This window comes from Typopeltis vanoorti, chromosome 15 (assembly GCF_054136105.1).
Source record: "Typopeltis vanoorti isolate ZY-2024b chromosome 15, IOZ_Tvanoo_1.0, whole genome shotgun sequence".
In the NCBI taxonomy this organism is placed as follows: Eukaryota; Metazoa; Arthropoda; class Arachnida; order Uropygi; family Thelyphonidae; genus Typopeltis; species Typopeltis vanoorti.
In genome coordinates this window covers 56009960-56298317 of record NC_143563.1, presented here as the reverse complement: position 1 = coordinate 56298317, position 288358 = coordinate 56009960, and the positions used below count along the sequence as shown (strand labels likewise).

Below are 288358 nucleotides of genomic sequence, written 5' to 3'. Positions count from 1 at the left end.
ATCATTACTAACTTCCTATCTACAATTTTCCTCCAAATCAGTGTTACTTGTCAAGACTCCAACATTATCAGATCTTATATTTCTATCGTCTAAGGCACTCGTATCAATCCACCTATATCTTGGTCTTCCTCTGGGTCATTTTCCAGCCACCCTGGCAGAGAACACTTGTTTTGCCAATCTTTTCTCTCCCATTCTGTTTAAGGGACCATACCACCTAAGATTAGCTCTGCTAATGCATTCCTGGATGTTGACAATGTCAAGTTCTTTCCTAATATCCTCATTTTTAATATGATACTGCCATTGATGCCATCTATTCACGCCTATAATCTTTCTCAGGACTCTAATATCTGCGGTCTCTAGTCTTTGGTCAAGTGTTTTACTTCTGACCCAGCTCTCAGATCCACAAGTTAAAACTGGTTTGAACAGTCTTGTATATATACAGCTAATTTAGTGTTCCGACTAATTTCTTTCTTATTCCATATGAATTTATTCAATTGACTTCCCACCATACTAGCTTTGCTGATTCTGTTGTCTGTTTCTATATTTAATTTACCATCTTCGGTAAAAATCGTGCCTAAGTAGCTGAAATGCTTTACTTGTTCCACAGGTTCTCCATTCACAACACAGTTGACATTTTCAATGATTCTACCTATTTTCATTATCTTTGTCTTTTTATTGCTGACTTTCATACCATATCTATTACAACAGCTACTCAATTTAGTCAGAGAATCCTGCAGACTTGTAGAGAATTTATTTAGAAGTACAACATCATCTGCATAAAGCAAAGAGCTGACATTAACATCTCCAATTTTGATATCATGTTTAATACCATTTTCCTTTATAATGTGATCCATATAGATAATGAATAACAGAGGGGATAATGTACATCCTTGTCTCACACCAGTTTTAACATTAAACCATCTTCCTGTACTTCCTTCAATTCTAACTGCTGACTTACAACTTAAATAAAGACTAAGTATTGCTTGATATAATTCCCCATTGACACCATATAACTGTAGCGTGTTGAATAGCTTCTTTCTTGGCACCTTGTCATATGCCTTTTCCAAATCGACAAAACTTAAATACAGATCTCTGTTATATTCCCATGCTTTCTCGACTATTTGTCGTAAAGTGAAGATCTGATCCTGACAGCCTCTATTTGGCGTGAATCCAGCTTGTTCTTCCACAATTCTTCTCAACCGTTTCTCAAGTATACTTGCATAGATCTTGCCAGGAACACTCAGTAGGGAAATACCTCTGTAATTCTCACATTCAGTTTTATTTCCCTTTTTATATATGGGTGCTATGAGAGCTCTACTCCAATCATTGGGAATTCGTCCCTCTGTCCAGGCTTTCTGAACTATGCAGTGCAGCCACTGTAAGACTCTTAAACCACCATATTTCAGCATTTCTGGTCGAATATCATCTACTCCTGCTGCCTTTCCACATTTCAAGCCTTTGATGACTTTTTCTACTTCAAGTATCGATATGGATACCTGACTGCATGCCTGGTCAGTGTTTTTTACCATCACTGTGCTGTCATCACTGCTTGTTTCATTTAGCAGTTTTTCAAAGTAATTACTCTATACTTCAAGGATATCTTTTTCTCCTGTTTTCATGTCACCTTTATCATCTCTAACTCCTTTTACAGCACTCTTTCCTCCATTTCTAAGCTTCTTCAACAACCTCCAGAATATTTTGCCACCTTCTTGAAATTTATTTTCTATATTCTTGCCAAAGTCCTTCCATGATTTTTATTTAGCTAGTTTTACACAGTGTTTAGCATTCTTGCATTTGTCTCTGTATTCTCTAAGAGCATAAATTGACTTATTTGACAGGAACTTTTGATATGCTTTCTTCTTTTCCTTCACTGCCTCTTTAACTTCCTGTGTCCAGCAGGGAATTCTGATTTTTTTATCCTTGCAGGCAACCTCACCACATGCCTCTCTGGCAGAATCAATCAATGTTTTCTTCAGAGTTTGCCACTGAATCTCCAAGGTTTGATTCCTGTTCTCAAACTCTTTCATTTTTTCTTCAATAATCTTTGTGTATTTTAGTCTACAGTTCACATCTGAGAGCTGCTCAACTTTTATTCGTTTTAAAACTTTCTTACATGTCATTCTTTTCAATATGAAATTCAATTTTATCCTGCTCAAGACTAAATAGTGATCGCTTCCAATTTCAAATCCTCTGTACACTCTGGTGTCCTGCACTAGGGAGAAAACATCACTATCAACAATAACATAGTCAATGAGACTTTTCTTATTCCTTGCCTCTTCTCTCCATGTGAATTTGTGCACATTTTTATGTTGGAACATAATGTTAGTAATAACCAGTCCATGTCCTGAGCAGAAATCCAACAGATATTTGCCATTATTATTAGCTTTGCTCTTTTCTCCATATTTTCCCAAAATATTTTTGTATGTCTCACAAAATTTCCTACTCTGCTATTTAGATCCCCAACAAGGACCAACTTTTCCTTTTTCATTGTGTCAGTTGCTTTTTCTAAAGCCTCAAAAAATTCCTCAACTTCTACCTTAGTAGAACCTTCTGTGGGACCATAGGCACAAATAAGTCTCATTGTCCAGTTCTCCATTCTCATATTTGCCCACATTACTCTACTTGAGACTGACTGCCATTCAAGAAGATTAGCCTCGTATTTTGTGTTGAATACTATGGCTACTCCTTCTTTTCCTTGATTGTCATTGCCTGAATATAACATTTTGTATTTATTGCTCAGAAAGATCTCACCAGTTTTTGTCTTTTTTGTTTCAGTCACCCCTATTATGTCGATCTGGTACTTATCTAATTCCTCAGCTAGCTCCATTTCTTTGCCATTCAGGCATCTTATGTTGATAGTACCGATCTTTAACTCTGGTGATGTTGAGTTGGGGTTTGTTTTCAGATTTGTTCCAGTAGCCGACTTTTCGCTGTTCGCCCTAGTTCCCTGGCGAAAACAACGGAGGCCTTGTTTAACCAGGCGACGCCCCAGCCAGCATGAAATTTTGTCATGTCGTACCATCATTTTTCATTTTGGTTTAACCAAAAAGAATACAATTCGGTCGGCTAAATCCCAAATTGCCAGCCCATCCTTGTTCGTTCAGTATCCAAGTAGATACCCAACAGGGTGCACCACGAGAAGGTGAGGATTGGACATTAGGTCAGAAGCTCTGGTCGGTTCTCTGCATTCCTTTAAAGGCTATGTGGAGGTCTCCTCTCAGTTATACAGCTTTGAAAGAGTTGTAGGCTATAATTATTTGGGAATACTTCATAAGGAAGGCTGTTCCAGAAGACAAGGGTAAACAGAATAAAAGATGAAGAGGAGAAACAGGTTAGATGTTTTTGCGGAGCTGTTGTTCTCATATTAACAGGTCCAACAGAAAATGGAGGAATGACGGCTGCCAGTTAAGTGGAGTAATGACAATTGCAGTACCTATAGAATAGACACAGTGATGAAACAGTGTCTGTGAGAGGTTGAAGCGAATCTGTAAGAGAGGGATCATCTATTGCACTCCTTTGGACAGCATCAGGGAATATTAGGACAGTTTTAGGTGCACCACTCCAAACACGCAAGGCATATTCTAATTTGGGATTTGCATACGGTTAAGGTTGGGTGTAAAAGAGCATGTTGAACAAAACAAGGCCTAAGTTTTTTTGGATGCTGAGGAAGCTACTGATGTGATGTGTTTATGCCAGGAAAGACTGGAGGTAAATATTAGTCAAAACAGAAATATCTGATCTTATCTGGTTTGTGTATTACTGAAGGTAAAGATAAGTTAGCTGAGATCTCTTATTATTATTATTATTATTATTATTATTACGTAACACCTCCAGGTAGCCCAAGAACTCATCTTAAGAGGACACTATTTCGCTAAATACATCTCACCCTCTCCACTACTACTTTAATTCTCCTACTATGACAATCAATGCCACCTACCACCTATCATCACCAACAGCAGTATTTTTTGTCTGTAAATTGTGTGCGTCTGTATGCGGGATGAAAAACCTGAGTATCTGGGAGAAAAAACAAAACAAAACCGCTACCTTCCATATGAGATCAGCTAACTCACCTTCAATTGAAAAAGCCCATATAAGAATTCCCCCTGGTCACAATGAGAATCGAAACCAGTCTTTTACAATCGAAGGGTGCAATGTTCTGCTGTTCTTCCAATTGAGAGAAAAGGCAAGAGTGTGTTTTGGTGGCAATGTACTTGACAAGATTGTCCTCGCCCCATTGAAGGATAGTACATAGATCCATGTTTAATGGACTAGTTATATATAGATGACCCTGTAGCCTCAGATATAAGAGTACTGCATGGTTTGTCAAATGAGTAGGATGAATGGAAAATACTATCATCTGCAAAGCTGTAGATAGGATTAATGGTGATTGAGAGTAGGTTGTTTATGTACACTACTATGAGAGTAGGCACTTCTGCATTTTGGTGAAGTTCAAAGAGAGGGAGCCATCTACCATGACTCACAGAGAATGACCAGTGACACAACTGGCTACCCAATTACAGAGGATGGCAGAGAGATCAAAGAATGCCAACTTGTTAAGCAGGCCTTGATGCCAAACGCTGTAGAAATCTCTGGAAATGTTAGAGCAAACACAAGTTTCTCTCAACCTTTTCATGACATGTGTCCAGTAGTGAGTAATGTAAGCTATGTAATGTAATGTAATGTAATGTAATGTAATGTAATGTAAGCTGTGGATCTTGAATGGCAGAATCTATACTGGTGGTTGCTGATTAATTGGCGAGTCTCTAGGTAGTGAAAATTTGGCTATTGATGACTTTTTACATTATTTTGGAGAGAACTGAAGAGATGGGGATTGGTCAGTAGACTTCTACCCCCGCCCCCTTTTTTTTTCTGGAATAGGCTGGATGTGTGACTGCTTCCATGCATTGGGATAAGAAATGGCTGCATATAAGAGATTATAGAGACTATACAGGACAGAAGTTAGCTCAGAAGCACAATGGTTGATAGTGTCCAAGTTATTTAGTAGTTTTCTGATGGCTTTTTTGTCGAAATACTACTGGTGGTACATGGCACTTGGATTCTGGTATATTAGCAGATGATTTCCCTTCGTCTTCTATGCAGAGGAAATGAGTGATGCCAGATGTCAGTTTTATCTTTGGGTTATGAAAGCAGTGAAAATGCAGGTGAGCTGAATAAAGCCAGTTAGACTTGTGAACATTGAGGTTGCCTAGGACAATGACCTCACTATTTAGATAGCTGGATTGCAGGCAATCGAGTTTCATGGAAAGGAATGTTAAGAGGTCTGAGTGGTTATTAGTGTTTGGAGACTGGTAAATGAAACACATGAATGTTATTAAATGGAAGACAAGGAAACCTTGAGTCAGAGATGGTTAAAAGCAGATTCTCAATTAGTCATTCTCTGGCAGGCTAAGAAAAATGGCAAGATAAATGAGGAGATTAAATATGAAATCTGGAAGAAGAAGAAGAAGGTACTTTGGAGGAAGTACAACATGAATAATTGTAATGATCAGTTGCACAAAGCATGTAAAGAGCCAGCCAGGAGAGCGGCTCAGTAAGGATAACAAAAGTGCAGCATGAGAAGAAATGAGCAAAATCAGGTGAAGAAAAACAAAAACCCTGTAGAGTTCTTTAGATATCTGGCAAGTAGAAGGAAGAATGATTATCGTAAGATGTTAATGGATGAAATGGTAGAATGGTAACTGCTGCAGAAGACACTGTTGAGGTATCCGGTGATTAATTTATAAGGGTGTTTCATCTCATCAGGGTAGAATCATGAGAAACTTAAGTGTAGAGAATATAGGAGAAGATGGCTTAATTGTGAGTGAGTAGGAGATAGGTAAGGACCTTGATGTCAATAAGACGATAGGATGTGATGACATACCACCATGTGTCTTAAAGGAATATTCCAGGGAATTGGCAGTAGCATTGGCATGCCTGTTAAAGAAGAGTCTTGCAAGTGCACAGGGTTAGAAGGGAGTGGAAAAAGTTGTTGGAAATTTTTCTACTTGGTTTAATCCTTTATCCAAGGTAAGCAAACAAAGTTTGCGTTGAAGTATTTTCAGAACTGGGGTAACTCGTATACAGAAGCTAATGGCTTCACATCACTTGCCTTAGTATCCCATAATGGAAAGCACATAATCCTTGTGGACATGTATAATACTATGCATCATGGGAAGAGTCACCACTCAGTAATGATACTAGTATCACCACTGGGTCCTTATTATGGGATACTAAGGCAAGTGATGTGAAGTCATTAGCTTCTATATATATACAAGTTGCCCCAGTCCTGAAAATACTTCAGGTGCAAACTTTGTTTGCTTATACTTGGATAAAGGATTAAACTAACCAAGTATATAATTTCTTGGTATCTTTAATTTGGAGTGGAAAATGGTGAAATTATTCTACTGCATAAAGTTGGTGATAAGGCTGTGGCTACAAATTATAGGCCATTCTGTATATCTGGAGTCGTTGTGGAGGTACTAGAGACATTGGTGAGAACTAGAATACAGAAATGGGTTGATAGCAGCAGTATTCTCTGTGGTTGTCAGCTTGGGTTTGTTAAAGGGAAATTATGTTTTACAAACTTACTTATGTACTATAGCAAGGGAGATCTCATTCTGGCAACCACTGTTTGGCCTGAACCCAGCTTGCTCTTCACCAAACTTCCTTTCCACAATTTCCTGATATGATCCCTCAAGGGGGTGTTCAGGTTACTATGATAGCACTACCAATCTGGATTCCTCCAGGGCTATACTATCCAATCACACAAATATAGTCAGTTGAATTTGGTCTCTTATCAACAATTTTCCTCTAAATCAGTCTATTACTTATGAGCACTCCAATATTGTCACATCTAACATTTTGTACTTCAAAGGCAGATCTGATTGAATCAATCTATCTATCTAGATCTTGGTCTTCCTCTGGATCTCTTTTTCTGTTACCAAACACATGTTTTTCTAAATTTTTCACAACCATACCATCTTAGATTAGCTCTGCTGACACAATGTTGAATGCTAATAATCTCAAGTACCATTCTAATATCTTCATTTTTAATATGATTATGCCATTGGTTCACTTCCCCAATTTTTCTCAGAACCCTCATATCCATGGTCTCTAGTCTTTGATCAAGTGCATTATTTTTAACCAACTCTCAGATCCATAATATAAAATAGGTTTGAACAGTCCTATATACTGCTAGTTTGGCATTTTGGCTAATTTCTCCTTTATTCCATATAAATTTATTTAGCTGTCTACCCACCGTACCAGCTTTGCTCATCCTGTTGTCTATTTCCAGAGTTAAATTGCCACCATCATCAAATTCCTGATATGTATCCTCAGGGGGTTTACAGGATAATGATGATAGTACTACATGAAAGAGTTACACTATTACTAACTTCCGATCAGCAAGTTTCCTCTAAATCCATCTGTTATGTCAAGATTCCAATATTATCAGATTTTATGTGTCTGTCTTCTAAGGCAATTTTTAATGTACCAATCCCCCTATATCTTGGTCTTCCTGTGGTTGTTTGTCCCAGCGAAGAACACTTGTTTTACTAATCTTTCCTCTCCCATTCTGTTTAAGTGACCATACCATCTGAGATTAGGTTTACTAACACATTCCTGAATGCTAACAATCAAGTTATTTCCTAATATCCTCATTTTCAATACGCTACTGCCATTGGTGCCACCTGTTTACCACCAGTCTTTCTCAGAACTCTCATATCCATATATTAAAATAGGTTTGAACACTGTTTTCTATATAGCTAATTTAGTGTTTTGACTAATTTCTTTGTTATTCCATATAAATTTATTCAGCTAACCTCCTACCATACCAGTTTTGCTGATTCTGTTGTCTATTTCCATATATAATTTACCATCTTCATTTAAAATAAAAAAAATACCATCTTAACTTTCAGTTAAGATGGTATTTTATTTTATTTAAGTGAAGATAGTAAATTTACTTTCTTTCATAATGTGATCTATATAGATGTTGAATCAGAGTGGAGATAATGTGCATCCTTGTCTTATCTCTGATTTTACATTAAACCATCTTCCTGTATTTCCTTCAATTCTAACTGCTGACTGATGACTTAAATATAGGCTATGTGTTGCTCTGTATAATGTTCCATTCACTCCATATAATTGTATTGTTTTGAAAAGCTTTTCTTCTGGGCACTGTGTCATATACCTCTTCTATATCTACAAAATCCAAGTACAGATCCTTGTCATATCCCCATGATTTCTCAACTATTTGTCTTAAAGTGAAAATCTGATCCTGACAACCTTTATCTGGCCTGAATTCAGCTTGTTCTTCTCCATACAAGTTGCATGGAAATCCATACATGAAAATTTCTCTTCCACAACCTTCCTCAACCTCTTATCAAGTATGCTTACATAAATCTTACTTGGAACACTTAGTAGAGAAATTCCTCTGCAATCCTCACATTCAGCTATATTCCCTTTTTTCATAGATGGGCTCTATGAGAGTTCTACTCCAATCATTGGGAATTTTACCTTCTGACCAGGCACTCTAAATTATGCAGTGTAGCCACTGCAAAACTTTTATACCTTCATACTTAAGTATTTCTGGTCAAATATCATCTGCTCCAGCTGCCTTTCAACATTGTGTTTTTGATGGTTTTTCTACCTCAATCATTGATATGTACTCCACTTTACATTCCTCTTCAATATTTTCTAGTATGGTTATGTCACTGCTTGGCTCGTTTAACAGTCTTTGAAAGTAATTACTCCAGACATGGAGTAATTGAAGATAAAAATATTTAAGATATTTTTATCTTCAGTTTTCATGTCACCTTTATCATCTTTGCAGTATAGTATTCTTTCTTCCATTTCTAAGCTTCTTCAAATAGCCTCCAGAACATTTTGCCACCTTCTGATATTTATTTTCTATATTCTTACCAAAGTCTTCCCATGACTTTTGTTTAGCTATTTTTACATACAGCTTAGCTCTCTTACATTTTTCTGTGTATTCTTTTAGAGCATCTGCTGACTTATTTGATAGAAACTTTTGGTAAATTTTGCTAAAGAAGCAGTCATGAAAAGAATACCTCTTCTTTTCATGACTGCTTCTTTAGCTTCTTGTGTGTATCATGGTGTTCTTTTTTCTTTTTATCCTTGCCAGTGTGAAATAACACACACTGCACTTGAAGTAAAGTGTAGTGTCAATGGGAAGGTATGATGGCAGCAGTGATGTCTGCTGCTATGACCTACTTACACTGAGAGCACAAGGGGACCTTCTTAAAGTGAGAGAATGTTATCCATTTAAACACATATTATTATTATTATTCGTGACACCTCCAAGGAGTCCGAAGACTCATTGCGGGAGGACATCTACTATACAACTGTTTCCACCATTACACCGAACCTCTACCAATCATCTCCATCAACGCCATCTACTGCCCACCACCACTAGTATTTTTTGTCTATAAATTGCGTGTGTTCTGAAGGGTTGCAATAAGTTGAATGTATGTTTGTGTGTGTGTGTGTGTGTGTGTATGTATTTGAATCATTTCCCAGATCATGGTTTTTGCTTTCATGAAAACATAATTCTCTAACATCTGATCAGTTAGGTTACTTTTATGTCAAGCCAGTTTTAGAGAGTAAGATTTTGTCCTCCCACACAATGAATTAAAAAGAAAAATTTCAAATAATTTGTAATAACATATTTAAATCCTAGTATATAGGACCTCTTCTCAGAATGCTTGACTGTATTCAGAAGAGAGCTATCTGCTTAACTGATTACCCCTCTTTCATTGACCATCTTCAGTCACTTTCCCATAGACACACTACATTGTCTTTTCTTTAGGTATTTCATAGGCACTACAATTGCTCCACTTACTTCTAATCACATATGAACATCAGCAGATGTTGGTTCACACTCATATAGATTCAGTGCCAAACTCAAACCAATTTCTCATCCTTCTCCTCCATTTCATACCTGCTCATTGGAACAGTTTTCCCCATACAGTTTTCTCCAATGATTAAATCCTCAGATCTTCAAGAAAAATGTCAACAAATTCCTTTAATCACTTGCCCACACATGGCACTATTTTGGCATAAGTCTTTTGTGTGGAGCACACAATAATAAATCATATATAATAATAAATGGCATTTTTAACACTTAATTTTAAGAGCTTTTGTAAAGCTGTATTCCATATTCAGATCATTTAATCTGTTGCAGCTATAGGAATGATACACTCAAGGTCAATATGAGTAATATTGTCTACTGTCAGTAACAGGTGAATGGGGTGGGGTGGGGTGAAGATTAACAATTTGGTGGCTTATTATTAAACTTTTCAGTGGCTGAACAGGATATGTGAAAACCCATTCATTATACAGAACTCAAGAGGAAAAAAATAGCGAATTTAAACTTTAAGTTAGTCAAGCAAAAGAAGCATCCTTGTGATAAGCAAAGTGTATGGCATCTGTATTAAAATTTATATATTCCAAAAGTTAAAAATATAAATATTAATTAAATTTAAGAAATTATTAATGTGGTACTATCTTGTTGTTAGTTAAACATGTTTGTTTGTTTTTGTATGTTGCGAGTAAGACAATTTGAGATAGTATTTTAATCTTTGGCTACTGAAGTCTTGCTTATTTATAAAATAACTACATTTAGATTAAATATTGGAGGCATGTTATAATTTTGTATGAGTTGTCAAAAGTTGCAAGGTTGGAGGTGTTTATCTAGACAAACGTTTACGATTGTCAACAGTAAGTGAAACAAAAGTCACCACTATATTACTGGAAGTGATTACTAGAGCTTACTCAGCGTGAGAAGACTGTGAAGTGAAGAACTGTTATAATTTCTAGCCGTTTCATTATATTGTAATTAAATAAACTTTTTTGCACTGTGAAAAGGAACTTTGTCATTTCAAGCCCAATGCTGGAAAGCAGTGAGGCACACAATGGTGGATTTGAGTGGAAGTTTCTCAGTTGCATTTCGAAACATGTGCAGAAGCGAAAAAAATGTTATTGAACATTGCTAAGCATTCATCTGTCCATGGAGTAAAAAAAGAGCACAATAGGCAAAAGCTGTGGAGTTTGTGTCTATATATACATGAAGACTGGAGAATTTTTGTATGTTGCGAGTAAGACAATTTGAGATAGTATTTTAATCTTTGGCTACTGAAGTCTTGCTTATTTATAAAATAACTACATTTAGATTAAATATTGGAGGCATGTTATAATTTTGTATGAGTTGTCAAAAGTTGCAAGGTTGGAGGTGTTTATCTAGACAAACGTTTACGATTGTCAACAGTAAGTGAAACAAAAGTCACCACTATATTACTGGAAGTGATTACTAGAGCTTACTCAGCGTGAGAAGACTGTGAAGTGAAGAACTGTTATAATTTCTAGCCGTTTCATTATATTGTAATTAAATAAACTTTTTTGCACTATGAAAAGGAACTTTGTCATTTCAAGCCCAATGCTGGAAAGCAGTGAGGCACACAATGGTGGATTTGAGTGGAAGTTTCTCAGTTGCATTTCGAAACATGTGCAGAAGCGAAAAAAATGTTATTGAACATTGCTAAGCATTCATCTGTCCATGGAGTAAAAAAAGAGCACAATAGGCAAAAGCTGTGGAGTTTGTGTCTATATATACATGAAGACTGGAGAATTTTTGTATGTTGCGAGTAAGACAATTTGAGATAGTATTTTAATCTTTGGCTACTGAAGTCTTGCTTATTTATAAAATAACTACATTTAGATTAAATATTGGAGGCATGTTATAATTTTGTATGAGTTGTCAAAAGTTGCAAGGTTGGAGGTGTTTATCTAGACAAACGTTTACGATTGTCAACAGTAAGTGAAACAAAAGTCACCACTATATTACTGGAAGTGATTACTAGAGCTTACTCAGCGTGAGAAGACTGTGAAGTGAAGAACTGTTATAATTTCTAGCCGTTTCATTATATTGTAATTAAATAAACTTTTTTGCACTATGAAAAGGAACTTTGTCATTTCAAGCCCAATGCTGGAAAGCAGTGAGGCACACAATGGTGGATTTGAGTGGAAGTTTCTCAGTTGCATTTCGAAACATGTGCAGAAGCGAAAAAAATGTTATTGAACATTGCTAAGCATTCATCTGTCCATGGAGTAAAAAAAGAGCACAATAGGCAAAAGCTGTGGAGTTTGTGTCTATATATACATGAAGACTGGAGAAAAATAAGAAGTTAGAAATAGAACATAGAGAGGATATTCTTGTTAAAAAGAGATAAGTGTGAAGTTTTTGTAGTCATTAATCCATATAGGATTTATTTCAGTTGAAGCTGAAAGGAATTTTATTGATTTCCAGTTCATATTTTAATGTCCATAACACCAACTGGCTTTCCTCTTCCAGTTGTACAGATCCTGCAGGCAGAGACACTGAAATATTTGCCATCGCCAACGACTTTACACAAATAGTTCACAAGTCGACCAGAATACCAGATAACCCAAATCACTCCCCAAATACCCTAGATCTCTTCCTTACCAATGATCCTTCCAAATATACAGTGAATGTAGTGAGCCCCCTGGGTAATTCTGACCACAACCTAGTGCTCATCTCCTGCCCCATGCAACAATGCTTATACAGTCACACCTGCACAAAGGTAGTCTGGCATTATAACAGTACCAAATGGGACTGCCTCCGAGACTACTATGCTTCATTCCCATGGTTGGATTATTGTTTGCAGTCTTCCAATCCAAACATATGCACCGAACACATCACCAAAGTAATCCTCACTGGCATGATAACATACATTCTCCACACCACTCTGAACTGCCGTCCCCCTATCCAAACCCTGGTTCTCCAAAAGATGTGCCAAGGCTGTACTAATGAAAAACCAGGCATACCACAACTGGCTCAAATTAAGAACTCCATCCTCTTTCAACGCCTAAACTTAAGCCCGAAACAGATGCAAAAAAATTATCAATGATTCCAAAACAGAATTTGAATGGGCAAAAAGCAGGAAACTTGCAGCCTGTCCTAGCAGGCAGCCATGGTCTTTTGGTCTCTTGCCCAAGCAATTGGACGCAACTTTTGCCCTACACTGCTCCCACCCCTATCATACCCAGATGGCTCAATTGCAACATCACTCACAGAAAAAGCTAATCTCCTGGCTTCACACTTTGCCTGCAATGCACACATAACCGACAATGGAAAATGCCCCCCTGTATCCTTTTGCCAGAAAGAGATCATAAACCTGTTGTCAAAATTAGATACAAAAAAAGCCCCTGGCCCTGATGGCCTTCCTCCAATTGTCCTGAAGGTCTGTGCAGCAGAACTGACTCCTATCCTATGCAGTCTGTACACACTATCTTACTCCACTGGTATAATATATATCCCAAAGTCTGGAAATTGGCCTATATTTAACCCATTCCCAAAAATGGAGACAAATCGCTGCCATCTAACTAATGTCCTATCTCACTCACCTCAATCCTATCTAAAGTGATGGAGAAAACCATCAATTCTTAACTACTACTCTACCTTGAAGGTACCCAGCTATTAAGTGACCACCAGTACGGATTCCGCTGATGCTGTTCATCAGGTGACGTGCTCTCATATATCACCCATCTCTAGACATATACCATGGAAAAATTTGGCGAATACCAAGTAGTTGCATTCGATATCTCTAAAGCCTTTGAGTGGGTCTGGCACAAAGGCTTACTAAGCAAACTTCCATCATTTGGACTGTCTCAGGACTTCTGCAGATGGATTGTCAGCTTCCTGTCTGGATGCAACTATGTGTAATGGTAGATCCCTATCCTCCCACTATCCAACTAATGCTGGGGTCCCATAAGGTTCAGTTCTCTCAACGACCCTCTTCTTTCTATACATCAAATGACCTACTTCAGTTGACCTCCAACCCAATATACAGTTTTGCAGATGACAGCACATTGTACTCCTCCCTTTCATTTGATAAACCTTACCCTACACAACTCACTTCAATCCACAGAACATTAATGCAGAACTCCAAAACATCCTCCGATGGGGCTCAGATAACCTCGTCAAATTCAACGCTAGTAAAACCCAGTTCTGTCTTATTTCTCACAAAAAAGAACCATTTTCCCCCAGCATTATTTTTGATAAACTCAAATCCCCAGACAAGACGAAATTTCTCTTCTCGGAATTACCATGACATCAGGCCTCTCCTGGCATAAACACATCACAACCATTGCATCCTCAGCTTCCAAAAAACTGGGTTTCCTCTTTCGCTCAAGATGTTACTTCACTTCAAAACAGCTGTTAACCTTATACAAATCTGCCCAGCTATCAAATACTGTTCTCACATTTGGAGTGGGGCTCCTAAAAGCACCCTCAAAATGCTTGACTCAATACAGAGGAGAGTAATTAGGTCGATAAATGATCCATCTCTTACCAGACTCATTCCCCCCACTTTCACATAGATGTTTAGTCTCTGCAATTTGTATATTCTACAAATATTTTCATGGAAAATGCACATCTGAAACAACATCAATAATTCTCCCACTCTGTACTAAACCCATTGGAACACGTACAGCCACCTCCCAAATTCCCTTCACAGTACACCTTGAAACCCACAGAACACGTTTCTTTTCCTCCTCCTCCAACCCTGCTACTGCTGTACTGTGGAATAGTCCCCACCCCCCCACCCGAGGTATTTCCCAAGGAATACAATATACAGGCTTTCAAATCAAACGTTAACAAGTTCCTCCTTTCCCATCCCACTACCCATATACGGTACTAAAGTACTATAGGTTGACCAGCCAACCTCTCATATATGGGCCCAACATAAAAAAAAAAAAAAAAAAATATATATATATATAGAATGGACTCAGTAAAGTTTGTTTTGTTTAGGATTTTCAGTCTGATAAGCGATTTCTAACTATTGGCATGTTTTAGTTATTTTTTCTGATGCTTTCATATAAAAGTCAGAGTTGTTCTGAAGTGTTGAAGCTGTGATAATGTTCAAGATGTAGAAAGTTAGGAGTTTTTAGTAGTTTATTCAGTGGAGTTTGCTGTTACTTTCATACAGAAAGAGAAGTAATTGAAGTGCATTGGATGAAGCCAGGATATGATTTCTTCAGTGTTCTGCAATTTCATCAAGATATAAGAAAAGTTTTTATTTGTATTGTTGTCATATAGAGACCAGTTTTGTGCTAGTCTTTCTTCTGAAGTAAACTTCTGAAGTGAACTAAAGAAGGAGGAATAAAAGTTCTGTAGAAGGTATGAGATTAACTTTACAGGAGTTTTGTCCATATAGGTTGATGATAGGTTGAAAATACGTTGGTTGACATGATTCATAGGAAGTTGCACACACTGAAGTGTATTTTTTTTCCTTGATGTAATATGAAAAATACAGCACCTGTGCAGATAAACTGTTGATTTTTATATTGTATATATTTGTGTTTTTTGTAAATTAAAGATTTTTATTCTAGTTACAAGAGCATGAAGACTTAATGGGTTAATAGGAATTTAAGAGGTTAGATTACATATGAGATATCCTGGGATATGAACCTGCGTGCAAGCTAGATTTGAAGTTTAGTTTCAGATGTTGTTCTTTTTATTTTGAATTTAAGAGTTTTAACCACTCTGAGTGTGTAAGGGATAAAGTGAAAATATACCCTCACTCACTCTCTCTCTCTCACACACACCATTTAATCTGTTATAGCTATAGAATGATTCACCCAAGGTCATTCATTGAATAGTAATCTCATGTACTGTTTATTGTCAGTAATAGGTGAAGGGGGAGGGGTGAAAATTAACAGTTTGATGGCTTACTATTAAACCTTTCAGTGGCTAAACAGGATATGTGAAAACCCTTTCATTACACAGGATTCAAGAGGGAAAAAACAATGACTATAAACTTTTTTTTTTGTCAAGCAAAAGAAGCTTCCTACTGATAAGCAATGAATATATATGTGTGCGTGCGCGTATGAACTAATATCATTATCAGTTTGTGGTTTCTCTTTCTCACTTCTTCCCTTTCAGTAACTTACAGGAAGTTGGGAACATGGACTAAAAGACTTAATAGAGAATTCTGAGAGCTTCATATTGCATATTTATTGTAATATGAAGCTAACTTTTGTTAATACTGTATTAACAAAAATAAAATGATCATGGATTTTATAAATTTAAAAATTATTATTGTTATTGTTATCTGACACGTCCAGGGAGTCCAAAGACTCATCGAGGGAGAGTGTGCCAACCGCATCGAATGATTGATCCCCTTCCAACTACTAACCGCGCTGAACCAATCGACCAACCTTTGCTGGCTAAATTAGATATATAGTTAACTCGCAACATAGCCAACTCACTCATTCACTATAACAAACTTTAAAAAGTCCCAACCAAAGCCCTATTAGATATGCCATGTAAAAGAAATTCTCTCACTAAAACAAACTATCCACTATAACAAAGTGTTCCAGTGGTCTTTATGAGTTTGTTCTAGTGACTGTAATAAGTACACATAAGTAAAACTGTACTAAAAAAGCATTTCATTAAATATTGTTGTAGTATGCCACTGCACTAATTTGCTTAGTGGAAGATGTTTACAAAAATGGTCTGAAAAAAAATTTGATATTGAAAGGATTTCTGAATTACCCAACTTATAGCTGATTCAGGTACTAAATATATGGTTTACAAACTTTTGTCAATGGGATGGCATGATCAACAACTCACCCTATTGCACACATTATCCACACATTTCTGTTTACAGAAATGAGTGGATAATGAAACAGATACTACAGGAATGTTTCTGAAATCATTTTGTATCCAAAGTATAGGATTGCATTTTCAGAAATCACTATCATCATCTCATTAGACAAGACCACAGGAGTTTCTCTACTGAGAGTTTCAGGAAAGATTTGATGCAAACATACTTTTAAAAAATATATTGAAAAGAAACATTCAAGATGAATTCAAACAAAACAGTGGTTTCCAGGACCTAATTTTTGCCTATAAATAGTTCAGCAATCACAGGGAATATAAAATAAAAATCTTTTTTCTCCCCCCCCCTTTTTTTTTTGAGATCAATAAAATCAAAATATTGTAAGGTACCAAGAGAAAAGCTGTTCAAAACTTCAAATCTTTATGGCGTAAAGGTAACCTTAGGGCAATAGTTTATATATTAACTGTTCAATGTTAGAAGTGAAGCCATAAGGCATGAAAGGTGTATTAAATATGATATGCAAGTAGATATTAAGCCAAATTCTTCATTCTTTTTGCAGATGATATCATTTTAAACAAATGCTACAAGTCTTCAAGAAGCTTCTTTAGTTAAAAAACTGATGTACCAGATTTGGTTCGAAAATCAGTAATTAAAAGTATAAAACCTTAAAAGATGAGAGAAAAACAGAAAACATCAATGCCTTTTCAGTAGTGAATCTATAGAAAAGTTTAACAATTTAGGTAGAACTTTTAGTGAAAATGACAAGTTCATTTTTTTTTTTTTAAATCATATACCTAAGAATTCGCAGAACTTATAGGAATTTAAGAAGAAACTATTATATGTATTTATTTATTTGAATATCTGATCATTGGGAAACTCATTGTAAGGGGAGACAAAAAAAAGAAAAAGAAAAAAAAAGAGCAACTATATGTTGTGTAGTAACACAATATATAGCCTCTTGCAGTGAAATCAACTCCACCTTCCTACTGTGTAGCCTGCTTTTACAAATGAAGCTCTAGCAACCCCTAGCAAGATACTAATGCTACAAATGTATACCTTTCTAGATGGAAGAAACACCAACTAAGCTCATAGGTGATAGACGATTTCATTATGTGTGCATCACTACTTTGCATACTGGAAACCTGAAGTGGCTGTTACCATGTTTGGTTCCCAGAGTAAGGTTTCCAGTTTTTACTCTTCCCTTTCTTCTTACATGTATATGGGTCACACTAAAACCCCAAACCTTTCTACTCGAGGATACAGCAGTGAAACAGTTCTGCAGGATGGCCATTAGACAGCACAGAGGATCAAACTCAATAGTTTGGTTACATGTATATCAAGAGGCTTCCCAATCAGTTAGCAAATAATTTGCAGCTATTTTCTCTGCCAGGTCATGACTAGAGGGAGTCAGAGTATAGTAGAGTGCAGAAGAAACTGTCAAGGCCATGGAATGGACTTAGAGGTGGCATGTTGGTTCTTCACATATATTTCATGTCCTACTTTAACTCTTTCTTAACATTAAATGACCATGGAAGACAAGAAATTCCATGAGTACTACAGATAGCATTTGTGAAGTCTTACATCCCAAGTCAGAAAAACGATACATTTTGAATTCCCTCTTTACAATTTGCTGTGTCTTTGGAGAGTAATAGTTCATAAACACTCTAACATTTTCTATTGTCTGTCTGCAAAGCTTGATCATTCTAAAGTCCAAATACCCAAACAGTGAGATCATCTTTGTTGGGGATTTGAATGTTTACAATTCAGAATGGCTTCCTTTCTCCAAAATTCCTGATCAAGCTGGCAGATATAAGAGTTTGATGTCAGTAAAAATCTTTCAAATGGCTTATCTGACCGTCAGAATCTGATGATCCTTACCACAACCCCAATGTCCTTGATCCTCTGATAACAGACTGACTACCTGCTGGTTTAATGTGTAAACTTGCACAGGTGTCAATATATTGTTAGTATTTTCTCTTAAAAAATATATAACTGCTGTTACACTTTTCACTCTCACTGTAGCTACAAACACTTTTGTAAAAAAAAAAAAGTTCTCAGAGCTTACATGGTTATACTGCTGACAGAAAAGTTCGTGTCATTCAGGAGGGGAGCATGCAGCTCATTAGAAGCAAGTGGCACCAATGTTGCACTTACATCACCACACAGCTACCATATGCAGGTTAACTTGCCACTGCTGCCAAACTATTCTCTCCAAAAATACATAATTCCTCATTTAGCCACCCCCCCCATCAATGTAGCTACTAACTCTTTTAGTAAAGGAACAAGAATCAAATTATCTCATAGTTGGCATATGGGCAAATACTTTAATATACACCATCTACAAGATATCACACCATGAGTTATCCTGTATATCAGCTCCTGAAGAAAAATTAGTTCACACCTATAAAAAAACAACCATCTTATGATAACTGCATTGCTATTAGTGCAACCTTGATTCCTCACACTTCCAATGAACTGGATACCCTCCTCTTATGGGTCTAGAAACTTCGAACTAGTAACATAAACAACCATGCTTCAAAAGCATGTCAGGTGAACTCTGATGTTGCAATTTTTATAGTTATTTGATTTTTGTATACAAATGTGTTGTGTTACTTCTCTCATTTATTATCTCATCAAATACCTCCAATGGTTATGAATTATCTTATAGTCAACAACCAAGTTCAGTATAACAAGTACAGTGGAACCTTGATTGTCGAACATAATTCGTTCCTAAAGGCTGTTCGGAAACCGATTTGTTTGAAAACTGAAACCATTTTTTCATAAGAATTCATGTAAAATGGATTAATCCGTTCCCAAACACCAGATGATTGCTTATTTAAACCTTTATAACAGTACTTCATGCATAAAATCGTATACAAAAACAATGAAAATGCATAAAATTTTATCTTACACAAAAAGAATAAATACAATAATAGATAAAATATAGACAAAAATTTAACTTCGCTTTACCTGTATGAAGGAAAGTTGATGGCGTAAGTGGAAGGTAGTGAGGAAGGGAAGTTCCCTTCCATAAAAACATCAGGTAACTCTCCTTCTGGGTTTTTTTTTCTCTTTCTCTTTTGTCTCTTGGCACCACTCGACTCTGCTTGAGACACACTGGGCCCCTGTCTCTCTAAAAACTTGTCCAATGTGATTTGTTTTTGCCTGCATTTTAAAATGTTTCTGAAGTGAGACATGGAATTGTCACTGAAAAGGTTTATGATGTGGTTTGCTACAGCTTTGTCAGGGTGATATCTAACCACAAAACTTTGCACCTCATCCCATTTCGCACACATTTCATTGATCAAAGAACTAGGAATATCCTCCCTTCCTTACTCTGTCTCTGAAGACATTTCCTCCACCACCGTCTTTTGCTGCTCCTTCTGAAGGTGTTCCAGTTCTTCTGTGGTGAGCTCATTCCTGTGGTTCTCCACATCAGCATTGTCAACTTCCAAGCCCATCCTTTTGCCCAGAGACACAATATCATCGACAACAGCAACATACTCAGCCTCAAAGCCCTCAATGTCTCTGTCTGCTACACAGTCTGGCCACAATTTCTTCCAGGCCGAGTTCATGGTACTATAAGTCACTTACACCCAGGCTTTGTCAAGGATACTTAAGCAATGGAGGATGCTGAAGTGATTTTTTTCAGAATTCGGTGAGTGTTAATTCTGTGTCAGAGATCACTTCAAAACACCTTTGAAAAGGTGTAGAGTTTCTTAAAGTTCAAAATGACTTGCTGGTCCATGGGCTGGATTAGAGAAGTCATTTTAGGGAGCAGGAACTTCACTGTGATAAAATCAAACTCTTACACCAACTCGTCCTCCAAGCCTAGAAGGTGAGCAATAACTGGCATTCTCCTGCCGCCGTACATTTTAGCCCACAGAGTTACTGATTTGCCTGTTCGGAAACCGGTGCATTTTTTGTTCAGGAACCGATTGTTCGAGATGAGAGTCATTCAACAACCGAAGTTCCACTGTAGAAGATAACTCATAGCTGATACCCTAATAAAGATGACCAAGTATAAGTTATCGTGTAACTGGAAGTTTATATGTTAGTCAGTTCTTCTGACAAATATAGTGCAGATGTCAGCTCTTGGTAATTTAAACCATAACATTATTAAAAATTCTCTTTTTCCCTGAAGAATTCTCTTCAACCAGCCACTCTCATCACTGTGTTCTTTGGCACTATAATAGAGGCAAATGGGATGACTTGCATGCTTTCTACTTCTCCTTTCATTGGACCGACCACTGTTTTTGATCTTTGGATCCAGATTCCTATTTCAACTGCCATATCTTGAAACTTTCTTGCTCACTGGACTATAAAATGTAGCACCAACATTCATTCAAATGGTTTTCTCAACAAACACCAAGGACTCAACCTAAATAATATTTGGAAATTACTGATTAGATCACTTAAACTCAACTTCAACTTTTCAGCTCATCATCTCCAAACAAGCAGTGCTAGAAAACAAATGACACATGCCACACTTCACTGGCTTCAATTGTTAATAGTGTAATGGTTTCTCTTAATTTTTTAACAATAAATTAAATTTGTTATTTTCTGTTTAATTTTCCTGAAGAAGCCACTCATCCTCGTGGTGAAACATACTGGCATTTTTTTTGTATGTGCAGATATTTTGTTAATACCCAATTTCTTGTAATTCTCTTATTCACTACTCTCTTACAAAACTTTCAGAGATGGTTCCCTACTTCACTCATATTCCACTTCCTTGTTCTACCCTTAAAAAATCTCTCCTATCACCATTCAGTAAATACCTCTCAGTAGCTCAAATGTTGCAATCATATCACCTCTACATCTTCTATCTACCAAACCGTGCAGATTACAAGCCTTCAATCTATTCTCATAGCTAACATTCCACACTCCTGAAATCATTTGTGCCAACCATCTCTACACTTTCTCCAAAGTCTTTACATCTCCTCTAAATCCCGATAACCAGACCATGACACAACAGTCCACACGTTGTATGATTAAGATCTTATATTATGGATTCATTGTCAAGAATTTATGGAAACAAAAACACACGTGTTGGAATAATTATGAAAATAACACTCAAGTATTGAAGCCATCATCAGAAAAATATGCATATGCAAAGGCCACAAGCTACATGACACTACACAAAAGATAAATCTAAATGCTTTGTTAATCGTTTTACCCTAGCCTGACCTCTGGTGTGAAAAAAAAAAAAACAATAAATAAATAAAAATATACACAAATATAAATTAATTAGCAAAATAAAATAATTTTAATATGTATAATAATATACCGATGATAAAAAAAAATGAAGTTTTATAGCAGAACTACATTAAACACCTCTACAGCACTCTTATATTAAGCTTTACTTGTGTTGAGGTTTTGCCATCATGTTGTACAAATCAGCTTAAGAGCCTACATAACTCAGTTTCACCAATGGAAATACCAAGGCTCACTAGGTGGTAGTTGACCTTCATTGTCCAGTGAAATACCACCACCAAGCAAATGTCAATGTTTGGCCTCTAGAACAGAGATTCCAGTTTCTACCCAGCACAAAGAAGAGAAAAGGAGGGGTCCTTTTCTCTTCTCTGTACAGTGAGAGTAATACCCTTCAAGATCATGCCAAACATACCTAGATCAGTAACCTCTTTTCACAGTGCATGGGCCAAAATCTATCGGTGACAAATCATGAAGCTTCCTGGTCAACTGGTACATAAACTCTCTGCCGGGTTGTGCCTGGAAAGGGAGTTTGAGTAGTGATATGTAGGTGGCAGTATCGAGGCCACATTATGGTATGGAGACCAGTTTCTCTCTGTATAGATATCATGTTATGTTCTATCTCCTCTAACTGCATATCCTTACATCTAACCATGATTAAACTTATGAAATGTCTATAGTTACAGTTATCATGTCAACAGGGGTGACACAGCAACAAAAATGAATCTCCCTCATAAACCAATCCCAATATACAAGTCAAGCCAGAATCTCCTCGATAAAAACTCACTTTCACATCCATTTTACTAACATCCATGACATTAACTCCAATAAATGATGCTCACCATCACTTGCAGTCTTTCAGACCTGATATCATACTCCTGACAGAAAATATTGTAGTGACATCCACTACTCTACATCTAATGCCCAAACCACAGTTCCTTTCACCACAATGATGATATCTGTGCTTATGTGAGATCTGTTATTATTATTAACACACGACCTCCATAGAGTCAGACTCATTGTGGGAGGCACACACAAAGCTCATTTAACCATGCATAAACTGATTCAATGTGTCTACATTCGCAACACACTCAGGCAATGCATTCCACTCAACACTCCACACTGCAAAGACCACTGACCACCTTTGTGAATTTTCTCTGGACCCTTTCTAACATATCCTCTGGTTATCCAATCCCATCAATTTCGATTAATTTAACAGCTTGTCATGGGCAGGCTACCAAAAGCGTTTGCAAAATCTAAGTATACCTCTGTGTATGCATCTCCCATGTACAAAAGACACCTTGCTATAGTACATAAGTAAGTTTGTAAAACATAATTTCCCTTTAACAAACCCAAGCTGACAACCACAGAGAATACTGTTGCTATCAACCCATTTCTGTATTCATGTTCTCACCAATGTCTCTAGTACTTCCACAACGACTCCGGATATACAGAGTGGCCTATAATTTGTAGCCACAGCCTTATCACCAACTTTATGCAGTGGAATAATTTCACCATTTTCCACTCCAAATTAAAGATACCAAGAAATTATATACTTGGTTTGTTTAATCCTTTATCCAAGTATAAGTATAAGCAAACAAAGTTTGCACCTGAAGTATTTTCAGGACTGGGGCAACTTGTATATATATAGAAGCTAATGACTTCACATCACTTGCCTTAGTATCCCATAATAGAGACCCAGACCCAGTGGTGATACTAGCATCATCTCTGGGTCTGCCTCCCACTGATGACTCTCAATAAAGGCCAAAACCAGTCTGGGTAATGACTCTTTCCATAATGTATAGCATTATACATGTCCACAAGGATATGTGCTTTGCATTATGGGATACTGAGGTAAGTGATGTGAAGCCATTAGCTTCTATATAAACGATTTGTCCCAGTCCTGAAAATAATTCAGGTGCAAACTTTGTTTGCTTACACTTGGATAAAGGATTAAACCAAGTATATAATTTCTTGGTATCTTTAATTTATAGTATAACCAAGTGGAAAAAATTCCAACAACTTTTCCCACTCCCTCCTAACCCTGTGCACTTGTAAGACTCTTCTTTAACAGGCATGCCAATGCTACTGCCAATTCCCTGGAACATTCCTTTAAGACACATGGTGGTATGTCATCAAATCTTATCATCTCATTGACAACAAGGTCCTCACCTATCTCCTACTCACTCACAATTAAGCCATCTTCTCCTATATCCTCTACACTTAAGGTTCTCATGATTTGACTCTGATGAGATGAAACACCCTTATAAATTAATCACCGAATACATCAACAGTGTCTTCTGCAACAGTTACCATTATACCATTTCATCCATTAACATCTGACCATAATCATTCTTCCTTCTACTTGCCAGATATCTAAAGAACTCTACAGGGTTTTTGTTTTTCTTCACCTGACTTTGTTCATTTTTTCTCATGCTGCACTTTTGTTATCCTTACTGAGCCGCTCTCCTGGCTGGCTCTTTACATGCTTTGTGCAACTGATCATTACAATTATTCATGTTGTACTTCCTCCAAAGTACCTTCTTCTTCTTCTTCCAGATTTCATATTTAATCTCCTCATTTATCTTGCCATTTTTCTTAGCCTGCCAGAGAATGACTAATTGAGAATCCTCTGCTTTTAACCTTCTCTGACTCAAGGTTTCCTAGTCCCATTTAATAACATTCATGTGTTTCATTTACCGGCCTCCAAACACTAATAACCACTGAGACCTCTTAACATTCTTCCTTTCCATGAAACTCGACTGCCTGCAATCCAGCTATCCAAATAGTGAGGTCATTCTCCTAGGCAACCTCAATGTTCACAAGTCTAACTGGCTTTATTCAGCTCACCTGCATTTTCAGCTCTTTCATCTTGATGGTACCACAAAGATAAAACTGACATCTGGCATCATTCTTTTCCTCTGCATAGAAGACCAAGGAAAATCATCTGCTACTATACCGGAATCCAAGCACCATGTGCCGCCAGTAGTATTTCGACAAAAAATAGTTAGTTCGCTATAGCTGGTGAATTGAGTAGTGGAGACGGAGAGCTGTATAGTAGGTGCCCTCCCTCGATGAGTCTTTGGACTTCCCGGAGGTGTTATGTAATAATAATAATAAGAATAATGCAAAGCCCACATCCTTTCATCATTGGTATTTCTTCTGGTCTGGGTAGTGACCCTTTTCATAATGCTTAGCATTATACACACTTGAAAGGATGTGTGTATTGCATTATGGGATACTAAAGCAATTAATGCGAATTTTCATTAACCCATCACATTAGTCTAGTCATGAAAAAACTTCATGCAAACTCCGCTTGGTTACATGGGATAAAGGATAAATCAAGAACATAATTTCTTGGCATCATTAATTTAATTTTTATCCAAACGAAAAAACGTTCAGCAGAAAGCAAAATGTTTTTTGATTTTCAAACAGTGGTTCAATGTTAACTTGATGCACTCCTGGAATTCACTTAGCATAATTTACAAGTAACCCTCGTATAACATGGATGTTAGGTTCCATAGAAATGCCGCATTATATAATTCGTGTTATGTGAGACTCAGATCACGTAGAAAAAGTAGGGTTACGTTCCGAATTCGTTTTTTTTTTTTTTAAATTATATAAACAACGACATATCCAGCAAAAAAATATTTTTATTTAATTCAGGTAATTCATGTAAGTTAAGAAAATATAAACTATGAAGCAAAATACATACTATAAACTTATAAAACTTACAAATTGTACGTAAAGTTCTTTGCACATAATGCATAAATGTTTTAGCCAAAATAAAATAAAGTGCATATTTTAATTGCCATCACTATCTTCAAAAATAACATTTCGTAGATGTTCTTTGTTTACGACTGTCCAGACAACATCATCACTTGAAATATCTTGGACGTTATTTGTATAATTCTCATTGCATACTTCGGCTGGTTTAGTTATCAAGAAGGCAGTAATAAGACCTTAATATGCTGCAATTTTTTTTATTAAGTTCATAATATGGAGCTAAACAAATATCCAATTGTCTCGTGAATTTTCCAGAGCATTCCATTGAGGAATCATTATCCGTAAAATAACTTCCTAACTTTCTTGCCTAGTCAAATCCTTCTGGTAATTTCTTTAAACTGAATCCTTTAACAGATTCATCACAATCAGAATCTTCGGCAGAACTTTCCCTGCCATTTGTTTCGACGTCATCTATTAATTGTACTAGCTCCTCATTTAAATCTATTTCCTAATCAATTAATTCACTAATTTTGTTTTCAACCATATTGAAAAAAAACCCTCTAAGTGGCCATTATAAAAATAATTTTTTTTAACATAAAAAAAGCATTACATATAGTGTGTAACTCACCAGAAAATAAAGTGCTCAGCTTGAGATTACTACACTTACGATTTTTAATGCACTTTCCTGGCAGAAAACAAAGAATTTTCAATAATAAACAATTGATGTACATGCGTGCTAAAGGGTATTTCCCCTAATATAAATTAGTTACTTATAACTACATGTGCGATACGAGCAGACGCAAATATAACGAAGATAAAATTTGATTTTTTTAAAGTCGAGCGGTGAAAAATATATGAAAAGATAAAGGGTTAATACAATTTGTATACTAAATTATATCAAAACTGCATTGTATAAGTACTGTGTTGAACAAGGGTTACTACAATATGTAGAGCGCATTATATCGAAACTGTTAATTAGTTTAAGGAAAACCTTAAAATAATAACTATAAGTCTTGCGACTAGAATATCGAAACTGTGTTGAATAAATACCACGTTATACGAGGGTTAACTCATTCTCAAGGGCTATTTCATTTCAAAGTCATCTTTAAAATTAGCAGAATTCCCATAGAAGACTGAATGCCAATATCTATTTACTGTAATTTCTTTGTGGAAGAGTGCAAACTAAGGTGTAATTATCATTATTTATATTATTATTTTTTTTTTGAGGGAAGAGGAATTACAGTTCTCCATTTGACTGAAAGGAATAAAAAATAAACAGTTCAGGACAACAAGGGCTTTCTAACAGAAAACTATTGTTTTTCTGAAACTAAATATATCAAGTGAAATTAACATTTTTGTTTACAATTTGTGATCCCCCCCCCTCACTCTTGCAATTGCTACCTTTTTTGTGTGCTCGTAAGAAAGCTATCATGCGAAAATTATTAATTACTTTTTTAAATCACAGAATCTAATTGAAAGTTTTAGTAACTACAGTAATACCTAGCCTTACAACGATCAGCTTATATGGTGCTTTTGAATTATGACCAATGCCAGTTTATACGAAGCTGTATTTGCTCATGACAATTTTAGTCACATGATGCTGCTACGAATGAACCAATGTGCAGTATTTGTGAAGTCCGTTTACTTATAATGATGTTGCTTGCATCACCTCTTTGTATTTTAGTGTTTTGCTGCATATAACTATTTTATTATTGTCAATAATCGCAGATAAAATTCAAAGCAAGGGTGCTGTTGCGATAGTGAAAAGAAGATGCATAAACCTATTGCATTACATGAAAAGATTAAAATTATTTAATTTAGTATGGTATATCGAACACTGGGAGAGGCCTCTACTAAACTTACCTCACACTACTGTTGTTACAGTTGTTAAAAAACAACCATAAAGTTTAAGTAAAGAAGTGAAAAGTGCTACACTCTTTAATACCACAGTTATCTGAAAGCATGACATCCTTATTGCCAAAATGGGAAAACTTTTAATGATGCAGATTGAAGACAACATGGTTTGCATAATCCCTTCAGTTAAGCTATTCCATTTGTAAAATTTTGTTTGTAAAAATTCTTTTACATTTGTCATTTGCATATCTGACACAAATCATTTACTGCACCAATTATGCACATATAGGTCTACTTAAAAATGTTATCAAATCATTATATGCAACTACAAGTGAAAATAAAAAAAAGTAGTGATTCTCCATATGACCAAATCTGCTATATGATAGTAGTCCGTAACCTAACATGTGGTACGACCAGGGTATGGCTATATATAATTTGACAATGTATAAAGAATTCATTAGCTGCAGGAAAGAGATGCTTCCCCATGGTGGATGCATCTCTTTCTTGTTTGCAGCATTCCTGTTTCTAGTTTCATTAGATTGATCTAATGAAACTACACACATATGAACAAAAACTGGTTTCTCAGTGCAAATAAATAAATGGTGGATTAAAGTAATATTTATTATGAGTTCAAGTTTTTTTCATAAGTATTATAAGGCAAGGAAATGGTCCCAATAAACCTTTTAAATATAATGCTTGTGAATGATTTTTTGTAAGTAGAATTTCTGTTATAATTAATTTTTAAATCATTATGGACTTAAAATCAAAAATTGCTATCCTATTTGCACTATGTGAGGAAATATTATGGTCCCCAAAATCATTTAGCATCTGATGGTTACTAGAGCAGCTTCTATTATTATTACATAACACCTCCGGGAGTCCAAGAACTCATCAAGGGAGGGCACCTACTCTACAACTCTCTGTCTCTACCACTCCACCAACTGCAGCTACCTTCATCATCTACACCAACGCCATCTACCACTGACTACCACCACTAATATTTTCACAGACAATCAAAACATCCATACCCACAGCGGGATTCGAACCCACAGCCTTTTGGCTGGAGAGTGAATACACTAATCACTCGACCAACCAGGCTGGAAATTTTTGTGATACAAAAATTGCAGAAAATCTTTGCAACTTCTGGCAACAGGTATAGATCTGTGCAATCAAAAGTTTTTAATAATAAAATTTTAAAAAGTTGATTATTATGATGACAAAAGAAAAAAAAAGTTACGATTTCATGATTAGGCAAATTTCACAATGATGCTGGTGCTTTATTAATAGCAATGTTAATGATTTTCTTTGGGGAAATCAGTCTGCTAGAGAAGTTTTCAATATTCTGGTTCTACTGACAGCTTTTATGATACTAAATCTGATTTGCAGACCAACTACTTGCTGTGCTTTGTTTACCACTTGCTGTCATCTTTGTTTGCACTGCAGAGTTATCAGCCAATAGCTATGAACATATGAGGACATCTAATAAACACATAATGAGAAATGTCAGGTTTACATCTATTCTTCAATAATAGTTGCTCTTTCCCAGCAGACCATAACCATAGGTTTTAGAAGCTGTGAAGCTACTTTTGCATTATCCTAAAACACAAAATACAGAGTTATACTTTAGTTCTATTAAGCAAATCAATCTACTCGAATAATTTAACAAAATATCTTCTGCTAAAATATACTAACCTTTTTTCTCTCTTTCTCAAGATGTCGAAACTGTTCATAGCATTCCTCAAGACGAATATGCAATTCGTTAGATGGTCCACTACGCCTGAAAGTATCAAAAACATAAGAGACAGCTTTTATGTATGTGTGTGCACGCATGCAAGCACACTTAATGAATTTAAAAATTTTCTAAAACGTTGTGTTTATGTTGTTTGCTTTGCAAAATAACTATTTTGATATGCTTAAAGTTTTTTGAGCAGGCTTCATTATAAGGAAAAAACTGCAATAAGCGTAACAAAAATAAAAGTCAAGGAATACTAAAAAGGATACTAAGATAAATTTCTTGATTAATATGATTACTTATGGCAAGGTCACCTGTTTTGTTCACCAAATATCACCTCACTACCCATAGACCAGCATGTTACTGCTACTAATGAGGGTGAAAAAAAAAAAAAAACCCCTCAGAAACTTGTTAGGAATATAATATCTTACATTATACAAAGAATGCAGCATAGAGTAAAGTGACAACAGTGTATTGTGTTTGGAAGAAGATACTGAAAACGTGTTTATGAATTCACAGAGTTCAACAAAGCTTTATAAGAGATTGGTGACAAGACAGTGCTGCTGGCTAAAGAGTTGGAGATTGACAATGGAGACACAGAGCAGTTGGTGGAAGAAGAAGAGGATTAAAATGAAAACCTTATAGAACTAGAAGTACATTGAAAGTTGCAGAAGAAGAGAAAGAAAATACTAGGTCAATGAAAAGCTGAATCCAACCAAAAAAAAAGTTTACAGTGAAAAACATTGGCAGAGCCATTTGTGTTAATAACAGAATTGTTTTAGGAAATGGATGCTAATGTGGAGAAATTCAGGTGGAAAAGTAAAGGCAGACTGTGCAGACTAAATTAAAGATGCCAAGAATTTGTGTTGTTGTTTAATCCTTTATCCAAGTGTAAGCAAATAAATTTTTATGCTAAGTATCTTCACAAGGCTACTTGTCGTGAAGATACTTTAGTACCCCATTATGGGATACTAAAGCAATTAATGTGTATATAGAGATTACTAACTGCACATTAATTGCTTTAGTATCCCATAATGCAAAGCACATATCCTTTCAGGTGTTCATAATACTATGCATTATTGTAAGGGCAGCTACCTGGACCAGTTTTGACCTTTATTGAGGTCTAAACAGTGGGAGCCATACCAGAAGAGATACCAAGGTTGAGGTAATGCAGAAGTTATATATTTACCGCATACAAACAGTGAAAAGGTGTAGCACCTTATTATTTCAACAACTAGCTTTAATCCAGAGTATTTTAATAATAAGGTGTTACGCTATATTTCTCTAACTGTATACAGGAAATACATGACTTCTGCATTACTTCAACCTTGGTATCTGTTCTGGATCTGGCTACCACTGAGACTTTATGAAAGTCAAAACCAGTCCGGGTAATGGCTCTCTCCAAAATGCATAGCATTATACACACCCAAAAGGATGTGTGCTTTGCATTATGGGATAATACTAGCCTCTATATACAAGTAGCCTAAAGGTGATGATACTTCATGTACAAACTTTGTTTGCTTACATATGGATAAAGGATTAAACAAGAATATAATTTCTTGGCATCTTTATTTCAATTTATAACCAAGTGCAAAAACTTGCAACAACTCTGCAAACCAAGTGGATGTAACATGTCCATTTTTAAAGAGACTCACTCCTGCCGTCACCACATCTCCTGAAGATTAGACTAACCAGAAGTTATGCATCTGGGGGAACTATTCCCAAGACCAGATTGTTGTAATAAAAGAATTTGTTGTTGATGAACTATATCCTCCCCACAAATCTCCTGTGATGAATTATGCAATTAATTAAAAAACAGATATGCAAAAAAAAAAATATATATATATAAAGTTTCAACAACATACAATTAAAAGATAATTCACTGATAAAACAACAGTTGGAAAAAAAAAATATATATATATATATATAGAGAGAGAGAGATTCCTTTAAGACATATGAAGCCACAACATATGTTGCCTATTGAGAAATAAATATGTATGTTAAAAGGAATACTAAGAATGAGCCTTTTATGACCTAATGGAAAAACACACAGACAAAATGGTGGCTTGAGAATATGATAATGTGTGTGTGTGGAGGGTGGTGATATAAGCAAAAAAAAAAAGAAAAGAAAATGTGTTTTTTTTTTCAAAGAAAGTTTTTTTTACTGCACTTTTTTTTTCAAATACTAGTAGATACAGTACAAATGAAACCAACTAAAAACTATCTAAAAAAAGCTGCTAAGAAACCATTTAAAAAATATATTTGACTATTTCTGAGATTGAAGGGATCAAGAATAAGCCCCCCCCCCCACCAAAGTATGTCATCACCTTTAGAAATACAGCATTAACTATTGTTATGCATGCTATTTAAAAAATAATGTATATAGTAATTACAAATAACTGTCTTATTTTATTTGTATGTGCATGCGCAATGACAATGCTACAGCTGATGAGAAACATCAGCAGCAGTTTTCAGGCTGTATTATCTAAGTAACAAATTTTTACTAATGTGTAGGGAATTCTGCAGGAAGATGCCATACCTGGACCTGACATTAATCACTAAGTTCAAAACAATGTGCTGCTCTGAGCAGTACAATGCAATCCTGGAACAAATACTGAATATCTATATCTATACTGCTTTGAAAACTAGATATAAAAATATTTTACTCACTTAAACTACCAGTCTACTTTATATATATATATTGTTATAAGTGATGTTTTAAAAAACTAAATATGATTACAAAATAAATACATTTTATTCTTTCTACACATTACACATAATTATACAGAAATATCCTTATGTATGCTAATAGCACTTAACATGTCCTCCAGTATATCTTTTCTTGAATAAAGTCCTGAAGAGAAGGCCACTTATATGTATCAATAAATCATTCAGGGTGGAAGATAACCTTACTTTAATTAGATTCAACTGACTAAAACTTGTTCACCTGAGGACATACTTGCTTGTATATATAATGGCTACAATTTCAAGTAGGTTTGATAAAAATGGGAAACCTGTTCTTATTACATTACACACTGTTCTTTCAAAAAAGTATGTTTAAATGCTTCCCCACAACTTTAAACTCATTATCACATTTCACCAAATTTACTGAAACTGATTCATTATCAAATATATTTATCCTAAATCTTAATCTCTTCTTTCCTGCAATCTTATGGATTTTCAGGCCAAGGAAATTTGACACAGCTTTAGCAATTTAAATGCTTCCCCACAACTTTAAACTCATTATCACATTTCACCAAATTTACTGAACCTGATTCATTATCAAATATATTTATCCCAAATCTTAATCTCTTCTTTCCTGCAATCTTATGGATTTTCAGGCCAAGGAAATTTGACACAGCTTTAGCAATTTCAGATTCATTTTTATTAATTTTTTCCTGAATACATTATTCCCTCCTCTAATTTTTTTTTTTTTTTTTTGTTCATCATTAGAATAGCTCTCTGCATGCATTATCTGAATACCATTGTAGGCCTTCATTTTCTTTAACAAGCCTTCTGATGTTGCAGCATCATCTCTCTTTCCTCCGAATGCAATCAGTACCACATTCTATTAGATACCCACCTTACTGAATGAAGATACTTGAACTTAAGGATTTTTGTTTGTAGCAAGGTTGCTACTTTTCGCAAATCTTTCAGTATTTTTGAATTCTGGTAAATGGCACAATTTTTTTTTACTACTTTCAATTTCATCAGCAAAGAAAACATTTTTAATAGAATTTAAAACAGCCAGCTTTAAATCATGTGCAGTACAGCATGCTGATATTATATTTGGACATCTTGCTTTCATTTTTTTTCACCAGCCCATTATTTTTTCTCAGCATGCTACCTGCTACATCTGTTCCAATGACAAACCAATTCCAAGTTCTTCCATGGCAAGAATAACTTGCCATGGAAGAACTTGGATACATTAGAGAAGTTTCGCTCTCTAATGTATCCAAGTTTTGCAGACAAATTATAATAAATGCCTCTTTTAGTTTCCAATTTTTATCTATGTATCTCATATAATGGACAAGTTCTTCATCTGGAATACTTGTGGAAATAGCTAGAAGACGACTTATTCTACTGAAGTCTTTGAAAGCTTTAACTAATTCTTGTTTAATAACATCAGCCATAACTGAAACATAATTTTGGTACTGCCTAAATTAATTTAATAAGTTAAATCCTTTGTAATTAACTAAGATGGTATCCCCTGGTTGGAAATAAAACTTCTTTAATACATTCATTGGCAACTGCTCTAGATCAAATAATTTGACAGTGAATGAGATAATTGGAGAGGACAAAAGTGTAATTATGCAAAGAAAATATTTAGAAATTTTGAATGCATTTAGAAACAGGCTGCAGATCACTCACCCAAGGCAAGTGATTTTTTTGGAATTCTGTTTACACTGTACAGTTTGTAAGAAGTAGTACGGTAATTTTGCAAAGCTAGATTATGAGACCGAGTGAACTTGAGTCAAAGATATATATATATATATATAAAAATCCTCTGATGCATGAAAGTGCTTTTCAATGAGGCGATATTTAAGATCATACTTTTCAAGGATTTAGGCCTAGAGTGGCTGTTCTGGCCTTAGAAGTCGTCGTTGTTGAATCTCTTTAGAGGATGTCCTAGTTTTTTTTTTCTTTTCCTCCTAATGGTTTCATCCATTTATGTTCATATATTTTTAATTTTTTTTTCTATTACTGATTCCTGGCTTGTTTCATAATTTCATTTCTTTTGTGACTGAATAGAGTATATTTGCCAGTTTTTCTCACAAACTTCATTTCAGCTATTATTAATTTGCATTTGTCTTTTTGTTTTATTATCCAGATTTAACTTCCATACAATAGCACTGGTAAGGCTAATGCATTGTATATTTTTAGTCTGGTTTGTTTTTGAACTAGGTTAGGTTTAAGTTAATTACACCTGTTATTTTTAAATATTTTGTAATTTTTAGGTTTATATCTTTTTCATTTTCATATGTAATCATGCATCCTAGGTAGTTAAATGAATTCACTTGTTCTAAAATCTTGTTACCTATTACTATTTTAGTTCTTATTGGATCTTATCCTTTGAAGGCCATAGTTTTTTTTAAAATTTTTCTGTTGATATTATCATTCCATAATCTTTGGCTATTTCATTTAAATTTAAAATATCTTTCTGCAAGTTACCTTCAGAATTTGTAATTATTTGGTCCTCGGCAAAAAAGGAGTGTGTTTAGGTTCATATTAGGAGAAAGTTTAATACCTCAACAGAAATTTTTATTTCGATAATAGAAGATAAATATTTCAAAATAAATATTTTATTAAAAAGAGTTGCTGAAAGAGGACATCTCTCTGACTCCTTGGTTTATCACTCTCGGATATGATAGTTCATAATTTAATCTTATTTGTATTTAATTATTTTCATATATATATATACTTATGATAGCTTTTATATTATTTGGTATTTGTCTTTCTTTTAATATGTTAAATGAAATACTTCTTTTAACTTTATCAAATGCTTTTTCAAAGTCAATAAATGTAATGTGTTTAATTGTTTCTTTTCTATTATTAATTTTAGGTAAAAGGCCAGGTCTATACATGATTTAAGATGGAGTGGATAATACTTGTCTTGCATTTTAAGTATGCTATGGATGAAGAACATGTCAAACATTAAGTCCAGTATAAATCCCCCCACAGAGGTTACGGACAAATTATTTGGATAATTTGTATGAGCAGCGATGATACACTTATTTCCATCATGCTGGAGCACCACTGCATTTTTATTCAGAAAGATATTTGGATAATTTGTATATGAGCAGCGATGATACACGTATTTCCATCATGCTGGAGCACCACTGCATTTTTATTCAGAAAGATTTCTGACGAATGATAAATACCTGGTTTTAACTTTTTTTTTTTAAAATTCATGCTAGATGTATTTCCTCTATATGTTTCGCTATCCATATGGCTAACTGCATCATTAGGAAGTTGCTTAACATAAGTAAAGACTGACAAAAAAAATTAAACGTTTTCCAATGGCAGTCAATATATAAGTTGAAAACACCGGAATGATAGTTTAATAACGAGTAACATTAGGCATGTTACATGCCGTCTCTACATTCTTGTGTAAACTTTGTATGTGATTGCTAGCAGAGGAGATATCTTTAATGTTACACATGTTAATTACTGACTTAAAGAATTATCCTTCATGGTATCTGTAATTTAAATTTAGTGTGCTTTTGAGTGAATGACCATGGGGTCTCTTTGAACAACAACCCCTGTTGAAGTAATTTTCTTTGAAGTAAGAAACTGAGGATGCTTGCCAAATTATTATGTATTCTTTCAGGATGTGCACTATAAGTCCATTTTCCCCTTCCCTTTTGTTTTCAACATCACCTACATGTTCTTTGTTGTAGATTTCAAAACTTTTCCTAGTCTAACCTACATATATCTTTCCACAAGAATATGGAATCTTGTGTGCACCCAAATATTTATAAAATGGAACTGTCTTTAGAGGGGGGGGGGGGGGGCTAGAAAGTTTTGTAAGGTATTGACTGGTTTGAAGGCTGTTCTGATGTTGACTGCCTTTAATATTTTGGCTATTTCTCTTGATGCATTGACAACACATGGAACAGATACCATGCCTTTGTAATTAATTTCTGAGTATCACAGGATGGTTTATGAGAAAATAAAGTTTCCTTAGTAACTGTTTTGAGTATCCATTTTAGAGGAACTGATTAAATAGGATTTGGAATTCTTGTTTTGTTTGATTTTGTCAATTTTTAGTGTTTTTAAAGTTCTATTTTTCTTATAGACTTCTAATGATAACCCTCCAGCAATGTTTTTTGTTGGCAAGAATGTCTAAGAATGATGATTTTCCATTCTTTTCTACTTCGTAACGCTAATTCCGGGTGTAGACCATATTGATCTGTTTCGGTCTCATTAACCATTCAATATCCTTTTTTGAGGTCTACCCTGTCTTCTCTTTCCAACTGGCTTATATTTTAGTATTTGTTTAGGATATCAGGTGTTGGCCATTCGGTTTACATGTTCTATCCATTTTTGTTTATAATTGTTTAGTTTTCTTCTATTGATTTTTATTTTTTAAAATCTTTGTTCCTTTTTGTTTTTTGCCTAATAATGTGTATTTTGCAATTCTTCTCATAAATCTCATTTCACTTGTTTTTATTCTTAATCTTGTTTATTTCCCAAATTTCACTACCATATAATAATGTGGGCAATTTTAAAGTATTGTATATTTTCAAGTTTGTACTCTATTTATCAGGCCTATAATCTGTAAACATTTTGAAGTTTTTTTTTAATTTTGTGTCTTTTTCTCCTTCATATGATATTTCACATCCAAGATAACTGAAAGTATTTATCTGCTCTATTTTTTTTATCAACTATTTTACTTGTAATGGAGTTTGTCCACAAAATGTCATTGTTTTAGTTTTATCTATGGATATTTTCATTGAAAACTGTTCAACTATAATGTTTAAATTATATACTGCTCTTTGTAAATTGTCTCTTTTATCTGATATTATTAACCTGATTTGCAAATAATAGTGAATTTATTTTGTTATTCTGGGAAATTTCTATACCTGGATAATTTAAGGTGTTCCACTGCATTGATATTTTATTAATACAGTGGAGAGACTGAGGACATCCCTGTCTTATTCCTTGGTTTATATTGTTTTTCAGACATTTTTTAATTTATTTTTATTGCATTATCTTTGTAATATATCAAACTATATCTTTTAACTTTCTCAAATGCTTTTTTCGTTATCTATAAATAAAAGATGAGTTTCTAAATTAAATTCTCTTCTTTTTTCTATAAGTAATTTTAAGACGCTCTACATTGTACATCATCCTTTTCTAAATCCATTTTTGACATTCTAATAATATTTTTTCTGTATATTTTCAGTTTTTCATTAAGTATTCTACTATCTATTTTGTAGCATGTATTCAATAAACTAATACCTCTGTAGTTAGCAGGTTTTGTTTTATTCCCTTTTTTTTAAATATAGGTATTACTATGCTTGTATTCCATTCTATTGGTATTTGTCCATTTGTATATATTTCATTTAAAAATTTTAGTAATCTTTGATGAAAATTTTTTCCAGCAAATTTATACAGTTCAGAGTTTATCCCATCTTCTCCTGCTGATTTTCCATTTTTTTATTTTATTTAGGTTGCCCTTTAATTCTTTCATCATTCAAAGTATTTTGTAAGTTTCTGGTGTGTAAATTTTTTTTTTTTATGCCAATATTATCTGTCCAAAGATCTGTAAAGTAATCTAAGAATTTATTTACATCTATTTTGTAATTTATATTTGCAGTTTCTTTTATATCTACATTCATGTGTTTCAGTATCATATATGCATTGGGTCTTATATTTTATATATGTCATTTACTAGATATGAAACATATTTTTACCAGCTTTCTCTGTCTCTCTCTGGTTTCTCTTTTGGGTATTGCTTGTCTTTTTTTTTTTTTTTTTGTTGGTGTTGTTTCCTATAGACTTCTAATGATAATCCTCCAGCAATGTTTTTGTTGGCAAGGATGTCCAGGAATGGTAATTTTGCATTCTTTTCTACTTCTAATGTGAATTTGATTTTCAGGTGTCAATTATCAGAAAATATACAAAATCTTCCAGGTCTTTCTGGGTGTGTTTCCAGGTGATAAAGATGTCATCCATATAACTCCACCATACATGTAGTTTTAAGGTTACCTGAGCTATAGCTGATTCTGCAAATTTTACCATGTATGAATTGGCGATCTGAGACAACAGAGGTGAACAGATTGCAAGACCAAAAAAAAAAAAAAAAAAGAAAGGTTTTTGATTATCTGAACCCTCACTATTCCAAATGTTTGGCTGATAACGGAGATTCGTATATTGCCAAAAAGAATGCAGTCTACAGCATACAGGATTCGAAACTGGAAGTGATTTTGAGTGGGATAAAACTGAATTTCATATTGAAAAGAAGTGTTTAGGAATCAGTCAGAGAGGCATATGATGAGGTTGTCTCAAAGGATAGAAAAATCAGAAATCTATGGTGGACTTAAGTTAAAGAGGTGGTCAAGATAAAGAAGAAAGCATACTGAAAGTTCCTAGCAAGTAAGTCAGCTTGTCTCGTAAAGAATTTAGAGAAAAATGTAAGAATGCAAAGCAATGTATAAAACTAGTTAAGCTATTCATGTGAAGACATGAAGAATACAGAAAATATATATCAGGAAGTTGGCAAAATATTCTGGAGGCTTAGAAATAGAGTAAAGCGTACTGTAAAAGGAATCAAAGATATTCTAGATGTCCAAAGTAATTAATATGAGAGACTGATAAATGAAACAAGAAGTGACAGCATGATGGCAGATAATAATCAACAAGAATGCAATCAGAAATACACATCAAATACTGAAAGCAGAAAAAGCCATCAACATTTTGAAATATGGATAGGCAGATGAATGAGATGAGATTTGACTGGAAATATCCAAATATGAAGTAGGCTTTACAGTAGCTTCTGCATAATTTGGAAGACCTAGTCAGAGGGTCTAATTCCAGATGATTACAGTAAAGCTCTCATAGCACCAATCTATAAAAAGAGAAATAAAACCATGAATATGGGAATTATACACGAATTTCCCTACCGAGTTGTTCCTGGTAAGATTTATGCAAGCGTACTTGAGAAAAAGTTAAGAAAAAATTGTGGAAGGGAAGAGAAGCTTGGAGATGAACAAGCTGGTTTCAGGCTAAAAAGAGGTTGTTAGGATCATAACTATAGGTTATGCTCAACTGATTTTTAAACATTTTGGTCTTATAGCACAACAAAAAGTTTGCTATAATAATAATTTTTTATTTAATTAAAACTGCTTCATTATGGTAAAATGATAGACTACTGTTGGAGTGATAAGTTTAATTTAATATAATCTAAATTAATTAATTCAGGTTTTTGTTCAGATCATCATCAGAAGCGGGCATGCATGATTCACACACACAGACACAATCTACATTATAATACACACAGTACATTAATGTAATATTTGGTCAACTGTTGACTCTAATAGCCTGACCTTTGGAGGACAAAAACAAACTACACAGCTAAATCCCGTCTTTCATATATAGTTAGACACCAGTTTCAATCATACTCTTCATTAGTTTTATGACACACCAGTTTAACTAGCAGCATTAGTGTGGCCTAATTACAGTAAGTATTTGTAAGTTAAGGGGTAAATCCCTCATTGTTTTAAAGCCAGATATGAAACTCGGAGATCGAAATCTAAGCATTTCATGCCAAAGAACTATCAGCGAGTCCAAGCATAAGTCAACACCTGGGTAGTACAACACTAGGGCGACTCTGAACAAAGGTGGAGCAAGCTCCATCACTATCCTTAATATTTTCTCATAATGTAAAATGCAGCTCTCAGGAGATGTATTATTGTTTTACATTATGAGGAGAGGTCACTACCCAGACCAGTTTCGACCTTTATTGAGGTCTCATCAGTGAGTAGGTAGACCTGGATAATACCAAGGTTTAAGTGAAACGAACTTACATACCCTTACTATATGAATTGCCAGACCGGTGTACCCATATATTATTACTCGATAAAGGGCCAAGAGGCTATTTTTTTCCGGCGGCGTAAATTAAGTTAAGGGGATAATAAATCCCTCATTGTTTTAAAGCCGGATGCGAAACTCGGAGATCGAAATCTAAGAGTTTCATGCTGAAGAACTATCGGTGAGTCCAAGCGTAAGGCAACACCTGGGTAGTACAACACTAGGGCAACTCGGAGCAAAGGTGGAGCAAGCTCCATCACTATCTTTACGCCGCCAGAAAAAATAGTCTCCTGGCTCTTTATCATAGTAATAATATATGGGTACACCAGTCTGCAATTCGTATAGTAAAGGTATGCAAGTTCGTTTCACTTAAACCTTGGTATTATCCAGGTCTGCCTACTCACTGATGAGACTTCAATAAAGGTCAAAACTGGTCTGGGTAGTGACCTCTCCTCATAATGTAAAACAGTAATACATCTCCTAGGAGCTGTGTTTTACATTATTAGAAAATATTAAAGATAGTGATGGAGCTTGCTTCACCTTTGCTCCGAGTTGCCGTAGTGTTGTACTACCCAGGTGTTGACTTGCGCTTGGACTCGCTGATAGTTCTTCGGCATGAAACTCTTAGATTTGGATTTCAGAGTTTTGTATCCAGCTTTAAAACAGTGAGGGATTTATTATCCCCTTAACTTATTTTACGCCACCGGGAAAAAAATAACCTCTTGGCTCTTTATCGTAGTAAGTATTTGTATCAAAATAAGGATTAAGATGATTATTATTATAATTGAAAGTGCCTGAAGTCCTGGATGGAGTTGGCTATTACTGGGGAATTGTTTATGACTTACTTGACCTAGAATCCTATTATTTAAATTAAGTAATATTGTTATCCCCTTGAAACAGATGTTATGTGGATTGAGCCATTTATGTTCTTGAGATTTATAAGTCAACATTAATGCTGAACATAGGATGGTTGATTACAATCTCACAGATTTCTTTCAAATTTATGTTCATACCAAGTTTCAGTATGATATAAGAAATATGTACCATTCAAATCATTTATTATGTGGAACATGCCTAGATCAGAAAGACCCAAATTCCCATAATTATTAAATTTAATTTGTGTTCATCTTTTTGAATGGAATCATACATCCTGTTTCATCTACATAATGGCAAATTATAAATACACTGAATTCAGTACATCACAAGGTGGAATGAGTAGGGGATCCTTGGAGCAGCTGAATAAGTAATTCTGTGGGAGAGGAGGGGCTTAAAGGTAATATTACAGATGCATTCTGTTATATTTTTCAGATATCCCTTTAATGAATGAAATAGTAATGTTTTACCTTTTTTTTATCATATATAATCCTCTTTATTTTTAGTAGTCTTGTAGAGAATGGTGAGGTCCCCCCCCCCTTTCTAATTTGTAAATGCTTTGCTGATAATTTAATCAATGCTTAATAAGTGCCAAAGTTGATTTATTATTACTCTATTTTTGAAGGTGCTAATTACACCTAGTTTTGTGGTGGGTAGGGTTAAGAGTATGTTTGTGCATTTGCAGGTATGTGTGGCTTTATGGCAAAATAATATTTTACAGGTTAATTTTATATTCCTGTGGCCTGTAAGTATTCATAATTATTAAATTGATGCTGGCAAAAAACCACATAACAAAGCAAGATAATTTAATAAACAAATGACTAGTTTTATAGAACAATACTGTGAACTTCTTCAGATTGATATAAAATAGAGGTATTGATTAACCACACCTCCTTATATTTGTATTTTATTGTATCAATCTAAAGAAGTACAGTATTACTGTACAAAACTAGTCATTGATTTATTCAATTATCTTACTTTTTTTTTTTTTTTTTTTTTACATGGTTCTTTGCCAATATGAATTTAATAATTATTTTATAGCTTATTTTCATGATTTTGGTTATAAGTGGGGAAAAGCATTTAGCCATACAACATTTATTTTCAAATTCCCATCATTCTGGTGCACTTTACAATGGAGGGCCAAAATCTCTACATTAGTATCCTTTCCTTTAGTGTTACACAGTGATCAGCATAAATTTCAGATAAATTATAGGGTCTACAACCATGTTAGAAATAATTACTTTCATTTCCTGACGTTTTAACATTCATATTAAGGTCATCATCTGGAGCATACGCACATGCACACACAGAGACAAGCTATATTACATTTCAAACAGTATTACAGTGTTGTTTACATCACATCAAAACGTGGTATGAATGTAAATTTAAGGAGGCCTGTGAAATTCTTATCAACTACCCTAATCTTAATAATAATGATGGTCTAAAAATCCAAAGAATATGGAAGGCATATATTCTACCCACATAACCTTTCCGTCTAAGAGTTAATTATAAATGGGACTGTACGTAATCCAGGATCTAAACTCTAATATAACCACTTGTTAAATTAGGACACCACTTTTGCTGTAATAAAACCATCTATATGAAATTGTTCTCTGATGTTATAAATAGAATATAGCTTTGATGTATTTTAATTTTTTCCTCACTAGAGGTCAGGCCAGTAGAATAACTGTTGATCAAATCATTGTCTCTTTGGCATACTGTTTGAAGTGTAATATAACTTGTCTCTCTCTCTATATATATAAATATATCTGTGTGTGTACTCCAGATGACCTTAATATGAAGGTCAATACATCAGGAAATTAAAGTAATTATTTCTAACACGGTTGTACACTCCATAATTTGTCTGAAATGAAAATCTCTACGTTAGGTTTTAAACTTGCTTATTAAGCCATACTTCAATGAGATAGGGTGTAGTTATCTCAATAGTTAATTTACTTCTCTAAGTAGAAATAAAGAGCACGACTCAAGGCTAATTTTCAGATGGATGTAGTATAACTCTCAGAAGACCCTGTAACCTCTAGAGAGAGCGCGTCCCCTGGGTGGCAGATAAGGGGGGGGGGAGCCCACCAGATATGGCGGGGTGGTCCGAATATGTTGAATAAGGACTCGTGGACCAACAGGGGGCTATCATCTTGATAGCAAGGGAAGTGGCTTTCCCATGGTCCCCTAGCTGGGTCTATTCTCTCTCTTCCCTCTTCTTTGAGGTAGGCCCCTTGCTCTTTGATCTTTCCTATATGGCATTCCTCACCCAACTCTTGTAACTCACAACACTAATGCTATTAGAGTAATTGAGGGCTATGGGTCATTCTATTTCTATCTCTACTCTATCTCTATGTCTTCTCTTTAAAATTCTCTCCTACCACTTTAACGAACTGGCTTGGAATAAGGATTCGAGAAGAAAATTATCGAAATGTGAGAAGTATCCAACATAAAATCATAGAACTGGACCAAGCACTAGAAGAAAGAAATGTAAAAATAGCAGTAATTACAGAATCTAAAAAAAAAAAGCAGAGAGGAACAGACGAAACTGAAAATTACATCTATATATATACAATGGGGTAAAAGCAGAAGAGAGAGCTAAATCTGGTGTAATGACCTTTCTACATAAATCTCTTAGAAACAATATAATCTATTACTGTCATATAGACAGAGGCTATATGACAGTAATTGGAACTTATGCAAATTAGAAGGAAAAGAGGAGGACTCAAAACTTCTAATAAGAGATCTCAACGGAAGAATTGGCAGTAAACCATATAAACCAAATATAGGACCTATCGGAGAACTTAACTGTAATAGAAATGAAAATAGATTACGAGATTTTACTATAAACAATAACCTTACAATAATGAACACCTTCTTCAAACATAAAGACATCCACAGATACACCTGGGAAGCAAGAGACACAAGAAGTATTATTGATTACATAATCAGCAATATCAAAATGTCAGAAATGATAATAGATACAAGAGTATACAGAGGGTCTGAAATAGAATCAGATCATTACCTTTTAATTGGAAAAATAAAATGGGAACCAAGATGGAAAACAACAAAAAAGCACAAGGAAAATAGAAATTTTGAATCCTTCAAAAGTTAAGACTTTTGGACGACAGTAGTATTAAAGACTTTTACCAAAAAAGAATAAAGAACTGGATGACAAGTATTAAACAAAATCAGAACATAGAAGAATGGTCAAACCTAAAAACCATAATGACAAAAGCTGCAAAAGAAAGTTTAGGAACAAAGAAAAAGAGGCCTTAGGGACTGGGATGATGAAATTAAATGCATTATTGAAGAAAAGAAAAAAGCATATAAAAACTGGCTCAACCTAAAAACAATAGAATCAAAAATCGAATACAGGAAAAAAAGCAATAGAAAAAGCAGCATGCAGGAGAATAAACAGAAACAGATGGAACAATTTTGTAACAAAATTAGAGAGAGGCTGTACACTCAAAAGACTTAATGCATATAAAATCCTCAAAGATCTAAGCAATGAAACTAGAGGAAAAAGCAGATATTAATACCATTAAAATAGAAACATGGCAAAATTACTACCAAGATCTATGGTATAATGAAAACATTCAAAACAGAAAACTACTCTTTGTAAACATTTTAAAACTTTGTAAACCATACAACTTGGAAAACATCACTCTAGAAGAATTAATAGAAGCATTAACCCAAAGCAAAACAGGAAAGGTTCCAGGAGAAGACAATATAACCTTGGAACTTATCAAATATGCAGGACTTGAATTCTCACTGAGGTTGCTTAACTTTTATAATATGATCTGGAAAGAAGGAAAATGCCCACAAGATTGAACCAAAGCAATAGTTATTCCCATCTACAAAAAAGGACACAAATCTGATTGTAACAATTATCGTGGAATCAGCTTACTTAGTACCTGTTATAAAGTATATGCAAAAATCTTAGCATATAAACTTAAATATATAGTAGACCCAAAATTAATAGAAGAACAAAATGGATTCAGAAAAGGCAGGTCTCTTGCATAGACTCTGCATTTACATTAAAATTATTAATTGAAAAACACAGAGAAATGAACATAGAAACACACATAGCTTTTATAGATTACACAAAAGCATTTGATAAAATTATCAGAGAAAAACTATGGGAAATCCTAGAAGAATATGAAATACCAAACCAACTCTTTAGAGCCTTATATAATATATATCAAGATAATAAAATATCTGTGAAGTACAATAATTCAACACCAAGCTGGAAACCAATAAATCAAGGAGTATGTCAGGGTTGCCCTCTCACCGGTTTTATTTAATATATACATAGATAAAATTATAAAAGAATGGAAAATAACTAATGAAGGAGGATTCAAGAGAAACGTAACACCAGATTAGTTACTCTTCTTTTTGCTGATGACCAAATAATCCTTGGAAATAATGAAGATGAACTACAAAAATCATTATGCAGTCTAAATAATCTGATAAAAACATATGGTATGGTATGGAAATATCAACAGACAAAACAAAAGTCAAGGCCTTCAAAGGTGCTAATCCAATAAGAAGCAAAATAGTAATAAACAACAAAATAATAGAGCAAGTAAATACATTCAAATATTTAGGTTGCACAATGTCATATGAAAATGAAGCGGATATAGAACCAAAGATATCAAACTTTTTAAAAGTAACAGGCATTATAAATAAAATTTTTAAACTCAATTATGTACAAAAACACACACAAATAAGAATCTACAATACAGTAGCTAAACCAACCTTATTTTATGGCAGTGAGATATGGACAATAAAAAAAGCAGATGAAAGAAGAATTGAATCATCCGAAATGAAATTTCTACACAGAACTGAAGGAGCCCCAATAATGGACAAAATGAAAAGCAGCGAAATCAGAAAAAAACTTGGAATTACAACCTCCCTAAATGAAACAGTTATTTGCTATATCAAAAAATGGAAAGAACACATACTGAGAATGAATAGAAGCAGAATACCTAACCAAATTCTAAATTACCACCCAAAAGGTACTCGATGCAGAGGAAGACCCTTAAAAAGATGGAATTGAGTCCAGAACAGGCCACTTGGCATATAAGCCTGGAAAGGAAGAAGATGTAGTATAAGCACAGTAAAAACATTCAGATATGTATACCGTAGAATTAGTTTTTCATGAAAATGAAATTTAAAAATATAGCAATCTGAAGTTCATACTGAATCCTAAAGGAAGTAAATGTGCATAAATTAGATTTTAGAGCAGCTGATGCTATGATCATTCATCAAGTAAACAATGATGAAAATTAATTACTATATTTGTACAAAAACACAAATTCAAAATATCTTCAAATGCTAACAGATGAACACTAAATTCTGAAGATCAAAAATTATTAACTTTGCTTTTTTTTTTAGTTATTTTACAATAGCATTTTATTTTTTTATGTTTTAATGAGCCACATTAGCAACTCTCTACCCCCGAGACAAAGCATTATTATAAACATATATTGTACATTAGCATCCATGGGTGGACTGGGCTAACGCCTTTTTATTCCCATATACGGGAAGCCATTTAGCCCTGTCTAAGGATTTTTTTTCTCTTCTACTTTTATTAATTTTTTTTTGTATTTATTATTTTATTTTTTAACACAATCCCAAAGCTTTGTTCTAGAAACCATACATGGAACATTTTCAAGCCATTTCAGGCATCCAATAAGTGGGGTGTTTTCGCACACCTTGGCATGGCATTCATCTTCCACTTAAAGGCAGAGACAAACATCCATACCCATGGTGGATTTATACCAACAACCTGTTAGTTGGAGAGCAGATAAGCTAACAGTCAATCAAGCATATATATCAAACATACTGTTATACTGCTTTATATAATCATTTGAAATGAATAAAAAAGAATCAGTATTTTGAACAAAAACAATCACTGAAGTAACACTCTGGTTAAGAAATGAACATGATATTACCACACAGATGTATTATTTCATATACATAATATCACAAATTTCTATTCACTGGTTCCATCAGTATATCAGCTTCTTCAGGATGAGTACAGAAATATATTTATTTACTATAAGTACAGTAGTAACAGCAACAAAAAACAAGGGTTATACATAAATTGGGAAAAACATGTTACAATTCATAATAATGTAACCAAACATATGAATATTATGTCTATACACAAATGCCAGGAACATTAGAAACAAAGTGGTTGAGTTTGTTGCTTTATTGAATATGATGTGGCCTAAGATTGTTAGCATTAGTGAAACCTGGTTATCAGAATCAGATATGGTAAGTGGGATCGAGTGTAATGGATATACTATTTTTAGGAGTGACAGAAGAGATAGGAGAGGAGGAGGAGCAGCACTACTAATGATATCAGATGACTTAAGTCCAGTTAGGGTAGAAATACAAGAAAACAATGATGCTAGTAATGTCCCATGTAGCGAAGAGTTTGAGTCTATCTGGTGTGAAGTGGAGGTTAACAGAATGAAATATATGGTGGCTCAGTTGTAGGGAACGAAGAAATGCATCGCCAATTTAGCCTTATAGGTGCCAAGCGAATGATCATTACGAGCAACTTTAATTTTCCAAACATCGATTGGGTAGAAGAGAAATCTCATGATAAGAATGAACAAGAATTTATTGAATTGTTGCGAGACAACTTTCTCAAGCAGCATGTGAAAGAAGGAACGCGAGGTCAAAGAGTGTTGGATTTGCTCATAGCATCAAAAGGGATCATTTTGTAAATACTGTGGTATTTTACCACCAATTAGTAATAGTGATCATGCTGTTCTTTCTTGGGAAGTATCTACTTGTACTGAAGCTCCGATTAAAACAGGTTACATGTTGAACTACAAAGCTGGAAATTATGATCGACTTAGAAGAATACTATCTTTGGTCCCATGGTATTATCAGTTACTGAATAGAAAAAAATGTCAGCAGGGTATGGGAATCTTTGAAAAAGTGCTTAAATGAGGCGGTATCTCAATGTATCCCTAGTGTTCGAAGAATAAATAGGTTGGGAGTGAAATTGATGTGTAGCCTTATTAAGCAAGAGATCCACAAGAAGAAGAAGACGTGGAAAGAATATTGTGAGAATAAGAGTGAGAGGAGTTATGAAATATATAAAGCTCAGGCTAGAAAAGTAACGAGTATTGTGAGAAAAGCTAAAATGGAGTATGAAAAGAAATTGACCATGCAAGCTAAAGGCAATCCAAAAGAATTTTATTTATGCCGCAAGCAAAAGAAAGAATGAATGTGGAAGAATGACTTTATTGAATGCAGATGGTACATGAGTGTTGAAAACTAAGGAGATTTTTCAGTTAATGAGTGCTCACTTTGCTAAGTATATCAATCAGGTGTATGTCACACAGTGCTACTGCTACATTAGATGAAGAGTTAGAGATTCATGAAAATGAGGTTGAAGAGCTCTTGCACATAACAACTTGGATAAGAATTTGTCAATAGGGACAGATGGAATAATAGCTTGTTTGCTAAAGGAATGTTCAGTTGAAATGGCTAGGCCTTTCACACATTTATATAACTTGAGCTCAGGAATGATACCACAGGAATGGAAGGAATGTATGATAGTTCCATTGCACAAGGGTGGTGCAAAAACTGATGTGTCTAACTATTGACTTATTAGTATCTCTGGTGTAGTAGTAAAGATTTTAGAGAAGTTGGTAAGAACTCACATACAGAAATAAGTAAAGTATTCTATACTCCGCAGGAAACAGCATGGGTTTACTAAAGGAAGATCATGTTTAAGCAATTTGCTCATATTTTATAACAATGTTACAGCTGAGTTGGATAAAGGGAATGGATACACTATGATAATGTTGGATTTTTCTATTATATTAGCAGGGTTATGCGACATGAAACTGAAAAGGCAAGGGATCTTGGTGTATTGGTGGATAAGAAATTAAAGTTCAAAGGTCACATAGCAGAACTGCAAATACAACTCAGAGGATAATTGCTATGTTGAAGCAAACCTTGACATGTAAGAATAAAGAAGTAATTTTGCCTCTTTATAAGACCACACCTGGATTTCTGTGTGCAGATTTGGTCTCCCGGGTACAAAGGGGATAAAGAAGCGGTGAAAAGAGGGCAAAGAAGAGTTACAAAGATTATATCCGGATTATGGAATTTAGATTATGAGGATAGATTGAGAGTATGTGGATTGCAGACTCTGGTTAACAGGAGAAAGAGAGGTGATATGATAGAGGTCTATAAACTTTTGAATGGGTGCTATAGCATTTCAAATGATGAAATTTTTCGTTATATGGAAGGCAGGGAACGAACACAGGGGCATCCATGGAAGTTAAGGTTGTTCTCAGTCGAGAAAGGGATAAAAGCTAGGTTTCTCTCCCAGAGAGCAGTGAGTGGAATAATTTACCCTTAGTGAGTGCATCTAGTGTAAATGAGTTTAAGAGAAGGTATGATAGTTGGGTTGGGTAATTTACAGCCTCCCTCAATGAGTCCTGGACTCTCTGGAGGTCTCAGATAGTATAATAATAATAATAATAATAATAATAAGTAGCTCTTATCTATGCTCCCTGAGACTTTTTAAGACAATGGTTACTATAGCCCTTACAAAACTGACAAAATATTGCATATCCTTATACCCCCCCCCCAGCATACACCTGACACAAGAGAACTATTCCCATCCCCTATATCCAGGATACATCTGAAGAGATACCTAAAAGGTCTCTCTTTTACCAGGGATATATCTAAAGATACCTAATGTCCTGCCACTTTTAAACCCCATATCAGCTAGAAACCATTTATTCTTTGAAGGATCAGCTTCATTCTCTTGCACATCCTGGTGTACATAAGCCATGTACGTGCAACTTAGCCTACATTGGACAGACAAATATATCTGTTAATATCCTTCAAAAAAAAAAAACATTAAAACTACATCGACTATTATCATCAGTATGGTGAGTCAAGTTTGGCAGACCATGTTCTGGATACTCCTTTATAGGATTAAATGGAAGAAGACAACTGTGCCACACAGAAGCAACAGGTCTGAGATTTAGAATTTAGAATTTTTAGAATCAGCATCAACTATGAAATGCTCTCCCTACTTCAAGAAGTACGGGTGAATTAATTTGCCACTTGAATCAAGTTTTATCCTTCTCCTAGAGAGCACCATAATAGGACAGTTAGTTTCACCAACAATTTAAAAAGTTTTTGCAATAACCTAGTTGAGTGTTGTGTATTTTGTGCTCTGAAGATGCCAGTTAAAAATTCAGTGAAATATTAGTAACATAAGCTATTTCTTTATTCTGTTACAAAGCACTGCAGTGAATATCATATATGTAGCTATTATTAACTAGGTCTCGCTGTTGAAAATGTACTTCACATTCCATATCCTTTTAACAGAAACAAAGTCTATAAGCCTCTTTTTTTTTTCTTTTTTTTTGGCCCTTAATTAGGCTGAACAATGACTAAATGGGCCAAGACTAATTTTCTTGGCACCAGTTTTGTTGTAGCAATAGAGGTTGAGAAGAAAATAGTCTTCCGTTATACCATAAACAGCTAACTGCATGCCACTTCTGATCATATGCCAAAAAATAAAGACCACCTTAGTTTCCCGATTCCGCACGCCCCCCCCGCCTCAATTGTGCTCCAAAATTCACACCCAAGCTATATCACCTATACAAATGGTCATCTTTACTAAGCATCTGACTGGTAACATAAAAGCAAGCCTATATCAAGCTCATCTCTCAAGAGTAAAAGGCAGCCAAACAAACCATTGATTTTTAATAAATTATGGAGACAACTACCATGTTACAGTAACAACCTATTTAATGTAAACCAAAATAATCATCGACATTTATATTAAACATAAGTTATTAGTGTAACATGGAAGTTGTCTCCATAATTTATTAAAATGAATGCTGATCACCATGTAACTATGAAAGAAAGGAAGGAATCAACCCACCACCCTATCTCAATCCTCTCAAAAAAAGTCACCAGCAGCCAATTTTTATTATTATTATAATATATTTTCATACAACAAACAAGTGAAAACAACCGTAGTCTCAAAAAAGCCAAACAGCAATAAACAAATGGTGGTTGCAGTCAAACTACAAGATGGGACCATAACCAGAGACATATGCTATTGCAAAAAGAATTGAAGAATTTTACTCAGTATTATATCAGGATGATGAATTAAATGAAGAAGAAAACTACAAAATAGCTGAAGTACCACAGATTCTATCACAAGAAGTTATGTGGAGCATCCAAAGCTTGCAAAATGGAAAAGCTGCAGGTGAGGATGGAGTTATAGCTGAACTTCTAAAAGCAGGTGGAGAAATGATCTACAAACTCTTAGCAAAATTATTTACTTTATGCCTGAAGAAAATGATGTACCAAGAACATGGAAGAAGGTTACCCTAATTCTGCTACATAAAAATGATGAGGTAGAAGATTGACTTGGTGAACTACCGACCCATCTATTATCAGTGGTTTACAAAAGTCTTAGCTCACAGGCTTTGTACAACCGTGGGCCTAGCACAACCAAAATAACAGGCAAGTTTTCAAAATGACTTGAGTACAATGGACCATATTCAGGTTGTATAACAGATTATTGAATGGTCTAATAAATATCAGTTACCATTATGTCTTGGTTTTATTGAATATGAGAAAGCCTTTGATTCAGTAAAAACTTGTGCAATATTTAAAGCATTACAAAACCAACAAATGGAGGAGCCATACATCAGGACAATCAAATCAGTGTACACCAATGCCACAGCAGCAATTCATTTCAATGGAAAAATCTACTGTGAAAATACAGAGGACTGGGTGACAATATCTCTGAAATTATTCACAGTGTCCCTAGAAGAAATATTCAAACTTCTTAATTGGGAAAGGAAAGGTCTGAAGATAAATGGAAGATAATTAAGCCATTTACACTTTACAGATGATATAATTATCTTTAACATAACTGTTAATGAATTACAGACTCGTATCCAAGAACTCCAAATTGTTAACCAAACAGCTGGACTAAAGATAAACCTAAAGAAGACCCAAGTTATGTTATGTCCAATAGCTATGTCTAACTAGAAATAAAACATTTGGAAACTTACATTCAATATTCAAAAGCCAACTATTATTATTATTTGTCACCTCCAGGGAGCCCAAAGACTCATCGAGGGAGCACATCTACTCTACAACTCTGCTTCCACCACTCACAATCCACCAAATGACCGCAACTACACCAACCACCACCACCACTGGTATTTCCACAGACGATCACAAACATCCATGCCCATGGCGGGATTCGAACCCACAGCCTCCTGACTGGAGAGCGGACACGCTGACCACTCGGCCAGCCTGGCTGGCAATTATGCCTGAAAATAAGTTTTTAACCCATGTATTCTTCCTACATTGACATATGGCTGTGAAACATGGACACTAAATGCAAAGGAAATTCAAAAATTAAGAACAACACAATTTAGTATGGAAAGAAGTATGCTTGGTATCACAAGACTGGATCACAAAAGGAATACATGGATAAAAAATCAAACCAAAGTGTCTGACATCATAGGAAGAGTGCAACATCTGAAATGGGAATGGGCTGGGCATATTGCTCGAAGACAAGATCAACGATGGACAAAAGAAGTGCCGGATTGGATTCCATGAGAGGGAAAAACGACCACTTCGCTGACCTAAATCAGAGTGGATTGATGATATCATATTTGCTGGAGTGACATGGGAAAGGAGAGCCATGGACAGACAGTTTTGGAATAATCTTGGAAAGGCCTTCATGCAGCAGTGGATCAACAATGGCTGATGATGATATATATTTTAAATATCAGCCCCATGAGAAGTCCCAAAGACCCATGACATGTGTGGACAATTTCTTCAACTATCTGGAGATCCACCTATTAATTACTGATCATAAATACAGATTCTGAGAAGAATAAATAAAAATCAAGAATTAATTAACACTGCGAAAAGCAAAACTGTCTACTTAGGACATCTAATGAGAAACTATAAATATAATGTTCTCCAGGTAACACTAGAAGGTCAAATCAACAAAGCGAAAACATCATGACTAGACAATATAAAAAACTAGACTAACCTGAACACAGAGTTCAGTAAATTTACAAAGGTGATCACTGAACTCTATTAGGAAATAGCACTTAAAGAAGAAGAAGACAGATTCCATCACTTACTCCACAACAGACATCCTAGCCAACCTTACTCACCTTTGGATATAAGCCATGAAAAAGCATTTAGAGAAAATTAAGTGCACTTGACATTTCCAGGATATTAGATTTGTTTTTGACATACAGGCCACTTCCTCAAACTATCATTTAGTTTGCTTCCCATCCTTTGGAAATGGATTGTTTCTGCTCTAGTTGTTCGCTGTGTGTCATGGCGGATGATTTCACTTTTCTATAATTCAGGGTATCCAAGAGCTCTGCACTCTCATCCACACTCTTTTCATATAGACTAACAACATTCTCTCACTAACCTCAATCCCCTTGGGGGGGAGGCTGAAAAGTTCTGACAGACACCTAGAACAAAAATGATATCAAAGTAACTGATATAATCGCAAGAAAGAACATATATAAGAAGACATGTCAGAGATTTTTTAAGAAATTTGAAGACACAGAGGTGCAGGCTGTCATTAAGTTTTTCATGCTGCAAGAAAAGTCTGCAACTGAGATTCACCAAACTTTGTGCAAGACTTTAGAGGACTGTGCCCCAGCATATCCAACAATTGCCATATGGGTGACCAAGTTTAAAACTGGGCATCCTGAGAAACAGTTGTCCCCAGATCAGGAAGGCCTTCCACACACACGATAACATCGATGCAGTACATGCCATGATCCTTGATGATAGATGAATACCAGCCGAAAACATTGTAGACTCTGAGGATGTGCAGGGAATGAGATGGGGTTATTACCCACCAACATCTGGACATGCAGAAGCTCTCAACAAAGTGGGTTCCCAAATGTTTGAATGCCGACCAAAAGAGAGAACATATGCTGTCATCTGAAGAGATTTTGGGTCATGTTGAGAAATCAGGTGCAATTATTTTGTTCGTTTTGTGATTGTTGATGAAACATGGCTTCTTCACTATGATCCTGAGACCAAACAACAGTCAATGGGGGGTGGAGACACAAGGGTTCTACATGACCAAAGAAGTTCCGAATCCATGTCAGCAGGGAAGATTATTGCTATTGTCTTTTGGGATATGGATGGTGTAATAATCCTTACCAAGTACCTCAAAAAAAGGTGAAGTGTTACAGAAACAGTTTATTCAACAACTCTGAAGGAACTGAAGGTGGTACTAAAGGAAAAACACTGCAGGAAACTGAGCAGAGGCATGTTGCTTTTGCAGGGCAATGCTTGCTCATGCAACCCAACAGACAATACACAACTTGGGCTTGCAATGTCTGCCTCACCTACTCTATTCCCAAATTTAAAGAAACACTTGAAAGGAACAAAATTTACCATAAATGATGAAATCATATCTGCAGATGAGAAGTGGTTTGTGCAACAAGGGAAAGACTTTTTTTTTCCTCAGAGGATTGCAAATGATGCAGCGGTGTTGTAAGAAGTGTATAACATTTCATTAATATGTAAATTACATGGTTCTAACTCAATACCTTCATGATTATCATCACAACTTTTCAGCACAGTAAATAGTTTTCCTGATAAAGCACACTAAATTTCTGTTTTTTATACAATGATCATCCTACACTATGATTACACCGAATACCCTACACCAGTTTCCCAAACTTTTCCTATGACAGAACACTTCACAAATCTTGAAATTTTAACGGAACACCTTGGTTAGAGTTGAGTATCATCGGTCTCATATTCAAAGTAAAGCTAAGTGCACCCTATTGCTGAAGCAGGCTGTATCGCATCGCAAAAATGCAACAGCACACACTATGTACGTACCAAGCCACAGCTCATTGCATTGACTTTGCTTGTGATTGCACGTCTCATAGAATAGATACCTCCGAGGTGTCGACAACAGCGGGCTATCAGCCAGCAACTGAGTCAAGGCCAGTGTATGCTGGCCTTAATAGCACAATCTACATGCAGTGTGAGGAGCTCCTGATTTTCAAGCATGTTTGAACTTGTCGCAGCATTTTAAACCATTCCAGGCTCGTATTAATTTTGATAATTTTTCACAGAACATTTATTCACTTTCCTCAGAACACCAGTTCTGAGGAAAGTGAAACTATTTTCTGCAGAACACAGTTTGGGAAACCCTGCCCTATACCATGCTCAAGTGGAGTGAGGACATTCTAGCAAACTATAATGCAAAACACAGCTATATTTAATTTCTTGTAAGAAAGAATTCATTTCATTGTTTTACATCCATAGCCATCTCAGATTACAAAAAACTCAAGTATCTTCTTCCATTCAAAACATCACTTCTCATCTGTGTAACTACTAACACTATAAATCCAAATCTGCCTAACCTTATAATACTATTCTCACATTTGAGATTGTGCATCAAAACCCTGCTAAGAATGTTTGATACCATTCAGAAGATAGCAACCTGCTTAATAAACACCCTCCCCTTCCTTCTCTCTCTCTCTCTCTCTCTCAGACTCCAGTCACTTTCCCATAGACACACAGTTTTTGCATTAGCCCCTCCACAACACTTTCCTCCAAACATGTAAAAATACAAGGAGCTGCTGTTCAACATTTACAGTGTCAGGCTTTTTGCTAATCCTTTACTTACAACAACTCAATCCCATCATATCTTCTAAAAATACACTATATCTGTAACTATAGCTCCTCTCTCAAACAAGATCCACTAATGCTCTTAATTTCTGATCAAGTCAAATTAACTAATGACAAAAATGTCTCACGTTACTCCCAATGCTCTCAGCATTAGTATACAGGAAATGGGTTCACGGGCACCCTTTTATCTTTTAATAACTGCCTTCAGATTCAATACAGAGAACTAGTTGATTATATTATACGAAACCACAACAAGATGGGTAAGGTGGGGGGGGGGGGGGGGTTTGCCGCTGAAGCTACTTTTCCTTCATTTGCAACTGATCATCGTTCCCTAAAATCATGATAGAGTATGTGACAAGAAAGGTGAACATTTCCATAAGAGGATCATAGTAATGGAACAAAACAGCTTGAGTGGAACTAACATGATGAAAAACTACTGCTGGTTTCTTCAAAACATGCAAAGGTGCTCAGAAGACGAGACATTTGATTTTATTTTCTTAGTTCATCAATTTCTTGATATCTACCTTTAAGGGGTGTACAGGATACTAATGACAGTATTATATTAAGTTAGCATTATTGCTAATGTTCTGTTAACAATTTTCCTCTGGCTTAGTCTGTTAATTGTCGTCATCATCAATTTCCTGACAAGTACCCTCAAGGGACGTACAGGATATGATAGTACTACAAGAAAAATTTATGTCATTACTAAATTCCTATCTACAATTTTCCTCCAAATCAGTCTGTTACTTGTCAAGACTCCTCCAACATTATCAGATCTTATATTTCTATCTTCTAAGGCACTTTGTACCGTATCAATCTACCTATATCTTGGTCTTTCTCTGGGTCGTTTTCCTGCCAACCTGGCAGAGAACACTTGTTTCACTAATCTTTCCTCGCTCATTTTGTTCAAGTGACCATACTACCTGAGATTAGCTCTGCTAATGCATTCCTGGGTGCTGACAATGTCAAGTTCTTTCCTAATATCCTCGTTTTGAATATGATATTGCCATTGATGCCATCTGTTCACGCCTATAATCTTTCTCAGGACTCTCGATCTGCGGTCTCTAGTCTTTGGTCAAGTGTTTTATTTCTGACCCAGTTCTCAGATCCATAAGTTAAAACTGGTTTGAACATTGTCTTGTATATAGCTAATTTAGTGTTCTGACTAATTTCTCTCTTATTCCATATGAATTTATTCAATTGACTTCCTACCATACCAGCTTTGTTGATTCTGTTGTCTATTTCCATATTTAATTTACCATTTTCAGTAAAAATCGTGCCTAAGTAGCTGACATGTTTTACCTGTTCCACAGGTTCCCCATTCACAATGCAGTTGACATTTTCAACAATTCTACCTATTTTCATTGTCTTTTTAATGCTGACCTTCATACCATATCTATTACAACAGTTATTCAATTTAGTCAGGGTATCTTGCAAACTAGTAGCGGATTTATTTAGAAGTATAACATCGTCCGCTGACATTAACATCTCCAATTCTGATATCATGTTTAATACCACTTTCCTTCATAATGTGATCCATATAGATAATGAATAACAGAGGGGATAATGTACATCCTTGTCTTACACCAGATTTAAGATTAAACCATCTTCCTGTACTTCCTTCAATTCTAACTGATAATTGTCAGCAGTTCTATTTCTATTTTCTAGGGCAATTCTGACTGCACTAATCCACCAATGTCTTGGTCTTTCTCTAGGTCTTTTTTCTGCCATAAAATGCTTATTTTACTATCTTTACTCTTCCATTCTGTACACAAATTCTGAAATGCTAAAAATATTAAGTTTCTTCATAATATTTTCATTTTAAATATGATTCTACCACTGTTGCCACCTGTTCACTCTTTCAATTTTTCTATGAACTCTCCTATCTGTGGTTTCTAGTCTATGATCAAAGTTTTATTTCTAACTCAGCTCTCAGCAGTTCCATAAGTTAAAATTGGTTTGAATACTGTCTTGTATATAATGCTAGTTTAGTATTTTGGCTATTTTCTCCATTATCCCATAGATTTATTCCACTTGCTCCCCACCATTTTACTAATACTACTGACAATGTTCATGTTTAATTTGCCATCTCGGCTAAAAATTATGCTTAAATAGCTTTACTTGCTCTACAGGTTCTCCACTAAGAATGCAGAGATGTGTTCCATGTTCCTGCCTATTTTCATAGTTTTGGTCTTTTTGTTGCTAATTTTCATGAAAATTTGTTCATCATCATCATCAAATTCCTGCCATGTACCCTCAAGGGGTGTACAGGATATGACAGTACTACATGAAAAATTTACATCATTACTAACTTCCTATCTACAATTTTCCTCCAAATCAGTCTGTTACTCGTCAAGACTCCAACATTATCAGATCTTATATTTCTATCGTCTAAGGCACTTTGTACCGTATCAATCCACCTATATCTTGGTCTTCCTCTGGGTCGTTTTCCTGCCAACCTGGCAGAGAACACTTGTTTTGCTAATCTTTCCTCTCCCATTCTATTTAAGTGACCATACCACCTGAGATTAGCTCTGATAACGCATTCCTGGATGCTGACAATGTCAAGTTCTTTCCTAATATCCTCATTTTTAATATGATATTGCCATTGATGCCATCTGTTCACGACTATAATCTTTCTCAGGACTCTCATATCTGCAGTCTCTAGTCTTTGGTCAAGTGTTTTACTTCTGACCCAGCTCTCAGATCCATAAGTTAAAACTGGTTTGAACACTGTCTTGTATACAGCTAATTTAGTGTTCCGACTAATTTCTCTCTTATTCCATATCAATTTATTCAAATGACTTCCTACCATACCAGCTTTGCTGATTCTGTTGTCTATTTCTATATTTAATTTGCCATCTTCAGTAAAAATCGTGCCTAAGTAGCTGAAATGTTTTACTTGTTCCACAGGTTCTCCATTTACAACACAGTTGATATTTTCAATGATTCTGCCTATTTTCTTTATCTTTTTATTGCTGACCTTCATACCATATCATCTAACTCCTACCTGACTCCTCTTGACTCTGGGTATACAGTTTGATACTGCTTTGTTGAAATGCCTCTTGACCATCTCCCATCACTGCTAAGAGCCTTCCCCTCCAAATTCTTATGCCATGGCACTTTTCTTACTACTCAACTCCTTTTACAGCACTCTTTCCTCAATTCCTAAGCTTCTTCAACAACCTCCAGAATATTTTGCCACCTTCTTGATATCTGTTTTATTATTTTATTATTAATAACTATTTTGCTTCTAACTGGAGTTTGTCCACAAAATGCCATTGTTTTAATTTTATCTATGGAAATTCTCAATCCAAACTGTTCTACTATAATGTTTAAATTATCTTCCTCATCTGATATTATTACCTGATCATCTGCAAATAATAGCGTATTTATTTTGTTATTTCAGGAAATTTCTCTACCTTGATTGTTTAAGGTGTTCCACTGTATTAATATTTCATTAATGTAAATATTGAAAAATGCTGGAGACAGAGGGCATCCCTGTCTTACTCCTTGGTTTATAGATTGTTTTTCAGACAACTTTTCATTTATTCTTATTTTATTATCTTTACATATATATTCAATATTGCATGTAGTAAAATATTAGGTATATTTATTCTTTGTAATATATCAAACAGTATATATCTTTTTACTTTGTCAAATGTTTTTTCGTAATCTATTTCGTAATTTGCTTACTTGGGAAAAAGATTACAACCAAGTATAAAATTTCTTGCTATCTTTAAAGTATTTTACACCCAAGGTAAAAAACCTTTCTACATCTTTCTCTCATCCAGAGATTTTTTATTAAGAAGGTCAAGCACCTTTTGTCTACTTGTATATGAGAGATTTATGACTTCTGCATTACTTCAATTTTCTTTCATACCAGAAAGAAAATTGAAATTTCATACTTTCACTTCAGAGATTTCTGAAGTGAAAGTCTTATGTAGACAAATTGTATTTGGGCATGAACGCAGCTTGTTCTTCACAAGTATGCTTGCATAAATCTAACCCAGAACATTTAGCATACCCTCTTTCGATTTAAACACCCTACACTAAATTGATTGGAAAAGTACCTGCTCTTTACATCATACAAAAACCTGGTATGAAAGAAAATTTAAAGAAGCCTGTGAAATTCTGATTAACCACCCTAATCTCAACTATAATGGTGGCAAAAAATTCCAAGGATTTGGATGGCACATATTCAGCCTACTTAGTTTCCAGCATACTTTAGGCAATTTTCAGCTTTTATTGGAAACTATTCCATACCAATTGGTTGAAATTTATATGTATAATTATATAGTTTTATATATATATATATATATATATATATATATATATATATATATATATGAAAAAGCTTTAATGACTGATACCGAGAGAAAAAAGATAACATGGTATATTTGAAAAGATACTACTAGTTTCGTTGAATAGATCAACATCTTCAGGTATCACAATCAAAGAAATATATAAAGAATTACAGAGACTTAAAATTGTAATAACAGAACAAGTACAAAAAAGACAGTCTTTTTTCTGTAATTCTTTATATATTTCTATGATTGTGATACCTGAAGATGTTGATCTATTCAACGAAACTATACCATGTCATCTTTTTTTCTCTCGGTATCAGACATTAAAGCTTTTTCATAATACTTCAACCGAGTAAAAATGAATTCTTAAAAAAAAAAAAAATATATATATATATATATAAACATGTTGCTCTCCAGCCCAATTTAATTTTGTAATCTAATAGATAATAATAGGACTCTGCTTAGAGCTTTGATGTAGTAAAGGTTTTTTTGTTTTCCCTCACAAGAGGTTAGGACAATAATTGTTGTAACGGTTGGTCAGTAACTTAAGCAAACCATGTAGATTGTAGTGCAGCTCGTTTCTTTGTATATATATATATGTGTGTGCTCCATGTGATGAACTTGATATGAAGGTTGAAACATCAACAGTTCATTTTGGTTTATATTAAACTAAAGTTTTGCTCTAACACGGTAGTTGTCTTCATAATTTTTGATAATTTATGTATGGAGTGAATTTGATGAATGAAAGGTATAAGAATGACGGATTGCATTTCAGTGGTTTTGGAGTTAGGTGTACAGGAAAGTGTTGCTGCGAGGGATTGGAAGTACAAAATCAGGGAAATAGAGCTACTAGGCATGATGCAGTCAAGTGTTTCTGTGTGTGTGGGGGGGGGGGGGGGTCATATCCTTTGAGTATGAGAATGGAAACAAACAACAAATGTCAAATTAAGTTTCTTAGATCTCACATCTCCATGGATTGGCTATTACAAAAGATGCAAGGGTAACTGTGGATCCAAGGGAACGCATCATGAACAAGAATGAGGAATTGATGGCATAGATGATATAGGAGTAGAATGTAAGGGGTAGTGTATTTTTGGGGAGGACAGAACTTTCATATTTCTGCCTTCCATTTCAAATATTTTGATCCTCGGACCTCTCTCTCTATCTCTCTCTCACACACACACACAGTGTTCATCATCAAACCACATAAAATTTATTGTTTTCACATTCAGCACCCTCTCAAGGCAATGTATTCCACTAACCCAATTTTCAAGCAAAAAAAATTTATTTACTTATACCTCCCCCATATGATTTATAAGAATATCTTTATGTAATGCTCCTGCATCCCACCATTCTATTAAAATTCCCCTCTATATTATATTAATCTGTTACATCTTTCAGTCGAGTTAATCCTACTTCCCTATGGCCTGTTTATGCCAGACCTTTGTTTTGGCACTATCAGCAAGTATTCCAGCTGTCAAGGTATCCTCTGACAGCTGGACGAAATATCAACTAGACCTACTAGGTGTGACCATCACTCAGCCCAGCTTATTGGAGGCTGGCTTCTTCCTCTTCTACTGGCACTACATCCCCATGTAGGGCCTTGGCCTCCCGTTTTTGGGTTTCATAACTCACTACGAGGTGGGGTCGTTACCTCCATGTTCAATCATGTGTAATTGTCTACGAAGCATTGTGTTCTTAAGACCGGTTTGCCTGCTTTGTGGGAGGAAAACTCCAGATAAACTGGAGAGAAAAACCCTGCAATCCATGTCCAAGAGTGGCAAACTTGGCTATGTCTGAGAAATATCCTTAGCTCCTCACGTTGCCGACGACACTCCTTTCCCAGGCATATGGTTGCGGAGCGCATGACCACCCCGCAGACTATGGAGGCTGACACCATGTTAAATCTTCAGAACAGGGTTCCAGGTTCTGTTCACTTCCTTCTTTCACAGATGCAGTGTGAATGATATCCTTCAGAGGCATGCCAAAAAAATTGCAAAACTCAAGAGCCCCCCTCTCTCTCTCTCTCATTTTTAAGAGTACAGCAATAAAGTGGTTCCACAGGCTGGCCACCAGAGAATGCATAGATCCAAATTTTATGGCAATGTGTTGAGAGGCTTTCTGATTAGATGATGCATAATCCTGCTGCCATCCTGCCAGCACATGCCTCCCTTCCTTTGGTATACTGCCAGATCATGCCAGAAGAGTGATGTGCAGTGGTATACAGAGGCAATGTCAAAGCTATATTATGTTATAGAGACTGGATTCTCTCTGTATGGACAACATGTCGAAGAATCTTTTCACTCAACTATCTGCCAGTTCTTTTTCCCCCACCCCAGAAACACTGTAATAGTAAACAACAAATATGCCATCAGTGTAAATAAATAAACCTCCCTTAAATAAATTTAATAACTGAAAAATCTTTCAAAAGAAATCTTTCCTCACCCACTTCAACATTCATGGCATAAACACGGACCTAAATTATGTGTCCCATCTAGAAGCATCAAAACATCCCGACCTCCTGTTTTTAAATTAGCCTCAAATGCAGCTACAACAACCATAGTCCGCTTTCTGTATGAGTCATGAAAATGGCCACAAGTAATGAAAAACGAATTCTGATATTAGAAGTATAGATCATTCATTTGGAAATTTCAAAATTTCCGTAAACAGTTCCTTATGTCTGGAAGATGAAAAAACTACACTTATTTTTTTGGTGTATTTTTTTTTAATAACAATATTAAACTTTGAAAACTACACTATTTTAGGTGTTGATCAGATATGGAATCCTTTGGATGATGGCTTCTTCCTCCATTCAGGCAGTGTCACAGAGAGTGGCGGTTGTAGTTTGCTGTTTGGCTTCATGTAAAATGTGAAGTAATTATTTCCATATATTTATTTATTTATTTTTACAAGGAGATATGAATAGACATTTAGAGGATTATTCAACTAGAAAGCATGTCATTTTTTTAAAATATATTTTTACTAGAGATACGAATAGGCATTTAGAAAGAAATGCAACTAGAAACTATACAGAAAGCAATACCATGTTTTCATTTAGAGAAAGCATGAGGTTATTTTCTGTATATTTTTTAGTTGTATTTTTTTCCTAAAAAATGCAACAAGATATATAGAATTTTGTGAAAAAAAAAAATGGAAATGTACTAAGCGGAAATGAAATCTAGTCAAGATTTTTTGATAAAACAAATATGAATTTTATGCTTTCTTATGGAATATTTCAGTAATATACTGCTTTCCAGTTGAATTTTCCTCCAAATGCCCATCCACATTTCCTTCTAAAAAACTGCAAGCTTTTCCATGATTTTTTCTTACATGCATACCTCCCATTTTACAAGAAGTTGAGCAGTAAACTACAATGTACGAGGATGGTCTGAAAAGTTCTTGGCCTTACAATGAAACAATGAATTTACAATTTCAAAATTATTTTTATTTTTCAACATAATCTCCCTTAAGACTAATACATTTATTCCAGCGCCATTATCCCATCCCTGTAATGGTTCTCAGTAATATCTGCAAAATACCCCTCTGCAGCTGCAATCACCTCTTGATTCGAAGAAAAATGCTGACCAGCGAGGAAGAGTTTTAGTTTTGGGAAGAGATAGAAGTCAGAGTGGATGGATGGATGGATGGATGTTCCAACAATTCATATTGCAGATCTCTTTTCCTAATGTCAAAACACCTTCCAGGGATGGTGCATTGTCCTGATGTAAGATGATTTTTTTTCTTCTGCAAACCGAATCTTTTTTCACAAATTTTTTCATCTATTCTGGTTAAAAGATCAGAATAGTATTCACCAGTTATTGTTTTCGACCTTTTCAAGATGATTAATAAACAAAATGCCTTTAGTATCCCAAAACACCAATGCCATGACCTTTCCTGCAGATGGAACCGACTTTGCTTTCTTTGGTGCTGAACAACCGGCTTCTGTCCACTGAGTAGTTAGGTACGCCAGAAAAGTAATTTTAATTGCCGATGGCAAAGTTTTAATTGGGTCATACAGGTCCCGTTTTCATGTAAGCTGGTATGATATCATGTACATTGAGGTCATCAGACTGTGTCATTTATATGACGTGACAGTATCGTTTCTAGTATAGTTTTAATGGATGGTTTATTTGCTCCCTTATCAAAAAGTAATTAAATCATTCCCTTATCAGTCTCTGTGGTTGGTTGTTAGGTCACGTGATAGTTCCATGTTGTTTTTCACCCAAAGGTAATTTTAATGGAAAGTTTTAATTTTTTCATTAATCAAAAAGTAGTTCAATTCCCCCCCCCCCCCCCCCCCCCCCCCATCAAACAGGTCTGGACTTGTTTTCGTGGCTGATCGTTTTGAGGTCATCAGATGGTTGCGTTTATATCACGTGACAGCATACCCGACTTGTCTTGTGGTTGTCTACAGGTAGGTCACATGTATTTCTCTCCAATGGGAAGAGAACCACGTGACTGTGTTTTTTTCATAAATAAGAACCTCTGTCTAGTTCTTGAATTGTTCCTTGAAATCATCTAAGTATGTCTAAAGCTAATGCTGAGCATTTTCTTACTAACAAAGTATGTCTGTATTTATCTAAGTCAGGGTTAGATCCTGAAATATGTCTTAAATTCCGTTCAGTTACAACAGTTTTTGGTGGTTCTGATGTATGGGATGTGTTGAGATTCCAGCTTCCACAAATTAAATGATGCCTGCAGGAAAATGGAGGAGGGGAATTTTCTCTTCACTCCTGCACTGTGAGAGTGGAAGGGGGTCTTGTTCATTTTGTTAGTGGTGATAGAGTGATACAGTGCAATCCAGATGTAATATTAACGTTGATTGATCATGCAAGTAGTATTTCCCAGCATCTTGATGTTTTGAAAGCAAATGCTAACGTGTTTCGTCTTATGTCAGAGGTTCTTGAATACTATTTCAAGGATGTTTCTATAAAGATCAGTTTGGAATCTTCTTCTCTGGCAGATGGACAGTTTTTGGAAGTATTATCCTCATTTATGAAACGCTGTACTCCATTTCCGATGATAGAGGAATGTGAAATGTTGTGTAGTAAAGAAGATATGGAATGTACTTTACAGATGTATAGAGTCTTTTATGTAATGATTTCTCAACACAGCTATTTGCGTTCATTATTGTCTTCCATGTAAATATTTGCTTAATAAAAATGTATTTAACCTGCACCGGTGCTTATCTAAGTTTATTTTATGTTAAGATGTCTACTGATTTAATTAAAATATTACGATTTGTCGAATCCTGGAGGGTTTGGAAGTATATAATCTCTGCAAAGAACTTCTGGGCATAATATCAGAAATGTAAAACGATGGTTACCAGAGCAACCTACTATACATTACATAAACCAGTGAAACATAGATTTAGACGATTCAAAACAAAAGTAGCTGGAATTGCTCATCAGTATCAATGTGATTTGATGGATTTAAGTGCTATTGCTAGATTTAATAATGGTTTTAAATATTTATTAACTATGATTAATGTATTCTTGTAGAGCTTGGGTTCACCCTCTCAAAACCAAAGGAGGTTTAGAGTATTGAGAGCTATGCAGAAGTTATTGGATGCAGAGGATCCCATATGGATACAGGTTGGCAGAGGGAAAGAATTTTGGAATAAACATGTGAATGATTTACTTGAAAAACAAGGGATACATTTTTTCTTTTCTAAAGGTGACACCAAAGCATCGAGAGTAGAAAGATGTCACCATACTTTACGAGGTCGCATGTGGCATTATTTCACTTATAAAAATACATATACTTATGTTGATGTGTTACCTGAACTTTTAAGAGGGTATAATTTATCTAAACATAGATCTATCGGGATGGCCCCTGAAGAAGTGAACCACGGGAATGAGAGTAAAGTATACGAACGGTTATATGGCCAGAATGAAGAACCAAACCCTGTACTGTTTAATAAAGGTGATGGTGTGCGTATCTCCCCGAGAAAAAATATTTTTGACAAAGAATCCACACCTTCATGGACTGAGGAAATCTTTATCATCAAGACCATTCTTTTTACCACTGCCGTCACCTATCGACTTGAAGACGCAAGCAGAAAAGAAATTTCTGGTCGTTTTTATACCGATGAAATGCAAAAGGTAGCCAGACCTGAATTTTATGTTGTTGACAAAGTGTTGAAACGAAGAGTTAGAAGTTGTATTCCGGAGTTGTTAGTGAAATGGCGATCTTATCCAGACCCGAGTTGGGTTCGTGCAAGCGAAGTATTCCGTTTTATAACTGCGCTCTGGGGTATTATTATGATTCTTTATGTTTTGTCTCCTGTAAACAAGGTAGTTCTCCCTGAGGGTGATAACTGTATAATTCCAAATCGATATAGTTGTAACCTGGATGAGTATAAAATCGATCCTCATCTAAACAGAAGCAAGTATACAAGAGTGTTAAATTCGTGCTACCACCTGAAATTTTTGCTATACCTTTTGACAGATATGGCTGCTGGTTATCCAATGCTGCAAATTTTCGAAGACGAGTATCTGCTCTTGAGAAACAGTTGGGAATATCGTCTCGTAGCATATCTGACTTCAGATCCAAATAGTACTTGGAATAGCAGGGGAGCACGACTCCATGGACTCCGTCAATACCAACAGAGATACCTAACCTAGAGCTCCCTTAAGGATTAATGCAAGTGACAGTTTTAGAAACACGACCTCGAAATACAGGATTTGTGAATAAAGCCTTATTGGATGTTGTAAGCCTTGCTGTATATCCTCATTTTAAGCGACACACAGAGAGAGATGAATTCATTGCGGGTGATGGGGATGTGATTGTTCTTGTAAGTGTTGGAAGCTTGGAGTAGCCATGTCGAACCGTTTTTAACAGAGAACGAAAAGGCTTCGTGCTTTACTCTACAGTTTGTCGAAGCATGGTTAACAGACTGCAAGAATATTCATCTGCTGGAAAAGGTTTTGATATCAGAGTATTCTACTGTATGTAATGGAGTATCTAATCTTACCTAGTATAGCTTCTATGGATATATTCCCAGAGAAAAAAATGGGAAATTATTCTGTAAGACTACACCACATGCTGGTGATCTCAGCCCAGGTGAATGGATGATGGGTTTAGCTGAAATTCAAATCCCTGCTGTTTTCGCTAATGTAAATGAGTCTGTCAATAAACTTAAAATTGCATATGAAACTAAGGGTGAATACTAGATTATCAGCTGTTCAATTGATAAGTATCATATAGTGGGGAATTCAGACCAGCTAGCAAGATAGCCGAACAATGTTGTTCCTGATGATGATGATAAACCCTATGTGATGTTTACTGTGGATGGTAAATAAAGAAAGGGAAGATGGAATGCTGTTATACATACCCTACATGATTATCAGATCAAACTTTCCTCGGATCTAGCTCAGTTGTTAGGTGGTCCTGCAATCCCTTCTGGAGAGGCTTACACCTGTTGGAAAAGACCAGGAACAATTGTGATGCCAAGTGCTATAATTGAGCTTAAAAGTGCCTAAAATATACCCTTTCAGATACGTAAAGTAACGAGAATTGGAAAAATTGAGACAAAAAAGGTTTCTATTATGCCCAGATATTATCCCCCCCCGATCTGTTGAATGCTTTAGAAAGGCTCACAGCAATTACGTTTCAACAAGAAGCAGATGGGAAAGTTAAAATAATCATTCACGATAATACTAGTCTTCGATTTCCTAAAGCTGATCCGGAACTTGCTAGATTACTGGGGATGGACGAATCTCAAATCAGTCGACCACTTTCTGAAGAAGTCAAAGGAAAGTAAATAACTGACATAAGGAAGGGAGTTTACAGAATTTATTGTTATTGCAATCTGATGTTTCTGCATGTTGTAGGTGATGTGTATGTACCACTGCTCAGAATAATTCCTGCTACTTATGACAAAAGTGATATTATTTCTAAAATATACAACAAGATAGATTACTTTCTGTTGTCTACGAAAAATTTTTAAATTGCAGAAATTAATTTAAGATCAGACAGTGAGGAACCTCTCTAATTTCATTCGGGGAAAATTAGTGATTAAACTCCACTTCAAGAAATGAGGATGGGTTACTTAGAATACTATAGCAATCAAGCAGGATTAGGAATAAACTCAAATGTGTTCAAGGGTCTTACTTTCCAACATGGAGAGAGATCAGTGGGTCTGTTTAAAAGTGTGTTTAGGTTTGTGCCCCCTTTTGTTAAATCAGCGGCCTAATAACCTAATGCCCAATCCTCACCTTCTCGTGCTGCACCCTGTTAGGTATCTACCTGGATACTAAACGGACAAGGAATGGGCTGGAAATTTGGGAATTTAGCAGACCAAATTGTACTCTCATTGGCTTAACCCAAAATACAAATGATGGTACAATGACAAACTTTCATGCCGGCTGGGGAGTTGTCCGGTTAAACAAGTCCCTTGTTTTCGCCAGGGAACCAGGGTGAACAGCGAAAAGTCAGCTACAGGAACAAATCTGAAAACACATATCAACTCAACACCAGAGTTAAAGATCAGTACTATCAACACAAGATGCCTGAATGGCAAAGAAATGGAGCTAGCTGAGGAATTGGATAAGTACTGATATAATAGGAGTGACAAACAAAAAACACAAAAACTGGTGAGATCCTTCTGAGCAATAAATACAAAATGTTATATTTTCAGGCAATGACAATCAAGGAAAAGAAGGAGTAGCCGTTGTATTCAACACTAAATACGAGGCTAATCTGCTTGAATGGCAGGCAGTCTCAAGTAGAGTGATGTGGGCAAATATGAGAATGGGGAACTGGACAATGTGACTTATTTGTGCCTATGATCCCATAGAAGGTTCTACTGAAGTAGAAGTGGTGAAATTTTTTGAGGCTTTAGAGAAAGCAACGGACACAATGAAAAAGGAAAAGTTGGCTCTTGTTGGGAATCTAAATAGCAGAGTAGGAAATGATTGTCAGACATATAAAATATTTTTGGAAAATTTAGAGAAAAGAGCAAAGCTAATAATAATGGCAAATACCTGTTGGATTTCTGCTCAGGACATGGACTGGTTATTACTAACACCCTATTCCAACATACAAATGTGCACAAATTCACATGGAGAGAAGAAGCAAGGAATAAGAAAAGTCTCATTGACTATGTTATAGTTGATAGTGATGTTTTCTCCCTGATGCAGGATACCAGAATGTAAAGAGGATTTGAAATTGGAAGCGATCACTATTTAGTCTTGAGCAGGATAAAATTGAATTTCATATTGAAAAGAATGACATGTAAGAAAGTTTTAAAACGAATAAAAGTTGAGCAGCTCTCAGATGTGAACTGTAGACTAAAATACACTGGAAAACAAGTCAGCTTGTGCTCTTAGAGAATACAGAGACAAATGTAAGAAAGCCAAACACTGTGTAAAACTAGCTAAACAAAAGTCATGGGAGGACTTGCGCAAGAACATAAAAAATAAATATCAAGAAGGTGGTAGGATATTCTGGAGGTTGTTGAAGAAGCTTAGAAATGGATGAAAGAGTGCTGTAAAAGGAGTCAGAGATGATAAAGGTGACATGAAAACGGGAGAAAAAAAGATATCCTTGAAGTACAGAGTAATTACTTCAAAAAATTACTACATGAAACAAGAAGTGATAGCACAGCGGTAAAAAACACTCAACAGGCATATAGTCAGGAATACATATCCATACTTGAAGTAGAAAAAGCCTTCAAAGACTTGAAATGTGGAAAGGCAGCAGGACTAGATGATATTCAACCAGAAATGCTGAAGTATGGTGGTATAAAAGTCTTACAGTGGCTGCACTGCATAGTTCAGAAAGCCTGGACAGAGGGACAAATTCCCGATGATTGGAGTAGAGCTCTCATAGTACCAATATATAAAAAGAAAAATAAAACTAAATGTGAGAATTACAGAAGTATTTCCATACTGAGTGTTGCTGGCAAGATTTATGCAAGTATACTTGAGAAACGGTTGAGAAGAATTGTAGAAGAAAAGCTTGGTGAAGAACAAGCTGGATTCAGGCCAAATAGAGGCTGTGAGGATCACATCTTCACTTTATGACAAATAGTACAGAAATCACTGGAAAAAAGATCTCTATTTGAGTTTTGTAGATCTGAAAAAGGCATACAATAAGGTGCAAGAGAGAAGCTATTCAATATACTACAGTTATATGTTGTCAATGGGGCATTATATCAAGCAATACTTTATTTGAATTGTAAGTCAGCAGTTAGAATTAAAGTAAGTACAGGGAGATGGTTTAAAGTTAAATCTGGTGTGAGACAAGGATGTACATTATCCCTCTGTTATTCATTATCTGTATGGATCACATTATGAAGGAAAGTGGTACTAAACCTGATATCAAAGTTGGAGATGTTAATGTCAGCTCTTTGCTTTATGCAGACAATGTCATACTTCTAAAATTGTCTGTGGAAATACTAGTGGTTGGCGTTGGTGTAGTTGCGGTCAGTTGGGGGAATTGAGTGGTTGAGACAGAGTTGTAGAGCAGGTGCCCTCCCTCAATGAGACTTTGGACTCCCTGGAGGTGTCAAATAATAATAATAATAATAATAATAAATAAATCCGCTACAAGTCTGCAAGATTCCTTGACTAAACTGAATAACTGTTTAATAGATATGGTATGAAGGTCAGCAATAAAAAGACCAAGACAATGAAAATAGGCAGAATCGTTGAAAATATCAACTGCATTGTGAACGGAGAACCTGTGGAACAAGTAAAACATTACAACTACTTAGGCACGATTTTTAGTGAAGATGGTAAATTAAATATGTAAATAGACGACAGAATCAACAAAGCTGGTATGGTAGGAAGTCAATTGAATAAATTCATATGGAATAAGAGAGAAATTAGCTGGAACACTAAATTAGCTGTATACAAGATAGTGTTCAAACCAGTTTTAACTTATGGATCTGAGAGCTGGGTCAGAAGTAAAACACTTGACCAATGGCAATATCGTATTAAAAACGAGGATATTAGGAAGGAACTTGACATTATCAGCATCCAGGAATGTGTTAGCAGAGCTAATCTCAGGTGGTATGGTCACGTAAACAGAATGGGCAAGGAAAGATTAGCAAAAGAAGTGTTCTCTGCCATGTTGGCAGGAAAAACGACCCTGAGGAAGACCAAGATATAGGTGGATTGATACAGTACAAAGTGCTTTAGATGACAGAAATATTAAATCTGATAATATCGGAGTCTTGACAAGTAACAGACTGATTTGGAGGAAAATTGTAGATAGGAAGTTAGTAATGATGGAAATTTGTCATGTAGTACTATCATATCCTGTACATCCCCTTGAAGGTACATGGCAGGAATTTGATGATGATGATAAAACTTAACTACAGATCCTTGTTTTTTTCTTGAATATTTATATTTGAAGTAGAATAAGGAAATTTCTCTAATTCTCGCATTGTTTTATTTTTCCCTTGTAAAAGAGGTACTATGAGAACTCTGCTCTAATTATTTGAAATCTGACCTTCTGAATTTTGCACTGCAACTACAGTAAAACTTTTATACAGTTGACTCTCACCAGAGCAAACTACGAGAAAGTCTCAAGCACAGTTCTCAGAAATAGAATACTATACTAAAAGAAATTTGCAATAGCAAACTATCCACTATAAGCAACTATTTTTTGTGGTCCCTGTGAGTTCGCTTTAAGTAGAATTGATTGTACCTCCTTTATATCAACATATAAGGTTAGATATATTCTACTGCAGCTTCTTTTTCACGTTTCTAGTTTCTGTTTGTTTTTATATTTTCTACCTCAAATATGAATTCCTGATTGTATCCTGCTTGAATATTTTATTGAATAATACAACAAATTTTCAAAGTAATTAATCCAGACAGCCTGAATATCATTATCTTCAGTTGTTAACTGAAGATTAGTCATTTTTATAATTATTATTCCATTTACAGTATTCTTTCCTCCACTTCTAATCTTTTTTAATAGTTTTTGTGTGTATCTGTGGAGGTGATGTGGAAGCAGTAAACCAGAACAATGTGTTTAAAGCACAGCTAAGGCATTGCTAAATTTTGGCGATATATATATATATATATATATATATATATATATATATATAAATAGTGGATGAAGTGACTGTTTTCCACAAACTTATTTCTTAACTTTCAGTCCTCTCTGATATCACAAGCAATCTGGGTAACAATCAGTGAAGGAAAGACCCATGGTCATCCATACCATAACTGACAAGTTTAAGAAAATGTTCACATAATTTGAATTCATTTAGCATGAAGCTGATAATTTTTGGCCCTGTGAACTTGAATCAACCAGAATTTACCGTATGTACTTTTAAATGATTTCAATAAATTTCTCATTGGCATGAATTGTGTAAAAATAAAGAAATAAACAAATGAAAAACTGCCTTAAATGAGTAATATAAGAATGTCAAATACAAGTTGTGTAAAATTTTCACAATATGATTCAGAACAAGTGAAGTAACTAAGCAATTAGGCCAACATATTTATGTCTGTTTATTGTATTCACTGGCAAAGTCTATTTTGTAGAGGTGAAAACCTTAGTTTCCAGGAGATAAAATCTATGAAACTCTGTATGAAACCACCTAACTCACTTTTAGTTCAATAACATACCTTTACAACTAAAGGGCATACATCATTCTGACTATGCTACAAAGGCACTTCATAGAATGAAAGTTTACTTAAAGAACTAAAAAGTTACCTGATGAAGTGTGACATTATTCATTCTATTAATATTATTCACAGATAGATATATACAGGCATGACATAACTGTAATAATAGCATGTTTAAATCTTCTGTATGTATGTAAATTAAATCATTTAATTACTCTGTTCATATAGTGTATAAAATGCATTAATTACCTATCATAATTAATGACTATTCAGAGCAGAATTACTCCTCTTTGTAACATCAATTCTCCATTCAATCTGTCAAAATACAAAAGTTTCAAGCAATTTTAAGAATGTTTAATTAAATTTAATACCTGAGTTCCAATTTCTAAAAGTATATATCTATACATACCTCAGAGGTCTCATGCCAATAAATGGAGGTGGCATAGCAAAAAATGCAGCAGCAGCAGCTGCTGCTGCAGGTGGCACTTGATCAAAGAAGACTTCACTAGGTCCATAAAATGTTCCTCTTCTAGGCAAGTAAGTATCATAAGGATGATACATCTCATAAGTAGACTCACCAATTGGTGGAGAAGGAAATTGAGCAGATGTGTATTTAATTCCAGGAGAAAAAGGTAGCGTCCCTCCAGGATAATTATTCATATCAGGGGGCATAACATCAGAAGTTAGGTGAATAGGAAATGCACCAGACATGGGATGCACAGCTAAGTGGTCTATGAAATCAGTTGACTGTTGACTGAAAGATGAAGAACCTGGATTCACAGATCCTGCATGTGAAATGTGGTTACCAGATGAACTTGAGCCTCTCTCAAAAGGACAAATTTCTATACCATTATTGTTATACTTTAAGCTATCACCTGATTTCACAGCATGATATCCTCGAGTGGAATGTGGCTGAGCTTGGAGAGTTTTACTTTGAGATGAAATTTTATTACTCATGTTATGAATTGTTCCTATTGGAGACAATCTAGTAAGCTGAGAACTACTACTTGTATAATTTGAGTGAAGTGGAGTCAAACGATCTGCATCTGTACTGTTCCTTGTAGATGGAGGCTTCTGAAGGGTATGATATCTGCTACTTAAATTTCTTGGGAAATTTTGATAAGGATATGACACTGGCTGAGTTTGATGAGTGTTTGAAGATATAACTGAACTTTTACCTGACGAAACAGAGGTACTTGTTCCACAATTTAAATGACTAGATGGAGGAAATGTATTTTGTCCTAGAGATATGCTGTTAGTTAATATATTATGATTTACAACACTGCCAATTCCTTCACTGTATGTTTCTGATGAGAGAGATGAATTTGATGATGATCTTAATGGTCTCACAGAAGGATGTCCAATAACAGAGTTGCTTATAAATTTGCCATGATTATTTAGAACAGCATTATTTCCCTTTGTATCACCAGCTCTCCTTTCAAGCTGTTAGGGAGGTAAAAATGTCAGAATAATAAGAATGTAGTAGCCATAAAATTAAGGTAATATATATATATAATGATTATGCAAGAAGTGAATAGCAAGGATTTGAAAATATCTATTTTAAAGTAAATCTAGCAAATGCAAATAGCAACTGAAATTAGAGAAAAATTATAGCAAAAGCAAATCAAACTCCAAAATACTTTCAGAAACTCTGCTGCATGTTTTATATCAACCACAAACAGAAGAGGTCACAAAACCGAAAACATATAGTACAATAGTGTCATGTGCATGCACTAATATAATACAGCCTTATGTGCTATTGCTTCAAATTCAGTTCATTAGATAATTAGGGATGAAGAAACTGTGTGGTATATTTCTTCTTAATGAAACGGTTTGAGGGCAGGGTATAGCAAAACTTATTTAATTTGAAGCTCAAAGGTTTGTAAATAATCAAATCCTTGAACAGATTTAAATTATGTGAACATAAATTTTTTATTAAGTTACAATTAAATTATGATAAACTGCTATTTACCCTTTTTCATGCATTCATTTATTTATTCAAGTGCAGTCTCTGATCCAAAGGCTGGCAGTTATGTTCTTTCTATTTCTTGTGCATTTGTAAAGACCCGGATAGTGCTTTTGACTATCTAGCAATCTGTGTCCCTCATACAGTACAATATCTTGATCAGCCTCTTCTTTTTTCCTTGAAGCTTTCCTGTGATGATCACATTGGTCAGACTTTCTTCTCTTGGCATAGGTCCCAAGAATTTAATTTTACTTTTAGGAAGTGGAATTTTCCTAAAACTTATTTTTTATTTTTTTTATTAGTTTGCTCTTACAGGTACCTATTTGTAGGAAATCTTTTCTATGTAGCTAATTCACATCATTTTGAACCCCCCCCCCCCGAGCTATCAATCTTTTTTTACTCCATTCTCCTTATAACAGTCGATTCCTGAGGGTCAATTACAGTGGAATAGGCATAGAAAGTCATCAGGTGCAATTCTTATATTTATATTTTCTGTTAATAAGTTTCATTTTAAAAATGGCCATTCTGGTTATTTGTACTATTTATTTCTTATATCTTTTCTAGTTTTTGTTTTTATTCCATTAAAGTGAATCAACTTCTCAGATATATCTGTTTATTCTTTGAGATGGACTTTTTAAAGTTATATTTAGGTATTTATCTATCATTTTATATGCTAGTATTAGTTTATGAACTATATTTTCAAATTTTATTAACTTTGAAAATTTTCTTCATTCTCGGTAATCAGCACTGTCTACATATCTTAGTTTATATTTCTTGGTGGAAGAAATATAAATGTTTCTTCCATCTGCCTTTTGGTGTTTATTTTTTGCAAGACCTATTCTGAGATCCTCAATCCCAGTGGTGATTGCTATCAACACTGTAGTTGAGGATCTTCTCAGAATTTATAATTTATTTGTTATGAAATAACAAAAATTTAAATAAACATTATAAATATAAATTTAATATTTATTTGTTATGAAAGCTTGTTTATTTTATTGTAGATAACACACACACACACACACACACACACACACACACACACACACACACACACACACACACACACACACACACACACACACACACACACACACACACAAGGGAGAGGGGTTGGAAAGGTCTGAAACACCTAGAACAAAAAAAAGTGTTCTCAGCAAGGTTGGTGGGAAAAAGACCCAGAGGAAGACCAAGGTATAGGTGGATTGATAGTGCCTCAGAAGACAGAAATATAAGATCTGATAATGTTGGAATCTTGACAGGAAACAGGTTGATTTGGAGGAAAACTGTTGATAAGGAGGTATTAATGATGTAAGTTTTTCAGGTAGTACTATCATATCCTATACAGCCGTTGAGGGTACATGTCAGGAATTTGATGATGGATAAAAAGAGGATACAGTATATACAGTTGACCCTTGAACAATGTGGGGGTAAGGGGTGCCGATCCCCTGCATAGTCAAAAATCCATGTTTTGACTCCCCAAAAACTTGACTACTAATAGCCTATTATTGACCGGAAGCCTTACCAATAACAAACAATTAATTAATACATATTTTGTATGTTATATGTATTATAAACTGTATTCTTACAATAAAGTAAGCTAGAGAAAAGAAAATGTTAAGAAAATCATAAGGAAGAGAAAATACATTTACAGCACTGTATTTAGCGATACCAAAGTCCGCGCGGTTAGCCTAGTGGCTATGCGCTTCGCAACCATATGCCTGGGGAAGGAGTGTCCTAGGTTCGATTCCCGTCGGAGACGTGAGGAGCTGAAGGATCTTCCTCAGCCATAGCCAAGTTAGCCGGTCTTGGGCACGGGCAGTAGGGTTTTTTCCGCCAGTTTATCTGGTGTTTTTCATCCCGCAAGCAGGCAAACCGGCCCCTTGAACACACAGGGATACAGCCAAGAATACCTTGAGGCATAGGAGTGACCATTCTATCCTCGTATTTCGGTTACGAAATCCAAGCATTCTTGGAAGGTTGTAGGCCTTAAAGGCCTGTTAAAGCCATTGGGATAGATAGATAGGTTTACAGGTCTGTTTACTAGAAGAATTGTCTGTCAGTATCTACATCATTATTGTCTTATATCAGGAGTCGGCAACATTTTCAGACTTGCGGGCCACAAGCATTTAATTAAGAGAAAATAGTGAGTGAAAAAAAAATACTTAAGTTATCAATTTTTATTATATCAATCTTAAGAAAGAAAAAAAAAACAGAAATATTTAAAGTACTAGATTACGAGAGAAAGTACGACATTCTCGTAATGACATCTCGTATTATATTCTTGCATAACAGCAACACATTTATGATGATAAGAAAAGGGGCTTATCCCCATTTCAATAAACAAGTACTAGCTGTTCCATTCATAATTAAACCTTCTTACTTTATCTGAAATTTTACATTTTCTTGAACCCATTTTGAAATTATTTTTAACAAATATATATCCTCTGAAAATAATTGATGTACTATGCTATACTAGTATGGTAGTTATACGCTACCATACTAGGGAAATGATTACGAACAAGGTGGTTTCCCGTTGCGTTCCTTGCCATTGTATATTTTATGACTGTAGCCATGTGTGTGTTCATGGGACCACTTTGCCTGTTTTGAGGGATGAAAAACCTGAGTTACCAGGAGAAGAAAACCTCCACCTCCATATGACACTAGTTAACTCACCTTTAGTCGAGAAAGACCAGATAAAGGTTCCTCACATTCTGGACAGGAATCAAAAATCTGACCCCTCCCCACTGTGCAAAACAGAAACTAGCTAGATAATACACACAAATGATAGACATGGCAAGCAATGCAGAAAAGATCAACTTTTCTGCATTCAAGCATTGATAAGTTTATGCAAAGCCAAGTTACTTAGCCAAGAGCAACTACTGTTCCTAACTCATTAGAAGGAAAGTGCGACTCTTAGAACTTTCTTTTAAATACTACTTTCATTCGTCTTCAATCAATTTCTATCCAATTCACTAGATAATCACCACTACCTATTATTCTAAAGAATGAACTTCACATATCTACTTCTTAGAAAGTAAACAAACTAGTAAGAACTAAGTAAGAAAATAAATAAGAACTAACAAACCAGATATTAGGCATTCATTAAAATGATATCACCTCAAGAAAGAAAACAAAATCTCAAAAAATAAGTTATCATACTAGCAATAAAGTTTATATTAATGACAAGCTTGGAAGGTGAATTTTGTCATGGGCCTAGAGATCAGTCAATTCATTCACTCAACTATTATACAATGACTATACTATTAATACACCCCCTTATAATTTAAATTCTCAATTATATATAGCAGAATTTAACTGTTTAGATTCAAGGCCGTATTTTGATCATGTCATCTAACTTAGTGTTTTACATAGAGATGTGTTGAGATATGATTTAAACTGAATAAAATTTTACAAACAAGAAATGTTTTGAAAAACACTCACTAACACATTCACACTGGTTATGGATAAGCACATGTCAGACATATGGTGGTAGCTTTGCTTGAGCTTGTAATATGTCACTTCCATTTTGGATGAGTAGGAACATTTATTTTTTATTTTATTTTATTTTTTTTACACATTTGGCAAATGATATATGCAAAAGATATTTATTATTGGTTAGTTACTTTTTGAACCCCCCCCCCCCCCATCGAAGCCCTCCATATATTCTTACATGTGTAAGTGGAGTTTATAGGATGATACGTAATTTGTTCCCTGCTAGAGTAATTTATTGCACTGCCCATAATATCACAATTGTATTACTGGATATTTATCTGACCAGATCTATTTACATTCAAGACTAATCTTTCTCTAAGACCTGCTGGTCATTCGCAAAAGGCTCATATCTGACTAATGCAGACTAAATATAATTCCGTACACCTCAGAAATTTAAAAATAAATGATTATAGAACTTCTCTCAATTAACAGTGACATATATAACTAGAAAGCAAACAGTCTTCTCCCTTCTAATAACCAATTTCTCTAAAAAGCATGTACATGATTTGTATGGTGGCGTGTGTAAATGTGTTAAAAACTAGTTTTATAAATGAATGAGGAAAGATTAAAACATACGTGATAAAACCTCATCTAACAATGTGAACATGCAAAAATAAAATTTTATGTACCTTAAATTTAATTAAACAGTCACTTAATTTAATAAGGAACATTTAATAATGATAAAATTATTTAATATTTGTAGAATTTTCAGTTAGGATTACTATTATCAATACAGTTGCAAAGAGAAAAGAAACATGGTAAGAACAACACAAATTACAAGAGTGCACAACATACGCTATCAATGCAGGAGAATACATTGAACAAAAATATTAGAATTCAGAGAAATAAATTTAAATAATTACAATGCAAGAATGAGGAATGAATGCAGGAATGAGGAATGTTACATAGAATGACTTCCCAAAACTGGAAAAATTTAAGACAATTTTGTTGAGGTTAAAACTGCAAATGTGAGCTTTGCAACTTTCTTTATATAATCTTTCAAGAAGGATTAACTTCTGTGTAGGACTTTAGTTTTATTCCAATGAATTCAATGGCTAATAGTTAAGGCATGGCTGACTATACCAGACTTCTGAGTGTTGAAGTACTCTTGATATTCTTCTAGACAAATCGCAGCTGAACCTGTCTGCCCATAATAACAAAGGCAGCATGACATCCTGGAGTTCCAGGATGTCATGCTGCAGGATGAGACTCCAGGATGAGAGAGAGAGGAGGTAATGATGTAATGACTTTCAGTCATTACATATGGAATTCAGATTCTAGAAACTTCTTCTCAATGAGGATTAGGATAAAGGTCATAATTATTAATTATTTTATCAATTATTTTTGCATTATAAGATAAAAGTAGCTCTGATGAATGACAGTTCATTATTTAAAAGAGAATCAGAAGAACATATTGCTGGCTTGGTTGGCTGAGTGGTTAGTGTATCTGCTCTCCAGCCAAAAGGCTGTGGGTTCGAATCCTGCTGTGGGCATAGATGTTTGTGATTGTCTGTGAAAGCACTAGTGGTGGTAGTCGGTGGTAGATGGCGTTGTTGTTAGATGATGAAGGCTGATGAAGTGAGACGAAGAGTTGATGCCTTCCCTCGATGAGTCTTTGGACTCCCTGGAGGCGTGATATAATAATAATAATAATAATATTTCTGACAGGGGCAATGATGTGAGGCAGCATTCATATATTTACCAATATGAGTCAGTTTTCTGTATAATGAAAACTGCAGATTACCAAGGTTGACAAAGAATGAGAACATTCAGAAAAGGGAGACAATTGTTATCTTCTACTTCACATGTAAATTTAACTCTTGGGTTAACTGAATTAATTTTCTAAAGAAATTCACGAAGATTGAACAAGAAAGACTTCTGCACGGCAAAAATATCATCGGTGTATCTGTACCAAATAAATGTCTTAGGAGAAAAAAACACTAAAAATATGTTATAAATATTGTTCCACCATAAAGTAATTTGCTGGAGTAGGGGAAATGCATGCAAAATTCTAGAATTGCTATGCAGTGATTTTCCTCCTGATATCAAATCATTCAAATTTGTCACAAATTCAGTCTACTTTTGTTAATAAGAGAAAGGTTCCATGGGTAAAAACCTTTCTCTCTAAGAGTTAACTATAAAAAGCACTGTAGATAATCCAGAATCCAAAAGCTAAAATAACAATTGTAATGTCAAATATAAATTGTAACAATTGTAAATTGTATACAATTGTAACAGTCGACCGAAACGGTCCACACCCCGTTAACGCTCTCCCCTGCCCCAATTCCCACATAAGTAAACCCTTCTACTTCTCCTCCCCCCCAATATGCACGCCTAAACACAATAGTAAATATATATATTTATATATATATTATTAACACAAAACCCGTGTTTCCAAATTTATTTTTCCTGCGTCAACCCCCCCCCCCCCTTGTTATAAACAACCTTTAGCAGGATCATGAAATTGGAAGACATCCTAGTATTCAAACAAGGTATGTACAAAATTTTTCCACCTCTTTTATTCTGCTATAATTGCCTTCTATACCCACCCATAATGCTCTAAAATATATATACCCCTTTTTTGAGTAATAATAGCCAATGTATTTAAAATAAGGGATACTCCTAAACAAAAACAAGCTATAATAGCCATAATTATAATAACAATTGTAATGTTAAAAAAAATGACTATCTAAAAGAAAGAATGTTTTTTTTTCATGTTATATTAAATAGAATTTATTATTATTATTACAGGCGACTCCAAGGAGTCCTTAGACTCATTGAGGGAGGCCCTAAACATCATGTCCATCACATCGACATTCACACAGTATCTATCATACTTTGCCTTGAACTCATTCACTGTCATAGCACTCACAACAGACTCTGGCAGCTTATTCCACTCATTCACCACTCTAAAAGTAAAAAAAACCAGCTCTAACACCCTTACTAACCACACTCTTGCCCAGTTTCCATGGATGTCCCCTAGTCCTCCCACCACCAGTCCTGTTCTCAAAAATATCCTCTGAATTAATCCTATAGAAACCCTTCAGTAATTTGAATGTCTCAATCATATCTCCCCTTTTCTGCCTATCAACCAATTTCTGCAACCCACAAATCATCAACCTGTTTTCATAAGTTCCATTCCATAGCCCTGCTATCATCTTGGTCACTCGCCTCTGGATCCTCTCAACCTCCTCCCCATCAAAAAGAAACCTAGGTGACCATATCTAGGCACAGTAATCAAGATGGGGTCTTATGAAGGCTCGATACAGAGGAACAAAGTATTCTTCAGCATCCAAGTGATTTGATGAGTTGATTTAGCCACTTTTGCGATGTGCCCCTTAAACTTCAACTCCCTATCCGTCAATACTCCCAAGTCCCTGGTCTCAATCTCCTGGAGTACAGTTCCACCAATGTGATATACTGCTGCTAATCTTTTCACCCCAAAATGCATAACCTTACATTTTGTCACATTAAATTTACATCCATTCTCCCTAGCCCATACCTCCAATCTATCCAAATCGGCCTCCAAATTTTGACATCTTCTGCATTCACTATTGCCCTACCCAACTTAGCATCATCAGCGAACAAATGAACCGTTCCGCTCAGATCCTTCCCTATATCTTTAATGAACAAATTAAATAGCAGTGGTCCAAGAACAGAACCCTGCGGCAATCACTAGTCACAAGCCATCTTTTGGACTCTACTCAAGACCCTATGATCACTATTTTCCCCTCTTTCCACCCCTTCGGGACTAAACCAGACCCGAGACTCAGATTAAACAATAAGGTCAAGGGGCACTGACAATTCTTTAGCCGCTTCACGTAAGACCAGCACTGATATACCATACAATCCCACAGATGTATTCACATTAAGGTTCTGTAATAGACTATTTACCACCACTTCATTCGCCACAATTCTCATATAAACTAATGGTTCCTTCATTCCTTCAACGTTACGACCTGGATGATATACTCTTGCAAAGTGCTCACTCAGTAATTCTACTATATCGACTGATTCAGTGACCTCCCTACCATCGCCGTTCCTTAAAATCATTCTGCCATGTACAGTTTTTCTTTTACTAGCAGCATAGTGAAAGAACTGTTTGGGATTTTCTTTAGTTTGCATGGCTAATTTCCTTTCATAATCCGTTTTTGCCTTTCTTACCACACTAATTACCCTTTTGGCCTGCGCTTCATACCGCTCATGTGTCTGCAGATCACCTTTCTCCTTCAATTCTTTCCACAGTTGTTTCTTTTTTTGCAACTCATATTTAATGGTGTTATTCATCCATTTAACCCCTACTTGATTTACTATTTGGACTCTAGGTATACAGTCTGCCATAACCTCCTGCAAATGCTCCTTGACCACTTCCCATGCCCTATCAACATCCAGCCCTTGCAGTTTTACATGCCATGGCACTGAACCAAGCAATCCCCTAAGCTTGTCATACTGGCCAGCACGGTAATTCCACATGTACCCTGTCTTAATTGTAAATTCCACACCTTTAGCCACCTCTCAAGTCAAGACCCTATGATCACTCTCACCAATAGGTGGCAACATGGTCATATTCATTAGTCAAATTCTAGGTCAAGCACCCTCGAACCACTAGTATTTTCCATTACATGCTGTCTCAGATAGTGATCCCCTCAGTAACTGAATAAAATCCAGTTCCTTTTTCACCCATGTCCTCTCCTTCTTCCAATCAATGGTACTATAGTTGAAATCCCCCATAATAATTACCTTCCTTCCACTCATTTCATCAATTTGCCTATGCATACTATCTCCACCATCCATTCCATCACCTGGTCTATAGCAGCAACCGACTGTACATTTTGTTCCGTTAGTCTCAAATGAGTTCCTTTCACTATCCTGCAATACAACTTCTATTCTCCTTGGTTGCAGTTCATCAGCTATCATCAATAACACTCCTCCCCTCATTTGATTCTCTGTGTCTCTCTCCTGAAAACACTATACCCTACACATTCTATCCCACTAACTATATCATCTTCTGTCAGCCATGTTTCACTAATGCCAATAACCTGTGGCCAGGAAGAGTCAACCAAGGCCAAAAATTCTTCCTTCTTGTTCCTAATACTCCTGGGATTAGTATACATGAAATGCAGAGGTCCATTTGTCCCCCCTATCTTGATGCGTTATACTAACTATCCCATTCTGATTTCTTGTCCTTTGTACTGGCTCGAGTACATTATAAACATTCTTACACTCAACGGCCTCACGGATGTCTCCATATCCACTTCCTCCCCTCCTTAATAGTTCTAGTTTCCCTGATTTTGCACATCCACTCTCACTTCACTCAGCAACAATTTTTCCAGTCTTCGCACACCAAATCCATTCAAATGTAAGCCATCCATCTTGTACAAATCCTTTCACCCATCAAACTCACTCCACACCACACTGTCTGCATAACCTGCGCATAAAGTCATTTGCAATTATGGCGCTCCATGTAAACTTTTCTCTATTTAGCTTTGATGTAGTTTCTAAATAATTAATTAATTTGTAATTTTTTCCTTTTTTCTACTAGAGGTCATGCTAATAGAATAACCGGTGATCAAATCATAGTTTCTTTAGCTTACTGTGTGCATTGTAACTCAGCTTGTCCTTGAATATTTGTACATACTCCAGATGATGATCTTAATATGAAGATCGAAACATAGGGAAATTAAAAGAGTTATTATAACATGGCTGTAAAGTCCATAATTTCTAAAATGAATGCTGATTACCATGCAACACTAAAAGAAAGGATTGTGAAGGGTCGTCATGCCTTAGGAATTTACTAACTTTTCATAATAGTGTAACAGCTGAGTTGGATTAAGGAAATGGCTACACGATGATTTTGCAAAGGTATGTGACAGAATGCCACATGGAACTTTACCAGGACTGCTTCTTTAACTTATGCTACCATGCCGTTCTCGTTTTTCTATCCTTGCAGACTTCACTGTAGATCTCACTAGCTAAATCCATTCATGTCTTTTTCAAAGTTTGCCACTGGGACTCCAAGGTTTGGTTCTTGTTCCCCCCCCCCCCCTTCAATAATGTTGGCATAGTTGAGTCTATAAATTTACTTACAAAAGATGCTCAACTTTAATTATTTTAAAAACTTTCTTACACACTGTTCTTTTCAATGTGATATCTATTTTTATCCTGCTTAGTACTGAGTAATGGTCACTTCCAATTTCAAATCCTTTGTACACTGTTGTATCCTGACGAAGCATGAAGACATCACTATCAGCAAACATAGTCAATAAGGCTTTTCTTATTTCTTGTGTCTTCTCTCCACGTGAGCTTGTGCACATCTTTATGTTGAAACATGGTGTTAGTAATAACTAGTCTGAGTCTGAGCAGAAGTCCAGTAAATACTTACCATTATTATGAGCTTTGTCCTTTTTTCCAAATTTTCCCAAAATGTTCCTATATGGTGGGATTCATTTCCTACCCTGCTGTTCAGATCTCTAACAAGGACCACTTTTTTAATTATGTCAGCTGCCTGTTCTAATGACTCAAAAAAATTCCTCCACTTCTTCCTTGGATGAACCTTCTGTGGGACCATAAGCACAAATAAGTTTCATTGTCTGTGTCCCCATTTAAGTTTCTCCACATAACTCTACTTGAAACTGCCTTCTGATCAAAAAGTTTATTTTCATGTTGGTATTGAATGCCATTGCTACTCCTTCCTTTCCTTGATCATTATTGCCTGAAAATAACACCCTATACTCATTATTTAGTAAGATTTCACCTGATTTTGTCTTCTTTGTCTCAGTAATGCCAACAATGTCTACATGGTACTTATTCAATTCTTCTGCAAGTTCGATTTCCTTTCCATTGATACTCCTTATATAGATGGTTTCTATCTTCAGTTCTAATGTTGGATTTATTTTTCTTCTTCGTCGAGATGTTGAGTTGGAACATCTAGAAGAAGTTCAAGTAGCTGATTTTTCACTGTTTGCCCTGCTTCCCTGATAAAAACAGCAGGGAGGGTGGTCTTATTTAACCAAGCGATGCCCCATCCAGCATGAAATCTCATCATGTTGTACCATCATATGTATTTATGGTTAAATGCCAACAGAGAGTACCATTTGGTTGGCTAAGTCCCAAATTGCCAGCTGATCCTCATTCGTTCAGTACCCATCAGATACCTACTCCCAGTTATTTGGCTTTGAACTCAACCGACCCCAAGAGAGAGAATCATTTATAAGAAAAACTGCATTTCAGTGTGCAGCATCATGATATGAGGGAATTTTGGTGAATGACCAAAAACCATGTGAATGCTATTCTAAGATTGAGCAGATTTCAGATTTGTACAGATAACTCTAAATAAATCTGGGTGTGTGAAAAAAGCATCTTGAGTGGGAACTGATGCCAAGTTTTTTAGAGGGTGAGGATGATACTAATGTAATGAAATGTTAGGAGGAAAAGTTAAAGATAAATGTCAGGAAGGCTAGAAACAAATGTCAGCTCAAGAAGAGCAAAAGATTTGATCTTGTCTGGTGATCTGTGTATTACTAAAGTTAGCACGAGTTTTTTTTTTTTTTTTTTTTTTTTTTTGCAAGAAAGAAAGCTGGATGGGGTGCTTAAGGGTGAAAGCTGTATAACTGAGAGGAGACCTCCACATAGCCTTTAATGGAATGCGGAGAACCGACCAGGGCTTCTGACGTAATGTCCAATCCTAACCTTCTTGTGATGTACCCTGTTGGGTATCTACCTGGATACTGAACAAACGAGGATAGGCTGGCAATTTGGGATTTAGCCGACCAAATTGTAATTCTTATTGGCTTAAACCAAATTACAAAATTATGGTACACCATGACAAAATTTCTTGCCGGCTAGAGCATCGCCCGGTTAAACAAAGCCCCTGTTGTTTTCACCAGGGAACCAGGGTGAACAGCGAAAAGTCAGCTACTGGAACAAATCTGAAAAAAAAAAAACAGACCCCAACTCAACATCATCAGAGTTAAAGATCAGTACTATCAACATAGGAAGCCTGAATGGCAAAGAAATGGAGCTAGCGGAGGAATTAGATAAGTACCAGATTGACATAACAGGGGTGACTGAAACAAAAAAAGACAAATTTGCGAGATCTTTCCGAGCAATAAATACAAAATGTTATATTCAGGCAATGACAATCAAGGAAAAGAAGGAGTAGCCGTTGTATTCGACACTAAATACGAGGCTAATCTTCTTGAATGGCAGCCAGTCTCAAGTAGAGTGATGTGGGCAAATATGAGAATTGGGAACTGGACAATGAGACTTATTTGTGCCTATGATCCCATAGAAGGTTCTACTAAGGTAGAAGTGGAGGAATTTTTTGATGCTTCAGAAAAAGCAACTGACACAATGAAAAAGGAAAAGTTGGTCCTTGTTGGGGATCTGAATAGCAGAGTAGGAAATCATTATAAGACATACAAAAATATATTAGGAAAATTTGGAGAAAAGAGCAAAGCTAATAATAATGGCAAATATTTGTAGGATTTCTGCTCAGGACGTGGACTGGTTATTACTAACACCATGTTCCAACATAAAAATGTGCACAAATTCACATGGAGAGAAGAGGCAAGAAATAAGAAAGTCTCATTGACTATGTTATTGTTGATAGTGATGTTTTCTCCCTGGTGCAGGACACCAGAGTGTACAGAGAATTTGATGGCAGTGATCACTATTTACTCTTGAGCAGGATAAAATTCAATTTCATATTGAAAAGAATAACATGTAAGAAAGTTTTAAAGCAAATAAAAGTTGAGCAGCTCTCAGATGTGAACTGTAGACTAAAATACACAAAGATTATTGAAGAAAAAATGAAAGAGTTTGAGAACAGGAAACAAACTATAGAGATTCAGTGGCAAGCCTTGAAGAAAACCTTGATTGATTCAGCTAGAGAAGCATGTGGTGAGGTTGTCTGCAAGGATAGAAAAATCAGAACACCATGGTGGACACAGGAAGTTAAAGAGGCAGTGCAGGAAAAGAAGAATGCATATCAAAAATTCCTTGCAAATAAATCAGCTTGTGCTGTTAGAGAATACAGAGACAAATGTAAGAAAGCTAAACAAAAGTCATGGAAGGACTTGGGCAAAAACATAGAAAATAAATATTAAGAAGGTAGCAAAATATTTTGGAGGTTGTTGAAGAAGCTTAGAAATGGAGGAAAGAGTAATGTAAAAGGAGTTAGAGATGATAAAGGTGACATGAAAATGGGAGAATAAGATATCCTTGAAGTATGGAGTAATTACTTCGAGAAATTGCTAAATGAAACAAGCAGTGAAAGCACCCTGGTAAAAAACACTCAACAGGCATCCAGTCAGGAATACATATCCATACTTGAAGTAGAAAAAGCCATGAATGGCTTAAAATGTGGAAAGGCAGCAGGAGTAGATGATATTCGACCAGAAATGCTGAAGTATGGTGGTATAAAAGTCTTGCAGTGGATTCACTGCATAGTTCAGAAGGCCTGGACAGAGGGACGAATTCCCAATGATTAGAGTAGAGCTCTCATAGTACCCATATATAAAAAGGGAAATAAAACTAAATGTGACAATTACAGAGGTATTTCCCTATTGAGTGTTCCTGGTAAGATATATGCAAGTATACATGAGAAACTTGAGAAGAATTGTAGAAAAAAAGAGCTTGGTGAAGAACAAGCTGGATTCAGGCCAAATACAGGCTGTCAGGATCAGATCTTCACTTTACAACAAATAGTGGAGAAATCATGGGAATATAACAAAGATCTCTATTTGAGTTTTGTAGATCTGGAAAAGGCATATGATAAGGTGCCAAGAGAGAAGCTATTCAATACGCTACAGTTATATGGTGTCAATGGGGCATTATATCAAGCAATACTTGGTCTTTATTTGCGTCATAAGTCAGCGGTTAGAACTGAAGGAAGTACAGGAAGATGGTTTAATGTTAAATCTGGTGTGAGACAAGGATGTAAATTATCTCCTCTGTTATTCATTATCTATATGGATCACATTATGAAGGAAAGTGGTATTAAACATGATATCAAAATTGGAGGTGTAAATGTCAGCTCTTTGCTTTATGCAGACGATGTTATACTTATCAATAAATCCACTACATGTCTGCAAGATTCTCTGACTAAATTGAATAGCTATTGTAATGGATATGGTATGAAGGTCAGCAATAAAAAGACAAAGACAATGAAAATAGACAGAATCATTGAAAATGTCAACTGCATTGTGAACAGAGAACCTGTGGAACAAATAAAACATTTCACCTACTTTGGCACGATTTTTTAGTGAAGACGGTAAAGTAAATATGGAAATAGACAACAGAATCAATAAAGCTGGTATAGTAGGAAGTCAATTGAATAAATTCATATGGAATAAGAGAGAAATTAGCCGGAACACTAAATTAGCTGTATACAAGAGTGTTCAAACCAGTTTTAACTTATTATCTGAGAGCTGGGTCAGAAGTAATACACTTGACTAAAGACTAGAGGCCACAAATATGAGAATCCTGAGAAAGATTAGAGCCGTGAACAGATGGCATCAATGGCAATATCATATTCAAAACGAGGATATTAGGAAAGAACTTGACATTATCAGGATCCAGGAATGTGTTAGCAGAGCTAATCTCAGGTGGTATGGTCACTTAAACAAAATGGGAGAGGAAAGATTAGCTAAACAAGTGTTCTCTACCAGGTTGGCAGGAAAACGACCCAGAGGAAGACCAAGATATAGGTGGATTGATACGGTACAAAGTGCCTTAGACGATAGAAATATAAGATCTGATAATATTGGAGTCTTGACAAGTATCAGACTGATCTGGAGGAAAATTGTAGATAGGAAGTTAGTAATGATGTAAATTTTTCATGTAGTACTATCATATCCTGTACACCCCTTGAGGGTATATGGCAGGAATTTGATGATGATGAAGAAGAAAGCTGGTTAACTGATTTAATGTTTATTTGCACAAGGACAGCAAAGGTCATACTACGCCATATAAAAGGTTATAGCAGATGCAAAGGTATCAATAGTCGTAAAGAGATAAACTAGTAAACAATATGCATAATGAATTCATTGAATATAAATAGAATTTATAATCAAATGGGTTTGCATAAATTAATTCTTTGTAAAAAGATAAAAACATCACACAATTTGTCTGATAACATCTGCCTGTATGCATATAGCTCAGCCAGCCCTCGGTAAATAAGAATGTATAAGATGAAGGTAGCTTTGCTGTATGATTACAGCAATCAAGTGCTGTTCTCCAGCCAGATTCCACTTGATTACTGCAATCAAGTGGAATCTAGCTGGAGATAGCAATGTCAGTGAAACACAGCAACACAACCAACTAAGCTCTTGGATCTTGAACCATCAGTTCTAGATGGACAAGATATCAGAGTGGATTGCTATGTGTGTGTGCATTAAACAACTGCATGTAGACAGGTGGAGTATAAGACTTTTGTAGCTGATAAAGTGAGAGGTTGCAGCATGGAGGGAAAACTTGCCATAGAGGAATGCTGTTATGTTTAGCGCAGGTCATGTTGTCAAACTTTCATGCCAATAACTAACAAAATGTCTTTACCAAAAGACACATACCAAAAGATGCATAGCACTGTGATAAGCGAGACATTGAGCATCCCAATGTAGATAAGTCCACATAGGATGCTCTGGAAGAGACTATTTTTAAGGCATAGTTAAGAGACAACTGGTTTCCATCTAAGAGTCAGTTCACTGGCTTCAAATATAAAAACTTTGAGTGGTCGATGTGCAAAATGTACTAGCTCTCCATATAACTTGAGAGATGAGATCAACCACTGCAGGCTATTCTGCCTTGCAGAACCATAGCCTTGATACCTTGAGGAGTATGTACCAAATTATAGATTTGGTTGATTGGTTTGCTGCTACCTACAAACCAATCAACCATATCTATAATTTGCTATTTTCCTAAAGACAAACTCTCACCTTTGATACTACCTAGCGTTTATGAAGTTCCATGTTCCTGCAAGATGTCTTACTATGAACAGACAGGGAGATCTATTAGTAAATGCATCTCTGAACATTACGACCATATCCGTCTTAATCAAACTGCACAAATCTGGCCTCGCACAACACAGAGTTGAAAACCCAAACCATAGGATCCAGTGGGAAAAAACACTAAACTTCTACATAGATCATTATATAAACATGAGTGTTTATATAAAGGAAATGCTGAAACCCTACATGACAGACCCAATTTAAACCGTAATGACGTTCTTACTATCCCTAAAGTTTGGAAAATTGTCATCCTTAATTGTGTAAAATAAATTTTAATTTAATTCTATATCATGCTACTGCATGCATAGTGGGATTCCATTGCAAGCATGCACCCCAACTGTATGTTATTCCTAGTATTGTTTGAAATTACTGTACTGATGATGTCCTAAGATACTTAGGACGAAATATTTACTTATTAAATAATTTAAAGTACTGTGGTCACGTGTGTGTTTAAGTTAAAAACATTATAGACCATATAATATGGTCTATAATGCTTATAGACCAAATTATGTGGTCTATAGTTAAGCAGATATAGAGTTAGACCACAACTTACTGGTATCGAAAATTAAATGGAAACCAAGATGGGAGGGAAGAAAAAAATCCAAAGGAAATGGAAATACAGAACTATATAAAATTGAACTCTTAGACAATGAGAATATTAAAGGCTTGTATCTGAATAGAATTAGAGATTGGTTGAGCAAAATCGAGAAAAGCAGGACAGTGGAGGAAGAATAGTGAAACATCAAATATTAGAAAATGCTGCAAGAGAGAGTTTGGGTACAAAAAGAAAATGGATAAGACGCAGAGATCTAAGACAATGTGACGAAGAGATTAAAGAGATAATTGAAGAAAAAAGACAGCATATGAACAATGGCTAAATTTAAAGACAGATGAATCGCTCATTGAATATAAAACGAAAAGAGAAATAGAAAAGAGAGCATGTAGAAAAAAAAAATAGAGAAACGTATGAAATTTTTCTAGTAAAATTAGAACAGGACTGCACATTAAAACAACCTAACACACACACAGAATCCTCAAACAAATGAATAACGATTTAAAAGAAAGAGCAAAAATCAATATGATCGATCCAGAAACTTGGCAAGAGCATTTCCGTAGGCTATGGCATGATAACTCCTTGATACAAGAATCATCATCATCATGAAATTCCTGCCATGTACCCTCAAGGTGTATACAGGATATGACAGTACTACATGAAAAATTTACATCATTACTAACTTCCTATCTACAATTTTCCTCCAGATCAGTCTGTTACTTGTCAAGACTCCAACATTATCAGATCTTATATTTCTATCGTCGAAGGCACTCGTATCAATCCACCTATATCTTGGTCTTCCTCTGGGTCATTTTTCTGCCAACCTGGTAGAGAACACTTGTTTGGCTAATCTTTCCTCTCCCATTCTGTTTAAGTGACCATACCACCTGAGATTAGCTCTGCTAACACATTCCTGGATGCTGATAATGTCAAGTTCTTTCCTAATATCCTCGTTTCCAATATGATATTGCCACTGATGCCATCTGTTCACGGCTCTAATTTTTCTCAGGATTCTCATATTTGTGGTCTCTAGTCTTTGGTCAAGCGTTTTACTTCTGACCCAGCTCTCAGATTCATAAGTTAAAACTGGTTTGAACACTATCTTGTATACAGCTAATTTAGCGTTCTGACTAATTTCTCTCTTATTCCATATGAATTTATTCAATTGACTTCCTACTATACCAGCTTTGCTGATTCTGTTGTCTATTTCCATATTTAATTTACCATCTTCACTAAAAATCGTGCCTAAGTAGGTGAAATGTTTTACTTGTTCACAGGTTCTCCGTTCACACTTTCAACGATTCTGTCTATTTTCATTGTCTTTGTCTTTTTATTGCTGACCTTCACAGCATATCTATTACAACAGTTATTCAATTTAGTCAAGGAATCTTGCAAACTTGTAGCAGATTTATTTAGAAGTGTAACATCGTCCACATAAAGCAAAGAGCTGACATTAACATCTCCAATTCTGATATCATGTTTAATACCACTTTCCTTCATAATGTAATCCATATAGATAATGAATAACAGAAGGGATAATGTACATCCTCATCTCACACCAGATTTAACATTAAACCATCTTCCTGTACTTCCTTCAATTCTAACTGATGACTGACAACTCAAATACAGACTAAGTATTGCTTGATATAATGCCCCATTGACACCATATAACGTATTGAATAGCTTCTCTCTTGGCACCTTGTCATATGCCTTTTCCAGATTAACAAAACTCAAATAGAGATCTTTGTTATATTACCGTGATTTCTCAATTATTTGTCGTAAAGTGAAGATCTGATCCTGACAGCCTCTATTAGGCCTGAATACAGCTTGTTCTTCAACAAGCTTTTCTTCCACAATTCTAGAATTCTCAACCGTTTCTCAAGTATACTTGCATAAATCTTGCCAGGAATACTCAGTAGGGAAATATCTCTGTAATTCTCACATTCAGTTTTATTTCTCTTTTTATATATGAGTACTATGAGAGCTCTACTCCAATCATCGGGAATTCGTCCCTCTGTCCAGGCTTTCTGAACTATGCAGTGCAGCCACTGTAAGACTCTTATACTACCATATTTCAGCATTTCTGGTAGAATATCATCTACTCCTGCTGCCTTTCCACATTTCACGCCTTTGATGGCTTTTTCTACTTCAAGTATGGATATGTATTCCTGACTGCATGCCTGGTCGGTGTTTTTTACCACTGTGCTGTCATCACTGCTGGTTTCATTTAGCAGTTTTTCAAAGTAATTCCTCCATACTTCAAGGATAACTTTTTCTCCCGTTTTCATGTCACCTTTATCATCTCTAACTCCTTTTACAGCACTCTTTCCTCCATTCCTATCCAAAATATTTTGCCACCTTGATATTTATTTTCTATGTTCTTGCCAGTCCTCCCATGACCATTGTTTAGCTTTCTTACATTTGTCAGTATTTCTGTAAAATTTTCTAAGAGCAAAAGCTGACTTATTTGCAAGGAACTTTTGATATGCTTTCTTCTTTTTCTTCACTGCCTTTATAACTTTTATTCGCTTTAAAACTTTCTTATATGTTAATCTTTTCAATAACATGTAAGAAATTTTATCCTGCTCAAGACTAAATAGTGATCACTTCCAATTTCAAATCCTCTGTACACTCTGGTGTCCTGCACCAGGGAAAAACATCACTATCAACAATAACATAGTCAATGAGACTTTTCTTATTTCTTGCCTCTTCTCTCCATGTGAATTTGTGCACATTTTTATGTTGGAACATGGTGTTAGTAATAACCAGTTCATGTCCTGAGCAGAAATCCAACAAATATTTGCCATTATTATTAGCTTTGCTCTTTTCTCCAAATTTTCAGAGTAGGAAATGACAATCATTTCCTACTCTGCTATTTAGATCCCCAACAAGGATCAACTTTTCCTTTTTCATTGTGTCAGATGCTTTCTCTAAATCCTCAAAAAATTCCTCCACTTCTACCTTCGTAGAACCTTCTGTGGGACCATAGGCACAAATAAGTCTCATTGTCCAGGTCCCCATTCTCATCTTTGCCCACATCACTCTACTTGAGACTGGCTGCCATTCAAGAAGATTAGCCTCATATTTAGTGTTGAATACAATGGCTACTCCTTTTCCTAGATTGTCATTGCCTGAATATAACATTTTGTATTTATTGCTCAGAAAGATCTCACCAGTTTTTGTCTTTTTTGTTTCAGTCACCCCTATTATGTTGATCTGGTACTTATCTAATTCTTCAGCTAGCTCCATTTCTTTGAAGTATGAAGTTCATTTTGTAGTTCATATGAAGAACTACAAAATACCCTCAAACAAAGCAGAACAGGCAAGTCACCAGGAGATGATAATATAAATACAGAACTTATTAAATTTGCAGGTAAAGAATTTAAGATCATATTTCTAAAATTTATAAACCAAATATACAAAGAAGGAAAATCCCCAAAAAAAGCTGGGGTATAGTGATACCAATTTATAAAAAAGGTCTCAAAACAGAATGCAATAACTATCATGATATCAGTCTCCTCAATACAGGATACAAAATATATGCAAAAATGTTAACAAACAAATTAATATCCTATATAGAATCACAGCTGGGAGATGAACAGAACGGATTTCATAAAATAATATCATATACAGACTGCTTTTATCTTAAAAATAATTATAGAAAAACAGAGAATACAATATTGAAACACACATAGCTTTCATTGATTATATAAAAGCATTTGACAAAATTCTGAGAAATAAACTATGGGAAACTCAAAAGGAATATCACATTCCAAACCAACTATACAATGCTCTATTAAACATATATCATAATAATGAAATAGCAATAAGGCAAAATGATATCATATCTACTTGAAAACCAATAAATAGAGGAGTCCATCAAGGCTGTCCTTCATCACCCATATTATTTAACATATCATCATTAGTGTTCTGTCTCTTGACAGGTCCAATGGTATATCATCAGATAATATACCATTAATCTAATCAGATGGACCATGTTGTGGACAAGCTAAAAGAGAGAGAGAAAATCATTCACCATGATACACAGTGAGAAATGATACTAAAGAGAAACTGGCAGCCAAATTACAGAGAAATGAAAAGTAGGTGAAAAGGATGGCAATTTACTGAGCAAGCTTGAATGCAAGATATTAATAAATGCTCTAGAAATGTCAAGAGAAACAGTACAGGTTTCTTCAAATCTTTCCATAGTATGTGCCCTGTGGTGGGTGATGTGGTCTTGGATTGCAGATCTTCTGTGGTCTAGAGTGGCAGTACTTGTGATCAGTGATTAAGTGGTGGGCTTCTGGGTAGTGGAGAAGTTTCATTGCTGAAGACCTTTTCTGTTAATCTGGAGAAGACTGTAGTGAAGACAATGGGTTGAGAATAATGGTTTACTTGCAAAAGCCTTTTTCAAATTATTTAATACTGTCATATAAAACAATGTATAATAAATCAAATACATACATACCAAATGTCTCCTGGCATCATTCATGGGTACCTGAGGGAAGTTATTAGAAAGTGTGCCATCATGAACCTGTAATGCCTGCGAAGCTGACTGCTGTTGCAAAGAGCTGGATGTTGAAAATGGAGTTTGAGAAGCTGCTGTGGAAACCATATTTAGTGCTTCAGTTAACTGTTTTCCAAAATCTTGATACACAGCCTGAATCATACAAGTGTGAAAGGGAAGCAGAAAAGCATTAATAAAACCCAGTTTAAAGATATAAGAAATTAAAAGCTATAAAGAGACTTTTGCAAGTCATTTAAAAAAAAATATATATATATATATCATAACAGAATAATGAATAACACTAACAGTGTAGTGTTATTCACCATGTCTAGTGGATCAACTATAATTAAATACTGGTAAAGAAAAACTTATTAACTTAGCTAGAAATGGCTATTCCATTTCTGAATGTATTTATTCACAGTTTAAAGTGTTTAATATGATCTAACAGAAATACTGTATCTCCCCCCCCCCACCCAGCTTCAGTAAATAGTATCATGTGTAAGACTAAGTGATTCTTCTTCTTTAGCCTATTTCCATCTGATGCTGGATACAGGCCTTCTCTTAACTTTGTAATTTTGTTTTTAGCCAATGTCCACCATCTCATGTCAAAGATCACCTTATCAGTTTTAATCTTTGGTTAACTTTTCTTGATATCCATTCAGTGGTTAATTTTGCACATCTTTCCCCTGTTTCCCCTGGCTGGCCATATATGCTAATATGACCAGCCAGTCCATCTCAATTTACATGCTTTGCAATACTTCATGATATCTTTGACTTCGGTCATCTCTCTAATTTTATTATTTCTAATTCTACCCATTTTTGTTATTTGGAACATTCATCTCTCCAAAGTGTGCTTAGGCCACATGCAAGAGTGCAAGCATAAATAACAGAAGATTAACAATACAGTATTTGATCATGAGTTGTAGTAAAGCAGAAAGGCCCAATTAAACTAAAAATGTATACATTCTTTTTTTTAAAAGAATTAAACACTACTGAGGTGTTGAGCAACACCACTTCCCACAATGACTAAAGTAGCAATTATATATGACCCTCTGTAAAATCTCGATGTAGCTTAAAAATATCAAAGCGCTTTACATCGTTTTTTTTTAAATAACTTGTTTGTCTCTGTATATTTTGTACTAGATATTTTTGTAAATAACTCTTTAGAAATTAACTGTATATTCTCCTTTAAATAAGAATATTTTAGAGTGTAGTTTAAAATCCACAGTAGTTAAAATAAGTAATAGTGGATTGGAACAGTTTTGTAAATAAAGAACAGGCATATAAATAGAATAAAGAGTATATATACATTTAGTGTAAGAAATATTTTTAAGTACCATGAATAAAAACAGCGGTAACTCAGAAGCCAGTAGTACTAACAAGATTGGGGATGTAGAATTTTTTAGAACTGTAAATCCTCATCTCATCATCCCCCAATTCTTTGGAGAGGGCCACGATGATGTGTTGTCTTTCTTCAGGTTTGTAGAAGAGCTAAGGAATGTTGAAAACTAGTCGGACTTTCAGCTTCTAATAATACTTAGGAATAAACTGGAAGGGCCAAGAATTTTTTGTATTCCTTTCCCATCTTGAGAGACACTTTGGAATACAATAAATTCAAGGATACCCTAATATCTCAGTTTTCCACAGTTAAAAGCGTGGGTCCAAACCTGTGGAGGTTCCAAAAAATGTAAACAAGAGAAGAATCCATCACTGACTATTACAACAGGCTGCTCACCTTAGCTAATAGCATGAGCGTGTCCAGTGATGAAAAGAGTCTCTTTGATTGGGCTGTCTTCAACCAGTTCAGGTTAGGAGTTAGAGAAGAATATATAGAGACAGCATACAAAAGGAAGATAAATAATTTAGAAGACTGCTATCAGGCCATAAAAGAAAAAGAAAGGCTAGGCAATCTTCATTCAGAATCTAGTGCCTGTCAGATCAAAAGAGAGAAAAATCCAGGCAATCCTAAAGAACAAAGTAAAGACCAGCAGAAGGGAGGAAAATAAGGTCACAGAAATCTCTGAGTCTATTAATATGGAGGAAGTATGCACTTTAATTAGACAAGAGGTTGAATGGCTACAACAGTCCATTATGGACCATCTTGAAGTTGTACTGAAGCAGCTGGCAGCAGTAACTGAAGGAACCTCTGAATCAACTATACCTCAATCAGAGAGGACAAATGAAATAAAAGACAGGAGGGAAATTCCCAGATGTTTTAGTTGCAATAAGATTGGGCACATAGCTCACAACTGCTTTAAAAATAAAAGACCCTCCAACAGAAACATGAGTCAAATTTTGGGCACCCTCATCATAAATATGCAAACAAACCATGGAGAAGAGAGAGAACATGAATCAAGAACACCCATGGAAGTCTAAAATGATCATATTATGATGTATTATTAGATAGATGCTGGTTCCCATGTCTCAATCATAACTGAAGATTTTTATCAGGAAATAAAATCCAAGATATGGAGAGGCATTACTAAGCTAAAGAGACCAATCGGATTATTGGAACTTTCATCTTCTGTGTTTTATGTAACCAAGAAGGTTAGGGTAAAAATATACTTGCAAGAATTTAATTTGTGTGTTTGGCAAGAGTTGTTGGTCCTTCCCAGGACACCTCGCACAAGAGCACAGATTATCCTAGGAACTAACTTTCTAGAGAAATACAAGTTCTCATGCGACTTCTCTAGAAATGAAATATTCCTAGTGGGTAATAAATGGTCTAGAAAAGGGAACCGTAAATTTAAAAATAGAGTCGAGAAATCTTGTGAAATGAGAAAGCAGAATGAAAGAAATGTCGGGCCGACTGAAAGAGGTAATGAAATGTCTCAAAATAATCATACTGATCCTTCAATAGCTAGCTTCAACATATGAAAGTAACAGTCAATCTAAGACTTACTTCATCTCAAGTGTAAAATTAGTTAATGATCAGAGCATTAAGAAAAAGGAATTAAGAGAGGGTAAACAAAAGATAGTAGAAATAAACATTATAGAGAGAAGCAGTAAGGAAATTCACTGTCCAGGCAATGGGAGAAACAGAAAGAGAGCAAGAGGTCGGAAGGGAATTTGATGCCTGAGAGATAATGTCAAACAAGAGTCACAGCGCCAATCGCGTGAAGAAGAGCGCACAGGTCAGGCTGATGGCGTTCCTGCTCAATTATAAGTGACAAATCTGAGTATTGTCCGACCCAGAGAATGCATGAGACATGACACAGAAACAGATTAAAGGAAAAATTTTTCATGAAAGGGTGGGCCTTTGTAAAATCTCGATGTAGCTTAGAAATATCAAAGCGCTTTAAATGGATTTTTTTTTTTTTTTTTTTTTTTTTTTTTTTTTACAGAGGTCAAGGCTCATGAGAATGTTGTAAAAATAACTTGTTTGTCTCTGTATATTTTGTACTAAATATTTTGTAAATAACTCTTTACTGTATATACTCCTTTAATAAGAATATTTTAGAGTGTTAAAAACAAAGGTAATGTTTTGCCACCGGAGCTGTATGTAATAGATCTACATGGTGGCATAAGAAAGGTTGTTTATGAAATTTTGTGTGTATGTGAAAGGCTTACAAGCTCTGCATGTAAACACCTCCGAAGTTAGTCAGAAAGGTTCAAACAACTTTTTGATGGCAGGCAACTTACAATCAAAAAAAAGTGGGCCAAACTTGAAAGAAGATGAAAGAGTCATGCCGAGTTCTTTGGGAGATTACAAACTTCGTGCGAGGTCTCAGAGAAGGCACAATAAAAAGGGACAGAGCCAAGCATAGGGAGCTTCCCGGTTCGAGATGTCGCTAGAGAGAGACTACTTCTAGGCCAGAGAGACAGTTTTCACAAACCGCAGACTGAGCTCTCCGCTTCCAGCAGTTGCCAGAGAGGGGCTTCCCAGTTCCAGTTTAGAGAGAGAGCTTCGAGTTGCCGAAAGGAGAAGTTCCAATTGCCAGAGAAAAGCTTCCAGGCAAGAGAGGGATCCCGGTTGACAGTTGGCAGCAATTACAGTTTCTTAGAGGCAAGAGTTCAAGCTACTTGAGATGGCAGTCGTCCAAGCATTTTCGGCGAGCCAAAGCAGAGGCGAAAAGGCGATGTAAATTACCCGAAGCAGCTTTGCTCGGAAGTTTTTCTTTTTGCTGTGGGAGAATAACATTTTGTCGGAGCTGTACGAGTACCACAGGTTGCTGTTTACAGCCCGCTATTTTTCTGATGAGATACTACTGAAGCCAAATTTCCCGAAGGAAGCTCGAGATCTGAGATGAAAGAATTGCCACAGAACTTTTAGTCAAAGACTTTTGACTGAACATGCGATACAAAGCCTTTGTAAGTTACACACTTTTGTATATTCCCTCTTATAGTTGTTATAGAAGGATGTTTAAGATTTTTGTTTAATAGTGATAAAAAGTGTTTTTAAGAAAGTCAATTGTCATGTTGGAAATTGACATCAAATTTGTAAAAATAACTTTAATCTCTTTGCAAGTAAACTAGGAGTTTAATAAGTTGAATTTGTAAGCAGAGAGTTAATAGGTTTTAATCGTATGCTAAAGATTTCATAGATGGATCTCCCTATTGTTTAATTCATAATATAATTCAATATAATCATAATATAATTGCTCCCTATTGTTTAATTCATGTATATTTCATAGTAATGTAAATAAAATGTGTTTTGATTTTTTTGTTAAAGGAGTGCTGCCTGATTGTTTATTTTTACAACTGCACTGTTCCTAAATAAATAGGACTTGTGAGCGGGAAACTAAGTGAGATAGCCGAAGCGTAAAGTTAAGTAAAAGAATAGACCACGACGGTTTGTGTAAAGTTTTATTGAAGGAATTTGTGTTGGAGAGAGAAATCTGCCTGCACTTTTATTGAGTTTTAGGCTAATTAAATAATATTAGTGGCACAGTCTACATTAAATAAATTTTCTAGTATCTTAGGCATAAGACTCGTAGTGCGAAGGGTAGATAAACATAGTACACAATAAAGCAAGAAAGATTCAGAGAGAGAAAAGGGCACAGTTAAATTAGAATAACGGTATAAAGTATACAGTCAAAGACATTATAAATAAATAGCAAGTAACAGCTACCGTTTACACCTCCTTAGTCTTTCTATAAAGAACTTGCTTTTTTTTTTGTGTGTATGTGTATGATTTAAGACTCTTCCTAGCAAATCTTTTTTTGCAAGGTGATGGCATATTCTGTAAATCCAAACTGATATAGCCTGAGATTCCTCAAACATAAAGGATGGCCCCACAATTTATCTATTCCTGGGTGGCTGAAGATGAAGTAGTCACGTATTTGTTTATGGTCTTGCTAGTGAAAATAATATTTTCACTAGCAAGTTTAATACTACATTCTTCCACGTGTTTAATACCACATTCTCATAGCAGAATGTGGCAATGTATTCCCCTTATTCACCATGCCCTATTCTTGTTATAATATGTCTTTCTATGGATAAAGAGAGCAAATATGATGGACGAGCTAAGATGCAAAATGTAACATCCTTTATCTTCATCTGAAAACCAGAAATGAAGGCCTCCATCCAATTAAGAATGAGTAAGTCTAAAATGGAGATATGATTCTTATTTTTCAGTTTCTAGTGTAAACTATCCTGAATTATTCTGAATAGCCTTTATTAAAATATTTATAAATTTTAGAACACCATTAGTGAATACTGCCATATCATTCACAAATATATATATCACCCAATATGTTTGAGATGAATGTTGCAGAAAAGACTGATCAAAATTCTTCACAAAGTTGTTAATCAAAGTGGAGAAATGAGGACTGCCTACTGGCACCTGAAGCCAGAATGAATTGCAAAGTCAAAGAGAATGATGAGCTAGGAAATACTATTTAAACAAATACTACATATTGTCAACTGGTACATCTATGAATACTAATCATTACTACATGAAAATCTCCAAAGAGTCCAAAAATTCACTTTGAACACGTTCACTGAAAAAAAATCACTCACAGCAGAATGTGGCAATGTATTCCCCTTATTCACCATTCTCGAAGCAAACAATCTAGCCCTCGCATCCTTCCTAACCACACTCTTCCTCAATTTCCAGGCATGACTCCTTGTGCTACATCCTCAAGTCAATTTCTGAAAAATTTCCTCTGCATCAATCCTATAAAACTCTTTTAGTAACTTAAACATTTCTATCATATCAATATCTACTGTAATCCACAGACTCTCAATCTAATGTTGAAGGGAACATTCCATGGACCACTTGCCATCCTGGTCAATAGCTTCTGGATCTTCACCACCACTTCCTCAATCCCAAGAAACCATCATATTTGCTCTCTTTATCCATAGACAGACATATTATAACAAGAATAGAGCATGGTGAATAAGGGGAATACATTGCCACATTCTGCACAAATCTGGTCACAGTAATATCCAAATATGGATGTATCAAAGCTGTATAAAGAGGCTTTAATTTGCCATTAGATTTTAATGGTGTATAAGCATGTAAGCCTGCACACTGTGCATATGTGTAGTCAGGGAATGATGTAAGAATTGCACATTCACATCTGCTGTGAGCCACAATGAGTAAATTGCTATGTTCTTGTTTTCTGTTTCTGATATTCTTGTTCTGCAAAGTAAGACTTAAAAGATTTAGATCAACAAGGAGTTGCTCTGCACTTTCTTTTTTTTCATGCAGTTTCCACAAGATTAAAGACTACTGGTATTCTTTGATTAACGTGATTTAATCCCTCAATGTTACTGTGTATATCAAAATCGTTTTAATCAAATATGATAGTCAATGGTAAAAATTACAATTCGTCCATGATTGATTATTGTATTAATAATTTGTTTTATATGGTACTCTTTTAGGAAAGATAAAAAATGAATGCAAAATAAATTTTAATAAATGCTTGTACTTACATTAGTTACTACAATTTTTATCAAAAAAGTTATCAAGAGTCGTTTGAACATTTTCAGTTTTTTTTCTTATCAGCATAAATTCTATGATAACAAGCAAAATGACTCTCTAGACCTTGGCAAACAAGCATTCTTCAATTAACATCTGGATCCATATCCATTACTTGCTGCTTAAGTGATTCTAAACTGAGAAATATTCCATCCAGTTCTTTGATTGTTATCTCATCTTCACATTCCATTTGTTCGTTGTTGTTCAATTTCAAGAAGATCATTGTCACTGAAGTCTTTTGAATTTGAATCCAAGAATTCTTTAACATCTTCTGCATCAAACACCATCAAAACCAAAGTCTTTACCAATTGCAATGATTTCTTCAACTATGTTGTTCACAGGATTTTGAAAACCACCTAAGTCATTAGCGCATTCTGGCAAAAGGTTTTTCCAAACAGCTCTCATGCAGCTAGAAGACACTTACCCCATGAGTCACGAATGTTTTCAATTGAGTGTTTAATGTTAAAATTTTTCCAACATTCTTGGAACGTAATCGCATTTTCTCCTGTTGTTGTTTCTACTGCCTTTGAGAATGTCTTTATAAGAAAATATGCTTTGAAAGTTGCAATGATGCTCATGTCCATGGGTTTGTAGTAATGATGTCATATTTGGTGGAAAAAAAACTTTCACATTCTCACACAGATCATTAAGAGAATTTGGATGAAATTCTTTTTTGGATGAAAAAATTTTTATGAAGAATGTAATCTGTAAGTACAACAGAACAACTGGAGCTTGTGATACACAGACACTCTTAATGTGAGGAATGAAGTCATCATGCTCACGACTTTCTTTCTCTCGGCCCGGAAACCCTCCTCGAGGCTTGCATGTTTTTGCATGGTAAATTTAAAGGCGCATTAATTAAAACTCTTGCCATAATCAAATCCTGCGTTAAGCAAGGGATACCTGTATTTCCTAAAATGGAGTTTCTTTACAGATTTTGAGATTCTACTAAACTGTTCTGGATAAGGAAGGGTGATATTTTCTGAATAGAACATTCACCTGTTGAATGTACAATTCAGATGGTGAATTGTACATTCAACAGATGAGGAAAGATGGTGGTGTATTAGTACATGTCTTAGATGTTTTCAATTACTTATTATTAGCATCATTTGATAGTTTAGAAACATGACTGGAAATGGATACAGTTTACACTAGAAATGGAAAAATAAGAATTTTACATCTCTTCATTTTTCACCATCAAATGGTGGGCAATCCTCCATTTTTTTTTTTTTTTCAAATAAAACATCCTCAAGATGTTATGTTCTATCTCGCTATAATATGGACCACTGTGAATAGGGCTGCTTTCCTGAGGATGAGGAAGTAGTGAAAATGATCCAAAAGTAAGTGAGCAAGACAGTGAGCGGTCTTTATGATTACAGAGTGAAAGAATGTAGTTTGCCGAAGTTGGATGTGAGACAGAAGAGAGGTGATATGATAGAAATGGTTAAGTTACTACAAGGATTTTAAGAGTACTAATGCAGAGGAAATTTCTCAGCATTTGGTTAAAGGCAAAACATGGGGACATCCCTGAAATCTGAATAAAAATGGGTTATAACAAGGATGTCAGGAGTACATTTTTCACTTGGAGAGTGGTGTTGTTTGGAATGGGTTGCCACAGTCTGCTGTGAGTGCTTTGTCAGTTAATGTGTTCAAGGAGAAGTATGACAACAGGTAATGTGTGGATAGTGTAGGTTTCCTGCAATGAGTTATTGGGCTCCCTGGCAATTCCTGTGCAATAATAATAATAATAATAATGGATGCCAAAAGTCTAGCACCATAAGACAATGTTGTTTAGGGAAATTAACAATGCTGACAGTATAATATCTAAATAAATTTACATATTATTTCAAATATTTTACAAAAGTTGAACTCACTCCTTCAGTGGAATCATATTTTTGTATTAATACATGCACAATTCAGTAACTGAAAATGAACAGGAGAAATACAGGGAAGTCTATAGTCCTAAAATTATGCTACTCATTACTGGCTTTCGATAAGTGTTCTTGACCACAATAATGGTTTTCCATATAAGAGGCAGTCTGACGCAACCATATTTGTTCAAGTTTAGGATAGTTCATAAGAAGCAGATTTCAGGATAAGCCGCTCAAATTTAAATTTGTTTTGGTGGATTAAGGTTGCATTTTTTTGTCACATCCTGTGGAGGGTATCCAGGGCGTGGTCTGCTAAACCTGAGCAGACACAGTGGTGGAAAGAGATATAGTCTTGGTGCTCTGGCATCATAATGTACGTTGTCCTGCCTGTTTGGCCAAAGTAGGAAAGAGTGCAGCTGCAAGGTACCTGAAAGATTCCAGGCAAATCTAGAGGTAACAGTTGGTCTTTAGGAGAGACCAGATAATGGATGCTAAGTTTCTGTGTTGTTTTTAAGTTGTCGCAATATTGCAATAGGCCAGCTTGGTTGGCGTGTCCACTCTCCAGCCAAGAGGCTGCGGGTTCGAATCCCGCCGTGGGCATGGATGTTTGTGATTGTCCTACAAACTTTGTGTGGAAAGGGAATCTGCGACCCTACCACCTATTCTAGCAGAAGACATTATTGCCAAAACTATGTGAGGTATGGCATCTACGGACGTCAAATGTGGGAAAATATATATATATATATATTTTGCATTTATTTATTTATTTTTTATTTTTAGGATATTGGCCACCTTTTCAGAGGTGCCCAAATATATATGGAATAGTGAAAGATTTGTTGTATTCTGTTTGGAGGAGAGGGATATGGATTGGATACAGATTGTTGGTGTTCTTTTAATCTACTTGGGTGGGGGGAGGGGGGGATGTAGCCATAAAGTGTTTTTTTTTTTTTTTTTTTTTTTTTTTTTTTTTTTTTTTTTTTTTTAATGGTTGAGTGGAGCGTTATCAGTGCAAATTAATTTTTCCCTGGGTGAGGTTTTTTTTATAATGCCATGCTGTTGGGCAGGAAGAGCCAAGGATCCATCTGGTTGTCTTGTAGACAGGTTTCTAAGGAAGGGAAGTTGTTTACTTTCTGTAGTGAATTGGATCCTTGATATTGACTGTTCAAATGGGGAAAAAAAAGTGTTTAGCATGTTGAAGTCATGAGGCCAAATAGCAAATGAATTGTCTATATAGTATAACCAGATAGTAGGTTTGAGGGAGGGTGGGGGGAGAAAAGAGAACAGACTATAGCTGTCCTCTATTTGTTTGTAGAATTTTGCTTGCCAAATGAAACAGCCTGAATTCATGGTGAACTGAAACGGGACTGAGATACCAGAAGGAAATTTTGCTTAGCTCAAATCAAAAGCATTTTCAAGTGAGATCGTAAATAAAGAGGAGACATCAAACTGACCATGAAGTTGATGCTGAAGAGTGTGAGGTCCTGTATACTGGACTTAGAGTGAGCTGAATTTTTTTTCATGTGTGAAGAGACATTACCTATACCAGTGGTGGCGAACCTTTTTATGTGTGCATGCCAAAAATTTACCAATCGATTTGCTGACATGCCTGGCAGATATTAATAGGGGAAAAAATCAATAGAAAATTAATCTAACTTAATTTATTTATTTATAATATACATATTTTTATTTATAATATTTTATAAATAATTATTTATAATTTTATAAATATTGAGTTTTACTTTTATTTATAATATTTATTTATATATAAATTTATAATGTTATTCAGTGTAAAAACATGGTTTGAAAAAAAAAACTGTAGTGAGAAAAATATTTATGCATTGTAACTCACCATCGAAGTTACCTGAACAAGGGAAACAGCAGAAGGATGTCAACTTGTGAGCGAAACGCTTACCATATTTACTCACAAATAACTCACTCTTGCACATAACTAACACCCCCCTGGTTTTACATTACGAAAAAGACATTAAAAAGTGTTGCATATGCCTCCCCCACGAAAAATGTTTAAACATGTTCACATTGAGGTGATAGTAACTCACTCCCTGCAATTACCTCAACAGCCATTATACTGCAGACGCAAGAAAAATAAGTAGTTTTATTGTATCCCTGATTAAGGTACGGAGGCTTTTGCAGTCTGTCTAATATATTTCTCAACAAATAATGCAATTAGAGACAGCTGGAATAAAAACGGTGCTAACTAATGAATCACATGTCCCCTCTCACAGAAACTGTATAGACTCAAGTAAAACCATATGTTGCACTGGAAACACAGAATCTAACTAAAAACTATTGTCCAATTTTTCAATTACATGAAATAAGTTTGTTTTATTGCATTTGAAATTCTCGATGTCATTATGACAGATCACAAAGGCTAACTTCAAATAAAATTCTACCGCGAATTGAAATATGCCATATAATGCATGTGTGAGTTCCTGTGCCAGCTCAAACGCAAACAAGCAACAATAAAATTCAACCAAAGGTTGAAACTTTGTGTGAGTTGAGTTCACCAATAAAGAGAAGTTCTGTCAGAACGATAAACGACACCCCGTCGTGAATGTGTTAAAACTAAGAAATATATAGTGAACGTTGTTATGACAGTTTCACATGTTATGGAATTCGGTTGAAGAGAATTAGCATTTCAACTCAACAATTGCAGGTTGTCTTTGGGTCACACGACCTTTTGTTAATACTGCACCAATCATATGCACATCTTCATAGCTGCTCTCTGGTGTAAAACAAAATTTAACTTGTATGTATTATAACAATTGAAAAAAAAAAGGTTGAATAATTTATAAGCGTAAAAAAGGATATCAACTGTAAATTGTTGACATGCCAGCAAAAATTCTTGGACATGTCATAGGTTCGCCATCCATGACCTACACTATGAGTGAGCACTTTGACTAAATGTTCAACTAGTTTGTAGATGGGTGAGTTTATGGCATCTAGGACTAAGTGTAATGGTACAGTTTATTTTTGTATTTTTGGAAGCCCCGTTTATCTGGGAGGGTGAAATTTTACGGTTTTAGTCTGTCGGTAACCTCCAATGGCCAGGAAATTATATTTTTCAGAAGTGTATTAATGGTTTTAATCTGTGTATTAGGTGGGCCATACATAGTTTAGTTGGCAGTAGGTCTCTAAGAAGAGCAGCCATTTTTTAGTTTAATCTGAGTGGTTGATAATTATAGCTTTGTTATCCTTGAGACTTATTAGATCTTTAAATTTTCTGTTAGGCAGGTTGCTTTTTAAAGGTTTTTTTCTCTAAGCAACTCACATTAAATGCATTTAAATGGATTTGTCCCAAGGATATTGTGGATCATGGTCAACAAAGTTTTGTGATATGACTGAGGCTATATACAAACAGGGAAAACAGGTTGAAGATATGATAATTTCAGTGCAGAAGAAACAATCTGAATGGAGATAAGTATACTATGAGAGAGGGGTTATCAAACAGTTCTTGAATGAGGTGAAAATAAAGTCTCTTCTTTGCCTTTTGTTTTTCTCTCTCTCTCTCTCTAATCAATAGGTTGTAGCTTCAAATCCTGCCACCGGCAGAGTTATTTGCAAATGTCTAGGTGAGAGATGAATTTCATCATCTGGTAAAATATAATAGATTTAGTTTAATCCTTTATCCCAGTGAGAGCAAACAAAGTTTGCACCTGAAAATATCTTCAGGACTAAATATATCTTCAGGACTAAATATAGTGTTGTACTATCTTATCCAGTAAGTAGTGCAACACCAAGGCAACTCGTGGCAAAGGTGGAGCAAGCTACCAGGCACTTCTAACCCAGTATCTCCCATAATGCAAAACACATTTCCTATGTGGATATGTATACTGTTATGCATTAAAGGGATTGGCCATCTACCCAGACTAGTTTCGACCTTTATTGAGGTCTCTTCAGTGGGAGCCAGGCCCAGAGCTGGAGATACCAGGCAGAAGCAGTAGCAAGTCATCTGTGCCTATGGGAGTTGCCAAAAGGTTTATCACCTTTTTTAAAAATTACTCTGGATTTAGAGAAAGATGTTGAAAATTTATTTATCACTAGGTTAGACTATAATAGATTTAGTTTAATCCTTTATCCCAGTGAGAGCAAACAAAGTTTGCGCCTGAAAATATCTTCTTTGCTCTCACTGGGATAAAGGATTAAACTAAATCTATTATAGTCTAACCTAGTGATAAATAAATTTTCAACATCTTTCTCTAAATCCAGAGTAATTTTTAAAAAAAGGTGATAAACCTTTTGGCAACTCCCATAGGCACAGATGACTTGCTACTGCTTCTGCCTGGTATCTCCAGCTCTGGGCCTGGCTCCCACTGAAGAGACCTCAATAAAGGTCGAAACTAGTCTGGGTAGATGGCCAATCCCTTTAATGCATAACAGTATACATATCCACATAGGAAATGTGTTTTGCATTATGGGAGATACTGGGTTAGAAGTGCCTGGTAGCTTGCTCCACCTTTGCCACGAGTTGCCTTGGTGTTGCACTACTTACTGGATAAGATAGTACAACACTATATTTAGTCCTGAAGATATTTTCAGGCGCAAACTTTGTTTGCTCTCACTGGGATAAAGGATTAAACTAAATCTATTATAGTCTAACCTAGTGATAAATAAATTTTCAACATCTTTCTCTAAATCCAGAGTAATTTTTAAAAAAGGTGATAAACCTTTTGGCAACTCCCATAGGCACAGATGACTTGCTACTGCTTCTGCCTGGTATCTCCAGCTCTGGGCCTGGCTCCCACTGAAGAGACCTCAATAAAGGTCGAAACTAGTCTGGGTAGATGGCCAATCCCTTTAATGCATAACAGTATACATATCCACATAGGAAATGTGTTTTGCATTATGGGAGATACTGGGTTAGAAGTGCCTGGTAGCTTGCTCCACCTTTGCCACGAGTTGCCTTGGTGTTGCACTACTTACTGGATAAGATAGTACAACACTATATTTAGTCCTGAAGATATTTTCAGGCGCAAACTTTGTTTGCTCTCACTGGGATAAAGGATTAAACTAAATCTATTATAGTCTAACCTAGTGATAAATAAATTTTCATCATCTGGTGTGAGACCATCTCTGCTTATTAGAGGCTGATGTAACTTGAGAGTTCCATGCTTGGTCTCTACAGCAGGTAAAAAATAAAACATTTTATAAAAAAAATCTCTTATCCTACCCACAATACTAATGTACTATAGATTTACTACCTTTCGTGAAAATCACATAAAGAGTCAAGATTGAGCCTGTTATCAACGTATGATATGAAAACTGTCTGTTAATGGTTCAATGCACAGTATGTATCAAAGAAATGAAGTGCAGAATGTTAATATATGAAGAACTTTTTATGCCATTTAAATGTAATCATAACTTTTTATGATTACATTTAAATGGATTCGATGTCAGGTTCTTAGATAAATTGTTCAGTGAAAGGGTGGCTGTGAATGAGCTTGAACACATGCACTAATGTAAGATATCAATACTGTTGAGAGAGAGAGAGAAAGAATAATAATACATATGGCTGAATGACTGAGAATACTGGGGCTAATTCTGGGAAGCAGCAGTAAGTGATTTGGTTACTGATTTAACTTAGGCTCCTATATGAACCAGTCAGGTCTTGACAATTACATGAAAATAAATCAGCTTGGTAGCTGATAATCATGCAAGTTCCACAAACATTGATGAATGTTTAGCAATGGTAAACGATTTAAGACCGAAAATTATTGACACAATTAGCGAGACTTGGTTAACAGAAGAGTACAGCCAGGAGCAGAAAGTACAGTATATTCAAGAAGCACATGAAGGATAGAAAGTGAGACATTAAATCTAACTAGAATAGAGATCCAGAATGCTGATGATGATGATAATGATAATATGAATAATATGTGAAATGGATTTTGGGACCTCTGGGTGTGAGGTAGAGGGCAAAATGCATTGCTGAATGATGCCATAAGCAAGACATATCTGAAAACAATGACTGTGACAGATAAATCTTATAGATATAAGTAGAACAATCACCGTGAGTGACTGACTCCGGGAGATACAGACTGAAATAGCATACAGGAGACTTCACATAGTGGAAGGATAACTACCAAAAGTAGCATGATGGAAGGGACTTGTAACGCAGAAACACTGGATTTTGTAATAGCATTTGAGAACTTGTATATAAGTGAGGTAGTAAATCATGTAGGAGCTTTCAATAAGAAAAGAATATATGTGGAATAATAAGGTGATTGATTACAATGGCTTAAGAAGGCACATTGAAGCTCTCTCTTAGTACAAGGTGTGACAATTTAATTCCCAAAATGCACCTGTAAAAAACCATTTTGAACTATACATTAGTGGCTACTGTCTCCTTCAAAGTAGTCCCCTTGTGCATTTATACACTGGATTAGACAGTGTTCCCATTTTTGGAAACAGGCCTGGAACTCTTTTACTGGAGTACTCTTGAGTTTCCTTTATCACATTATGCTGGATATCAGCAATGTCAGAAAATCTTCGTCCTTTTAGTGCAGTCTTTAATTTTGGAAACAGCCAGAAATCACAGGGAGCTAAGATGGGTGAATAAGATGGATGACCTAATTCAGTAATCGATTATTTGGCCAGAAACTCTCACGATGAGCGCACTATGGCTTGGCGCATTGTAATGATGGATGATCCAATTGTCAGGCCACAATTGAGGTCATTTTCTCCGAATAGAACCTTATAATCTTTTCAGCACCTCTAAATAGCATTGTTGATTGACTGTTTGTCCCTGTTAAATGAATTCATAGAGGACTATCCCTTTGTGATCAAAGAAATACACCAGCATGGTCTTGAACTGCGAAAGTGACATGCGTGCTTTTTTTCAGATGTGACGAATTCAGGGTTTTCCACCCACTGCATGCCCTATTTTGTTTCAGGATCGTACTGGAAGCATCGTGTTTTGTCAATAATTGCTCTAGGAAATGTGCTTATTTGCAGAAAGATTAGTCGCAACTTGAACCTGCTGCTGCTTCTTGTCGTTCATCAAGATCAGAGACACAAATCTCACATTCCTAATTCTTCAGCTAAAATTACCCTGACTTTCTCAATTCATCAGCCATTAATCGCCTGTCAGACCATACCAAATCTCGCACTCTGTTCACATTTGCGTCCTTCATTTTTGTTTCTAGCTGCCTACTTCTAGGGTCGTCATTCATTTCTTCTTGCCCACCTGTGAATCTCTTATGCCACTCAAAGACACTTGACATTTTCAGAGCATCCACACCATATGCCACTTTCAGCAGCTTCAATGTCTCAGTAGTAGTTTTTCTGATTTTCACACAAAATTTGATGTTAACATGCTGCTCCAAATTTTGATCACACATTTTTACACCAAAGTTTACACGCAGATCTCTATTGTTTTTGCAATAGCCAACTAGCAATGGCTTTATCGGCTTGAGGTTTATGCACACAATAGTTAAAAGATGTACAAACATGATTATGCATGTGACTCCAACCAAATCACCACACAGACGATACTACGTGGCCATTCCAGGAATAAAACTGTCACACCTCGTATTGGGGGAAAATTGATAGAGGAAACAGTAGTATATGGAGAGTACTCAAAGGATGTCTGAAATCTGAAGGAAGCTATAGGTAATTATATCCCAACAGTCAGGAGAATACATCACATTGGAATTATCAGATCTTATATTTCTGTCTTCTAAGGCACTTTTTACTGTATCAATCCACCTACGTCTTGGTCTTCCACTGTATCTTTTTCCTGCCCAGGCAAAGAACATTTGTTTAGCTAATCTTTCTTCTCCCATTCTGTTTAAGTGGCCATACCACATTAAATCACATTACATCAGCTCTGCTAACAATGTCAAATTCTTTCTTAATATCCTCATTTTTAATACGATGCTACCTGTTCAGTCCTCCAATCTTTCTCGAGACCACAGATATGAATCTGTGGTCTCCAGTCTCTGATCAAGAGTTTTCAGATCCATAAGTTAAAACTGGGTTGAAGTCTTGTATACAGCTAGTTTAGTGTTTTGACAAATCTCTCTCTCATTCCATATAAATTTATTCAGTTGACTTCCTACCATACCAGGTTTGTTAATTCTGCTATTTCCAAATTTAATCTGCCATCTTCATAAAACATTGTGCCTAAATAGCTGAAATGTTTTACTTGCTCTATAGGTTTCCCATTCAGGATGCAGTTGACGTTTTCAATGTTTCTGCCTGTAATGCTGATTTTCATACCAAATTTATTACAACAATTATTCAATTTGGTCAGGGTTGCACACCTGACTTAATATCAAACCATCTTCCTTCAATTCTAATTGCTGATTTACAATTCAAATAGAAGCTATGTATTACTCGATGTAATGTTCCATTAACACCATATAAACTGGAAAGTTTTGAACAGCTTTCCTCTTGGCACCTTATCACATGCCTTTTCCAGATCTACAAAACTTAAATACATTTCCTTGTTATATTCCCATGATTTCTCAACTATATGTTTTAAAGTGAAAATCTGATCCTGACAACATTTGTTTGTCCTGAACCCAGCTTTTTCTTCTCCAAGCTTCTCTTCAACAATTTTTCATAGCCGTTTCTCAAGAATACTTGAATAAATCTTACTAGGTATACTCAGTAGAGAAATTGCTCTGTAATTCTCACATTCAGCTTTATTCCCATTTTTACAGATGTGTACTATGAGCACTCTACTCCAATCATCTGGAATTCGATCCTCTGACAAGCCTTCTGAATTATGTAGTGTAGCACCATAAAATTTTTATACTTCCATATTTTATTGCATAATGTTTGTGTATTTGAGTTTACAATTTACCTCCGAAAGCTGCTCAAACTTTGATTTGTTTCAAAACTTTCTTACACGCTCTTCTTTTCAATCTGAAAATTCAATTTTATCCTGGTCAAATCTAAATAGTGGTCACTTCCTATTTCACACCTGTATTCTCTTGTGTACAAGAGTATACAGGTTAGTAATAACTAATCCATTTCCTGAAAAGAAATGAAAGACACTAAATGCATTCTTGGCACATATTTTCGAATCTCATAATTCAGAGCACATTTATCATAAATATACACAGGCTTTTTCAAATGGAGGAGGATGGCCATCCCAAAACGAGGCAACAGAGTTCTGCTGTTGGATCCTACTTCGTCTTAATCTGTACCTTGGATCCGACATGTTATTTACTACGATGTTCTTAACCTAAAAATAGTTGCTAGTTGGTTTCTAATTCAAATATAGAGAAAATTTATATTTAAAGACTGCGCCACTCTATATCTGAATTAGTTCAAGAATTGAAGAAAAATCAACCATCAACTATTTCTCCTTAATATATATACTGGCCGAGTATATTTGACTTACTTAATTTACCTGCTTTGGTTCGAATATTTTATGAATGGTGCAGTAAAAGAGATTCAGGCAAAATACAACTTTTGATTAACAAAAACAAACATTTAATATAAGCTATATAACACATACATAAATTCTACTTCTAATTTTAAACGTTAGAATCAAGTTAAACACTAGGTCAATTCAATCACATTAGATCAATCCTCCAAACACTTTTACATACACTTTCTCAGTTTCTGAGTCACGAAGTTCCTACACTTAATTAAACAAAATAGAACTTCCTATCTAATCAGTTTCCACATATTTCTCAGCCATGCTATAAGCAAAAAAAATATCGCAGGCACTAATAGCTGTAAATATTTCTCAAGCAATTCTAATCATCAATTCTCAATTTCGAAGAATTTCCACAGTTAAAGTTAGGTTAAACATAGTGTAATTAACACTCAATTCTTCATGCACTGAAATAATTCAATATGATAGTCCTTACCAGAATTAGTTCCTAGTACATCAATTACGTTGTCAGTATACTTTTATAATATATTTATTTCACTTAAGAACACATCTATAAGACTTATCCACAGTTATAACTAAAACACTATTAATCGCACTTCAGAACTCTAGACATCAACTAGGGTACTTGAATTATCCTTGTTATCACTCATTAACCAATTAAACACTGTGCAGTTCTCCTTAGGGCAAATTAGAAATAAGTCTCAATTCTAGACCAACTGGGTTTATTCAGAATTCTTCACTGAACGTCCAGCATTTTATATCATCCGATTACGGCATTAATTTCTTTTTATTATTACTGCTGACTTCGCCTTCAGCTAATTATAAGATTCACTTCGTCTTTGCTCGTATATAAATATTATCCCTTCCAACTTCTGCCCTTGAGAACTTTTCATTTACTTCCACTTCTGTAGTTTATACCCTTGCTTCCTTTCACTTCAAAATTCCGTCTCAACTCTCTCTTGTTACCTCTTATATTTTTTTATTATTCTTTTTCCAGCCCTCGCTCTGTTCCACTCGCGCTCGTTTATTTCACGCGTTTCCATGACAACAAATAAACGTAAACATTTTCGCTGACGTTATATAAGGTTATACCACTACATTCAGTTATTACATAACGTTAAACTTTCACAAACAAGAATAAATAGAATATTTGCATTTCAATAAATGCGTAGTTAAATTACAAATACAAGTTCTTATAATATTGACATAACAATAAATAAAATAGCTTAATAATATTTAATACAGCATCTTATTACTATTAACACATATCTTTGATTAAACAATTAAATATTAGATATAATTAAGGTAATTACATGATATCAAATTATAATTTAAGTTATTTACATTAAATAATATTTACAAATGTAGCCTTTGTGATGGAAGATCATGTTGGATTCTGAAGCAAATAATAATTACTCTAATATCTACATAATCAGAATCCAACACTGCCTCTTGGAAACTGAGATTTTTCATTTTGCAAAGCAAGCAAACTACTCTGAGGAAACATATAGTTAACAGAAAAACAATAATTAAGAGGTGGAATGTTAACTAAGAATAATTGGTATTTGGTAAACATTTTTGTAAGCATTTTCATATACTATCTTCAACAGGAATAAACATGACGCCATTTTTTTTTTTTTTTTAAATTAGATGAATATTACCATTCATCTCATTTTCATTATTGAAAATATAAAAAGAAATATGCAAATTTTTTGTACCCAGTTTACCTGCTGATCAACTGATCCACAAAAAGAATTGTTAACTACGTCCTGAAGGCAGAAATCAGGGGTGTCGAATAGTGTACCATTATGATTAATGGGCATTTCTTGTTCATTCAAGTGAATATCTCCATACCTATTAAATTGTTGCTGTTGTAGATATGCTTGTCTGAGATCATCCTGTTCGTGCTGAAAAGCAGAAGATAAATGTAATAAAAGGTAACATGAGCAATTTCACAAAAGAATAATAAAACTGTTCTTTAAGAAAAGATGACAAACTAAAAAGAGAAGATAAATCAATAAACTCCACCTTAACAAATGAAATTAAAAAACAAATAAATGTATTATCACAGATAATTTTTATACATTTATATATGAAAACATGATTTGTATTTATTAAATACCTCTGCAATGTATTTAATAAATACATTTCTCTTACAGGATTAGTTTTCTAATCCTGTAAGAGAAACCTCATAAACATGATCAAATGCAAGATATGTTAAAATTCTAACGAATGTATGAAAAGGGGGGTAAAAATCTATTAATTCTTTCTTATATGTTTTAAAAATTAATATACTGAAGCTTAGCCATTTTTAAATGCATTTTGCAATAATGTATAATCATCTAGCAGATCTGTTTTATATATACCCAACTTGACATAAATATAAATCTGATATGAATAAAAGGATTTTAATGCAATTTAGGACAGTATAAAGAGGATCTTAAGTATGTTGGGCTCTTAATTTTGGTTTAAATCAGACCATTTTAGTTGCAAAATTAGGCAGATGGATTAGAAAATACATGCTGCAGCATTAATTGCACTATAATATGCTCAAGATGGAGCTAATTAAGAATTCTTTGGATCATAGAGATTATGACATGTAGGCTGTTAACTATTATAATGCAATGGGTAGACATATCTTCTACTTTTCAAACAGAATGTGGATCTGAAAAGGAACGTGCCATTAATGTTTTATGTACATCCTTAGGTGGGAGATGCTTTTTACAGACCAAGATATTTATTATCATTACTACTCACAACTATTACATGGGTATCTTCATGGAGTACAAAGACTCATAACGAAGACCACACTATCATACATGATAGTTAGTGTGGTCACTTATTGCAACCTTCAAATGTTATAGGCATTAGCAAGATTTGGCTAACAGCAGATAATGAGGTTATAGGGATTGAATGTGAGGTATTTAGTATATTCAGGGAGGATAGAGTAGATGGGACAGGAGGTAAGGTACTGCTGATGATAGCATATGAATTGCAGGCAACAAACGCAGGAGTCAGGAAATTGGCAGTTCTTTTGAGTCAATCTAGTATGAGATTGAGGCCAGTAGGACAGAATATAAACCTCGCTGCTACTATAGGCCGGGAGGGGAGGGGGGGGGGGATAATCCGTCATGCGTCAGCTGGTGGGAGGCATAGATTGAAAGAAGGAAAGATCACATTGCAGGAAGGAAGTGGAATTTATACATCTATTGAGAGAGATAATTACTTGAAGCAGGTGACACATGGGACTCAGGATACAAGCTTATTGGATCTAGTTATAGGATCAGAAGAACTGTCCATAACTAAGGTGGCTACATCGACTTTGATTGGGGAGGTGATCATGTGGTCTTGACTTGGGAGGTAGCAAAACATTTGAAAATTCAGTTAAGAAGGGACATACATATATGGAACTACAAAGTAGGTGATTATGATACACTTAGGAAGTGGCTTGAAGCAGTACTATAACATAAAGATCTGAAAAGGAAGGATTTTCACTGGGAGATAGTAAGGGGGTATCTGGAGGAAGCAATATCACACTGTATACCAAGGTTAAGAGAGTAAATCAGGTAGGAGATGCATTATTAGGCATAAGCTGCAAACAAAGAAAATGCTGTGGTAAGTATATAATATGACCAGAACACACATGACACTAGTGTGGTGTGGTGTCAATCATGACATAGCAAAAGAACTGTCTAAAGTTTTCTTTGGTCAATTCAGCCAACTGACTTGATTTTCCACAGTCTGATTTCAGCTCCTTCCCCATAACTATTTACTCTTCTGGCCTGTTCTTTATACTGTACTGAGACTGGTCATCATATTTCATTTTTTTCTTCAGATCTTTAAGTTTTGTTCACAATTTACTGTAACTTTCCTACAATTAACTCTCCTAAGGGTCAAAGCTGTATAACTGAGAGGAGACCTCCACATAGCCTTTAAAGGAATGTGGAGAACCAACCAGGGCTTCTGACCTAATGTTCAATCCTCACCTTCTCGTGGTGGTGCATCTGTTGAGTATCTACCTGGATACTGAATGAACGAGGATGGGCTGGCAATTTGGGATTTAGCCGACCAAATTGCATTCTTATTAGTTAAACCAAAATAAAAAATGATGGTACAACATGACAAAATTTCATGCCTGGTTAAACAAGGACCCCATTGTTTTTGGCAGGGAACCAGGGCGAACAGCGAAAAGTCAGCTACTGGAAAAAATCTGAAAACACACCCCCAACTCAACTTCACAAGAGTTAAAGATCGGTACCATCAACATAAGAAGCCTGAATGGCAAAGAAATTGAGCTAGCTGAGGAATTAGATAAGTAACAGATCGACATAATAGGAGTGACTGAAACAAAAAAGACAAAACCTGGTGAGATCTTTCTGATCAATAAATAAAAAATGTTATATTCAGGCAATGACAATCAGGGAAAAGAAGGAGTAGCCATAGTATTCAACACAAAATACAAGGCTAATCTTCTTGAATGGCAGCCGGTCTCAAGTAGAGTGATGTGGGCAAATATGAGAATGGGGAACTGGACAATGAGACTTATTTGTGCCTAGTCCCACAGAAGATTCTACTAAGGTAGAAATGGAGGAATTTTTTGAGACTTTAGAGAAAGCAACTGACACAATGAAAAGTGAAAAGTTGGTCCTTGTTGGAGATCTAAATAGCAGAGCAGGAAATAATTGTGAGACATACAAAAATATCATGGGAAAATTTGGAGAAAAGAGCAAAGCTAATAATAATGGCAAATATTTGTTGGATTTCTGTTCAGGACATGGACTAGTTATTACTAAAACCATGTTCCAACATAAAAATGTGTACAAATTCACATGGAGAGAAGAGTGCATGAAACACTGTGCAAAACTAGCGAAACAAAAGTCATGGGAGGAAGTTGGCAAGAACATAGAAAATAAATATCAAGAAGGTGGCAAAATATTCTAGAAGTTATTGAAGACGCTTAAAAATGGAGGAAAGAGTGCTATAAAAGGGAATTAAAGATGGTAAAGGTGAAATGAAAACAAGAGAAAAAGATATCCTTGAAGTATGGAGTAATTACTTCGAAAAGTTGCTAAATGAAACAAGCAGTGATGATAGCACAGTGGTAAAAAACACTGACCAGGCATGCAGTCAGGAATACATATCCATACTTGAAGTAGAAAAAGCCATCAAAGGCTTGAAATGTGGAAAGGCAGCAGGAGTAGATGATATTTGACCAGAAATGCTGAAATATGGTGGTATAAAAGTCTTACAGTGGCTGCACTGCATAGTTCAGAAAGCCTGAACAGAGGGACAAATTCCTGATGTTTGGAGTAGAGCTCTCATAGTACCCATATATCTCATCTTCTTTATACCCTCTTTTGCCTTGCGGTGTAGAGGGTCCATTGATCATCGGACCTCAATCCGTTTACAGGATAAGGTGGTCAGCCCTATGTCCCGGTATATCCTATGGCCTGTAGTGTTAAGTTCTCAAGGCCAGTTTTCCTGCTTTGCGGGTTGAAAACCCCCAGAATAAACTGGGGAAAAAACCCTGCTGTCCACGCCCAAGACTGGCTAACTTGGCTATGGCTGAGGAAGATCCATCAGCTCCTCATGTCACCGACAGGAATCGAACCTAGGACACTCCTTCCCCAGGCATATGGTTGCGAAGCGCATAGCCACTAGGCTAACCGTGCGGACCTTGTACACAAAATAGGGAATCTTGTAGAGAATTTATTTAGAAGTATAACATCGTATAGGCAGAATCGTTGAAAATGTCAACTGCATTGTGAACGGAGAACCTGTGGAACAAGTAAAACATTTCAGCTACTTAGGCACGATTTTTAGTGAAAATGGTAAATTAAATATGGAAATAGACAACAGAATCAACAAAGCTCTAATGGTAGGAAGTCAATTGAATAAATTCATATGGAATAAGAGAGAAATTAGTCGGAACACTAAATTAGCTGTATACAAGACAGTGTTCAAACCAGTTTTAACTTATGGATCTGAGAGCTAGGTCAGAAGTAAAACATTTGACCAAAGACTAGAGACCGCAGATATGAGTGTCTTGAGAAAGATTAGAGGCGTGAACAGATGGCATCAATGGCAATATCATATTAAAAACGAGGATATTAGGAAAGAACTTAACATTGTCAGCATCCAGGGATGCTGACAATGTCAAGCATCAATGACACACAGAATGGAAGAGGAAAGATTAGCTAAACAAGTGTTCTCTGCCAGGTCGGCAGGAAAACGACCCAGATGAAGACCAAGATATAGGTGGATTGATACGATACAAAGTGCCTTAGACGATAGAAATATAAGATCTGATAATATTGGAGTCTTGACAAGTAACAGACTGATCTGGAGGAAAATTGTAGATAGGAAGTTAGTAATGATGTAAATTTTTCATGTAGTACTATCATATCCTGTACACCCCTTGAGGGTACATGACAGGAATTTGATGATGATGAACTCTGAGGATATATAGATAACTTATTCACCATATGAGGGTGGTCTGAAAAGTTCTCGACCTAACAATGAAAAAACGAATTTATAATTTCAAAATTATTTTTAACATAATTTCCCTTAAGAATAATACATTTATTCAAGTGCCATTATCCTGTCCCTGTAGTGGTTCTCAGTAAGATCTGCAAAATACTCCTCTACAGCTGCATTCACCTCTTGATTCGAAGAAAAATACTCACCAGCTAGGAAGAATTTTAGTTTTGGGAAGAGACAGAAGTTAGAGGGTGCCAAATCTGAGGAATAGAGTGGATGTTCCAACAATTCATAGTGTAGATCCCTTAATTTTCACATTGCCAAAACACCTTTGTGGCAGGTGCATTGTCCTGATGAAAGATGATTTTTTTTCTTCTAGTCTGGTTAAAAGATCGGAATAATATTCCCCGGTTATTGTTTTACCCTTTTCAAAGTAATTAATAAACAAAATGCCTTTAGCATCCCAAAACATCAATGCCATGATCTTTCCTGCTGATGGAACAGACTTTGTCTTCTTTGGCACTGAACAATCAGCTTCTGTCCACTTTTGACTGCTGTTTGGATTCTGGTGAGTAATGGTGAATCCAAGTCTCATTTATAGTAATAAACCAACGCACAAAATCAGTTTTATTCTTGTTAAAACGCTCCAAGCAATGTTCAGAGATTTGCATGCGAGTGTGTTTTTAATCTGCTGTGAGCAAACGCAGCACCATCCTGCGCAGAACTTTTTCATTTGCAATTCTTCATGCAAAATATATCCCACATGTTCTTTTGAAATGCCTATAGTCTTAGCAATTTTACACACTTTGATTCGCCAGTCATCCAATACCATATCGTGCACTTGATCAATGATTTCTGGTGGTGTTACACTTTTTGGACGTCCTTCATGTGGATCATCTTCAAGGGTGGTACGGCCACGTTGAAACTTGGCAATCCATTTTTTAATTTTCAAAAAACGAAGAGAAAAGTGCCCATAAACTTATATGAACTTCGAATGAATTTCTTTTGCCATTAAACCTTCTTTTACAAAGAATTTTATAACCTCACGATACTCAATTTTATCCATTTCAAGGGATACAGACAATATTTTCGCTTCAGACAGCTATATAAAACAAACTACTTGATAAAATGACTTGCAATTTCACATGGATGCTTATGACAGATGTACCAACTTAGGAAAAAAAAATCTTGCCGATAGTGTTGCCATCTACTGTTGAGGCCAAGAACTTTTCAGACCACCCTCGTATCTTGTGCACCATTAATTCCTGAACCATGCAGTTTCTCTTTCTAAAACACAGCATCGAGCTACTTTCTCAGTTTATTATAATCACTTGCTTTATAGACTAAGCAATTTGTCCTTGGGTCACCTTGCACTGTATGCAAGATGATCCAGCACATAATTTATCCTCTTATTACGAGGCAGAGTTTTCACACAGTTTTATAACCACAAAAATATCTTTAATTCAAACAGAAAAAAAGTTTTCTTCTTTATTTATTTTTTTTGGTGCATCTACATAAAGTCAATGATGTATTGTTAAGAGTCCTACACTAACAATTATTCATGCAATACTTGTCTCCTTGAATGCATTCACCAATGAAGTGCTCAACCACCTTTGGCAACCCATTCAGGACCCTTTAAGTGAAAAATCCGATCCTAAAAACCCCCCTGCTTACCATTTTCAGAGGTGCCCCTGACATGACAAACAAAAGCCTCATTGGGAGCAATCCATAGATCTGGCACAATCTTGGTCGCCTATCTCTGGATCATTTACTACTTTCTCATTATGGTGACCAGATAGGTGTACAGATGTGACCTTTTGTCAGTATATTCTTCAACAACCAAATGATCTGATGTGCTATTCTATCAATGTAGTACATAGCTTATGATTTGCCCAAACTGACAGTCTATATAAATCACCCTGCAGGATCTCTACATCATCGTCAATGAATATCACTTTTCCTAGCTTTGTTTCATTTCAAACAACTGAATATTCCTCACATTGAAGAACCGCAAACGATTTCCTTATCACTGATGCACAAATAAAATGGAAACAGAGTGCTGAGCCCTATGGTACACCACTAGTCACCCATCTTCTAGATTCAAATCCCCCATATACTATGCTTTGATATCTGCCCATCACCCACTCTTTAAGCCAAATCACCAGCTTCACAACATCCCTATCTGCTCCAATTTATGTACCAGAGTTCCATGTGGTATTCTGTTAAATGCCTTTCCAAAGTCCAGCAGTATTATCACTGTGCAGCCATTTCCTTTATCCAACTCATTCACTTTATTATATACACTGGTGTCCAAAACCTAAGGACAAACAATATTTTTGAAGATTGTGATTGCAAATTCAGATAAAGCAGTTTGTGTCAATTTGTATAACTGACGATTTCGAGGAGAAAGCGGGTACACATTCAAATTTTCAAACCACACACAAAGGGATCATATGGTAGCACTCAACAGAATAAAAAGCAAAAGGTTGTGCTAAGTGATTTGTGTTTGAAGGAAGTTCTTCTTTCTGTGAAGGAATATAAGTTGCAAATTTTGATGTCTTGTAATGTCTCAAAAGATATCTAGATGATATCATGCAGGGAAGAATTACTGGAAAGCATGAAGAAAGCTGCAGAATTATTGATATTGCCAGAGAGTTTCAAATCTCACATAGCATTGTATCCATTGGTTTAAGTGCTCTGGGAGGTAAACACATTCCACTGGAACACATGGAATGTGTTCCAGATGTTTGCTAAGAGGTTGCTCTCACTCTACCAGAGAGCATGAAGTCAAATCAAATTTTTGGTTATAACAGCAAAACATAATTGATGCACCATGGCAGGTCAGCTTGCAAGTTGGCTCCATTCAAGCACAGGTATATGGATGTCTCTTTCTGTGGAACTGTGTCAAGACATCTGCAACAATATGCACAAAGGCCTTTAGTCTGTATCCTTTATCCACAGCTCATTGTAGAGAATGCTTTCAGTGGTGTTGTATACATAAAAATTGGACAAGCGACTAATGGGGTAATGTACTCTTTACAGATGAGTCATTTTAGACTTTGATCCATTTCTAGATGACCCTTAAAGTAGTACTGCTTATCATCACGAAAAGCGGCGGTAGGGTCATCATGTGGAGAGACATTATGCTTATTTGTTTACTAAATAATTTATTTACTAAATAATAAACATGCCCAGTAAGGAAATTAAATCTCTACTAGAATTAAAGAAAAACAAGAAAATAATAATCACCAAAGCTGATAAAGGGAATGCCACAGTATTGCTTAACCAAAAGGATTATACAGGTAAGCTTAAAGATCTATTGTTAGATCGGGCTACTTACCTCCCTATCGAGTACAATCCCACCAACTCACAAATTAGAAAACTCCACAGGCTCCTTAAGAAGGTCACTTCCTAGCCTGTGGAGATCACTAACAAATTAAAACCATTTAACTCCATACCCCCTCCGTATTTATGGACTCCCAAAAATACATAAGGAAAATGTGCCATTACGTCCCATAGTGGATGGCATTGATTCCCTCACATACAAACTAGCTAAACATTTGGGCAAAGCTCTCTCTCATACTATACTACTGGCAACACACCTTCACACATAAGAAACTCAGCCCACTTCAAAGCCAGCATAGAAAACCTTACACTCAAACACACTAACATAATGGTCAGTTTTGATGTCTCCTCCTTATTCACAAATATCCCACTCAAAGAATCCTTAGAGCTAATCCAAGCTAAATTTCATCCCGATATCACAGCCCTATTTCAGTTCACAATGAACTCAGGCTATTTTGTTTGGCAAGGAAAATTCTATAAACAAATAGAGGAGAGAGCCATGGGTTCTCCACTCTCCTCACCCTTGGCCAACTTTTATATGGAGACTTTTGAAGAGAAAGCCTTAAACTCTGCCCCACAAAAACCAACCATTTGGCTTTGCTATGTTGATGATGTGTTCGCTATTTGGCCACATGGCTCTGATGCACTCCTCTCCTTCCAAATACACTTAAACAACCAACACCCCAGAATCAAATTCACCCTGGAAGAAGAAAAAAAACAACTGCCTTCCTTTCTTAGACACACTAATCACCCACCAGCCTGATGGAACCTTGGTTTTTTTCAGTCTATAGAAAACCCATCCATACAGACAGATACATTTACCAATAATCCCACCACCCCTCCTCGCAACAATATGGAGCCATTAAGACACTACACAACAGGGCTAAACTTATCTGTTCAAATGACAATGCTCTAACCACAGAACTAAACCACATTCTCAACACTTTCTCAGCCAATGGCTACCCTCCCCCCAAAAAAATTCAAAAAATATTGAAACCAGTAAACCACAACCCCCCTCCCTCTCACAACAAGGATTACTCTAAATCCATCACCATACCCTATATCTGAGGGTATGGTGATGGATACCCTATATCTGAGGCACCTCGGAAAAAATTACAAGAATCCTAAAAAAACATTACTTAACTTCTTGTTACAGACCATATAAAAAATTGGCATCCCTTATCCGCTCTACTAAAGACCGACCCCCCCCCCACCCCGACCTACCCGGTGTATATCACGTCCCTTGCAGCTGTAAGCTGTCCTACTTTGGCCAAACAGGCAGGACAGAAAATATCAGAATTTCAGAACACAAGGACTACACCCGGTTTCGCCAATACAGCTACTCTGGTCTTGCTGACCATGCGCTTACCTGCCATAGAATACGGTGGAAGAAAGCCACGATAATACACCGTAGTAAATACAAATATGAAAGGCTTTTCATGGAATCAGTTTCAGCTCTAAGAAACAATCCAAACGTCAACAAATTTGGCTGCACGAGACTGCCTCAAATTTGGTAAACCTACATCAGAAGACCTTTGACCCAACTGCCCAAGAATAAATACTAACATTGCCTGCTAGGGGGCACCATCAGGACTTTAGGAGAAATAATAGCTTCCTGCTTCTTCCTCACTTACTGTTGGTTGTGCCTGCGTGCACGTGTCTTGTTCTTAAGTTTCTTGAAAATGGCAATGTGACGTTGCCGAAATATTGAAATATATTAAAATTTATTTTAATGTATATCCTAGTTGACGTTGTAATTTCTTTAAATTATTTAGTAAAAAATGCATAACCAACGTCTAAGCCTTTCCACCAGAAAACATTACGCTTAATGGATGCACTGAGCTACAAGTGCTGGAAAAAGGGACTACGACTGATGAACGATATTGCAATACAGTTCTTCAACGGCGCGTTCAATTGTTCCATGGTGCTGTAGGCAAAGAATTCATTTTTATGGATGACAATTCCACACCATATCATACACAAGTAGTGGAGATGCTTCTGGAGATAGAGGATATTAATCAAATTGAGTGGCCAGCACAATCCCCAGATCTCTAAAAAACACATTTGGGACACAATAAGAGATGGTAGGGTCATCATGCACAAAATTCCCCTCCAGAAAACAAACAAGGCCTTACCAATCACTCCCCCAACCCTTGCTCTGAAAGAAGAGCAGGCAAGTTTGTAGTTCAGAGTGGACATATTCCATACTTGAATATCTCTCTCTGCGTAGTTTTCTGCAAGCACTGTACACTAATTTCTTAACTATGTTCTTAGGAAATTTGTAGCTTCTGCCAAAAATGCATTGCAATTTAATTTGTAAAAAATTTATAACACATAATTTATTAATATGCTGGCAATAAATTTATGTTCGCATTCGGCTGAAGTCATTAAATTTTTTCATATACAGGTAAAAATGTAGTTCATCCTTAGCTTTTGGAGACACCACTGTGTGTGTGCGTATAGTGAGCACATTACTAAGACAAGACTTATTCTTCACAAAACCATGCTGATTAATAGATTATCATATTCCTTTCCACTCAGTCCTGAATTCTGCCTTCCATCAACTTTGATACAGGAGAATGCAACTTGTGATCCCAGAAATATTGTCAAATACCATCATTTCGGACCCATAAACAAAAGAAAGGCTGGAACGAACTTCCCATGTCTTGTGTAAGTGACCTGTGACACACCGACAAACACATCCAAATTTATAACGGCGATAAACAAGCTGAAGGACTCTTGCTCCCAGTCGTGCGTACGTGCTCGACCTAATTTAACTTTTGCCCAGAGAGAACAAAGATGACTAGAAGAAAAATGCAAAAATGGAGACAACAGTTGGATGATAGACTACAAACAAAACAAACTAGTGCAAAAACCAAGTGATGCCACTAGCAGCCACCAAGGAGTACAGTATGCAGGAACTGCATAGGAAATGTGCAAGACCCTTGCAGTCAAATCCATGCCTCACAGAACTTTGCATATCCACTTCACCAACATCCATGGCCTCAACTCCAACCTTAATAGTGTCCACTATCATCTGCAGTCCACCAAACCACACCTACTCTTTTTAACAGAAACTCAAATCTCACATTCTTCTAGCACTATCTATCCCAATCTTCCAAACTATACACTATTTAATTCCTTTCGACCCAAGGGTGGCGTCTGTGCATATATCCGCTCTGACATACCCTGCCAGATAACACCTAACCTAGAATCGCCCAATTTTGACATTCTTTGGCTGAAAATAGCGTCCTCCATTCAGTCAAATTCGTCTGCTGTCTCCATCACTCTCCTAATACCACCAACCACTACGAGCTTTTTCACTTCCTCTTACTGAAAGTCTATTTTCTCCAATCCCACTTTCCAAACATTGAAATCATCCTTCTAGGTGATTTCAATGTCCATAACACCAACTGGCTCTCCTTTTCCAGTTGTACAGATCCTGCAGGCAGAGATGCTGAAACATTTGCCCTCACTAATGACCTTACACAAATTGTTCAGGTTATCTGGTATTCTGGTCGGCTTTTGAAACAACTCCACAAATACCCTAGATCTCTTCCTTACCAATGACTCTTCCAAATATGCAGTGAATGTAGTGAGCCCCTTGGGTAATTCTGACCACAACCTAGTGCTCATCTCCTCTCCCAAGCATCAACGCTTACACAGTCACTCCTACACAAGAGTAGTTTGGCATTATAACAGTGCCAATTGGGACAGTCTCCGAGACTACTATGCTTCATTCCCATGGTTGGATTATTCTTTCCAGTCTTCAAGTCCAAACATATGCACTGAACGTATCACCAAAGCAATCCTCACTGGCATGAAAACATATATTCCCCACACTACTCTGAACTACTGTCGCCTACCCAAACCCTGGTTCTCCAAAAGATGTGCCAAGGCCGTACAAATGAAAAATCAGGCATACCACAACTGGCTGAAGTCAAGAACCCCATCCTCCTTCAATGCCTATACTGAAGCCTGAAACAGATGCAAGAAAATTATCAATGCTTCTAAAACAGAATTTGAACGGACAAAATGCAGCAAGCTTGCAGCCTGTCCAAATGGCAGCCATGCCTTTCGGTCTCTTGCCAACGCAATTGGTCATGACTTTTGCCCTACACCATTCCCACCTCCTATCATACCAAGAAGGCTCAACAGCAACATCACCCAGAAAAAGCTAACCTCCTGGCTTCACACTGCCTCTAATGCACATACATAACTGACAATGACAAATGCCCTCCAGTCATTCCAATTGCCCAACATACCATGCTCCCGTATCTTTGTGCCAAAAAGATATCATAAACCTGTTGTCTAAATTAGACACAAAAAAGTCTTCTGGCCAATATCCTCCAATTGTCCCAAAAGTCTGTGCAGCAGAACTGACTCCTATCCTATGCCATCTGTATATACTCTCTTACTCCACTGGTATATATCCCAAACTCAACTCATTCCTAAAAAGGGTGAAAAATCACTGCCATCTAACTACCACCCTATCTCACTCACTTCAGTCCTATCCAAAGTGATGGAGAAAACCATAAACTCTCAGCTCCTATTCTACCTTGAAAGTGCCCAGCTATTAAGCGACCACCAGTATGGATTCCGTCAATGTCGATCAACAGGAGATCTATTCTCATACATCATCATCGCTGGACAAATGCCATAGAGAAATTTGCTGAATCCCAAGTGGGTGCACTTGATATCTCTAAAGCCTTTGACCAAGTCTGGCACAAAGGCTTACTAAGCACACACTCCCATCATTTGGACTGTCTCAGGACTTCTGTAGATGGATTGCCAGCTTCCTGTCTGGATGCACACTATGTGCGATGGTAGATGGCTCCCTATCCTCTAACCATCCAACTAAAGCTGGAGTCCCACAGGGTTCAGTTCTCTCACGACCCTTTTCCTTCTGTATATCAATGACCCACTTCAGTTGACCTCCAACCCAATACGCAGTTTTGCAGACGACAGCACATTAAACTCCTCCCTTTCATTTGACAAACCCTATTCTACACAACTCACTTCAACCCACAGAGCATCAACCACCACTGCTCTTAATTCTGACCTCGAAGCCATCCTCAAATGGGGCTCAGATAATCTCGTTAATTTCAATGCTAGTAAAACCCATTTCTGTCTTATTTCTCACAAAAAAGAACCATTTCCCCCCAGCATTATTTTTGATAACACTAAAATTCCCAGACAAGATGAGATTTCTCTTCTCAGAATTACTGACGTCAAGCCTCTCCTGGCATAAACACACCACAACCATTGCATCCTCAGCTTCCAAAAAAACTAGGTTTTCTCTTTCGCTCAAGACGTTACTTCACCTCTAAACAGTTGTTAACCTTATACAAATCCCAAATCTACCTAGCTATCGAATACTGTTCTCGCATTTGGAATGGGTCTCCTAAAAGCTCCCTCAAAAAAATGCTTGACTCAATACAAAGGAGAGCAATTAGACTGATAAATGACCCATCTCTTACCAACTCGCTCCCCTCACTCTCACATAAATGTTTGGTTTCTGCAATTTGTATGTTCTCTAAATATTTCCATGGAAAATGCTCATCTGAAACAGCATCAATAATTACCCCACTCTGTACTAAGCCCATTAGAACACATACAGCTGCTGCCTAACATCCTTTCAGAGTACACCTTGAAACCCACAGAACAAGTTTCTTTTCCTCCTCCTTCATCTCTGCTACTGCTGTACTTACTATGGAACAGTCTTCTCTCTGAGGAATTTCCCAAGGAATACAACATACAGGCTTTTAAATCAAATGTAAACAAGTTTTTCCTTTCCCAACTCACTACCCATATATACAGTACTAACGTACTATAGGTTGAACAGCCAACCTCTCGTATATGGGCCAAAAAAAAAAACCTCCAATTCATCTACCTTTATTCTCACATCAATCAATGTTACATCTGGCACTGCAACATCTCTGCCTGGATGGTACACACTTGCAAAATGATCACTCAGTAATATAGATGTTTCATTTGTTTCTGTTAACTCAGCTGTCAGCATTCACTGACATCATCTATCCATAGCCTTTCTGCCTTTGACTTGCCACACAGTGAAAAACTCTTTGGGATTTCCTTTAGACCAACTGACTAGCTTCCTCTCATAATTAGTTGTGACCTTCCTTACCATATAGGCTGCCCTTCTTGCCTTCCTGCTTTGTACTACTCATGGGCTTTGCAATCACCTTTTCTTTTTATACCTTCTACAACTTTTTCTGTAATTGCTTAATGATGATGTGCATCCATCCAACTTCTAGTTGATTTATTCTCCTCAACATATAGTATAATACTGCTTTCTTCAAGCACCTCTTGACCATCTTCCGCTACAACTTGTCATTCTTCAAAAAAAGTCAAACCTTCTATCTCAGCCCCCACCTGCACCCGAAACATGGCACTGATGTGCACATAAGTCCTTTTACCTCTTGTGCATGGAATCAATTAAAAAATATATATATATTTTTTTTTAATAAGTTAAAAACTTTATGAAGTTTGAGTGTAAAGATCTACCTGAGTGTATATGGCTCAACAGTAGTAAAAAAAAAAAAAAAAAATCATCCCTTTCTTGGGTGATGTGCTAGGTGAATCATCATCCATCCATAAAAAAGAATGAATAACATTATTGTGATCTAAGTAGTACTTAGCAAGAATAACTTCCTTATTTCTGTTTCTATACCGACTAGCTGCCAAAATTTAATTTCAGGCTTAATCTTGTGTAATTACTTTGTGTAGTAGTTGCTACCGTGATGCCTGCCATTGGATAATTGGCTTTGAACTTATAAACTGTCTGCGGGACTGACAAATAACATGCAGGAAAAGTATTAGCTGATCTAGAAACTGCATAGGCAGTCACATTTCCCTTTATGTGCTACAATTCCAGCACAGCCAAAATCAAATTTAAGGGTAATCATTTTAAAAAAAAAAAAAAGTTGTAGAACTGCACAAGGTACCGGATCTTGATTGTACACATGAGGAGATGGCCTATAAAGAATTCAGCGAGTCATTTTAAATGATACACTTTTGGTAGCAATTTATTCAGCTTTGCACAAATTTTTTGCACAGCTTTCATTCAGCTTGCACAAATGCAAGCTGGATTACTATAAGATAATGAGTTCGAGGCTACACTGTGAGTGGTTGGTGTATTTAGTGCTCATGTAAAAATAGTGATGATCTGTTTTATTGTTGATTATTGATTTATTGATTTTATTGATTTTTTTCCCTTAGAAAATTGGTGTTCTATACTGTACTATTTTTATCACATATTTTTACTGAGACAATGGAATATTAAATATAGTTTTAAATGGCACCAAAAAACACACAAGAAATATAAATGTAAACAAGAAGATAGAAATTGAGAATAGGAAGATTGCCCCACTAAAGAAGATATTGAAAATGATTTAACCTCCAAAATTGCAAAGTTAAAGCAAATTATTAGACAGAAGACACAGGAATTACAGAAAGTTGAGCACTGTTTAAAAGCAAGGAATCAGGTACCGAAAATCAGGTAAATGATGTTGATTGTAAAAAGAATATTATTTGGTATGGTGACTTTATCATAAAGCATTCTATTGATGAATGGGTTATAACTTCAAGTTTTCCAGGAGCAAAAATTAAAAATATGGCACATGTAAATTGAAAAAGAGAAAAGCAAAAGAGAAGTAATTTAAGTTCAGTATGAGAGAGGATATGAAAGGATTGTCAGAAAAAGCAAGAGTAAATAGTGAGAAAGTGAAAATTGTAAGTATAATACTAAATATCAGAGAAATGAATTAAGAAGAAGGACTACAATTGCAAACAATTCATTGCATATGCTGTGTAGAAGGAATGGATGCGAGTTTTTTTGATATGTGGAGTGATGAAGGAAGAAAGAACAGAATTGTACGAGAGGCACAGCCTACACTTAAATGTGTTTGATACCAGGAGTCTTGAAAAACTATTAACTGGAGTAAGACGTAATACACAGCGTTAGGAAAACTGGATTATGAGGAGGAATGGTGAGAATCCGTGTGTAGGAGCAGGAATGTCATGTAACTGTGTTAATGATGGGAATGGGCATTATTGTAGAAATGGTTACGAAGAGAGAACGATTTTGTGTTTGTCTGGCCCTATCAATCAAAAAAAAAAATGCAAAAGGATGTCTGCATAAATAAGGCACTAGATGAGAACAAATATCTGCAAGTTGATCAACACTGTCACACAGAGTGCAAAGGAGAGTATACAAACAGACATGCAGGTAACTTATGTCTGTAAAGAACTGCTAGAAGCATAAGAAATAAAGGGGAAGAGTTTATTGCCTTGGGAATATGTTAGGAACTAAGATTATACATATTAGTGAGACCTGGCTATCAGAGACAGACATTAACTGGTATCGTGTGTAAAGGGTGCAGTATTTTTTTAGGAAGAATAGCCAGGACAGGAGAGGAGAAGGTGTGCTGCTAAAGATATTGGATAACTTGAATGTAGTTAAAGTTGAAAGTTATGATTGCAATACCAGTAAGAGTTTTTTTGGTGGCAGTTTGGGGCTGTCTGGTGTGAGATAGACTTATAGTGGATTGGCTGTAGGCAATAGTTGGCAGCAACAAAAGTCAACAACAAGCAAGCACCCAATGTCTTGCCAGTGCAGCACCGCAGATCGCTGCAAAAGATCCACAATGCGCCACAACTGTAAAACTGGTGTCACAGATAACAAAAAAAGGGTACAAAAAAACTGCGAGTTCTGTTGCCACTGGCTGCATGTTTCCTGCACCAAAATAGACGAATCGGCGCACACTATTTATCGACCTCAATCAGCTCTCTTTCTGTTCGCTGTGCCTGCCTTCTGTAAAACAGCTCCTGAACACAGGTAAACGAGTTGAAAACCTCGAACAGCACATCAACTTTTTCCTCCAAAATATGAGCAGCGGAAGCTAAGCTCAAAACAAATTGCATGACCAGCGCTGCAATGCAAATCCCTGCTTACCCGTGAATGAACTCCACGACCTAATCGTATCAATGGTATAGTACCCAATGGAGGCCAAAAACAAAAAATTCAATGCCATTATTTTGAACTTTCCGGTGGAAAATCATTAAAAGAAGACATCAACAAATCAGCAGAACAATGCAACATTGATTCTAAAAATACCATTGGGTGCCATCTTTGAAATGATCCTTTCATGCACTGCGACACTCTGAAAAGCACATCTAAATTAATAACAGCGATCAACAAGTTCAAAGACGCTTGCCTCCAGTCTCGTATACATGCCGGACCAGACTTAATATTTGCACAGAGGGAACAAGGACACCATCTTCGAAGAGAACTTAAAGAAAAACATCAAAATGGAGACACCAGTTGAATCATCAACTACCACTTCACCAATATCCGTGGCCTAAACTCCAATATTTATAGTGTCTACCAAACCCCACCTACTCTTTCTGGCAGAAACTCAAATCTCACCTCCCCAGTACTATTTATCTCAACCTTCCAAACTACACCCAGTTTAACTCCTTTCGACCCAAGGGTGGGCATATATCCAAGGTCTGCGCATATATCCACTCCGACATACCCTGCCAGAGAGCACCTAACCTAGAATCGCCCAACTTTGACCTTCTTTCATTGAAAATATCCCTTCATCACAGTCCAATTCATTTGCTGTCTCTATCGCAACACCAATGCAACCAACCACTCTGAGCTCTTTTTTTCCTCTCCTTAAAAACTGATTTTCTTCAGTTCCACTTTCCCAACAGCAAAATTATCCTCCTAGAATTTAATGTACACAACACCAGCTGGCTTTCCTCCTCCAGTTGTACAGATCTTGCAGTCAGAGATGTTGAAACATTTGCCATCACTAACGATCTTACACAACTTGTTCAGATGCCAACCAGAATACCAGATAACCTGAACCACTTCCCACACACCCTAGATCTCTTCCTCACCAATGACCCTTCCAAATACACAGTGAATGTAGTGGGTCCCCTAGGTAATTCTGGCCACAATCTAGTACTTATCTCCTCCCTCATGCAACACTTACACAGTCGCTCCCATAGAAGAGTAGTTTGGCATTATAACAGAGCCAAGTGGAACAGTCTCCACAACTTCAGTGCCAAATTCCCATGGTTGGATTATTGCTTATGGCCTTCCAAACCCAAACATATGCACCGAACTTATCACCAAAGTAATCCTCAGTGGCATGGAAACATACATTCCCCACTACACTACTCTGAACTGCCATTCCATACCAAACCTTTCCATTCCATTCTCCAAAAGATGTGCTAAGACTGTACAAATGAAAAACCAAACATACCGTATGGCTCAAATCAAGAACTCCAACCTCCTTTAGATTATTAATTCACTTAAAGAATTCAACGTACACTTGAATATAAATTAAACTTTAATATATATTTCCAATATTTCGGCAACGTCACATTGCCATTTTCAAAGGAACTTACAATAAAGACAAGTGCACACAGGCACTACATACGAGGACAAAGTGAGTATGTTATCGTTTCTCCTAAAAGTCCTTATGGTGCCCCCTAGCAGTCTATGTAGGTATTCTTGGCTGCTGGGCTGAAGGTCTCCTGATGTATGTCTCCCAAATTTGGGACAAGCTCATGCAACCAAATTTGTTGAGGTTTGGCATGTTTCTTAGGGCTGAGGCTGATTCCATGAAAAGCCTTTCAAATTTGAACTTGCTACGGTGTATTATTGTGGCTTTCTTCCATCGTATTCTGTGGCATGTATCCAGAGCACAGTCTGCAAGACCAGAGTGGCTATACTGGTGAAAACGGATGTAGTCCTTGTGTTCTGAAATTCTGATATTCGTTGTCCTGCCTGTTTGGCCAAAGTAGGACAGCTTACAGCTGCAAGGGACCTGGTATACACCAGGTAAGTCTAGGGGAAGTGGGTAGTCTTTAGTGGAGCGGATAAGATAACAAGAAGTCAAGTTATGTTTTTTTAAGATTTTGGTAATTTTTTCCGAGGTGCCTTGGATGTAGGGAATGGTGATGGATTTAGAGTAATTCTTGCTATGAATGGGGGGGGGGGGGTTTACTGGTTTCAATATTGTTTGGATTTTTTTTATTTGGGGGGGGGGGAGCCATTGGCTGAGAAAGTGTTAAGGATGTGATTTAGTTCAGTGGTTAGGGCATTGTCATTTGAAGATTAATTTAGCCCTGTTGTATAGTGTCTTAATAACTCCATATTGTTGTTGTGGGGGGGGGGGGGATTGTTGGTGAATGCATCTGCCTGTTTGGGTCGTTTATTTTATAAACAGAGAAAACCAAGGTTCCATCAGGCTGGCAGGTGACTAGTGTGTCTAGGAAAGGGAGGCTGTTGTTTTCCTCTTTTTCCAGGGTGAACTTGATTCTGGGGGTGTTGGTTGTTTAAGTGTGTTAAGAAGGAGAGAAGTATATCAGAGCCATGTGGCCAAATAGCGAACACATCATCAACGTAGCGAAGCCATATGGTTGGTTTTTGTGGGGGGCAGAGTTTAAGACTTTCCTCTTCAAAAGGCTCCATAAAGAAGTTGGCCAAGGGTAGGGAGAGTGGTGACCCCATGGCTGTCCCCCTCTAATTGTTTGTAGAATTTTCTCTGCCAAACGAAATAGCCCAAGTTCATTGTGAACTGAAATAGGGCTGAGATATCGGGAGAAATTTAGCTTGGATTAGCTCTAAGGTTTCTTTGAGAGCTTATATGAAGCTCAGAATAGATGCAAAAAACAATCGATGCTTCCAAAACAGAGTACAAAAGGGCAAAAAGCAAGAAACTAGCATCGTATCCAAACATCAGCCAAGCCTTTTGGTCTCTCACCAAAGTAATTGGCCATAACTTCTGTCCAATGCTATTCCTGCCCATATCATACCCAGGTGGTTCTATTGCATCATCACCCATAAAAAAAAAAAAAAAAAGCCAACTTTCTGGCTTCACACTTTGCTTCCAATGCATACATAACTGACAATGGCTTCAGTTGATCTCCAATTTAAAATGGTAAATGCCTTCCAACCATTCCAGGCGCCAAACATATACCACTATATCCTATCCTTTAGCTAGAAAGAGATCAGAAAAATACTGTCCAAATTAGACACAAAAAAGTCCCCTGACCTATGATGGCATTCCTCCAATTCTCCTGAAAGTTTGTGCACCAGAACTGACTCCATTCCTATGTCACTTGTATATACTCTCTTACTCCACTGGTATCTATCCCATAACCTGGAAACTGGTCTATATTCAGCCCATTCCCAAGAAGAGCGACAAGTCCCTGCTGTCCAACTACCGTGCCCTATCTCACTTAACTCAGACCTGTCTAAAGTAATGGAAAAAATCACCAATCCCAACTCCTACACTGCCTTGAAGATACCCACCTAATAAACAACTGCAGTTTGGATTCCATTGCTGCCAATCAACAGATCTGCTCACATATGTCACCCATATCTGGACAAATGCCACAAAGAAGTTTGGTGAATCTCAAGTAGTTGCACTTGATATCTCCAAAGTTTTTGACCGTGTCTGGCACAAAGGCTTACTTAGCAAATTACCATCATTTAATCTGTATCAAGACTTCTGTAGTTGGATTGCCAGCTTTCTGTCTGGACGCACACTATGTGTGATGGTGGATGGTTCCTTATCCTCTCACCATATTCAGCTAATGCTTGGGTTCCACGAGGTTCTGCCCTCTCACCAACCCTCTTCCTGCTATGTATCAATGGTTTACTTCAATTGATCTCCGACCCAATACACAGTTTTGCAGATGACAGCACATTGCACTTCTCCCTTTCATTTGATAAACCTTACTCCAAACAACTCACCTCAATCTACAGAACATCAACCACCAATGCTCTCAATTCTGATCTCCGAGCCATCCTCCAATGAGGTTCAGATAACCTCATCAATTTCAATGCTAATAAAACCCAGTTCTGTCTTATTTCTTGTAAAAAAGAACCATTTTTTTCCAGTATTATTTTTGATGATACCCAAATTTCCAGACAATTTGAGATTTGTCTTGGAATTACCCTGCCATCAAACCTCTCGTGGCATAAACACGTCACAACTCTTGCATCCTCAGCTTCACAAAAAAAAACTAGGATTTCTCTTTCTCTGAAGACATTACTTAAACATTGAACAGCTGTTAACATTATACAAATTACAAATCTGCCCAGTTATTGAATACTGCTCTCACATATGGGGTAGGGCCCATAAACGCTCCCTCAAAATGCTTCACTCAATATAGAGGAGAGAAATTAGACTTATTAATGACCCATCTCTTACAACTCACTCACCCCACTTTCATACAGACGTTTGATTTCTGCAATATGTATATTCTACAAATATTTCCATGGGAAATCAACACATTTGAAATAACATCAATAATTCCTCCACTCAGTACTAAGCTTGTTGGAAAACATGCAGCTGCTGCTCAAGAGCCCTTCACAGTGCACCTTGAAACAAACTGAACAAGTTTCTTTTCCTTCATCCCTGCAACTGCTGTATGGTGGAAAGTCTTCCCCCTGTTGTGTTTCCCAAGGAATACAATACACAGTTTTTCAAATCAAATGTAAACTAAGTTCCTCCTTTCCCAACCCTCTACCCATATACAGTAGTAATATACTATAGGTTGATCAACCAACCTCTCGTGTATGGGCTCGAAATAAAAAGCATTACCAAATAAAGATAATAGGTGAGAAATGGGTAATTAATGGAGACTAATTATCCAGACATTCATGGGGAGCAGTAAAATATCATGAGAAGAATGAAACTGAATTTATTGAGCTGTTGTGAGACAACTTTCTTAAACAGCATGTGACAGAAAGAACTCTAGGTCAAAACAATGTTAGATCTGAGTATAGTGTCAGAGGGGATTTTGGTTAAAGATGCGACTGTTCTACCTCTGGTAGGTGATAGTGATCATTTAATACTCACTTGGGAAGTGAGTAAGTTTATGAATGTTTCATTCAGAAAAGTCCATGACTTATTTTTCATGGTATCAACAACACCACACACACTTTTATCACAAAGATGTTTTATTAACGCTTATATTTCGCTGATTTTCAACTCAGCATCATCAGAGCACAACACACTTGTATATGTGCCAGTGAGTGAGTGAAACAACATAATTGCAAAAGACAAAGATCTAAAGTCCTATTTTTGGCACCCTCTAATAGGGAAAAAAAAAAAAAAAAAAAAAAAAAAAAAAAAAAAAAAAACAGCAGCTATCCAGGAGTTTTTCTTAGGATAACCGTCTCCCAAATTTTTCTCGCAAATTAATGCCAAAAAGCAATATGCCACATAAGCAAATAAGTGCCCTAAAAAGTTATATAATAATAAAAATATTATTATTACAAAAGCGGATAAAGGAAATGCAACAGTTATCATGAATAAAGAAGAGTATAACAGAAAAATGCAAGATCTCGTATGTGACAGTTCCACATATCAAATTATACATCAAGACCCTACGATGTCTCAAAAGAAAAAAGTCCGAAAATTATTGAAAAAAGTGACATCATGGCCCAAAGAAATCATTAGGAAAATAAACCCAATTCATGTTAAAACACCCCGTATTTATGGATTACCAAAAATCCACAAAACTAATATCCCCCTACGCCCCATAGTTAATAGCATAGATAGTCCCACATATAAACTGGCCCGGCATTTAGCCACGTCGCTTGAATGAATATTACCTTGTTTTGGTCAATACATTTTAGAAATAAGATCTGAGAACAGAAAAGGGCCTCTCTTGTTCCCAAGCCGTTTCTAAAGCCGAATTGGGTATCACTGATGGTGTCATCACATTTTCTGTATATTCTTTTTTGAATTATTTTCAGAAACGTTTTGAGAATGTGACTCATTAGGCTGATCATTCTATAGTCATTACAAGTTTTCGCAGTTACTTTTTTAGGTAGCATGATGAAGGTCGACTGTAACCAGTCTTGAGGGATTATGCCTGTATCGTAGATCTTATTAAATAGCTTTACTAATATGTTAATGTTGTCACCTTCTAATAACTTTACTATTTTTGCTGGTATTCTATCTGGTCCTAGGGCTTTACCATTTTTAGCTGAGTTTAATGCACATTCTACCTCTGATTTTAGAATGCATGGACCTTCCATATGTTCATAAGTATTTTCTGGGTTCTGTCTGTTATCAGTAAAGAGTTCTTCTATATGTTTCACCCATTCTTGTATTTTGTCATCCTTTTTGGATATAATTTCTCTCTTTTTGTTTCGAAGGATACAGAATTGTTTTTTCTTATATATACCTGAGGTCTCTTTCATCTTTTTGTGTAGATTAAAATTGTCATGTTTTTCCTGTAGAATTTCTATTTCTTTACATTTTTCATTCATCCAGATTTCTTTTGCTTTTTTGATCTTGTGTTTAATAATTTTCTGAACCTCTGTATATTTTGTTGGATTATGATTTTTATATGATCTGTGTTGATCCATGAGAGAAAGAATTTCATCAGTCATCCAATCTTTCTTTTTTACTGCTCTATTAGGACATAAGGTATTGGTACATTTCTCTATGAAGACAGATTTCAATTTGTCCCACGATTCATCAACCCTCATGATGTCATCATTCTTGATAAATGCTAGCTCTTGATTCAGATCTTGACTCAATTTGCTTCTATCTCTGTGTTTTTTAATTTTCCCAAATCAAACCTTTTTTGTTGATGTTTCTTAAGCATAGCTTTCAGTCTAAGTTGTAACTCTGCCAACAGTAGGTTATGATCAGAAGCAATATCTGCACTAGGATAGGTTTTTGTACTATTTATAGAACTTCGAAATCGTTGATTAATTAGTAAGTAATCAATTTGGTTTCTGACTATATTCCCATTATTATCCTGTGGCGATCGCCAAGTATACAATCTTCGAGGTGGTAGCTTAAACCATGTGTTTGTGATTATTAGCTCCTCTTCCTGGCAGAATTGAAAAAGACGGTCACCTCTCATTTCTTGTGCCCAGTCCATGTTCGCCAACTACATCTCCACTTCTACCTTTCCCAACTTTAGCATTGAAATCATCCATGACTATGTTAATATCATGCTTTTTTGTATTTTTCATTAGTTCTTTTAATTGATCATAAAATTCTTCAATCTCGGTATCACTCTTGTCAGCAGTAGGGGCATAGACTTGTATAAGATTAACATCTAGTGGTTGTCCTTTCAGTTTTAATATCATCATCCTATCTGAGTAAGGGACAAAGCTCAACAGTGACTTATTGATATTTTTGTTTATTATTATTCCAACTCCGTTTTGATGGTTGTTTTCATAACTTCCAGAGTGATACATTGTCATGTCATTGACTTGAGTTTTGCCTGATCCTGGCCACCTAACTTCACTCATTCCTAAAATTCCAATTTCAAGTCTTTTCATTTCTTGGATAGCATTTCTTAGCTTACCTGCTTCATACAAGGTTCTGACATTTCAGGTTCCTAGTTTTACTGAGTGCACCATGTTGAGCCCGGGGATTCTTCGCACCCCTGTCCCATTTAAGGGATGCCGGTAACTCGGGGCCATTTGGTCTAAACACCTTTAAAAGTTATTCAGCTCGATGTGTTGGGGTATCGATAAAATATACCCCATATTCTGGGTTCCACCAAAGCTTTGGACAGAGTAGAAATCACTGTATTTGGAATTGAGGCTGTAGTTGCATGGACAATACAATCGGTTACATACTTTATTGCTAGGTGTTTGACTGACTATCATGATTCAATTTTTCAAGATGGGAAAAAGTATTCCAGTCAGCTGGTCCATTTTCCACATGGGTGTCCACGTAGGAGAACATGGTTCCTATGAAGACATTGTGCAAATAACAGGAAAATGATTATCTCCATATACAACATCCCACCTATTTTTGAGAGGTTGAGGGCTTACCTTTGTCAGGTTTATACTTATCAACTGATTTTGAGAAGTATGGGTGGCTATTGTTCACCTCGTATTATGAAAAAAATATTCACAGTGTCTAATGTGTCAGGATCAGTTGGTAAGTTTAATTTACTTCGAATGGATACCAAAGTATCAATTTATTCTGTGAATATATCTGGTGGTTTATCTTTAAGTGATATCCTTCTTGCTGTCCCCCACCCTTCTTTTTGACAAGTGGGTTTCTCATTAAATGAAAGTTTAGGTATGCTGAAATTATCAGATGGTGGAAAAGACATACAAGTTTTAGATGCTGTCAACATTTTCTTAACTACCACCTTCTCAGCATAAGATCTCAGGACAGGTGTGGTGGTAGTTCACTTTGTGTTTCGCATCCTGATAAGATATATTTTATTCTGTTTCAATATTTTGCATTTCTTTTTCATCTTTCCACTTCTGACAAGGATGGGAGAGCTTTCGTTGCAGAGCAGGATTTGTTATCATGCTCTTTATTACTACATCGGGCAAATGCAGTACAGCCAAGACAAGCGGTTTGAGCATATTTGTATTTGACATTTAAAGCATTTTAATGGATTAGGGATGTACAGTTTAACAGGACAGTTGAGATACCCTGCTTTTACAGATGTTGGAAGTTTAGGTGTATCAAAAAAGTAAAAATTCACTTCATAAATGTCACTCCCTGATCTTTAGAGCTCTGAGGATATCTTCTCATCAGGAACACCAAAGAGACCCCATTCTGATACCACTCCTCTTCAAGAATTGAGGATTTTATTAGTAGTCACTTTGACTGATATTCTAACCATGGATGTTGCTCTCGGCAGTTTGTTCAAATATTGCTGACATGTTTCCACAAGAATATCAGCAGAACATAGTTTCTTAACTACTTTGGGAAATCCTGCCTGTACTAAACCCTTCTGAATAAAGCAGAGTGACATTTTTCCTATTGGCTTTTCACCTGTTGCATGGATGATCAGAAATACCGGTATATTTATACTGGTATCACATAACATTTGCTTTTTTTTACTTCTGTTATCAAATGATGTATCTACGTATCAGTACTTGATTTGAACCATGTTAGAGCCCCAGAAACATTTGAGAATGAAGAATTCATGCTCAAGGGATTTTTTTTTTGTTTGTGCCAGAGCTCACCACCCATCATGGAACCGCACATGGACACTCGCTGACAGGCAAGCAATGACTGCACTCGGGAGTAGAACACCATGGCTTCTCTGAATGCTATACCAGCACTACAGCATGCCTCAGGTCCCAATCCGCCACCACCATGGAGTGAGAGAATTATTGCAACACCACTGACCTCACTAGCTGATTGATCCTGGCTGGGCAACCCTGGTCTGCCTGCCTCACCAAAAAAAAAGTAGGCAAAAGTAGTGCACGATTACTAGGATCCCTTCCCCCGCCCCCACATCTTTCTGGATGTCCACAGGTCGCAGAAAGTTGGATTCCTGTGATTGAGGTTTTAAAGAAAGGATAGTAAAAAAAAGATAGAGGTTGTACGAAGAAGAGGAAAGAAAAAGAGGAAGAATGAAAAGGGACTAGTATCATCACTAGGAGGACCCTTCCACCTTGAAGGGGTGCCTGCAGGGACGGGTTGAATAATGTCTATGAAAGCCCCATTGTGTATTGGAGAGAAGATTGCTGCCTTCTAAATACCAGAGAAGTTTGGCATTATTTATTTTGTCCTGTATCTTACAAAGAACTGGTTAGAACGATAGGTCTAACCTATCATTTGCTTGTGTTGCATGTTTTGAGCTAGCAATGGCAACTGACAAACTTCCTCTGTAAGTACAGGGTGGCCATCATTGTTTCCCCTATTCAGAGCATTTATGTAGCTTGATCTAACAACCAGAATATCACCAAATTTGGCAGATAGTCTAATCAAGGCCACAGGAAGAAGGATTCTGCTAAAAAAAATTTTTAGTTCAAAAAGTTGCAGATTGGGAATATGGCAATGTTGTAGCCCAGGAAGAAGCCAAAATTTGGATAAAATGAAGTTTAACACCTATTTCGCTGGTATCATAAAAGCTATGAAGAAAAGGGAAATGTCACATTCCTACTGATAGTGTGTTCAACATGTGTCTCACTTTACCTTATCGAGTGCAATGTACCAGAACCTGCCAGAACTAGTGTAAAGATCCTCTGTCATCTAACAAAGTTAGATCAATGATTTTGAAATTTGAAAAAACAGGATCTTTGGAAGTTCGACCTGGCAGAGGACAGAAACCGGTGCCACCATGGGTAATTGAGGGTGTTGCCACCACGACTGTCAACAGATCACACGAAAATGTTACTGGTAGTAGCAGCACCTGTGAATAGCAAGAATTGATTATACCTTATTCCACAGTATGGAAAGTCTTGTGAAAAATTATTACATTTTATCCATACAAGATCAGCTGCAACATGATGACTATGATAAGTGACTGACATTTTCTCTGATGTTTCTGGTCAGACTGGAAGTCGATGATGCTTGGCCTTCGAAACTTCTGTGAGGGAGACGAGGGGCATCTTTATCTGCACAGGACTATAAACAACCAAAAATGGTCTATTTTGGGCTTTCAAATCACCCCATGTGCTCCAGGAACTCCTATTACATTTATTGAAAATTTAGGTGTGGCTTCAGAAGATTTTATAATAGGGGCTATTCTTTTTCTGAGAACATCACTCTGACAGAACCAGTAACTTGTTCCATTACTGCACAGAAATATTGCAATATGCTGAACAGTTTTGTCATTCCACAACTTCAGCAACTTGAAACTGAGTTCCTCACTCTCAAGCAAGTATATAATGGGAGTCTTATGAGAGCAAGTTCATGGGAGCATGTGTAGAGCAGTGGAAGTACTGTTTGTACTAGACCATCCGAAGAAAGAGCATCTAGAGTTCGATTCTAGTCACCAACTAGAGGAACTTTTTTCCCCACTTTGGCGTGATTAGATACCCGGTGTCATATTATACTGGTGGAATTATGCTAGAAGAAACTAATGAGGCTAGAGATCTTGGAATGTTAATACACAGGAAGTTGAAGTTCAGGAGTCATGTAGCAAAGATTGCAAATACAACTCGAACAATAAATGCAATGCTGAAACAAGCTTTCACACATAAAGATAAGGATATCATTTTGCCTCTTTACAAAGCATTGATAAGATTTCACTTGGACTGTTGTGTGCAAGTCTGGTCTCCATTGTGATTCTGATAGTGGAGAGAGTGCAAAGGAGAGTATTAAAATGATATCAGGATTGTGAAATACTGATTGTGAAAACAGATTGAGAATTTGTAGACTACAGACACTAGCAAACAAGAGAAACAGGGGTGATATGATTGAGACTTACAAACTTCTGAAAGGGCCATACAGGATTTCTGATGATGGAATTTTTCATGTTATGGAGGATGGAGCAAGTACAAGAGAGCATCCTTGGAAGCTGAGAATGAATGCTGCTAAAAAGGGGGTAAGGTCTACATGTTTCTCTCATGGGGTGATGTGTGACTGGAAAATGGATTGCCATTGGATATTGTGAGTGCAAGCAGTCTGAATGAAGTAAAGAATAAGACTATAGCTGGTGCAAGTAGTATGTGGCCGCCCTCGATGAGTCTGACTCCCTGGAAGTCTCTCTTAATAATAACAGTCAAAAATGAACTTTGTATATTTGTTCCAACTCTCTTCTTCACTATTTTTATTATGCCCTCGAGTATAGTCTGTTGTAGCCAAATGCAGCAAATTTCTGCTGTTTATTTTATACCCTAAAGTAACTTATAAACTTCAATGAAATCAATTCTTAATCTCCCATTGGATAAATTCATCACTCAATCAATTCTCATAACCATCATGATACAATCACTCTACATATTTAGGCAATCTTCTCTGAATATCCCTGTATTTACCAGCTTGGTTGACCAAATGATTAGTATATATGCTCCCCAACCAACAGGTTGTGGTTTTGAATCCTGCTATGGGGCATTAACGTTTGTGACTGTCATTAGGTGGCAGGTGAATTTCAGTGCTTTCTGTCAGACAACTATCCTACTTACTGGAGGCATGAAGTGACTTGAAAAAGTGCCATGTCTAGCACTAGACCAGTGACCAGTATGCAAAATTGATGTGGAGTGATGCTTTATACTCTCCAATCAGATGGACGTCTGTGGATCTGGAGGCACCCTCATGAGAAATATGACCAAGACTGTCTCATGCTCACAGTGAAGGATTGTGGTAGTGGAGTTATAGTATAGGCAATGTTCTGTTTTGCAGGTGTAGGAGCCCATATGTGATGTGGCATGAGACTCAATGCCTCTAGGTACCAGGAGGTGCTGGCTAACCGTCTTTTTGGAGCAATTGCAGATTTTAATGGAATGCACTGATTGTTTCTTCCAGCAGTACAATGCAGCATGCCATGATGCGTGTAGAACACAAAGGTGGTTCACATACTTTGGCATTAACCTGTTGCCTTGGCTAGCCCAGAGTCCTGATATGAACCTGAATGAAGTGATGTGGAATATTCTGGAGTGTCACATACACCTGTACAAGACACTGCCACCAACCACCAACTGTTTGGAGCATTTGAAGGCAGAACTGCAACGTATCTACTAGAACAATGTTAGCAACTTGTAGGCAGCTATTCACTGTATCCATAATGTATGGCCTACCAGACAAGTGTCTTGATGCTTTTGGCAGGAAAAAATGTGTGCATTTTTATTTATTTATTTATTTATTGTGACCCCACACTCACAAAAGGTTATAAAAGCCCATGGTACATTAGTACTGTGAGTGGACTACATTTTTTTCTATTTTTTTTAAATAAGTTTTTATGATTTTTTTGTAGTTTTATTTATTTTTTTACAGTCTAGAAACCCCTACTCTAGAGACTAAACATGGAATTTTTCAAGCCACTTCAAGTCTCCAATAAGCAGGGTGGTGGTCTTGCACCAGGAAATGAAATTCATTGTAAATATCTATCCTTCATTTTCTGGATCACATCATATACAACGGTTTTTGAATTCTCACATCATGTGCTTTGGCTCAAACATTTAAAGGATATGATGTGGCAGGATATCTACAAAATATGCTCTGACTTGATCTTTTGTGGCTACTAAGCAACCATGGCTTTGGATAGTGTGGAAATCAAGATGATGTAAATGAAGTTTGCTGATACATCTTTGGCTGACTGCTTCAGCATTAAATTTTGCAAGATGAGAAAAGGTATGGTATTCTAATAAACACATTCAATTCTTTAAATGGGCATCCAAGCAGAACAACATGGTTCACATGTGATGATATTAGTGCAAATCACAGGAAAATCATTGCTTCTATATGTTCTCTTCAATTGAGTTAACTCAGAATCTGGTGGTAAATAAATGGAACACATTGTAACAAGAAATGACACTGACAGAGAATTGACTAAAACTTTCAAAGCAGTATTAAGCTGGATACACTGGAAATGAGTATGGTTGCCCACTAAGATAGTGAGGACTACCTCCATTATTATTCTTACAAACGACAGCGAAATGCCCTAATGGATGGTCTTCAGTTTTAAATGCGATTCCTGATGACAGAAATGGACTGGTTTATATTTCTGCAGAAGAACCTTGATATCATTGATATTTTGGTGTAATTCATGACAGTTCCACAGTAAGAATTTTCCTGTTCTTTTGGTTTTGTAGACTTTTAAGATTTTTAAAGGGCTGACAGATAATTTTTTGTCTGGTTTGCATTTGTCAAGTGATTTTGGGAAATATGGATGAGTATGCATCTCTTCCTCTTGAAAAAATGCTTAATGTATCATCTGATGTGTCAAGGGATCAGCTGTTGAGTTTACTTTACTTTCAATGGATACATAAGTATCCATTTTTTCCGTGGTGCATCAGGTGGTTCTTCTTTCGGTGATATACTCTAATCATAATTTTCTTGACAAATAGTTTGTCATTGCATGGGATTATTTTAGGCATTAAGAACTGATACTATTATAGATCAGGTGATTCATGCACTCCACAGAGAAGCACTCATGACCATTTTGTTCAGATGTGCTGAAATTATCTGATGGTGAATAGACATATGGTTCTGGAAATTTTGATGTTTTCTTAACTGTCAACTTTTCAGCATAACATTTTAGGAGAGGTGTTGAGGTGGCTAACTTCCTCTTTGCATCCTGATATGATACACAAAAACAGAACATAATGTTCTGTTTTTATCTTTTGTATTTCTTTTTCACCCTTCCACTTTTGATATGCATGGAAGTAGGCTGCATGGTCTCCTTAACAGTTGACATAAGATTTATTACCATGCTCTTAACTACTACTACAGCAGGCAGTTAGGGCATGTCTATATTTCTGACATTTAAAGCATCTCAAATGGAATAGCAAAGTAGAACCTAACAGGACAGTTACGATATTATCCTGCTTTTATTGAAGTTGGGAGTTTTGGTGTATCAAGGATAATGATCCTGATCAGAACCAGGTGATCATCCCTATATATCAGGATGCATCTTATACCTGTCACTCCTTGATCTTTAAGCTCTGAACATCAAGTATTTCTCCAATTGTTGTTCTTAGTACTGCTGACATGCCATTTTAACTGTTTGGAGAGAATCTGTTAGTCCATCGAAATCCTTTCGAATAAAGAAGAGTGCCATTCTCTCTATTGGCTTTTCACCTGTTGTATGAATAATGAGAAATAATGGCACATTTATGTATGTCAGATGTCTCTTGTTTCTTATTTCTGTTATGAAATGATCTGTACTTGGGAGCTTGTGAGGTCCCAGAAAATTTCGTGGAGAAGGATTCATGCTTAAGGGATTTTTTCCGGTTCACTCACCACGGAGCCACACACCAAATATCCAACAAGAAATAAATGTACTTAGAAGTGGAATGCCAGGGTTACCTTGGATGCTACTCCAGCACTGCAGCAATCCTTGGGATTCATCCCCAGACTATGAGGTAGGAGATTTACTGCAATACTGCTAAACCCTTACAAGCAAGCCCAGTAGCTGACTGATCCTAGCCAGGCCATCCAGGACTGTCCATTTTACAGAAACAAAGTAATGCAAGACTATTAGGATTACCCCCTCCCCTTCTGAATGTACACAGTTTGCACTGCATGGTAAACAACCTAGCAGGGTGTTGAATCTCAATGATAGTAGTCTGGAAAATAAGACAATAAAAAACAGAAGTTGAGAAAAGAATACAAGAAGAAAAGGAAGAATGAAAATGGACTGACTACCCCTGTAAGGGATTCCACTCAGCCAATACCAAACTGGTTGAATGGAGAGTGAATTACATATGATTCTATATTATACACTCTTAAATTGAAAATCAATTCCATCTAGTATTAGGATAATCTCCATGTGGGTATAAAATAAAGTTTCAAAAACTTGTAAGGATTTGCTTTAATTAATTATTAATAGAATAGATGTTTTTACTGTTGCTTCAAAAGAGAGAGAGAGGGAGGGAGGGAGGAGGAGTTGAAATTTTGCCAACTTTTTTTTACACAATTTAAGCATGTTTTAAAATAAATACAAAAAAAAATACTGTAAAATAATTTTTTTTGATCAAAGTAAAACAATTATAATTTTGTTAATCCCGTTATTAAATATCGCACTTCTTAATATAATATGCAAAACTTACAGGCATAAGACTTTTATGCTTTCCTTGATAAAATGGTGCTTCTACATTTTCTGAATTCAGCAAAGAATCCAAGAAAAGTGCAGATCCTAAGGAAGGCTTGATATCCATTTTGTCTGGATTTATATTTCCATAACTCAACTGTGGCTGAAGGCTCTGAGCGTGGAATTCCCGCTTCCTCGTGTCACCACAATTTCCTGCAGACCACATGTTATTAAAGGCAATATTAGCTGACCTATAAAAAAAGAAATAAATAAAAATAATAATAAAAAAAAAAAACCTTTAAATCTTATCTTGGATATAGCTAAATAGCACAGAAAATCTTCATTAATTAAATATCAGAAAAGAATCATTAGTTAATATATACAGTAATCCACAATTTATCGGACAGTGTTATGAAATAATTTTTTTATTTTGCAGATTTGAAGGATTATTGACTCTTGAAAATATGTAGCACATACTGCAAGGAAAGACCACTCCTGGAGATAATGAATGCTTTCATGTTATTGCAAAAAGCATGTCAGTGATCCCATAATTTGCTTTAAAATTACATAATCACTAAACTTTCAGCATTTTTTTCCTGAAAGATTATGGATGTGTGTGTGTGTGTGTGTGTGTGTGTGGAGGAAGGGGGGGGGGGCTGAGTTAATCACAAAATGTAAACAAGAATATTAGTGTCACTTGATATAGTCAATCTTCAATTGACAAAGGGGTTCCATTCCAATGATCTTATAATATGGAAATCACTATAAGAACCATATGGATATTAAAGTAACGTTCACAGTTACACATGTAACAAAAATTATACAGAATTTATTGCAAAACTCTAGTACATTTCATTTAACGTTAAGTGGACATCAACAGGGAGATGATGATGATGGGAGACGTCAACTGCATTCAAAAGATGAATCATTTAATAAGTCATAAATCATGCGTATATTAGCTCGTGTCTTGATTGCAGCTGAAGTATATGATATTACTATTAGAGTTCAAATGAACAATTTGAACATAAGTTTCATAGATTAAAAGATTAAAATTAATTAAATAACAATAATAAAAACTTATGAACAATTAACAGTCATCACTTCCCAAAACTTGGATATTGGCATACAGTCTGATCGGTTCAGTTGATTTCTTAGCATTTCATGTTTCAATGAGGAGATGATCGAATTTGAAATTGGAGTGAAGAAGTTTTGTCTAGTTCCAAAGAACTCTGTGCCTAGTGTCAATAGCATGAGAAGCAAGGTCAAACCTGTTAGATTCCAAAAATGTAATACAGTCTTGATGCTCTTCAATTCTAATCAAGGCAGAATGGCTAGGCTGTTCAAAATAGGCAAGGTGACATGAGGAAGGTACTTGACAGACACCTGGTAAGAAAAGAGGTGGTAATGTATTCTTTGTTGATGGTAGACAGGAAGGAAGAATACATTTCCACCTCATTAGATTGCACTTTGGTAGAAGAATGATAATTATCAAATTTTTAATGGTAGTTTTGTTGTCCATTACATATCAAATTGCTTTTAATTTTATTCAGTTCATCAAACAAAAGGCGATCAGAAGAGCAGATCACATGAGCACTGTGCATAAGACTCTCAATAATATCCATTTGTTTGTGACGAATGATGGTGGGAGGATGAGAATGTATTTGCCAGTAAAGGTTGACTTCCGACAAATTGAAAATTCAACATGACCTGTGAGATTACGAATTATTATGGTATCCAAAAATGGCAGTTGATTATTGGATTCACATTTTGATATGGGAGTAAAAGTACAGTTAACCCTTGATGAACAATACAGAAGTTAGGGATGCTGACCCCCCCCCCCAAAGCAGTCGAAAATTCACATATAACTTTTGACTCCCCAAAAACTGAACTACTATACTCTTTTAGTAATCTTGGAAGTAGCGGAATAAGCTACATTTCCAGCCTTTTTTACCATTCTTACCATATTGGCTTACGCTGCATAAAATTCCTTAAATCCTTTATGTTAGAACATCGTGTGGTGCTTTGTAAATAATTATTTTACTACTTCCTTACTCGCCGATGCTAGAATTATATGTTTCATACCATTAAACTGTTATAAGGGGAACTTATTTTTGGAAAATGCAATTATCTATCGCATGGTCTCCGACAACGTTGGCAGTTATCAAATTGTCAATGAAGCTCTGGAGAATTGTGATATTGAAGTGACTAAGGAGGGAGAAGAATAAACCTCTTAACCTGCTAAGTTTTTCAAAGTCTGCTATGAGGGGCATAACATGTAACATCATATCATAACTGCATTAAATTATTAATGAAGTGGTTTAATTTACTAATTAAAGATATCACTGTGGTTTTTACGTGTTGCTTTATTATTATTTAAACCTTTTAATGTTTTCTGATGATATTGATCTCCTAGCAGAAAACAAAAAAGGTCTTCAGGAAATCACCACAAACTTAGCTTATACTCTTAAAAAAAGTAACTGCTAACCATAAGTATCCTAAAATCAAAAACATTGACAAATAACTAGGCTTCTGACCCAGAAGGAAGGCTGTTGTAGAAACTGAAAAGATCCTGCTAGAGGATACACCTATAAAAGAAGTTAAGCACTTTAAATGCCTAGGCAATATCTTTAACAAAGATGGAAGATCAAGACAGGATATAATATCCTGTCTTGATCCAAAATTGCAAAAGCAGTAACAGCACTCTAAAAACTAAAACCCCTATAGACAGATAAGCTTACAAACAGGTTAAGTCTTATTGACACACTAGTTAATTCCATGCTTTTATATGGAAGTGACTTTGGACAATGGTAAAAGAAATGAAAAGAAGTTGTTAGCATTTGAAATGAGATCCTACGTATGTCTTCTAAAGATAGCTTACACTCATATCACAAATTCTGAAATATGACAACGATTTCAGCAGTCCAAGAAATAACATCATAACAAGATTCGAAGGAAACAACTGATCTAGATTTCTCATAATAATGGAAATTTTTTTAGAGATTTCAACAATTTGAAAAAAAAAAACTCACAGATGAACTGCATAGTTTAGAAATATCGAAAACATTAAGAAAAATGTTAGGTATACATGAATGCATAAAATATATGTAGATACTAATCTATTTTATCACAGACTACCATAAAATATACGCAAATTATTATAAAAAAGTTAAAATTTATCAAAACTTACGCACACAACCACTTACAGACAGTACATGGCCATTTGCAATATTAAATCATAACTGCATAAAATTATTAATTAAGTAATTTAATTAATTAGCATGAAATAAAAATTTTATAACAATTCATTCATTAGTGTATAGGCTAGGCTACTGTGAAGCAATCTTATTGATTACACTAGGCCAGGGTTTCCAAAACTTCTTGCTGAAGTGAACCCTAAAGCAAGAAATTTTTTTTTCACAGCCCTCACAACTCAATCTTTAAAATAAACATGAAAAAAAGGAAGAAATCAATAAACACTCCCCGTTTTATAATTTAGTGCTATGTAAATTTAAAAAATTTAAGTTCATTTCAATGACTACAGTGCAGTTGTTTTTTGAACTACTAAGTTTTTCAAGGTCTGCTATGAGGGGCATAACGCGTAGCATCATATCAATTCATTAAGAAAAAAAAAAGTGAATGTTTGTGAACAAGATTTGCAGAGCCCTAGAATTTCAGTTGTGGAGTCTTAGGACTCTGCAAATCCCACTTTGGGAAACCCTGTACTAGGCTAACATAAAGCAGTCATATTGCTGCTGCTTTGTTATCAATGCAAGAATCGTTATACCTGTAAATAAATACAAGTTTCTTTTTCACATTATCTTTTCATTTTTGATGCATAGTGTTAGTAATGCGTATAACATGTACAGTGTTTTGTATCAATATAAGACAATATTGATGTAGAAACTGACAAACAGATGAGTCATCTTGTAAATGGATGACGTAAACTTATGGACTCGATAAATACAGTACCGTAAATGTATTTTCACTTCCTTATGATTTTTTGTAATAACATTTTCTTTTCTATAGCTTACTTTATTGTAAGAATATAGTATATATAATACATATATTCCAAATAAAATACATATTAATCAACTGTTTATGTTATCAGTAGGGCTTTCGTTTAATAGTAGGCTATTAGTAGTTACGTTTTGGTGAAGTGAAAAAGTTATATACAGATTTTCGAACAACATGGAGGGGCACCACTACCCCCCCCCCCACGTTGTTCAAGGGTCAACTGTGTGTGTGTGCATATATATACAGGATGTCCCAAAATTCACGCAAGATTTAAATTTAGCACCATTTGTGCGGTAAAGTGTTGCCAACGAGAAAAAAAAAGACAGCGTGACAGCTGACAGTTCAGGGTTATTAAAAATGGAGCGCTACACGAAAGAACAACGCATTTTCATTGTTGAGCAATATTTTAAAAATAATGAAGGTTTGGCAGCTACAGTTCGCAATTTTCGTACAAAATATGGTCGGAATAGTGATTTAACTTCATCAACTGTGAAAAGATTAATTAAAAAATTCAAGGAAACTGGATCAATTAGTGATCTTATACACTCTGGCTATTCTTCAACAAGTCGTTTAACAGAAAACATCGAAGCAGTTCGTGAGAGTGTTGCTGAGAGTCCAGGAACATCAATTCGGCACCGTGGTCTTGAATTGGGCATTTCGAGAAGCTGTCTACAGCGTATTCTCATGAAAGATTTGCATCTTTATGCTTAACAAAGTTCAATTGACAAGAACTGAAGCCTACTGACCACACACAGCGAAATGAGTTCATTGAATGGATTATGGAACAACAACAAGTGGATGCTTATTTTTCGAACAAAATCATCTTCAGCGATGAGGCTCATTTTCATCTTGATGGCTTCGTTAATTGACAAAATTGTCGCATTTGGGGTTCAGAAAATCCACGAGTGATTGTTGAGAAACAAATGCATCCACAACGTGTCACTGTTTGGTGTGGATTTTGGGCTGGAGGCATCATCGGTTCATTCTTCGAAAATGCGGCTGGCAATAACAGTTAATGGTGCTCACTATCGCGACATGATAATTCAGTTTTTTGTCCCTAAATTGCAAGATATGGATGTGGATGACATGTGGTTTCAACAAGACGGTGCCACATGCCATACAGCCCGAGAAACAATTCAATTACTGCATGAGTCATTTTCTGGTCGTGTAATTTCCTGTTTTGGTGATCAGAATTGGCCACCCAGATCATGTGACTTAACGTCGTTGGACTTTTTTCTTTGGGGTTTTTTGAAGTCTAAGGTTTATGCCAACAAGCCCACGACCACCCATGCCTTGAAGGAGGAAATTGAGCGCTGCATCAACGAAATTCGGTCACATTTATGCAAAACGGTCATGGAAAATTTCGACAAAAGAGTGCTATGTGCCAGCAAAGCCGTGGAGGCCATTCCATGCATAACCCTATACTGTATACTTTATGAATCAATTAGAAATTACAATTTTTAATTAAAAACCTGTGTTTTCTATCAAAATGACTTCTTGTGTGAATTTTGGGACACCCTGTGTATGTGTGTATATATATATATATATATATATATATATATATATATATATATATATATATATATATATATATATATATATATATATATATATCAGTGGCATCGCATGCCCATTTAGGTTGGGTGTCCTGTTGTTGCACCTTATGCAACCTATACTACAAAATTCACATCAGATTGCCTGTATGATTGTATTTTTATTGATGTAGGAAAGTTTTCAGAGAGCTAAGTGCATCAGCTCTCATTTTAATTTGTCCAATGCAATTAACTGTAGGATAACTTTGGTATCCTACAGTTAATTGCATTGGGCAAATTAAAATGGTCAAATAAATGGTCAAATGAACAATAGCAATGCATCACGCATGTTATTTATATGACAAACACAAAGGATTTATGATTTGGGATGAGATTAGATTATCATTGGCAAACACTAGATTGAGACATGGATAATTTGAATTTTGTTACAATTTTTAAATACAGTCATATAATGCACACAGAAATCAGAAAAGTAATCAATTGGGAAATTATTTTTCTGGACTAAACCAAAGAAAGGCTGAAACAGCTCATTTTATTTATTTATACACAAGTTCCAACCTCCTTCGACTATAATGATACAATTCATGAAAGTACTGGCAGAAAATGAGAAATTCAATAGATCGTCAACACTAAATTTCCCTTTGTGGGCAAAAAAAATTATAAATTATTTATAGAAAATTATATGTTAAAAACTTGTCTATATCAATGTCCTAAAAACATCAGTTCACACTTCACATATGCAAAACAGATGAAACTCAGAAAACAAAAAAAAAAAGCAACTCATGACAAATGACAATGAATTTGAGATGCTGCGTTATAAATATGTCTGTTCAAAGGGCCCAAAGGTGAATGTATTTGTGACTGCACACCTGGGCCATAAATGCGAATGTGATGCAATGTTTGCACATCGAAAAGAGTACTCTTCATGAAGTATTAGTAACATTGTGTTCAATTTTAGGAATCATATGAAGCCAAGAAACAATTAGCAGAGTCTTTAACGGGAATAAATGCAAAAAGATAATATTGGTGATATTACTATTCTGTGGATGAGCACCGCACACCCTGAATATTTGCCCCTGATATATATATATATTATTCTCAGTGAGTTCTACATATTTTTACATTTATGCTTTTTTTGTTTTTTAATGTATTGATTCATCCTGGTGGTACTGGCAGAAAAAATGCAATGGAATGTATTTTGTTTAAATAATTAACGAGTATCTATCTTTGGTGTCATGATAAACTGGTTTTCAATTTTCCTTGTGAAAAAGTGACGTGTTTTATGTAATTCTCTTGTTTTATTTAAGTGACACATGAATCAAATTATAACTCAATCTGTGGAAACTGAAAATAAATTATACCTGGAGTATAATTTATTTTCAGAAACTGAAAATAAATTATACCTGGACTGAATTGCGAGTTTTTTTTTTAGTTCAGAATCTTTATGTATTATGGATACATTTCAAAATGTACAGTCCTTCATATACAGGGAATTATCTCTAATAGGGCAGTTAATCCTATGTGTATAGTGTAATTGTGTGCATTCTTCTGATCAGTTTTTCCTGTTTTGAGAGATGAAAAACCATTCCATTTGGGACCAGCTAATCTACCCTCAATTGAAATGGATTTCACATGAAGCCCTTTAGTTGAAAGACCTGCCTGGGTTTGATTACCATCTATGACACGAGTAACATTTATCAGGTCTCTGACTAAAAGTGAGTCAGCCATTCTCATATGGAAGTAGGTGGTTTTTACTTCCTTGAACTCGGTGTCCTCCCCCCCCCCTTAAAATAGGCAAAAGGTCTGTGACCACACATATCTACAGACAAACAACATTTCAGGGAATGATGATTACTTGCAATGGACCCTGGTTAGGAAGGAGTAACTGTGACCAGTGCTTAATTCGTAGATCCAAATTCCGATACCGGTATCCTGGATACTCCCATACGCTAAGAACCAATGTTCCACGTGAAAATTAAATTTCTGCAAAGTAGATTTTATATATTATTTATATTTTAAGGCTTCTTTAAACTTTTTTTATCTCTCTCAGTAAATACAGGTGAATCATGCAATCGTATTTTCTATGCGTTTTTTTTTTTTTTTTTTTTTTTTAAATTTAGGAGAATAAAATACAAATACTGATAACCAAAGTTAACACATAAAGGAAATTAGTTTAATATCACATGGTTTACAAATCAGAAATAACTGAAGTTTTAATTTTCCATAAAAACCCATTGTGTACATGAATAATACTCTTCAAGGGACACTACAGTACACATGATAATTACTTCCCATTTCAGTTACAGGAGCATTGCTGCAAATTCTGGTGTTATTATTATTCTGATATGACAACTCCAAGAAGTACAAGGACTCATCATAGCATGACACTCCACACATTTTATTTTTTTCCTGTTAGATTTTAAAAAAAGAACCTACTACATCTGCAAGTTAAATGCTGAAACAGATGAACTAGTAACAAAACTGATTGCAAGGGAAACTTACCAACAAAGGCATCTCTTATCTGAGAACTGTGAGAGGACTGGACATAATCCCTTACATTCCTAGCTAAACCTATCTATTAATACCAGTCACTATTCTTTGAACTAATTCTCGCATCTTCCACCTTAATGCAGATAAGATTAAGATCTCCAGAGAAAAAAGATCTCAAAAATTATCAAAAGTTATGCTACTAGTAATAAAATTCCCATGCTTAACCTTAAAATAGAGTTCTCCAAAATGGATCTTGCTGTTGAACTTCTTTTAACTAGCAGATGGAATGGCAGCCTCCTCAAGGTCCCTAATTGGGACATTTTCAGTTTTGTTTTTTGTAGCAGGAGACGATCTATTTTGAGCACAAGCATATAAGAAGAAATATTCAGATTAAACTCTTGTCAATGTTAATTCCTATCTTTAAAGTTATTCAGAAAACATAATGACATATGATCAGCTCTAACATGAATATTCATGCTTATATAGTAAATATTCTGCTTTTCTCAAGAGATAATTATGTTCAAGACCTCCTCCCTAACTATTGCAGAATAATTCTTTTTGGAAACTTCTTGCTAAGATAAGCCATTGGTTTTAAATACTCTTCATCCATCTAATATGCATCATATAATATACTGGCTGCAATATAGTCCTGAGGTGCATCTGCAGATATGTAAAAGGTTCTTCCTAGTTCAGGATACATCAACAGGAAGTTCAGTCAAAGCTGCTTAGAGAGTATCAAATGTTCTCTGTTTTCTAGTACTCCAACTGAACTCCTTCTTTTGTAAGGTTAGCAAGAATATTCAAATAAAGAGAACAATTAGAAATAAATTTGCAACAAAAGTTTAACATTCTACAAAACATCTAACTTGTATAAGTCTTTGGAGGAGACAAAGAGATAGCTTGTAAATTATCAAGGTCAGATAATAATCCTTCAGGGTGAAATAAAATGACAAAGATATTAAAACCTCAATAAAGAAAAATTCCAATTTGTAATACAAGCTTAACTTCATTCCATCAATACTTTTTTTTTTTCAGCAGTTAACTAGGTGTGTGTTAATATCTGGAGAACAAATCAACAAACCATCCTGGTACACAGGGTGGTCTGTTGTTTCTTAAACTATGAATAAGTCTGAGTTCATTCCATCCTCCTGAAATGTGAATAAAAGTTTTGATTGCCCTGAAACTTCAATTTTATAACTAACATCAAATCATCATTTGATGATCTTCCAATCTGTTTGACCATTAACATTTTCTGCAGCCTGAAGAAAATATTTTCATTACATTTTTAATCAAAAATTGATTAAAAGATGAAATTAATAAGATAGATAATAACACGTGCCAGATTAAAATGTTAATTATGATTTCAGCATTCCCTAACACATACATACTGTCCTCCTGTTCAAAAGACATAGCTAAGAAATACTTTAAATAATTTTTCTCACTCAATTTATGCAAAATTAAAACTTAAATTTTAACCCACCCTGCAGACCACACCATTTTCATAGTAGTATATCAATTAGTTCATGAATCATTTTCATCTTTATCCAGTTAATAAAGCAGACTTAAAACTCAACATCAGCAGAGATCAAGAATGGCACTGTTGACACAGGAAGCATCAATGGTAAAAGAATGGAACTAGTAAAAAAATTGGATAAGTACCAAATCAACATAATAAGCACGACTGAAACAAAACAGGCGAGATTTTTCTAAACAAAAAAGACAAAATAAAAAGAGGGAGTAGCTATAGTATTCGACACTAAATATGAAGATAATCTTGAATAGTAAGCAATATCAAGTAGAGTGATGTGAGCAAATATCACAATGGGGAATTGGACAATGAGACTTATTTATATGCTTATAGTCCCACAGAAAATTTTACCAAGAAAGAAATGGAGGAATTTTTTTTAGGTTTTAGAAAAGGAAGTAGGCACAAAGAAAAAGGAAAGGTTGGTCCTTGTTGGAGATCAAAACAGCAGATTAGGAAATGATTAACAGACATGCAGAAATGTTTTGGAAAAATTTGAAGAAAACAGCAAAGCTTATAATAAAGCTAAATGCCTGCTGGATTTCTGTTCAAGATATGGATTAGTTATTAGTAACATAACGTTCCAAGATAAAAGGTGAACAAATTCACATGGAGAGAAGATACAAGAAATAAATCTTGTTGCCTATATTATAGTTGATAGCGATGTTTTTCCCACTGGTTCAGGACACAAGCGTATACACAGGGTATGAAATAGGAAGTGATCACCATTTAGTGTTGACCAGGATAAAATTGAATTTCATACCGAAAAGAAGTGTGTAAGAAAGTTTTAAAATTAATCAAAGTTGAGCAGCTTTCAGAGGTAAATTGTAGACTCAAATACACAAACATTGTTCAAGAAAAACAGAGTTTGAAAACAACAGCCAAACCTTGGAGATTCACTGCAGAGAAAACTTTGATTCAGCCAGAGAGGCATGTGGTGAGGTAATCTGCAAGGATATAAAAATCTGAACTCCATGGTGGGCTCTGGAAGTTAAAGAGACAGTCAAGGAAAAGAAAGCTCCTGGAAAGTAAATCAGCTTGTGCTCTTAGGAACTATAGAGAAAAATGTAAGGAAGTAAAGCATTGTGTCAAATTAACCAAACAAAAGTCATGGTCAGACTTTGGTAAGAACATAGAAAATAAATATCAGGAAGTGGGAAAATGTTCTGGAGGCTATTGAAAAAGCTCAAAAATGGAGTAAAGAGTACTGTAAAAGGAATTAAAGATGATAAAGGATACATGAAAACTGAGGATAAAGATATTCTTGATGTATGGAGTAATTATTTTGAAAGACTGCTAAATGAAACAAGCAGTAACAGAATGGTGGTAGAAAACATTCAAGAATGCCATCTGAAATATATATATCTGTACTTGAAATAGACAAAGCTTTCACAAACCTGAAATATGGAAAGGCAGCTGGAGTCGATATTTAACCAGAAATGCTAAAATATGAAGATATAAAAGTTTTACAGTGGTGACATTGCATAATTCAGAAGGCCTGGTCAAAGGATTGAATTCCATATGATTAGAATACAGTACAATTAATACCCATCAATAAAAAGGAGAAGCTGAATGTGAGAATTACAGAGTAATTTCTCTACAGAGTGTACCTAGTAAGATTTATGCAAGTATTCTTGAGAAACAGCAAAGAAAAATTGTGGAGGAGAAGCTTGAAGAAGAACAAGCTGGATTCAAGCTAAACAGAAGTTGTTGGGATCACATTTTCACATTAGGGAAAAATAGTTGAGAAATCAGGAGAATATAACAAGGATCTGTATTTAAGTTTTGTAGATCTGGAAAAGGCGATCTGACAAGGTGATGAGAGGAAAGCAGTTCCAAATACTCCACTTATGGTGTAAATGATTCATTATATCAAGCAATAAGTAGTCTCTATTTGAGTTGCAATCAACAGTAACTGCTGATTTACAACTCAATTGAAGGAGGTACAGGAAGATGGTTTGATGTTAAGTCAGGTGTGCAACAAGGTGTACATTATCTCCACTATTATTCATCATCTATATGGGTCACATTATGAAGGAAAGCAGTATTAAACCTGATATCAAAATTGGAGATGTTAATCTCAGCTCCACTTTGTGCAGTTGTTATATTTTTGAAATAAATCCAGGACAAGCAGGTTTCCCTGACCAAATTGAATAACTGGTGCAATAAGTTTAGTATAAAAATCAGCATTAAAAAGACAAAGATAATGAAAATAGGTAGAAATATTACAAACATCGACTGCATTCTGAAAGGAGAACTTATAGAACAAGTAAAACATTTCAGCTATTTAGCAACACTTTTTTTTTTTAAGTCAAGATTGCAAATTGAATTTGGAAATAGACAGCAAAATTAGCAAAGCTCGTATAGTAGGAAGTCAGCTAAATAAATTTATATGGTATTAGAGAGAGATCAGTCAAAACAATACTTAATCTGTATTTGAGTTGTAAGTCAGCAGTTAGAATTGAAGGAAGTACAGGAAGATGGTTTAATGTTAAATCTGGTGTGAGACAAGGATGTACATTATCCCCTCTGTTATTCATTATCTATATGGATCACATTATGAAGGAAAGTGGTATTAAACATGATATCAGAACTGGAGATGTTAATGTCAGCTCTTTGCTTTATGCAGATGATGTTATACTTCTAAATAAATCCGCTACAAGTTTGCAAGATTCCCTGACTAAATTGAATAACTGTGAAAATAGGTAGAATTGTTGAAAATGTCAACTGTGTTGTGAATGGGGAACCTGTGGAACAAGTAAAACATTTCAGCTACTTAGGCACGATTTTTACTGAAGACAGTAAATTAAATATGGAAATAGACAACAGAATCAACAAAGCTGGTATGGTTAGAAGTGAATTAAATAAATTCACATGGAATAAGAGAGAAATTAGTCAGAACACTAAATTAGCTGTATACAAGACAGTGTTCAAACCAGTTTTAACTTACGGATCTGAGAGCTGGGTCAGAAGTAAAACACTTGACCAAAGACTAGAGACCGCAGATATGAGAGTCCTGAGAAAGATTAGAGGCGTGAACAGATGGCATCAATGGCAATATCAAATTAAAAACGAGGATATTAGGAAAGAACTTGACATTGTCGGCATCCAGGAATGCGTTAGCAGAGCTAATCTCAGGTGGTATGGTCACTTAAACAGAATGGGCAAGGAAATATTAGCAAAACAAGTGTTCTCTGCCAGGTTGGTAGGAAAATGACCCAGAGGAAGACCAAGATATAGGTGGATTGATACGGTACAATGTGCCTTAAACGATAGAAATATAAGATCTGATAATGATAATATTGGAGTCTTGACAAGTAACAGACTGATTTGGAGGAAAATTGTAGATAGGAAGTTAGTAATGATGTAAATTTTTCATTTAGTACTATCATATCCTGTACACCCCTTGAGGGTATATGTCAGGAATTTGATGATGATATACAAGATAGTGTTCAAACCAAGTTTAACATATGGATGTGAGAGCTGGGTTAGAAATAAAACTCTTGATCAAAGACTGGAGACACAAATATGAGAGTCCTGAGAAAGATTAAGGGACTGAACAGATGGCATGAATAGTATTATCATATTAAAAACGAGTATTTTAAGAAAGAAGTTGTCATTGCTAGCATTCAGGAATGTGTTAATAAAGCTAACTTCAGATGGTATGGTCACTTAAACAGAACGGGAGAGGAAAGATTAGCTAAACAAGTGTTTCTTTGCCAATATGGCAGGAAAAATACCCAGAGGAAGACCAAGATGTAGGTGGAATAATACAGAAAAAAAGTGCCTTAGGTAATCTGGAAGAAAATTGTTGATAGGAAGTTAATAATGATGTAACTTTTAATGGAGTACTATCATAATCTCCTGAGGGATGTACAGAATTCTTAACATATACCTGAGGGAATATGTTAAGAATTTGATTATGATGATATGATAAAACAAAGATTATTATTGAGGGTGTTTATTTATTTTTTTACAGATAGCATTGTTTAATAAAATCTTACTGAAAGGGATAACACTCAAAAAACAGCAAGACAAAATAAATTCAAACAAATATATTTGATAAAAAATTAAAGTTCATTAGTGTACTTTGTGGTATCCAGAGAGTTCATCGAAAAACAGTTTACCGAAAGACAATTCATTGAAAATCAGTTTATCGAACAACAATTAATCGAAAGACAATTCCCCGATGAGCAGTTAATCGAAAAATCACAATTCATCGAAAATACAGTTCATCGAAAAATGAATTATAAGGCATGTGGGGGCGAAGATGTGTGTGCATTTTTTTTTTTTTTTGTTTTGTTTTGGATTATTTTGAGAAGTATATATCTTTTTATTATCTACTATTTATAATTACTATTTATCCTACTTCGTTCGGAAAGCGATTTTTTGGCGGGGCATACTGGTTGCAGTGAATGATATCCACTGAGGCGGGTATAGTTGAGATGTTAAAAGAACATTTCATAAAGGGATTTCATCCTCGTGAAATTTTTTAACTCATATTCTAACCGTTGATGAAACATGGCTTCGTCACTATGACCCAGAGAACAAACAACAGTCAATGGAGTGGAGACAAAGGTTCTCCATGGCCAAAGAAGTTTCGAACCAAACAGTCAGCAGGGAAAGTTCTTACCATCGTCTTTTAGGATATGGATGGTGTAATCCTTACCTTACCTCAAGAAAGGTGAAACTGTTACAGCAGCTCTGAAGGAAAATCGGTTTGAGAAACTAAGCAGAGGCATGTTGCTTTTGCAGGACAATGCACCTGCTTATGAAATCCAACAGACAATATATGACTTGGGATTTCAATATCTACCTCAAACACCATATTCACCAGGACTGGCCCCAGAGCCGGCCATAGAAATTTTGTCGCCATGTGCAGTAGCATATTTTTCTGCCCCTCTCCCTTAAAAAAAAAACTCTTTTAATGATTTCTTAAAAGCCATGATATTAATCTAGGCTTCAACATCTCTGATCATAAATTCTAAACAGCAGCATTAGCTAATAAAAATTCATACGTTAATGAAAAAGGATCATGAACTATATTTTTTACAGAGAGAGATTTCCTCTTAATGTGCAGTATAATAAAATGATTCGTAACGTGTTATTGTACTTCGGGATCTTTTAATTTTTAATGGAAGGGGGGGCACAAAAATTTTGCACTCAGGTGGCGCAAACCCACGGAACGGCCCTGAAGATCAGTCACTGAGTTGTGTAGATTCTAGTTAATTGTTAAGAAAAGTTAATGGCTTTCCACATGTTTACATATGGCACCAAATAATGAATGAATGATTCCAGGAAAAAAAAAAAAAGTTTCTTTTCCAGGCATTAAAAAATACACAGCCTATATATTTACAAATGAATTGTAAGAATAAATTGCCGGTAAACAGTTTCATTTCCTGATCACGTTATCAGGAAATGAAAGTTTATGCTAAGAAAGAAGATATATATATATATATGAAAAATATATGTATTCAAGATACTAAGTAATTTTATATTAACTTGGTTTTAATCCAGAAACAGAAAAATCAACTTTCAGAAACATCTCATCTCTGGAAAATGGAAGACTACAAAAAAAATTGGCGTGAATGTATAAAAAAGTCCTCCATCCTAAACGTATTTTCTACAAAACTGCAGAAACCAAGAAGAGAAAAATTCTACAGCTCATTTAATGAAACTGCTGAAAAGGACTTCAGCATCCTACATTTATCAAGGATGTCAAGCGCCTTTATCAGGGCGTTTAACTTGAAGGTGAGTTAGCCTGTCTCAAACAAGGATGGAAGGTTCCTCTCTGAAACTTGGTTTTTTTCTTGCCGAAAAACAAGCGAACCGAATTGGAAAAACACGCAGGGATTTAAGGCCAGTTGCTTCTTCCTTAATTCAAAACAACTCAACCCAATTCCAATTTCCTTTAGCACTGTGTTTTCTAACTGTGATCTGCCGACCACTGGCATCCTTCAAAAGTCGAATAAGACTTCCAACCGCTGCTCATCTAAATATAACACCAGATGAGTATGCTTCAAAAAGGTTTACAGATTTATTTTTTTTATGACTCTTTATTCATCATTCCTTATTTTATTATTTTCCTTTCCTAGAGAATATTTTAACCTTTTATTTATTTATTTATTTATTTATTTATTTTTTATTTTTATTTATTTTTTTTTTTTAACAAACTGCACCGATCACCTCCTCAAAACCCAGAAACATACCCACACACACATACTCATTAGTATTCTTAGCCTATTCCTTCCCTTATTAACTGCAATTACTTGCTTTCGAGGTTATTCGGGAGATAAGTGCATGTGGCACTCCTGTCCTTGAGGAATAACAGAAACAGGAGTAAATAAGTGAAACATGATTGAAAAATCTTCAGGAATGATTTTTTTTCAAGTTATCCAATATTTTTACTCTGAATTCCTGTATATTTTATTATTATATTGTGAAAAATATTTACATCAAAGAATCAATTTATTATTATTAGTAGTAGTAGTAGTAATATTAATGATTAATACTATTTTCCCTCATCCTCCTCAATATAATGATTGTTGGTATAGCAATGCTGCTTTACTAAGGAATAACTACAGAACAATATAGATTCTTATTGTCATTCTTGTCCGATTTGTCTATTTCCAGGAGGAAAAGCCTAGTCATCTCAGTATTAGGCCTACTAACTTACGTTCAGTAAATTTATTTATTTATTAGATTTATTAATGAAAAAATTTTATTTGGATTCTGTATTTGAAACGTTTACAAAAAAATGTCGAACCCTTCCAGTTTTCAGTTCAGCTATATTCGGGGCTACAAAGAAAAATGTCGAAATTATGTATTACAATAACTCGCAGACTTAGCAGAAGTTTTCAGAACAAGAAGCTGAATGCACGGTTCAGTTTTAGTTCGTAATGGATCACTTTTATCATGACATTTTCGTAAAGAAGTTCCTAAATGATATTAGCAATTTCGCTCTGACTGGATGAAATTTAATGAAATTTTTAATTTCAATCGACTAGACTTATTGTGACAAAATTTGGTTGAACGAATTTCTTAGCCTATTCCTCCCCTTATTAACTGCAATTACATGTTTTCGAGGTTATTCGGGAGATAAGTGCATGTGGTACTGTTTTCCCTACAGATAAATCGCTAACTGTACAATGAAGCAGGATGTATACTTACATTAAATGCTCTAAAATGCAAGAAAATAATTAATACGCTTCATTGACTGCTTCCATATGTTGTCTGTATCATGAGTAACGTTCTGCATTGTTAGTGAACATTTTCTAAACAATAGTTTGCAAGAAAAATGACTTTTCGATGAATTGCATTTGAGGAATTGGTCATTCGATGAATTGTCTTTCGATTAACTGTTTTTCGATGAATTTGCCTGTAACCGTACTTCGTAGTATGCATGAACATAACGTGTGTGCAAAATGTTTTCTTGCTAATGCTATATACAATTCAGCATTATAAACAAACATTTTAGAAGCAACTTCCAATCTTTTCTCTCTCTCTCTTTAAAATTACATAGAACTCTTTTTAAAGGAAAATAAAAACTTGACTCTTCCTTTCACAGCTACAGTCGATTCCATTTTAGTTATTTAATTCATACCTGTTTTTCTTGCAATTAAAGAAAACATCCACCCCCCCCCCCCCCCACACGTTGACTCAAGTATTTGGACACCTTACATGCCATCCATTTTAGATCTCACCACATGCAAATATTCAGGAATTACTCGCATAAGTTCTGGTAATAAGAGGTGGGATGTGCTGCATGTTTTGCGCTGTACTCAATGTCAAGATGTCCCAGTCAGCTGAAATGACAGACTTCCAACGTGAGATGGTAGGTAGATGTTGCATCAGTGGTCTTTCTGTCCATGACATTGCTATTGAAATCCACTGCTTATGTCATTTGTAGATGGAAAGTTGATGTTGCTACCATTGCAGAAAAATGCTCTGGAAGGCCAAATATTCACTAACTGAGATAGACGAGCTCTGTCTTGGAAGTCAGCTAAACATTCCGACAGCCAGGTGAGCAGTTGGAATGTTTGACACGCCCCAACATCATCAACAGAACTTGCAGTCAACCTGGAAAATTCTGCATGGACATCGGTCACCACTGCAGCTAACTGAAGAGAGTTGCATGCCTTAGGTTATCATGACAGAACTGTTGCGAACAAGCCACATATCACCCCCTCACACCCAATGAATCATACTTTCAAATGTTTCACTCAGTCATGTCTGGATCTGGAGATTACCCGGGGAATGGTTCTGGACAGCCTTAATCCAAATGTCAAGTTTAGTTAAGGCTCGGTAATGGTATAAGTTCTTTCAGTTGGATGGATATAAGTCCACTTATAGATGTGCCCAAAACCATGGCGTTTGATAGAAAACTGAATGTCATGAACAACATCATGTTTCTGACGCTGTGGAAGTACTTCAGCAGTGATTCTTGCATATTTCAACACAATAATGCTTCATGCAATACTGTACAGCATGTCTGAGACTGGTTTCTACAAAATAACGTGGAAGAGGTGGACTGGTCAGCTCAGAGTCCAGACCTCAACCCAATTGAACATCTTTGGTGACAAATTAGAGTGGAAAATTCACTCCAGGCCACAACAGCCATCATTAGCATCAGCAATGGGGAAGCTTTGCACAAAGAATGGAAGAATATTTCTGTTGTGACATATCAGAAATTGGTTGAAATCATGTCTCCCAAAGGGTAGTTGCAGTCATTCAGGCCAAAGGTGGTCCCACCAGTCAGTACTAGAAATGTAATTTTTTTTAAAACCACAATCAAGAGTCTTAAGTACTTTTGTCAACATAGTGTGTGTGTGTGTGTGTGTGTGTCAGGGGAGTATATTCCAGGTGCTGTGCACAGTTTACGGAAAAGTCGCCCCTCGCATTTCACCCCCTGTAGATAATGAGTAGGTTACAAAAATGTAAATACAGTCAACTCTCGATAACTCGAATTTTTATTGAAGTCCCAGCCCCTTTAGTGGAGATTCAATGTTAAACTTTCTCGATTACTCAAACCGAACTTCCAATAACTCTAACTTTTCCGAACAAATTTTCAAAATTACATTTGTGTACAAATTGTCACGTAACTTTTAAACTAATTTCTTTTCTTTTGTATGTCTTCAGGGTTCTGTTTCCATTGTGAAAGTATTAACTGGAACTGTTAATCCTTTCACAATGGAAATAATACATACTCGACCATGAGGGCGATAGTCACGTGGTCAGTGATAGACATGGGGGGGGACAGTGGACAGCATGCGTTTGCTGTTTTCGGTGCCTCGTTATCGGTGGTGCATCGCATGAACAAGCTGAGCATTGCAGGTAGTGCAATATCTACATATTATTTTTGCATCTTGATTGATTAATCCTGTGTGTACAATGGCAAAAAGTGTTCCGTCAATAAGAGGCAAAAGAAAATTGGTAGATGATAACCACGTTTATGTGTTTTCAAAGAGAACTGAAGATGAACAACATGGAATCTGGGTTTGTGAAAAACGTTTCCACCTGCAAAAGGCCTGTTTGGACAGAGGGTTTGAAAGGTCCAGTTGTGAAAGTCATAACTAAATATAACCATGAAGCTCAAGCTGCAAGGTCTGAAGCATCGCAATTGATTGGTCAAATATGGCAACATGCAACAACCACGAACGAATGGCCACAGCAAATTGTTGCATCAGTAATTGCAGAGGCTCATGCCAATGTCATGGCATTACTTCCTAAAAAGGATTCACTTAAATGAACCACTCATCATGTTCGATGCAACAATGGTACTCCTGCTTTACCAAGCAATCTCCAGGACTAGTAATTCCACAAAATTATCAAGAATTTATTATTGATAGCAATGTACAACAGTTTTTGATGTATGATTCTCAGGACGAACTGCTCCCAGGTCGCGTGCTTATTTTTTCCACTAGTAACAATCTTCAGTTATTAGCGTGTAGCCAGGAGTGGTTTTCTGATGCAACTTTTAGCACGTACCCAAGCATTTCCAGCAGCTTTATACAATTCATGTGGTTCAATTCAATGCAGTTGTTCCAGTGGGCTATGCGCTTCTGCCAAACAAAACTCATGCCACAAATGTCAAGTTGCTTCAAGAAGTTAAAAATCTACAACCGGGTCTCCAACCCCAGCGACTTATGACAGATTTCGAACAAAGTGCCATGCAAGCCTTCCAACAAGAATTTCCTGGTATTGTAAATACCAGTTGTTTTATTCCATCTTTCTCAAAGCGTTTGGTGAAAGGTACAGAATGAAGGTTTAAAAGCCCGATACAAACAAGACCATGAATTTGCTCGTTGGATTCGAATGATTCCAGCATTGGCACTTATTCCTCCGGCTAACGTTATTCAAGTATTTGAAGATTTAGTTGAAGCTGATGACTTCCCCATTGAAGCTATGGTGATTGAAAACTACTTTGAACAGACATGTATTGGAAGAAGACAACAGAGAGGCGCAATTGCCCATTTTTGCCATCGAATTGTGGAATGTTTACACACGAAAACTGAATGATCAGCAACATACCAACAACAAGTGTGGAGGGGTGACAAAGGGGATTTCAGGAAACTTGTGCTACTTTATTCCCAAATATTTAGGATAGGTGGTATTTTGGTCAGTACTCTGAGGTATGCTGATGAGACAGTACTCTTTTGTAATGACAAGGAAGAACTAGGACAAATTCTTGACAAAGTTAACAAGATCAGTAAGAACAGAGGATTTCAGCTCAATCCTAACAAGACAGATTATGGTTCTCAAAGGAAATACAGACGGGGAGCTCCTGAAAAAAAAAAAAAAAAAAGTGTACCTTAACGGTGAAAGAATTGAGGAAGTCAGTAAGATTGAGTACCTGGGATCCATTATTAATGTGAACAATTGCTGTTCAGATTACATCAGAAGATTAGGAATGACTAAAACAAGTCAGAAAATTGTCTAAAATCTGGAAAGATGGATCTATGTCCACAGGAACAAAGTTGAGGATTTTGGATGCAGGCTGTTTTTCTAACAGCAACTTATAAATGCAAGACTTGGAACCTAAAGAAGTCTGTTAGAAAAGGGATAGCTGCTTTTGACATGTGGTGTTACAGAAGGCAGTTGAGAATATATACTGAAAGGCAGACATATAGATGGGTGGTAGAATGAATCAGTAGAACTATAAGGCTCCTTAAGGATACTGACATAAGAAAGCCGAAATACTTTGGATACACTGAAAGCATGGAAGGAGGACTTCTCAAAACAATAATAGAAGGTAAAGTTCCTGGAAAAAGAGGAATGGGTAGACTGACAATGAGATGGATGGATGGTGTATCTGGAGTGACTGATCTTCAGAGTTGAAACCTGCAGCAAAGCATACAACAGGACCACATGGCAAGGATAGGTGTGGCACATCACCAAGCATCTGATTGACCATATGGCAACTGTTGATATCAAAGGAACAGATGGATGGATAGTTGCTATTGTGATTATCAAAGGGGAATTTTAAGATTACGTTGCAAAATTTCTAAAACTTACCTATTTTGCTAAAGTTTAATTCTTCAATCCCTACTATTAAATCTTGCTGTCTCCATGAAATCTGTGCCTTTAAAAGAATAACACAGCACTATTTGAAGAAACTCTCAGCAAGCTTTCTTATGAGGAGGATAAAATGTCATACAAAAAATTTAGCAAATCTTTTTAGTGAGGACATTACACTTTCATCCTCATGTAACAGCCATTGTCAGAGAATTTTATTGCCCTATGCCTGTAAAAATATTGTTAAACAACTTTACCACAGACTACTTGATGCCAGAACTGACTGCTTCAGATATTATATTTGGTTATTATTAGATTATTATTGGGCTACCCAATGTCCAAACTGGTTTCAGGAAAGGGAGATGTACTAGAGATCACATTGCCACCATTAGATGGATCACTGAAAAGACCCATGAACATCAGTACTTGTGTTTCACTGATTACAACAAACCATTTGACTGTATAGATCATGATAAACTATGAGTGGCTCTGCATAAGCTGGTGTCCCATCTCACCTGATCAAGCTTATTAGATTGCTGTTATATTGATCAGGAAGCAACAGTGCGAGCACTTTATGGTGACACAGATTGGTTCAGAATCAGCAAGGGTGTGAGACAGGGATGTATTTTGTCCCTGTGCTCAACCTCTATGCTGAAGTGATCATGAGGAAATTAGACATGGACTCATCCAATATCAGAATGAAGACAGGAGAAAGAGCTATAAACAACTTGAGGTATGCAGATGAACACAACCTTATTGCAGAAAGAGAAGAAGACCTACTAAATCTAATTTTGTAAAGCAAGAAAGAAAGTGGAAAAAAAATTAGGCTGTACCTTAACATAAAGTAAACAAAGATTATGACAACAGTAGCTAGTGGAGAAGTGAAGTTTAAAATCAATGATGAAGAAATTCAATCAGCTCAATCAGTTTCATCTTCCTTGGTTCAAAAATTGACTGTGATGGCAGATCCACCTCTGATATCAAATGTAGGATCACTCTGGACCATACTACAATGGTCAGCACGAATAAGATCTGGAAAAACAAAGATCGCTTGAAGTACCAAAAGTAGACTAGTCAGAGCTATAGTTTTTCTCATAATGATATATGGTTGCAAGAGCTGGACAATAAAAAGGGCTGACAGAAGAAAAATTCAATGCATTTGAAATGTGGTGAGGGCAGAAATTGTTACAAATACTATGGACAGCCAGGATAACAAATAGAAAAGTGTTGGAGCTCATAAAATCAGCAACATCACCCGAAGCTAAAATCAATAGACTACGACACACTTACTTTGGCAACATGATGCGTGCCAACTCACTAGAGATATCTGATGTCGGGAATGGTCAGTGGAACCAGAAAAGGGCCGACAAAGAACATGCTGGCTCAACATCATTCAAGCAGATACCAACATGAACATCAAACAACTGAAAGAAATAGTGCTTGACAGGACAGCATGGAGAACACTTGCCTACAAAGTCACCAAGAGTCAGATACGAATAAATGGTTAAATTATCATCATCAGATTATTATTAAAAAATATTTCATCCAACATTGCAGTTTCCCCCTTATATCTTGCACTTATGTTATATCTATATATGGTACAGGAGGTATTATAATTAGAAAAAGGCTGTCTTATTACAGTTGATGCTCACTATAGCAAATTTCTTTTAGCACAGCACTACTTATGGGAGCATTGGTTGGGACTTGTCAGTAGTTTGATATAGTGAGCGAGTTTGTTATGATAACAGTCAACTCATGTAAGTTGTAAAACCTGTAGTACTTAGCATGGTTAGGCAGTGCATTCTCTTACTTCCTGCTGCAAGTTTAGAGTGACTGTAGTAACATTGTTCAAATAATGCTAATTACTACCGGATTTTATTGCTTTTAAACCTTGTCAGCATCTATATAAAAAAAAAATAAAAAAAAAAAAAAGGAAGAGAAATATATACCTTGCCCTCTTTTTACAGTTCTTAACTTAACATGTGAGTAGTGGTTTTAACCTGTATAGCAAAATGGTAGATTTTCATCCTTGTTTAAAAGCTAAAAGACTTTTAGTGATAATACGAAGAATGTATGATCAGGAAAGCTGAGATCCTGTGTTTCAGATAATTTTATGCTGAAAATAGAAGTTAGGTATAGATCAAAGTTACTGGATTATGTAACCCTTAGCCCCATCCAATGCTAACATGTTTCAAGTTCCCAATCTTAGGTGATTGAGATTATCATATTTAACTAATACTTTATAACCAGAAGTTCTATTCCATTTCAAAGAGAGTGCTGAGACCTTACTTCAACACCATAACTTGAATTGAAATGACTGTATATCCTTGTCAAAAATATGGGAGAGTTTAATCCGAATAACACACTAAAGTTTTTTTTTAATTGAGACCTTTTTTTACTCAGTGTTGAACAAACCAAATCATCAACTTAAATATTATTAAACTGAGCTTAAGGAAAAATATTAGTTTTAATTTTTAATCATGTTGTTAACATAACAGTAATTCATTTAATACAATAAGATAATTTAATAATAAATAATAATAATAACACGGTAACTAATGTTTGAACAATATCACAGATATGTGTGCACCAGAACAGCAATCTAAAATACTGTTAAAAAGGAGGTAGAATCTATGTCTCCTTATGAGATTCTCAAAAATCATTAATTAAAAATGATACTGTAGGCCCCATTATACATAAAAAAAACCATATAACTCAACTGATAACACCCATTAAAAATACTGGCATTCTCATTAAAATCTCATGTAATAAAATAATATGCATACTCACTGGTCGAAATTAAAAACATCTGAATTTGCTTGTAATGCCATAGCATCTGCTTGATCACTGCTAGTGCTGAATTGGTCATCATCCACAATTTTGGCTACCAAATCATCTAGAGCAGAGCGATCGTTTAAAACTGTCCCAGGAATGAAATTTGTGACAGATTCATTTATCTGTGGAAGCTGTGTAGATGATGCCACAAGATCTGCAACTTCATCAGAGCATGTTCGTAAACAGCTCTGAAATAAAAACATTTCATATATATGACTATCTTTATGAAACTATCAATTTTGAAATGAAAAGGGGTATATAAATATACAGTCTTCAAAATACAAACAAAAATTAATGATTAAGTTACCTTTAAAAAAAAAAATTACTGTATTCTATTTTACACAGTGGAGGAATTTGAGTCATTAGAACAGGCAAAGAAAATAGAAAAAGTGGTCCTTGTTGGAGACCTGAACAGCAGAGTAGGAAATGAATCCCACCAGCCATATAGGAACGTTTTGGGAAAATTTGGAGAAAAGGGCAAAGCTAATAATAATGGGAAGTATTCATCAGATTTCTGCTGAAGACACAGACTAGCGATTACTATAATAAATTTAGTTTAATCCTTTATCCAAGTGTAAGCAAACAAAGTTTGCACCTGAAAATATCTTCAGGACTGAGGTAAGGTAGTGCAACACCAGGAAACTCTGAGCAAAGGTGAACCAAGCTCTCACCACTACTTGTCTCAGTATCTCCCATAATGCAAAGCACATCTCCTTGCAGACATGTATACTGCTATGCATTAAGGGAAGAGCCACTACCCAGACCGGTTTCAACCTTTATTGAGGTCTCGTCAGTGGGAGGCAGACCCAAACGTGGAGATACTAAGGCAGAAGCAAAAGGAGAGGTCATATTTACCTATAGAAGTTGCCAACAGGTGTACCACCTTATTATTGAATTACTCTGGATTTAGGGAAAGATGTGTTGGAAGTTTATTTTGCACTTGGTTAGACTATAATAAATTTAGTTTAATCCTTTATCCAAGTGTAAGCAAACAAAGTTTGCGCCTGAAAATATCTTCTGGACTGAGGTAAGGTAGTGCAACACCAGGCAACTCCGAGCAAAGGTGAACAAAGTTCTCATCACTCCTTGTCTCAGTATCTCCCATAATGCAAAGCACATCTCCTTGTGGAGATGTGCTTTGCATTATGGGACATACTGTATACTGCTATACATTAAGGGAAGGGACCACTACCCAGACCGGTTTCAACCTTTATTGAGGTCTCGTCAGTGGGAGGCAGACCCAAACGTTGAGTGATGAGAGCTTGGTTCACCATTGCTCGGAGTTGCACTACCTTACCTCAGTCCTGAAGATATTTTGAGGTGCAAACTATCGAACAGAAATGCTAAAGTATGGAGGTATAAAAGTTTTGCAGCTACACTGTATAATTCATAGGGTTTGAGCAGAAGGTGGAATTCCCGATGATTGAAGTAGAGTTCTCATAGTACCCATCTGAAAAAAGGGAACAAAGTTGAATGTGAGGTGGAGCAATTTCTCAACTAAGTGTTCCAGGTAAGATTTATCCAAGCATACTTAAAAAGGTCCGTGCGGTTAGCCTAGTGGCTGTGCGCTTCGCAACCATATGTCTGGGGAAGGAGTGTCCTAGGTTCGATTCCCATCGGTGGCGTGAGGAGCTAAAGGATCTTCCTTAGCCATAGCCAAGTTAGCTGGTCTTGGGCATGGACAGTAGGGTCTTTCTCCCCAATTTATCTGGGGTTTTTCATCCTACAAAGCAGGCAAGCCAGCCTTGAGAATTCAACACCACTGCAGACATAGGATACACCAGGGTATAGGGCTGACCACCTTATCCTGTGAACGGTTGAGGTCCTATGATTAATAAAACCCTTGATACTACAGGTAAAAAGAGGGGGAAAGGAAAATGAAATGAGAGATAAGATACTTAAAAATAAGTTGATAAATATTGTCGAAGAGACACTTCAAGAACAAGCTGGGTTCAGGCCAAATAGATGTTGTTCAACATCAGATTTTCATTTTTAAAACAAATAGTTCAGAAATCATGGGAATATGACAAGGATCAGTATTTGCAGTTTGTAGATCTGGAAAAGATATATGAAAAGTTGTCCAGAGAAAGCTTTTTAAAACACTAGAATTATGAGGGTCGTCTGAAAAGGTCTCGGCCTAACAATGAAAAAACGAATTTATAATTTCAAAATTATTTTTATTTTACAAAATAATCTCCCTTAAGACTAATACATTTATTCCAGCGATGCTCCAGCGCCATTATTCCGTCCCTGTAGTAGTTTTCAGTAAGATCTGCAAAATACCCCTCTACAGCTGCAATTACCTCTTGATTCGAAGAAAAGCACTGATCAGGGAAGAGTTTTAGTTTTGGTAAGAGATAGAAGTCAGAGGGAGCCAAATCTGGGTGGATGTTCCAACAATTCATAGTGCAGATCCCTTAATTCTCCCCCATTGCCAAAACACTTTTGTGGGCAGGTGCATTGTCCTGATGAAAGATGATTTTTTTTCCCCCTTCTACAAACTGGGTCTTTTCTCACAAATTTTTTTCGTCTATTCTGGTTAAAAGATTGTAATAATATTCCCTGGTTATTGTTTTACCCTTTTCAAGATATTAATAAACAAAATGTCTTTAGCATCCCAAAACACCAATGCCATGACCTTTCCTGCTGATGGAACAGACTTTGTCTTCTTTGGCACTGCTGAACAACCGGCTTCTGTCAACTATTTTGACTGCTGTTTGGATTCTTATGTGTAATGGTGAATCCAAGTCTCATCCATAGTAATAAATCGATGCACAAAATCAGTTTTATTCTTGCTAAAACACACCAAGCACTGTTCAGAAATTTTCATGCGAGTGTGTTTTTCATCTGCTGTGAGCAAGCATGGCACCCATCTTGTGCAAAACGTTTTAATTTGCAATTCTTCATGCAAAATATATCCTATATGTTCTTTTGAAATGCCTATAGTCTCAGGAATTTCACGCACTTTGACTCGCCAGTCATCCAATACCATATTGTGCACTTGCTCAATGATTTCTGGTGTTGTTACACTTTTTAGACGTCCTTCATCTTCAAGGCTGGTATGCCCACATTTTTTAAACTCGGCAGTCCATTCTTAATTGTCGAAAACGAAGGAGAAGAGTGCCCGTAAACTTTTATGAACTTCGAATGAATTTCTTTTGCCGTTAAACCTTCTTTTACAAAGAATTTTATAACTGCACGATACTCAATTTTATCCATTTCAAGGATACATACAGACAATACTTTTGCTTCAGACATTAAATAAAACAAACTACTTGATAGAATGACTTGCAATTTCACATGGATGCTTATGACAGATGTACCAAGTTAGAAAAAAAAAAAAAATCTTGCCGATAGTGTTGCCATCTATGGTCAAGGCCGAGAACTTTTCAGACCGCCCTTGTATATGGGGTGCATGAAACATTATACAGAGCAATATATGTCTATATTTAAGTTGTCAATTTGCAGTTATAACTGAAGGAAATACAGGAAGATGGATTGATGCTAAATCAGGGGGGCAGTAAGACAAGGATACGATTATCTCCATTCTTATTCATCATCAATATGGATTACATTAAACTAGTGGCCAAAATTGTGGAAACCTTTTGGAAAAAAGTGTATTTTTGAGGTTTGATGGCTCATAACACCACTTTTTATTGGTGTAATACCATAAAATTATATATCAATGGAAAGATAATTTAATCAAGAATGTAATGCAATAACTTTTATGAAGGATGGATTTTTTATTAGAACAGCAGTTATAAAGAAGAAAAATTAAACACACAGAAAAAATGAGATATACAAAAATTCTCACAATGTGAGTTAATACCTAGTTGGGTAACCTTTAGCGTTAATTACGGCCAAACAACGCCTTCTCATGGAGCGAACCAAGATTTTTTAGTTCTGCAGCTGTTACAATGTGAAACCAAGATTGAATTATTGCTTCTATTAATTGGGTTTTATTGGTGGGTTGCTTCTGACTAACAAGTTTCTTTAGTCGGCTCCAGAGATTTTCGATTGGGTTAATGTCTTGGTTATTCCCAGGCCATTCTAGCAGTGGAATATGATTATCTTGAAACCACCACTTTTTGCACACAGCAGCAACATGATATGGAGCTGAATTCTGTTGAAATATAAATGCTTCATTATCTTGGAAAAGATAACGTGTGGAAGGCTTCAGTTTAGGCTCAAGTATTTCATTTATGTATTTTTGGGCATTTATATTCCCATTAATCACGCAAATTCTGCCCACACGTATTGATGTCATACAACCCCAGATCATAACACTCAGTGTTTCAAGGTAGGTGTAATGCAATCAGGATTTTATTTTATCATATTTTATGCCATCACTACCAAACAGGGAGATTTTGGTCTCATCACTCCAAATAACACTGTTCTGCTGTCCAGTTAACATGGGTTTTAGCCCAGTTGAATCTTTTCAACCTTTGTTTGAGAGATAAAAATGGCTTTTTTTGTGGAATTCTAGCATTTAGATCAAATTCCTGCAGTCTGCATCGAACAGTCCTTGCACTCAACTTCACATTGTATTGCGCCATTTCATTTTGTATATACCCAGATGATTTTCTTCTGTCACATAGGCAGAGTTTCTCAATTCTTCTATCATCACTTGCTATTGTGCACCTTTTCCTGCCTTTACCAGTCTGGTTTTGTAGTGACTGAGTCTCCTTATTCCTCTTCAAAAATTTAGAAATGCCACCTTTGGTTAAGTTTCCACCAATTTTTCTTCTAATTTTTTCACAACTGTAGCATTGTTTACTTAATAGTACTATTTTACATTGCTTTCTGGGTGACCAGTCAACTCTTTGCACCATTTCTTTAATTTTATTACGTTTTACAAGCTCGCTAAATGAAAGAAAACAAAAAAAAAATAAAAAAATAAATAAACCAACTTGATAGCAATCACATAACACACTGACAAATGTCCTCCTCTCAGCTCCAATACATGACATCAATAGCTGAATCCTACTGTTACCTTATTGGCTCATTGCCAAAACAAGATGACACCTGATTGGCTCTCTAAACACTCATGCTCATTGGCTACATTCAAATGAAGGAAAGCTACTTCATATCAACCTAAGCAAGTTGTGCTTCTTTTTTTCTGGTTAATTTGGCTATAACTTTTCATAGAATACAGATAATTGAACAAATTTTGTTGCATTACATTCTTGATTAAATTATCTTTCCATTGTTATATAATTTTATGGTATTACACCAAAAAAAGGTGGTGTTATGAGCCATCAAACCTCAAAAATACATTTTTTCAAAAAGGTTTCCACAATTTTGGCTGCTAGTGTATGAAAGAAAGTGACATTAGGCCTGATATTAGAATTGGACATGTCAAACTTAGCTTTTTGATTTATGCAGATGATGATGTACTCCTAACACACCTAATGCAATTCTCCAGGATTCTCTATCTAAATTGAATAACAGTTATTATTATTTCGGGCAACTCCAAGGAGTCGACAGACTCATCGAGGGAGGCCCTAACATCATGTCAAACACAACTATTCGACATTCACACAGTATCTATCATACCTCGCCTTGAACTCATTCACGGTCATAGCACTCACAACAGACTCTGGCAGCTTATTCCACTCATTTACCACTCTCCAAGTAAAAAACCTAGCTCTAACACCCCCTGTTAACCACATTCTTGCCAAGCTTCCATGTATGGCCCTAGTCTTCACACCACCAGTCCTATTCACAAAAATATCTTCTGGATTAATCTTATAGAAACCTTCAGTAATTTGAATGTCTCAATCATATCACCCCTTTCCCGCCTATCAACCAATTTTTGCAAACCACAAATCTTCAATCTGTTTTCATAAGGTTCATTCCACACACCTGCCACCATCTTGGTCACTCGTCTCTGGATCCTCTCCACCTCCTGTCCATCAAGAAGAAACTCTGGTGCCCATATCTGGGCACAGAAGTCCAGATAGGGTCTTATCAGGGCTCGATATAGAGGAACAATAACTTGCTTATCTCTGCTTGTTAAAGTATTTTTCAGTAACCAAGTGATTTGATGAGCTGATTTAGCCACTTAATGTGCCCCCTAAACTTCAATTCCCTATCCACCAACACTCCCAAATCCCTGGCCTCATCAATCTCCTGGAGTACGGTTCCACCAATGTGATATACTGCTGCTAATCTTTTCACTCCAAAATGCATACCCTTACACTTTGCCACATTAAATTGACATCCATTTTCTTAGCCCAGTCCTCCAAACTATCCAAATCATCCTGCAAAATTTTGACATCCTGTGCACTCACAATTGCTCTACCCAACTTTGCATCATCAGCAAACAAGTGAACACTTCCTCTCAAATCCTTTCCTATATCATTGATGAACAAATTGAAAAGCAGTGGTCCAAGAACAGAACCCTGCAACACATCACTAGTCACAAGCAATCTTTTGGACTCCACTCCTGAATAAATCACTCTCTGGTATCTCTCCATCAACCACCCTCCTATCCATCTCACCAACCCTATATCCATCCCCATCTGCTCCAGTTTACTGATTAGAGTTCCATGTGGTATCCTGTCAAAGGCCTTGGCAAGGTCCAGTAGAATCACTGAAAACCCATTACCCTTATCCAGTTCAGTCGTCACTGTGTTATAAAACGTGAGCAAATTACTGAGGCATGATCTACACTTCACAAAACCATGTTGTCCCCCATACAGTATCCCATTTTCATCTATCCAATCCTTTATTCTTCTCTTGACTAGTTTCTCCAAGACCTTGACAATAATTCCTGATATGCTAATCGGTCGGTAATTTACAACAGCAGTCTTGGAACTTCCTTTATGCAGTGGAACTATTTTCCCCTCTTTCCGCCCCCTTGGGACTAACCCAGACCCGAGACTCAAATTAAACAAAATGGTCAAGGGTACTGACAATTCTTTAGCCGCTTCACGTACGACACGAGCTGGTATACCATCCAATCCCACAGATGTATTGACATTGAGGTTTTGCAATAGACTACTCACCTCCACCTCATTCACCACGATTCCTGTATAAACTTTTGGTTCATTCATTTCTGCAATGTCACCATCTGAATGATATGCGCTTGCAAAGTGCTCGCTCAGTAATTCAACTATATCAGCTGATTCGGTTACCTCCCTACCATCGGCATTCTTTAAAATCATTCTGCCATATACATTTTTTCTTTTACTTGCAACATATCGTAAAAACTGTTTAGGATTGTCTTTAGCATGGCCAATGTTCTTTTGTAATCCTTTTTTGCTTTTCTTACCACACTCGTTACCCTTCTGGCCCGGGCTTTATACTGTTCATGTGCCTGCCGGTCACCTTTCTCCTTAAATTCCCTCCATAGTTGTTTCTTTTTTTTGCAGCTCAAGCTTAATGGTGTTATTCATCCATTTAAATCCTACTTGATTTATTATTCGGACTCTAGGTATACAGTCAGCCATTGCTTCATGCAAACACTTCTTAACCGCCTCCCATGCACTGTCATCTAGCCCTTGTAATTGTACATGCCATGGCACTGTACTAATCAATCTCCTAAGCTTGTCATACTTACGAGCCCGATAATTCCACATGTAGCCTGTCTTAATTGTAAATTCCACACCTTTAGCCACCTCCCAAGTCAAAATCCTATGATCACTCTCACCAATTGGTGGCAATGTGGTCATATTCGTTGTAACAAACATAGTTGTAACAAATTCGGTGTAAAATTCAGCAATAAAAAGACCATAACTCTAAAAATAAGCAGGAGCATAGAAAACTTCAGCTGAATCGTGAATGGAGATCCAATAGAACAAGTAAAATATTTTAGCTATTTAAGTACAGTTTTTAGTGAAGATAGCAGATTACATCTGGAAATAGATAAAAGAATAAGCAAAGCTGTAATGGTGGGTAGCCAGCTGAATAAATTTATATGGAATAAGAGAGAAATTATTCCAAACATTACATTAGATGTATACAAGACTGTGCTCAAACCAGTTTTAAGTTTCACACTAGAGATCACATATTCTCATATGTGATCTCTAGTGTGAAATAAAGAACTTTATTAAAAACTAGAGATCACATATGAGAATTCTGAGAAAAATTAGTGGAGTGAACTGATGGCATCAATGGCAGAATCATTAAAAACAAAGATATTAGAAAGGAACTTGACACTGTTAGCAATCAAGAATGTGTAAGTAGAGCTAATCTAAGGTGGTATGGCCACTTAAATAGAATGGTTGAGAAAATATTAGCATAACAGGTGTTTGATGCCAAGATGGCAGGAAAGAGACCCAGAAAAAGACGAAGATCTAGGTGGAATGATTCAGTCAGAACTGCCTTAGAAGAACGAAATATTAAATATGACAATACTGGAGTGCTCACAAGCAACAGACTAATTTGGAGGAAAATTGTGGACAGGAGATTAACAATAATGTAAACTTAATCATGTAGTGCGATCACATAGTCTAATATTTAAGTTGTTATATAGCAGGAATTAATGAAGAAGATAGGTAGATGGGGTGCAAGCATCAGATGCACACATGTTGCTCAGCTAAGTCATAATTTTTGACTATATATTATCAATATTGTCATGTATATTTGGTGGTATGTTGTTTATTTTTGACTGTATAGTGAAGTCATGTTTAGTCAACTGTTATGAAGTGATATATTTTTCAGAATCATTTTTAGTTATGGCATCGATGCGTATTGAGAAAAATGGAGATCAAGACATCTACATTGACTGATATCTACGTGTGGGATTTAGTGCAATGTAGTGTGTGTGTGTTTAATATATTTGATGCTGAGAATGAATGTTTTGTAATGCGAGAGTGAGAATGGAAAAAATATTTTTTGGAAATGTTTCATAAACAAGTATAAGAAATGAGAGTTGCAAAAGAATGAAGTAATTGATAAGGATATATAAGGCAGGATTGTCAAAGTGTTGTGGAGAATGTAATGGAAGCAGTCAGTGGTAGTGCACAAAATATGAAAAGAAACTGCACACTTACGCAGACTCCTTCACAGGACAAAATGTGAGCTCAAGTGACTGGAGAAACAATTGGTGTGTGTGGTATGAAAGGAATGAAAATGAGAGAAAGAGTAAATGGGAAAAGCATTAAAGTGCGAGAAACTGAGAGAAAGTACAGATGGGGGATGCTATGATATGCGGAAGAATGGAGTGAACGAGTTGATTGTATTGGTTGACCCAAATGACTTGGAAGATATATGCAATGAGATGAAAGCATTGTTGTGGAAGCAAAAATGAGAGTAAGAAAGTAAGGATTGTGAATTTGCTGCCTCGGTATGATAGTACAGAACTGAGAAGAAGGTCCATGATTGCCAATGAGAAGATTGTGCAGGAGGAATGGTGTGCAGTTTATTGATGTGTGGAGTGAATTTGATGGACAACATTTAAATGGTTGTGGAGTTGGATGTTTGGAGAAAGTGTTGGTCAGTGAGAGTGTGGTAGTGCAAAAGTAGGGAAACTAGAGATATCAGGAATGATGAAATCAAGCATGTGTCTGGCCACCCCATGATAAATGAGGATGAGGATGAGTACAGTAATAATTATGCAGTGCCAAACAGGAATTCACAGGTCTCCAATTTGAATGGGTTGGTAATGACATTACACAAGGGTAACTATGGGTACAAAGGGATGTTGAAATGCATGTATGAATGAGAGAACTATCAGGAACAAGTGTGAGCCAGAACTTTTCTGGTCTGTAATTTATTTCATTAACTCCTCCTATCCTTATTCTCACTATATTTTTTTCACATCATCCTCATCTTATGAATCTCTTTCTTAGCAAGGTTGCACATCATTTCACCCCCACCTTATTTGCTATTGAAATTCTAGACATACATTCAGATACTGCATTATTTAAGCATCTTTCCAAAGTTTCCCATACACTGCTAATATCCATGGAAGTTGTGTAAGAATGTGATTTAGTAAGGGTGTGCAGACTAGATTTTTCAGTGTGGAGAGTGAGTGAGTGAGTGAGCGGAATGGATTACTGCAATTGGTTGTAAGTTCCCTGATGCTGAATGGATTCAAGGAGAGGTATGGTAGGATATGTGCCTCCCGTGATGAGTCTCTGGACTCCATGGAGATGCCGTAAAATAATAATAATAAGGGTAATTCCAGACTAATTGCCTAATACAGTACCAAGTATTAGGCAATGTCTGGAAGCACAAGTATGGGGTAATTAAAACTTTACTTTTTTGATAAAGACTGTACCTGGTTAAATAATCAAAGCCCATGTCACATTTTCCCTATACAAGTAAGAAAATAGTGCCTAACTCTTAGTATCTCAACAGGTCTAGGAAGTGACCCTAACATTAATGTATGGAAATATACACATCTAAAAAGGAACGTACTGTGCATTATTGGATACTAAGGCAATCTAATATGAAGGGAACAAAGAATTAAAAGAATATAATTTCTTACCAAGTAAGATTTAGAGGAACGAGGAGCCAGGGAGAAGAGCAAACAACCATAATATTCAACATGAAACTTGAAGGCAAACCTTGAATAGGGAAAATGCAAGGGTGTGTGTGTGTGTGTGTGTGTACACACACACATGCCAGTCTGGTTGGCTGGATGGTTAGTGTATCCGCTCTCCAGCCAAAAGGCTGCAAGTTCGAATCATGCGTGGGCATGGATGTTTGTGATTGTTCTCTCCCAATATGGACTGGGTCACCATGGGAGTAGTAGACCCAAAACCTCCTGCAATGGGAGAAGCCTTCATCCTGCAGTGGGTTAAAAAATAGGTGTTAATTTTTTTTTTTTAATATATATAAAGAAACCTAGTTCTTCCTGGAGATCAAACATCTAAGTTTTGGAAACTTTAGAGGGGGGAAAAAGGGAGGGATTAATAACATCTTTTTGCAAATAATATATGCGCTAGTAATTACTAACACCATGTTCCAACATTAAAACATGCATAAATTCATATAGAGTAAACACAACACAACTGTCTCATTATGTTACTGCTGATAGTGATGTGTTCTGATTGGTCAAAGATACAGAAATAAATGGAAAGTGAATACGACCTAGTATTGAGAAGGATAAAAACAAGTATCACAATGAGAAGGAAAATGAGCACTCAAGTTTTGAAAAAAATGAAAGATGAACATCTATTGGATGTGAACTGTTGACTTTGGATTATTTAAAAAAAAAAAAAAACACCACTGCTAGAAACTGTATGATAAAAATCTGGAAAAAAGAAAAAAAAAAAATCAATAAATTCTTGATATGTACATGTGGGGATGTCCAGAAGAAGAAATTGTTATCTTTAACTCCTGATATATTACTCACCAGAGGTGTTACCAAATACAGCGATAGTACTACATAAAACTACATTACTAGCTTCTTATTGACAATTATCTTCCAAATTAATCTGTTATTTGTCAGGTCTGCAGTATAGTCAGATTTTACATTTTGGTCTATCATGCTACTAACTGCATCAATCCACTTAGATTCTGGTCTTATTGTGGACATTTTTTACTTACATACTGGTATCAAACATCTCTTTTCTGTCAACATCCCCCTTACCATTCAGCTTAAATAACCATACATACTACCTTAGATTAGCTCTACTTGCTAATTTTTAAACACTAATAATGCCAAGTTCCTTTCTAATGTCTTCATTTTCGAATATAAATTCTGTTAAATGATGTTATCCATTCACCGCCATTTTTCATTTTTATCAGATTGATAAAAATGACCAGTGAGAGGGTTAAGACTAAGCCTGCGATCTTGCTATGACAGAGGCAAAATGAGGAAGAGGGCAATGATCACAAATGAATCTATGCCACAGGTTATGCTGAAGGAATGGTGTAGAGTTCGTAGACCTACAAAATGAATTTGAAGACAAAGACTTATGTAATGCTGATAGACTGAACTTAAATAGATTCTGAGTTAGGCTGCACTTAAATGGATTATGAGTTAGCTATCTAAAAAAAGCTTTATTCACTGAGTGTGTGGAAATGCAACATCAAGAAAAACTGAAGCTATTAAAGGTGGATGCAAGAGAGAGTGTCAGAATGAACAAGAATATACAGAATCTAGTCTATCAAGTGAGGAATTCAAATAGGCTAGTCAGTAACAGGTGTAAAGGTAATGTGGGGCCAAAGGGGATGCTACAGTTTATGAAATAATTAATGCTAGAGGCATCAGGAATAACAGGAGTTTCCGGCATTGGTTAGTGCCACCCGGCAGAAGTTACAGGCATTAGTGAGACTTGGCTGACAGCAGATGATATAGTTATTGGGTGTGTGTGTGGAGGGGGGGGGGGATAGTACTGTCTGACAGGACAGAGAAAATACGTTAAGAGATGGTCTATTGCTGCAGAATTACATAGATATAGAATATTAAATCAGGAAGACAGATGTGGATGGAAGTTTATTTGAAGCAGTTTGGTATGCGAGTGCCAAAATTTACAGCTGGCAGCTGCTATAAGCCAGGGAGGTGCAAGAGATAACGTGGAAATGCATAAAAAAATTAGCAAAATGATTGTGGGTTAAGTAATTATTATGGGTGACTCGAACTATGGGGACATAGACAAGAAGGAGAAAAGATTAAATATTTGGAAGAAAATTAAATTTATTCACCTACTAGGAGATAATAATCTGAAACAGCATGTGATGGAGGGATGCAGGATCTGCTAGATCTGATTAGAGGATCAAAAGATCTCTCCATAACTGAGATATTCACATTACATCTCATTAGGGAAGTTACCAAACATGGAATTTTCAGTTAAGAAGTGAATTAGAGGGCTGGTGATTATGACAAACTTAAGAGGCAGCTGGAAGTGCACTTGGTATCAAGGAGATCTGAAAGAAGCTATACCTAATGTAAAATTAAATGGATGGGTAGTATCATTAAGCAGTGAATTAACACACCAATATCATTAAACAGTGAACTGAATGTTAATGATATATTAAAACGTACATTTCAAAGCTTAAGCAAAAAGAAGAGATGGTATCGTAACAAAGAGGCCTCCTTAGACAGTAGGATGAGGATATTTCTTCGATAATAATTATTATAATCAGCATCATCATCAGAGACCTCCAAGGAGTCGAGGACTCATTGAGGGAGACCTACTCCATTAGAAATCTAGCTCTCACCTCTTCTTTACTGCACAGAAACTTTCGTGGATATCCTTTGTCCTTTCCCAACCTTCTATATAATGAAAAATTTCCTCAACCAATATCCTATATAACAACACTATTTCAAAAGTTTACAGACAACTTCTATCATATCTTTCTGCAGTTTGCACTCTCAATCTGTCCTCTTAATCTACATTTCATAATTCCAATATCTTTGTAGCTTGTTTGCAGCTTTTTTTTTTTTTTTAAATCCCCTTGGAACCCAGAACACTAACTGCACAGTACCAGGTGCAATTGTATAAAGGACTTTTTGTAAAGCAAAATGACTTCTTTATTCATACATATCAATATTCATTTCAACGTAGCAATTACCCTTAGTTGGTGGAAGTTTTTATACTTGGTTATACTATGAATTAAAGATACCAAGAAATTACATGCCTGGTTTAATCCTTTATCCAAGGGTAAGCAAACAAAGTTTGCCCCTGAAGTATTTTCAGAATTGGGGCAACTCGTATATAGAAGCTAATGACTTCACATCACTTGTTTTAGTATCCCAAATTCAAAGCACATATCCTTACAGACATGTATAATGCTGTGCATTATGGGAAGGGTCACTACCCAGACTGGTTTCGACCTTTACTGAGGTCTCATGAGTGAGAGCCAAACCCAGAGGTGATACTAAGGTTGAAGTAATGCAGAAGTCATATTTTCATATACAAGTAACCAAAAATAGTCACACCTTATTATTAAAATACTCTGGATTAGAGATAGTTGTTCAAAGGTTTCCACTTCGTTATACTATGAATTAAAGATACCAAGAAATTATATACTTGGTTTAATCCTTTATTCAACTGTAAGCAAACAAAGTTTGTACCTGAAGTATTTTCAGGACTAGGGTAACTCATATATAGAAGTTAATGACTTCTGTTAGATCCTGAATGGAGAGCTTTACAAGTAAATTCTTTATTCAGGATTTAACATGATAAATACTACTAATTAAGGAGATATCTGCACATCAGCTAATAATTATGAAGTATTATTTTATGTTATGTAATAATGTGTAGTCCATGTGTGCCATATAGTGAGAGTTATTCCTGGATAACTGAAATGAGAAGCAGAGAATTTTGTATCAAAATAGTAAGAATTGTGTAAGGGAATTGTTAAGTTATTTGTAATTCCCATTAAGCTGTCTAGTACATTACAAAATTCTGAGAAAAATTATAAGTAGTAATCCGGAATAATCGCGTATAATCTGTACGAGTCGAGCGTAGCGATGGAGGCTATACCTACACGGAAAATGACATCAGAACAGCTACCTGGAATAATGTAACCTAACAGATTAGGGAGAGTGTAGGATCATCCAAGGGGCATGAACAATGGGGTTCGTGGGTGAAAACCACATCGAATAGAGGGCGTCCGAAAAGGGCGAATAAAAGACGAAGCACGCCATTTTACAGAGGATTTTTTTTCCTTTTCGGTTCCTGGATTAGAGTTTTAGGAGGTTTGTCTGGGGATTCGTGAGAAGCGGTAGATCGACTACGGTGATGACGGACGGCGGGTTCTTTTCTTGAGAATGATTGAAGATTTCCAAGCAGAACTGATTGCGATATGACGGCCCATGCGGAATCGAGCCTTAGCAGAATGTCCCGTTGGAGAAAGTTTCCTGCGGAGCGGTAGACAGCACGCCACAGTCGAAAATGATTAAAAGAAAAGCATAGTGCATCGCCAGGCAAAAAGACGGCCAATGAATATACAGTAAGGTAATCCACATCGACATGAGATGGTGGCATGAAATCTGAAAGGATCCAGTAATGTAAAGATTTTCATTCTATGTTAAAAATTGCTTAGAAGAATAAGAAATTTGTGTATACTGTAAACTAAAGGACACTAGTAGAGAACTTTTAAGTGAGAATTTGATTGAATTAATTAAGACCCTGTGGAACAAACAAGAATTGTTGATAGGCAGTATTTTGATTGAGAATGGCTAGGCTTGCTTAATGAAATTTAGAATTAAGATAGTTATTGATAGAATATTAGTGAAAGTGTTCAATGCGTGTTCTGTGAATAACTTGTGAAAGGAATTATATCCTAGTAGTATTATGCTTACACCACTTAATCTCATCCTTTCGTAACTGAAGGATTTAGCATACTCAGATTCATCGTGATTTAGTATGAACCTTAGAGTGAATTTTGATCCATTGAGTATTTGAATTTTCTTAACTGTAAATGTTTTATGTTTTTCCAATAAACATGTTTTGTACCTAACTGAGTTTATGCCTGATTACGAATTCAAACCACCACTTATGAAATAGAACCTTTCAGCGGGAAGGAATTTAGATATAATTGCTTTAAGTGAGATTCGAGTCTTGACTGCTAACTGAATCTGCACAGTGCTAGCGTGAGATTAATTATTGCATGTATCCCTTTTGAATTTAGAAATATTTCCCTGAACAAGATTCTCCTCTGTTATAGGATGTTGGCTGGCACAGCATAATAAAAATTTTGCCAATATCCAAAGAGGAGATAAATCTGAATTCATATTTTAAGGGCATGACAGTAGATTAGAAAGAGGGCTATTTAGAGGTAGTCAAAGGTAAAATATAGACGTAAACAGGAACATAACGATAGAGCAGCTGGTAGGATTTTAAGTAAGTAAGGTTTTAATGAGAAAGGATATAATCAAGAAACAAAACTAATTAAGTAAGTATAAATCTATAAATAATATTTTAACAATGGTGCAGCCGGTAGGATTTTAAGTAAGTAAGGTTTTTTTAATGAGAAAGGATATAATCAGCAAAAACAACTAATTAAGTATAAATCTTATAAACAGAAACATTAACACTTCACAACCTTAGTATCAACCTCTGTGTCTGGCTCCCACTGACGAGACCTCAATAAAGGTCAAAAGTGGCCTGGGTAGTGACCCTTCCCATAATGCATAGCATTATACATGTCTGCAAGGATGTGTGCTTTGCATTATGGGATACTAAGGCAAGTGATGTGAAGTCATTAGCTCTCCTATATACGAGTTGCCCCAGTCCTGAAAATACTTCATGTGAAAACTTTGTTTGCTTACACTTGAATAAAGGATTAGACCAAGTATATAATTTCTTGGTATCTTTACTTCATATCGTGAGTTGTATTTGCAGTTTTTGCTACGTGACCTTTGAACGTCAACCTATACTGCCCCTTGCAAAATACAGTTTGTCTGTTAATCCACTCCTAGATGCAAATTCTTACCAACTTCTCAAAAATCTTTACATTATCCTTGTCAATGGGATTATCATATGTTCCTTTTGTTTCTATGAGATCTTTCCTGATCTCACAGAAAATTACATAACCATGTCACAGGTCTAGCCAGTAATGGACATTCCTCTAATACATGTGCTGATATCCTATCTGTCCATGTTATGAAACAGCTCTAGAACCCCCCCCCCCATCATCGCTACCTCATCATCCAATATAGTGGTAGTGTTATGTCATATACATCACAATGACAGATCCTAGTAAAGTAAGCACTTATTATTTTAATTGCAGCATAATGATAAAATTCTTTTTGGGTTGACTTTGGCTTGCACAGCCAACTTCTTTTCATATCCCAACTTAACTTTCCATACAATGCACATAACTTTTCTGGCTTAATTTATTTCATTAACGCCATTTATCCTTATTCTTACTATATTTTTTCCACATCATCCTCTTCTTATGGATCTCTTTCTTAATAAGGTTGCACATCCATTTCACTCACACCTGATTTGCTCTTGAAACTCTAGGGACACATTCAGATACTGCATGATTTAAGCATTACAAAGCTTCCTATACACTGCTGATATCTTTCCCATTTCAGTAAATGATACAATAGGACCGAACATTGTCTTCTTCTGAGTTTGCCATACTTATTAGCCCTATTCAGCATGTAACCTATACTAATTGGAACATCCATATACTTAGCTGCTTCTCAGGTCAGTTTGACATGATCATTGTCACCAACTGGTGGCAAACCACATTCTTGAACCAACACTCTTTGACCCCTAGTTGCTTTTTTCACATGCTGCTCAATAATTTCTTCATTTTTATCATGACTTTTTTCTGAAACTCAATCAATATTCAAATAAATTTTAAATCACCCATAATGATTACTTGCTTACTACACTAGGGTAATTTGATGATGCATTTCTGCATCTTCAGAAACTGAACTGCCAATTCTGTAGTTAAGTTACATCATATACTATGTCATAAACCACAAAAAAGAACATACTAGTAGCAGAGTTATGAAGGTAGCGTATGTTCTTATATTCCTATATCCTCTTTCAGTTGCTTTAATATCATTTTTGTTCTAGGTGTTAATCAGAACTTTCAGAACCCCCTCGTATTTCATCTAGTGAGCCTCCATTTCTCACCAGATAGCCTCAAACTCACTACTTGTTATTACTTTTTTTTTTCTATTCACGAGATTCTATTTATCTAACTAGATGCATCTGATATCATTAGTAATATCCTCGCCTTCTATCCTTAAAATATATTGGGTTGGCAAATAAGTGCGTTCAGTTTATGCGTTAGTACAAGTTTATGACACTTCGCCTGTCACTGTTGTTGCACAGTTGAAAGGCAACATTTCACATAACCTTTCAGTGAAATTTCGTTCGGCCTACTTCAGTTGCATGTGTAACATATTTTTAGAAATGGAAGGAACTAACATACATTATGACATATTTTGCTTTTTTATTTCAAAAAAGGCAAACGAGCTGCGGAGGCCCATAAAAATATATGCAGTGTATATGAGGATGGTGCCTTAACAGAACGCGTATACCAAAAGTGGGTTGCCAAATTCTGTTCTGGAGATTTCAATGTCAGTGATGCACCTCGCGCCAGTTGCCCGACTGAAGTTGATTCGAGTGTTGTGAAGGATATCGTCGACAAAAATCCATCACAAATAGTGCGGGAGATTGCTGTAGTACTGAACATATCCCATACAAGCATTAAAAACCATTTGCACAAGCTGGGATATGTTTCAAAACTCAATGTTTGCATGCTGCATGAATTGACTGGAGGCCAATATGACTGCTCGCATATCCATCTGTGATTCGCTGCGACGTCACCAAGAAAACGACCCATTTTTGAAGCAGATGTTACGGGAGATGAAAAATGGGTCATATACGATAATGTGGTTGTGGTATGTAAAAGATTGTGGGGGTACAAGGGCGAACTGCCACAAACAACCTCGAAAGTGGGATTGCACCCAGAGATCATGCTCTCTGTGTGTGGTGGGATTATAAAGGTGTTGTCCACTACGAGGTGTTACTGTTAGGCAGGCCGATTGATTCAACTGTCTATTGCTCATAGTTAATGTGACTGGCCCGTGCAATTAGCACATAATGTTTTGAATTGGCAAATCAGAAAGGAGTTGTCTTTCACCACGACAACGTCAGACCCCACACATCGTTAACGAGAGTAAATCGTTACATCTTGGCTGGGATGTTTTGCCGCATCCTCCATATTCACCGGACCTGGCACCTTCCGATTACCACTTATTCCAATCATTGCAGAATTCTCTGGACGGAAAAACCTCTGCTAATGAGAAGGCTGTCAAAAGACACCTGGATCAAGTTTTCGCCAGTAAACCTCAGGAGTTTTATGAATGCAGCATAATGAAGTTGGCAGACAGATGGCAAGAAGTCATTGATAAAGAGGGTCAATATATAACTGCCTAGTATGTATTATATATATATTAAATGTGTTTCATTCCACTCTGAAAAACCAAACGAAGTTATTTGCCAACCCAATACTATACCTTTTACATTCAATTTCAGATACTACTTGACACTGAGAACTAGGTTTCACTAATGCCAACATCTTAGATTAGAATATATTTAAGACAGGAGCAAACTCTAACCCTTTTTTTCTTAACACTAGTGTAGAAATAACAAGTGATCCCCTGACTTTTTCTTATATTTATATCTGTTATCTGCTTGACCCAACTGAGTTTCTTTCTTTTGTCACCAGATACATGTCTGAATCCAAAATGTACAAATCTACCCCATTCAGATTCATAACCATGCTCACTAATAGTTGTATCATTATCATGTTTCCATACCTTAGCTGAACTTACAAATTCTCGGCATTCCTCCCAAGATAATCTACTTTTCCTGACTGATCGCATTAGATCTTGCCCCAATAAATAATTTCTCCTGGTTCCTGACACCAAATCATTCAAATGCAAGTCATCGTCTTATACAAGCTGATGGTCATATAAGGCAGATGGCTCAGACTTCAATGGATTTGGGAATGACCTGTACTTATTGACCTCTCTGACCAATACTTATTTCAATCATCATCTAACTCACTTCACAGAACCAAAAAATCACACCCATTTATTCTATATAGCCTATACATTGTATCATTTTCTGTCATGGCTCTCCTTAACTCAGTGCTATTATATCTTGGTAAGAGCCTTCATAGCTCAGTCGGTATAGACGAAGTCCTTTGGTCGGAAAGACCTGGGTTCAATTCCCATCCATGATGTGAGGAACCTTTATCTGGTCTTTTTCGACTAAAGGCGAGTTAACCGGTCTCATACAGAGGTCGATGGTTTTTTCACTAGAAAACTTGGGTGTTTCGTCCCTCAGAACAGGCAAACTGACCTTGTGACCATACACAGATCTGCAGTCATAAAAAATACATACTTAATCCCTCATTAAGAGGGCTCAACCCATCCTAAGGAATGGGAGAAATCCCCATACGAAATAAATCACATCTTAGTAATAAACTAATGATTTTCACTCTCTCACTTTTTTCTCTCTTCTTCTGCCAACCTGGTTGGCTGAGTGGTTAGTGTATTGGCTCTCCACCCAAAAGGCTGCAGGTTCGAATCCTACCGTGGGTATAGATGTTTGTGATGGTCTGTGAAAATACTAGTAGTGGTGGTGGGCAGTAGATGGCGTTGGTTTAAATGATGCAGTTCACTGCAGTTGGTGGACTGAGTGGTAGAGACCGAGAGTTGCAGAGTGGATGCTCTCCTTTGATGTATCTTTGGACTCCTTGGAGGTGTCATGAAATAATAATTCTTCCAGCAATCCTTTCATATCCTCTCATACTATATTTATTACTTCTGAAATCATTTATGCCTATAAGCACTACCATCTGCTTTACTTTCTTTACTGTTTCTCATTGCATTTGTCATATCCTTTATTTTAGCTCCCAGGAAGCTTGAACAAGTGACTTCCTTGCTGAGCACAAATTTAATTAGGAATATTAAGGAGTATTAATATTAGGAATATCAAGCCATATTAGTTTGTTTGTTTTTTTTAAATCAAACTTATATTATTATTATTCAGCAAGTTACTAATAGTACTTTGCCTTTTATTGTTATTCTTATCCTGTCTGAGGTTTTGTAAACATTTCTCGACTTTCTCTAACTCAATTTTTCTTCATTTGTGTATTCAATATAAAAGGTTCTCATTCAATATTTCCTCTAAACTGTGCAAGTGTACGTACGCACACACCGGTCAAAAAAGGGAGGGTGCGCGTACACACACACACACAGTAACTGCATGCACAAAATTTTCCTTCCAGAATTTCTAATTTACAGTCAATTTTTGAACATAACATACTATAAAAACGATTTGTGATAAATCATACATATCACTTATTTAATTTCTCCAATGTCTCCACTCCAATATTAATCGGATCCATTCCAACTTAATATAATCTAATTAGTTACTTTTAGCCTGCACTGTGTGGGCAAACTGACTCTGATGTAAGCAAGTTGCAGAGACATTTGTTTAGAGTGTATATTGTCTAGACCAGGGGTAGGCAACCTTTTCAGACTCGCGGGCCACATTCAACTTTTATTTTTAATAATTGGGCCGCAAGCGTTTAAGAGAAAATAGTCATCATCATCATGTGTATCAAGGATTTAGGCCTAACATGGCCTGTTCTGGCCTAATGTCTGGACAATAAAACAAAAAGACAAAGAGAAAATAGTGAGTGAAAAAAATACTTCATTTTTATTATATCAATCTTAAAATCTCGCTAAAATCTTGATTGTCGTCAGATGAAGTTGCCTTTGTTATCACCCCCCCATGATGACTCACAAGGTTGACTCGTGCCAAGTTGCATGGGAATATCATGAAGTATAGGTATAAAATTATTTTTAATTTATTATTCATATTATAAAATGTATTATTTAAATAATTCAACATACGTGCCACATGCCATGTAAGTTGGCATGTGGCCACACCAAAGTTTGGGCTGCATGCGGCCAGCCCCTGATCTAGACAGTACAGTCACTTAAACTGGTGGAACTGAGATTGATTTTTGCAGCAGATTTCAGCATATCAATTAGATGTCAGAGAGAAAATGCAACCAACTACTACCTATTCACCTTATTTATTCTTGTGTACAGAAAGTTGTTATTTCACTTCAAATTCCATCCAAATGTATATTTTAGTATCTCTAACTTTGAGCAAAAAGAGCAAGAGAGTGGAAGAATGATGGTGATTTAAAACAGCTGTTGACAAGCATTTCAGAAATTCTTTGAAATTTGCATATAATTAATTATAACTACATACCTGGTCATCTGAACCGGATACTTGTTGACTTCTAAATGTTTTATGTGACCATGGCAAGTAAAAGGACTGAGTATCATTAGAAATGTGAACCTGATTCTCTGAATGAACTACAGGATTTGAACACTTCAAAGACGTGTACTCAGATACCTACAACGATATTGAGTATATACTGATAAATAATGAATATATGTTTAATATTATGTTACTTTAACAATAAAAATAACTGGACAATAACAGCTGAGAAAATAATAAATAATCATACAGTCAACTCTCAATACAGGGAAATGTTATTGATGCTATGAATATTTGTCACAAACTGTTCAGTTTGTTATAGTCAAATCTGCTACAGTGAGATTTGACTATGAAATTTGATTGACTTAATTTTAGACTTCAAAATGAAAAATAACATATGATTCACTTAGAAACAGCAAAACTAAACAGTGATATTCTCAGGTTCTTAAGTTCTGCACCTTTTTACAATATTAATTATATTATTCCATATTTAATTCCATTGGAATTAAAATTTCTTAATTTTTACCTACGTTTATCAACATGTGAATGACATGTTATATTATCAAGTTGATTATTTTAAAGTGACAGTGGTTTCAAGCAATTTGCCGGACTGTTGTTTTGTCAATGAAAATCATATAAAATAAAAATTTGTTTTGCTTTATTCATAACATGTTAAACAAATGAAAATTGCATTTCAATTAAAAAAAAAAAGTAAGAGTATCAAAGAAAGCAAAAAATAAATAAAATAAAATAAAAAAACAAGCATATTTTACTTGCATTTCTTTAAAACCATCACTGAAAACTGAAATATTTTTTTAGTAGAAAATGCAGTAATTACAGGGCAAAATGATCTATTATATAAATTTTAAAAAAGTTGTTTGGAAATTAATGATTACAATAAAAAATATGTAAGATTTTTATAAGGAATATGACATCAGTTGAATATTCAGTGCATGATTTCTGGTACACTTCCATAACTCTGACTGTAGATGTCAATTGTTTTTGACAATTTAAAAAAGAAATAGCCAGCTGAATAAATGTATACGGAATATGAGAAAAATTAGCCAAAACACCAAACTACCAGTATACAAGACAGTGTTTAAACCAGTTTTAAACTATTATTAATATTATTTTTCGTGACACCTCCAAGGAGTCCGAAGCCTCATCGTGGAAGGACACCTACTATATCGTCTCCACTACTACACCAAACCTCTACTACCAATCACTTATATCACCGCCATCTACTGCTCACAACCACCACAGCTAGTATTTTTGTCTGTAAATTGTGTGTTCTAAAGGGCCAATTTATCTGTATGCAGGATGAAAAAACCCTGCTACCTCTGTAGGAGATCGGCTAACTCACCTTCAATTGAAAAAGTCCATATAAAGATTCCTCCCATCATGATGAGAATTGAACTTAGGCCTTTTCCAATCTAAGGGCGCAACGTACCGTCATTCTTCCAATTGCACTAGAGATGGACCTGAGAGTTGGGTTAGAAATAAAGCACTGATCAAAGACTAGAGACTACAGATATGAGGATTCTGAGAAAAATTAGGGCAGTGAATTGACTGCATCAATGGCAGAATCACATTAAAAATGAAGATATAAGAAAGGAACCTGACATTGTTAGTATTCAAGAATGTGTCAGCAGAGCTAATCTAAGGTGGTATTGGCCACTTAAATAGATCGGTTGAGGAAACATTAGCATAACAGGTGTTTGATGTCAAGATGGGAGGAGACCAAGGTCTAGGTGGATTGATTCAGTCAGAACTGTCTTAGAAGAACGAAATGTTAGATATGACAATATTAGAGTTGACAAGTAATAGACTGATTTGGAGGAAAATAATAACAGCCATTCCATTTCATTAAAATGCAATCTTTGGCTGCTGCAGTGTGTACTTATATATACACACACACACATACATACACATGCAATGCAACAGTGGTGTACACAAAAAAAGATAGGGTGAAACATTCTGGTGGATCTAAATACTCCCTTTCCATCCTCAAGGAAAATGTATACAGCTTTATGCCCACCAAAATTGACAGATGGCATGCTATGTGTCAAACATTTTGACAAACTTCTTCCTTGTAGTGAATTTTTTATTAATTGATGGCATATTGGTAGATAATAATGCAAAGGTCAAAATTCAAAAAAAAAAAAAAAAATGAATCTCACTTTTTCCCTTAGATAAATAATGCCCATTAGAGAACTTGTGTATGTGCTAATGATAATGCATGATCACAAAAAAATACTATACTTATATACTACACTCAGTTTCACTTTGAAAAAAATAAATTGTAAAAATAACATTAATAATTTTTATTTATATTGAGTTTTTACAGTGTCATAAATGTTATATATAAAAACTATAAATAATTGGTATTATTCTTAAGTCTCCATGGAGTTAGAGACTCTGCATCATATCTTCATTTAAACCACTCAATAAACCCAAAGTAAATTTTTTTATAAATCAGCTCCTTAAAAGTATAAAGATAACATTAATACATGTAGAAAAGATTTTTACCTTGGGTACACCATACGTTAAAGATACCAAGCAATTTTATAAGCTTGGTTTTAATCCATTTTCCCAAGCAAGCAAACAAGCAAGTAAACCATGTTTGTGCCTGAAAGTATTTTCAGGCCTGAGGCAACTCGTGGTAAAAGTGGAGTAAGCTCTGATCACTTGCCTTAGTATCTCCCATAATGCAAAGCATATCTCCTTGCAGACATGTATGCCACTATGCATTAAGGGAAGGGCCACTACCCAGACCGATTTCGACCTTTATTGAGGTCTCGTCAGTGGGAGCCAGACCCTGAGATGCCAAAGTTGAAGTAATGCAGAGCTTATAAAGTTTACCTACATTAGTTGCCACAAGGTGCTTTGACCTTATTAAATAAAAATCTCAGGCTGACAGAAAGATGTAGAAAGTTTTTACCTTGGGTATACTATACATTAAAGATACCAAGCCATTTTTAAGCTTGGTTTTAATAATAACAAGGAATCTAAAAGAAATTCTTCTTCTTCAGGCCTCCATGGAGTCACAAAACTCATCGTGGGAGGCCAACCATAGAAAACAAAGTCTATCGTACACTCCTTGACTATTCATGACCACTGTATGGCAATGCATTCCATGGTCCAACCACTCCTTATCCTCTTGCTCACAACTTCCTTTCGTAACTTCCAGGGATGGCCCTGGAATTTTAGCAAAAATTGTGAACACTGTAGAAAGAAACAATTCCAACCTTTGGAGCAACACATTCTAAAAAGATAATGTTTGAAGTTAACTCTGCAGATATCATGGGCGAAAAAATTGCAGCTTAGGTTGCGTGTATCCGAGAGATACATTCATTACTAGTATGCGCTGAAATGTGATAAAAAACACTGCAAATATAATACATGGTTTATTTATTTTCAGTTACAGTCTAGAAATTATTGAACAAAGGAAAAAACAACAACTAAACCAATATTATAGTGACATCAGAGTTCATGGGATCTCTCAGATACAATTTACTATCAAATATCACTTTCGCATTCGATTCTGTCATTCTCATCATCGGACTCGAGTAACATTTGCTGAATCTCAACATCTGATGGATTATCCAATCGATATATTTTTCCAGCCATTTTCAACAGTAAATAAATAAATAAAAAAACTAAACCACTACTATACTGACATCTGAGTTCGTGGTATCGCTCAGATACAATTTATGTATAGTTGTGTGATATTTGTATCTCTCAGATACAAATATCACACAACTTTACATAACACGTGTTAAACCAAAACCGACTGCATAAACAGTGTGTATTTTCACGCTTAATATATGCATGCGCAGCTAGTCATGACCTCCAAGCTATACACTGGATATGTGTAAGAATAGTTATATTAAACAATTTGCTTGTATCTGTCAGATCAGCTCTCTGCATGGTTAATATGTATTTAGGCTTAGGTGCCAGTTTACACTCATAATAAAATTTAATAACAACTACAGTGCAAACAGAAATAAAGAGCAGGTTTAATCGTTTCAGTATTGTCTGTGAAAGAGACATCTTCAGGAATGCAACGTTAAAATTGTAATAACACAACAAACAAGTCAAATAATTAAATTAGACTATATAAAAACTAGTCCTATGAGGAGCATCCTCTATGAATGCTGTTTGCTAGTCTTTGTTGTTGGCAGTTGGGGGGGGGGGGGGTGGAACAAGAATTTAGTTTTAAAGATAAATGATATCATGTGAGCTTTGATATCACCTCCTTTACACAATTGACTTTCCTTGGAATCAGTAGTAGGTTTAAAAAACCAGCCTAATCTTAATAAATATGGATGTATTAACTTCCCAAGATTTGAGAAACTTTAATTCTTAGGCCTCCCAGCCAACAACTAAGGCTAGACAATAGTAACCATACAGCTCGGGTTCCCAACATGTGGTTGCAAACCCCTAAGGGGAATCAAAAGGTGTTTTTCTGGGGGGGGGGGGGAGTACCGCAGTTATTTTTATAGGAATTTTCGCCACGAAGGTTTTCAATCACTTATCTCAATATGGCCTACACTGCAATATTATACTACTAGTGGTAATGACTGATTTTTGATAAAATTTTGATGAAATCAAGTTGCTCCTAGAAGTGCAAGGGAAACATGACCTTGTACTTTAATGATGAAGCCTGGAAGAAAAGAGCTACTTACTAATACACAGTGTTCACCTACGAACCAGAACACTAGATAATTCTCATTATTCTCCCAATGCTCAGGACTTTTCCTTAACCAACTCCAAATATGCTGCAGATGTTCTCTTTCCAGCAAGTCACTATGTAGCTTGCTTTGCCTTTGAACTTCAAAATTAATTGACAGAGAAACCGTCCCGATGGAAGTGAGCTTCACTAGTCCATTCACATTCTTCATTCACAGCAAATGTTCCATGGTTAGCCGTTGTCCAGTTCAGTCTGAGCATGAACCTGCAGGGCAAATGTTTCTCATGCACCTTAGTCAAGATTAACCACCTTACCGGCCATTATGGATCAAATACGCATCCTCATACGCTTCGTATCCATGATAACCTTGACGTCTTGGCCAGTAGCGTGGTTAAGCAACTGCTGAATGTAGGAAATCTTGTACAGATAGCAGTGTAGAATTTGTCTTACGACTTTGTGAGTTGTGCTTATGGGTTTGTCTAAAGACCATGCAATATGCCGCAGCTTCTTATGACATTTGCCCTCCTTTCTTTCTCTAACAGTGTGGATACTTCCTGCACTGTGTTGTTCAATGGACTTCCATCCTCTTCCAGGTTTGACACCTTAGGAACCTGTCTTCTCAAATTTCCAGATCATTTTTTTTTTTCAGATCTTATTCATTGAAGAATTCTTTCAAAATATATCTTGAAATATATATATATATATTGATCTTTACAAAAGACATTTAGTTGCAGTATTATTCCTAAGCTATTTTGATCTTTGTTTTGATCCCTTGTTTTGAGTTTATCGTTACCCAACAAGTAAGTTACTTTTGAAAGGAGTTTGCATTTTAAGCTGCTAAATGTTACCTGCCATTTTTCAGACTAATGAAATATCCTGCTTAAGTTGGTCTGAAGCAATAGCTCTTGCTCTTCGTCATTAACTACTCTTCCCACTAGGATGTCACTGCACATTTAGACATTAAAATTTTAATCCATGATCAATAACAACTGATAAAAATTAAGAAATGACCCAATACAGGGTCTCAACCAGTTCACAAAGCCCAAGCGAAGAAATAAATAACCATTCATAACCATGATAAGTGTGCTGACTTCATGGAGGGTGTAATCAGCGCCGGTGCCTAGTCTTTTTCTTGTGTGTGCGATTAATGTTCGGCACCTTTCCAAAAAAGTTTTTTTTGAATAAAGTGTGACTAAAACAAACAGGAAATGAAAAACAAATGAAAATCGCTTTACAGTATAAAGTTACCTGCGGATTAGTTCTGCTTATACAAATTTTTTTTACACGGAACTCAACAATTAACCATAAGATGATTTATGATACATCAAAAAATAAAGAAGAACTATTTTAGGTATATTTTCATAAATTTTAATCAAAAATTACAGTGATATAATCGGGTCCAGGATAATTTCAGAATTTATTTGTTCGTTTCCGGGAAGATCTGAAGGGGCCCGATCGGAAGACGACGTACATTCATAATTGTATGTACCATTCTTTACCATTCGTTGTTCATTTAAACTCTTATCTGATATTTTTTGACATATTTTAGGCGCCTTTTCTTCTGCGGTGCATGTATATATTGCACATGCCACCAGCCGGGCATGGGTGTAATAATAATAATGATAATATTATCACTAGTCCTGCATTATCTCCCCAAACCCTCTGACTACTCCAGGGTCTTATCCTAAATGCACAGATAAGACAAGCACATGAAACAATGTCAAATGCCTTACTAAAATCCAAATATTAGTTGTCAAAACTATTTCCTGCCATGAAAGAGGCTTAATGGAAATTGCATCTTCATACGCTTCGTACCCATCATATATTTCAATGTAATATCAATGGTACTAAAATTTTAATATGCACTTCGCATCCATGATAACCTCAACATTTATAGACGTCTTGGCCGGTAGCGTGCTTAAGAACAGAATATAGAATGAATTAAACAATGGTTAATGACTCCAACATTGTCATCAGAGAGGGATACTCAAAGACAATACAAAACTCTAAAATGTCTACACAGCCAAAACAAAAGACTTAAAAATTATTATACTAAACATCCAAAATCCTAAACCAGATGCCCTCTATGGGCATAGGGCATCTGGTTTAGGATTTTGGAAGTAGGAATAGGTAGCCTTGGTTGTGAGTGGAAGATCATAGTTTCCCTTATCTTCAGGACTTTCCAAAATGAACATTCATTCAGTCAGGTTAGTTCTAAAGAGCAGCTGTTGATTATCAAAAATAAATAAATAAATAAAAATTACAATGAAAAAAATCTGTTTGTACTTAGTGTGATGGAGCTTACGAGTTTTTTGTAATTTTCCTTTTTATGTTACTCCTGCTCATGAAAGGTTGTAAACCTACAATGCCATGGTGAATTAAGAATTTTTTTGTTTCAAATTTTTTTTTTATACTTTTTAAAATTTATTTTTCACATTTGATTTTTTTAAAAATTTATTTGAATCTATGGATAGCATTCAAATCATGAATGTCCAGTTTTGTGTATCTTAAAGAACATCAGCAGAGCTTCCAGTCAGTCCATAATAGGTTAAGCTGTTGTTGTAAGGAACTCTGTATATAGATCGAATCTTTAGAGGTACCTATGGCATAATAATTAATAATGGAACACGTATAGACCACAGTAATAACTTTAATTAAATAAAGGTACAAATATTTCGTACTGAAAGTAACAGTACATCCTCAGAGTAGAACGAACAGTTAAAAGGAATGGAATACAAAGTACAGAACAGTCGTTAATAAATTTAGCTTAATCCTTTATCCAAGTGTGAGCAAACAAAGTTTGTGCGTGAAAGTATCTTCAGGACTGGGGTAAGGTAGTACAACACCGGGCAACTCGTTGCAAAGGTGGAGCAAGTTATCACTCCTATCTCAGTATCTCCTGTAATGCAAAACACATCTCCTTGCGGATATGTATAATGTTATGCATTAAGGGAAGGATCACTACCCAGACTAGTTTTCACCTTTATTGAGGTTTCTTCAGTGGGAGCCAGGCCCAAGTGGAGATACCATGCAGAAGCATTAGCAAGGTCATCTGTACCTATAGGAGTTGCCAAACGGTGTGCCACCTTTTTTATTAAATTACTCTGTATTTAGAGAAAGATGTTGAAAGTTTATTTTTCATTTGGTTAGACTATAATAAATTTAGTTTAATCCTTTATCCAAGTGTGAGCAAACAAAGTTTGTGCCTGAAAGTATTTTCAGGACTGGGGTAAGTTGGTACAACACCGGGCAACTCGTTGCAAAGGTGGAGCAAGTTAACATCACTCCTATCTCAGTATCTCCTGTAATGCAAAACACATCTCCTTGCGGATATGTATAATGTTATGCATTAAGGGAAGGATCACTACCCAGACTAGTTTTCACCTTTATTGAGGTTTCTTCAGTGGGAGCCAGGCCCAAGTGGAGATACCAGGCAGAAGCATTAGCAAGGTCATCTGTACCTATAGGAGTTGCCAAACGGTGTGCCACCTTTTTTATTAAATTACTCTGGATTTAGAGAAAGATGTTGAAAGTTTATTTTTCACTTGGTTAGACTATAATAAATTTAGTTTAATCCTTTATCCAAGTGTGAGCAAACAAAGTTTGTGCCTGAAAGTATTTTCAGGACTGGGGTAAGTTGGTACAACACTGGTCAACTCGTTGCAAAGGTGGAGCAAGCTAACATCACTCCTATCTCAGTATCTCCCATAATGCAAAACACACTTCCTTGTGGATATGTATAATATTATGCATTAAGGGAAGGGCCACTACCCAGACTAGTTTCGACCTTTATTGAGGTCTCTTCAGTGGGAGCCAGGCCGAAGTGGAGATACCAGGCAGAAGCATTAGCAAGGTCATCTCTACCTATGAAGATACTTTCAGCCACAAACTTTGTTTGCTCACACTTGGATAAAGGATTAAACTAAATTTATTATAGTCTAACCAAGTGAAAAATAAACTTTCAACATCTTTCTCTAAATCCAGGGTAATTTAATAAAAAGGTGGCACACCATTTGGCAACTCCTATAGGTACAGATGACCTTGCTAATGCTTCTGCCTGGTATCTCCACTTGGGCCTGGCTCCCACTGAGGAGACCTCAATAAAGGTTGAAACTAGTCTGGGTAGTGGCCTGTCTCTTGATGCATAACATTATACATATCTGCAAGGAGATGTGTTTTGCATTATGGGAGATACTGAGATAGGAGTGATGTTAGCTTGCTCCACCTTTGCAACGAGTTGCCCAGTGCTGTACTACCTTACCCCAGTCCTGAAGATGTCTAACCAAGTGAAAAATAAACTTTCAACAGAACAGTCGGTGGATCACCAATTAAATTTTTGCCACGTGCCAGAAGATTAATTACTAAAATAATATTAAATAATTCTTTAAAGATAATTATTTCATTGATGGTTACATAAAATAAGAGTCTCCCAAACGTTTGGGAGAGAGAGACAGTCATTTCGATTTAAATTCGGCCGATGTAATATATGAACTTATGAATACGGAGAGGAACTGAACTTTGGGAAGAAAATACAAGTATATGGAAGTTTTTTCACTTGGCTACTCTACCAATCAGGTGCTTGGATAAAGGATTAAACCAAATACATAATTGGTAGAGTAGCCAAGTGAAAAAAACTTCCATATACTTGTATTTGGGATTAATACAAGTTTAATTCCATATACTTGTAGATGGGATTAATGCAGATTTCCAAACTTTAGCAATATGACATGAAGTCAGCTGCCTCTATATATAAATAGTCAACAGTTAAGCAAACTGTTGACTAAGCAGAACAGGCTAATGAGCAGTTTGGAAATCTGCATTAATCCCATCAGAAACTTATTCTTGATAAGTACTAAGTCCAGTATATTCCCTCTTCTTATGTTTTCCATGCTAATGCAAAACATTAGATTCAGAACAAGCCTATTACAATCCATCTCAAAATTCTCAATCAATAATTAGACATTTATTTTTGCTAGCCCATTTGAACTGTTTAAAATCAAAATCATTGTAATCAGGATTGTTAGTTGCCTAGTAACAAACTCATACCCTTGAAGTTCAATATTTTATCAAACAGAAGTAATACTGGGATCAGAATTATCATTAAGTAGAAATTTCTATACTGAATCTAGCATTTAAAAAAAAAAAAACTAATATGCAATTTAACTCCGTCTCCTCATTTTTTCACTTCTCCATCCTGTGTAGAAGTTTCATATTCAGAGTCCTGAATATCATGACAGACATCTCTGTGCTAGATTAATTACAACTGGATTCGTGCTGCTAGTCATTAATTCAAAAGCAATAGCAGAGATAGTACTTAATTTTGAATAACTAGCTTTATTAAACATTCATTTACAATAGGTTCCCCATTGTTTTTGGGTCTATGATTCTTGATTAAGCTAGCTGGCATTTTATTTACACATCCTCGCACTTGCTCTCTCTCCTCTGTAGCACAATTGGAAGGACGAAAGTACTTCACGCCGTTTAATGGAAAAGGCCTAAGTTCGATTCTCGTCATCACAAGAGGAATCTTTATATGGATTTTTTTTCAATTGAAGGCGAGTTAACCAATCTCTTACACAGGTAGCAGGGTTTTTTCTCCTTCCTGCAAACTCTCCCACATACAGACAAATCAGCGCCATAAGTACACATGCAATTTACAGGGAAAAAAAATTGATGATGATAGTATTAGCAGTTCTGTGTAGTTGGTGGATTAAGTGATAGAGACGGAGAGTTGTAGAGCACTCTGCTCTCCCTTGAGTCTTCGACTCCTTGGAGGTGACATGAAATAATAACAGAAGTATTTATTCTACTTTCCAATGCTCTTGATCCTTTTCTACTCAAATACACTTTACCACTAATAAACAGATCCCTTCCAAAAAAATAATAAACTCCATCTTTGCAGCTGTATTTTCTAATCTTGGAATTAACAGTGTAACTGAGATTTTATCCCTCCTACCATATCCAAGCTGAAAATACAGAATAAGTTTCATATACAAATTAAGCTCTTCTCTTCTTAAAGTGATTATTATAGCCAATTCATCAATTGATTCATTTGTTTTTTTGTTGGCAAAATAGCAGGTTGAAGTAATATTTTCATATACGAGTAGCCAAAAGGTGTCACACCTTATTATTAAATACTCTGGATTAGAGATAGTTGTTGAAAGTTTTTTCACTTGGTTATACTATAAATTAAAGATGCCAAGAAATTATATACTTGTCCTTTCTTTTAAGCTTACACGGTGATCCGAATGCATTTTTGAAAATTATGGAGACAACTACCGTGTTTGAATAAAAACTTTAGTTTAATATAACTAAAATCTACATTCGACGTTTCGACCTTTATGTCAAGGTCATCTTCTGGAGCATACAACTATACATAGAAAACAAGATACACTACAATCAAACTGGTTAGTTAAAGACGTAGCGGTTGGTCAGTGTTTTAATTATTTTTTTTTTCCACCAGAGATCAGCCCAACAATTGTTGTAGCGGTTGGTCAGTGTCTTTAATAAACCAGTTTGATTGTAGTGTAGCTTGTTTTCTGTGTATAGTTATATGCTCCAGAAGATGACCTTGGCATAAAGGTCGAAACGTTGAATGTAGATTTTAGTTATATTAAACTAAAGTTTTTATTCAAGCACGGTATGTCTCCATAATTTTCAAAAATGCAAATTATACTTTATCCAAGTGTAAGCAAACAAATTTTGCGCCCTGAAGTATTTTCAGGACTGGGACAATTGGTATATAGAAGCTAATGACTTCACAGCACTGGCCTTAGTATCCCATAATGCAAAGCCCATATCCTTGTGGACATGTATAATGGGGTCTGGTTCCCACTGATGAAACCTCAATAAAGGTCAAAACCGGTCTGGGTAGTGACCCTTCCCATAATGCACAGCATTATACATGCCCACAAGGATATGCGCTCTGCATTATGGGATAGTAAGGCAAGTGATGTGAAGTCATTAGCTCTTATATACAAGTTGTCTCAGTCCTGAAAATACTTCAGGTGCAAACTTTGCTTACACTTGGATAAAGGATTAAACCAAGTATATAATTTCTTGGTATCTTTAATTTAACGTTATTTTAGTGGACTGACCTCTAGTGGGAAAAAAATACATCAAGGCTATACTATTTATAACATCATCCGAGAACAAATTCATATAGTTTTATTATAGCATAAGTAGCATCCTAATTTAACATGAGTTATATTAGAGTTAAGATCTGAATTACTTACAGTCCAGTTTATAATTAACTCTTATTAAAATAGCTAATTAACTATTAACTATTACTATAGTTAATTATAACTTAAACAAAAAACTTATGTGGGTAGAATATGTGCCTTTCATATTAATGAGATTTTTAGACCATCATTATTATTAAGATTAGGGTGGTTGATAAGAATTTCACAGGCCTCCTTAAATTTATGTTTTCATACCACATTTTGGTATAATGTAAACAACAGGTGCCTTTGCACTCAATTCTATTCAGGGCATGATCAGAAAGGCTGGATTTATCATAGTTATTATATTTAATGTGCCGTTTATGTTCCTTTTTTCAGATAGGAATTGAGCATCCTGTTTCGCCTATATAGGGCATATTACAGGTGCAGTGAATACAGTACACTCCGGGTGGGATAGGATAGGAAGTGGATCCTTGATTAAACTGAATAAGTTCCTTAATTTTGCAGGAGGTTTAAAGGTGGCATTAAGGTTGTATTTCTGTAGTATTCTATTTATTTTATTTGATATCCCTTTAATGTATGGAATGGTTACAGTTTTATTGTAAATGAGTTTATATTTTTAAGTGGGGTCTTGTGAAGAAATTTGTTGATAATATTTTGGCTGTAGCCATTTTTCAGAAAGGTATTGCAGATAATTTAATTCATCTTTAAGTGCCTGTTCTTCAAAGCCCGGGTTTTTAGTTTGTAATGAAACCTAGTTTTTGTGTTGGGTGGTGGTAAGAGTTTGTATGTATATATTTGCAGATGTATACTTCCAGTAAACTGTGAACAAAAGACTGCTAGAAGGAAGACGTGTTGACAGGTGTGTTCTGACTTTCAAACTCAACTGTGAATTTTATACGTTTGTGTTGTGTGTTTGGATGGCTGAGGAAAGTGTCTAATATCTGGCAGTAATGAGACCAGATAGAAAAAACATCATAAACATATCTAAGCCAGACTTTGGGTTTAAAAGTAAAGAAATCTAGAGCAGGTTGATCAAAAACTTGCATATAAAAGTTAGCAATTTTGGGAGGAGGAGGGGTAATGATGAGCCCATGGCTGTGCCTTCTTTTTATAGGTAGAAAGTGTTGCCAAACAAAATAGCCAAAGCATTGTAAATGTGCAAGGAACGCTGTGATATCGGGTGAGAATTTATTATTATTATTTGACACCTCCAGGGAGTCCAAAGACTCATCGAGGGAGGGCACCTGCTCGACAACTCTGTCTCAACCACTCAATCCACCAACGGATCGCAACTACACCAATACCATCTACCGCCACTAGTATTTCCACAGACAACATAAACATCCATGCCCATGGCGGGATTCGAACCTGCAGCCTTTTGGCTGGAGAGTGGATACACTAATCACTCGGCCAGCCAGGCTGGCCGATGTGTCCTGTAAAAGAAGAATTGTGCTACTGATTGGGATATTTGTGAAAGAGCACAGACGTCAAAACTGACTAATAAATCACATTTTTCCAATGTGGTGTCTTTAATTATGTTTACAAAGTGTTGTGTGCTTAGATGTGTTTTTTTTCCACTAGAGGTCAAGGCCAGTAGAATAACAGTTGATCAAATCATTGTCTCTTTGGCATACTGTTTGAAATGTAATATAGCTTGTCTCTCTGTGTGTGTACACACACACACATCAACAATGGGCAAACTGCGGCTCGCGAGTCACATGTGGCTGCCAAAGCTACTCTGTGCGGCTCCTGAGGCAATATTGGTTTTCATTGCCATCTTTCCTAAGCTATTATATTAATAATCTATAGTAGTATAGTATGTACCAATGTTAGAATATTTTATTTCGTAAATGCTTTGAAGTTAAGTAAAAACGGATATTTTGAAACTAAATTTTTAGCCGGTACTGGTCAAAAGGGTTGTTAACGTGCATGTAATTATCGTATTTGGTTGGTAAAAAGTGTTTCGACATTTGATGGCCTGTGTCACTCCCACCAAAATTAGTTTCAAAAGTGACTACTATGATCGCTGCATTACCCACTGCCTCCATTGTCTGGACTATGCATCACCACTCTTCATGCAGTACACACAAGTTACGTGCTTGTGATGGAACATAACTAGTGTAATGTAGTATAGACAAGTACTTTTCTGATTAATAAATACTTGAGATTGATTTTAATGAAAGTTATAAAACCCTTGTTTAAAATGACTGAGCAACAGAAGAGTATAAAACGGAAATATGAACAAGAAAAGAGAGTGTTTAACCAACAATGGGAGGGCGATTTTGCTTTTACTGTTAAGGATGAAAAGGCTCTTGAACATTCAAAAATGTATGAAAAGTTATATATGGCTCTTATTACCGAAGAACTTGCCCACAACTGGTGTGTGCTACAGTGATGACATTAATGAATGTTGAAACGTTGAGAAATTGAAGTAATTAATTAATTCTAGCATGGTTGTAATCTCCATGATTTGTCTGAAATGAATGCTGATCACCATGCAGCATTAAAGGAAAAGATTATTATACCTACTCGTTAGTGTCATTCTCATTATACAGGGTGTTCGGGATAAATTTGACAGTTTCGTAAGGAAAAAGAAAATCTTCTTTGTATCTATTAAATTTAATGAATTGACAAAAAAACATTACAGGCAGAGTTAATTACAATACTATCAACAAGATTTACTCAAAATAACCACCATTAGCATCGATCACAGCTTCAATTCTGCTTCGGAACCTCGAACAAGCTGATGCTACAGTCTCCCTGGGAAGGGCCGCAAAACTGTTTTAATTTTATCCATTAACTGGGCTTTTGTATTACTGGAAGTGCGATTGGTGTCTTTTTCAACTGCGCCCCATACAAAATAATCCATGGGGTTAAGGTCTGGGGAGTTTGGAGGCCAAACATTTGGACTGGTGAAGTCGTAGAAATTTTCAGACAACCATTTTTGACTTTTCCCAGAGGTGTGGCAAGGGGCCGAATCCTGCTGCCATACATACGGCCTACCATTGGCTACCCTTGTTATCCAGGGCTTGACTACAGTTAGCAACTCCACGAACAAAGCCCGAATTCCAATGCCAGGGTTCTTCAACACCTGTTCCTGCAGATTTGCGAGGAATTCTGCTGTACGAACGCAATCAGATCGTCTGCTAGGGATCTTTCTTCTTGCTACATCCTCGTAGTCACCATTGCAAGTCTCTAGTTCATGCCTGATTGTTTTTACTGTATTCAGGGAGCATTGGGCAGCAGTCGTAATATCCTTATTTTGATGGCGGGCACGAATCATCATGATACAAGTTATTCTCTTCCATGATTCAGGTGGGTTCCAGCTATCCATCCTTTCTGACATCTTGTATATGAACGAAGAAGGGTCCAAACTTTTAAATGAAGAGAAATGTGTGTTAATACATGTAACTTACGGAAAAATATAATGAATTATAAATATGTCAAATTTATCCCAAACACCCTGTAAGTCTTTGCCTGATTACAGCTAATGCATGGTACACAACTTCACAACATTCGTGTTTAGGATGAATCAATTTAGTTTCTTTTGTGAGAATTTTTTCTGCATTTGGACAGCTTTGTTAAGCATTTTTACGTATTTTTGCGGTTATTTTAAATCCTGATGAAGCCAACAGTTTTAGTGTAGTGAAAATAGTCAGCTGCTAGTTTCTAAATAAATGACTAATAATAACAAATCTGTTGTATTCCTAAGTTTTAGCATAAAAATCTCACAAATATGACGTCTACAGAGCTAAACAGATACTTTCTGCCCCCATAATACAACATTCCATTCCATCTTCTATTCCAAGTGCTTGACTTTATACTTTGCAACAATGAACAGATACCCCATTCACCTGCACAAATTACTAACCTGCTCAAACCCTTTTGTAACAAGATCAACACTTCCTGAAATTGCTCTTCCCAATTTAGAGCATCATCAAACAAACACATATCTCCTCTCTAACTCTGTATTATATCACTGATATACAGATTAAACAAAAGCGATCCAAGAACAAAACCTTATGGTAACTTGCTTATCTGTGGCGTTCTATTAAATGCCTATGAAAAAATCTAAAAATTATCATATAAGCATCTCCTCTGCAAGATATATCTGTCACTTAATTATAAAATGTTATATGGCTCCTAACAGAAGACTTCCCTTCTCTAGAAAATTTTTTATTTTCATTAATTGAAGTCTAATCATATCTGACAGTTTCCTTATTACTACACTGGATATATAAACCAGTCTATAGTTTTGACACAAATGACTTGGATTCTCCCTTAGGAAGTGGCACTATTTTTTGTCCTTCCACTTTTCTGGGATGGACTGTTCTGCAGCCAGATACTTTCTGAATAACCAGGTCGATGGCACGGTTAGCTCTTTGCACATTTCTTTAATATACGTGTAGTGACATTCCATCTAGTTCAACAGCCATATGAACATCAATGTTTAAAATTTTTAAACAGTTGAGATTCCTAAAACATTTGATATCTCCTCTACTTTTCCAGTATTATGCCACACCAACTCCCTAACTTGAAATGGACTGACAAAATATTCAGTGAATATTTCTTCTGTAGCTTCAGCAGACGTAACCCACATGCCATTCCCAACAACTAAAGTCAGTTCTTATATTTTTTTTTCTTCTAGTCATAACTGTAGAATTCTTTAGGGAATTTCATTTTGCTACCTCATCCAATATCTATTCACATGCCAGTTCCTTCTTCCTCACTAAACTTCACACATTTAAAGTATTAGAATCATTGACTGATTAATGATAAAATACTTTAAAAATTTATAAAATGTTGTAAGGACTGGTATGAGATAGGTTTACATAATATTTGGACTACTTTTTATAGGCAATGAGTGGATTATGAAAAAGGTTATAAGTCAGAAGAGAAGAATCTTACAAGACAGCTGGAAGATCTAAATTATGACAGTTCTAATCATCAAAACGTCTATATAATTTTGCTTATTATTGCAAACATTTCAACCAGAAACTAACTGGCTATTATCAATGCATTAGCATAATCACAAGGAAGCTAGAACAAACAATGTTAATCCTATTAACAGAACTGAGCCACATGACACTGTTGCCACCATATGGGTGGTTGCAAAATAAAAGAATTGAAGACAAGATTAAAATTAAATGATTTTTATATATTGGTGAAAAAAAAGAAAAAAAAGGTACGATAGGTTAAGCAAATTGAGAAGTACTGTGAAAAATAGCTAAAAGTTGGACTTAAAGAATATAAATAAAACAATAATTCACAAACTGAATAGCAAATGCTAGAAAAAACATACTTAAGAATTGTACATACCTGGGAGCTCAAGTTGATGAAGGTGAAATAGAAGGGATATAACACAAAGACTGGTGAAACAAATACTGCTTTCAGTAGATTGAATATATGTAATCATTCAAATATCACAATAAAATCAAAATAAAGATCTTCATTAGTAATGCAAATGCCTTATTAGTATATTCATAAGAAAAATGTAGTGACAAAGAAGAAAGAAGTTCAAAATTAACAGTTTTCAAACAAACTTTTGCATAAAATATTAAAAACATTGTGGCCACAACATAAATTTTGAATTATATAAACATACAAAGCAAAAAGTACTTCCAAAGAAATAAAAATATGAAGTTGAAAATGAACTGAGGACAAATTCCAAGAAGGAAAAAAAAAAGGGAAAGACTAAACTAGAACTTGGCAAACAAATGACAAAAAAAGGTTGGTTGGGAGAGCTGTATAAAAGCAGAATTAGTTGCAAAAGACAGGAGAGTTATTGAAGAAGGTGGATTTTAACATTATCTACCACGAGGCATAGAGTAGGTAAGTAAGTACCACGAATACATCAGAATCATTTAAATGAATTTCAATTACAGTAGATATGCACTATAATGAGCTACAGAAAAGTCATGGCCTAAGTCCCAAATGAATTTCCTAGTAAATGTCACAATCAGCAGACAAAGAAATGACAAAAAATCTTTTATACTGATGAGAGAACAACATGTATAGCATGAACCATAAACAAAGGAAATGACAGGAAATTGTACTTGATGGCAGAACACAAAGAATTCACAGGAATGCACAAAAAAGCAATGCAGATATAAAACAGAATGAGAAGAGTATGAAATTATAAAAAATGAAAATAAATACATATTTAAATTTCAAAATGTTACACTAGTTTGAATTAATGTCATTTACGAAATTTTCATAATGAAATAAATAATAAATATGTGCAGAATATTCCATTAAAATCAATAATTCTCAGTAAGCATGGTTTTCATCGTATGAATAAATTTCAAACAGCAAGTGGAGTGTTAACTTTTAAGCTATGAATTAAAGAAATATAAACTATGCTTTTTTTTAAATTTACAGTTCTAAGAGAATATCAATTTATGTTGGATGTCTATCACTAGGTCTCTGTCTAATTAGGAAGCTTTCTTGTTCATACCAGCTGACTGATTAAGGCTGAATAATGTTGACAAATACAGACTAATTAGTTACAAAGTAAATTAAAGGAGCAATATAATTTGCCTCGTATAATCTTTTACCTAAGTGTAAGAAAACAAAGTTGGCATGTAAAGTATCGTTACAACTAAGCTATTTGTACATAGAGGCTGTTTGACTTTATACATCTATACAAATACGAAAGAAAGTATGGAGCTCATTGTGGAATACTAAGGTGACAGATATGAAATAAACAGCTGCCATATATATAAGTAGCCTAGTTGGAAAAATACTTCATGAGCTAACTTTGTTTGCTTATGCTTGGAAAAAGAACTAAAACAAGAATTTTTCTTGACTAGTATAATTTGTAATACAGACTACTGATGTTCATCACTTGTGTGCTTTCCTCTCTTTGCAAGTGGAGGTGACCAATTATAATAAAGTTGACTGATTATTTTTGATTTTAATGGCAAAGACTGCACATATTTAGCTTATTAAGAAGAGTTCTGGAAGTGACAGTAATTAATTTAAGCTAACATAACATTTTGAAATATAAATATTAATTCTGCACTCTCATCAAATTCCATCAAATGTGTGCAAATGCAAATGTTTACATGTATAAGGCACTAGAAAAATTAGAGATCTGCAAGTTATCCAACTGTGTCATGCAGACTGCAGACAAGAGTATACAATAGAATATGCAGGCAGATTATTATGTCCGTACATGAATGCTAGGAGTATCAGAAACAACGGGGTAGAGTATGTTGCCTCCCTGGATTCGAGTATATTGACCTTATTAGGACGAGGATCAATGTCCTGCCCACTTGAGCCGGCACAGCTCGATGGAGTAGTAACGACTCAAACTGTAGGGCTGGCTGTAACTACAGTGAGGAATTGTCTCATATAGCCGAGCGTTGCTTCCGCAACCATGGGGTCCGCGTGCGAAGGCATGACGCAGTGGTCTCCATTCTGAACAACCGCTTTAAGAACAAAGGTTGGTTGACTGCAGTGGAACCACATTATAGGATCTCTGCAGGTTTGCATAAGCCAGACTTAGTGATTAAAAGAGATGGTGACATTTGGGTTATTGATGCCCAGGTGGTGGGAACAGGGTGCCCACTAGCCTATAGCCATAATAATAAAGTAAATTATTATAAAAATAACCAAGATCTAGTTAGTAAGATACGGGAGGAATATGGGGCAACCACAAGGTTTACCAGCACCATCATCTCTTTACATGGCGTATGGAGCACAGATAGTTATATGGACTTAAAAACAGCTTGGGTTTACGCAGAAGGATTAAAAGTTCTTTCCTTGAGGGCCCTACAGGGCACACTGGTGGCATGGTGTTGCCACCAGCGAATGACTACAATGGTAACTACAATAGGCATAGGAAAAAACACCACTTGTAAAGGCTTAGGCCTATATATCAAGTCTGGATGTGATGTAAGGGTAGTGCCCATAACCAGTACAAAGATTTAAAAAAAAAAAAACAACAAGGTTACCTTAAATTGGAGAAAATGGGTTTGGGTTATGCAATATTAGCACAGATAAGAAGATGGCTGACCGACAGATATCAAAAAGTGGTATACGAGGGATTTGAGTCTGCAAGGTTTAAGGTAACAAGTGGTGTACCACAAGGATCAGTGCTTGGTCTACTGTTATTAAATCTCTACATTAAAGACATTGGGAAGGATTTGACAAGCATCATACAGCTATTTGCTGATGATAAGCAGCATTTGCAGAATGATTTGAATAGACTAAAATTTTGGGCATGGGAAAATGGATGTCAATTCAATGTCAGTAAATGTGAAGTCATGCAATTCAGTGTGATTAGATATCAATGTCGTATTATATTGGTGAGATTATGCTTGAAGAAACTGATGAGGGGTAGAGATCTTGGAGTGTTAGTAGATAGGAAGTTCAAGTTCAGGGGTCCATGTAGAAAAAATTGGAAAAACAACTGAAAAGATAATTGCAATGCCGAAACGAATGTTCATGTAAAGATAAGGATGTAATTTTGCCTCTTTACAGGCCTTGATAAGACCTCACTTGGACTACTGTGTGCAGGTCTGGTCTCCTGGTTTCTGTTGCGATTCTGATATAGTGGATAGACTGCAAAGTAGGTGTTAAAATGATATCAGGATTGTGGAATACTGATTATGAAGATAGACTGAGAAAGTGTACACTTCCGTCACTAGCAAACAGAGAGAAAGAGGGGTAATATGATTGAGACAAACAAACTACTGAAAGAGCCATGGGATTTCAATTGATGGAGGGTGGGGAAAGGACAAGGGGGCATTCTTGGAAGGTGAGAATGAATGGCGCTAAGAATGGGGTGAGGGCTAGATTTTTCTCTCACAGGGTGGTGGTGCGTGATTGGAATGGATTGCCATTGGATGTTGTGAGTGCAAGCAGTGTGAATGAATTCAAGAATAAGTATGATAGCTGGTGCGTGTAGTATGTGGCCTCCCTTGATGAGTCCCTGACACCCTGCAGGTGTCTCTTAATAACAATAATAAAAAAATTTTTTTATTTCACTTAAATTATTTTTATTTATTTTTTGTTACCAGACTTCAGGCTAGTGTAAACGATTCATAAAGCAGTTAGATTTAGCTTACTGTTGTGCAGTGTCACGTAACTTGTGTCTTGTTCGTATATATGTTTTTCTAATGATAACCTTGACATAGAGATCGAATTGTCAAGAGTTATTTTCTTCGTTGTAGAGAAGGATAATTGTGTGGTGGAGTTCTTTTACCATTCATTTCTTATGGTAAGAAATGAAACACACCCTCTCAGAGAATGAAAGGAGAATAGGTGGTGAGAAGATTTTTTTTTTCTCTTTTATCCACACACACAATGAGGTACAAGAACCTATAGCATATCAGCATTGTGTGCAAGATGCAAAACAGATGGATTAAATGAAAAGAAACAGGTCTAATTATGTTTGCAGTTGTATTGAAAAAAAGGGTGTTGGGCAGCTGCTGCTTTTGTTTTAATAGGTCCAACAGTACGCATAGGAATGATGTTTTGCCAGTTCACTGAATCAGTGACCATGGAAGAACTTACAGAAGAGAGAGAGAAAGCTTAAATATTGGGTCTATGAGATGGAGGTCAAAGTGAGTGTGAGGGAAGGGTCATCTGCAAGCTGAATTGCTCTTCTCTGGACAGCACCAAGAATTTTTAAGATGGTTTTAGATGCACCACCCCCAAATATGTGAACAGTATTATAAGGAGGGACAGATCTGAGATTTATATAGGGTTAGTAGCTAGGTGGGTTTAAAATAGCTTCTTCAGCAGAAAAGAATGCCTAGTTTTTTTTAGAGGCAAAGGAAGCTACTGATGTGTCTGTTTATGCCAGAAGAGACTGGAGGTGAATGTCAGTCCAAGAAGAAAGATCTGATCCTGCCTGGTGATTTGCATATTATTATGATTATTATTATTGAGAGAGACATCCAGGGAGTCAGACTCATCGAGAGAGGCCACATACTACACACACACCAGCTATCATACTTATTCTTGAATTCATTCACACTGCTTGCACTCACAACATCCAATGGCAATCCATTCCAATCATGCAACACCCTCTGAGAGAAAAATCTAGCCCTCAACCCCCCCCCTCCTAAGCAGCATTAATTCTAGCTTCCAGGGATGCCCTCTTGTCCTTTCCCCATCCTCCATAAATTGAAATCCTGTATGACCCTTTCAGAAGTTTGTAAGTCTCAATCATATCACCCCTCTTTCTCCTGTTTGCTAGTGTCTGCAATCTACAAATTCTCAATCTGTCTTCATAATTAGTATTTCACAATTCTGATATCATTTTTAACACTCTCTTTTATACTCTCTCCAATATATCAGATCATAACAGAAACCAGGACACCAGACCTGTGCACAATAGTCCTAGTGAGGTCTTATCAAGGCCTTATAAAGAGGCAAAATAACATCCTTATCTTTATATGTGAATGTTCGTTTCAGCATTGCAATTATCTTTCGAGTTGTATTTGCAATTTTTACCACATGGCCCTAAACTTCAACTTCCTATCTATTAACACTCCAAGATCCCTAGCCTCATCAGTTTCTTCTAGCCTACGACATTGGATATCTAATCATGCTGAAGTGAATGACTTTGCATTTACTGATATTGAACTGACACCCATTTTCCCATGCCCACAATTCCAGCCCATTCAAATCATTCTGCGAAGACTGCATTCAGCAGCATTCCTGATTACCCTACCTATCTTTGCGTCATCAGCAATGACTGTATGTCACTTGTCAAATCCTTCCCAATATCATTAATGTACAGACTGAATAACAGTGGACCAAGCACTGATCCTTGTGGTTACACCACTTGTTACCTTAAACCTTGCAGACTCAAATCCCCCCCCGTATACCACTTATTGATATCTGTCGGTCAGTCATCCTCATATCCATGCTAATATTGAATAACCCAAACTCATTTTCTCAAATTTATGCAACAGTCTGCCATGCTGTATATTGTCAAAAGCCTTAGCAAAATCCAAAAGTATCATCGTGTATCCATTCCCTTTGTCTAGTTCAATGGTAACATTGTTATAGAATGTGATCAAGTTGCTAAAACATGACCTTCCTTTAGTAAACCCATGTTGTTCATTGCAAAGTAGATATTCACTGTTAACCCATTTCTTAATGCAGGCCGTAACCAATTTTTCCAAAATCTTCACCGCTACTCCTAAGATACTAACTGGTCGATAGTTGGATACATCGGTCTTTGAACCACCCTTGTGCAATGGAATTACCATACATTCCTTCCATTCCTATGGAATCTTCCCTGTTCTGAGACTCATATTAAACATCCTATCAAAGGAATGGCCAGTTCAGCTGAACACTCTTTTAGCACACGTGCTGATATTCCATCAGTCCCTATTGATGAATTCTTATTCAGTTTGTACAATAGCTCTATTATCTCGGCCTCACACACACCTGCGTTTCTTCATCTAATGAAGAGGTAACAGTGATTTCAATGTTGTGTTCACCAGGTTGATATCTTTTAACGAAATCGACACTCATTAACTGAACAACCTCTTCTGCATTTGTAACCCTCACGCCATCTGGATTTAGAAGAGTTATTCTTCCATATTCATTCTTTCTTTTACTTGCAGCATATCGATAGAATTCTTGTGGGTTATCTTCAGCATGCAGAGCCAATTTTTTTTCATAATTGCACTTTGCTTTCCGTACAATAGTTGTGACTATTCTAGCCTGCTGCTTATAACGTTCATAAGGACGTCACCCTTATGCAAACTGTATTCCTCCCACATAGTCCTTTTCTTATGAATCTCTTGCTTAATAAGATTACACATCCATTTGACTCCTACTCTATTTATTCTTTGAACTCTCGAAATACATTCTGATATCGCATCATTTAAGTATTGTTTAAATGCTTCCCATGCACTGTCAATATTCTTTCCACTCAGCAACCAATCCCATTCCACTGAACTCAGTATACTCCTCAGTTGGTCATAATTTCATGCTTTGTAGTTCAGCATGTAATCTTTTCTGAAATGGAACATTCATAAACTTAGTCACTTTCCAAGTGAGTACCACATGATCAATGTCACCAACTGGAGGCAGAATAATTACGTCTTTAACTGAAACGCCCTGACACTATAATCAAATCTAACACTCTTTGACTTCAATTTCCTTCTGTCACATGCTGATTGAGGAAGTTGTCCAGCAACATCCCAATAAATGCATTTTCATTCTTCTCATGAGATTCTACTGCTACCCAATCAATATTTGGATAATTAAAGTCTCCCATTATGATTACTCTTTTCGCACTCACCTTTTCTATTTGGTGATGCATTTCTTCATCACCAGCAACCGATACCAGGTCTGTAACAACACCCTACTATGTAATTTGTCTTGTTAGATTCCACCTCACACCAGATGGCTTCAAACTCACTGCCACATGAAATATTGTTAGTAGTAGTACTACATTCATAAGTCTCAACTCTAACTGGAGTTAAGTCATCCAATATCATTTGCTACAGTACTCCTTTGTAATGACATGGAAGAATTAGGACTAATTTTTGACAAAGTTAACAAGATCAGTAATAACAGAGGACTTCAACTCAATCCTAGCAAGACAAAGATCATGGTTCTCAAAGGATAAACAAACAGAGAAGCTCTTGAGAAACAAGTGTACCTTAATGGAGAAAGAATTGAGGAAGATAGCAAGTTTGAGTATCTGAGATCCATTATTAATGTGAAGCTGTTCAGAAGATGTCAGAAAAAGGTTAGGAATGGCTAAAACAACTGTCAGAGACCTGTCTAAAATCTGGATCTATCTCCATGGGAATGAAGTTAGGGATTTTGAATGCAGTTGTTTTTCCAACAGTGACTTATGGATGTGAGACTTGGAACCTAAAGTCAGATAAGAAACGAATATCTGCTTTTGAGATGTGATGCTACAGAAGACAGTTGACAATATCATATACTGAAAGGCATACAAATGAATGAGTGTTAGAAAAGATCAGTAGAACTTTAAGGCTCCTTAAGGATATTGAAAGAAGAAAATTAAAATATTTTGGACACACAGAGAGGATGGAAGGAGGACTTCTCAGAAGAGTAATAGAAGGTAAAGTTCCTGGAAAGAGAGGCAGCGGTAGACCATCAGTGAGATGGATGGATGGTGTGTGTGTGTGTGGAGTGACTGATCTTCAGAGTTGAGGCTGCCAGAAAAGCAAACAACAGGACTACATGGTGAGGCCTGGTGTGGAACATCACCGAGCATCGGAGTAACCATACGGCATCTGTAGATGCCCAGTGAACATAGTAGTAGTAGTAGTATCATTAGCAGCACGCCCCCTCCTCTCCACTCTATCCTTCCTAAAAATACTGTACCCATGACACTCAATACCAGTTAGTAGGTCTGCTTCTGATAGCCAGGTCTCGCTAATTCCTACAATCTGAGGTCGCAACATATTGACTAAGGCAACAAACTCTACCCCTTTGTTTCTGATACTCCTAGCATTTGTGTACAGACATAATAATCTACCTGCATGTTCTTCTGTATACTCTTGTTTGCAATCTGCCTGACACGGTTGGACATCTTGCAGATATCTATTCCTTTCTTTTAGTGTTACACGGTGATCAGCATTCATTTTAGAAATTATGGACTTTACAACCCTGTTATAAATAACTCTTTTAATATCCTGACATTTTGATCTTCATATTAAGATCATCATCTGGAGCATATACAGGACAAGCAAAGTTACATTACATACAGTAAGCTAGAGAAACAATGAATTTCAATCTCAATATGAAGATCGAAACGTCGGGATATTAAAAGAGTTATTTATAACACGGTTGTAAAGTCCATACTTTCTAAAATGAATGCAGTTCTCTATTCTTCTCTGATGCCTTGCACATGTAGACATCTTTGCACACATGATGGGTCTGAACCGAATGAACACAAACCCGAAATAGTTCTCGCCTTGTCAACATTTCCATGACAAAGCCCATTCCCGTCGTTAACACAGTTATATACCATTGTCACTCTTACACTGACATTCACACCATTCCTCCCTTTATAATTTAGTTTCCCTAACTCTCTGCGTTAGGTCTCATACCAGTTATTAGTTTTTCCAGGCTCCTGATACCAAACGCATTCAGGTGTAGGCTATCCCTCTTATACAAATCCAATCTTCCCTCAAACTCACTCCACATATCCAAAGACGGTAAAGGAAGGTGAGCTGAGATCCCTTTTAAAAGTGAGAGAAAAGGCAAGGCTAAATTTTGGTGGCAATGAAGGTGACCAGGTTAACCTTGCCCCACAGAAAAATGGTATGTAGATGGCATGCAGAAGTGGAAGAATAAAATATTAAATGAGCTATTGCTACAGACCACAAAATACAGATAGTGAGCAGGAAATGTTATGGAAATAATGATCTTATTTTGCACCTGATAGATGAATTTTCAAAAAATTTCAGTTCATGTAATAAGTGAACTGATTTCGGGATGTCATACTCACTCCCAGCTGGTGAGAATGACCAGTAGATCTGACTCAGAGGGCAGTAGTATTAAGGTGGGAGGAATTTGTGGAATCATAAGGTAGAGAACTATAAGAGACTCAGAAAGAAGCTTGGAGCAGTGTAATGGATGAAAAAAATCTGAGGAAGAGGGGTCAGCAGTGCAGAGGAGATGGTTAATAAAAAATTGTTAAGAGCAACAGCAGATTGTATACCTCAAGTGAAGAAGATAAAGAAAAAGATGTTATGGAAGCATATAATTTGACAGGCGAAGAACAAAGTGAGGAATATAGGGATGAAGCTAGGAGGTGACTAGTAAAGAGAGAAAAATTACAATATGATAGGAGACCAGCACTGCAATGCAAGGAAAATCTCAAGAAGTTCTTTCAATATGATCATTAATGATCACTTTATTAGGATGCCACCTCCTGCTAAAACAGGCTTTATTCCTAGAGGAATAAGGAGTGATAAAAGATTATAAGTGAATGAAGAGGATGTATTCCAAATACTGAGCACTCTAAATGTCAATAAGACAACAGCAATAGATGGGATTTTGCCATGTGTTTTAGAGGAATGTGCTAAGGTGCTAACTTTGCTATTACCTGGTTGTTTAATGTCGTAATGGGAATTCTTGAGAGTGGAAGGAGAGTAAGATAGTACTACTGCATAAAGATAGTAGAATGGAGATATTAAACTCTAGATCAAGTTGAATTTTTTCTGTGGTTGTTTAGATTTTGGAAAAACTGGTAAGAAGTCGTACAGAGAATTGGGAAATTGAGAGTGATCAAGTTGAATTTTTTCTGTGGTTGTTTAGATTTTGGAAAAATTGGTAAGAAGTCGTACAGAGAATTGAGAAATTGAGAGTGATCAAGTTGAATTTTTTCTGTGGTTGTTTAGATTTTGGAAAAATTGGTAAGAAGTCATACAGAGAATTGGGAAATTGAGAGTGATGTTATTTAGACCGGTCAACATGGAGGGAGGCACTCTTGCTTTAGCAAAAGAGCAGTGGATGAGAGCAAGGCATACAATATTTTTTTTTTTTTTAAATTTTACAAAGGCATCTGATTGGGTGCCATACGAAAAGTTGAGCAGCATAATTTAAGTTGTAACGGTATGGGTCTGAATATTAGGTTAATAGAATGGATTAATAATTATCTTTCTGATGGATATCAGAGTTGTATATGCAGAAGCAGTATTAGGAAGTAAGAAGGTTATAAGTGGAGTTCCATAGGATTCAGTACTAAGACCATTATTCAATCTTTATATCGAATATGTCACTGGATTACAAGGAGATATTCAGTTGTTTTCAGATAATGTGGAGCTAGGGAGGGTTATCAATAATGCTGATGTTTGTGGAATCTTCAAGAGGATCTGAATCAGCTGAACATGAGGTTTTGAAATTTGAGATAGAGAATGAGATATTTCATACTCAACTGGAGTTATAATGAAAGAAGTAGAGGAAGAAAGGGATCTTAGCATTATTGAAAATAAACATCTGAAGTTCAAAGGACATAGTTTCTGTAGCACAACTGGAAGAACAGGATATTGCACTCTTTGATTACAAAAGACTGGAGTTTCATTCTTGTTGTGACAAGAAGAATCTTTATATATGTTTTTTCAACTGAAGATGAGTTAGCTGATCTCATATGGAGGTGGCAGAGTTTTTTCCTCAGGAAAACTCAGGTTTTTCATCCCACATACAGGCAAATCAGCTATAAGAATACACATAATTTACAGGCAAAAATACTACTGTTGATGGTAGTGGGTGGTAGATGGCATTGTGTGTAGTTGGAATTTAAAGCAGTGGAGACGGTGAGATGTGTGTAGTGGCATAGAGACGGGTGTGCCCTCCTACAAGACCTTAGAGGTGTCACATAATAATAATATTGCAAAGGATATGGAAAAAAAAAAAAAAACAGATTGCTGCAATATTGAGGAGGATGTTGACCAGCAGAGGAAAGAGTAGCGGTTTCATTGTATAAAGCTTTGATCAGATCTCATGTGGGTTAGTGCTGTGCACAGATCTGGTCACTGGGTTCTGAAGTGGAAGAATAACCTTGGAGAAGGTATAGCAGTGGATAACATAAATGATATGAAGACTGTACAATGCTAGTTATGAGACTAGACTGAGGGCATGCAAACCTCTAGTTTGATGGATAGAAGTTTGGGGGGGGGGGGGGGGGTTGAGACAAGCTATTGAAAGGTATTTACTACATTGATAGATTTTTCATATTGTATGATGCAATAAGAGGAAAATACAAGCCAAAGGCCATCCATGGATGATGCAAAGGAGGAATACATGGCCTGGAAGAGTGGTGAGAATGCAAACAGCAGAGGAGTTCAAGGAGTGGTATGATAAACTGTCATCCAAGGTGGATCCTCAATGATGAATTAAGACTCCACTTAGTCTGGAATAATGATAATTATTGTTGGTTACCCAAGTCTTTTTTTAATATTGCATATATTTAATATTTAAACCAGAATGGCTTACAAAGATGAAACAGAATTATGTATAGCCAAAATATTAACAGAACATTATATATTCATTAAACCTGTGGAGGTCGTGGCTGATCTGACAGATACATGCAAATTGTTTAATATAAACGTTCTTACACATATTCAGTCTATAGCTTGGAGGTCATGTAGCTGTGCGTGCATGTTACAAGTGATATTCCACACTGTTTTTTGCTGTCAGTTTGGTTTATTACATGTTATGTAATGGTTTATGATATTTGACAGTAAACTGTATCTGAGAGATACCACGAACTCTGATGTCAGTATAGTATTGGTTTAGTTTTTTTTTTTTTGTTGTTTTAATTTATTTACTGTTGAAAATGGTTAGAAAAATGTATCAATTGGATAATCCACCAGATGTTGAAGAGAATCAGCGAATGTTACTCGAGTCTGATGATGAGAATGATAAGAGTCAATGCGACCGTGATATTTGATAGTAAATTGTGTCTGAGAGATACTGCAAACTCCGATGTCAGTATAGTATTGGTTTAGTTTTTTTTTTTTTTCTTTGTTCAATAATTTCTAGATTGTAATTGAAAATGAATAAACCATCATGTATGATATTTGCAGGTTTTTTTTTTTTTTTTAAAGTTTTATTGCATTTCAGTACATACAGTCATACCCCGACTTATGCGGTTTCTTATATGTACGTATTCCCGTCCTGCTTCACGCCTCACCACTAGTTGTATCTTTCAGGCGCCGGCTGCATTCGCCAGTGTCGCACATGCTGTGAACAAGCACTGATGTGTTTAGCGCAGTCTCCATTCATACACGATTTTTATAGTCTACAAACCTTGCGATTATTTAATGTTATGTTCTTGATAAAAATTTTATCACATAAAAAATAATAATGTCATCCAAAAGAATCAAGTCCGATTCTTCGACAGCTAGCAAGAAAAGAAAAACATTGACTTTGGAAACAAAACTCAACATTATTAAGGATTTTGAAGGTGGAATGAAAATTTGTGAGCCAGCAAAGAAGTTCGATCTACAGGAATCCACAGTAGGAACAATCATAAAAGAAAGGCTTACAGATTTTGGAGGACACAGATTCTAACAAGGAATGAATTGTAGCCACGAGGCAAGGAATAAAAAAATCATTAGCTTGCTATGAAGAAATTTTGCATGACAAGAAAAAGACATTATGCCATCAGACGAATCTATTAGATTTTATGAAACCATCGGCATTGAAATTTCTTTTTTTTTATGTACAAAAAACTACAATTTTGATTATATTTCTTAAAAAATATAGGTGTTTTTGTATTTGTAAACCTTTGGTCCCAATTGTATGTTTATATACATAAATTACATGCAAAATTATACCCCGAGTTACGCGAATTCGACTTACGCACTTTTTGTTGGTCCCACCTACTGCGTAACTTCGGGGTTTTACTGTACTAGTAATGAATGTATCTCTCAAATACACCCAATCTATGCTGCATATTTTTCTACCGCAACCTCTGCAGGGTTAAAATAACGAGTTGGAGTTTAGCCAAACATCAGTTTGTTGTCAAAATGTTGCCGTCTTAAAAATAAGCAATGTTTTGAAATGCTAGTTAATATTTAGATAGTATTCTAAATGACATCATTAGAGCACGACACAAACTGTTGGATAACCATACAAAATGAATTTGGATGCTTGTGTACTATGTTTAATTTTGAGATGCCAATTATTATGTCTCAAAAATATAAATAATAAAATTATAATTTGTCATTTGCCAAAGAAAATATTTCAAAATTCAAGCAACATAATATTTATAGAAGTGCATAGGCATAAACCAAGTAGAATATGATAATTCACATTGATTTTATATATATTCATTCACCACTGGGAAATCTTAAACACAGGTCCACTAAGTAAACTTTGTTTTTATTTATTCCTTAGATTCATTTTATAGATGATATTGATTACTGACTTTAAAATACAAATATTTTTCAATCATGCACATAAAATGCTATTCCCCAGATTGATAAATTCATATTTACATCAGCAACCAAATACCTGTGATTACAGAAAATAATGGGTATATAAATATGCATAAAGAAGATAACTGATTTTTTGGCTCAGAGGAAAATATAAATCTTCTCATAGTCAATTCACAAACACATCAATAAAATCAACTTGATTTGGTTGGTAAATCATCAACAACTTCAAATTATAGCAAAATAACAAGTGTTTTTAACTATTAAATATTATAATCACAGATTTGGCATAGTATTAACAGAAAGCCAACTGTCAAATTAACAGAGAACATGCAACAAGATGGCCATTAGATGTAAATTCCAACACCAACACCTGTTGTTGTTGTATTTACAACATCAAAACAATATATCATTAAAAGAGTTTAACAAGTTTATATTTCAGTGGATTTCAGATGCATCTACATAACTACTTATTATTACGTGACATCTCCAGGGAGTCCAAAGATTCATCAAGGGAGGGGGATCTAGTATACAACTCTGTCCCCACCACTGACTCAATCCACTAACTACAACGAATCGCAACTACACCAACACCATCTACTGCCCACCACCACCTTCACAGACAATCACAAACATCCAAGCCCACGATAGGATTCAAACCCGCAGCCTTTTGGCTAGAAAGCAGACACACTAACCACTCGGCCAACCAGGCCAGCAATACAATACATAATTGACAATACAGGAAATAATTCAATCTGTAACAGATAAGACCTATAGTCCTAAGTAGAATGCAGTTATATAGCAGTGTTATATAACTTATCCAGTTATATAACAGTGCTATATAACTGGCAGGTTGTAGTTGATCTTAAGGCAACTGTCATTCTTGGCAAGTATTTTTATTAAAAACAGTCTCTACAACTTGTAAGAACTTCTATATAGTACACTGGCTTTCTACCATATAATCTGGTGCAAATGAGTATCCAAAGCATGGTTCATTAGTTCTGATGTGACATAACGATGATAAATGTCAATCACTTACTTTATGACTATCAGCTACTGGACTCCATCCGGATGTCCCTAATACAACGTCAACACTTCTGGAGATGAGTCACCAGTGTCAAAACAGAGACTTATCCAAAAGTTTTACTCGGAATTATACAATTTTGCCAAAATAAGATAGACTTCCAGTCATTGTAATGTAACATATTGTAAATTACTGATATTGTGTGAAGAATACGTACATATAGATGTAAAAACATAAATATGAATACTGATACATAAATCTACTCTATACTATAAAATCATAAGCTGAAATTGGAAATGGATGTGACATTGGCTGGAAACGGATAAAGGCTGTAACATTTTTATGCAACGTTTTATTGTGTAACCTTTTTTGGGCGCCAGAGCCCCCTTTTGAAGACTCGACACTCAGGATAGCCCCTGAGTGTCGAGTCTTCAAAATTCAAGGAGAACCGGCCTACCAGTTCGGAACAGGGGGGATCATAGGCATCAGGGGGCAGAGCTCCCTAGTATAAATATAAATGTTAATCAGTACTTGGAAGCTACATATAATATATGCATCGTATGCAATGGAGCATGTAGGAAATAAATTACCTGCTGGTAGGGTTACTATTGGGAGGAAAACACAAAACACAGAGGTGCACTGCCTCTGAGAGAGAAGTAGGAAGCGCTGCATTGCCTAGAATGTTCAGATACCTCTCTGAGTTCAAGGTTTGTGGCACCACAAACAGATGTCACACCACCACCTCTGAATTTCATAGTTGGGATTATGAACTCTGGTAAGAGATGTTCAACAGTCATTTCACCACAAACACACCTGCCCATCTGCTCAGTAGAGAATATAGTATGATTCATCACTCCATAACACAGCATTCCAAGCTTCAACATCCTATTGTACATGCCCTTTGCACCACTGAAGATGATGCTGCATGTTAGTTTGGTAATATGGGGCTTACATATTGAAGTCTTACCACGGAAACGCATGTTGTGAGCCTTGGTTCTGAATGTGCTTTGTGTTGTTCCAGTAAATGCCCAGAACTCTGCATAGTGGGGCAGACATCCCTTGACCTCAGCTGCCACTTCAGTTCATCCCACAGATACTCAGTAGAGTCCAGATCAGGGCTCTGTGAGGACCAGTCAAGTGTGATGACATTCACATCCACAAACTATGCAGGTACAGGAGCAGCTTTATGACATGGTGCACCATCTTGCCCAAAGAGACAATGCTCAGTTCCATAAAAATGCCACAAAGTAGGGAGCATTACTCTGTCTAGAATGGTCAGTCTTGGAGCTCTGTTTGAGGAGCAATGAACACTGAAACACAAACAGAGGTCCAAGGCCAAACCAGGACCATACAATCACACTGCCACCTCTGAATTTCATAGTTGGGGCTACGCAATCTGGTAAGAGACGTTCACCGGGCTTCTGCCACACACACACACACACACACACACACGCGCGCGCGCACGCGCCCTCCATCTGCTCAGTAGAGGGTGTAGTGTGATTTGCTGCTCTGGCTCTCCAAGCTTCCCTGTCCCGCTGTACATGCACGTTGCAACACTGAAGATGATGCTGCATGTTGGTTCAGGCAGGGCTTGCATACTGTTGTCCTACCATTGAACCCAAGTTGCGAGTCTCAGTTCTGAATGTTTTTGTGCATATTCATGTTCCAGTTGATGCTCAGAAATCCACATTCAATGTGTCAGTTTTTACATATTATCCTTCACAGCACCCTACATAGATCAGGGCTGTGTGAGGACCAGTCAAGTGTGATGACATTCACATCCACAAACTATGCAGTTACAGCAGCAGCTTTATGACATGGTGCACCATCTTGCCGAAAGAGACAGTGATCAGTTCCATAGCTTGCACACTGTTGTCCTACCATTGAAACCAAGTTGTGAGTCTCAGTTCTGAATGTTTTTGTGCATATTCGTGTTCCAGTTGATGCTCAGAAATCCCCATTTAATGTGTCAGTTTTTACATATTATCCTTCACAGCACCCTATGGCAAAGTTTGGTGAGTGTGGCGGGTCGTCCACTGCAAGTAGCACTTGCAGATGACTCCCCGTGCTTCCATCTTAGTAGTATCACTGATTGTTGACCTGGGATGGCCAAATTTGTCAACAATTTACTGAATAGATAGGCCTGCAACATAGCATCCTATACAGTCAGTACAACATAGACAGTTGCACTGACTTGGGAGCATCATATTCCTCCAATTTATACTGGCTACAAACACGACTTATTACATGGCATGATGCACCTTGCCCACGAGAGATGTCTGTTGACTTCTTTCCAAGCTGTTTGTGTGTGGGGGGGAGGACATTTTGATGAATAAAAACATATTTCAAATATCATTAGGTTTAATTGTTCTTATTTCTCACATAATTGTAAAATACATAAAAAAATTCTGACTTTACACAGAAATGGGTTAAAAACTTTGATGCAGATAAGAGCAAAGTAGATCAACTGTTTTAATTCTCATTTGGGGTGTTCTACCATTCCATCAAATTAGGCAAAACACATTCAAAAAATGACAGAAAAAAGTTAAGCACTTTTCAGAGCATATCACCATTCATTAAAAGATAAATTATGAAATGAGTGGTCTTTGGTCAGAGTAAAGCATTTCAGAGTAGATGACTTACAAAAGTAATGAATGCTAGACAGAACATTTATATTTCAGTCAAGCAAAAACTTTTGTTATTGCTGAGGTAGGTATAAACATGTCACTATGCTACTTTTGAAGGGAACAACTTTACACCACCATGATTATATACCATTTATCAAATATTATTGGTATTACTTTCAGACATTCATGTGGAGTCCGAAGACTCATTGTGGGAGGTTGAACACTCATAGACCATTATAACTATCAAAATGAAATAAAAATCAAGATTTTATCCTAAAATGAAAATAGAACTGTATCATTGAACATGAAAAGTCTAAACAAAATTAACATTAGTCACTGTTGCTGAATAGTACAAGTAATATATTATAATTTAGCTGAAACGTCTTCTAATACTGGATTAGAAATTAAAATCAAATTATGCTAACTGAAATAAAAAAAGTAATCATTTCAACTCTCTCAACAGCCACAAACACCAAACAAACAAAAACCAAAGCAATGTACAAAAGATTTCACCACTGCACTTGTTGGCTAATCACAAACCAAGACAGCACTGAAAATTTTAAATATGGTTCTAAAAGGTTAACTGGAGTTTGGATATTACTTGAATCATCACTGTATGATAGTCTCTGGTCATTATATATATTCTTCTGGGTTAGCTGGAATTACATTCAGAGCAGCTAAAGCTATGAGGCTAGTGTATTATTTTTATTAATCTGAATACTGGATTCAGATTAATAAAAATGTGTGTATGTGCATACATTCTCCTTTCAAGTGGCTTACCTATTTTGTAAGATGAAAAATTCTGCCACTCAGTATGAGACTAGATAATTCACTTTTAACTGAAAAGACATCATCAGGTCCAGATGCATACTTGAGATGATTTATCTAGGAGGAACAGATCACCTAAGCACCATCACCCTTGATCTTTCAAGTTTGTTTGGACTGTTTTTTTTGTTTCTGGTTCCTTTTCTGTCGAGAACAAGGAAAGATAACTAAGGTTAATGGCAGAGGTAGAGGTTGGTCTTACTGTCCACTAATCTCACATTAGTAACCCTCTGCACTATGACAACTCAAGTCTTTCCAACCAAAGAGCAAATTTTGTGATGCCCTCATGACTGCATTATGCAAGTACCATGGATTCATCTGCAGCAAAACCTAACAGCAAACTCTAGTTTGCTGTTAGGTTCAGCAAACCGTAGTTGAGTTCTCAAGGCCGGTTTGCCTGCTTTGCAGGATGAAAAACCCCAGGATAAACTCTAGTGCCCATGCCCAAGACCAGCTAACTTGGCTATAACTGAGGAAAATCCTTTAGCTCCTCGCGTCACCGACGGGAATTGAACCTAGCGCAGACGTGAGAAATAAAACGGGGACATAAAAAATAAATAAAAAATCTCATACACAGTGAACATGAACAACAGTACAAAACAATGGGAAAGCCACAGAACAGATTATTCAGGAGATCTTGATGTCAGACCAGTGGTGGCCCATGAAGCTTTAAGTGGGGGTGCTGCCTATATAAAATAATTTTTTTAAAAATCTTTTTTCCCTAATCAGTAACCAATTTATTAATAAATAAATCTACAGATTAATTTATTAACGAATTGGTTACTAATTAGGAAAAAAAGAATGATTTTTTTAAAATTTTGTATAGGCAGCACCTCCACTTAAAACTTCACTGGCCGCCACTGTGTCAGACCCAATCGAATGACTTGGGTTTAAGATTAGCAGACATTTTATGATATTTTCGATGATGCTAAAAACAAGGTGGGTAGTACAAGTATGAGTGTGAAGTCACATGCTTAAATGGGAAGTTGTATATTGTCAGACGTCAATTATTATGGAAAGGACTGAGAAAAAAGGAACAGAATTATGATTAAATACAGATGCTTCCACTTTATTGAAATAAGATAATCAGATTAGTTTTAAAACACATTCTTAAAACTAGGGAGATACCACTGGCCAAAAGGTTGTGTCCATATTTGTCAAATTTTTCTACTCTCTCATCAATGAACAGTGTTACAAAGCATATGGTAAAGTAGGGTGTCACAGATAAGTCTGCCAACTTCCAAAACCATGATTCCAGGAGAATGTTTTTTTTTTCATTTTTTTGTTTGTTTTTTCATAAAAATTAAAAATGTTTTACAAAAATTATTTTACTTTATTTGAATTACAGCACACAGTAATAGTAGCAATATAATAAAGATAAATTATATGATACAAAAAAAATCTTAACAGCATTAAATGTATTAATATCTTAACTATTCTTAAATTTGTATGTTGTCAGACCTCTCAATTATTATGGAGTTTAATCTATCATGGTTATTAAAAGACCACATGATTAATGTGCAGGCCTACATAGCACAAGCAAAAATAAATGTGTTTTCCCACTATGATGTGCACTTATGAAAGACTGGTAACCTATAGTATTTGACATCACAGATATGTACTTGTAATAACCAGAAATCCTGCACTGAAGATTAAATATTTTACTTTTCTAACCACTTCAGACCTTTAATATGAAGGGTGATGGTGGTGGTCTCACCTAAGATGACGAATTCATCTTATTGCACATGCTCTTCATCAGTTTGTCTTTATGGTGGGATGAAGCCTACCTTTTTTTTTTTTTTTTGGCATGACACCAGCTAACTTGAAAATCCTTTAAGCCTTTCCAACTGAAGGGCAAATGACATACTTTCAAATCTATTACAGAATGCTATTTTCTTTATAACATTTTCATTACTAATGCCTAATTTACCTTACATTCTCTTACCAATGACTTAAAATAGTTATTACTATTAATAATCTTTTTTCTTACCATGACATAACTACTGTGTTTAACTGAAAAAGGACTATGTTGTAATGCATGAATGTTCACAAATCAATAATCAGTTCAGGAAAGGTGGACTCTTAAACATGATATTCAGAATGATATTAATATTTTAATGCAACAAATGGATTAGATTTCAAAAATTTACCTTAGTCATAATGACTAAGAAAAAAATTATTTAATCATCGTTTGAGATTATACCTTAAGCTGATGATTAAATAAACATCAGTTCTATTATAAAAGCATATAATGAACAACATTTATTAAACATTGAAAAATATAAATATACAGCTCACTTACCTGCCCATTTTCAATGCAGCATTCTGATTCTCGTTCTGACTCATTTGGTTTATTATTCTGTGAATGGTCTATTAAACTAATAAATCCAGAAGCATCACCAGCACCATCCAAATTTGGTCTAACACTATTTAAAGTTCCTGATATGACTAATGATGAATAGTTATAGAAGCTATCTCTCGGCACACTTTGGGTGGAAGATTGAACATGATTACTGGGTGAGCAATCTTGTGTAGAGCTGAAGCTATAGTTCTGTGTAAACAAATTAAAAAAAATAAAAGTTACCAAAAAGGGGGAATTATGAAAAAGCATATTAAGTTCCTGATCTCCAAATAAATGCCAATGAAACATTAATACACTAATAAAAGACAATTTACAAAATATGGAGTTCATACTTTAAGTAGTGCACTGTCAAGTAAGTATCTGAAAAAGGATGCATTCTCCATGTGCTAATTTTTCAAAACTCTTAGCAGCTGCAGGAGTAAACTTAGTTTGTCTTATTCATACAGAAAATAATGGATAATTTATCTGCTTTTTTGTATCAAGTTTTAATCAATAAATTACATTTCTCTCTAGGTGGCTCCAACCTGCAAAAGCACGCCACCTAAATACATAAACATAGGACATTAGTACCACTGGTGAGCTAACAGACTGGGTTTTTTTAATTTACTTTTCACATAATTCGGAAACCCTAATTAATGGAAAAAAGCCTAAAGTGGATTTTTCAAGCACTTCATGCTTCCAAGTAAGAGTACAGGGATACTAAAAATAAGAGATGAAAACTGCCTCCTACCTAAAAACAATTATAAACAAACATTTCATTCCACATCAAGATTAAGTTGATATTTCAAGATTAAAACTTTCTAATCAAAACTAAACTGATAGCAAAACACATAATATATTAATTTTACATATAGCATGAATTTATAAAATAATTATGGATTATTATTACACAGGTATCTCCATGGAGTCAAAAGACTCATCCCAAAAGATACACACTAACCATTATTCAGACAATACCTATTGTAGTAATCCTAATTCACAACTGGGCACTCACAACTACCTTAGAAAGATATTACATTTCGTCACCACTTTCCATGAAAAGAAAGCCATCTACACCCCATTACACAACTTCCGGGGATTTCCTCTCTGAAATCCCCTGATACTATAATTATAGTACCATGATATATCCTACATGTCAGAGGATGTCTTATCAAATTCCTGACATATATCCTCGAAGGGTTTACAGGATATTATGTGCTGCATGAGGAACTTAAATCAATACTAACTTCCTATCAACAATTTTCCTCCAAATCAATCTGTTATCAGTCAAGACTCCAACATTTGCAGATCTTATATTTCTAAGTCACTTTTTACTGAATCAATCCACCTATATCTTGGTGTTCCTCTGGGAAGACCAAGATATATGTGGTTTGATACTTCATATTAAAAGCAAGGATATTAGGAAAGAACTAGACATTGGTATAACATCTAGGAATGTGTTAGCAGAGCTAATCTCAGGTGGTATGGTAACTTAAATAGAATGGGAGAGAAGAGATTAGCAAACCAAGTAGTGTATCCACCATTCTACTTAAGTGACCATACCACCTGAGATTAGCTCTCATAACACATTCCTTGATGTTAACAATGTCAAGTTCTTTCCTAATATCCTCATCCTCAATTTTAATATGATACTGCCACTGATGCCATCTGTTCATGGCCCTAATATTTCTCAGGATTGTCATATCTGCAGTCTCTAGTCTTTGGTCAAGTGCTTTATTTCTAACCCAGCTCTCAGATCCATAAATTAAAATTGGTTTGATCACTGTCTTACATACAGCTAATTTAGTGTTTTTGACTAATTTTCTCTCTTATTCCAAATAAATTTATTCAATTGACTTCCTACCATACTAGTATTGTTGATTCTAATGTCTATTTAATTCACCATCTTCACTAAAAGTTGTGCCTAATTGGCTGCAATGTTTTACTTGTTTTATAGGTTCTCCATTCACGATGCAGTTGATGTTTTCAATATTTCGGCCTATCTTCATTATCTGTTTTGTTATTACTGATTTTCATACCAAATTTATTACAACAGTTATTCAATTTATTCAGGGAATCTTGCAGACTTGTACTGGATTTATTTAAAAGTATAACATCATCTGCATAAAGTAAAGAGCTGAGATTAAAATCTCCAATTTTGATAACTGGTTTAATACCGCATTCCTTCATGTGATCCATATATATAATGAATAACAGAGGGGATAATGTACGAAGAATCTGATGAAGCTAGGGATCTTGCAGTGTTAGTAGATACGAAGTTGAAGTTCAGGGGTCCATGTAGAAAAAATTGGAAATACAACTCAAAAGATAATTGCAATGCTGAAACGAATGTTCATGCAGATATAAGGATGTAATTTTGCCTCTTTACAAGACCTTGATAAGACCTCACTTGTACTATTGTGCATAGGTCTGGTCACCTGGTTTTGTGATTCTGATATAGTGGATAGACTGCAAAGGTGAGTGTTAAAATGATATCAGGATTGTGGAATACTGATTATGAAGACAGACTGAGAAATTGTACACTACAGTCACTAGCAAACAGGAGAAAGAGGGATAATATGATTGAGATTTACAAACTACTGAAATGGTCATACAGGATTTCAGTTAATGGAATTTTTCAAATTTATGGAGGGTGGGGAAAGGAACAAGAAGGCATCCTTGGAAGCTGAGAATGAATGAATGCTGATAAGAAGGGAGTGAGGACTGATAGGTGGCATGTGACTGGAATGGATTGCCAATGGATGTCATGATTACAAAAGGTGTGAAGAAATTCAAGAATAAGTATGATAGACGTGTGTGTAGTTTGTAGTCTCCCTCGATGAGTCGCTGATTCCCTGGAGGTGTCTCTTAATAATAATTCCTGTTAGGGCACTCTTTCCTTCATTTTTGAGCTCTTTCAATAGCATCCAGAATATTTTGCCACCTTCCTGATATTTATCTTTTATATTCTTGCCAAATTCTTCCCACGACTTTTGTTTAGTTAGTTTTACACAGTGTTCAGTTTTCTTGTATTTGTCTCTACATTCTCTAAGAGCACAAGCTGACTTACTTGCCAGGGACTTTCGATATGCTTTCTTCTTTTCCTTCACTGCCTCTTTAAATTCCTGTGTCTACCATGGAGTTCTGGTTTTTCTATCCTTGCAAACAACCTTTTCACATGCCTTTCTAGGTGAATCAATCAATATTTTCTTGAAGTTTTGCCAACGAATCTCCAAGGTTCAGTGGCAAGCCTTGGAAAAATGGTTGTCGGTTTAATGTCAGTAAAGCCGTTGACTTTTATTATGTGAATGACTTTACATTTCTCCAAATTTTCTCAAACACTTTTTTCTTGAATAATGTTTGTGTATTTTAATCTACAGTTCACATCTGAGAGCTGCTCAACTTTAATTCACTTTAAAACTTTCTTACATGTTCTTCTTTTCAATATGAAATTCAATTTTATCATGCTCAAGACTAAATGGTGATCACTTCCAATTTTAAATCCTCTGTAGACTCTGGTGTAATGCACCAGGGAGAAGACATCAATGTCAACAATAACAGTCAATGAGACCTTTCTTATTCCTTGCCTCTCTCCATGTGAATTTGTGCACATTTTTATGTTGGAACATTGTGTTAGTAATAACCAGTCCATGTCCTGAGCAGAAATCCAACAGGTATTTGCCATTATTATTACCTTTGCTCTTTTCTCCAAAATTTCCAAAAATATTTTTGTATGCCTGACAATCATTTCCTACTCTGCTATTTAGATACCCAACAAGGACCAACTTTTCCTTTTTCACTGTGTCAGTTGCTTTCTCTAAAGCCTCAAAAAAATTCCTCCAATTCTACCTTAGTAGAACCTTCTGTGGGACCATACGGACAAATAATTCTCATTGTCCAGTTCCCCATTCTCATATTTGCCCAAATCACTCTACTTAAGACTGCCTGCCATTCAAGAATATTAGCCTCATATTTAATGTTGAATACTATGGCTACTCCATTTCCTTGATTGTCATTGCCTGAATATAACATTTGGTATTTATTGCTCAGAGAGATCTTACCAGTTTGTCTTTTTTGTTTCAGTCACACCTATCATGTCGATCTGGTACATATCTAATTCCTCAGCTAGCTCCATTTCTTTGCCATTCAAGCTTCTTATGTTGATAATACTGATCTTGAACTCTGGTGATGTTGAGTTGGGGTGTGTTTTAAGATTTGTTCCAGTAGCTGACTTTTCGCTGTTTGCCCTAGTTCCCTGGCGAAAACAACGGGGGCCTTGTTTAACCAGGTGACGTCCCAGCCGGCATGAAATTCTGCCATGTTGTACCACCACTTTTATATTTTGTTTTAAGCCAATAAGAATACAATTTGGTCCGCTACATCCCAAATTGACAGCCAATCCTCATTCGTTCAGTATTCAGGTAGATATTTAACAGGATGCGCCATAAGAAGGTGTGAATTGGACATGAGGTCAGAAGCCCTGGTCGGTTCTCAGCATTCCTTGAAAGGCTACGTGGAGGTCTCCTCTCAGTTATACAGCTTTGACCCTTAAGCACCCCTCATCATATGCCTGTCTACAGTAGCGGCTCGTGGCTTGAAATCATGCAACTTTCGAAATATACATACACACTGTAAGTACAATGTATATGTGTTTGGATAAAATATCAAAATTATGGTAAAAATTTTAAAAAAAAATTGAACATGAAAAAATATTGTTTATTATTGATAAAATTATACAGTTTGGTACAATTCAAAATTACTTAAAAATAAAATATATTCTTGTTTTGTTTCATGAAAAAATAATGTTTATTATCGATAAAATTATACAGTTTAGTCTAATTCAAAATTACTTAAAAATAAAATCCATTATCATAACCCTAATAATGTTCTAAAATAAAAACTATAACAAATGTTATGTCTATAATTGTAATGTCCAAATATTTAAAGAGACGGAGTAAACACGATAAGTACTATGCACACTCTACTACTGGCACAAACTGCATATAAACAACAGTGGAACTGCATGACGGACAGTGCCATATTACGCTAATAGCTCGCATCTCACAATGACATGCATATGCTTGCGCGCATAGCAATATGGCACTGTGGTAAACACAGTACTGCTAGTATCCTTCGCCCTCCTAGGTGCTACAAGATGGATTTTTATTATTTTTTATACAAAATAAAAGAATTGTATAGGATTGTTGATAAAATTAAATATTATAAGCAAATATAAATAAATTAATAGATTTATGTATCAAGAAAAATTGGGGTGCAGCAGTTCTGCAGTGCCTATTCGCGAGCAGCCCCTGCCTGTCTATATAAAACATCAGTAATGCCCTAAAATTTGAGTAAAAAGCCAATGACATTAAAAAAAAAGGGGCACTCCTAAACAAAAATAGGCTAAATAGTCATAAAAATAATATTTACTTAGAGGAGTAAAATGGGAATTTTTCTAGAAATAATGCCTACCATATAGAACTGCTTATATTTATGTTTGTGACACTAAAAAAAGTTCAGTGGTGTTCTTTTTTTCCCTTTTTCTTAAAAAAAAAATTCTAAATATTACTACTACTTATAATTCTGCTGGTTGATATTTCTGAAATAATCAATGTCTCAGAAATACTTGATAATAATCCTCTCAGTTGGAGGAAAAGGCTAAATCTTAGATTAATCTCACTGCTATTGAGATAAACAAGAGAGAATGCTTCCCCAGAAGTCACAATAAAGTGCCTCAAGGTGTAATGAACAATACATCAACAATGTCTTGTTTGGTTTTCAATTGTTCATTAGCAGACATCCTCAACAGAAATACTGTTATTTCTTTTACAGGCTGATACAATATTTATACCAAAAATCACATTTTTACTTTTATTATCGAAAAATTATAAATAATTTGATACATCTTGAAAAAAAAAAAAAAATTTGAATTCTTTAAAAAAAGGTGCATGTGTGCTACCTAATTGTTTAAATTTTTGGGTGGGTTACTGACCTCTTCAAGTTGCAGATATTTCAGAGAATTTATTTTCAAAATCATTCGCAAGACAATTGTTACAAATATAAATCGCTCGAGGAAGATGCTCATACATTTTAGTATAAAACAGTAATCAAGTATAGCTACTGTAATGATGCCATTCAACAATATTATTACCTTATTCCTTTACCTCATATGGGAGAAAAACGGTAAAATGTCACTCTTATATCAGATGTTTTGTTGGCAAAAATAGCAGGAAAATAATATCTGTTTTTTTTTTTTCTTGTAGTACAAAGAAATCACTGCACATTTTAAAGATATTTTCTTTAGTTTAGATACATGGCATCATTACAGTAGCTATACATCTAAACTAAAGAAAATATCTTTAAAATGTGCAGTGATTTCTTCTTTGTACTACAAGAAAAATAAAAAAAACAGATAATAGTAAGAAGAAAAATATGTACTATTTTTTTTTTCATTGGGTGAATTTGTGTTCTTTCTTTGTGTTTTGAAAAGAAAGTGCACATAATTATTTTCCTGCTATTTTTGCCAACAAAACATCTGATATAAGAGTGACATTTTACCGTTTTTCTCCCATATGAGGTAAAGGAATAAGGTAATAATATTGTTGAATCTGTCAAACTTTATTGTAGAGGAGTTGCAACATTTATGACCTCTTGACTTGAAAAACATTCAAAACAAAAAAACTGAACATTATTATAAATTAAAGACGCTAAGAAATATCGTTTTGTTTTTTTTATGTTGGGCCCATACATGAGAGGTTGGCTCGTCAACCTATAGTACTTTAGTGCGCATGAAATAACTTCATAAATGGGCAGCTCGTACACAGAGGCTAATGACTTTACATCGCTTGCCTTAGTATCCCATAATGCAAAGCAAATATCCTTGCGGACATGTATAATGCTATGCATTATGGGAAGGATCACTACCCAGGCCCAGAAGTCATACCAAGGTTGAAGTAATGCAGTATTCATATTTCCATATACAAGTAGCCAAAAGGTGTCACACCTTATTCGTAAAATACTCTGGATTAGAGATAGATGTTGAAAGTTTTTCCACTTGGTTATACTATAAATTAAAGATGTCAAGAAATTATGTCATAAATTAAAGATGCCAAGAAGCTGTCCTACTTTGGCCAAACAGGCAGAACAGCGAATATCAGAATTTCAGAACACAAGGACTACATCCGGTTTCACCAGTACAGCCACTCTGGTCTTGCAGACCTTGCTCTGGATACACGCCACAGAATACGGTGGAAGAAAGCCACGGTAATACACCGTAGTAAATTCAAATTTGAAAGGCTATTCATGGAATCAGCCTCAGACCTAAGAAACATTCCAAACCTCAACAAATTTGGTTGCATGAGACTGCCCCAAATTTCGGAGACTTACATCAGAAGACCTTCAGCCCAACGGCCAAGAATACCTACATAGCCTGCTAGGGGACACCATCAGGACTTTTAGGAGGAACAATAGCTTCCTGCTTCGTCTCATTTACTGTGTGTAGTGCCTGCGTGCACGTGTCTTTATTTTAAGTTCCTGTGAAGATGGCAACGTGACGTTGTCGAAATATTGGAAATATAGATTAAAGTTTAATTTAATGTATATCCTGTGTATGTTGTAATTCCTTAAATTATTTAATAAGCATTTAATAAGCCAAGAAATTATATTCTTGGTTTAATTCTTTATCCAAGATAGATACTGGTATGGGTAGTAACCTTTCCCATAATGCATACCATTATACATGTCCATAAGGATATGTGCTTTGCATTAAGGGATACTAAGGCAAATAATATGAAGTAATCAGCCTCTATATACAAGTAGCCCAGTCGTGAAGTTACTTCACATGCAAACATTGTTTGCTTAAACTTGGATAAAGGATTAAACCAAGAATATAATTTCTTGGCATCTTTAATTTATAGTATAACCAAGTGGAAAAACTTTCAACGAGAAACATTGTTATTTGTAGAGTGTGCATTTCAACAATAAGAATTCTGTTAATTAACCATTGTGAAATACATATACCATGAAATTATCTGAGACATGTTCTATATGGAATTGATTTTCATTTTATGTTCGATTTGAATTATTTTAATCAGCTCCCCCTGCCGCAATTGAATTGATTTTTTTGAGTCCCAGTATTCAGTTGTTTAGGAAATAGCAATAAACTAAAATTATTCTAATTTTTACTAACACATTACCTGTTATTCTTCATTCTTAAATAGTCTTATCTTTGTGTCAAGAAAGTTAGATATGAAGGTTAATATTATTTTCTGACTAAAAAAAAAAAAAGGAAGGAATGAAGCTGAACTGCAGGAAATAATTTTTCTGTTTATGTAAAATCTTATTTCCCTGTTTGACTTTTTCCTTTTTACTTTGCTGTTTTGGAAGAAAAAAGAAATATTAATGTTTCTTTGAAAATTTCAAATCTCTGGCATACACTGCTATGAAAATTTAATAGACAAAGGTTTACTATCAGCATTAACTGTATTTTTATTTACTAAAAACAATCTTATTATATAAGTTTATTTTGCACTTGGTTAGACTATAATAAATTTAGTTTAATCCTTTATCCAAATGTAAGCAAACAAATTTTGTTCCTGAAAATATCTTCAGGACTGAGATAAGGTGGTACAACACCAGGCAACTCCATAGAGTGACAACTGAGACAAGGAGTGATGAGAGCTTGGTCCACCTTTGCTCGGAGTTGCCTGGTGTTGTACCACCTTATCTCAGTCCTGAAGATATTTTCAGGAACAAAATTTGTTTGCTTACATTTGGATAAAGGATTAAACTAAATTTATTATAGTCTAACCAAGTGCAAAATAAACTTCCAACGTCTTTCTCTAAATCCGGAGTAATTTATTAATAAGGTGGTACACCTGTTGGCAACTCTTATAGATAAATATGACCTCTCCTATTGCTTCTGCCTTAGTTTCTCCAAGTTTGGGTCTGCCTCCCATGCTGAATATGAGAGACTCTGCTTGGAGTAGGTTTTTGCCAGTCTCTGAGTAGAGCCACCACTGAGATTATGGCTCTGTCTGGTGGTGGGGTGAGCCTGCCACTGGGTAGAGTCAACGCTGAGAAGTTCTTCTTGGTGACGGGGTGAGCCTGTCACTGAGTGGAACAAAGCTGAGTTGGGCGATCTTTCAGGATTGTCTAATTTTTAGAGAGGTCTTTACTTAAATACACCTCAATAAAGGTCAAAACCGGATGGAAGCTTGGGTGATGAATGGCAATGCTGTAGCCCGTGAAGTTTTAACTGAGGCTTGGCTGTTTTGCTGTCACCCAGGGTCTGAGTGTGTGTGTGGGGGGGGGGGTAATAAATGGCAATGCTATAGCCCGTGAAGTTAACTGAAGCACAGCTGTTGCTGTTATCCTTCCAGATGAGCAAATGAGCAGCTCTGCTCAGTGGTGGGGGAGCCTGCCACGGTGTAGAGCCAACTGAGTTTCTGACTTTCTGCTCCTGCGGGTCGCTCATTATTGGGTGATCCGGGGGATTTTACGAGTTTTTGGAAGAGGTATCCTGCACTTAAACAGAGGGAAACAGGTCTGGGTAGTGGTCCTTCCCTTAATGCATAGTAGTATATACATGTTTGCAAGGAGATGTGCTTTGCATTATAGGAGATACAGAGACAAGGAGTGATGAGAGCTTGGTCCACCTTTGCTCGGAGTTGCCTGGTGTTGTACCACCTTACCTCAGTCCTGAAGATATTTTCAGGCACAAACTTTGTTTGCTTACACTTGGATAAAGGATTAAACTAAATTTATTATAATCTTATAATAGGTAAATTTCAAAAACCAGTTACATTAGGTTGGATTATGATAAATAGAATGTTTCAAAAATTAAGAAATAAAACATCTCAGAATGATTTAGCCTATTATTCAGAAATGTTTGGAATATAATTAAAGGTATCATATATATCAGGAGCATATATTCAAGGAGTGATAGGTGTGTGATAACCACCCATGAATAGCAATATCACTGATATTTTTGCATTTATTCCTGTTAAAAGAGTCCCTTACTTGTTTCCTGACTTGTGCAATTCCGAAAATTAAACACAATATACCAATGCTTCATGAAGAGGACACTTTGATGACTAAACATTGCTTCACATTTGCGTTAACAGCCCGAGTATGTGGTTGCAAATACGGACACCTTTGAGCACATGTATTGATGGTGCATTGTGTCAAATTCTTAGCATTTCAGTGGATTTAAGCCAACCAAAAGGCAACGTAGGGTGTGCACTGAGATAATAGCACTCAGATCTCAGTGGCTGTGATTGGTTATTGTGTCAACCAATCTAACACAAAGTTGTGATTTGTCAGGAGTTGCTGTTTTTGTTTTCTGAGTTTCATTTGTTTTGCATGCATGAATTGTGAACTGACAAGTAATTTTCTATAAATAATTTATAACTCTTTTTGTCTACATTTAAAATGGGAAACAGTGTTGCCGACCTACTCAATGTTCTGTTTTCTGCCAGAGCTTTCCCAGATTGTATGTTCATAGTCAAAGGAGGTTGGAAGTTGTGTATAAATAATTTCCCAAGTAATTACTTTTTTCGAGTTCTGTACATATTATATCACTGTGTTTAAAAATCATATCAAAATTCAAATTTAATTCTAATATTTGCCAATGATAATCTAATATCGCCACGAAGCGTAAATAAACCCTTTGTGCTTCTCATATAAACGGCACGAATAAAGCATAGCGACTGTTCATTTGACCTTTATGCTTTCCATATTTAAAATTATATTAATCGTTATCGATTAATATATGTTAAGAGTGTCTTGGACAGAAAAATGAACAAACAAAACTATCCTAGAAGAACTGAATATCCACACAAGACTGACAAACATAATTGACAAGAGAACTGCAATATTTTGGACACATATGCAGAAGGGAAGGCAGCTGCCTGGAAAAAATAATCATCCAAGGAAAACCACATGGAATAAGAAAAAAAGAAGGGAAACCCCCCCCCTCCCCAACAGATGGATTGATCAAATATCAAAAATCCCCAGACTTAAACTAGAATGAGTGACAACAGAAGCACAGAGGAGAAAGAAATGGCAAAGAGAAAGAGAATGTTCTCTCATTTTCTATACTCATGATACTCGCTTCTTCATTTATACTCTCCCACATCACTTCTTACTCAGATTCATTCTATGCACTCATTTCTCTACCTTCAAGTAGTTTCTCCAAGTGACTCGCACCAAAACCATTCAAATGCAGTCCATCATTCTTATACAGTTAAATTCGTCCTTCAAACTCATTCCACACATTAACAAAGTGTGCTTCTTTATCCTTGCACATTTCTACTAACACACCATTCACAATCTTCATTGTACAATGAAACCTGTGGAAAATTCATGACTAAACAAACACATGTAATAACCACAGTAATAAGTTTTAATAAGTAAATATTTCATCCTAAGTATCAAAGGACATCGTCAGTACAGTTAATTCAAACAATACTAGGAATAACATACAGTTAGAGTGCATGATTACAATGGAATCCCAATATGTATGCAGTAGCGTGTTATAGAATTAAATTAAAATATATCTGAAGGGAAGGGAAAAAAAATAGATTACATTATAATAAAGGTAACATATATATAAAATTATTATTTTACACAATTTTGTATGACAATCCCAATATGAGTGCAGTAGCATTATAATCATACTGGAATTCCATTGTAATCATGCGGCCTAACTGTATGTTATTCTTAGTATTGTATGAATTAACTGTACTGACAATGTGCTTTGATACTTAGGGTGAAATATTTACTTATTAAAACTTATTACTGTGGTTATTACGTGTGTTTGTTTAGTCATGAATTTTCCACAGGTTTCATTGTACAATAAAGTCATATTCCTTCATGGGGAACTGACAGCACAGCAAACGGACTCAATAAGCAAACTTCAACTGAAACAGGGGTAAGCTAAGCGCCAGAATCTCTTTTTTTAAAAAGTGCAGACGCGATAAACTCATTCCAACGTTTGCTAAACTAAAGAAAGTTGTTAAATCACCAGGTGCTCATAAAATCTATCAGAAAGCAAGCCAATTTTTTACTGCTCAATCAGTTACGAGTTTCTAAACATGAATTGGCAACAAATAATTTAAAAATTACAGAATTAGAAGCAGAATTGTCAAATACGTTAAAGCAAGAATTACTACAAGTGATTATTATTATTATTATTTGACACCTCCAGGGAGTCCAAAGACTCATCAAGGGAGAGTGTGCCAACAGCATCGAACGATTGGTCCCCTTCCAACTACTAACTGTGCTCAAACTTACTTAACTGAGCCATTAGTAGCAGAGGCTCTACCAATCGACCAACCTTATAAAGATCTATGTAGAAGTTTGGTCTTTTTCCAATGGATCCTATGGTTTGTGTTTTCAACTCCATGTTGTGAGAGGCCAGATTTCTGCGGTTTGATAACATGGATATGGTCTTGATGTTCCGAAATGCATTTATGAATGGATCTACCTGTCTGTCCATAGTAAGACAATTTACAGGAGCATGGAACCTCATACACACCAGGTAGCATCAGAGGTGAGAGTTTGTCTTTAGGAGAAAGTAAAAAGTTGTGGTTTGTAGGTAGTAGAAAGTTTGTATTTCTTCATAATTTTTGAAAGACGTTCGGAGATGCCTTTGACATAAGGTATGGGAATCCTGCAGGCTCGTTCTTGTCTAGTTTGATGTGTGGGGAAGTGACTGATGATTTTTTTTTAGTTGTTTTAAGGTTGTATCCATTTAGTATGGCTGTATTTTTGATTATTTCCAATTCTTTGTTTAGAGATTCTTCAGAGGAGCAGAATCTGTGTGCTCTGTTACTAATGATTTAATGATGCCAAATTTTTGAGATGGATGATGAGCAGAAGAATTGTGAATGTAGCGACCTGAAAATGTAGGCTTGCGATAGAGAAGTGGAGATGGCACCATATTCTTTTCTTTGGATGTGTAAATCCAGTAAGGAGATACTCTATGGAGATTCCTTTTCTAGCATGAATTTGATGCGAGGATAAAAGTTTATTTTATCTAGAAACAGGTCTAGTTCTTGTTCGGAGTGATCCCAGACAGCATCAACATATCGTAGCCAAATTTTTGGTTTAGGTTTAAACGTGAAAATGTTTTCTTCAAAGTATTCTAGAAACGGATTGGCTAAGTGTGGTGATAAGCGAGACCCCATTGCTGTTCCTTCCTCTTGCTTGTAAATTTTCTCTTTCCAAGTGAAATAACCAGACGTAATAACAAATTTGACTAATTCAACAATATCAGGTGGAAATTTTTGAGTTAACAAGTCTACTGTTTCCTCATGGGGAATATTAGTGAAGCCGTAGACAATGTCGAAGCTAATTAGCATGTTAGTTTTCAACAGTTGAATGTCTTTTATTTATGTGTGAAACTCTGTTGAATTTTTAATTGATGAGGCTGAGTGACCTATGCAAGGATGGAGAAGGTTAGATAATCTTGATAATTTGTAAGTTGGGATGCAAATAGAATCCACGATGGGGTCTGAGTGGAACGTTATTCTTGTGAAGCTTAGGTAAACTGTATATTCTAGGAGGCCTAGCATGGTATGTTGTGAGTTTTTTTTTTATTGTCGAGTTTCTTGAGCTGTCTTTTTGTAGGATTTAATCAAGTTTGATATATGTATTTCGATCTCTGAGTAGGTTGTTTCAAGGATACTTGCGACATAAGGCTGAATGATGTAATCACAAGAAAGATATTTATTTAACCAAATATTTCGGTCTGGAAATAGCAGACCATCGTCAGTGGTAATACAAGAACAGTTTAAAAAATACAAGCTAGAATACTAACAATAGACCGTTAAAATTATAACACGGCGCGTGATGTTAAATCACTAAATATGAAACGGAATATATTGAAGTACAAACATGATTGAATTTGCTATTTAAAAAAAAAAAAAAAAAAAAAATTAATTAATGAGTAATCTTGATTAGACTTTCCCAGATTTTTGATATAGATATACAGTCATTACGATTCAGGTTGGGGCGATGGAGCAAGGCCTCCACGCTTTCCTTGAACAAACGTTCGAACCTATAACGGGATCTATGTAAGAGGCGAGTCTTGGATCAAAGGATGCTATGGTTAGTTTCAATCCCGTGTTGCGCCAATCCAGACTTTTCAGGTTTGTTGTGAAGAATGGATGATTGATGTTATTGTATTCTTTTTTCAAGAGAACGTCCAGTTTGTCCAAAATAAAAGAGATCAGTTGCATGGAATTTGATAAACTCCAGGAAGAGATAAAGTTGAGCGTTTCTTTAGAAGGAAAATGAGAAGACAATTTGTTAATAGGTGAATACGTAGTTGTTAAATCATATTAAAACACGGGATTGAAACTAACCACAGCATCCTTTGGTCCAAGACTCGCCTCTTACATAGATCCCGTTATAGGTTCGAACATTTGTTCAAGGAAAGCGTGAAGGCCTTGCTCCATCGCCCCAACCTGAATCGTGATGACTGTATATCTATATCAAAAATCTGGGAAAGTCTAATCAAGATCACTCAATTTTTTTTTTTTTTTTTTTTTTTTAAATAGCAAATTCAATCATGTTTGTACTTAAAAATATTCAGTTTCATACTGCGTGATTTAACATCACGCGGCGTGTTATAATTTTGTTAGTATTCTAGCTTGTATTTTTTAAACTGTTCTTGTATTACCACTGACGATGGTCTGCTATTTCCAGACCAAAATATTTGGTTAAATAAATATCTTTCTTGTGATTACGTGATTATATCATTCGATCTCTGAGTAGTAAATTCATTTTTTGGTCATATGATATGGTATCTAGAACTACAGTGGTATTTCCCTTGTCGGCTCTGGCGATGATTATGTTCTTATTACGTTTTAAGGAAGTAAGAGCTTTCAATTCTGATGGTGAGATATTCAAGTCCAAAGGTTTGGCGTCATAGATTATTTTGGCTATTTCTAAACTAAGTCTTTTGGCTTCAGTACTGGAAAGATGGCCGATGTTTCTTTTAATGTTGTGTATAAAATTTAAATATGGAAAGCATTTAGGTGAAATGGCCAACTTATGACCTCTTGCTAGAACATTTAATTCATCTTCTATTAGTGGACGGTTAGATAAGTTAACAATCCATTTTTCGGTCGGTAATTTGTTGGTATTATTCTTAGATCAATTTAACAAATTAAGGTATTTTTTATATAGATTAATATTACTTTTATCAAATACTTCGATCCCAAAATTTTTTGAGACACTAATAATCACTTGTAGCAATTCTTGATTTAAACGTATTTGACAATTCTGATTGTAATTCTGCAATTTTTAACACCAGTAATAATTCAATAAATAATTATTTACTTATCATTCTGTGTTCTGATATATTACCGTCAAAATTAGTCAATAAGATAATAATAAGCTTGGGTAGCCAACTGGAGACAGTTGCTGCTTTTTTACTCAGTGGCTGTGGATTAGAATCCTCAATACTGGCACAAATTATTATGAAAATATTTAAGTGGGTAGATGAATTTTCTATAAACAGCATAGTGAGGCCATTACCCAGTTTATTGAGGATGGAAAAACACGTTTAGTCTTATCTCTGATGTTAATTACCCTACATACAGCATTAATGTATTATAGATTTACAAACTTTTGTGGTTGTGGACACAGAAAAAGTGTTTGCACCTAGAAGACATGCATTCAGATGATCCTCTCTATTTTTATTTTATTCTCTCAAAAAGGTACTATTATTAGCCACTTTGAGATGAATAATATATTATTCTGTGTGTTATAAAAACAACTTAAGCAAATTCCTCTTCAAGAGGAACTGGAATCAGTACAGGCAAGCATCTTTCTATCAATAGTCTGGAAAAGGACTGTTTTGATCGCCCTGAAAGGGAACATTTTTGTTTTCATACTGTTCCAAATTTATATATCTCGAACAGTGTAACACCCTGCAACAAGGGTGAATGCACAAAGAAGTTTTTACATTCCAGATTATTGTCTCCCTTCTGATTATTTTTTTTAACAGACATAACTTAAAAAAAAAAAAAGCTGTGGGTAATAAAATTTCCAGGAAATGGTTAGAGCTAACATTGCTCAACCACAAAAGTATAAAAGGATTGCTTGTTTTCTTGCTTGCTGTACAAGGAGCAAAAATTTAGCAATGCTTTTGCAATTTTTCTACTCTGTAATCTAGATATGTTAGACTTATAGTTTTTCTTGTACAGAAGGAACCTGTTCTTAATAATAAAACCAAATATATGGCCAAACACTTTTTTTTTGTTCTCCTCATTACAGAGTAAAATGATAACTACTGATCGCAGTTGTAGACTCAACCCATGGTGTTGTTGTATGCACATACAGCAATGAGTTTGTGTTTATTGAAACCATGGTTCTCTACAGATTCCACTGATGATTGTGCAGGGAAAACAGCAGAAAACATTTTTTTTCTAATTAAATAATAAAGTAACACGTAAAAACCACAGTGAAATCTTTAATTAGTAAAAAGGCAGATTACTATGCCACAGGTTCTTCCACTAAAAATCTTTTTTTTTTTTTTTTTTTGTCTTTCCAGCATACTGCAAACACTTTCCCTCACTAATAAGCTTGGATTTCCCCCTTTGCCAGTTTTCTTGATGGCAAGATCTGGGGGGGGGGGGGGGGACGAATGTCTTGCCTTTTTGCATTTATGGTAGAATAACTATTTCTAAGATGCTGTAAAAGCAAATCAGCAAGTTTGGGACACAATAGTTATCCATTGTAACTCATTAACCTTTCCCCAGTAAGGGGGGTCTAGTAACTCCAATACTACATGCATCAACAAGGGAAGATCCGAAGATTTATCATACTCAAGTAGTACAGTCTACTCTTCCATATAAGGTTTGAAATCCCGAAGATATCCACTTTGCACTTCTCAAAACATAAATTTACCCTATACTTTGTTTTCTTTTGGAAAATATACTGCTTACCTTTCAATGTGCCTTTGAATAGCATAAGGCTTTCATCAAAATGTGCGCCTCTCTGAGGAATATATAGTCATCTAAATTTTTCACAAATTTTCATCATAAAAGGCAAGGATGTTTTGCCTGATCATATTCCTTATTATTCTGAAAATGCAAATACTTGACAACGAGAATGAACTGTTTTTTCAGTCATAACATCACACAAAACATTGTTCAGAATCAATTCTGTAGACCAAGGTTTTCCAAATTTTTTTTCCCGTGTCCCGGTTATTTTAATCTTCGTGACCTACTAAAATTTTTATGGCCAACAGGTAAAATAAAACAGATTTGAATGTTTTTCATTTATTATTATAATAAAGAAGCATTCACTTTTACAAAAATATAAAGAAATTAAACTAAAGCCAAGTAATTTATTAATGAGAAGTGTGATGATGTTGTTTGTTAATTAGAAACTTCAGGTTTGGAGGAAAAGATGATAACTTTATTCTTAAATCCAGTTTGACTTCCAAATCGGTTTCTATGTTTATTTTTTTTAGAAAAACCAGAGTTGAAAAGCCTGTTTCGCACTTATAGGTTGTGATAAAAGGCATTAGAAATGTTATCGCTTTTTCTGCTAAAACTGTGTACTCCTGACAAGATAGCCAAAAATCCATCAGTGGTATTGTGTTGAAGATGTCTTTGAGTGCCATATCACATGACAGTTCAATTATAGATTCAATATCTGAATCTGGCAATTCTGTCTCAGATTCTGTGTTCACTGTAAAAGGGTTAGTTATCCATGCTTTGTTGCTGTTAATTGGGGAGAAATATTCCTTCTGACTTGCCTGCACTCCTAGCATATGTTCCCTGATAACAGCTTAAATCTCATCCGGCATGGAACTCATATTATACTCTTTTTGTAATTCTGTTAGCTTTGTAATTCCCTGCTTCCACATGATGGGACCACAAATTAAGTTTTTTTGTTGCAGATTCCACCTTCTCTTGCATCTACGGCTTTGATCTTCGGAAAAAGTCCAGTACGTGCACCTGCCATTGCGTGGGTACCATCGCTACTCAGTCCCACACATTTCTTTCATCGATGTAATTTTCAATCAAATTAAAAATTTCAGCTTTTATTCTTTCTTGTTGTCAGAGGTTTACAAAAATGTATTGTCACAATCGTATCTCACAAATACGTTAAATTGGCATTGTCCGATATGTCTGTACTTTCATCAACTTGCAAGGGAAAAAAATTGCACTCTTTTAAATGACCTACAACAGTTTCTTCGATATTATCTGCCATCTCCTTGATTCTACACATCACTGTGTTATTTGATAGCGTCAACATATTTACTTGGCTCTCCTGTTTTTTTATCATATATTTGAGATGCTAACATTTTCATTGGATAAATGGAACTATTAATTTTTTGGCAACTGTGTGAGGATGACCAGTTTCAGCAATTAATTTTGATATTTCATAAGAAGCCATTACGAGGTTTTCAGACTGAGCTCCCTGAGAAAAATTCGAAGACATAGTCTTCTTGGTAGCTATTAGTTCTCGCTTTTTATTTATAAAGAATATCTATTGGCTTATTACTGTAGTTCAGATATTTCAATTCCAAATGTTACTTCAACTTTGAAGGTCTCATTGACTCATTTGAAAGTGTCGCACAACAAATAACACAATGATTTGTCATCAGCACCCTTGATGAAACTGAATAATATGTAATCCTTAGAATACTGTCGGGTCCAGTACATCTTTTTTGTAATAGTAGTAGACAACACATTGTGCGGCCATTTGTTAGTGCTGTTCTCAGAACTCGTGCCCGGCTGCAGATCACCCGACTGTTCATCGGTGCTAATCGAAGAGTTTGTAACCGGCACATTGTTTGTTTGTTGTTTTATTACCCATTTATCCATTGTTAAATGGATAATAGCAAGCGAGATGAAGAAAGAATGAAATAAATTATTTAGAAACAATTATAATAATTATGGTTGTTCAGCCGAACCCACCAGGCAAGGTACACGTAATCAGTAAATACAAAAAAATATGCTCTCTCGATGCTTAACTCAAACTGAACAATCAGAGTGAGTACGTGGCGAGTGAGTAAAACAAACGCCAGACTGCCAAATGATTCGGCTGGTGGTGCGGTTGTCACCATGCAGCCTCGCCATTAGTTGAGCTACTTTACAGCAAACAAAGAGACTGTGAAATGACGATGTGGACGGAGCGCGTTTTTCATCTCTATTAATTAAATTTATTCATTAGTCCCGATTAAACGCTATTTACTTGTATTTTAGAGTTTGGTGAAAAAAAGAAAACCAAAAAACTAAACACCTAGGTTTAGCTTTTGTGACCCGGTGCCGGGTCGTGACCCACCATTTGGGAAACGCTGCGGTAGACCATACATGTAGAAATACATTTTGAGTTTGGGCTTTTTCCCAATACTTTGCACAATCAAGGGCGCTATAAAAGTGCGTACATGTTGATATCTATTGGGATCCAAAGTGTACTGCAAGAATGCAGACTGTATCCAACTTGCTGATGATGGCAAGGATAAGTCTGTTCCACTATGAAGGAAAGAATATCATCGTCTAGAAATAGATGGAAGAAGCCTAAAATGTTGCTGTGTTAGTCTTCAGTAATTCCTGGTTTACCTATGAATGGAAACTGTGGACAAGCTGGTGTGCATTTAGTGACAATCACTCATCTTCTGTACGAAGACATATCTAAGCTACAGGCAAAATTGCTATCTTCAGAGCTAGAAAAACTTCCCTCATGATCAGTAGAGTAAGAGCTGCCTGAAATGCAAAGGCTCCAACTTTTCTGCATCTCCCGAACTTTTCTTTTTTACCCCTTCTCACAAAACTAGTTGCCATCTCAGAAATGAATTGTGTCTTAGATATACTTGCTAATGTTCCTTTCTGCTAGAGTAACAGGCTGAAAACTAACAGATTACTAAGAGAGAATAAATAACATGTTCTAGTAGACACACTAAAAAGTCCCAAGCAACAGGCAAATATATGCAGAAATTTGAGGGTTTTGTTTTTCATCTTTCTGATTGATTAGCAGATATTCAGAACATTTCATTCTGATATTGCTTTTGTAGGATGACACAGCCAGGAGTAATATATATATACATACATCTAGCAAATCCTGGATACGATTCATACTACCTGTTGAAAGAACATGAATAAGAAGTGTGCAATTTGGCTGTCAAGTCCATTAGAAAGTGCATGCTGATGAGAACACTTAACCAGATCACCGTACAGCTACATTCAGCTACCTATAGCAAGAAATGCAGTTACTTGACGTTTGCTTGGTAACTGGAATCTTAGTTATATTAGACTAAATATCTACAAGTTATATTTATTTTTTCTACTTCTTTTATTGTATAATTAGTTTTTCATGCCAGTGCAAAATAAGATTTTATTATTATTTGACACCTCCAGGGAGTCCAAAGACTCATTGAGGGAGAGTGTGCCAACAGCATCGAACGATTGGTCCCCTTCCAACTACTAACCGCGCTCAAACTTGCTTAACTGAGCCATTAGTAGCAGAGGCTTTACCAATCGACCAAAGAGATCTTTTCATACTTTCTTCATTTAAATTCAATCACCTTGGAAGACCAATTTCAATATCAATTTTTTTGTTAATTATCTCAATTCTGAGAGAATAAAATGTATTGGTGATTGCCAATACATTTTATTCTCTCAGAACTTGATTCAAGATAATTATTTTTGTCAAACAATTACTTTATAAATTAATGAAAATCCACATCTTAAAGAAAAAAAAATATACAGCCCACATCTGTTCCAAATTAAGTTTTCTTTATTTTTTGTTCATAATCTTAGTTCAAAGATTACTTCACAGATTGCGTGAAGGTATGCACTTTTATGATTTTGCTTTATAGAACTATTTGTATACATAAATCTGGAATCATAGTAAGCAATGTATAATCTTTATAACATAATCTGTAGCACTTCTTTGCACTTCAACTTCTTGGTTTCCACGAATGGTTTATTACAAATTGAAATAAACAGCTGTTACGAAGTAAACCATATGTGCATATTTTTCTGCTAATTTAGATATTTAAGCAGCAGTTTTGAAATAACGATATATCATTCAACACGTGTTTAGTTACATCTGTCAAAAGTGAAAATTCATTTTCAAAATATTCATAATAGAATTTAAATTGTATTTTGCCTATGATGGCTAACCCATGCCCTAAAACTATCATAGACACACACGCAATTATAAATTAGCAACCTTTGTAAATTTTATCATTTCTCACTAATATATGATTTCCTGATTATTATAAATCAGTAATTTATGTGATATTGGGTAATTGGGGAAATTAATGTTTAAGAGTTCTTGCTGTAATTGTTAGGGCATAGAACATATAGTACAAGCACATTGTAGAGTTTTGATAATTCCAGTCTTCTGTAAACAGACTGCTGTTGAATGTAGCACCCAGTGAAAGTATGCTTTTAATAAACAGAAGTTATTAATTCACCTGATGGTGAACAATGCCGAATATATAAGAAAGATGATTTGTTGTCTTTCCTATTTCCACGGTAAATGTAATTCGCAGATGTATATTGTTCATATTAGATAAAAAAAAAAAAGTAGGTAATATTTCTTCATTATGGGGGCTAGATCACAAAAAAGTCTATATAACAAACCCAAAATGAAGGCTGTGGGTGTATGGATAGATGAGAATAGGATGTCTTCCAAATGTTATAAATAGAAGTTTGCAAGAGAGTGAGAAAGTAGACCTTCCCATGGAAGTTCCTTGAACTTGACTGCAAAACTTATTTTGATAAATATCCAGAGTGAATAACAAAGTCTAATAATTTCACTATATCCTGTGGAAATGCTTCTGAAAGTAGATGTAGTATATTCTCTAGAGGTACATGAATGAAGAGAGATTCTATATTGAAGCTTGTGATTAGATTAGTGGGTTGTAGTGAAACTTTTTTTCACTTTATCTAGAAAATCGGTCGAATATATGAAACCAACCGAGCTTTCAAATAAGTGCTAAAAATTTGGCTATGTGATAAATAGGCAATTTATATAGTCAACAACTGGATGAAGAAGAATGCCTTATGTATCATAGGTAGACCATAGAACCAAAGGGTTCTAGCAAAATAGGATTTTCTATGACATTTCCATCTAGGCTTGCGGCTTCATCTAGTACTGAGTCTAGTTTTCTAGTTGTTTGAAGATGATACAAAGTTGGGATGAACTATGAAGAGTAGAGAAGATGTCTTGGCCTTACAAGAAGGCTCGAATAAATTGAGTGATTGGGCCCAGGAATGGGTATGCAAGTTCAATGTTGCAAAATGTAAGGTTTTAAAATTTGGAAAACAAAGACGGAATGCAGAATTTATGCTTGGTGGGGATATATTGTCGGAAGTGAAGGAAATAAGAGATCTTGGGGTGATAGTGCATAAGGATCTGAAATTTAGGGAATGCATTGCCAAAATTGTGAAAACAACACAAAGACTTCTGGGAATGGAATGATGCAGAGGACACTGACATGCAGAAGTAGAGAGATTCTTGTTCCATTGTATAAGGCTTTGATTAGGCCACACATGGACTATTGTGCCCGGATTTTGTCACCTGGTTTTCAAAAGGATGAAGAGATGTTGGAAAGGGTCCAAAGGCGACTGACTAAGGTAGTTCCTGACCTCTGGAATGTCGAATATGAGGAAAGATTGGGAAAATGCAACTTACAGAGTCTAGTGGATAGGAGGAAGATGGGAGATATGATAGAGACCAACAAATTAGTAAGGGGTTGTTATAGGATCAATGTTGGAGAGGTTCTACAGAAAACAGTGGGAGATCAGGAGAGAACCAGAGGTCAACCCTGGAAACTGTATAAAGAGAGTGTGAGAAACAAGTTTTTTGCATGCAGAGTTGTGAATGCCTTGCCTGAGAGTGTGGTGTCTGCAGAGAATTTGAATGTGTTTAAAGTGTGGTATGATGAGCTGTGTGTGTGTGTGATAAAAAGGACCTTCTAGATGAGTCTTTGACTCCATGGGGTCTTGGGTAATAATAATAAATTGCCCAAAGAAAGAGGGAGGGGGAAGCACGTGGATGTCCCATTCAGTTTTGTATATTTTCCTTTTCCATGTTAAAATAACCAGCATGTACTGCATATTTGAATGATGCTAATATCTTCAACCTTTTGATTCTGTCCACTGCTGGAAGAAGGTCTCCCCCATGATTTTCCAGATCACTCAGTTTTCTGCCTCTCCCATCCATCTCACTCCTGCAATTTGTTTCAGTTCATTCCTCCACCTTCTTCTCGGTCTTCCTCTAACCATTGGTCTCCACTCTGTTGTTTTTCTAGTCCATCTCCCATCATTGCATTTGGCAATATGGCCAGCCCATCTCCACTTAGCCTGTTTAACGTATTTTACAATATCCATGACACTTGTTTGAGATCTTATCCAGGTATTTGTCTTCCTATCCCTTAATGTTATTTTTAGCATACTTCTCTCCATGCAATGTTGTGTTGTTCTCAGCTTTTTGTTTAGAGCGTCTGTTAAAGTCCATGTTTCTCCTGCATATGTTAGGACAGGAAGTATGCACTGGTCGAAAGCTTTCCTTTTTACACTCATAGGGATGTCACTTCTGAATATGTCTCATTTTCCCATAAGCCATCCTTCCAAGGCGAATTCTTCGTTCAATCTCTTTTCTTTGGCAATCCTCAAAGGATAACAATTGGCCCAAATATACAAATGAAGTAACTTGTTCTATTTCATGGTTTTCAACTTTGACAGTTCTATGGTTTATGTATTTATTCATCATTATTTTTGTTTTTTCTCCATTTCTTTTTAATCCAATTACTTTGGAGGCTTCATTTAGCTGATTTAGCCTTTCTTCCAGATCTTCAAGATTATCTGCTATTAGGACAATATCATCTGCAAATTTCAGATGATGCAGCCTTTCTCTGTTTATGTTTATTCCATTTGTTTCCTGATAACGGCTTCTAAAGACTGCACTAGAAACTCTAGTGCAGCTGTAAATAATTTGGGAGATATGGTGTCGCCTAGCCAGATGCCTTTTTGTATTGGGAACTTTTCACTGTTTTTATATAATTTAATTACAGAAGTTGCATTATTGTAAATATGTTTTAGTGTTCCAATATATGGTTTCTCAGTTGCCTGGTTTTCAAGTGCTTTTAATGTTGCAGATGTTTTAACTGAATCAAATGCTTTTGAATGGTCTATATATGCCAGACATAAAGGTTTATTGTATTCAACTGATTTTTCAATGAGCTGTCTTAATGTGTGAATATGGTCCAAAGTATTGTAATTCTTTCTAAATCCAGCTTGTTCACAGGATTGCATTCCCTCTAGTTTAGATTTTATTCTATTATTTATAATTTTTGTGAAGACTTTATATATGGTGGGGAGTAGGTTTATAGGTCTGTAGTTTTTAATTTCTTCCTTATTGCCCTTTGTTTTTTTTTTTTTTTTTTACAAAAGGAAGAAGTACATGCGAAAGGGGATTCAGCGATTCAGCTGTGATGTTTAGCAAATTTGTATGTACCGACTACTACTGCTGTCAATAATTGGGTACCCCTTCCCCATCAAACTGTTGATAGATTATTATTAATACACAACACCTCCAGGGAGTCCAAGGACTCATCGAAGGAGGGCACTCTACTCTGCCTCACTAAATACATCTCAATTCTCCTGCTATGACACTACTACCATCAATACCATCGGCCACCCATCATCATCAACAACAGTATTTTTTCTGTCTGTAAATTGAGTGTTCTTCTTAAGGCCGATTTGTCTTTATATGGGATAAAAAACCCGAGTTTAAGTGTCTTTGGGCCATGATGTGAATTTTTTCAGTAATTCAAACTTTATTCTTTTGTGTATCAGTAGGATCATGATCTATGATTTTACAAGTAGACTGATCTTGTGGAAGACTGCATTTTGTAATCATATTCTGCTTGATTCATTATAACAGCAGTGTTACTCACCTTTGTCTGCTTTGGTTATAACAATATTCTTGTTACTGAATAGCTTTAATACTGATTTGTCTTAAAGCTATTCAGTATAAGTATAAGGTCCTTCCCAAGAAAAATATAACTTTTGAGAGGTTTGGATTTCGTTAAGATGTTAGCAACATTTAAATAAATGTCACTGCTACAACTGGAGGTAGGACATATATTCCATATATAAAGAATGCTATCTCCGACATGCATGCACGCACACACACACACACGCAAAATTTTAAAACATACAGACAATGATTAGATTTGATATTACTTCACTAATTACGAATGTACCATTACCTGAGACCAATTATGTGATAAAGTCCCATTTCCTCACCACAGATATATTTGAATTGTTGAAATTTACAGTACATTATTATTACCATCATCATCACGGACCTACCTGGAGGTCTGTGATGTTATCATCATCACAGACTCATCGAGAGGCCAGATCACCCACACCAGCTCTCATACCTTCTTTTAAGCTCATTCACACTGGATGCACTTGCTACTTCACAAGGCAAACTGCACCACTTGCTGACTGCCTGTGAGAGAAAAATTCACCTCTCATTCTTTTTTTTAACAGCACGCATACTTCCATGGGTACCCCTTTTTCCTCTTCCCATGTAACAATTTCATCAGCTGATAACTTATAATATTCTTTCAGAAGTTTATAAACCTCTATCATATCATCCCTCTTTTTCCTGTTTAAAAGTGTCAGCAGTTTGTATACTCTCAATATCTGTTCTGGAAACCTACATTCCATAATCTTGATATCATTTTTGTTACTCATATGCATCCTTTCAATGGCTTCTTTATCCCCTCTGAACCTAGGAGACTAAATCTGCACACGCTGGTGTTTAAGTGTGGCCGTATCAAGGCCTTATAAAGAGGCAAAATGACTATCCTTACATGTCAATGTTCTTGTCAACATCACAATTACCCTCTGAGCTATTATTTGCAATGTGATCTCTGAACCATAACTCCAAGATCACTAGCTTCATTAGTTTCTTGAAGCATAATCCCATCAATTTAATATGCCACTGAAAATCTTGACAGCATTATCATTTACCCATTGTTCATGCTTATTCAAATTATTCTGAAAGAGCTGTATATCCATAGCATCCCGGCTTACTTTGCATCATTTGCAAATAATTGAACATCTCCTGTCAGGTCCTTCCCAATATCATTAATATACAGATTGAACAACAATGGCCCATGGACTGATATTCTTGGAATATCAGTTAACATGTCAACAGTATATATTACAAACCCATATTCTCCAGTTCATGCAACAGCTTTTCATGTTGGTATTCTATCAAACATCTTAACAAAGTCTCACAGCATCATTATTATAAAATATGAACAAACAGGTGAAACATGACTTGCCTGTAATAAACCCGTTTGTTCTTTGAAAACATAGCTGGTCTGTCAACTCCTTTCTATATGCAAGCTCTTACCAACTTCTCTAAAACCTTTACCATTACTCCAGAGATACTAATAGGTCAGAGTCAGTAGTTACACACTAGTTTTTGCACCATCCTTCTCTACAAGTGAACCATTTCTGGAAATAATGCATAATATTATTATGCATTATTTAGGATCTTTCCTGGACTGAGATGCAAATTATACATCTCAGCCCATTATATATTGCTGAATTGATATCCAGCTTATGCAACAGCTCCTAAACCGAATTCTTATGCATCTCTATTCAATTCATCCAGTGTAACTGTAGCATCGTGCATCATATTACTTACACCGGAGCAACAAATCTTAGCATGTGAGCACTCAACATTTGTACAACCTTTGCTGCTTCTGACAAAAAAATACCATCTGAATTTACCCACCATGTATCACATTCATTTTTTTAATTTAATGGCAGCATAGCAATAAAATTATAGCACAAATTAAGTAATTTTGCAGTACTCCATTCTGATGTATGCAAACATCAGAATGGAGAACAGTTCCCCACTCTGCTTGAAACTGCTTGCTATTCAAGATTATCCTCGTATTTAGTATTCGGCTACTCCTTTTCCCTGATTATTATAACCTGAATATAGCATCTTGGATTTGTTGAACAGATTCACCTGTTTTTTTGTCTTCTTTGTTTTGGTAATGTTAAACTGTGAATGAAATTGTTTTGTATATATATATATATATATATATATATATATATATTTTTTTTTTTTTTTTTTTTTTTTTTTTTTCATTCACATTTAACATAATATACCATATACCAAGCAAGACTTGTGTAAATATTATTTAATGTAAACAACTTATTTTACAATTTAATATTCATATAACTACCTTAATTTTGTCTAATATTTAATTATTTAATCAAAGATATATGTATTAATAATGAAAAGACTGTATTAAATATTATTAAGCTATTTTAATTATTATGTTAATATTATAAGAACTTGTATTTGATAATTTAACTGCGCATTAATTGAAATATAAATATTCTTTATTTATTCCTATTTGTAGAAGTTTAGCGTTATGCAATACCTCAATTTTATTATATTTTGTTTGGTTGTCATGGAAACGTATGTAAGTGAGCGAGCACGTTTTTGGAACAGAACGTGGGGAGAAAGCTGAAAGTTTACTAAAAAGGAATTAGTTAAAGAGATCACGAGAAGAATTTAGGCGGGAAAAACGGAGATATAAGCGAAGAATGCTAAAAATAAAAATAATAAGGAAACAGAGAGAGAGAGAGGATTGGCATTAGGTTGGAATCTGGGCATTCGGTAATCACAGTGCAATAACAGCGAGTCGGCAAGTCACTCAAGCAGCTAAATAAAGTCTACTAGTCGATAGGCGGTTAGCTAACAAGTTGTAGAATAACAATTATAGCTACGGAAGACAGCTGAGTGACTACTAAATAGACTAGCAATACTTGAGTTGAGATTTAAATTCAGGGCCGACCTGTCAAGGATACACAGAATCTTGAAATAAAGCACAGAGTTACTAGAGTAGTAGAGGCTGTAAAGTTGAAGTTTACCGTTAGCTGTGTTTAGATTTATAGTGCCTAAAGAATTATTTGAATGCAGGAGGAATGAACAACTGTGCATATAAAACCTCAAGTTAAGAATTATTGTGTGTTGCCTTATTTCATGAGTGATCAGTAGTACTTTATGCAACAACGTTTGTTTATGTGTATTGTGACCGATGATTAATTCATTTATTGCTTAGAAGAATTTATTTAATGAGTGCCGTTTACTGTTTAAGTGTTTACAGTTATAAAAAGTGTTTACATATAAGTAGGTGAAGAAAAAAGATTATCGGTAAGATTATTCCAACCGTTAATATTCCTATACAGAGAAGTATGAGAGTTTCATCCTAGAATTTCCTTATATTAACAGTAACTATTAGTGAGAATTAACTGAAGTGTAAAATTAAAAGTGCTTTCTTGTAAAGTGGTATTACTGCGATTTTATTGTATTTGGAACTTAAAGAACTGTGAGAAGACTGTATTAGAGATAACAAATTTACCATTGTCTGAGTTTGAATGACAGTATTATCAGAAAGGCTGAAGTGTTTATAATAACTTAATTAGTGATTTTGATCTTAAGTGTAAAATTTGTGATTTTAAAATTAAATGTTTGTTTTTGTTAATCACAAGTTGTATTTTGCCTGAATCTATTTTACTGCACCATTCATAAAATATTCGAACCAAAGCGGGTGAATTAAGTAAGTTAAATATACTCGGCCAGTATATATAATAACAACATATAAAGGCAGGGTAGTTGAGAGTTGGTTTATCTTCAATTCTTGAACTAATTCAGATATAATGTGGCGCAGTCTTTAAATATAAATTTTCTTTATATTTGAATTAGAAATCAACTCACAACTTATCAATTAGTTAAGAACATCGTAATAGTAATCATGTCGGATCCAAGGTATAGATTAAGAAGAAGTAGGATCCAACAGTAACACCTATACTTAACCAATTTTTCTGCTAGTTCTATTTATTTTCCTTTGCTTCTTATGTTGATGGTACCGATCTTGAATTCTGTCAATGACAAACTGTGATTTGTTCCAGGATTTGCTTCAGTAGCTGGCTTTTCCCTGATGGAAATAATGGTGGACTAGTTTAACCAGGTTACACCTCAGTTTGACATGAAATTCTGTCAATTCTGTACCAAAATTTTGTGTTATGACTTGACAATAAGAATATAATTTGTTCAGCTAAATTACCAGCCTATCCTCTTTCATTTGGTATCTAGGCAGATACTACTAATGGGGTGAACCACAAAAAATTGAGGATAGCACATTAAGTCAGAATCACTGGTCAGTTCTCCACATTCCTTAAAAAGGTATACTGGAAGTATATACTCCCAAGTTTGTCCTGCTTTGATCCTTAAGCATCCACGCCATTTTTTTTTTAAAAATCTAAATTTAACAATATATTTAGAATTATGCTACTAAATGCACTAAATACAATAAATCCAGTAAAATGTATAATAATGCACTAAAAATACACCAGTTAATTTATGAAAACTTGATAAACCATAAACCAGAAGAAAAAAAATCACAAACCTTTGTAATAAGAGCTTTGTAATAACATGACTGCACACAAAATAGCCTCAACATGATGGTATAATTTCACATGGAAAGGAAAAGTATACAAACAACCAGATCAGATAGGCATGGGCTCACCCTTTTTTCTCCTTTGCCCAATTTCTACATGATACTTAGAGAACCAAGCACTCGACATAGCCATGCTCAAACCACTGGTTTGGCAGATATGTATGTAGATAATGTGTCTGCTATTTGGCCATATGGTCTAGACACTTTAGATTCATTTATAGCACATTTATAAAGCCAACCTCCTAAAATACACTTTAAAATAGAAATTAAAATAAATAACCATCTGCCCTTCTTAGATGCGCTAGTAACATCTTTTTACAGAAGCCTACAAATACCATCATACAGCCCAACAGTATGGTATCCTAAAAACACTAAACACACAGAGCTATCTGTCCAATGATGCTGCTCTTATCACTGAGCTCATCTACCTTCACCACTTTTTTTAGCCAATAGCTATAATCCCCAAAAACAAACACACAAACAAAAAATACTAACTGCCACCACCTTAAATACCCTCCCTTCTTCAATTTGCTGTGGTCTTGCGTATTGAAGAAGGGAGGGTATTTAAGGTGGTGGCAGTTCCATGCCATATTTAGACCATATGACACTGGCAACCCTCATTCATTTCAACACATTCCTTAAAATTTTTCAAAAAAAAATTGTTACTGGAAGCTGCCGTTTTTGTCTCTTTAATTCAGTAAACAGGTTCTGCAAAGGTTTCAAAGTTTCTGTTATTGTGCGAGTAATTTTTATGCTGCACTCATCCATCATTGAATCATAATCCATTATCTGTTCCTTTAATGTTTGAGCTGTTCGAAATATCATGGCAAATTTTCTCTACCAATCGACCAACCTTTGCCAGCAAAGGTTGGTCGATTGGTAGAGCCTCTGCTGCTAATGGCTCGCAAAAAGTTAAGCGTGGTTAGTAACTGGAAGGAAATCTATCATTCGATGCTGTTGGCACACTCTCCCTCGATGAGTCTTTCGACTCCCTGGAGGGAGTCGCATAATAATAATAATAATAATAATAATAATAAAATTAAAAAAATGTTCAAGTGTCCTTGCTGGTGGTTCTTGTTCACTTTCATCCTCATCGTCATCTTCTGAAGAAGATTTGGAAAGATCTTTCAACTCCTCGTTAGTGAGCACCTCATGATGTCCATCTATAATCATTCAATTCTTCTTGTCATATCGTCAAATCCCTCTCCACCTATTTTCTGTGCCGTGTTAATTATCGTTGTTATCAATGAGTTAATATCAGGAGCGTCTTGGGAATTATGAATGGCATCACTCCACAAATTCTTCCAGCATGTAGTTACTGTTTCTGGTTTCAATTCGTCCATTGCTCCCTTGATGAATACAATTGTATCTGCAATTGTGAATGATTTCCAGCATTCCATGACTCCAACATTAGCAGAATCCTCAACCACTGCATGAATCATATCAAAAACCTGCTGAGCATATGAGGCTTTGAAGCATCTAATGATGACACCTTGATCGAGTGGCTGAAGCAATGAGGTCACATTAGGTGGGAAGAAAACCACTTTAACATTTTCATCGTCAGCAACTAGTGACTCAGGGTGCCCTGGAGCGTTGTCTATTATCAATAAAACTTTAAATGGTAATCCCTCCCTCTCCAAGTATTTTTTCACCTCTGGAATAAAACATCGATGGAACCATTCCATAAATAACATGGCCATGACCCATGCTTTCGGATTTGATTGCCAAAAAACAGGCAGACAACTTTTGTTTTTGTTTTTAAGGGCACGTGGATTCTGTGCTCGGTAAACTAGGCCAGGTTTAATTATATGACCAGCTGTGTTGCCTCAAAGTACCAGCGTCAATCTGTCCTTAAATGCTTTAAAGCCTGGTGCTTTGTTTAGTTTTATGGATGTAGGTCCAGTGGGGCATTTTCTTCCAAACGAGGCCGGTTTCATCAAAATTAAAAACTTGCTTAGGATGATAACCTTTCTCTGCAATAATTTTTTAAAATTCTGCTGGAAACAGTGCAGTAGATTTCATCAGTCGATGCAGATTCTCCCATAATTTTTGTGTTTTAGATTAAACTTAGTTTTGAATCTATGCAACCAGCCCTTGCTTGCTGTAAATGACTTTTCTTCCTCTTCTGTTTCGTCTTGAGGTCGCATCTCATATAGGATCAATGCTTTTTGTCGTAATGTGTTACCATCAATAGGAATCCTTTTTCTTGTCATGTCTTCCACCAACAAATTCAAAGTTTTTTCTACCTTGATTAACACCTTATCATGCACTGTACCCGTAACTTTTGCAGATTTGGGTGCAATGGAAAGACTGGCATGAATTTTTTCTTTGTTCTTCAACACTTCACGTATCGAAGATTCGTTTTTATTATAGATCTTGGCAATGGTTGCAATTGACTTCTTTTTCTACTTCAATCATATTGATAATCTTCGATTTATGTATTAGTGCATATGTATTAGTAGTATTAGTGAGCACTTTGATGTGAAGTGCTCACAAATACTGAGCACTTCACATCTCCTCGGTTTTGAAGCCATTTTTAAATTTTTCACAATTTATTTGCTTGAATTTAAACACAATTTTTAATTGCAATGACAGACAATTGACTGTTTTCTTCAACAATTCAAGTAAAACTAAACATGAACAAACACGCACGTTTAAGTCCAAGCACCTACCAAAACAAGCGTGTTTCAACAAGTTTTTCAGCCTGCGTGTATGCATGTTTCAACTGGTGCGCCGCTCGACCGTTTCATGCACTTTTTTCGAACCATGGATAAATGAAACTGTGGATAAAGGACACCTAATGTAATAGGGATAATTTCAGTCCATCACTTCTGTTTATATATGGATGGTATAGTAAGGTTTCACAATTTCCTTTGTGCAAGCATTCCATAAGATAGTTACTTTTGTGAAGGACTAATCTTCCTCCAAAGGATTTGATGTTTGATGGAGACAGCATGTTAAGAATGAATAACTGAATATATATAAATATGAGCCTCCGTAGCTCAGTCTATACAAACAAAACCCTTTGGTTGGAAAGACCTAGGTTGGATTCCCGTCCATGACACAAGGAATCTTAATCTGGTCTTTTTCGACTAAAGGTGAGTTAACTGGCTCATATAGAGATGGAGGATTTTCCCTCCTGGTAACTTGGGTTTTTCATCCTTCAAAACAGTCAAACTGGTCCTGTCAACACACATAGCTACAATCATAAATACTTATAATGGCAAAGAAAGGCAACAGGAAACCACCTTGATGTATAATCTCCCTGGTATTTAGCTGCAATCCTCTCATAAGAGAGGAGACCATGGGATAGGATATATAACTATATATAAAATATACAACTATTAAAAAAAAATAAAAAATCAACTATTAAAAAAATATAAATTTACACATAAGCCACAGTAATTAAAGAGTTAATTACTGTGGCTTACGTGTGAATTTATAGTTGAAAAATGCTATCTCCACTAAACATCGAATCCTTTAAAAGAATATTTAGGTCCTTCACTAAAATAACTATCTTATGGAATGTTTATACAAAGAAAGTTGTAACAGCTTACTACGTTTGTATCTTGGAGTGAAATTATCCTTATTATGGCAAACAGTGCTTCTTTAGGCACTCCATTTTTTTTAGGCAATATTTTTTTTTTTTTTTTTTTAATAATGAATAGTCTCTTGTTTAAAAAAGGTGTACAGTTAGGATCTTAAGGTATTTTAGATTGTGCCATTCGGTATTATGTATGTGTGGCTTATGCATTTTCAAGTCTTTCAATTCAAGTCTTCCAGTTGTCTGTTTTACTTATTTAATTTGAAAGTCATACTGCAATTACAATTTGTACCTTGATACTTGGGCAGAAAGTCTGTGCTTATTAATAAAAATATTATGCTAGTATAATTCATAGCGAGTTTTCTTCATCTTATATTGTCATGTGTTGTGAATTAGAACTTAAAAAATTCAACATGAATTGCCAACAAACAAGTCTCTACTTTGTTTACAGAAGGCATTAAAAGTGCCTTATTAAAAAGCTGTAACATTTGACTTTAACAGGTTCTCAAACTACCACTGAAGTTTATTTCTTAGGATAAATTTCTACAGATTTCATGATTATTAAAAAATAACAAATTGTAACAGTAGAACCAGTTAATTTTAGGATTTGGAGTGTTTAGAATGAATACTAAGGCAATGAGGCATCCATCATTCCTGAAACCTATAACAAGAACAGTAGTTGCTCAACATTCAATTAGAATCTACATATAAAACCACAAACCTGCTTCTTCCCTCCCTCCCCTCTCTTTTAATATCACTCCCACAGAGTGAGAAGCCACAAAACCTATTGCAAATCTGTCATGCATAGGCAAGAATTACTAATCTCCAGCTATTCAAAAGCAGAATCAATAAGTTCCATCTCTCTCTCTCTCTTTTAACCCTATTCTCAAATGCTCCTGTAGTACATTGCAACCTGTTGGAATGATAAAAAAGAGCATATACAGTATGGATTAAAAAAAAATAGGAATAATGAGAATGTGTTAAGAAAGATATCTAACACAAATCTTTAAAAAACAGAGAGTGACCCTGGAAGTCCCGGCAACAAACTACTTGGCCTTGAGCTACTTTTGAGGGCATTTCTCCATGCATCATGTCTAACATCACTGTCAGAAAAAGATGGAACAATATTTAATAGATCAATATCAAGTTTTACTGATGAAGGGATAAGTATTATTCATTATAATAATAAACTTACATATAACAACAAATGATTAATTTAAACTGATTAAACTACAGATATTTCAGTTCATGTTATCGTGAACCATCATCAGTACATTACAGTTGGAAATTAAAAATTAAACAGCAATAAAAGTCGATGAAGAATGGAATCTCTTTGTAAGCAATCAGGAAGCAGTGAAAAATTATACTATTAGGATCAATTGAAAAGAGAGAAAGAGGGAGATTTAAAAAAAAAAAAAACATTAAACAGTACAGTACTGAATAATTTTTCAGAGTTTTGGCATGGAAAGCCATCATTAAGGGTGAGATTAGGATGACGTAGGAGGACAGTGGAACTTTCCTTAAAGAGATACTCATATTTATGGGAACATTTCTGTAGTAATTTTATGTCATTCCAAAGGATCTTGTGGCTAGCGTTAGTAATCCCATGGCCTGATGCTCAAAAATGCGTATAGAAACAAACTGGCCTGTTTGTCCAAAGTAGAATAACTGGCAGTTGCATAGAACTGAATGAACTCAGGTAGCAGCAGAGATGAATTTTTATTTTTGGAGATGGCATCACAACTGATTGAAATAATTAATAGGCTCAAAAGTGGTGGATACGTTAAATTTCTTTAAGATAAGAGAAATGCATTTAATGTATGGAATGCCGATTTTATGTGAATATCTGTTCTAATAAAGATTGGGAAAAAGCAGGTATTAATCTACTATATTGATTTGGTGTTGTAACTTGAGAATGGCCATTTCTCTGATTCTACTTCTACTTAAAATAATGTTTAATCAATGTTTAATCCAAAACCATTCCTTATGGCTTCACTATATGGATGATGTTTATGCTGTTAGTAATAATTCACGTCATCAACTATAAAAGCCTTGTTACAAAAAAAATCAATAACCTTCATCACAAAATCAAACTGATTATGGAGCTTGAATCAAATGGAGCAACTGGTTGTTTATCTGATGTTAAAAGGATCAGTATCCTACCTTAAAGGAACATCTGAACAAACAGCAAGGACAATTTGTACACCAGCTTCAAACCAGTCCAGAAGTTGTCACCTTTCTTACCACCTATCAAAGATACATTATCACCTTTATCTTTGCCTGGTGTTTATCAAATACCCTGTTCTCATCATCTTTGCTACTTTAGACAGACTGGCTGCTACTCTTAGAATTGAACATCAAGATAAGATTTTTGGATTCTGAAGGTTCAGACCTTGCTTCTTGTGCCATTGACAGTAGACAGAGTTTACTGGCTACACTATAGTAGGTTCAGATTTAATTTTTTTTTTTTTTTTTTTTTCAATCATGTGAAGCCCTATGTCACTGTCCTAAACTTAATCAGACAGAATGTATGTCTATTTTATAAGTTTTGGGAAGTGATTGCTGTTAATCGTTTATAATTTTTTATATTTTATCTCAACTCATCTTCTTTAGACCCTCTTTTACCTTGCAGTGTCGAGGGTTTATTAATCATAGGACCTCAAACCATTCACAGGATAAGGTGGTCAGCCCTACACCTCGGTGTATCCTATATCTTGTAGTGTTGAGTTCTCAAGGCCGGTTTGCCTACTTTGCAGGATGAAAAACCCTAGGATAAAATGGGGAAAAAACCTTACCGTCCATGCCCAAGACCGGCTAACTTGGCTATGGCTGAGGAAGATCCTTCAGCTCCTCACGTCACCGACGGGAATTGAACCTAGGACATTCTTTCCCCAGGCATATGTTGCAAAGCGCATAGGCCACTAGGCTAACTGCACGGACTTTATATTTTATTTATTTATTATTTTTAAATTAATTATACAGCCATTCCCATATCTCTGAACCAAGTGTTTCTTCCTACTGGACAGCTGCAACAAGACATGATATTATACGCATGCTGTATGACTTATATTCAGAATTCAAATGTTGCAACAGTTTTTGTCTTCTCCCTGAAAGAGGCTCATGACATATTGAGCAAAATATATAGGAGTAATAAATTATATTTAGTTTTCTCTTACATATGTGAAGCTGTTATTCCAAAAATATAGTACAAATGAGGCTATTTCTTTCCTAAAGATAGCCTTATAAAAAAAGGGAATTGGATGGGTCTCTGATGTGTTTTTTTTTTTTTTTTTTTTTTTTTTTTTTTTTTTTTTTACAAACCTTTCTTTTCTGGTTGGTATAGCCATCAAACTTCTGCTCATCATCCCTCACAAATGCCTTATTTAAAGAGCTCATTATCTGTTCTTCTTCAATGAACAGATCCAAACTGCTTCAGAAAAGTAATTTCTATGATCAAAGAAATGAGTATTCTCTATAATTACAACTCAAAACAATAAAGAAGATTATGAAAACATTTCTCTCCATCCCATTACATTAGAGGCATTTCAGAACATTTCTTATACCAGTTTAATATTTCTACTACTTCCAAGCCAATTAATTTAATCAATTCTGTGGTACTATCTCCAAAAGATAAAATTCCACCTGTACTGCTACCTGACCTTTCAGTCCCATACAAATACCAGTTATTCTACTTCAAACAAAACAGGCCAATCTGTTTTATACACATTTCTGAACATGAATTCTACACTATCTAAAAGAAATGCAAATCAGGTCTAGAAGAACATGGGATTACTTATACTAGTCACAGGATCCAAACGACAAAATTACTACACAGATGTTCCCATAAATGAGTGTCTCTTTAAAGAAATTTCCGAAATCCTCCTACATTGCCCTAATCTCAACCTCAAACTTTCTGTGCCAAAACTCATTGCAATAAGTTGCAGGAGAAAAAATTTAGAAGAGAAATTTGAAGAACTTATAGAAATGCTAAAGAAATTGGATTACAAATTAATTAACAGAAGACTAAATATATGCAATGTGGAAAGACAAATAAAAATATTACAAGATATATATAGGTGAATACAGTTTTGAAGTTGTGGATAGTTTTAAATATTTAGGTTCATTAATAACAACAAACAATAATATATCTGATGAAATTAATAGTAGAATCATGATTGGAAATTATTATTATTCAGACCTCCATGGAGTCAAGAGATGCATCGTGGGAGGTCCTTCCTAGGAAACACAAAGTCTATCATATCACTCCTTGAACTCATTGACCGTTCTTGCTCTCACCACTCTATCAGAGAATGCATTCCACGGTTAACCACCCTCCATGCAAAGAAACTACTCCTCACCCTCTTGCTCACAGCTTCCTTTCTTAACTTCCAGGGATGGCCCCTTGTCATCACTCCTTCCCACTGTTCCACTAAGTGAAAGAGCTCCCCAGTGTCAATTGAGAGGTGATATGATCGAGACTTAAACTGTTGAGAGCCAGTTACAGGTCTCGATCATATCGCTTCTCCTTCTATCCACCAAACTCTGCAGTCCACATTCCCTCAGCCGATCCTCATAACTAACATTGTATAGTCCTGAAACCATCTTTGTTATGTAATGACCCATTCCACAGTTAATTTATCCCCTTCAAATCCTGGGGACCAAATTTGAGAACATAATCTAAGTGTGGTCTTATCAAGGTCATATACAAAGGAATGATAACTCTTATCTCTGCAAGTCAGCTTCCTCAGTATTGTAGCAAACCTCTGGGTTGCCTTCACCACCATTGCAATATGCTCCCTGAATTTCAGTTTTCTATCAATCATCACCCCCCCCCCAGATCTCTTGTTTCCCCTACTTCCTCCAGTACAGCAGCCTCCCACTGATGTATCCCAAACTTCAAGACTTTACATTTTGCTGCATTAAATCGACACTCCCATTCATTTGTTCATCTGTCTAGTTTATTCAAATCCTCCTGCAGGGCTGCCGCATCTGCACTATTACTAATAATCCTTCCCAGCTTCACATCATCTGCAAACAACTGAATATCCCCCCTGCAATTCAAACTGATATAAAGGTAAAACAACACAGATCCCAGTACCGAGCCCTATGGGACCACCCCCACTTGTAACCTTCTGCCTCCTTGAAACTGCCCCAACATGCACAACTCTGATACCTATCAGACAGCCAATCACGAATCCAGTTAAATAATCCAACATCTAAACCCATGTGCTGCAACTTAAGTATCAGCTTATCATGTACCACCTTGTCAAATGCCTTTGCAAAATTCAAAAAAAAATTTAGTTATATGCTTTTCCCTCATCAATTGCTCTTGTCACTTCATTATAAAAGGCAATCATATTACTAAAGCAAGAGTGCCCCTCAACAAATCCATGTTGATTCTCACAGATAACATTAGGCTGATCTGCCCGATGCTGTACGAGGTGGTATCAAAATGTTTCGAGACTAGGTTTGCAACACGCCAACAGATGGCAGCACAAAGCTGCATGCACAGTCACAGGGAGCACCTACCTTCATAAGTCAGTGTGCCAAAAGACATCATCCTGTGTACGTTGGGACCTGTGCAACTGATGCTATTCTGACCACCTGTGTTACCACATCTGCGATTTCATCATGGACAGCAAGTTAGAACAAAGAGCAAACGGGAAATTCTGCATAAAACTGGGCAAATCTGCCACAGAGACGTTTAACATGATTTGGCAAGTTTACGGCTATGCTGCAATGATTCGTTTGAGGTGTTTTAAGTGGCACGCGTGCTTCAAGAGTGGAAGAACATCACTGAAAGACGATGAGAGATCAGGAAGACCTTCAACGAGCTCAATCCCAAAAAATGTCGAAACGATTCGCAACTTGTGCATGAGGATTGTCAAAGAATACTCCACAACATTGCTGCCATCGTTGGTATGTCATACAGAATAGGTCCAGGCAATCCTCACATGTGATTTGAACATGCACTATGTTGCTGACCCAGGAGGAGAAGGAACACTACGTCAAAGTCTGCCAAGAGCTCCATCAGCGTGGATGACCCATCCTTCATGTCGAGGATCATTACCGGTGACAAAACTTGGGTGTACGGGTACGACCCTGAGACGGAGCAACAGGCTTCACAGTGGAAGAGCCCATCATCTCCACAACTCGACCAAGTGCATGCTCATCGCCTTTTTCGACATTCGCGGCACTGTGCATCAAGAAGTGGTGAGACCGTCAATAGCGAGTTTTACTGCCAGGTTTTAAGGCGTCTGAGGGAGGACATTCGACGAAAGTGACCAGATCTGTGGCACGCGAAAAACTGGATGCTCCACGATGACAATGCACCCTGTCACCAAACTCTCCTCACACGCAAGTTTCTCGCCAGAAACAACATGATCTCACTTCCGCACCCACCCTACTCGCCAGATTTGGCTCCTGCAGACTTGGCCCTCTTCTCGAAGATAAAGATCCAGCCCAAAGGTCACTGTTTTGACACCATTGCGGAGATCCAGCACGAATCACAGAAGGTGCTTGACATGCTTCAAAAAGAAGACTTCCAGGACACATTCCAGAAGTGGCAAGAACGCTGCATATCAATACTTGATATGCGCTGCATATCAAAGCTTGCACTACATATCAAAGCTTTGATATGCGCTGCATATCAATACAGCGCTGAGAGGGAGCGTTGTATTGATATGCAAGGGGACTATTTTGAAGGTGATAGTGTGTAAACGTAGATAAATAAAGTAATTTCTCGTAAACAGAGCTAGTCTCGAAACTTTTTGATACCACCTCGTATATGGTCCCTCACTAATTTTTCCAAGACCTTAACAACTACTGATGAGGGAAAGGCATATACTACAATTTTTTTTAAGCTTAATTAGCTTAACCGCAGATGTGGCAACCCCGCTACTATCTACCCTGGGAATTCTAATTTCCCTGCATTGACACACTGACTCGTTCAGAAAACAGCAAATCTCTCCAGGTGCCTATGTCCTTCCTCATTCAAATGCAAGTGGTCTCTCGCTTACAGTTCCTTTCTGTCTTCAAATGCCCTCCAAACATCCACATATTCCAACCCTCTTCTGACACATTCTGGCTATTATGCTATTCATTATTACTGCTCTTCTGCTCAGCTCATCACTATCATACCTGGGCAACACACACACACACACACACACACAATCTTTCCCGTCTGAGTTTTCTTTTGTACAACCTCAAGCAAGAATCTCAGATCTCTCGCCACCCGATTTACATTGCCTCTCAAGTCATTCGTGCCCACCGTTACAATCATCCCTTTCATCCTGCTTAATTGCCATAGCCACACTATCTATCGTTCCTCCAGGCAAACACTCCTCTGGCATCCTATCTTGCACACCACAGATCTTACCCTCTCTGTTCCTTGATTGCTCACCTGCATCCCTCACTCACTCTCTCTCTCCCTCCTCCATCTCTTTCACTCTATGTTCCCCCACTTATCTGCTATCCTGGCATTACTCTATCCCTGGTTCTAGCACTCCATTGCATTCTCCTCATTCCCTCTCTTCAACTGCTCCTATTCTCTCCTCTTCTATCATTCCCATAACTCTCTCCTCTTCTACCATTCCATAACTCATTTCCTCTCTTCTACTGCTCCTATTCTCTCCTTTATCATTCCCATAACTCTCTCTCTCTCTCATTTTCCTCTCTTCTACTGCTCCTATTCTCTCGTCTTCTATCATTCCATAACTCTCTCTCTCTCTCATTTTCCTCTCTTCTACTGCTCCTATTCTCTCCTCTTCTATCATTCCATAACTCTCTCTCTCTCTCTCATTTTCCTCTCTTCTACTGCTCCTATTCTCTCCTCTTCTATCATTCCATAACTCTCTCTCTCTCTCTCATTTTCCTCTCTTCTACTGCTCCTATTCTCTCCTCTTCTATCATTCCATAACTCTCTCTCTCTCTCATTTTCCTCTCTTCTACTGCTCCTATTCTCTCCTCTTCTATCATTCCATAACTCTCTCTCTCTCTCTCTCTCTCTCATTTTCCTCTCTTCTACTGCTCCTATTCTCTCCTCTTCTATCATTCCATAACTCTCTCTCTCTCTCTCTCATTTTCCTCTCTTCTACTGCTATTCTCTCCTCTTCTATCATTCCATAACTCTCTCTCTCTCTCATTTTCCTCTCTTCTACTGCTCCTATTCTCTCCTCTTCTATCATTCCATAACTCTCTCTCTCTCTCTCTCTCTCATTTTCCTCTCTTCTACTGCTATTCTCTCCTCTTCTATCATTCCCATAACTCTCTCTCTCTCATTTCCTCACTTCTACTGCTCCTATTCTCTCCTCTTCTATCATTCCCATAACTCTCTCTCATTTCCTCACTTCTACTGCTCCTATTCTCTCCTCTTCTATCATTCCCATAACTCTCATTTCCTCACTTCTACTGCTCCTATTCTCTCCTCTTCTATCATTCCCATAACTCTCATTTCCTCACTTCTACTGCTCCTATTCTCTCCTCTTCTATCATTCCCATAACTCTCTCATTTCCCCTCGTCTACTGCTCCTATTCTCTCCTCTTCTATCATTCCCATAACTCTCTCATTTCCCCTCGTCTACTGCTCCTATTCTCTCCTCTTCTATCATTCCCATAACTCTCTCATTTCCCCTCTTCTACTGCTCCTATTCTCTCCTCTTCTATCATTCCCGTAACTCTCTCATTTCCCCTCTTCTACTGCTCCTATTCTCTCCTCTTCTATCATTCCCATAACTCTCTCATTTCCCCTCTTCTACTGCTCCTATTCTCTCCTCTTCTATCATTCCCATAACTCTCTCATTTCCCCTCTTCTACTGCTCCTATTCTCTCCTCTTCTATCATTCCCATAACTCTCTCATTTCCCCTCTTCTACTGCTCCTATTCTCTCCTCTTCTATCATTCCCATAACTCTCTCATTTCCCCTCTTCTCTCCTCTTCTATCATTCCCATAACTCTCTCATTTCCCCTCTTCTACTGCTCCTATTCTCTCCTCTTCTATCATTCCCATAACTCTCTCATTTCCCCTCTTCTACTGCTCCTATTCTCTCCTCTTCTATCATTCCCATAACTCTCTCATTTCCCCTCTTCTACTGCTCCTATTCTCTCCTCTTCTATCATTCCCATAACTCTCTCATTTCCTCTCTTCTACTGCTCCTATTCTCTCCTCTTCTATCATTCCCATAACTCTCTCATTTCCTCTCTTCTACTGCTCCTCTTCTCTCCTCTTCTATCATTCCCATAACTCTCTCACTCCTACTTTGATTCGCCTTGCATTCATCCCTTCTATTCACCTAATCTCATCTTTATTACTTCTCATCTCATTTCCAAGACATTCCACCTCCCCTTTCAGCTCATCTATCTCTTTGCAAGTTAGCCACTCTTATTTGCCATTATCCTCCCAATCAAGACCATCTCCAAAAACTTCACAATCATTCAAGCCTTCCACACTCCCCACTCTTATTTTTTCATTCATATTTTGCTCCTTATTCTCATCTTCTATCACACTACTCGTCTCTTAAAATTCTCCCGTTCCCCCAACGCAACAAGGTCAGTTATCGTAATATTTAAGTCACTAAGTTCCTTCCATTACCTACATTTTGCACATATACGCACTCCCCTTCTATCACCCACCACATATCCAACTGCTGGGACGTATACATACCGCAAAATCATGTAGTATGTTATGCAAAATAGTCTTTAAATGGGGGAGGACTTGGTGACATGCCATTTGCAATTGGAGCTGCTGCTATCGCCATCATTCAAATTGTGCCGGGAGGACTTGGTGACATGCCATTTGCAATTGGAGCTGCTGCTATCGCCATCATTCAAATTGTGCCGAGGAACTACTACAACTAAACGCTAAATACTATGTTACATGCTGTACTGCAAGCTAATTTACTTATGTAATACTTTAAGTATAAACTATATTTAACTATACTAAATAACGAAAACTTATCTTCGTTTCAACCACAGATGTGACCGACTCTGACCCCGCCTTCTCAGTAACCCAAAAATAACACAATATAAACAACTAAATTCCAAAAGCAGCACCACTAAAGAACACTTGTATTACTGAGAAAAAATGTAACACAATTCGCAACAAGTCACTATACATCGTTTAAAAGCACTTTTTTTTTTGAACACATCTCAAATCCACCACCTCGTTCTTCAGCGATTCTAGCACCACTCCAAAATATTTAATGCCAGTAGCACCAAGGGTTCCTAGGTGGTCACCTCCCAAGAACTAACTGGGCTCAGGTTTGCTTAACTTCAGTGATCAGACGAGAACTGGTGCTTTCAAACCGATCAGGCAGCAGACCAGATCTGTTTGAAAGCACCAGTTGGAAATAACTGTTATTATATTTATAAAAAGTTAATGATATTCTTAATTGTAATTCTAAATTAAAACTTTATAAAACAATTATGAGACCTGCAACAACATATGGAATGTGAAATGTGGCCATTAACACAAAAAAATAAAAACAGACTGAGAATCTTTGAAAGAAGAAAATAGAATATGGAGAATTAGAACAAATAATGAACTTGAACAACTAATTAATGGTGAAGATATAGTGAGATATATAAAGACACAAAGAACAACTGGTTGGAGCATATAGAGAGAATGGAAAAAGATAGAGGAGTTAAAAAAATATTTGAATGGAAACCATTAGGACAAAGGAAGATAGGTAGATCAAGAAAAAAATGGAGTGATGTACAAAAAAATCTTACAACTTTGAAAGTTAAGAATTGGAAGAATATTACATAGAAAAGAAAAGAGTGGCTAGAAATGGTTTTGCAAGCTAAAACTCAAAGAGTTGCAAAGCTAGAAGAAGTCTTGTGTGAGAGTTACGAAGTACATTCAAGGAAACTAGAATGTTAGGGGAGGGGATGCAGGTGAGTGTGGGTACAGACAACTTACAGATTAGTAAGTGGGATAGTGATCACATGATGCAAAATGTAGCACCCCAGAATGCTACATTGTGGGATGAAAGGGTATTACAGTTTATGTATACTAATGCCTGAAGTATCTCAAACAAGGATGAGAAGTTTTTCGCATTGGTTAGAACAACTTGTAAAAAAGTTGTGCGAATTAGTGAGACGTGGTTGACCAAGAATATGGTCACAGGAATAGAATGCAAGGGATATAGTGTCTTCAGAGAGAACAAATAGAACAGGACAGGGGAGAGGTTTTGCTAATGATAGCAGATGAATTAAAAGGCAAAAAGAGTAGTACATCAGGAGATATGGATTCAGAGAGCAGCTCATTTGAGACTATCTGGTGCGAGATAGAGGTCAACAAGACTAAATATGTAATTGCTGCTATTATTTGTAGGGATATAAGGGTGAATGTAGATAACATACACTTGCAAATTAGCATGAGTACAGGTATAGTAATTATTATGAGGTATTTCAACTATAGAGACATAGATTGGGAGAAGGAATAGTCACAGACAAGGAAGGAAATGGAATTTATATAGCTGCTGATAAGTGTGCTGGATCTGAATATTGCATCAGAGAACTTAACACTAACCAATCTAGCTATGCTGTCTCAACTTGGAGAAAGTGATCATATAATAATCTTGACTAATAATCTTCCAGGAAAAGACTATAGTCTTTTCCTGGAAGATTATAGATATGCAAAATTGCCTATTAAGAAGGTATATATGTAGAATTACTATATATAAGTAGAATATGTGGATGAATAGCTTCATTAACCAAGAGTTGTACACACAAAAAAGCTGTGGAGGGATTATAAAGAAAAAGGTGATCAGCATGCCCACAAGCAGTATAAGGCACAGGCAAGAAGGGTGACCAGTATGGTAAGGAAAGCCAAAGCTAACCACGAGAGAAAGCTAGCTGATGAGGCCAAAAGAAACCCAAAGGAGTTCTTTTGCTATGTGGAAAGTAAAAGGAGGAATAACTATAGAAGGATCACTTTAAAAAGTGCCGATAGTGGGGAGGTAACAGAACCAAACCAAATCTGAATTACTGAGTAAGCATTTTGAAGGAGGTGTACCATCTAGATGGTGACATTGTAATGCCAGATGTAACATTGACTGATAGGAGAACAGAGCTTGAAGAAATGAAGTTGCTTGAAATATTGCAAAACCTCAGTACAAAATAGCCATAGGATTAAATGGCATATTGTCCAGTGTATTATGAGAATGTGCAAGAGACTACAGCTCCAAAGCTAACTAAGAGAGAGAGCTAGCTGATGAGGCCAAAAGAAACCCAAAGGAGTTCTTTTGCTATGTGGAAAGTAAAAGGAGGAATAACTATAGAAGGATCACTTTAAAAAGTGCTGATAGTGGGAGGTAACAGAACCAAACCAAATCTGAATCACTGAGTAAGCATTTTGAAGGAGGTGTAACATCTAGATCAGGAGTTGCCAAAGTTATTTGCCTGTCGATCCCTTCAAGCGTTTCTTGACTTCTTATCGACCCCCTATATTTTACTATTACGTAATTATAATACGACAAGCAAAAAAAAAAAAAAAAGTGCGAGTTTTTAGATTGTTTATTTCAGAGTTACAGTGTTTACTGTATGTATAATATAGTATATATATATTATTATATTACTATTACTACTATCACTAGTAATATCACTGATATTACTAGTGATATTAATAAACTACTGGTATTAATATCACTGGTATTACTACCAGCACTGCTCAACTCTTCAACACAGAGAAGTTTAGTTCGTGAATGAATAACGATTGAATTATAATATGTATGTTGATGAATTTTAGAACATTAACGCTCGCTTGTATGTCGATGCGCAAAAACGAGACTGGGATCGAATGCTTGTATCAGTAAATAAGAACCACGCACATATCGCAATCTCGCTCCCACTGCGCTGGTCGGCAGGAACCACCAACATCTGTTTATTGGTAAATATGTCATTTTGGCCTACTTGATTGGCCTCAGTAACTATTTTCATGACCTTACTCCATCTTACACGATTCACTCTTAATTGCATTGTCATTACCTCCATGTCTTTTGTCATGGAGGTAATCCAAGTTAACCGAATTAAATATTACCCATACAATGATGTCTTATTTTTCTGTCAACCCACAATCGACCCCTGAGTCTGAATCGACCCCCCCTGGGGTCGATATCGACCCCTTTGGTGACCACTGACCTAGATTGTGAAAGTGTAATGCCAGATGTGACATTGACTGATAGGAGAACAGAGCTTGAAGAAATGAAGTTGCTTGAAATATTGCAAAACCTCAGTACAAAATAGCCATAGGATTAAATGGCATATTGTCCAGTGTATTATGAGAATGTGCAAGAGACTTATCAGCTCCTATGACTAAACTGTTTAATTTAAGCCTCTGTAGTTGGAAGGTGCCAATGGAATGGAAGAAAGACAAAATAGATCCATTGCATAAAGGAGGGTCCAAGATAGAAGTAGCAAATTATAGGCCAATCAGCATCTCAATTTCTTCAGTTAAGGTACTGAAGAAATTGGTAAAAGTCAGAATTCAGGACTGGATGGATAGGAATATGATACTCTCTAAGGGACAACATAGTTTTGTGAAAGGTAGATCTTGCCTTAGTAATTTGCTTACTTTTTATAATCAAGTGACAATGGAGTTGGATAAGGAAAATGGCTACTGAGTGATACTGATACTTTACAAAAACATTTGACAATATTCCATGTAGAACTCTACTGCATAAACCAGAGGAGCAAAATGGAATGGACACAAATCTGGCTGATAGATCAAAGAGTGGTTTATGGAGGAGTTGAGTCCAGGATAAGGCAAGTGAGGAGTAGTGGACCATAGGGCTCAGTACTTGGCCTTCTGTTGTTTAATTTGTATATCAATGATAGAGGAAATGATTTGAAAGGAAATATTCAACTGTTTGCAGATGGTGCTGAACCAGGAAGTGCAATGGTAAATGATGGTAATGCAGAGATTCTGTAGGAAGACTTAAATAGACTAGCAGTATGGCAAAGGTAAATGGCTGCCAGTTTAATGTGGCCAAGTGTAAGGTGATGGGAAGAGATCAGAAACTGTGTACTACATTGACAGAACTGAACTGTAGGAAACTGAAAAGGCCAAGGACTTGGGTGTGATTATGAACAGGGAGTCCAAGTTTAGAAAGTATATTGTGAAGGTAACCAAAAGAGCACATCAGATTATGTAGTTGTTCAAGAGCACATTAAAAAGTAGGGATAGAGAGATTATTATTCCTTTAACATGTTCATTGCCAAGCTGAAAATTGGAATTTCGTGTGGTGGCCAAAATTTTTTTTTACTTGATAGCAACGTCCATGCGATAAAGCGTGATCGGCCGCCTGGTGAGGACTCACATCACGCGATATCGCGTAATTGGCAATGAACGTTTTGGTGAGGCTTTAATAATGCCACATCTGGATTACTGCACACAGATCTAGACTCCTGGATTCTGTGGTGATGAAGTTGTGGAGAGGATCTATAGACAAGTGACAAAGTTTGTGGAAAGCTCCCAATGAAAGTAGGTGGACAATCTGCAGGCTTCAAAAATTAGCTGATAGATGAAAAAGAGGAAAGATAAATTTCAGTTATTAAATTGAAGGGTTTTGTAGGCTTGACATTGAAGACTTTTTTCAGTATATTATTATTATTATTTCCCAAGACCTCATGGAGTCAAAGACTCATCTGGGAGGGCCTTTTATCACACACACATCTCATCATACCGTGTCTTAAACACACTCAAACTCTTTGCAGACACCACACTCTCAGGCAAGGCATTCCAATCATTCACAACTCTGCACGAAAAAAACCTGCCTCTCCCATACTCACACCCTCTTTATACAGTTTCCAGGGATGACCTCTGGTTCTCCCCTGATCTCCCACTATTCTCTGTAGAACTTCTCCACCATTGATCTTATAACAACCCCTTACCAACTTGTAGGTCTCTATCATATCTCCCCTCTTCCTTCTCTCCACCAGACTCTGCAAATTATATCTTCTCAATCTTTCCTCATACTCAACATTCCAGAGGTCAGAAACTACCTTAGTCAGTCGCCTTTGGACCCTTTCCAACATCTCTTCATCCTTCTGAAAACCCGGTGACCAAATCTGGGCACAATAGTCCCTGTGTGGCCTAATCAAAGCCTTATACAATGGAACAAGAATCTCCCTACTTCTACACGTCAGTGTCCTCTGCATCATTCCCAGAATATGGCAAGAAGGAAGAGAACAAGTGGTTACCAGTGAAAGTAATGTACAAGTGTGGTTAGCAAGGGTGTTAGGACCTTTTTTTGTGCTTGGAGGGTGGTGAATGGGTTGCCAGAAGTGGGTGCATCAGTGAATGAGTTTAAGGAGAAGTATGATAGGTATTGTGTAAATGATGGGTAATGTGTGAATAAATGGATCTTATACAATGAGTCTTCTGACTCCATGGAGATACCTTAATCATAATGTCACTTAAGGGTCAAAGCCAAATAACTGGGAGGAGACTTTTTTTTACATCTCCTTTAATCTCCCAACCGGCCAGGATGTATATATTCGTCCAGATAAATATGGATACGATTCTGTAACACCTATTGAATAACATGGATAAGAAGTAAAAGTTGGTCACTATTTCATCCTCCTCGGCCGGTAGAGAGGTTAAGGAATGCAGAGAATTGACTGGGCTTCTTCACTAATGTCCAATCCTCGTGTTCAAGTGGTGCATCCCATCAGTGTGTGTCTACTGAGCACTGAACAAATAAGGATGCATTGGCAATTTCTGACTTAGCCAGCCAAAGTGTACTCTCTACTGGCTTAAATCACAAATAAAATAATGATACAACATGATGAGGTTTCATGACAGCTGTCAACCAACATGAAATCTCATTTAACTGGGAATTGCCAGATTAAATAAGACTCTTCCCACTACTTTCATCAGGGAACAAGGGCGAGCAGTGAAAATTCAGCTACTGGAACAGACTCAAGCTCAACATCTAAAAGAAGAAGAACAAACCAAATGTTAGAAGAACTGAAGATAACAACATGCAATATGATGAGTATTAATGGAAAGGAAATCAAGATTGCAGAACTGAAAAGTATCACACGGACATAATTGTCATCCCTGAAACAAAAAAGACAAAAACAGATGAGATCTTACTAAACAAGTACAGGATGTTATATTCAGACAATAATGATTAAAGAAAAGGAGTAATGATAGCATTTATCACCAAACATGATGATAAACTCCTCGATTGGAAGTCAGTTTCAAGTAGAAATGTGGAAGAACTTCAGAATGGAGAAATGGACAATGAAACTTATTTGTGCCTATGGTCCCACAGAAGTTTCTCCTAAGGAAGAAATGGAGGAATTTTACAAGTCACTACAGTGGGAAGCTGACATAAAGAAAATGAAAAAGTACTTGTTGGAGATTGAATCTGCAGAGCAGGAAGTGAATCAGAGCAAGCATACAGAAATGTTTCGGGAAAATTTGGAGAAAAGGACAAAAGCTGTTAATAATAATGGTAAATATCTGCTGGATTTCTGCTCAGGATACAGACTAGTGGAAGTTGTGTAAGAGGATCATTACTAACACTGTGTTCGAACATAAAGATGCGTACAAGTTCACATTGAGAGAAGACAAGAAATAAGAAAGTCTCATTGACTATGTTATTGTTGATAGTGATATCTTTATGCTGGAAGAATGTACAGAGGTGAAATCAGAAATGACCATCATTTAGTTTTAAGTAGGATAAAATAGAGTATCATATTTAAAAAAATATATTTTAAAAAAAATCCAGCAAATATTTCCCAGTATGTAAAAAAAAAAGTTTTTAAAAGAATTAAAAGTTGAGAAGCTTTCATGGGTAAACTGTAAGCTCAACTAAACAAACATGATTGAAAAAAAGAATGAAACAGATCAAAAACGAGAACCAAACCTTGGAATGTTAGTGGCAAACTCTGAAGAAAACTCAGTGTTTTCTTCAGAGTTTTCAAGGATAGAAAAATAAGAACACCAAGGTAGAAGAAAGCATGCTGGAAGTTCCTAGCAAATAAAGTTTGCAGATTCCCTATAAGAATTCAGGGGGGGGGGGGAAAGTAAGAGAGCTAAGTTATGTGTGATCTCATAACTCAAAGTCATCTCATAACAAAAGTCATGAGGATGACTTTGGTAAGAATATAGACGGTAAATATCAAGAAGGTGGCAAAATATTTTGGAGGCTATAGAAAAAGCTTAGAAATGGTGGAAAGAGTACTGCAAAAGGAATCAGAGACGATAAAGGTGACATGAAAACTGAAGACAGATATTCTAGATGTCTGGAGTAATTACTTCAAAAGACTTAAAATAAAACAAGCAGTGACAGAAACCTTAGTAGAAAATATTCAAGAGACTTGAGGTAGAAAATGCCATCAAAAACTTGAAATGTGAAAGACAGCTAGATTAGATATTTGACCATAAAATGCTCAAATATGGAAGTATAAAGTTTTGTAGTGGCTACATTGCATAATTCAGAGGGTCTGGTCAGAAGATTGAATTCCAGATGATCAGATTAGAGAGGCTCCCATCTAGAAAAAAAGGGAATAAATCTGAATGAGAATTACTGAAGAAACTTTCAGTTTCTGGAAAATTGTGGAAGAGAAACTGGGAAAAGAACAAGCTAGATTCAGGCCAAACAGAGGTTGTCAGGATTTGATTTTCACTTTGTGAAAATATAGTTCCCATCATACGCCAGTTGAATTTATATGCAATAAGAGAGAAATTAGCCAAAATCATAGGAATATGACAAATTAATAAAAAAATTCAACATTAGTTCGATCACACTGCCATCTAACAGCATAATGTTGAAACACTGTATAAATCAGGTATGCTATGTTAATCAATCGCTTTATCAATCACTGTGTTAAATTATGCCACATATAACGATATTTACTTAAATACACTCAAATAGCTTGATCTGGAAAAAGCACAACAATAATAACAGGGTGCCCAGGGAATAGCTTTTCAAACACTACAGTTATATGGAGTAAATGGAACATTATTATTCAGGACAATACATAGTATATATTTAAGTTGTACTTCAGCAGTTAGAAATGGAGGAAATACAAGAAGAGGGAATAAAAATCAGGTGTAATACAAAGATGCACATAATTTCCACTCTTATTCATCATCTATATGGATCACATTATGAAAGAAAGTGGCATTGAACATGATATCAGAATTGGAGAACTTAGCTCTTTGCTTTATGCAGATGTTGTTGTACTCATAAACACAACCAGTGCAAGTCTTCAGGATTCTCCAACTAAATTGAACAACAGCTGTAACAAGTTCGGCATGAAAATCAAAAAGCAATAAAAAGACAAACTGAAAATAGGCAGGAACATAAAAAACTACAGCTGCATTCTGAATGGAGAGCCTATAGAAAAAGTAAAATATTTCAGCTATTTACACACAGTTTTTTTTTAGTGAAGATGGCAAGTTAAATTTGGAAATAGACAACAGAATAAGCAAAGCTGATGTGGTGAGGAGTTGGCTCCATAAATTTACATGGAATAAGAGAGCAATTAGCCAAAATACTAAACTAGCAGTCTACAATACACTGTTCAAGTCAGTTTTAAGTTATAGATCTGAGAGTTGGGTTAAAAATAAAATCCTTGATCAAAGATTAGATACTACAGATGTGAGAGTTATTAGAAAAATTAGGGACCTGAACAAATGGCAGAATCATATTAAAAATGAAGATATTAAGAAGGAACTTGGCATTATTTACATTCAAGAATGTGTGAGCATGGCTAATCTAAGGTGGTCACTTAAACAGAATGGGATAGGAAATGTTAGTAAAACAGATGTTTGATGCCAAGATGGCAGGAAAAGGACCAAAAAGAAGACCAAGGTCTAAGTGGATTGATTCAGCCAGAAGTTCCTTGGAGAGCTTACAAGTAATTGACGAATCTGGAGGAAAATTGTTGATAGGAGACTTAATAATATAAACTTAAACATGTAGTGCTTTAATAAGCAGAACATCCTTTGAAGGTACATATCAGGAAATTGATGATGAAGATAACATATATATATGACATATGCATGTTTGCACTGCTCAATACAGGTGGATCATCAATCCTCAGTAAGAAAGAATGTGTAAGATGACCTATGTAGGCTGGATTGTCTATAGTTAATTTTGGGCTTGATCTCATGCAATTTGTGTTACTTCCTGCCAGGATAACAGCTACCAATTGATTATATGCTTTTTAAACTAAATGTAGTTTCTTTGGGAGATTGAAAAACTGCATGTGTTCATCAGTTTCCTCAATTCAAATGGCAATCAGGAACAGGCAAACATCCAGATTAGCTGCCTTAATTTGAGATTAATTGTAGAATTTGGTACAATATATATCTCTGAATTTTGTGCTAAAGCAAACTGTATGCTATGCAGCTCAGTAGGTGGTTACTACATACAGATGGAGACAATGATATTAGAAAAAACAGTAGTAGGGGAAAAAAAAAATTAGCATTCCCAACTTAACTGAGATCTCAAACCATGAGTATAGAATGGTAAGAAATCAGAGTATTGCACTATACTCTGTATGTTAAAGGGCTGCTGATACAAGCAGCTATCTACCACACAGAGATAGTTGAAAGTTTATTTTTCACTTGGTCAGACTATAATAAATTTAGTTTAATCCTTTATCCAAGTGTGTGCAAACAAAGTTTGCACCTGAAAGTATCTTCAGGACTGGGGTAAAGTGATACAACACCAGGCAACTCCTTGCAAAGGTGGAGCAAGCTACCAACACTCTTATCTCAGTATCTCCCATAATGCAAAACACATCTCCTTGCAGATATGTATAATCTTATGCATTAACCACCTTACCGGCCGTTATGGACCAAATACGCATCTGCATACGCTTCGTATCCATCATATATTTCATTGTTATAACAATGGTATTACACTTTTAATAAGCACTTCGCATCCATGATAACGTGAACGTCTATAGACGTCTTGGCCGGTAGCGTGGTTAAGGGAAGGGCCACTACCCAGACTATTTTCGACCTTTATTGAGGTCTTTTCAGTGGGAGCCAGGCCCAAGTGGAGATACCAGGCAGAAGCATTAGCAAGGTCATCTCCTCTTATAGGAGCTGCCAAACAGTGTGCCACCTTTTTATTAAATTACCCTGGATTTAGAGAAAGATGTTGAAAGTTTATTTTTCACTTGGTCAGACTATAATAAATTTAGTTTAATCCTTTATCCAAGTGTGTGCAAACAAAGTTTGCGCCTGAAAATATCTTGAGGTCTGCGGTAAAGTGGTACACCTGGTATCTCCACTTGGGCCTGGCTCCCACTGAAGAGACCTCAATAAAGGTCGAAACTAGTCTGGGTAGTGGCCCTTCCCTTAATGCATAACATTATACATATCTGCAAGATGTGTTTTGCATTATGGGAGATACTGAGATACGAGTGTTGGTAGCTTGCTCCACCTTTGCAAGGAGTTGCCCGGTGTTGTACCACTTTACCCCAGTCCTGAAGATACTTTCAGGCGCAAACTTTGTTTGCACACACTTGGTAAAGGATTAAACTAAATTTATTACACACAGAGATCAAGTAAACAATTCCTTGGCTAGCACATTGAGAATCAACATGATAGAATATAAACTTCCGATAATGGAAAAGGTTCATACCGGGTGTAGGACACCATCCAAAGTAACCTGTCTACATTACTGTAGACAGCATAACCTACACTCAGTATGGAAGTTTTCCAATTATGCAAAGTTTGTATATCATGCTTAACTAAGGACAAATGGCAGTCTGATACTAGATATAGAAGAAGGGTTTTATTTTTAGGGCATAGTTAAGTAACAACTGCTTCCATTGAAGAGAGAAAGCAGATTATTCATTTGTTTTGACATAAAGGCTTGAAATGAGTGATTTGAGAAATCCACCAATCAAGCTCGACTTTGTTGGTGCACTAATCAAGTCACCCAATAATCAAGCTCTCAGATGATTATGACTCACTCACAGCTGACACACATTTATCAACTAATTTAATTGATAATCAATTAAGAAAATTAAGTGCAAGAAATGTAAGCTTTTTTTTGTCAAAAATTAGTTCAAGGAATTTGGTTTCTAATGATACTGGAATGACAGTTGGCAATAAATAGTTTTAATGGAAAAGTACTAGACATGTGCACTAGACATTAAAATAACTTTCACGGCTTACACATGTAACAAAAATTATATTCAAAACCTCCAATATATGTCATCCAACTTTACACGGATATTGTCAGGGAGACAAACTTAACTATATTCAAAACATCATGCAAATTATGGAAACAACTACCATGTTAGAGTAAAACTTTAGTTTAATATAAACCAAAATATTGGTTTTGGTTCCTTAAAGGAACCTCAAAACCAAACTCCTAGAACTCACTTTTGACAAGAAGCTTACATTTCTTGCATTTAATTTTCTTAAATTTTTGTTTATATTAAATTAAATTTTTATTTAGTTTAATATAAACTCAACTTGCTGTGTCCTCAACTACTCTGAGGACACAGCAAGCTGGTGTCCTCAGAGTAGTTGTTTCCATCATTTGCATGATTTATTCTGATCACCATGTAAGCGTGAAGGAAAGGATATTCAAAACATGAATCAAAATAATGAGTCATAAATCATGCATATATTATTTCTGTCTCAGTTGCAGCTGAAATATGACTTCAAAAGGAGCAATTGTAGAAAATTGTGTAGATAAAAATAATTTAAAATTAAATTAATAATTATTAAAAAAACATATAATAAATTATATTATATATAAATAAAAATATAAAAAATATATTATAAAGACAGCTGTTGCAGAATGTGTGGTGGAGATACTCAATGAGCAGTTCATAAAAAAGTCTTTCAATCTTGTGAATGTGACTTCATGGAGAGCAGTTGATGATGGGAAGAGACTGACTGTAAATGAGCAAGAGGTATATGGGGAGTTGAGTAAACTAGATGTTACTAAGGCTGTGGGACTTGATAATATATCACCACGTATTCTGAAGGAATGCGTCAGGGAATTGACACCTGCCTTGACATATTTTTTTAATACAAGTCCTGCACTCAGTCAAGTTCCTAAGGAGTGGAAGGATGGCAAGATTGTGCCACTTCATAAAGGAGGTGATCGAACTCAAGCATCAAACTATAGGCCTATCTGTGTGTCAGGTGTTGCGGTTAAGTTGTTGGAGAAGCTTGTGAGAACTAGGATCCAGAGTTGGGTTGACAATAATGGTATTATCTTTGATGAACAGCATGGATTTCCTAAATGGAGCTCCTGTTTTAGTAATCTACTTACTCATTACAATAAAGTGACTGCTTCCTTGGACAGAGGAGAAGGATACACAGTAATATACTTGGATTTCGCAAAGGCTTTTGATACCTCATGATAAGTTGATGGTCAAACTAGAGCAGATGGGGTTGGATATTAGACTAGTGCATTTGGATTGGAAACTAGCTATCTGATAGGTATCAACAAGTTATGTATGGGGGAGCAATATCCAGGAAAAGGAAAGTCACTAGTGGAGTGCCTCAGGGGTCTGTTTTAGGTCCATTACTGTTTAACTTGTATATTAATGATATTGGTGAAGATTGGATGGAGATATTCAGTTGTTTGCAGATGATGCGAAGTTGGGATGAACCATGAAGAGTAGTGAAGATGTTGTGGCCTTACAGGAATATTTGGATGATTGGGCACGGAAATGGGGATGCGAGTACAATGTTGCAAAATGTGAGGTTTTAAAATTTGGAAAACAAAGATGGGATGCAGAATTTATACTTGGTGAGGATATATTGTTGGAGGCGGAAGAAATAAGAGATCTGAGAGTGATAGTGGATAAGGATCTGAAATTTAGGGGACACAGACAAAATTGTGCAGACAACACAAAGGTTTCTGGGAATGATGCGGAGGACACTGACGTGTAGAAGTAGGGAGATTCTTGTTCCGTTGTATAAGGCTTTGATTAGGCCACACATGGACTATTGTGCCCAGATTTGGTTACCTGGTTTTCAGAAGGATGAAGAGATGTTGGAAAGGGTCCAAAGGCAACTAACTAAGGTAGTTTCTGACCTCTGGAATGTCAAGTATGAGGAAAGATTGAGAAGATGTAATTTGCAGAGTCTGGTGGACAGGAGGAAGAGGGGGAGATATGATAGAGACCTACAAGTTGGTAAGCGGTTGTTAGGATTAATGCTGGAGAAGTTCTACATAAAATAGTGGGAGATAGGGGGAGAACCAGAGGTCATCTCTGGAAACTGTATAAAGAGGGTGTGAGTAGGGGAGTGAGTGAGAGGCAGGTTTTTTTCGTGCAGAGTTGTGAATGATTGGAATGCCTTGCCTGAGAATGTGGTGTCTGCAAGGAGTTTGAATGTGTTTAAGACACTGTATGATGAGCTGTGTGTGTGATAAAAGGACCTCCCAGATGAGTCTTTGACTCCATGAGGTCTTGGAGTAATAATAATAATAATAATAATAATTAAAAAAACTAATGAACAATAGTGATCACTTCCCAAAACTCTGATACTGGAATAAAATAAACTTGTATTCCTGTATTAAGTTCACTACTGAATGAATCCAATAACCAACTATTCTTTTTGGATACCTTAATAATTCATAATCCCATATGCAATGTTGAATCTTCAGTTTATTGCCAACCTTTACTGGCAGATACATTCACTCTTTCTTCCACCATTCATCACAGCAATTGGGTATTATCAAGAAGATTGTACATAGAGCTCACATGATCTGCTCTTCTGATTCCCTTTTGTTAGATGAACTGAATAAAATTAAAAGCAATCTCATATGTAATGGATACAACAAACTGGAGATTTTAACTGAAGGTCTGCTTTTTTTTTCTTTTTTTTTTTTTTTTTTACTAGAGAGTACTTGTTTAGCAAGACAATTTTAGTTGATTTAAGAATGATGATAGGTTCCAGTGAGAAGCAGATGAAACCAGCTGTAACTATGGAACTGTGGGGCAGTCATATAGGTGTGTCCTTTTGATTATTATTATTATGTGACACCTCCAAGGAGTCCAAAGACTCATTGAGGGAGGGCACTTACTCTACAAGTCTCCATTGCAACCACTCAATCCACCAACTATCATCATCCTCTATGCCAGCGTCATCTACTGCCCACCACCACTAGTATTTTTATTTTGTCTGTAAGGTGAGATTAATCCAACAAATCTCAAGGTCGATTTGTTGGATGAAAAACCTGAGTTTCTGGGGGGGGGGAACCTGTTACCTCAGTATGAGATTAGCTAACTCACCTTCAAATGAAAAAAAAAACAGATAAAGATTCCTCTCGTCATGAGAATTGAAATTAGGCCTTTTTCCAATCGAAGGGCACAATGTACCATCACTCTTCCAATTGCACTACAGAGGCTAAAGTTAATAAGCTACCAGTGGAATATTGATATTTTCATTTTCTTTACTATCACCTTCTCAGCATAAGATTTCATGTTAGGTGTTGTCTTGATCTTTTGTATCTTTTTTATCCTTACAACTTTGGCATTCTTGGGAGTGTAAGGGATATTCTCTCTCTCACACACACACAGTTTGTGCAGTTAGTTTTTAAGCAGTAAAAATTTATCACCATGCTCTTCATTGTCACATCAGGCAGTATGGGCATGCCTCAATGGCAGTTGAAATATTCTATTTTTACTGATGATGGAGGTATAAGAGTCATAATCAGAACCAGACAACCATCTCTACATTATTAAGATACGCCTCAGTAATTTAAAACTTGAATGTGTTCTCCTCACTGCTGAAGGATCCAAGAAATCCCACACCGATACGACTCAAAAATAAATGAGTGTTTTATGGGGCGTTACTGGTGACCCTCACCTTCTCACTGGTTGGATATGTTCCAATGCTGCTGACAAATATCTATAAG

At 35.9% G+C, this 288358-nt stretch overlaps 1 protein-coding gene and 1 pseudogene across 1 annotated transcript; both read right to left on the bottom strand.

Moving 5' to 3' along the window:
* Nucleotides 1-72607: 72607 nt before the first annotated feature.
* On the bottom strand, nucleotides 72608-260773 carry LOC150098775 (uncharacterized). The gene is made up of 8 exons (XM_090405749.1): nucleotides 260615-260773; nucleotides 230368-230616; nucleotides 192802-192948; nucleotides 171086-171318; nucleotides 147219-147450; nucleotides 114628-114807; nucleotides 94696-94887; nucleotides 72608-73651 (listed from the first exon to the last, which is right to left on the bottom strand). Exons 1-8 carry the CDS (start codon nucleotides 260771-260773, stop codon nucleotides 72608-72610), a joined length of 2436 nt encoding a protein of 811 aa, XP_090261875.1.
* A 12919-nt stretch (nucleotides 260774-273692) lies between these two features.
* On the bottom strand, nucleotides 273693-273810 carry LOC150098774 (5S ribosomal RNA; annotated as a pseudogene).
* Nucleotides 273811-288358: the final 14548 nt, after the last annotated feature.

Excerpts from the sequence above, each read along its gene's own strand:
- LOC150098775 (XM_090405749.1), bottom strand. The coding sequence starts at position 260,773 with ATGATATTTCGAACAGCTCAAACATTAAAGGAACAGATAATGGATTAT. Across the intron at positions 114,808-147,218 it reads AGCATAAAAGTCTTATGCCT|CACGAACAGGATGATCTCAG; the intron begins GTAAGTTTTGCA and ends TCTGCTTTTCAG. Across the intron at positions 73,652-94,695 it reads ATGATGCCAGGAGACATTTG|CTTGAAAGGAGAGCTGGTGA; the intron begins GTATGTATGTAT and ends CCTCCCTAACAG.